Source organism: Melospiza georgiana, chromosome 3 (genome assembly GCF_028018845.1).
Source record: "Melospiza georgiana isolate bMelGeo1 chromosome 3, bMelGeo1.pri, whole genome shotgun sequence".
NCBI lineage: Eukaryota > Metazoa > Chordata > Aves > Passeriformes > Passerellidae > Melospiza > Melospiza georgiana.
Genome location: NC_080432.1, coordinates 36,448,725 through 36,665,219, shown reverse-complemented (window position 1 = coordinate 36,665,219; position 216,495 = coordinate 36,448,725). Strand labels below are relative to the sequence as shown.

Here is a 216,495-nt window from a genome sequence, read left to right as displayed (position 1 = left end):
TGTTCAGAGTTCATGCCATGCTCCAAGCTTTTAGCTATTAGAGCACTTTATGAATTACCAAAACCTGACCTGGAAGGAATTATTACACATAGAATGAGATGCCTGACTAGCTCAACAGCATTAAGTAGATGCTTAGCAATTACTGCAGATTTTTTTTCTTCTTCAAGTGTATTTGGTGCTAAATTGCACGTTAATTCCAAGATTCTGATACAATCACTGCAAAAATACTCCAAGGCTTCTTGGAGCTTGACGGGGAGCAAAGAGCACCTTCCTAATGCAGGCATCTGTAGTTAGAGGACACCAGTGAATTACATCAGTGAACACATTGCTGATCCCCTCGCCCTCGTTATTTTTACATAATCTTCTCTCCTATTCATTAACACACTTTACCATCCTCCACACTTAAGAGTACTGCAAGTACAGAAATACATTTCACACGTTGTTCCTCAAATACATGGTTGATTTCAAATCAACACTCAGGTTTTACAAGTCACTAAAATATTCCACAGTGGTCTGCACAGACACCATCCCTAACCTGAGCTCAGCTGTCCCACCCTGCCCAGGGCTCTCTACCCAGTCTGGCTTCCCTTCCAGGATCCCACGCAAAGGACAAGCTGGAAAACTTACCACCTCCAAGCTCACGCTGTCTGAAAAGAGACTGTGAAAATATATATTCACAAACTGATGAAAAAGTAACATTTAATCATTGCTGTCATGGAGACGAAGATCAGTACTTGCCATTTCGTAGCTCCTACACCTGGCGCACTGCGAAACTCCTCATACTCTCCCTCTTCTTTTCTCCTCCAAGAGAGGAGTGCTTGACAAATCTCTCCATCAAAGATGCAAGATTTGGGCATCTAATGTTTGCATGCCAGGAGAGGGGGAAAGGTGGCAGAAGAGCAGGAAAAAAAAAAAGAGGATGAATATGCAAAAGACTCAAGATAAAAATACGCAAAGCAGTTTTTATCTGTGGAACAAAGATTTGTAGAAGAAATGTTAAAACTGCCACGAATGAAGTATGAATAGAAACGTACATGTATGAAACAGCAGAAGAAATAACTGAGCAAGCCTTTAAAGAGCAGCATGTATGGATAATCAAGGGATGTGACTGACAGCAATAAAGTGGGAAGATGCTGAGAAATGTGTTGTTTCCACCCAGCCCAGGAAGCCTGAGCTCCAAATGGCCGTGGTACAGTCGCCTTCTCAGCAGCAGACCCGTGCTTTGGCAACGAGAGGGAGAGTGTGTGCCGTGTGCCATTCCTCTTCACAGTATTATGTACCAGCCAAGGCACCCCAAACAGGAAAAGACAACAGGCAGCCTTACTTGAGATTTAGGACAGGTGAAGCAGGATACTGAGGCAAAACACAGTCCCACAGGTCCTGCTGAATCCCAAAGGATATAAAAGACATTTCCAAAAGCCTGTCCTCTGTAGCACCCAGTCCTGGCCAGACTGCTTGGACACACACACCCCTTGGTGTGGGTGGTGTGTGGGGGTGGCTACAGTGCACTTCAACAAGAGAAATCTCCATGCCCTTCCATAGCGTCTCAAGCTGAAGTGAGAGGATGTTTTAGTACTGAGCTTTCATAAATAAATACATCATAAATACTCAGCTACTTCTTGGGGCCCGCTGGTGACAAGGGGCACTGAGCAGCATCAAAACACTCCCAACATGACCAGAGGGGTACAAGGCATGCCCAATGTGTGGTAATTACAGGGCTCTGCTTGGTAAAACCTGAACTATTTTACTGCAGCTTGTATTCCTCTACCATCCTGTACCACATTTAACTAACAAACATTGACTACTATAGGTGACAAACAGCATTATCAATAAAACTAGCTCAATGCTGTTACACAAAAGTCACACCTGAATTAGCCATTAGAGAGCTGATTCTCCCAGAACAGAACCGGGAATCACTATCTCTCCTGACCCTTAGCCTTGGAATAAAATGGAAAATTAAAGCCCTTCTTCCTTACTGGAAAAAGCTGTTTAACTGTTTGAAAAGCACACCTCTGTGGGACTTTCAGTCAGGCTATTGAGAGTTTTCTAGTGGAATAATTTCCAGAACCTGGTCTGAGGAAAAGCACTGACAGATGGAGAGCCTCGGCCAAGATTGGGACCCCCAAGTTCTTCCCTGTCCCTGACCCAATAGCTCAAACTTCCCCTACAGCAGTATCCCCAGACTCCATGGGCACTGTTGGCTGGCAGCAAGGAGAGGCAGGGAGGTTCCAGCTCCTCCTGGCCATGCTCCAAGCTCCAGAGCTGCCTGTGGTGTGTGCTCTCCCAGCAGTCCCAGCAGCCAAGCAGGCAAGTTGTTTTATGTGGTTATCCCAGGCTTACAGTGAAACCAAACCAACAAATGACACTCCCTCAGGGTAAAGCTCACTCATAACGAGCTTATCAGCAACTGGAGATGAAAGTGTGCTAACCATGCATCCACATGGCTTCCATCAGTCACTAACAGATGGACAGTTTTGGTCCAGCAATACTTATGTACAAAGTTCTTCCTGAGAGATCGCTCTTGGATTTGCATGAGCACAGCCCAAAAAGAAACACCAACTCTACTCTAATTCCTCCCCATTCAAATCCCAAGAGGAAAAAAAAAAAACCAAACCAAGAAGAATTCATGCTAAGAGAGACATTTCCCTAAGGACAACTTGCCTGTAAGACTTCCCGTGGCTGCTAAGCAACCTCTGCGTGCCTGTCCCTGAGGAGACGTGGAAGCCATTCCACACAGCCTGAACAGCTACCCAGAGAAAGAAGAGCCAAACTGCAAAGTGCTAGCTGTGCATGCAGGGGTGCCTGGCAGGCTCCCTGGCTTGCACCACTCCTTCAGCACCTGGAAGCAGTCCTGCAAAAGGCAAGCCTGGATAACAACTGAATCCAGTGTTGTTCCCATGAAGTCTGCCACTTTCTCCATGTAGAATCCACAACTCTGGGGCAATCAGCACTGTACAGAGCTGAGGAACTGAGCAGCTCATGGCAGAGAAGGAGATGCCTGCCTATGGAATTTTCTATAACGCCAGTTAAGAAATGAAGAACACCATTCCATTCCCACTGTCAGGCAGGACTGGCTCAACAAAACCTAAGCTGAGTCCAATACAAAAATACTCAGATCCCAAGAGCCACAGAACCCTGCAAACTTGAGCCCAGTATCTCTTGCTACCACCAGAGATGCCTATTTTTATATATTCTGCTGCTGGAAAACACTTTCTCTGTACAACAAATGTCTTACTTTAGAAGAACTTCCAATATGATTTTTGACAACCTCATAACCAATCTGGGGAGATGTAAACTAGGCAGACTGCAAGGTGGACAGAATCTTGGCTGGATTTTCAGGCTCAGAGGGTGGCACTGAACAGTTGGAAGCAAACCAGTTACAAGCAGAATTCCACAGGGGCTGATACTCAAGCCCAAACTGTTTAACATTGTCATATTTGACTTCTATAATCAATAATCTCAACAGCAGAATGGAAATAGAGGGTCACCACTTCCTGCTAGAGGCAAATTCTTAGAAAGGAGCAGAGGAGAGTCCAGGGCAGAAGAGAGGCTTATTGAAAACTCAGCTGATCACAACATGACACTATTGTGAAGAGATCTGAGGTGCAATTCCCCTTGTACAATTTAATCTTGCAGACAGAAAAACAGCTGGGATTTAATGCTGAAGGTGGGTTGAACATCCAGTTTCTCCTCTACAAATTCAGGCCACAGAGAAAATTTTCATGAGAGAACTGAACAGAACACCATCACTTAACATAAAATAAAAAATAAAATACACTTAAAATGAGATGCCAGGGCTCAAGCATGAGAGCTGGCCAGGGTTCACATTGAATGAGAAAGGACAGAAAAGGGTCTGTGCAGCTGCTCACCCATGTCCACTGTCCCAGGAAAAGGAGTGAACTGTACAGTGCAGGAACACACTGAGCCCTTCAAGTGCAGGCTGCTCCCACTGCTAATGAAGTGGGAAGGCATGAAATTTACTTGCTTAGTGATCAGCATTGAAGACTGATTTGAGGGACATGGGAGGAAGCTGCAGAGAACCAGAGGAGAGCTGAAAATGGAAATAGTCTTGAGAATCCATGAGCATTTCATCTCAGCCAAATTCCCTGTAACAGCACATGAAGTGGTTGGAGAGCTGTGGCAGCACTGGCTCTTGGCACCAGTCAGAAGGCATCAGGGGTTTGTTATCTTGGTTATAGACTTTCAGCAGAGTAAAATGAGACTCTTGTGGCAGACTGGGGGGAGTAAAAATGTTACCTTCTAGTATGAACAGAGTAAATAACATTACTGATGCACGCCCTTTATAAAATGTAACTTACAATCCCTTAAAAAGATGATTAGACTTTTTGGTAGAGGTCAAGAAAGGTTTAGCTGACTGAAGCAAGTGGCACTAATAATATAATCATCTTACACTTATAGCCAGGGAATTGCAGATGTTGCACATCCAGGTATTTCTGTCAGCTTGTGATTAACAAGGGGCACACTTGAAAGAACAAGCTCAGCAAAATTCTAGAAACAACATTTAGAAAGTACTTATTGAACGTTGACATGAAAAGCTCATACTTTATGCCTTCAGCTTTGTTTTGTATTTTGTTATGACAGTTTAGTATCTGGGACTTTTTGTTGTTTTTTTTTTCCTTCCCCCCACACACATAATATATTCTAGATTGTACACATAATCCATAAATATTAACGTTATAGCCAATTTATTACAGATATTATTTCCCTGATACTGAAACAATGTTATATATAAATATTTCTACATTAATATAAACACATGCAAAACAAATCAGAAAACAGAAGTCTTGAGTAAAGAATGACCAAACTGCAAAAAAAATTATAAATTGTATACTTTGCAAGTGTTTGTGGTTGCAGTATCCAACTCTGATCCCAGAGGAAAAACAAAAAATCCTTCTTGCTGTCAGAATTTTGGTTTGCACAGAGAAATCTGTCAGAATCGTTATCTTTTTAATATTATGATTACAGGAAAAGAGTTTTTCAATGCAGTTACACATTATTTGAAACTGTGGCACACAGCTTAAAAAGCAAAGAATAGTAACATCACCAACAAAGTGGGATTTCTAAGTACCATGCACAGAAAATTGTTGGTATGTCAACCACCTTAAGAAGGGAAGGGCAAAGATAAAGCCTTAAATGTCATTTTCCCCTGCAACTTCTCCATGTTTCTTCCTGAAAAGTGACAGCAATATTTTAATGACCCAATCTATGACAGGTAACAGAGACAAAAGCAGTCTGTATTGATGGTAAGAAAAGGAAATCCACATTGGCCAAGTTTCTTTATTTGATACTTCACATCTTCACTCAATACTATTACTGAATGTTCGAAAAACTATCCTGTACACCATGAATATACAAAATTTATCTGAAGCATTAAATCTGTAAAAATAGGAACAATTCAGTCAGACCAAGTGTAACTGAAGACCTGGCAGACAGTGAAGGGCATTGTTTATCCGGGCCGAGACACAGTCAGAAATTAAGACTTAACTAAAAGAACCACAGACTATTAAGGAAACAGAACTATGTAAATTAAGATTTTACTAATTTGTCAGAAGATAGGAGAGGGAAAGGTAATGGATTTTATTTTAAATCAGTAAGCATAATGTGATTTTTAGAGACACCTTGGAGGTCTAATTACATACAACTAGAAAACTCACTGCCTTCAGGCACCCTCATATCAAGTGCAAATCTGCGCAGTTATAGAATATATTTATAAAATATACTATATGCAAACATCTTTACAGAGCTTTAAATCAAGCCAAAAAGTAAATATACTTGATGGGACAACAGGAAAAAAAAAATCAAAAATGTGGGCAGTGTGACTGTGGCCCTGCAAAGCCAGAGGAAACCACTCGGGTTATCTGCAACAAAAAGAAGATGGGATTTGCACCTTGAAAGTTGACTGTTAACAAAAATGAAGAAAATTATCTTCTGTGCTTCTGAAAATTAACATAAAATTAGCTTTCGTGACTTTTACATATTATTGTTATCTTAAAATAACTTCTAAAGCACAATGTCAATCCTTGAATACCAATAACCAATCACGTAATTGAAAGTGAAAGGGTTTCCCAGCTAAATTCAAATTAAAAACTACATAATTCTAAGGAGTGCAATGCTCTGGAAAAAGCTTTAAATTAAATTATTTTACTTGTAAAGCTAGTGTTAGGTTTTTTTAGTTAGAAAACAACTGGAAGCAAGAAAGCTGCAAGAGTACAAATGACAAAATCCTTTTTAGATACACCACGTGAAAGAGTGAATTATCCACTGATGCAGACAGAAACATCCATTTGCTACATTATTTGCTTCCTTACTTCATTCCATTGCATGTACACACAGCGTAAGTATTAAAATGCAGAATAATAAATAAACCGGCTCAGATTACTAGCAAGGGGCAAAACACAATCCAGAATTGTGCTCTATCTAGTTTCTGTTTCAGCAGTCTTTTTCTCTTCAGTTCATGTGAAAAATCATAGTCAGACTTCCAAAAAGAGTCGTTCTTTTTTTTATCAGAAACTTAAGTTCATTTGCCCAGGTTCATAACCCAAGACATTTCTGTGAAGGAAGCACAGTGCAAATTATAGGACTAATAAAATTTGCTTACATAGAAAGAAGTTTACTTGATTAATGTTAATTGGTATCTTTATGAAATACATTGTAAAACAAGGATTAAATAACAGGACTGAGTTTGTTGGGGTTTTTTTCCTCAGACTTTTTCCTCATGCCTCCTTTGAAAAGCTTACTGAATTACAAAAATCTTTAATAAAGTTCCAGTCTTCAGCAGATAATCATTATAAATGCTGCCAATCAATGCCAACTAGAGTTTGATTTGCTTCTTGTGCATGTCCAATTTCCTCTGTAATACTGTGCTGCTGCCAGAGTTTTTGTATCTTTTTAAATCGTTCTTTGCACAGATGTAAGGGATTCCCACGTCTGAAAAGGAGATAACACTTATCAGGAATGATAAAACACTGCAACTAAGCACAAACACTCTTGTGTGACATACTAAGTATTAAATAACCCCATAAAATGCTACAAAATTTAGATAATCCTGTAACATTATTCTGTTATCAGAGCAAATCAATAGACATTTGGATGAGTAACCTGCAGTGCTACCTTGTCTGGTGCCCCTTCCTTACAGCTCAACAGTTCCCTCCAGCCTCTGGGAACCTCAAATCCAGCCCACAGAACTCCAAATGCAGGGTTTTAGCAACCTCTCTGGGCTGAACCAGTTCATATTCTCTGATTTTGGCCAGTTTCAGAAATAGCAAGCATTAACAATATCAAGTCCCTAAATTATCCTCATCCAGGAAGCAGAGATAGGAATTAAGACAAAGAACTACCACATTGAATAAAAAAATACCAAAGTATTTCCACTTGGTATTAAATTAACACTGGTTATAAAAACAAATGCACTAGATACAAATGAAATTTTCAGCCTTAGTTTCTAGCCAACTTCACAGATGCCAGAAAGATTTAACTTCAAGCAGTTTTCAGGACAACTGTTTTTAATTTGGGGAAGATCATCCATTAAATATTTTTGACCTAAACCTACATATTGAAATTAAAACATCTGAAGATACTAGATGCAGCAGCAATGTCAAAAAATAATGTTACCTATATAATTAAAATAAAAAGATTACATAAAATGTTATTTTTCCTAATTATAGAAAGTTCTATAATTCCTGTCTTTAAAAGATGCAGTTTTTAAAATATTTACCTGAGTCCCTGGTCTGTCTCTCCATAGTCATCAAGATAAGGAGGAGGATAAAAACAGCCCTTTGTTTTCCCAGCTAAAAATAGCACCTGACATTCTCGTACTCTGGAGAGAAACAGAGAGAAGGTTTTTAGGTATTGATTTTTAGGTGAATAGTGTCTCATACTTTCATACACTCTGCTTTTCCAGTTCTCACCTACTTTCATTCTGTACAATCTGCACATACAGATTTTTAAATGCACTTTTTTTAAAACTACATCTCTCATTCTCTACCTGTTGTAACTCTTCAGTAGCAGTTAAAACAATGTTGTTTCATGTCTTAATATTTGCAGGCTGTGTAAAATACTCAAGAGAACCACACGAAAATGAAACAATTTTGCTTCTCAGTCATCTTTGCCAAAGTGAAAACAGACATTACCTAACCCTTCCCTGTATGCAGGAAGACAACTAAAATGAATTTTCATGTTTTCACCAGCAACAGCAGCAACAAAACAAAGTATTTACCTTCAGAATTTTGTAATACTTAAGTAGAAATAAATGCACAGGCAAAACAAATTCCCTTGAAAATGAAATCTGAACTTTGAAATTTTATCTTCAAAGAAGCAACCTCCAAACCTTACACCAAAACACAGGAAGATGAATACACTTCAGTTTTTAGGCAATCCTGTTATTAACAAAACACTGCCTGCAATCACATATATAGAACTCTTAATTTAGTGAATTTAGCACACCATCTAACCCAGCAATGAGAGGAGAGGTGTTCAGCTCCTCACCTAAGGAATATGCCCACTCCAGAACCACAGGTGTACGTATGTGCAGTACAGGCTCCAACATCTTCCCCTTCAAGTTCAGTCTGACAACAGTAACTCTGAGAGCACAGCATGGTCCCACACACAAGGCACAATGTTGGGGCTCTGCTTTTGTCACCACCTGATTTCGGACACCTTCCATTAGGAAAAAAGAAAGAAAAAGAAACTCACTGTATGTGTAAACTCTAGATAGTAAAAAGATTCAGAACTACTTTTGAACATTTATACAGTTAACAGCTAAAATTTCCATTTCCCTGTTTCACTGAAATACAGGGCAGTTTGGCTGATAAATGCCATGAGCCTTTTCTGATTCCATTGACAACTTTCAGGTTAAAGGTTTCCCAGCTGATGAAAGGAACAGCAGACTTTGGGGTGCTCTGTAATTGCACACAACTTACGAGAAATTGGATGCTTGGTTAATGAGGCAGCTGTAGTCGTCCGGAAGGTCTATTAATTTGTTGGATTCTCTTGCATAGCTAGAATAAAGCAATCAAATCAGCACTCATATTTCAATGAATAATAATACACAAGCAGCTTCAAATTCATTCATGTTTTCCTGACTCATCTAAACAGCATCTGTGAGTAATTAATTTTTTAAAGTTTCCCTCTTTTCTGCCATTCTTCCAGTAAAATGGTAGAACATAAAAAGACGAACACACAACATCTCTCAAATAAACCTCCTCCCCTTTTCTTAGTCTTATTTTTTATGAATCTGAAAAACGCAGAGGTGGAAAATACATGTCATTTGTATACTTTTAGCAAACCTAATTATGAGGTCACTATAGATTTAAAGAAATATTTTTTCTCTCCTGTATAAGTTTGTTTGTATTTTCTTTATGTCACTGATATTGAATGAAAAATAGTCTGACTTTCAAGCTGTATCCTGAAGAGAATGAAATATGCATGCCATGTAAATGACCTATTTAATATCAAATACTTAAATATATGAAATGTATTTAAAAGTAACAGATACTATACACAAAATTCTAATAATCTTCAATTCTAGAAATAATACCAATTAGACTGTGAAATGCAAACAGAATTTTGTAACAGAAGCAATGTACAGGAACATGTTGAGAGGAAAAAGAAATCATCATTGTCAAGTTAGACATAAGATTGGGAAGAGCAGGTAAGAATCAGCAAAAGGAACACATAGAAAAGATCCCAACCATCACATGTAGCAGGAAATCAATTACACAACTAAAATACTCTTACTGTGTAAGAAATTCTATTAAATGGTCTGGTATTTCTCAGATTGAGTGTTTAATTTTTATTTTTATCACAGCCTTATTGTATGCATAATGCTAAAAGATTGCCTTTATGTATTTAGCACAGGAGATTAAAAAGCAGGAATATGTTTTTAATCACAGCACTGTGAACTTCACATTCATTTCTAATTATTAGGATAATTGTTAACCACTATTTTTACCCAGCCTTCAGAAAGAACAACACCCTAAATGCTTTTCTACACCCACTAACTATTAAATGCATTCTGAATTCAAAGTAATTGTGCAGCAAGAACAAATGTATGAAAAGCTGATATTCTTTTCAGCAATTGACTCAGTGTTAGCTTTACTGAAGGAACTGGATTCTTTAAAAAGATAATTTAAAAAGCTCTTCAATGCCTGGTATATTTAAAGAAAGGTTATACACATCTTTTAGCAACATCATATTTTTTGCATCAGAAGGTACAAAGTAATAGGAAACATGGGATGAAATTTTATGACGGCACATCAGTCTAAAATAAAACCCTAATATTAAACTTCACCTTTAAAATCTACTCATTTAGGCAATATTTCCTTTTCTTACAATATTTAAAAAAATCTCTACTTCCCTAATATCTTTATTATTCAACAAAGCAGAACAGATATGATGTTATTATAAACATCCATTAGAAAAAGTTTTTTGAGAATGCTGCAACATTGAAGTTTTTATGTTTACCTGATAGCATGTCTCTTGCCTTCCAGGTATCTTTTTACTTCATTGTTATTGCACCAACTACAAGGAAAAATATTGGCTTTTAACTTCAATATATGATAGAAATAGAAATGAGCTAAAAATCCAAAGTACATCTATTAAAAAACCAACACAACCAAAATGGTTTCTCTCAAAACACTTCATTCATAAACACTGCTCAAAATCTGCGACTCACTTCCATAGGTATTCCTGGGAGAATACTTACACTACTACATTGTGCAAGATTCCTTATTATATTAAGCACAAACTAAGCACAAAACCACAACTTACCTTTCTATTAACGTGTTCAGAATCTCACTGTTTTCTTGAAAAAGGCAAGTGAGGTTGTTTGGCAAGGAAAGATAGCTACATAAGTGTTCAAACTGGTTTGCTCCATTTACTGAAAAACAAAAAGGTGCAATTGTCATAACTTCGTTTTTAAAATGGTTCTGATGATCACTTTCAGGTTCACATTCTATCCCTACATATGCCATATGAGGAGGACAGTAAAGAATGTTACCAACATCAATTACCTGGGGTGTAACAGTGGATTTACAGAGATATAATAGTATATAATGGATATAATAATCCATGCTTTAGATTGGAGGCACCCTAAAGACAATCTCATTCCCTGCCATGGGCAGGGACACCTTCCACTAGACCAGGCTGCTCAGAGCCCCATCTTACCTGGCCTTAATATTAATTATTAGCAGATGCTGATTAAATGAAATCAATGCAAGCATAAGTAGGTCTCATTTGAAAACAACAATCCATAGGAGCTTTGAAACAATCAAAATTTCATTATTAAGAAGAAGGGAATCAATCTCTGTTTTAGGTAATCTAGAATAGCATTTACTTTTATATTAAAAATACATTTTTAAAACAACCTTTTTTTTTTTGCCTGTTTCATCATGCTGACATGATGCTGCACTGGTAACAAACCCACATCAATTCAATCACCTTCTTCTGACAAGAGATTTTAAATGTAATTTATTTTGACCATTAATGTTTATGTCTTGAAAACTAATTTAATGCAAAGCAGACAATACCTTGAATTTCTGAGGGTGCTGGGACTCCATTTAAGTAATGAAAAAACAAAGCAGAACATCTCAGGAAAGGCATGATTCCAGCTTTTAAATTCCTCCACAGGTGCCAGCCTGAGGAAATTTCTTTCAAGGCACTTAAGAGAATAAAAGAAAAAAGTTTGCTTTTATTTAATAATTTCAGTTTGAGAGCTATATTTAGTAAGTCAGCAGTCACACTGCATACTAAATTACTGACTTCAACTGAAACAATCACTATGCAAAGTGCTTATTTCAAAGCAATCTCCAAGAAAAGCAACAAACCAGAGATTCATAAAAATGTAACCAACTGAGACAGTAATTTAAGGAGAATTCTGCATAAACATTTCAAATCACAGAATGGTTTTGGTTGGAAGGGACTTTACAGACCATATCATTCCAATCCCCCTGCCATGGGCAGGGACACCTTCCACTAGACCAGGCTGCTCAAAGCCCCATCCTACCCAGCCTTGAACACTGCCAGGGATAGGGCATAAACAACTTCTCTGGGCAACCTGTGCCAGTGCTTCACCACCCTCACAGGAAACAACTTCTTCCTAATACCTAAATAAAGTTCTTCCTAATAGCTAAAACCTACTTCCTTTCCATTCAAAGCCCTTCCCATCCTAACTCAGACACTGCCAATTCCAGATTCTGACTAATGAAAATGAAGAATAAAAAAAGAAACTGACTAATAAAAATGTTTCCAAAGACAATCTTCATGAGCAGGTACCTTCCTGATCACAGATTAATTTACAGGAATAGTTACTTAAGTAAATCTAGAAGTGCTGGATTAGAAACAAGATGTAAGAGTTCCCAACTTAAAGTATCATCTTTGACAGCACTAGTATATAGAATTCAGTCAGTAGTTAATGTTCAGCTCAGGAGGAAGAAAAATAACAAAATTTTAGCAAAAGATCATGGTTTTACCTTCCTGTACACTGGCAAAGAAATTTATACAGTGTAAGCACAGCTACTTCCTCTTCACTGTTAGTGTTTTCTTGGTCCATGCCATTCTCTTCTGAAGAGGAAATAAATAATTAACAAATTGTTTCCTATATACATGTTTACACAACAAGAATGTATTTTTTCAAGTTCTGATAAAACGCCCAAACTAAGTGAAGTATTCCACTGAGACAGAATATGAGGTACTAGACAGCAGTTTTCTGCTGCACACCTGATGTGGTAAGCTTGTGCTATTGGCAGCTCCAGTGAGCTGCTGGTTCAGCTGCTCAGTTGGTTGGGTTTCTTGACATACTTGCTTGGAGTTCTTTGCTTTTGGAAAACTTACACCTTATCCAGCTCCTCTTGCCAGGAGATACATCGATTCCTTACTGTGCTAACTGCAACTCATTCATCAGCCAATGCCTAAGCCAAGGCTGCAATAAACATTTCCAGGTACTGCTACAGTAGCTGGAAAGCCAGGATTCATGACTAGCTATGCTCCAAGAAACTCCTGGAGCAGAGCAATAAAGACAACGTGACTGAACTTGGACTCAGAGTACAATTTATCAACACTCTTTGTGGGCTCAAAGGCAGCACCAACAATTCTATTTTATAACTGTAAAGTGCACACATTTACCAGCAGCATCATAGCTTTTTCCTAAGTAAAGACTGGAGGAATTGTTTCAATAGAAGTTGAGACAAAGTAGCATTACCTGTTGATGAGGTAAGTAAAATTTGTATTATGTGTGCCATAGTGACAAGATGAAACAGGTGAAGATCTCCAGTGCCAAGACTAACCCCTGAAAAATCCTGACAATGTATGGCAGGGAAAGAGAGCACCAAGCTTACCTGTGAAAGAAAACAAGAAAGTTGGTACATTCCTTCTCCTTTTGAATCTTCCCCTTTTCTCTGCCCATGCTACAGCTACAGCCCTTGGAGGCAGCAGACTACATAAGGCTAATTTTTAAGCTAATTACACAGACATTATTTAAGAGAACAACAATTATCTATCAGGAGAGTTTTGAGTCTGTCTGTTTTTTGGGTTTGTTGTTTTGTGGGGGTGGGTGTTTCATGTATTTTGCGGTTTTTAACAGACAATGAGTATGCATTCTGTTCCTTGTATTCATCTTGTTCCTTTTTAATTTATAGAAAACAATACTTTTATTCAGTACCTTTAATTTAATACTTTTATTAAGAATACTTTCATTAAACTTAAAGTCTTTAAAGTATATTAAGTAGTGAAAAAATACTACAAGCCTGAACAATTTGAAAGGCTCCTAACCCAGAATAAAGAGAAAGTTTTCAATAGTTTTTATGAAGTGCTTACTGGATCAAAACATTATTAATATATATTAAGAAATACTTACCAATAAATGAAACATGTCAATATCAAGTATGCAAGGAAGATTCTCATTTTTTTCATTAGGCACCAGTGCTAAGTATTTTGGAGAGAAAAATAAATATTAATTGAACATTTATACATGAAAATATTTTAGTCTACTTCAGTCAAAAAATGAGAGCCATCTCCTTCATTTACATGCTTAAAGAACTTAAAATACAAATGTACCTGTTTTTTCCAGAGTCAATTCAAGAATTGTTCAACGTTATTGGAAAAGAGTCTTGCCTACTTTATTGTAATAAAACAAAACAATAGTGACTAAACAGGAACACTGATGGTTGTCTCTTGGACAGCTGCTCCAGTAAAACTTCTGCAATTTGCTTAGCTTCACAAGACTGCCTGAATGTGCCTCACATAAATTATTTGCCTTACTTACTCAAAAATTCATTGTTATAGTCTCTTGAATTCATCACTTTATCTCTAATTAAGGTAGAGCTAAGTGTCGGTCTCTACCTCTCTGTAGTATTTACAGTAACAACAAAGTGTTAACCAAAGCACTCCAGCTGACAATAGAAATTCACACACTTAAAGAATTCCAAGCACCTTCATTTAAAAGTAAACAGAAATTCAGTGTTTTGAAAAATGCTACAAGATATTATAAGTAACAATCAAGGAACAGTTGCTTACTTCTTTACTCTAAGCAGTAAAATCTGATTTGTAATAAAGTTGCAGCTCTGGGTATATGGGTATATTTTACAATACAGCTATAAGTATGAAGCTGCCAAGTTTAAAAACACTACTAGATTAAAAAATAGTCTCATCATGACAACTTAAAAATACTTCAGTTGAAGACTGCTGCCTTGCTGGCCAAAAAAATTGAGAGTTGAAGACAGGTGACAGTTGGAAGCTATTTCTATTAGCAAACATTTCACCATGTCTCAGATTTCAAATGATTTCCATTTTGTCAGCATATAGCCAGAGAACTCAACACAAAAGTGTGAAAAATTCTGTATCAAAAACATGACCAGAGCAATAGATTTTCAAAACCAAACTTATTTTCAATAAGTCATCTTTATGTATTGTTTACAGAATACAGACAGATCAAAGGCTCATAATTTTCATTATCCCTAGCCTGAAAAAATAAAATAGCGGAAACTTTTCCTTCATAAAAACAAAAGTAGTACAGTTGCTTCTGTCAGTTGGAAGGAAGAAGAGTTTTGAAGAAATATTGATTCAAGTTTCCAAGAAAACCCCAAACACTCAGAACATCATATATTGCAAAGTTCCCGTCCAACAGCCAGCAGCATTTTCTCTTCTGCATCACACAGAAAACAGCTCAGCCATTACTGCTACAAACTGATGTCAATTAAATTTTTCCCCATAAAGCTGCCAGCTGTTTGCTGAAGTAGCTGGTTTCCATCTACTAGTTATTTCACTATATCAATGCATTTTAGAAGTTTCTCTGCTCTACTGACTGGAGATATTAAAAGTTATCCCATTTTAAAATACCCTTTCAGAACTGTCCTCTCATGGGCAATTACTTCATTAGGCTGAACTTCAGACTTTTCATCTGTATCTACTAATGCTTCAAGCTTGGAACATTTTGGCTGTTCTCATTAAAATTCTCAATTATCATATGACATTACATAGTAAGTCCTGTCTTATCAGAGATTCTACTTTTCAGAGAGAGAAGTTTGCAAATGTATTACAGACTTCTGCAAATATCCTTTCCACACTACATTAATCTTAATTTCTTCATGTTTAAAGCTCCAGTGGATTATTTTTGTGAAGGACCACATTTCCTTCTCGTTTACTCTAGGTATCTTTCTCTAATGAAGAATCAACAGAACTCCTTCATAGGAAAATATCCATGCTTCTCTTGGAGCTGCAGTCCAAAAGAATGTCTTCTTTCTTGACACAACACATATAGGTGAAAATAGCAGCTCAGTACTAACAGTCATTCTGAAAGTACTCATATATATCTTCACAAAAAACCCAGCAAAAGGTGTCAAACTTACATGCTAATAGAGTACAAAAGTGACCCTGTACTGCTGAAAGAGATGAAACTGTCCAGTGAGCTGCTGCAAATCTTGTTAATGACGTAAGGCAGTCATCCTGTAAAAGCAAAGAAAAAGAGACACTGCCACAGTTAATGAAGCTCCTCAACATGAAAAGGTCCTCTGACTTAACAGCATTTTTCTCAGGCCTCTCCACTGCAGTTTATGGGGGCAGTTTGATTGTGTAAGTATATGACAGATACTTATGTTTATGCAAATTTCAAGTTCCTTTTGGCATTCTTATTTTGACTGTTGCCATGAGAAACTGCAGCTTTAATAAATTATGTATTTATAGGAACAGTTTTGCTAGATGTGATTTTAAAATAGTTTAATGATGAGATACAGATCAACTAAACAATAGGGTCCAACAAATAAAACTATCCAATAACCATAACTTAAAAATGCAGATATTCCTCACTAATGAAGCAGAAGTCCCTTTTTTCCCACCAATTCAGAAAGGAATTGCTACTTGTTCCTCACCTGTCGACAAGGTAAATGACCAAATAATGGCTTATCTTCATCAGCTAAAATTCGTTCTGGAAAAAAACCCAACAAAATTCATTGTTGTGAGTTTAACCAAATTCTGAAAGTCTCCTATAAAGGAGGAAAATGAACAGATCAGTACCTATAGTCTGTATTGTGTAAGCACAGCTGCCCCAGCACATGATAGGTACACGTGGGTCTTCCTCATTTGGATGAACCTTCAAGCCTACTTTGTAAGTTGCCGTACCAAAGGTTGTCAGCATCTCTTTTATGCTCTCAGAATAAGGATTCCTGAAACAAAGAAAACAATATTACTAATTCATTCTTTCCTCCACTGGCAGCACAGTACCTCTAATGATAAGCATTCACCCCACAGATGAACAACTGGAGTTTTCAAATTTAAGCAACAACTACAATATCCTTCTTTGGATCTGGTATTCTGCAACCTCATTTTTTTGTGACAGATCCCCAATTATTCTTTGAATTTTTTTTTTGAACCAATCTCATTTTTAGTGTTAAGAACATACAGTCTTCAAAGACAACAAAGTCACGGCTAAATTACAAAATGTGTGTGACTGAAAGCTAAACCTCTCATCAGCTGGGACAAGAGTCTTGCATTTTGTGTGTAGCTGGCAGACCAAGGTGTGCACCACATATCACGTTTTGGTGCTTTCTCTTGAAGTGAAGAGAATGTGCAACCAAATACAAATACACCTTTACAGATGAAATTACATATTAACATTCTCTCCACTTCATAGTCTTCCTTCATGTTTTACATGTTGTGCTGCCTATCATGATGAATCTTTCATCCAGCTACAAGAAGTACAAAACTTAATCTTCATGCTGTAATATATAACTGCAACACGTTTCTGCACAATGACTTTGCACATTCAAGTCTGAAATTCTACTGAATTACTCAGGATTTCTATGATGGACTTCAATGTCATCATAATAATATTAACTTTTCTAATTAAAACAAAATTCATATATTTCCCCTAATTATTGAGATCTTCTAGCACAGAAGTTATGTTCTATTTTCACATTATGATTTCATGATTAATTTTTAATGATTTGCTCATATGTAAATACATACTTCAGTTTGAAATCAGGTCTAAATCCTTCAGGTAATTGTAGCTGATCCATTTTTTCTGAATGACCAGAATGGCCTGTACAAACAAAAAGTAATAAATCACTGATTATTCACCTATACGTAATTTCTACATTATAGAAAAGCACAGAAGCAGAATCTGAAATTCCATCACCAGAAACTAAATTCCAAGCTGTTCTTGCCACTTCTGCCATCATCTCTCTACTCCATTGTGGCAGAACCAAAGTGCTTGGTCTCTTCCATGAATATTATAACATTTTCACAAACAAATATACAGATTTCTTCAGACTTACTTGCACAGTCTTCATTTCGAAGTAAATGCAGGGCTTTTACTTGCTGGGATACTGTTTTGATCCACTGAGTTAGGTTTGGTTGGCTTGAAAAGTCTAACCTGTCAAAAAAACCCCCCAAAAACTGTTAAAACCACCTCTAAGACAGAATTAGTATTTCATAAGCATTCCAACATCATTCATCTGTTTCTCAATGGGCTTTTTCTCTGCTGCCCATGCATTTTTCTACATTCAGTTCTTTTCTGCAGGTCCTATGCTTTCCTAATATACAATAACAAAGTAAAATCCAAAAACCAAAGCAAGAAGACAGGCAATCCATTTGAGTTTATCAGAACAGAAGACAACAAACATTCAGGAAGATGCTCTGGGGTGTAGCTGGTTTGGCATCTTGTTTTTTTTACATTTATTGAGGACATTTACAAACCAAACTGACCTGTTAAACAAAACTCTTGGTGGAGGGAGCAGAGGAATAACAGTGTTGCTCAAGCATTCACAAAGTGGGCAAAGGAATTCACCATTTTCTACATCATAACTTGTGTGTACTCGTAATCTTTGTTGTCTTCGTTGCTCTTTTGCTTGGACTGCATCAAAATACCTTCAAAAAAGAGAAGACATTAGTGGCAAATTATTATTACTTGAACATAGAAATTAAAAAATTCTCAGGAAGACACAGTTTTGCCTTTCCTGAAATATAGGTAAGATTATTATCAGAAGGAAAACCTCTACCCTCTGACTGATAAAGCATTAGTGCTTATGGCTGCCAAAATCTACCAAAGTGCTGAAGTTTACTGGGCTGTTAAAATTATGTTTAAGTCTGAACTGTACATTTAGGAAAAAAAGTAGGCAGAGAGAAGTTGAAGCATTAAAAAAAACCAAACCAAACCAATAAACAAAAAAACTCAAACAAAACAAAACACCACAAGCAAACAAAGGCCCCCAAACAAAAAACACTAAGAAACAAACAAACAAAAACAATTTTAAAAATGTAAACCAAACCAAAAAACCCAACTCATTTTCAAATAATTTTTTAGGAAGATGCCATGAGCAATTCCTTGAGTGTTTTCTGTTACAGGCCACAACCAAAACAGCAGCAGCCAAAAAAAGTGTTGGATGAAGCCGCTATGAAAAAGGAACTGCATTCACTGGTTTGCTAAATGTAACTGCTATTACAGAAGCCTCTGATGTGGTTTAAGGCATGCCCAGTGATGACCCCAAAATGACCTGAATACAGGCACCTAAGGGCATTTCCAGGAGATTATGGCAACCACAAAGGACTGTACACAAGCTACACAAGAAGATTAAAAACCTATCTTCAGTGAGCAGTGACATCAAAGACCACAAATGAAACCTGTGTGTGGTAATAGCCACAGAATCTCCGGGAGCTCCTAACACTCTTCATACACAAGGCAGAATCTGAAATTGGGCACTTCAGAAGCCATGCCAAGGAGCAAAGCAAGGGCCTAATCAAAGTCAGAGGCATGAATGGTTTGAATTTGTCACGTGGCATTAGCACCACACAGCACCAAGCATGTTTATATGCCTCCAAAATCAAAGAATAAAAAATAATTGCAAAAGGCTTTATTAAAATGCTCGGAAACAAAGGATAAAATTGAGTTTATGCTGAAGATGAACTTGAACTAGTTCAAGTTCACCGATGTTTCTATTTCAAATTAAATCTGTTGGAGGAATTAAGAGTGCAAGGGTTGCACTGTCATTTAAAACCTCAGGAGAGAGCAGAAGAAGCAGCAAAAGCATTTTAGCAGTCTAGCAGTGAACTGCAAAATAACCCAAAAAAATCTGAGCTCCAGGTATATATGCACCACAGGGAATTATGCATCAGGATATACAAGGAAAGGCAATGACAGCTGCCATGTATGCCTTTGGACTTTTCTTTACCAAGATAACAGTAAATGAAAATTATTTTGAATATGTTTACAGCATTTGATTTCTACTCCTTTTAATCCAACAGAAAGCTGTTTTAATCACTTCCTGAAATTCCTTTTCAAGTTTTCTACATGGTAGGAATTTTGCCATTAAAATTAGTGCCATGATGCAAACTGATAACATAATATGTTATTTGAACTGAAAACTTAAATACAGCCTTTTACCTTTGCCAACAATGAGCATGCATAATATGTCCACAGCTACCCGTGTGTGTTCCACAGGACAGGTCTGGGTGCATGAATAAGGGGTCATACTTTTCTGTATTTAAAAGAAAAAAAAACAAACTTTGAAATAAACATTTATCATAAAACTTGATGGCAGATTGATGTGGCCACCATTATTATTTAATTTTATCACACAAGTGTAGTTCATTTGAATAAGCATAAAACACATTACTAATCCATAACAGTTTAAACTGTTTAAATTATTTATAAGTATCACTTTACTTTGGTTTGGCTGTATGTACTGTACTTAAGTGCTTCAAACCAAGCTTTCAGAGGAGTTGGGCCCTGGTACCAGTCCCCATGATCAATCTGCGGAGTTGGTGGCTCAGCAACAATTCAGTGCAAAGATTTCTACCTGTTTACACATACAGAACCCAGAGAAACCTTTGTAACAATGCCCTTGCTCACCAACCTGTCTCACAAAGTACCTAAATCCAGTATTTTTTTATTATCACCAAGAGGCATTTCAGATAGTATTACTGAGAGGAAGAAAATGTACATCTTCTGCTTTTAAAGCACTACACTAACACCTCCTCTCTCTGATGTTACAGCCATGGCTTAAGAACAAACACTTCTGATTTTCAGGGTTCTTTCAACAGTTATAAATAATTTTTCACAAATGAATGGCAGAACATTGAGTTCATGCCTCACAGTGATTTACATTATTCAGCACACACATTTCTACCTCACCAAAAATATGGGAGTTTTGCCACTGATTACAATGAAGCCATTCAGAAACAGTTAATTAAGAAGACTATGTCAGTGTCTCAGATGAAAAAATGTTGTTGTCACAGTAACCCAAACACTCTTTAATATTTAAAATAACTATGAACAGTACTTACCAGGGTCTGGAGTACTTTTGCTTCTATTTTTAGACAACACAGTTGATCGTTGAATAAATGCTGCCAAGACCATAGCCCTGCTGTCCACTTTAACTTCTTGCTCCTCCTGGCACAATATACACATAACAACCTGTCTGGGTTCAGCTACTCTGGTTTGCTCTGGACCCAAGGCTGTGAGTTTTGCATCCGAAATTACAGGGCTAGAATATTTAAAAAATATTAGTGAGCAAATTATTTGAAAAACATTATAATTCAGATCATGACTTATGTGTGCTTAGTGAGTTTCTTAAATTTATGATAAATGCTCCCCGAAAAAAAATAGCTCTGGCATTTATATAACAATTTCTATGTGCCCAGTAGTAGCATGTATTTTCTAGAAAAAATTCATAACCCTCCCAATAGCATAACCCACTCCAGTTTAACACAGAAACTGAATCTGCAGCCCTCCATCATCACCGTCCCTTAAGTGTCTGATATGAATTTTGAAAACACTCTCCACTTCCCCAGAAAATCATTAGCATTCTCTAATTCATATTTCCAACTACCAAACAGATTTTCTTCCAGATCTTCAACAGACACATAATCAACTATTTCCAATTTACCATGCTTAATAGCATAGTCTCTTCAGCATTATTAATAATTTACTGGGTGATTTTGTACAAAAAGATATTTGCCTATTTATTTTTATATTTATCCCACAATTCTGACAGAGAGGGGGAGGGAAGCATTCCATTTACTGTTGGTTTTTTGTCTCAGAAACTAACAAATGTTTTTACATCAAGATAAAAAAAAAAAAAAAAAGCTTTTTAAAGCGGTAACAAAAGGACAATCTGATGTAAACATTAATGAGAAAACATGCAAACAAGATGCCTTTACCTATTTTCATGGGCTCCGGAGGTTGAAGTATCCAGCTCCTCCAGAGTCTGCTGAAAGAGCTCTTTGTTCTCATTAATGAAGTGCCGTTGCATCTCAGACATCTGGGCCATGATCTTCTCCCTGCGCAGCCTGGCAATCTCAGCTTTTCGCTTCCTCTCCGCTTTGTCTTTGTCGCGTGAGCTCTGAAATTGTATTGTTCACTCAGTCATTTCTGAAGCCTTGTTACAGCAGATTATTTATTTTAGCTACTGCCATGTGTAACTTCTACTAACCTCCAAACAATTAACACCTCATAAAAAACAAAAGAAAAGCCTACCAAAGAGTTATTTTGTGCCCTCTTTTCTTTAGCTAGTGTTCAATGCCAGGCAGAACTGCAGATCTAGAAAGGGGAATTTCTTCCCCTCAACCTTTAACTACATTTTGTATTTCTCTTCCCTTTAAGAGACTCCTAGGATAGCAGGGTAAGAGAGTGACATGTCTCATCTCTGGCGCTGCTCTCCCTCCCCAGCAGCTGCATTCCTCAATGGAGCACTACAGCACTCCAAGGTCTGTGTGCAGTACCTAGAATGCCATGTCCACCTACACACATTGGCAGAGCTTTTCTGGAATGATCTGCATGGTAAGAATATACAAACAACCATTTCTTTTAGCAACTTTCCATGGAGTCTGAAATTATGGGAGCAGCAGAAACATTTAATGCTGTGACGGTACTGCACACAATTCTATGGAGTAGAATTACGAAAGACTTGGAGATGACAAAATATGAAACAAAGAAACACAGCTTAGGGACCTTACCAATAGGTTCTTTAAACAACTGAGTTTGATCTATAAACTGAGACAGATTTTCAGAAGTCACTGATGCTTCCCATGTTTGATTTAGAGCTACAATTAAAAATATAGTCCTCTGCTAGTCACCACCCAGACCTGTTCCAGATCAGCTCTTACAGACTGCTTTTACCTCCTCCATAATATTTCCTTCTGTCTCAACCACGGGACTTGAAGAAGAGCTTTCTCTTAGCTTTTTAATAGTATTAAAGGTCTGTAAGAAAAAAAAAAAGTCTTAAATTTGTTTGGGTCATGAGAATACAACAATTATATACTATAATACTGACTATACAGCGTGAAGTATTGGAATCCAAAGAGCAAAACTAGGTTCAACAAATACACACGGGAAATAAGGAAATCATCCCAATGTAATTAGGAAAGTTTCAAAAGTCTCATTTCCATGATTTTCAGTGGTAATATAAAATACATCTACCTTCAATATCCATCTGATCATGTCCTTGTGCACTTCCAGATGAGGTGCATTTTGCAGTGTTTCTAGCATAGCTAGTATGCTAGGGGAGTTATTGGGTGCTTCTCCTGGTTCTGGGAGAAAAATTACAATGAGAATTGATTATACCATTACTGGCAAATGAATCACTCACTAACATTAAAACAAGAAACAACAGTGCTTGTTCAGCAACTGAAGAATTCCTTCAAAAGAGTATGTGATTTTTAATTCTCCCCCATTGCAAACCTTTTCATGAAGGTTTTAAAACTTCTAAACTCTGAAAATTTTTGCTCACTTACTGTATTTTCTTACAAAAGAAATGTACTGTATGTGCTCCCTGGCTGTTTTCATTTAGGGAACCTCCAATATTTTATTTCCCACTACTTTAAATGGAACTTTCATGTGTTAGCAAAACAAGCGGCATTAGTCAGACAATATAAATGAGAGACAAGATTAAAAGACTATTTAAGAATGCAACTATGATTTTTACAATTGCATCTGATCACATGCAGCAATCTTTATTGAGATGTCAAAGATATTAAGAATCAGATCTAGAGGGAATTACTCAACTTGTGGATTTCTCCTCTAGAAAATGCCTTTAGTATTGTACCCTCATAGAATCTACACAAGTAGAAAGCATTTATCTGTAGTCACCTTGATAACATTCTGATGCATAAACAAATATATTCTTCTGGTAAATACAGTTTCAAAAGAATAAAATATGAGATCCTGGCACTTTCAGCTATTGCAAATTTGCTATACATTTGAAAAGAAAGACATACTTGATATTTTCTGAGTGAAGGTAAATGTTACAACATTCTCCTCACTGAGATTCTCCAGATGTTGTTTTTCTTCTTGTAGTGCCATTCCAATCAAATGCAAAACCTAGGTAAAAATTACAAATTTTAGTCATTTTCTTACATAATTCATATAATCTTGTTACATAGCTTAAGTAATTCATTAAGAAACAAGAAAGTCATATAATACAATTATATATTATGAATACATTTGAAGTTATTTCTGTATACAGAATTCCAAAGCTACACTACACAGGAGCAACAGTGTTTGTTTGAAACCATATAAAATCCATATTAAATAACTGCCTCTTTCTGTTTGCTGTCCTGACTGAGTGAGAAGTCAGTACTTCTCATCTTTCTCCCCATCCCCTGCATGTTACTATTGCAAGTCTCTGGACAGAACAAGCACAAAGCAGACTTTAAGTCCTTTTTATACACAAAGTTTAGCAACAAAAAGTTAAAATTTGTAAGTTAAATTTGTTCTCTCTAGAAACAGATTATAAAATAATGTTGATTTTTAGGTCAGTGAAGAGCTATAATGTCCTTGAACTTAAAAAATGTAATTACCCTATTTAGCACTATGATAGAATGGCATTTTGAAGCTGAGATACTTCATTCTTGGTGGCAAACTCTGTCACGCTGCATCTGTCACTTCACAACCCTATACAAATTGGCAGCATGCTCCAGACCCAAAGGTTTACTGATGCCTGGAATCAACACTGACCCATGTAAGGAAAGGAAAATCACCTGAAAATCTGTAACACAACCAGAACACAACAGGCCAAGTATCTACAGAAAAAGTGGCAAAACCTGTTGAGAGTCTTGAAGTTTTTAAAATTTGTTTTAATAAACAACAGTTAATTTCTCCTCAGTCAGTCACACCTATTTAACAAGACCTCACGAGGCATGGGCCACCTCTTGCAGATATCTCATATGCACCTTTGCAAGTACTTCCAAGACAAAAGTGGTTGACTTGGGAAAGTTGCAGTACAACTGCATGGCACCATCACAGAGAAATGCCACAAGTCTCTGAGCAAGTGACAGGTCCCTAATGAATTTCACAGTTTTGAGAATGGCTGAATTTTAGTTCAGTCAAAAAAAAAAACCTAACCAATTTATTTTATTCAAAGTTACTCCAAAACCTAGCATTCTTACATTACCTAAATGTTGTGATTACCTACCTTGTTGTGATTTATAATACCAATATATCATTTCATTTTCAACTTTCTTGTGTTCTACATAACTGCTTATGCTAATTTAAACTTAGCTGTAAAAGGTAATATACACTCAATAAGACTGGATGTCAAAAAATTAATAATCAGTTTCAAAACTGGGGCTTCATTGCAAAATGTTATTTAAAAATGCATCAATATTTTTAAAAAGTTTGCATTTGGACCTTAAGCCAACAACTCTGCCCAATATAAACAGCCCCTGGATGGCAGTTTACGACTCATCTCTGCACATCCCAGAAAATGGTAATCATGACACCAAAATCTGCAATAACCATCCAGGTTTCTAAAGATCATTACAAATTGCAAGGAACAAACAGCTCAGTAAAGTTTTCAAAAGTGGATACATTTTCAAATCAGAAAATTTTTTTTGTGCACTTTCATGGTTTTTCCTAAAGCGATTTTGCCTAAACTGAAAATAAGCAAAGGAACATCAAGAAAAAAATCAACATCTGCTTAATATGCAACAAGTCAGATTAATGGGTTCTCTACCACAAAAAACATTATTGCCCCTGATTCAAGCAGAACTCTTCCCTCTTATGTGCATCCTATTAGAAATTTACCTGGGTCTTCCATCCACCTAAAAACTAAGTTCCATCAAGAGGCAGAGGGGTTTCCCTAGTTCTGTGTATCAGGAAATACCACTTATTTCTCATTCACAGTGTTCTGTATATTTCAGACACCAAGTAAACAACTCCAATGTATAAAATCATGTCAAAACGCTCTAATGACCATTCCTCCATTAGCATAAGCATTAGTTTAAATAAAACCCCATACCCTTTGCAGCATGGACTCTGACCAGGCATAGCCATTGTGCTCCACTGCCCACTGCAGTATAGTTCCCATAATGCAGAGCATGACATCAGACTGCAGGATGTTCACCAGGCTGGCAAAAAGTGGGCAGAAAGGAGGAAGAGCTGGTGGCGGAAGCGCTGAAAGGGAAATCGGTGTGTTTGACATTTCTCCAAAATTTGCAACACCCAATTAAAATGTCTGATTTAACAGAGCAACCCAAGGCAGGGGGGTGGAACCAGATGACCTTTATGCTTTCTTCCAACCCAAACCCTTCCATGATCCTAAGGCAGAACACAGCTGCTTGATGAAGAGTGCTACCAATACAGGCTGCACCACTCAGCATGCCTTGTAACAGAAAAGCCAAAGGAATAAGCTCGTCAGAAGGCTGGTTCCATGATAAATCAAATCCCTGACTACAGCCAGGGAGACATAAGGGAAATTGCTTCATTTCAAACCAACTTCTACTCTAGCCCTGAATAGGCTGTTAGTTGGTATAAATGTCAGGGCAATACACAGCTTGATATGCGATTCCCTCTTCTCCCATCTCCTCTCAAAAATAAATACCTGTATCTTCTCTGTTCTGTCTTCTCAGCTTTCTCTGTGCTTCCTCTGCCTGAAACAGAAGAACATTGCCAGCATTACTCAAAATCTGTACCAATATAAAACTAATAAAAAAAAAGCATTCACGCTTTACTACATTGTTACTGTTTTTTCCCAGCCTTAAATAAACATGAAAGCTTTCATATCTTTGCAGTTTGTCTTATGTTCTGCTTGTAAAGTAGGGCAGGCAACTTCAAAATTCATCTTTCCTCTAGAGCCAGCCTGGATTCTTTTCCTAGCAATAAAACTGTAAGGCAGGTTTGAGCTAAAATAGCAATTTCCATAAAGGTAAGGGAAAATACAGATTGTTTTAAATACTTTCAGTAAAATAAGATGCAAGGGAACCCACAGACAAGCTCCTGAATGCCCACTGATTTCAACAGCTCTGTATAGGGCACAGGATTCAGTGGCACAGAACTCACTGGAAAATCTTGGGCAAATTCTCTAATAACCAGCTGGTAATACTTCCTCACAGAAGTAAGCTTTGGAAAAAAGGCAAACAGAAAAAAAGGCACAAAAGAAGCCCCATGAAGTTAAACTACTCGTTACCTTTGATTGCTCTGCCCTTGAAAAGTGATAGAAATACAGATTGAAGTTTTTGGCACATTCTGGTTTCAATTCATACAGCCCTCTGCCTGTTAATCCAGGTTTCCTACAAAAAAAATTAAGAAACAAAACACTTCATATCCACTGGTTCTTAACATCTGAGAATAAATAGTTAACTAGAACAGCTAACAAACACTGCCTAACAGGCATTGTAGAAATTAGGTAACAGTATTAAGAATTCTGCACATGATTAAAGCCATGGGAAATCACCATGACTCAGCCCTCTTTGTTTCATTCTCTCATTTTCACTAATTGAGACATTCCATTTCTAAAGCTGAATCATTAGAATAAAGGGAAACATACTTGAAACACGCCACTTCTTCAATCACGCTTTCCATCCCTGTCTCTCTGTTCTCCTACATGGAGTGGAAAGGCAACACAGTGTGTTACTGGAGTTCTTGGAATAAACACATTCAAATATCACACAACACTAGAGAAAGCATGCAAAATGAATGTAGTACAAAGTCATTTTAATGGCACTCAAGAGAACACTGAACCACATAACATGAAAATACACTCAGGAACACCATCTCTGCAAAAGGTTCTTTGAAAAAGTCATGCCATTCTAAGTGGTTCATTTGTACAGCTTTTCCCTGCCATAAAGAACTCAGATGTAACAATAGCAGAAGAAAACTCTAAGTTAGCTAGCTCAGCACATTTTTACAATACACAGCCAGCATTTCTGATTTCTAGGCCTTTAAATTGAAATAAACACTGGAAAGCTAAAAAGACTAGTTACTGAAAAATGCTGAAACAACCACAAAAGGCAGCATGAGACATCAGCTCAAATATGTAACAATACTTCACACACATATTTTCTTTCTTTCAATATCCCCATCCCCTTCCATCAATGCATATTTCACTGCAGTTACTAGCCAGGGAAAAAGTATTTAGGACTGACCATATAATTTAGAACTCCAGCTTAAATCAAATTTGCTCTTTCATGCAACCCTAAATTATTCTTAAATAATTTTTGAAATATGACTTTTCAAATTGTTTCAGTTTAAAATATTTAGAAAAAATAAAAATATTTCAGAATTTATCATTAAAATTATTACCAGTACAGTAAAACTGTAAAACTTTGGAGTTTTGACTGTCTTCAAAAATAATTCTTAAAAGATTGCTTCAAAAATACTAAAAGGAGAAAGGAAAGCAAGCTTTGCTGTCCTATAGAAGTACTTATAATAGAATTAAGATAAATTTTTATATTCATGTAAATGAAGCATTTATGTTACACAAGTCATAATACAGTGTCTGATTCCATGTCTTTTCACTTATTGTGAGGCTTTAAAATATAACAGCTTATATTTCTGGATAGTTCTAACAACCCACTTCCATACATCTAATTCAGGGTGTACGAGCAGCCTGCAGAGGCTGCTGGCCAGATGGCCTGATTAGAAACAGTATTAAAAAGAGAAAGGAGCTGAAGAAGCTCTCAGATTCCTGCCTCTTTCATATGTTGGTCCTTCTTTGCCTCTTTCCTGCCCTTGCCATGAGAACTATTACCTGTACTCATGCTAACCTTGCTCTGACCATAATCATGCTGCTCTGACTCTATATAAAGTGACAGGAACTTGCATAAGACAATTTTTCAGCAATCAGCCTTGTAAAGTGGAAGCTGGGTCTCCCCTCCACATCCATGACTTACATCTTCAGGGAGTGCCTTCACCAATTCACTGTGAGCCATTGGCCTGATGCTCAGCTGATGGATGATCTCTCGCTTGATTTCATCTGTTGCATTTACCTGTCCTATTCCAGGGCTGAACCTTTCTCCTGCAGAAATAGAATACACCTTTTTTTTTGGTTTTTTGTGGTTTTTAAACATTTTTTTTCCTATATATCAAAGGCTGGAAAATAGAGTGCCTTCTGTGAAATCTTGTGTTCACCCACTAGTGTTCCAAAATTCATTACATTGATCTAAGCTAGTTCCAAGGCTTTTCTACTAGGAAAGAAGTCAGAGCTACAGGACGTTCACAACAGAACTGAACCTGAGATAGCAATAAAAAATTGCCCAAACCATTAAAAAGCCTAAATTTAAAAAAATTAATTAAATATGTTTTGAACTTACCAATAATCATTATAATGAGGTATAGCATCTCTTCTATAAGGGTGTTATTTTGTTGAACAACATCCTGAAGTAAAACAATAAAAAAATACATTTTCCAATAATTATTCTATATGCTGAAAATACCTTTTCAGTGATTCAAAACATTGTGTTTTCACCCTTAGTACTCCCAAACTGAGCTACGGTGAAACACAGTCATAAGTGCAAAAATAATGCAACATTTTCTGATATTTACCAGTTTGACAAAAACATTTATGCATAGTTCAAACTGGCCAAATGAAATTAAAATAGGCTAAGCTTTGCTTTTTTATCAAGAAATGTCTCAGTACAACAGCATCTGATACGCTTTGAAAAACAAAACTGAAGCTTTTCTATTGCAGTAGTGCATAAAATACCTTGTTAGTATTTTCTGTGCTAAATCTTTTGCCATAGTCTGGAGTACTAAAGATCTGATAAAGTTCAAAGCGACTCAGCATTATCATCAGGAAGTGATTTGGATCCATCATAGACACACCTGTCTATTAAAGAAAAAAAAGATTATCAAGAGAAAACAGATTGGGTGTTATCACAACATGTTTGTATATTTATATATGATGTTCACTGTATATTCTGTATAGAATTAATTCTCTCTCAATCCTATGAATGAAGACTTAACATTTAAGTTTACTCCCTTAGGACACTAAGAACAGAAGTGTAAGCCCATTTGATAAGGGCATCATGCAAAATATTCAGAGCTGCTCCTTCTATCTTAAGCAGTCTAAACAAACTTCAGTGAGACTTTTGTTTGGTTGTTTTTATCTCTAAAATTTTGTTCCTGCTAGTTTATATTCTAGCAGGCATAATATTACTCAGTATATACCACTGAAGATTTTAACAACAAAATCCAAGCCTCTAAAGAAAGGCTGAAGATTGTAGAGCAAAGCTTCCAAAACCTTCTTGGAATGAAAAATACTCAAGTTTCAATGCAGAACAAACATTGACTTTCAGAAATTTCCATTTCTGAAAACTACTGGCTGAAGTTTTTTCTGTTTATTAAACAAGGTTTGTCAATTACAAATATTTGTTGTTAGTTTAATATTGCTAATGGGACCATCTTTAAAACAGAATAAATTTCCAAGAAAGCTCAAGGATATCAACCCAAATTGGCAGCTGAAAATGATCATTAAAAATTAGTGGCAGATCAAGCCTCAGGAAACTGTGTCTGAAAGCAGAAATATCTTAAGGCATGTTTATCCTATTGGGTATTGCTAACTCCAGTTAAGATTTGAGGGACTTCCCAAGATAATATTTTGCTGTCCAGGTGAACTATGCACCCTGAGCTGCAAATTTTAGATTATATTGCTCTCAATGTGGAAGCAGTGCATCTATCATAGAGCTAAATAGACTGCCACATTTGCAAAATCTCTTCTGAAGGGGAAAACCAAAAAAAAAAAAAAATCAACACATACACTGACTGCCTTTCTGATAACATGCAGACTCATGCAACTGCCAGTACAGTACCACCCATTAGTTAAAATATTACATTCTTGAAGATATGGCATATATACACCAAACAGAAAATTCTGCACTTTTCAAACAGTAGTTAAAAAGTAAGTATTACAACAATAGTTATTTCCTTTTAAAATCATTCCATAATTATGTAGATATAATAAGAAAATTGAAGTCCTTCCACAAAAAAATAGACATTTTTTCTTTAAAAAGGTCCTGATGAAGATAAACATAAACACAAAAACATACTTAAAAAGACTTGAAAAAATGCAAACTGGTATACATGGTTACCTGAAGCATTACTATGTCCTTGTCAAACATCTCCCTCCTGCACTTCACATTATGATAGTAATAAATCTGAAAAAAATACCCAAAACACCACACCACAATCATTAACACAGATAATATTTCATCTAAAATTATTTTACTTCTGTAAAAAACAAACTTTGCTATACTGTGTTCATAAACAAAAAATGAATCTGTAATTTGAAAAAATGATACAATTTTATATGTAGGCAAAAAGCTTTTTTAAAAAACACAAGACAATCATAGTTGCTGACTGCGTTGTAGTGATGCAATGTCTGAATTTCATAAACTTACAAGCAAAAATCTTTTTGACCTCTTTAGCTTATGTTTTAATATATTTGTTTAGCAATTAACTGTTTGACATTCACAGGAGAGAAAGCCCTTGCAGTTGAAGAAATGTTTGTTCTTCGCTTCATGAATTCCTCTTTAATCATTTGAGATACCATCTTTCAGGAATTGCCAGTGTCAGCAAAATGTTAATATTGTGACAGAACTATACTTAACCCAAACCATCCCGGGAAAAACTCAACAGCGCTGAGCCAGGCAGCAGCAACACCACAATCACTGCATCCACCGAAAGGTGGGAAAGTTGGGTTCTACCACAATAGAGGAAAAATAAATAAGGCTGACAAGTTTCTGCATAGGCCTGGAAACAACTTCAGCATGCTAAAGTCTCCTCTAGACACACACCATTTCCATCAGAATTACATGAAGACAGCTAAGCATGCCTTCCTTTCTTCTCTATCCTAATAATCCAAACATATAGATGCCATTCCTATTATCTGGGAAAGATCCAAAAGGAGCTGGCTGAACATGAGCTCTCCCCATAGCCAAAGTAAAGAGAAAGGACTTGCAGACTGTGCGAGTGAAGTTATCTCAACTAAATGAAGCTCTCAACTTCAAGATCCTGACAATCAGGGGAAATTAACACAGAGACTTATATCACCACCAAAAGCTATGCTGAAATTCCAGATTTGATGTGTATCTACAGCACTGTGGGCACTGCTATAATTGTACATAACTAGGGCTCTTATTGCTGTAATGACAACAAGGACACCACCTTATGAACATCCTTCAAGGGTCAAGAAGTGTCAGAATATAATATATTTGAGCAGCTTAATTCAGTCTCCTAGTAAATACACATTGCAATTATCTAATGGAGATGAGGGCTGACAAGACTGAAGGAATTTTCTTGCAAATAAATCAAGTTAACACCTCACAGAATTACACCCTATTCCTGTTGTAATCTAAGTCTTGCTGAGAAAATCACTTGAGACAATCACCCTGGTGGGTGGTGCTGACACCACAGTACCCATTTTATAGCTGCTATGCTTGAAACACCTAATTTATACAAACATTGAGAACATAAGTTTAGAAATGAAAATCTCCAGAAGTATTATAGCTAAAAGCCAAGAAACATTTTGTTCTACACTGCTTCTAATGGTTCTGTGGGGTCTTTGGATTTCATCTACTTTATAAATATAAATAGCCATAATACCATAATGCTGCATATTTTTATATCTGAGACACTTTTATGTGGAGGTGATAAATGCATTACCACGGATGCGCAGATCTAATTCTGCACTTCCAACTGTTGCTGCACAGTACACAGTGAAAAAGCCAGGAGTCATTAACTGCAGTAATTAAAACTCTATACACTGAGCACTAAGCTCAGTGGCTACTGCAGCAGTCCTGAAATAAAAAAGCAACTTTTGACTAAAAAAAACCAAGACTAGTTTAAAAGCAAAAATACTCAAATGATGCCAGTGCTGATAAAAACGCCTACCTCACACTGCCTGCCATAAGACTGACATAAGTAAAATTCCAAACCAGTACAGAAACAGAAGGTTTTGGGGTCTGAAAGACCAAGAGTTCCCTCCATACTCCACACTGGTGAGGTTCCACCTCGAGTGCTGTCTCCAGTAGTGAGCCCTTCACTTCAAGAAATACAGAAAGGTCCTTCCAGGCAACCAGCAACAGGACAATAGAATACAGCCTCAGGTTGTGCCAGGGGAGGTTCAGGTTGGACATTGGGAAGAATTTCTTCATGGAAAGAGTTGTTAAAAATTGAAAAGGACTGCCCAGAGAGGTGGTGGAGTCACTGCCCCTGGAGGTGTTCAAGAAGCGACTGGACAAGGCCCTGAGTGCTGCGGTCTGGTTCACAAGGTGGTGTTTGGCCAAGAGTTGGACTTAATAATCTCAGAGATCTTGTTCAACCTAACTGATTCTGTGTTCTGTGAAATTACCCTGAGAGAGCTATCAGAAAAGAGTGATTCTACAGCTACTGTGCACTTACCTGATTAACAAGAGAGAAGCCATTCCTTCTCCACATCCCTGCATGCACTTGGGCACATAGGACTAGGCATCGTAGAGGATGCTCTATTAACATGGGTGGGCTGAGTTCACTCTGCATTAAGAAAATGCAATATTTTGATGTATACAGAGAAAATAATAGAAAATGAGACTGAAATGAAGGAGGATGATATTTGAGATCATTGGAATATTTGGGAACTACAAAAGGCAAGCAAATCCAACAAACAAGTTAGATGAACCTATTCACAATCTTTCAAATCATTGTTAATCACACTTATATTCTGTCTTTGCTCCACACAGCTACTGCACGAGGGCTTTAGTTTATTCCTAAAGACAGCAGCTTTCATATATTAAAAACATCAACACTAGCAATTTAATAAAACTGTAATTTCATTTATTTCATTCAAAGGTTAAATACTACTTCTTTCCAAAGACTTTGAAATCTCTTTGCCCTGTTAGGTTTTATGCTCCTTCATTTCACCTTTTTTGACTACCCCTTAAAGAAATAGCATATCAATAAGAACAGGCAGCAGGCAAGAAACAGCTGGGGAAGAAAATTAGAACCCAGCCCAAGGAGAAGGAATCAGATCTTGCCTGGGGTTCCTAAAAACAGTTTCTATTACAAAAAGGAGGTTATGCAACCTGAGTCTTAGTTACCTTAGAGAGCAATGCTGCCTGTCTTTGCTCTAGTCATGAATATCTAGATAATAATCTTTTAAAAGGTAATTTTGTATACTAAAGATATTCTCTCTGAGTAGAATTCACAGTACAAAGGCCCTTTGTTTTATTTAATATCATCCTACATTTACACCACCAATTTCATGTTCTGCATGAATTATATTTAATGAATATACAACATTTAATTACATACCAGGGGTAGCAGCTCTGGAAACTTATATGCCACTTCAGTTTTACTCAGCAAAACATGCAAGCCTACAAAAAGACATGAAAAAACCATACAGAATATTACATACATTATTTTATGTGATTAAAACAGGACAAAAAAGGTCATCTGATTCACTCGCAGATCATTCTTCTGGACACAGTGACAAGTCACCAGATTTATCACCCTGCAGCTACACAGTTATTTCCTGAAGAAACATATTACAAAGAATACATTTAAAGAGAATTGAAGTTTTCCCTTTGTATCTGTATAAGCCTTGCAGTACAAGTGAGATTTTTGCCCTTTTTTTGACTCTGTCATGTCCCCACAGTGAGAGCCAAGAGTCCTTGGTCTGGCAGGACAAACAATCAACAGCAGATACCACATCCTTTTTATCAGACCTTGGGGAGTTTATAAAATACCTCAGGAACTAGAATAAAGCCCCTACAAAACACATGAAGGTTTTCTGCTTTGCTTTCTTTTGAAGTCAGAAGGACTTTGCACAAAGATTCAAATATTCAAAGCCATTTGACACTGAGCTGCATGGCACTTTACCTAAGAATTACCTTTTCACTTCATTATTTGTGAATTTATTTTTATCGCATTCTTTCTGATTCTGTAAACTAAAATTCACAAAGCTTTTTTCAACACAACTGCTGAAGAAGATAGGCACAACATGAAGAGAAAGACATAGCTCAATTTTCTGGTGACACATCTGTTTGATAAATCTGTTCTCCAGCAGAATGTTGATTAGTCTATTCAAGCTGACAGCTAAACATATTTCCAAACAGTCAACCACAGTCCACATTTTGTCCCAGCTCTTTTGCATCATTTAAGTGGCAAAAGCAGCAGTCGCTGCCTATAATACAAATCCAGAGGCATGAGACAATCTCCCCCAGCCTGAATGATAACAAGTTTTCTGGTGATTGAGAACATCTGGCCTAGAAGTTACCAAACATCTAGAAAATGGCCAAAATTCATCCTATTCAGGCCTTAAACAATGCTTGTGTGCGTCTTCATGTACACACAAACACAAATCACACCTACAGAACATTTTTCATTTCCTGAAATATTTTTCAACTGTTCATACCTGCAAGTAAACGAGAAACTGGGAGGTGAATGCTAACTTTTTCCTGAGAAACACAGTATCTGATGGTCTCAACAGAATGTCCACACATACTGAGGACAATAGGCTGTTCTCCATCAGTAAACCCACTATGACACTGCATCAACACAGTCAGGCATTTCTTGTAAGCTTCAATCAATACTTTTTCCTGAAAAAAAGATTGCAAATTAAAGAGATTATGAAAAAACCACAGCTCTGAAAAATAATACAGACAACGTAATAAAGACCCTGAAGGGTTTGCAATTTTTACCTTTAACAACAGTCCTGCAAAATTAAGATAAGGAACCCAACAAAAGAGTCAAATTAAGGAGGGCACAAACTGCAAAACTCGTACTGGTATGTCTGATTAGAAAAGCACACACTAGGATGTTATTTGGGTTTGGGGTTTTTTTGTAACTATTATGGTAACTTTCTGAGGAATGGTCATGCTGGGCTAGTAAAAACTGCACATTAACTACCAGTAACAGGTTAAAGCCAGCCTCAATGTTCAGATATTCCAGGATCACTTATTCCACATTGTATTTTACCATGCTCAAGTTCTGAAATCCTGAAACACTTAGGGAGCAGAAACATGATTTACCAAATAGTATTTGGTAGACCCAGGGCCTAGTCCTCCATTCCCTCCTCTTTGAAAATTATAACCCGATAGATTTGTGATAATCACAATCTTCAGATGTGTGACAAAACTCTCTGCAGTATTTACAAAAGGCTTAACCATGTTCTTATGAACTGGTCAGTACAAACCACACTTGTGTTTAAATACAGTAAAGATTTGCATTTCCTCATAGAAAATGCCCTTGGCTTATGGTGAAGTTGTGTTTGGGTAAATTTTACATGTATTAGTATTTGGGTTTTATCCCTGTTCACACAGAAAAACAATTCCAAAGGAACTTACATCTAATGCACACCAGTCTTGCATCATTGAAATAACAAGTGTTAATTTCATCTGCAGTGTAAATGCAGCTTCCCACTCTGGTTCCATTTCAATGTGTTGTCCTACTTGACGAGTTATTGGATCCATACCCTAGAACAAGAAGAGATTACACATTTCAACAATGTATCACTGAAATACAGTGACAGCATTAGCAGAGGTGTGAGACAGCTATCCTTATAAACATATTGTTGCTGCAACAGGTAAAAAGAACCTTGAGGGAATGAAAGGGAATGAAACCACAAGTGAAGAGGTCTATTTGTGTGTCAGGAACAATTTATTCCTCAATACAAGGAGCAACTCTGCTGACACTTAAGATGAACCAGATTTTGTTCACAGAATTAATTGTCTTGTCTGCCTCTACAAGTGCAAAATATGCCCCAAATCACACTTCTCATTTTGAACTGCTCTTCCATTCTATTGTCCTCTACAACAACATTTTAAGAAGCGAGGCACCATGTTATGTTTTAGGAAAATGCAACTGCTCCAAAAGTGATACTGCACTGAAGTTACAAAATGAAGATTTTATAACTTCAGTTACAAAATTTCTTCCATTTTGACATCATAATAGCTAACTTCCTGCTTAAATTTTGCCAAATTTAGTAATTCACAGATTTACATACCTGCATACATTTCAGTAATTCTAAGAAGGCATCAAAACCCTCGAGGAACTTGCGTCTCAAGTCATCTGACCACTCTGTTGGCTTACTTATCAGCACGTACCTGGGAGATTAGAAAGACGCAAGTGTTCATTTTTGATTTTTTTTTAAACTCCTCAATTTCTCAAATCAGCACATAGTTAGCATACTTACTTGAGATCCAAAATAAGGCTCTGGACACGCCTGAATTTGAAAGCCTGCAGAGCAGTGTAACGTTCAAACTGAAACCTGCCTTGGATGTCACGGTGCCTTAAGTGGTCCATGAAAGTTTTGATGATAGTGGTCATGAGATTCTCTTCTGTTATTAGCATTCGAGCCTATGCCAAAGTACATTGAAATTTGCTGTAATTAACAGACACAGCTAACAAGATTTTCACACTGCATCATGAAGTTTATAATATACATTATTTTTTTAAATCCAAAATAATTACATCAATAATTAGAACAGAACACAGAAAAGCACTCTTTTCACAGAATCACAGAAGACAAAAAAAAGGAATCTAGTAAAAAATTATCATAAGCCAGATTTCTTTTTTCAGATCCCTTCTGTACAGAAGGCTGTCTATGGTAAGGCCCCTGCTAACCTATATAATTATGGCACAAGACATGTTATTGTATGTCTTATAATTAACTTGTACCTCCCTTTAAGTATGTGTTGTCTCCTCTCATACAGTTTGAGCCCTTCAGGGGAGTGACAGCTCTTCTGTTTTCTGTTTACAAAATGTCAAGAGCTGTGGTGAGCAGAGCCTCTTCTGAGCCAATAAGAACTGCACATGCAAGTTCCACATGGAAATTTCATTAAATAACCTCTAATTTTCCTCAAGGTCTACTGCACATATCCATGTGTTGCATGAAACAAATCAGCAAAGTCTGACAAAGATTGTCTTCATCACCCAGCCTAACCTAAGCCAATTTCACAAGAGAGGAGGGGGCACTAAGTTACTGCCAGCTCCTACTCATGAACACTTCCAAAATTCCCCCATTCTGTTGGTCCTCCAGGTTAAATGGGATGAGCCTTGCAATCCTTGGATCTGGCAATAGTATTGGCCACTCTGATCTACCACAATGACTTTGTGGCTCTTGACTAGAGCTTCCAGGTTCTGCAGCTACTAATGTTAATCCAAAATAGCTTCTAAAATGCTACTGCAGTGGGGGAAAAGAATCCAATGTTTAACATTTTCCTCCCAAAAAATCCTCACCAACAGCGCTGTCCATCCACTCTCAAACCAAAAAACCACAGCTCCTTGAGAGCTCAAACTCCTAAATTACTAAGATCAGTGTGAAAATGTTACTGGAGGATGGTGGGGTGGTTTAAACTCTTCAACTTACTCATTTAGTTAAGAATGAGTGGCTATAAATATATTTTAAAATAATACTTAGTTCACGTGATAGAAGCTTATCACAATTACTTTCATGTCGTCAATCTGTTCTATCACTCTGCACAACAGTCAAAATGCATTTGCCTTGCTTTTTTTGCATGTTTTTAAAATAGAACACATACAAAAGGGGCACTGTAATTACTCTGCCCCGGGAAATGTTTGAAATTACTTTTTCAAAAAGTAATATTGTTCCAACCCATCTGCCAAAGGCTAAAATACCATAACCATCTGAATATTAGTTGGTTAAGTCTAACTGTAAATCTGAATATTGGCAACATTCTTACTGAAAGCATCATAATTAAAAGAGGCAATCCAATATTGTCCTGAATCATGGGAACAAAATCCTGAGTTCCTGTTGAATTCCCATGAATATCATCCATCCCTAAGAAACTGAAGAAATTTGCTCAGTATTGTGATTGCCATGCTACTATTGAATTTAAGAGCTCAATGAAGCTTATTTAATTTGAGAGGATTCAGAAGCATTTATTTTTTAAAACAATTCTGGGTATGAAAATCAGACTTTTATTCCATTACAGCTTTAAATTTTAATTTGTCTAGTTCATAATGCAAGCAAAGACAGACTTAAATGGAGACTGGAACAAAAGAAAAAGTTTCCCAAACAAGCTGGTGAAGGACCAGCAGATTTAGTAGGCTGGGAGAAGTCACAGTGCTTGTAGCACTGAAACGAAAGTTAACTGGAAATCTAAAAGAAGGCACTGTCTTGAGACACAGAGTACCCAAGGAAGTAGGGAGTATCATGAGACAATTCTTGCTTGCACTTGTGTTGACTGGAAAATGAACATAAAGTAGATGACTTATAAAACTGCACGAGAATGGTGCTCTGAAACCACAATATGCAAACCATAATATTGACTTCTACAACAGTAAATGTGGCTCAGTATGATGAGGAATTTAAATGTTATGTGTATGTGTCTCTAACTAAATATGAAAGCACCTTTCTAAAAAAAAAGTAGAAGAAAAATGTAAAAAGAAAAACCAGAAACACCCAGCCCACTCTGGGAAGCCAGTCTGGAACTTCCTGTTGTTGAATGCTTTAACTTCTAAAGCCATAGCAATGTTTGCAAACAGTCTGACTGTTCTGCATTTCTACAGTAATGTTAAAGAAATCTGCAGCCTTGATTTATGAACCTTGAGAGGCTTTTAATAAATAAAGATTTCCTTTTTTGGTCTTTTAGTACTTACAAGAGAAGGCACTGTGAATATCTGTATCGAGAGGTCAGCAATTGAGAACTCTCTGTCGTGGTCATCTTTCATAAAATCACTCTGCAATCGCTCATAGTTCTATTAAGAAGGAGGCAAAAAAAGGCAAGGAGTGCCAACTATCAGTTTTTAAAAGAAAGACAGGCACTACTCACCAGAGTAGGTACAGTGAAGAGTTGGACAGACAGAGCAGCCACCGATACTGCCCGTTCGTGATCATCCTCCATATAATCTCTCTGCAACTGCCGGTAATTCTAAACAACAAGGGGAAATTCACCTCTAATCCACACTGACCTGATTTTTTAACTTAAATGTCTGCTCTGGGAAACTGTAATGCCATGAAAAAGGGAAGAGCAGCTCTAATGGATTATTATTACGGTATTTTGTACAAAGAATATGACAACTTAATCTGCTCACATGTGAGATCTACTCACTCTCATTTTCACAATAAAGGCTACTATTTTATTTTCTACTCAAGAGTCTGGAGCAGAGTGAGCAGAATTTTGCAGTGCTGATTTAAAGCACTTCGAATAGCAGTTACTGCAGAAATACTAATCAGCATGACTGAATTTCAGCACTATTTCTAAGCAGTGCTATAACAGCTTACACCTCAACAATGAACAGTGATTAGCTCTTAAGAAGTGATAGCCTGCATAGCTGATGGTGAAGACAAAAACATCTGAACTGCTTTAGTTCTGGCATGTCTGAAAGGCCATTTCCTTCCCAAGAGATGAGATGCCATTATAACTAATATACTGAAGAGCAAAATAAGATTTCCAGCATTTAATTTCAAGTTTTCACTTCCATAAAAAGGAAAAAAATTTGAGCAACAGTTCATTTAAATCACTGTATGCTAACTAGACTCTCTTCACTAGACATTTTTAGCATTTAATGGCTCTTTGTAAGAAAGATACTTACCCTTGCAAAGCGGATAGCAAAAAGTTTCTTGTATTTCAAATCCATAAGAAGACTGCTCATGAATAACTGGTGATACACATTTCTAGCTCCTGTCAACAAAAATGAATGAAATATTGCATGTCACTATTTTCTATCAACATATTATGGAAACATTTAGAAAAGTAAACCTCTACAGAATGAGGTAAATGTGCACTTCAGAGTAGAAGCTGCTTTGATTAGGTCTGTAAGGTGGTAGCAAAGGATAAAGAAGAATAACAAATCAAAATTCTTCAAGAGGCATTATTTATTACTCCTATATAAGATAATGCCATTGAATGTCATCAAATATAAGGGAAGTCAGCAAAACAAGAACAGAACTCTTCCTTCACAGGATAAACAGAGGATTTAGATGGGAAAAGAAAAGAACACTATTATGAGAAGTCTTGGGAACTGCAACAAATTTTCCTAGTTGTGAATATCTCCATAAAATAATCAGCTAAGCTATCTGTGAATTTCTAGTCTGTCTGGACAGTCTCCCAGAAAGTATTATCAATACAAATTATATTCATCTCTATGTAGCTTGGAAACAAATGCACATATGCATGATTTCTTCTGTAGAACACTTTTAAGTCAAAAGCCATGACACCATTTCCTTAACACAGAGAACTATGGAATATGAGAAAAAGTAGAGAAATATTGACGTCAAAATAGAGATGCAAAAGTTACTCCTTGCTTACATGAAAGACGTTAACCTAACAAAATCTGCATTAAAAATGTTGTAATGCTCCACAAAAGCAGTATCTTTCAGATTACAAAATTTGCAGTGTCAGGAATACATTCTCAAGATAATGGTATTAGATAAACAAAGCCTAAAATAATAATTTTCTCCATGCTACGTCCACTTTCCACCTTACTTCTTACTTATTTTATTGGTACTCCAAGAAGTTCCCCGGGCAGTCATATTGCCTCATGCCCCTTCCTGTTCTCTGTGCTTCTCTTTCGTACACCTGGCTTTACACATCCTTTCAGGATCTCAAATCAGACATAGAATCAACAATGGAATAGAAATTAACTACACTTCACCTTCCTCAAAATTACAACTGTTTTAGCTAATTCCATTATATCAAATAGCCTTTCAAAGCTTCAAACACTCTAAAACAACAGAGCAGTAATTTTCTCTGTTCTCAGAACACTTAAGAACACCTCATGAACACAAACACAAGTCAAAGCAGACTCTGCCTTATCCCTTAAAAATAGGCATGTTGGTAGATATTAAATGGATGCTGAGATCCTATAAAGCAGACAAACCCACAATATATCTATCATTTACTCAATTTCCATTAACTATCACTATCATCTGCATTTATCAAGTCAATTTTAATTTCAGACCACTTTGAAAAATTAGACCTATAACCAGCCCCATCTCCAAATGGTTTCTGTATGTTCTTGTCTTAAATACACTTGGGAGTGTATCATGAAAGGAGAGATTGTAACAAATGAGGCAATATTATCCATAATACACCACAGCAAAAATGACCAAACATTAGCAGATACAATAAAAGGAAAACCTAGGCATAGCATTCTCTAGCATTTTCCAGAGCTTTCAGAAAACTCACCTTTCCACAGTTTAGAATCATACAGCATCAGCTTATCTACAAGAGAAGAATTTTCACCATCTGGCCCTTCTTGCAAACCAACCTGACACAATATCCGGCGAAGGCCATCTTAATGAAGAGAAATGGTACAAGTTAGTTACAGCTCAAACACAAACGTGTTATTTTGACATCCTGAAATTTTCATACATCACAGAAGCCCTCACACTGCCCCCTTTTTCACAACAACTGAATAACAGCACTCATATTTTGCTGACACAAACACAAATATTTCACACCTTGCAAGTTTGACACTAGCCTTATGGAACATAGTGAAAATTACCAAATGCAATGATTTGGTTTAAAGTTATCAAATTAAAATGTGCTTCCTTAAAAATGGCCAACTAAAATAAGAAACAGCCTACTTTCCCAGGGTTTAGTTTTCCTGATTAGATGCCTATGAAAAGGAAAATAAAATTAATATATGAAATTACTTGTATATTCATGTTATCATTTTAAGGCTTCTCTGCATCTTTTTTCCTAATGGAAAGAAACAACAAGTGTAATTATATGAACATGTAGGTCATATGCCTGCAGACAAGCCTGCATCTGAAACACAGCACAGCCCAGACATGCTCCTGTTAAGAATGTTCAACCTGGCACTGCACTGCAGGCAATGCATATTCCCACAGAACTACGGGACTTACTGAGCCCTTACTTCCACACCTGCTTGGCATCTCAGCTCCTCAGGCAGAGTGGGCAGTGGCTGAGTGCTGTGCACACTGCACCACGTGCTGCATGGTGCAGTAATATGCACTCTGAGAACCCCTACAGCAGTTTGGGGTTATTCCTTTTTGCCAACTACTGTTATGAAGGACAACAAATTAATGGAAACTACTGCATTATTCAGCAATTGTTAAACAGACACTTAATCCATAAGAACGGATGACATTACATATCTCAAATAAGTAGACAAAATTGCTTCAGAAAATCAGGTCCTCTCACAAATATTCTCTATCTTATCTCAAATCCAGAAGAACAGATATTTGCCAGGAAGGATGTAGTGGTCAAACTTCTGACTAAGTTCCATGGCAAGTTTTTTCTGTCGGGTTTTTTTTAATGACAAGAATTTGTCATTCCTTTGACAGCAATCACCCTATCTAACTCTGGCACAGCAGAAGATCCCTCTACCTGTCCCTCAGCCATTGTCAGGGACATTTCAGTGTAACCACTGAAGCAGCAACTCAATGCCCTCATGTCACAGATGAAGGGTAACAGACTGTTTAAAAGATTGAGCAGAAATGAGTTGTTTGGGTGTGTCTGGTAAAAAGCTAAAGGAAATCAACTCTTTCAGAAGTGCATTTCATAAAACCAGACTCAGAGTACAAGATTAGACCCCAAGACATGGAAGGCAGTTCAAGTAAATGAGCACACTGGTCACAGACAAAATGTATGTGTGCTGTTTACAGGCAAACATGCCCTTGGCCCTTATGAATCATAAAGAACTCAGCATTTAACGAGCTGAACTCTTCAGAACTTCACAAACACTACATACACAACTCAAAATTCAGTAATTTCTTCTGCAATATGAGACACGAATTACATGTTCAAATTACCTTTTTGCAACTGTCATTTAGTGCTGAAAATTAATGACTGTGGCACCTGGCACAAATGATGTGGCACAACATCGGGTTTAAAATGAGAAAGACAGTGCCTGCTTACATGTTTCACTGAAAGGAAAATTTCCTACAGAAGGAAACTTTCTTCATAACACCTACCTACTAATACCTAGTGTTCAGAAGTTTTATTTACTTATCTTCAAAATTTAAACATAAACTATTTAAGTTTCAAAAATTAAAATATGTTATAAAGACCCTGTGCACGAAATCTTGGTTTCCCAAATATCAGTCTAATAAAACATACAGGCTCTGCAGAAATGATGTAGCCATGCAGAACATATTTGCAATATGAAAGCTGAGTGTGCTTTGCTAATACTCCTTGCTAACATTTCCAGATGAAAAAATTACAAATTCCAAGGGGGTCTGTAGCTACATTTCTCCATATCAGCAGTTTGTCACTTTTCCTTTTATTTCCTCCCAATACCCTATATCTTTACTATCTTATGATTTAACAGGACAAAGGGGGAATGAAGTCAAAACAAAAACTGAGCATTCCCATAAAATCTGATAATGTGCATCTTGATTCCTTTGAAGAAACCTCTTTTAAAAAATCTGATTAAGACTTTGTCAGCTTTTATACTTACCAAAACCCTCCACAATTCCTTGCATTTTCTCTGTTCTACTTAGCAAAAAATCTGAAGCAATCGCTTTCATCTACATTCATCAAATTACTTCTGAATAATTTTGTTTTATCTAATCAGACAGGTTATTTTCAGCTTACTGCATTCATTTAAAAAGAAGTAGGGACTGAAAAAATAGCTTTTTGGCATACTGCATTTGACAGTGAGTCTCAGCTTCTGTTCAACAGCAACTAAACAGAAAAGACTATGTAAGACTGGTAGCACTTTCACATGGAAGTTAGAATTCAGAACAGCACTTCAGTAAGAGAAAATAGAATGAAGTCTGACAAGTTATTAATAGCTTTGCCTTATACATTACATATCTCAAATAAGTAGACAAAATTGCTTCAGAAAATCAGCTCCTCTCACAAATATTCTCTATTTTATCTCAAAATATAAATTTTGCCCACCTGAATATCCAATAACACTGCCAAGCCAAGTTAGGAGCTTCAGACCAAAGCTCTGATGGGCAACAATAGATGAATGCATAACTTGCACTTTCAATGGCTTTGTCTGACGACTGGTATTTCTCTTAAAAAGAAAAGGAAAAAGGAAGCAATGCATATTTAAGGGAGGACTGGCATATACTTCTATACAGACATGCAGCATTCCTGTGATTAATTTTGATAATTTATAATATTAACACATATTCTAATTACCAACACCTACATAACAAACCCAAAAAAAGTGCATTTTGTTTATCCTATTAATATTTGAAAGACCTTATTATGCAATACTAGCACAGTTAGGTCAAACCATTTTCCACTCTTGGCCTGTTATCAATGCTCACACTGATCTGCTGCATTTTACTGATAAGCAATCCCACGTTCAACCCAAGACAGCCACGTGTGTTTGTCCCTCTCAACATGACAGGCAAGTCACACTGCAGCCCATCACGGAAAATGACTGAGCACAGGCTATTTTCAAAAACATAAATTAAATACACAGAGTTAAAATAAAGAATTTACCCTCATCTATGTGTTAGAAAGCGTAATAGTTAGATGTTACACATAAAAGCCATTTGTTCTTTGCCTGCATGGCCAGCAAGTTAAAAATATTGCACAATATGATCTTTAAAAATATACTAATGCTTTCAAAATATCTTCAGTAGTTAAAGAACAGTAACTCTAGTTGCAGCATTTGCTTTTCATACATAGGTTGCACTTTCATACAAGGTTGCAGTAGCATGCATAAGCTATTTATTTCATGTGATTAAGTACTGCACTGCAGCAGTTAACAACAAATATAGAGAAAACATTATTCTCACATTTTTACATGGAAGAATCTTGCAGTATATAGATATTAATATATATACATATATAAAAGCTTAGATGCAAAATGAAAGTATTTGCAGTTTCACACTTGGATTCAATCAGTAATAATTTCCATAACTGTTGCTGTGAAAGACATAAATAATTTCACACTATAGGAGAAAAACTGTAATAATTTAACTTCACTGATCTGAACTAGCATGTAATTCTAAAAGATACATTCGAAGTTCCTGTCAACATCTGTTTTATGAAGGAAAAAAATTGCCTACAAACTTCTTTTTAAATAATTATTTTGGATGTCATGTAGGCCATAGTAGGAAAAAAGAACCCAACAAAAGATCAACAACAACACCATAAACCACTATTTTTATACCTCTACTGTATTGTAAATAGCATCTCCACACTTTGTATCATTAAAATATAATGAGTTATTACGATAATAGTATCACAAACTGGGGAGCAAAGCCTCCTTCTGCTTAAGATGAGGCAAGTGAGGAGATAGCATCCCACCCCTCTACTTACCACTATTACTGATTTTGCCTGATCACAGTATTGGAAGTCTCCATACCGAACAGACCTCCGGCCCTGCAAATTCAGACAGATGTAACATTACCACCAGCTCCTAAACAGGGAGTCCCAATTCTGTGTTCTACATTAGTATAAAAAACACAGTAAAAGCTTCAGATGCATGCTAACTACTCTGCCTTTCATGCTATTTTCAATTTTTAATACTATATATAGTTAGATACTTGGATTTCCCAAACCCTGTACTTTTAAAAAGAAGATAAAATTGTAGCATATATTCATTTACCTGTTACATTAAATTTTCTGTGTATAACATTGTTCTTAAGATAAACAATGAAAAGAACTACACTTCTTTTATTAAAATACTGAAAACAATAGTGTAAGATCGATTAGTGCCACACAACAATTAGTACAAAGGCATTATTCATTAGTTTTGATATAACGGGAAAATATTTCAGATATTTCAGTACCTTTTAAAAAGCAGATATTAAAGTTAACTGGTCTTTTAAACATACAATTGAAGCACTTGTTTTATTCCAAAAGAAGGTTTTCAGTCTTTCCCTACTGTCAATCAACACATCAAAATAGTTAACTGATTGAATTTATAGTGTATTGCAGACTGGAAAACGCACGGGCACTTTAGATCTGATGCCAAATCACTGCTCCAAGCATAACATTCTCATTTCTTTCACATACATGCTCATCTATACAGGCATTCATGGCATTTAGAAGTAGAAGGCATCAACAGTAGGAAAATCTGAGCGTATCCCACAACACACAGGACATGCTCAGGTCAGCTCATATTCAGGGATCAGATGTGAATCCTTTGGTTACCACAAAAGATAGAGCAGTGATAACACAAAACCAAAATCTAGTTCAGTGTTAAGTAATATGAAGTGGTTATATTTCCTGCTCCACTGATCTCCCTGAAGTACTTTAACCACACAAAATTACATTCCCATTGCCATTTGGGAGAAGATTTCCTCCCCACACCAAAACCCCAAAAATAGACACAAGCCAATAAGCCAAATAAAAAAGACACTTCTTTCATGTCAACCTGTGCTTACAAACCTGTAAGCACAGGTTCATTGCAAAAACAACAAGTTGCAGTCACACCCAATGAAGTATCACTTTCCTTAAAAAAATTGACATCAGCCACATTACAAACACAGCTCACAGAGTACTTCTGAAACTGGAATACTAGTTACAATTATAACCAGCATATAGTGATTCTGAACTCACTATTCCTCCTAAAAACTGTGTTAAATGTTTTTACCTCTTCTTGTCACTGTAATCTGACAATTATGAAAAAGAAAATTAAATTAAATTTAAAAAACAAACCACAAATCATGAACAGTTCCACAAGCACCAGAAAAAAACCAGTCAGTTATGGATTTTATCCCTCACACTTAGATGCTGTTACTCTGAGAAGCATTTCCTATGTTTGGAGCATATTTAGGGGCTCTTTCAATGTCAGCTCCATGGTTCAGCCAAAGCTGCTGCCCATTTTTGACAGAGGAGTGAGAAACACCTTGGTATTTACACTTGTAAGACCTACTAGAATACATTTACATTGAAACATATTCAGTATCAGGTCTGGTTTGGACTGGCCAAATAGCACTTATGCATTGAGACATTTAGTTTTTAATATTAAGGCATTCATGGTGGTATGACACACAGGACTCACAGACTCCCATTAACCACATACTTTGGGAAAACAGACTAAAGTAAGTATAGTCATAAAACAAACATTAGCTCAAGGTAGTTAAAAGTTCTATCAATTAATTCACTTACATCTCTATCTACTGTTGTTGCAAAACCAATGGCTTCCTTCTGTGTGCAGCTGACAGCCTTCTGAAGAGTATAAATAACTTGTTCATAGGTATGGACTTCATCATTAAACAGCATGCAGTAGTAAGTGTCACTCTTCTCACTTCAAAGCAAAGATTGAATTTATGTCACTCAAAGCAAGGATTGAATTTATGTCATTTAAAGCAATATTAAAAGTAAAAGCAAGAGCAAAGGAAAAATAAGAGAAATACAAATCTACTACAATTATTTTATACAAAATATTTCTGACAACTTCAGGAAAGGCAGAAAACATTCTGAAAATCAGAACCTGCATTTTCAACTGTAAATATCTGTAAGCCTTTAAAAGGCAGAAGACAAATATTATACTTACATCATTTCTAGTCCAGGCAATTCATTTTCCTTTTCCCATGTTAATATATCTACTGCATATTTAAATGTAATGGCAAAAATATTATAAGCTCTCGCTACCATGTCTTCTGGTAAGTGCACAAGAGGATCCTGGAAAGAAAATATAAATAGCAAATGAGAAATTAAATTACATTCAAAACAAACTGTCAAACTTGCACCTCTCTGTATCAAAGATGATGTAAGCATCTTTAATGATGTCTTTCTTTAAATGACTTTTCAGCTGAAAGGAACAGAGTCAATAATCATCCTGTTTTCTTCTTCCAGGTCTACACTGACAGTCACCAAAGCTCTAATCTAGCATTCAGTACCTGAATGTTAACTTGCCTCTGATCACCTATTTACATTTTCACACATTCTTCCATTCTCAGTCTCCTTGTTCTCACTCCTGCACACCTTTTAAGATAGTTCTTTGGAAGAACTTTAACCTCAGCTGCATTAAAACGTGCTTCTTCTGCTATGCCCTCAAAACCATAATTTCAGATCCCTGTATCTTTTGTTCCACTTATCAATATTAGTAAACCTCAGAATACAAAGGACCATGCATCTCTTGTCCTGTTTTATATGCAGCATGCATTAAAAGGCATAAGTCTTATCTATCCAGGCTTATACAACATGCAGCACACTGGCATCATGATTTATGATGCACGTCTCTTATATGCTGTGGTATATAAATAATTAACTGCTGAAATGTAAATAGGTGTTTCATAATGATCTGTCCACATCTCAGTCTTGCTCACAGAGAGCTGCTCCCCTTTTGTCCGTGCACCATGCACCCATTTGTGCCTGCCCTGTGCTCTCCATTTGACAACTGCAGCAGCCCCCACAAACTCGTCCTGCTCTCTGTGCCAGAGCAGAATGGAGGCTGCTGCAGGTGGGGGAATGGGAATGTGAAGGGGGAGGAAGAGGAAAGCTGCCTCAGTCTGCCAAGTCAAATGGACCACTTTTTGGAACAGCACATGAGAACCACTGGCAACTCTGAATAACATAGTGCAAGTACCACTGCCATTTCAAACCAGTCCATTTCAAGGGTGGTGAATAGAAAACATTATAAACCTCTTCTCTTAAGGAAATTGTTTTTTACTGTATCAAAATTTTGAGAACAACTAGCTCCTCTTCTACAAACCTGGAAAGGGAACACTGCATGGCCTGCAGGTCACCTGGATATACACTGTACACTAGGTCACTGACTCAATTCATCATTTGATATTTTGACATATGTGTTATTGCTAGACAATTAAAATATTTAACAGCGGCCCAGTTTCTGGTTTAGGATTACCTAATACTAAATCCTGTGCTTCACTACAGCTTAGGTTCTATAAAAGTGGTCACAATAAGAATTTCTCAACTCAAGTCTGCATCATCTAAAGGAGGCTCTTGACAGTCAGCAATTCGCCTGTACTAATAAAATTTATCCCCTCCACCCCAAGACTCTTTGGGAATATCTGGAAGCTTTACAAGAGTGGTAAGAACTGCCATTTCTCTTTCTTTTTGCCTTCATTGAAAAATTATCCAGGTTAGGAAGAACTATCAGCCACCAAAAGCAAAGGCAAGCCATAAGCAGCAGCTGTCCCTCCACTCCCAGCACTTTCAAAAAAGTACATATCTGGGCAAGGCAGAAAACAGGCTCCAGTAATGCTCAACAAACCATCCTTTATCTACCTCAAACACAAACACTGCACAAGAGATCTCAATCTCCCTGGTTTATGGGGAAGAAACACAAAGCCTGCCCAGAACCTTGATTTTTCTGTCAGGCACACTCACTGTGTGAGTATCTCTGGGCACAGAAGTAGCAGTCCACCCAAGATTTCAGAACAAGAGTTTCCTAAGGCTGCTGACTAATGTAAACTGGCACGTACACCAAGTGGTGAGCCCAGCAACAGGGCTAGAGTCTTAGGGCTGAGAGAGTGGCAACAGATTTTAGAGAGACCACTGTCACTGAAAATACTATTACAGTTGCTTCACTTAAACCATCAGATCAGCAAAATTACCAATGCTTGCTTTAGATGTTCCCTTTTAAAAAAATCTCACAGAAGTTATACCATGTAAGAACAGATGTGAGTGGCCAGGTCAGAAGCCCAATAAGCCACACTCATTCCTGAGATGTAATAACAGATAAGAAGATTATAAGCAGAAGACAGAATGCTTCTCTAGTCTCCAGTAACTTAAGACACTAACACCTCCCACACCAAAGATGGTACCTACAATTTCAAATGGCCATTGGTAATCTTTCCTTCCACAACCATGTTAAATTTCCTTTCAAACATGTATAAACTTTAAACAATAGTGTTTTGCAGTGGTTAGTCCAACAGTTTGAGTTCTTCCTGTAAGATGTGGCATGTCCTTTTGCATTTAATATGTCCAGGTTGCTATGCTCTGATTCTGTGGTGAAGATCTGTTCTCTATTTACCTTCTCCATACCAAACAAGCTCTTTTAGAGACCTCTGCCTTACATCTCCATTATGACTTTCCTGTGACAGCAAGGTACTTTGATTTTTAAAAATCTGTGCACTTCCCTTTAGTAAGAATCAGAATATTTGTTGCACAGACAGCTGAATTTGGCTTCTTGGTGCACATAATTACATAGAGTTTTTGGGTTTTGTTTTTTTGGTGGTTTTTTTTTTTTTTTTTTTTTTTTTTGGTTTTGTTTTGGTTTTTTTTTTTTTGGGGGGAGGGGGTTTGTCTGTGGCAGAATCCCTTGACTTCTCAGAATATACAGAAACACAAAGAAATAGAACTAAAACTGCAGAGGTGACCCAGAACATACAAAATGTAGCCTTTAAGTATAAAGCATTTTAAGGAACTTCTTAAGATACATAATTTTTGTCTAACACTGTGCTTCAAATATTACTAATAAAGTTCCTACACCCTTTCATGCAGACTAAAAATAATCTCAAGTGAACAATTTACATATACACACATATATAAACAGTTAACAGTGTTTTAAAACATGATGCCTCAAATGTAATTACCTCTTCTTCTGCAGTTTCTGAAGAGTTAAGTTCATGCTTCTGACAGTAAGGACCTTCCTTCCAAGCTTCTGTATCACCACAGTCACAGAAACCTCCCCCACCTGATGTTGTCATCTAAAATTATTTAAAAACAAAGCGGTTCATGTGAATATGCATACATATCCTATATGCACATTAAGAAATGAGCAGCTGCAGCTGTACTACAAAAACAGTATCACAACACCCAACAGCTAAAAGCTTGTCTACCTCATCAGGGTGCCTATGTCAAAAGAAAAAACCCTGAACAACAAAAACCTTCAAACACCTCCATTCTACCCCACCTGAAGTTTTCAGATTTTCTGAATCTATTAATTGCCATGGCATATACTATGCCAAATTCTTCCATTTTTAATCTACAAAGCTAAATCATTCCACATGGCACTATTATATATTGAATGAAAGATATGCTTTATGACAAAAGGAATTGAGAGACTTTTCACATACGTAAGCATAGAAAAAAAATTGGAAAATTTTAATGGTATATTTACACTGTTTTAATAAAATCTATTTTAAAGACTACCTCAAGTTAATAAGCATAATAATACTTCTTTTGTGAATCACCTCTATTAACTAATGCATAGAAGAATTTTTTCACCTATCTTTGGCATACTTGATATATTCTATACATACAGGCACATCTTACAGTATCAACAAAACTAGATGGACATTTGAAAAAACATTTGCTTACACTTTTGGATGTTACCTAGACTTGTTAATTCAATAGGCTCAAAAAGTAAAAACCTATGTACAAGAAGTAAGCTGATACCAACAAATTTGGCAGGGTTTTTTGATAAAAGTTGTTGTGCTTGGAGTGTTTTCCTGAATCCTAGCACTCAATGTTACCATACAGTGAACAGATTTACATTTACATTACAGTGCAGTATTACAAAAAACAGATTTACAGAAAGGCTGCACTGGTAGTTTTCACTTAACTTATTTAAAAACACACCAACATTTTCTTGGCTTTGTTTTTAAACTAATCTGTTCTACTAATAACAGTATATTACTAAAATAAACAGCATTTACAGTTTTCATTTTCTATTTTAACTTCGTGTTTAAGCTTTACATAGAAGTGGCTTTTTAATAAACGTTTTTCAACAGCTTTTAAAAAGTCAAACACAAAAGTCAGAACAATTCAAAACCCAAGTCTAAACCTGTAAAATTCACTAAAGGGCATGCATTAAAAATAACAGACATTTGCTGCACATAAATTTTAACTGCTCAATATTTTAAAGTGTTAACTTCCAGAAGTTACACTCAGACCAAAACACTCAAGTTCACATAGGATTACTGCAGACATTCAGAACTTTGTGTTCATTCAGCATTTGGAAATTCTGTATACATTCTCAAACTTGAAACTGTTTCACACACACACACAAAATGACTAATAACCATGCCATTATCCCACGGGATCACTAACCCTGTATCGGTGCTCTCTGTGAATGCTTCCAAGAAAGCATTCCATGCACAGCACACAAGTTGGGTCAACTGCACAGTCTCTGAGAACAGCAACAACAGAAAGAAAGAAAAAAAAAAAAAACCATTAAACACTTGCTTTTGCCTTAACACATTTTACAACAGACAATTTTCAAATATCACCAATATCAACCTTCCAACTAATGTATATATTACTCTGAAAGAGGAAAGAGATGGCTTTAAAGAGGGTAAACAAATTAAATAGGAAAAAAAATCTGTTTTCATAACAGAAGAGCCTTTAAAATACTGTGTGGGTAGTATGTCTAGTTTGGGTAATACAGACATTGCCTTCAAGAGGTGAGACAAGTACACAGGCAAGTAAACAGATGAATTACATAACCCAGAATAAACCCAAGTAAGTTCTCTCAAGCACAGAGCACCAGCATTAATGATCTCCAGCAATCAGAGAAGATATTTTTCAGTGAACACTGGAAGAAAGATTGCAAACAACAGACTAAATCAAACCTCTGCCTCCAAGTTCAGCCCTACAAGCTCACTGATGAGCTGCAAGGACACAATTTTCTCAACCAGGAGATAAGAGACCATAATAAGGTCTTGTCTACAAACACTCCTGTATTAGACAGAAGGAATATTTCTAGTAAAATGGGCTAAACCAAATGAGACAATTAAGCATGATATTTAACTGTCTCCCTGAAAAACACTGAAAATACATAAACTCGTGTAATGCAACTGACTTCAAGGCACCTCAAGATTAAGGCAGGTGGGTTTTACAGTGTAAAAATAAATAGCAAGAGAATGTCTGTCTTATGATGATGGTTATTACAGAAACAACTTATTTTGTTTAAAAGAAAACACTAGAGATCACATGAAATTTCATGATCAAAAATTCTCTTAATTTCATTTAACCAAAGTAAATGATGGCAACCATGACTTCCTATGCACATGTGTTTTCTCCAGAGGAGCCACTAAAGGTGAAAATGTCAAAGCAAAATTACACAATACTCTTCTCTTTTAGAATAGTTTATGTCCATGGCATTATTTTTTTTAGATTAAAATAAACAAGCAATCATTTAATGCAACAACATGCATGCAAAATTTGGTAGATCAGTTCTACAATACAGAATGTTGATTCCTCAGAGCTCTAAACTTGTAGCAGTATACTTACAAATTCAGTACCATTTGTCAAGTAATTTCTCAGACAAGTAACTGTGCCTATATCTAAAGCAGAAGCAGACCTGAAAGTTGTACAATTGCACAGAAAATCCACTGCTTTTTAACGTGGACTTGGAAAATAATTCTTTGCTGTATTCCACAAAAGCTTAATTTAAACTCTCACTATTCTTCATTACCAGCCATAAGTTAAAGAAAATTAGCACACAGCAGGAATCAGATGTTTCCTGATCAACAAAAAAAAGAGAGGGACTCTATACTCAGTATGTTAATGATCAAATACTGTTCACATGGAGCAGTGAAAATGTTGGGAATTCTGTAGTTTTCTTCTAAACACACTTGCTTTTTCAAGACCAACAACTCAGTATGTAACTGAAGTACCTACCAGTTTAATTTTATCTCTCTCACTATAAAGAGGTCACAAAGCATTTCCAGACCCAAAGGCCAGTAAGGTATTATGTTTCTAGAAGAGGAGAGCACTAGAAAGAAAAATTCTTCCACTATCATTCTCTCCTTGTAAACAAAGGGGATGGAAACCCAGACAAATAAACCCTTGAAATTAGAGAGACATTCTGTCCCCATGTCACCTCACCAAGTGTTCAAGCGTCCCAGTGAGTTGTAGAAATCACACAAAAAATTACAGGAATTTGTGACACAAACAAAACTTTAAACTACAAACAGTTCAGAAAATAGAAGATGAAAATGAACCTACAGCTAGTAATATAATGGCTTAAAACTGAAGATTCTTTTAAATACTTGTAATTGGTTAGGAACTTCCTGCTGTCTTTCAAGGAAAAGTATTTTTAGAGAGATCTAGAGATAGAGGTAGGGAAGGAGCTAGAAGCTGATGTGCTTGTTTTAAGCATCTGATAGATTGGTTTAGCAAGTCATGGAAAGAGGTCTAAAAGACAAAATCAACACTAACACCCAAAATGCACACACATACACTTGTCCACTTACTGCTGATGAATCCCCTTAAATCACCCTGAAAGATGACCCCAAATTCTTTCTTAATCTTGCATTTCTTTTGTACAGAAAACACTCTACATGATAGCAATTATTATTTTTCCATTTATGTACCTGTAGTGTTAATCTTCCCCGATCCCACTTGCCATGAAAGACTGCAAGGTTACTTTAAAAATATATTTTGGTTATTAACTTTTCATTAGGACAATATATTCTTATTGCAAAATGTTCCATGACTACACAAATCATAAATACTTCACAATGTCAAGTTGAACTACCTGCAAGAATACGTAGGCTCTCCCACTTTAAAGACACGGCCACAGAGATGGGAAGGTTTGTTTGCTTGCTCAAGCTTTGGAAAACCAAATGCAGGATCTTCACCACAAAGATACCATTCCATTGGTCCCAGCAAAACGTGTTGTGCCAGCATGTCTTCTCTCTGAGGGGCAGGGTTGGGACCCCTGCAGTAAATTTTTGGTACATAATAGGCCAGATGCTGGTATACTTCTTTTTGAAGGTCATTTGCTTGCAGCCATTTCTTTTATAATAGAAAAAATGAGAACACAAATTCTTCATTAATAAACACATCAAACACAGTTCTAGCCCTATAGGTTATTTTATTTCTACACAAAATATCTAAAATGTCATTGCAAAACTAGAAAGCCATGCTTCCTTTTAAGTGTTAAATCTAAATGATCACAAAAGACAGACGTTAGAAAAGGAAGAATTTGTTTCCTTGCTGACACATTTTATCCTTTTGACATATAGAACATTTAAGAGAAAAAATCACTAAAATTTTCCTCCAGGATGAATGACCAGTAAAATGTTGGCAGTGATTTTTAGGATACAGCCTAGGCTGTGTTGGTCACATTTCTCTGGAGTGCAGACAGATGCTGCCAGCTTGGGACACAGAGGATCAGCGGGAGCCTGGAGTTGGCAAGGAACAGAGACAAAAAGTACATGGATAAAAGCAAACACAGCATTAGGTAACAGTCCCTCTCTCATTTAATTTCAACAAATCACCTGTGAAAATGGAGTTTTAGTTTCTCCTTCAACCAAAATAACTCATCTGAATTGCTCAGTTAAAGTGTGATGTTAGATCCATGAATTCTTGCACTGGGTTTGTGAGGCAATGCTTTGGTAGCAAGGGGGCTACAGGCTGGCTACTATTAAAGCTGCCAGAAGCTTCTCCGTGTCTGAGAGAGCCAACACCAGATGGCTCCAAGATGGACCCACAGCTGGCCAAAGCTGAGCCCATCAGAGAGAGCAGCAGAACTCCTGGGTAACAGATGTAACAGGGAATAGCATATTTAAAGGGACAAAAAGAGCAGCTGGGAGATGTAAGAAAGAATATGGGAGAATAACAGCTCTGCAGACCCCAAAATCAATGCAGAAGGAGGGGCAGGAGGTGCTCCTGACCGCAGAGCAGAGATCCACCTGCAGCCCATGGCGGATCCCATGCTAGATAGAGCAGCTGGCTGTTGCCCAGAGGCTGTGACACCACAGTAGGAAGCCAAGGCTGGAGCTGGCTCCTGGAAGGACCTGTGAACCCAGGAGAGAGGAGCCCAAGCTGGAGCAGGTCTGCTGGCAGAACTGGTGACACCACAGGGAACCCACACAGGGCAGCCTGTTCCTCAAGGACTGCACTCCCTGTGAGAGACCCAGGCAGGAGCAGTTCATGAGGAACTGCAGCCCATGGGAAGGACTGACACTGGAAGAGTTCATGGAGGACTGTCCCCATGGGAGGGATCCCACACTGGAGCAAAGGATGTGAGGAAGGAGTGCAGGGACAACATGAGGAACCGACCACACTCCCCATTCTGCATCTACCTGTGCTGCTCAGGGGAGGAAGAAGGGAAAACACGAGTGTGCTTGATCCAGGGAAGAAGAGAATGATGGGGGGAAGGTGTTTTTAAGGTTTGGCTTTGTCTCTCATTACCCTACTCTGATTTGATTGGTGAGAAAAACAAAATTAATTGTTCCCCTAGTCGAGTCTGTTTTGCCAATGGCAGTAGTTGGTGAGTGACCTTTCCTGCTCCTTATCTCCAGCACAAGCCTTGTGTTGTATTTTCTCCCCTCTCCAGCTGGGGAGGGGAGTGAGAGAGCAGCTTTGGTGGGTATTTGACACCCAGCCAAGGTCAACTCACTACAATTCTCCTAGTCAATCAATTGTAAAAAACAATGTTGGCCCTTTTTAAAAGGCATCAAACCACTGAGCTGCCCTAAACCACTTAAAAACTCACAGCTTTTCCTAGTTTTGATTTTTTTTCTCCCGGTATATACACACAGAATAAAAAAATACTTGACGACAACATTTGTTTTATTTCTGCCTTGTAGATAACAAATTTAGAAAGGTTTGAAGTGTAAGTTAAGACTGCAAGGCTTTTATAAGGAACAAATGGGAGCAAGCAGATACTGCAAGTGACCACTGATTAAATCTTGTGTTACATAAACAGCCTCAGCATGCCATTTCTCATTGTAAATGTGACAACCAGATACCCCCTGGCAGCTTCCAAAAAAAGAGTTCAAAATCAACCTAAAACTGTACATGAAAATGCAGAATTAATTATGCCAAAATAAACGGGCTTGGTGATCAAATATTAGAGATTGATTTACTCTGAATTATTTATAACTTACTCTAAAGAACTTATGTTTGAGATAACAAAGTTGTAGTAAGTTCCTTGGGATACAGACATTCAGTCAGTTGAGCATCTGTGCAGACTGGCTGCATTTCAGCCTTTTTTTAAATATATTGAAGAAGTTTCATTTATTAGATATGTTTTTCTGAAGTAGAACTTGGTATTTTAAAAAAACTTAATTTGTCAGGGTGCTTTCTTCACTTCTCTTTTCCTCAGTTTGACTAAATCTTCCTATATTCATTTCGCTCTGATGGTAAAAGCCCAGTTTTTCCCCAAGGAAGTCCATGGAAAGAGGTTGCCAAAAAGCCATAGTCAAGAGTCGAGAAATCTACAGATTATCTCACCATTCCCACCACAACTCAGGGAATACCATAGGAAAAAAAAGGATTAAAATGTAAAGTTTTAAACAAGAATTTAATTTTTCCCACCAATTCATTCATCTTTTCCTCTTCTTTCATGAGTTTTGCCAAATTGCTAATACTGCCAGGCACCAACTCAATCACAGTGGCAGTGACCTAATCTTTTCCATGATTTCTATTTATTAAGCTTATTTTTGCATTATTTTCTATAGCATATGCTAGTCATTAAATTGCAGGAATTTTTCCGTAAAATAGCTTTAACATCAGTCTTTTAATTCAGCAGTATATTACTAATTTCTACCCAGAAAACACACAGTGCCTACTAGCTACACTACAAGCTCAGACAAATACCCAAGCAGAGAAAATTCTTGTTCCTCAAGTAAATGGCTTTCCCATCCCAAAAACCCTGGGAGTAGCTGTCTGAGAGTGAGGTGTGGCAATGATGAACGTCACCACACTTAAATCTGCTTGTGGAGCCAGTCCTATACACATAGCTGCACATACAGTTTTGAAAATCAGGTCCTGGATGAAATAATATCAGAAGGAAATCCAGGCTACTAGGACAAGGAAACAGATGTGGCTCTAGGAGCTGCCAGGAAAGCAGCTCACAGGTCTGTTGTGCAAGTGAGACTGTTAATAGAAATATATACATAGGCACACACAGGCTGCACTGCCTCTCTAAATCGCCACCTGGGGAGCACTGAACTCCAGAAAAACAACTCAAAACTCTGGAATTTGTTCTTTCATAAAAGCATTCTGCATTTAGGCAAGGTTTCAATTAGTATTTGTCTTTCTTCTAACCTGAAATCACACGCAAGACAAGCTAATATTCTACTCTCCCAAGAGAGGATTTTTATTAAAAAGGGAAGTGTATTCCTCTTCACTTCCTCCCTCTTCACACTTACTCTCCTGCAACAACTTTAACTACCCTGGAGAAAAAAAAAAGTGCAAAGTATTGATCAAACAACACCTTACATAAGTAAATACCTAATGGTTCATCAGGGTTTATATTAAATTCCCATCTAAGTAAGAGATACCAGGAGAAAAAAAAAATGTAGAATACTAATAAACCATAAAATAACTCATTTGTCTGTTTCAAAAGCTAAAAGGTACAACTTATGGGGTTTTTAGCTACACAAAAAAATACTTGCATGTAGGCTCATGTTATGTTAAAAAGAAATTATTTTTATTATTTTTGTTCTTTGGAAATTTATCATTAAATTGACAAACTGAAGCCTTAAGTGCAGCAACTACTGCCTTGGGGTGGTATTTGTTTTGTTAATACTGGGCTATCAGCAAAGTAATGCTATCAGCAAAGGAGGCAGAAAAACCCCACTAGATTTGAATTACAGATTTCAGAATTGGAGCTTCTGCAGGTGACAAATAAAAATGAGAAAGAATTTACTACATTTAAGCTGGCACTGCTACCCACAGCAAATTCCTAAATGCATTCCCCTGGGTGCATGAATGCCTTGAGTTTACCTACAGTGTGACCTAAAAAAAAAACATCTGCTATTCACACAGACAAGGTAATTTGGGCTCAATTTGAACTACTTTATAAATGTTCGATGGAATTATTTGGTTTGCTGTAGAGAAGAAGCAAGACTAATCCCGGAGTTAACTAGCTAGCATATAGCTAACTGGGCACATCTGCCCATCTAATCATACCTTTGTCTGCACTGAAGATACACAAGCATAATCTGAGGATAATCTGAATTATAACAGTGTTTTATTTACATTTGGAAACAGCCAATGTAATTCCCATTGAGACACACACAGACAGCTCTTCAAGGTTTTATCCTACTCATATGCACGTGAGCAGTCTCAAAAATTTAACACACACACCCAGTTCCTCAAATGCCCAAGTCAAACATTTATGTCAGAAACAAAACTTCCTCCTAAGGCTTTACCCTCGAAACTACATTCCTCTTTCAACTACTCTTTGTAAGAACAGGAGAAGTATATAAACAGAAGTAGACTTCTTCAAATGTTACACTGCTTTTACTAATATTTCCTCTAGAAACACCCCATTCTATTAATCCTAAGATTAACTCCTGTAAGCTTTTCCAGCACCGCATCTTAAGTAGTGGGGAAGAAGGAAGAATCCTGTAATAGCACTTTAACACTGAAAAGCATATTGGGGTCAGCCATCCACCTAAATGAATAGGGAGGGGGCATCTCCTCAGGTCTAGGCGCGATTGCCGGCAGAGCGAGGCGAAGGGGCAGCAGAGGCGGAGGAAATTAACTTCAGGAAGCACTCAAGGAAGGGGCGCGATGCCCGGCCGCCCCCGGCAGGGGATGGCCACGTCCAGGCGGCTTCCAGGGAGCCACCTGCGCCAGCCGGCACAACAGGAAAAGCTGGCTGCTCGCTGCCATGGACCGCGGCTGCTGCAACAGCGACGCTGGCGACAACAGCGCGCCGAGGCCACGGCGGGACACGGCTGCCGGCCGGGGGTGCCCTCAGAGCCAGCCCCGGCAGGGACACCCCCTCCCGGAGAGCTCGCTGGCCCCGCGGAGCGGCCTCGCCTCGGCCTCGGAACGGCTCCCCAGGCCGGTGCCCGCCACGGCCTCCGAGCCCCCCACTCCACTCCCTCCTCGCGCCGGGCCCGCCGCCTCACCACGGCGATCTCCTCGGCGGAGCACTCCAGCAGGCTCTTGTCAATGGCCTGCACCTCCGTCTCCAGGTCCGCCGCCATCTTCTGCCTCCTCCTGCCCCCTGCCCCGCGCCGCCGAGGCCGAGGCCGGGACAGCCGGAACGGGGCCCGGGCGGCCGCCCAGCCCGGGGAACACACACTTCCGCCCCGCCTCCCGCACGTCACCGCCCGCCGCGCCGCGTTCTGGGGGCTGCAGTCCTTCCGCGGCGCCGCCCGGCTGACACACGGCGCTCCGTGCCGCGTACACGGTCCTGGGGGAGGACCGGGAGCTGCGGGGCCAGGCCGGCAGTCCGTACCTGCCCCCGGCCGCCTCCGCGGGCCGCCTGCCCTTCTCGCCTCACGGAATCCCAGGATCACGGGATGGGTCAGGCTGGAAGGAACCACATCTGGTCCAGCCTCCCTGCTCAAGCAGGGTCATCCCACAGCACACGGCACAGGTTTTCTTTCAGACGGTTCTTGAGTATCTCCAGTGAGGGAGACTCCAAAATCTCTCTGAGCAATCCGTTCCAGTGCTCAGTCACTGCACTGTAAAGAAGTTATTTCTCAAGTTCAGGTGAAAGTTCTGTGCATCACTTTCTACCCCTTGCCTCTTGTCCTATTGCTCAGCAGCGCTGAGAAGAGCCCAGCGCCATCCTCTTGACACCCTCCCTTCACATCCTGGTAGACATTGGTGAGGGCACTTCTCAGTCATCTCTTCTTGAGGCTGAACAGGCCCAGCTCCCTCAGCCTTTCCTCATAAGAGAGATCCCCCAGTCTCAGTCATCCTCACTGCCCTCCGCTTGATCTGCTGCAGAAGCTCCGCATCTCTTTTGTACTGAGGAGCCCAGAACTGGACACAGCACTCCAGATGAGGCTTCACCAGAGCTGAATAGGGGGCAGGGTCACCTCCCCTGACCTGCTGGCAATGCTTTCCTAATGCATCCCAGGATTCTGTCGGCTGCCTTGGCCACAAGGACGCTGCTGGCTCATGGACAGCTTGTTGAACAGCAGCACCACCAGCTTGTTGTTCACCAGTCTCTCCCAGTGCCAAGTGACTGGAGACTGGGGACATCTCCAGTGTGGCTGGCAAAACTGGGTGCCCCCTCAGCTGAAGTGCCCTTGTCAGCACTACCAGGGGGCAGTGAGGGCTCCCTGGAAGCCTCTGACATTTCATGCAGGTGGAAAGAAAATAAACCAGTAAATTATATGAATGCAGCATCTATGGCTTTAAGACAAGCGTTACTAAATAGCAGAAACCATAAATTCTGTTGCTCAGCTTCCAGGGGGCGACCCAAACTGAGGTGTGGCTTGCTCATTCAAGTGGGGAGGCCAGTCTGCCTCTCAAAAAACAAGCCACCACCACAAAACCCAGCAGACAATCATCCTCCATAACTCCTTTTCAGCACATACAGGCTCAGCATCTTGCAAGGCCTTTCTGCAAACCTGTTGTACCACTGCTGTACCCATGGGCTTGCCTTGCACCTCTGTAATTACAGCTGGGCCCAAACCAAGCAGACGTGTCTGACCGTGCGGGCAGCCACGGGGCACCTGAGCGTGCTGAGGGTTAAAAACACACCTTCCTTCACTTGCTGGCAACTTCTGCATGGACAGAAGCACAAACTCAGTACTATTTCTACCTTTCACGTCCTATCAGCCTTCATGGCTGAGATAAGGACCCACCCAGCAGGGCCCTAACCTAGCAAATCCTGCTGAGGAAATCTCTGCTCTGGAGAATTTACACTTCCAAAGCTAGACAATGCATGGGAGGGGAATAAACAGGTAGGAAAGGCAGACCAAGTCATAACTGCCTGCACTACTAGCTGAAGGCACCTTAAAAGGTTGCCTTTGCCAAACAGTGCTAAATTACAGCAAAGCTGTGCATTGAGAGTGAGTGCCACTTCACATCTTATATTCCTTAAAACTTTGTAACCATTCTCATAGTGAGGATGCATGGTTGCTTCTTCCTTTTTTTAATCTCCTTTTCTCTCCCTTCTCCTCATTCTTCTCTCAATTAATAATTTACATATCGAATTTCCCAAGAATCCGCATAAATTTCTTTTGTATGTACCTTTCCTATATGCAGGGTACATATTTTACTGTACTTATTTTTATCTCCTTTGCCACTTCTTAAGTAATTGTTCTTAAAACACAGAAAATAATTATATATTCCTCAGAAGATCAGTAAAGCCCACACTATTTCTCATTCATGCACTGTGAATGCCTAAGGAATACAGAACATGAATCTTCTTTGGAAAATAGCAGAGGATGAAGGAAAGCTGTATGACTTAACTGTTTCCTTTTCTGGGCTGTATGAAGAAAATGTTAGAAAAATCCTGGAGTTTAGTAATTTAAAAGCATCTTATTTTACCTAGCAAAGTGGGCAACCCAAACAGAAATGACCCTACAAAGCCATTATTTCAATATGAATATAACAACTTCCTGGGTATTACTTTTTACAGTTTTGGGAAGAATTTTCCATAATAAATGGTCTGTGCCATTTACTTCATAAGACACTACTCAAAGTGTCTACTACAAGCAAAGACACTACTCAAATTCAAGAGTAATAATTAAGTTGAGGAGACTGCCTTTATCTTCTGCCAAAAAGTCTAAGTCTTACCAAGTCTATTATCAGATAGAAGCTGAAAAACAGAATTAGAGACAATTTAATGTTTCAGCAGGGTTAATAGTAAACCTTCATGGCATTTCTCAGCTCTAGCTGAGGTGTTTCTGAGCCTCACCATGCTTTCAACACACAAGACAGCCCATAGAATGCTACAGACCATGGTCATGAAAGATGCAGATGTCATCTATACCTCTTCCATCTCCCAGCCTGTCTGTTCAAGAACTGCTTGCCTCTGCCATTAAAAATAAAAAGGAAAAAAAAAAAAGGAACCAAAACCTAAAGCTAGTTTGACTGCGGATCAATTAACTTCAATGAGTATTTTTCAATCAATGCTGTGTTCGTTAAGAACACAATGGAAAAAGGTGCCCTGGTTTAACCCCAGCCAGAAACCAAGTACCACAGAGTCACTTGCTTATCCCCCAACCAGTAGGATTGGGGAAAGAATTGGGAGGGTAAAAGGTAGAAAACTTGTGGCTTGAGATAAAGACAATTTAATGGGTAAAGCAAAAGCTGCATTCACAAACAAATAAAAACAAGGAATCAATTCACTTCTTCCCAAGGGCAGGCAGCTGTTCAACCATCTCCAGGAAAGCAGGGCTTGATCATGTGTAGCATTAATTTGGAAAGACAAACACCATCACTCAAAAAGTTCCTCCCTTTTCCTTCTGTTCCCCATTTTATACTCTGAGCATGACGTCCTATGGTCTGGAATATCCCTTTGGTCAGCTGGGGTTACCTGTCCCAGTTTTGTCTCCTCCCAACATCCCATGTACTCCCACCTTACACAGAAAGCTGTGTCAACCCCTCTCAGCAATAACAAAAAACACCTCCATATTATCAACCCTGTGTTCAGCACAAATCCAAAATAGAGCCCCATACCAGAGAACCACTGGGAAGAAAAATAACTCCATCCTAAACCAGCACAATAGGCATAACTGAGGAAATATTAATTGTCACAGGGGAGACTGATGGTTCCTTTCTTAAATCTGTTTTAGAAGGTACTAAGGAAACACCCACTAGAAGACTGCTTCTTGATGCACCAGAACTCACCCATGGCAGCCAAGCTGAAGCTCAGCTGGTTTGAAAGAGAAAGGACCTCCAGCAGAGGATGCTCCAGAGGACTCAGCATACAATAATTCTTGTTGTCCTGGCTGAATGCTGCTTGAACATGTTCATCTTCAAGGCCTGTTGCAATTGCAACTAGAAATGGATGAAATCAAGAGGTAAGGGGATGTTGGAGGGAATTTTTAAGCAGCTGGTTTGCTGGTGTGTTCACTGTACCTTAGATGCAGTCTATTTGACATCACTGTATTAATTTGAATGTTAATAGAAAAATACTGCATATCTAGACTGCAGGGATAAATGTCTATAAAGAAGACTCAGAAAAACAACATGCTATTTAATGGAGTTTTCTGGAAATCATTATGAAAGGTGAGTCTTGTGAGAAAGATTCAGAAATGTTTCAATTTTCTGTGAAATGTTTCCTGTTACAGCTAAAAAACATTTTAAAGGCACTTCTGTGGCTGTTCACTAAAACAATGATGCACTTGCAACTTAATTTGAGGTTTAACTATTAAAGCAAATGATCAGCATTTTGCTGCATGAAGTTGGTATTGCATACCTATATATAAAAACAACACTTCGAAACAACATTTGTATTTCCTAAATCTTCCCTAAGTCAGCAACTCTTTCCACCAAAAAAAAAGCATGTGTCTAAATGTAGAATTCCGGTTTGTATTTTCAGTAACAGTAATTTTGATGAAGCTGTTTGCTTAGTAGATACCGAATGGCCAAAGTAGTGATTTTTACATAGCAAATACAATTTTTAAAGCCATTATCATTTACATGGTTTCCTTCCCTTCCTCTTCAGTGCCAGATGAGGTAGGTTTGTAGTCATCATCTCCTTCATAGTCTTCAGATAAATTCAGATGGTAATTCTTTTATTTCTGTACTGCCAATTCCAAAGACAAATTATGCTGACCAAAATAGAATTTTTCCTGTGATAATGTTAATTAAAAGATGAATTGTGAATGAGGTGAACAATGACACCCAGTACTTGGTGGATTGATAAGACATAGTTCACTAAGCAATACATTATTCAGAACAAAAGAGCACAGGGTAATCTGCAAACACAGGTTATTTTAGGAATTTGGTTCAGAATTAGAGTATTAAAAATACTATTTGACAACCTGTAGGTGATTCTTTGTTCCTTGGAGGCACTAGTGCTATAATATCAGCTCTTTTAGCAATAAATCCAAATAAGCTTATTTCTTTTCCCCGGTCTGTCTTTGCATGAGCTTAGATTATAAGTGTATAATATCCTAAACATGATGTCAAGGAAAATTATTTTAAAAAATATACTGAAAGCAGAGCATATTGCATAATAACAGCAAATATAGGAGGCATAATGAAAGCATAAAGATACTGTGGCCATGTTCCCGTCTGGTGAACGCTCTCTGCAAGTCTAGCAAAGGCAGTTACATAACTGATTTTTATTGCATTAGGCAACAGCAATATTGCTAAGCAAACCAATGTGCAGAATTAGAAAGCTTCTTCCACAGTGGAAATGAAGAAAAAAGACAGAGGAAGGGCTCTCACTTACATCCAGTAAGGAGGCAGGGCAAGAGAATGTGCATCTTCATTAGTGGATCATGTCAAGGGGACAACATGATTTATTTTCATCACGCAGTGCCTTGGAAAAAATACAGTGCCAACTCAGTCCATGATAATTTCACTGCTTTCTGCAGCGTAACGTGTCAGCAGTCTAGAGCTCAAGCTGGTGAGTTAAAACATCAACCTCTAAAAGAGATTTAACAGGAGCTAAGATAATAGTCTCTAATGAATTGCACAGGGGGAAAAACTAACATGGGAGCAAAGGGGAAAAAAACCTGCACATGCAAAAATGTGCTTGATCTCATCTGTTTTCACTGTAAATTCAGAACACTGCTAGTGTGTATTTAGACATAGCAGTTAATACAGGCTGGGGGATGAATAGATCAAGAGCAGCCCTGCCGAGGACTTGGGGGTGCTGGTGGATGAAAAGCTGGACATGGCCCAGCAATGTTCACTGGCAGCCCAGAGAGCCAAATGTGCTTTGGGCTACATCAAAAGGAGCCTGGGCAGCAGGCCAAGGAAGGGGATTCTGCCCCTCTGCTCCCCTCTGGTGAGACCCTCCTGCAGTGCCGTGCCCAGCTCTGGGGTCCCCAGCACAGGAAGGACAGGGACCTGTTGGAGAGAGTCCAGAGGAGGCAGCTGAGATTAGAGGGATGGAGCACCTCTCCTGTGAGGAAATGCTGAGAGAATTGGGATTGTTCAGCCTGGAAAAGAGAAGGCTTTGGGGTACTCTGATTGTGGCCTTCCAGTACCTGAAGGGTGACTACAAGAATGATGGAGAGGGACTTTTTACAAGAGCCTGTAGTGACAGGACAAGGGGGAATGGATTCAAACTGATAGAGAGTCGGTTTAGATTATATATTAAGAACAAATGCTTTATTGTGAGAGTAGTGAGGCACTGGAGCAGATTGCCCAGAGAAGTTGTGGATGTCCCATCCCTGGAAGTGTTTAAGGCCAGGTTGGATGGAGCTCTAAGCAATCTGGTCTAGAGGAAGGTGTCCCTGCTAACAGCAGGTGGTTTCAAACTAGATGATCTTTAAGGTGTCTTCCAACCCCAACCATTCTATGATTTTAGGATACAAAGAGATCTGTGAGCTGGTAATAAGAAACTCTATGTTTGTGGCTCAGAGGTGGTCAGCTTTAACACCTAGGAATGTGCAAGAAGCACTTGAAATTTGTTCTGTATAGCTAACGTCGTTTCCCTGCACTTAGTGATGTCAATGAATGTACAGGCTTATGTTGCAAGCTTTCCCTTCACGGGACTTTTTTTCACGTGGTTGACTACTTTTCAAGTTTGAACAAACTCAAATAGTCTTCAGACTTCTGCCACTCGTGTTTGCGTGGCAAACAGAGGGGCAGGAAGGAAGGTATCCAGAGAGGCAGTCAGCCATATGAAGTGTTTGAAGTGCAACTGTTGATGCTGTGCTGCCGTAGGACCAGACCTTTGGAAGCCTTGCACTAAGAAAGAGCAGTCACGGTATTCAGCATCCTCTGCAGCGCAAGCGAGTGCGCTGTCAAAGCTCGGGGCCCCGGAGTAGGATGTGGTGGGGTAGGCAGATAAGCAGCCTGCTGAGCCATGCCGGCCGTGGCGGCTCCTGCAGGAGAGGCGAGGGAAGGGCCCGGCTCTCCCTGCTCTCCCTGCCCTGCTCCAGGTGCCGGCAGGCGGCGCGGGCACGGCGCTGCAGCAGCGCCCCGCTCCCGCCGCTCCAGCCCGCGCTCCCGGCTCCCGCCGCTCCAGCCTGCAGCCGGAAGGGTGTGGGTGGGTGCTGGGGCTGGAGCAGCCATGAGGCTTCACTTTTTTATTTCTCCCCCATCTCAAATCAAGCGTTAACTGCTTAGTGGCTGTTACTTCGGGAAATTCAAGGCATTTTTGAAATGAGTCAGATGTTAGAAGAAGGGAAATGTGCTGTGCAGTGCCTGGGGGCCATGAATAGGGGCTTTGGGTGGTAGGAGAGGCAGGACAGGGAGAAGAAGTGGCCAAGGAGTTGCCCGCAGAGATGGATGGCAGATGAGTGTTGCAGTTATCCTTTGGGAGAAGAAACTGGAGCAACCTCCTGTAGCAAGGTCTCTGCCTCAGCACTGCAGAGGAGCTTCTGAATGTCGGGAGCAGCTGGGCATCCGATGGTGACACTCGGTGACAGTGCTTGTTCTTGGCTGATGGAGACCAGAGCTGATACTGAACCTCTGGAGAAAGAGTTCTTGACTCCATCTGAAGCCACATTTATGTGCAGTTATGCAGGGGATGCACAAAAGAAATGGGAACATACAGTCCACAAGCAAAAGCAGGGTGAATGAAAGATTTATCTGGGAATATGAAAATGCTCTGAACAAGTGAACTAACTCTTCTTCTTTTCCCCTTCATTCACACAACGGAGCAATTTTAAATTAGAACAGGTTGTAACAGATTTAATTTAGATCACCATGGTGCCTAGTATAATGCTACAGCATATTCTAGTTTATCTTTTCCCCTGATTTTAAAGGGCTAAACAGCTTTTAAATTGTGGATTTGTTATAGAATGTATGGCTGCTAGGCAGTCTTAACCAATTAGATATTTTTTTACTGCACCATGATTAATTTTGTTAGATAAAACTACTGAAATACAACTGAAGGTAGAAATAAAAAGCATTTAAGTGCTCTACAGTCATGATTTACTCTTCAGAGATGCATTTAACGCTGTCTCCGGCAGAACAGCTTCATCCATTTTCCAAACATTCATTTGTTTATTTCAAGATTAGTCTCAGTTATAAACAGACATTAAATCACCTCCAGGCCCTAATACATTGTAATGAAGTATTGTAAACCATGTAGTATGTTGGTTTAAACAATGTAATCAGAAAGCAACAAAACCATTTTCTCCTCGTTCTTGCTGGCTCCCTGACTTCTGTCCGTTCAAAGAAAAGTTCTTTTTAGTCTGTAAATGTCAAGGTCACTCAGAGGTCAAGTTTGTGCTTTTGAGACGTGGTTCCTTTCAGGTTATTGGCTTTGTTTTATTACTGAAAGGAACCATCCATTTTGGCATATAGAGCAAAGAAGTCATGTAATCCTATTAAATACAAAACCAACATGTAGAAATAATGGGGAGGGTTTGACAATTGCACAAAAGCCCCCTTTTTCTGCCCATAGTTAAGCCTGCAGTGAGTAATTAATGGTCCTTCCACCAGCCTGTCTACAGTGGGAAAACTGCCTAACTAGTTTTCAAAACACTTACTCAAAAACTGGCCAAGAGCCCTTTTTGGGCAAGCTGGCATCCTTCTACTTCAAGGCTCAGGAATGGGAGAGGGACAGAAGCACCTACCTGTCGCTCCCCAGCTCAGAGCAGAGCATGGCACAGAAGGAGACAGGGCACAATAAGAAAATAAACTTGCTTTGTTGGCAGGAAAGAGAAGTTGAAAGTGGAGGTTACAGCATGCAAGTTGAGATGTAAGTGGATCATTATGTACTGGGCACAAAAACTAAGACATAAAAAATTAACAACAAATAGCTCACTTATTTCCCTATGAAGAATGTTTATGCATAGTGCAAGGTCAGTAGAAGAAAAAATTAGGAAGAGGAAATAAGGTCTAATCAGAGTTTAAATTGGAGCAAAGAAAGTGTAGAATGATTTAAATAAAACTGTCCTCAAAGTGGTATCTACAAAGAGGTAACTGGGGGAAAATGCTGAGGATTTTCATGGTTAGTTAGTTAGGATCAGATGTGAACGATGGGCTTGCCAACGCTGTCTGTTCTGCTTGTCACTTCTTTGAGGACAGTCAGCTACAGTATGTGAAAACAACTGAAGGTTGCAAACCCCAGTTTTCATAAGCAACATTCATAACACTATTTTCACATCCCTCAGACAAGCATATAGATTATCACAACTTTAAAATCTCTGTCTGCTGGCAAGACAAAACATTACCATCCTAGAGTGTATGCAAACATAAGAACTGACTGGATCTATTGCTAATAAAGAGAGATGAGCTGATTGACAGTATAGATAGCAATTGCAGATCAGATGAAAAACTGCACAAAGCATAGGCAGGAGCTGCAGAAAAGAACCCCAAGACACACAATTGATTATAACAAGCATTACAGAAGTGGAAATGGGAAACTGAGAGATCTATATTACCCGGATTGTGAAACAAGGCTTACAAAGGCCAGACAGTAAAAGTTTCTGGCCTATCATGTTGCAAGGACAGATAGACAATAAAGATGCTTGGAGTTTAAGAGTGGAACAAGTCCAAGATCTTCAGATAGTCTTCTAATAGGAAGGGAAAAACACTGGCACACCACCAGGGAAGGACCTCCACGCAGGACTGCTCCTTAAACACAGACTCAAGAGGTTTTTGGCAGACACTTCAGTGAGAACAGCCTCTAATGGCGCACTCTTAAAACAAGTCTGGAAGAAGTCTCTCTCAACCCTGGGTTTGCTTCTTGAGTTGAACATAGTTTAAGAAGGCCACAAGTTCAGTATGAGTAATTAGGGCTGAATTTATTTTTTGCCCTCCTCTGTTCCCAGCGCATCACTCAAGTAGTGTATGAAAAGTGAAATACACCCACAACTCCTCATCTGGGGATTTCCTCAACTGATAGACAATCAGAGTATAATTAGCTCCTTTGCCCCTTTCTGAGGTGGAGAGGAATTATCAGTGCCTCAATCTTCAGCTATCGGTAGCTGCTAGATTAGTCAGTCAGCTGGCATGGGACTCACCCACAGAGCTGTACTTGTCCTCCCAAGGGAGTTTAGAGGATGTGTTGGCATGATAAGAAGACACGTAAGCTGTAAAATATATACCCAGAGATACACAAATGTAAGCCTTGTTGTTTTTAGAATTTCTGAATAAAGTTAAATGGATTCTGCAGACCAACACATCAACTAAAGCAAAAGTTGATTTGAGAAACCTCTTTTCCCTCCCCATATTTCTTCAAGCTTTTCTAGAAGCTGGCAATGCTGTAGGTACTGCAGACTTAAAAGATGAGCCTTCTGGTCCCTAGGTTATCCAGTCATTGTTGGTGGCTTCCCAGGGAGCTCTCAGATATGAGAGGACCAGCTCATACTACCCATGTCTAGAAGAAAACTTTGGAGACTTTTATAGGAAAATTCCACACTTTTGTGACCCAAAAGAAGGTATCTTCTTTTTCATCTATGAAAAAAATCTCATGCCTAATTTGCACCACTGCCTCTTTTCTCAACAGAAGAGACCCAAAAGTCTGAGAACTTCAGTCTCACAGACCTAAGCTTGCACCAGGAGCACTACAGGAGATTGTTTTGGGGATCCCCTATTTAATTTCCAAACTTACATACTAATTTGGAGAATCACAGGCCATTTGAATGTCATGGAATCTGTAGAAGCAAAATTGGTCCATCAGAAAGACTTCACATGTTTACATTTGCCTGGATTTGTCATCTGCTGCCCTTCAGCTGCTGCTGGAAAAACTTTCTCAGCTATACAACAAATTGGTTTTTGTCTACTATTAATTTTGTTAACCTGCTTTATAGGGGTTCCCTGCAGTTCTCTGTCTCACTGCAGATGTACAATAATTTCACTGCATTTTCTGCTTTCTGTTCTTCTGTGCAGCTCTCACCTCTTCAAGTGTTTTGGGGCCACCAAAGGAAAACAGTGACACAAAAATGTAAAGGAGCTTGTCTTCTACTGTAAGTGCATTCCCATCACTGCAAAATTGAAACAGTACAGCTTATTTCTATCTGATGATGTAAAGTGCCCTACATAACTATAAACAGAATATACTGTATAAATATTGGGTATACAATATGAGTCTAGCCATGTGAGTTCATAGCATTTTTAAATCTTGACAGCTGTATCCATACAGTTTAAATGCATATCTGCCCACTGTCACATATGTAAGAAACAAATAAGTGAGACACAGTGAGAGCTTGAAGTAACTGGTATATATGACTATAAAAGACTTGTATAAAAATTCAGGTTACAGTTCTGAATAGGAAAGTTCAGAGCAGAAGATGTGAATGGCTGTTTTAAACTCCTTCAACAAAACCTACACAGGATACATTCAGTTTTGAATTAAATCAGCAAAATTTGCTGATTTTCTTCTGTCTGAGGAATATGAAATAGAAAACAGAAATGGCTGAAAGTAGGGTGATGGGATGACAGGGATAGTTCTGATCACAGGTGACTGCCTGTGCTCTTCCACTCAATATGCAGTGTGCTATTGCCAATATTGCATCCACTTCCGACAGAAAAAATTCTGAAAAAGGAATAAAACTTTAATTTTGATATCATTTGCCAGTGTGGACTCAGACACATTGCATGTTGCAATAGAGAACCACAGTGACTTAATCATATTTGTATTTAGATATTATCCTTCTGTTACAGAAAGTTATTTAGATTAACTCTAACTTAAAGGTAATATTCTAGGCTTCCTTCTACTCTCATAAGATGTCTTTTCTATAACCTTTTATCTTTAGAAAACTTTTGATTGTAATCAGCTTCATTTTTCCTTCTGTACTCAAAAGTAGGATTTCTCTTCTTCTACAAACACATTAGAATTTAATACAACTCTCTGTAGCAAGCCATCCTAAAGCCTCTTTTTAATATATCAATTTTACCACATAACAGATTTTTAAAGCCAAGATAAAACAATGCAGAAAGACTGGTGGGGGCATTCAACAAAAGTAGTAGGAAACAGTACCTTAAATCTGTCATTCACTGGATTTCACTGGATTTCAAGTTTATGGTGCCTCTGTAAAGGCGGTTTTAATTAAATAGTGTAATTAATTGAATCCTTGTCTGCAAACAGGACTATGTATTTCTTTCCAACAGTACAACAGCAGCAGATTTAGAGTAAGGTGTGCTTCTCATAGAGCAGTTTTCAGCTGTTACCACTGGGAGTGCATTAAAAGCCAGTGGGATAAATCTTCTTGCATGTCAGCCAAAGCTCCAAACATTTCAAATTGAGCATAAGATTTACTTGAACAACACTGGTCACTCATCAAGACATAACAAGGTGCAAATACCTAGGAGAATTGTTTTCATACTTGACCTCTGCAGCTACATTCCTGGATGACACTGGACCACCTCTGTTCCCTGCTTTAACCATCTGTAAAATGGAGACAGTATTACCCTGATTGTATTCCCAACTCAGATCCACAGTCAATGGTTTTAAAGTGAAGAATAGCTCAAACCATGCCATCAACTTAAAATCTGGAAATTATTAAAAAAATATTTTCACTTATGTTAGTTTTAAAAAGATTCATCAGTTTTATATGTTTATGCATTCATAATTTGCAAACATATGTAATTTAATTTATGTAATGTGTATATATTAAACAAATTTGCAAATTTACAAATACATATGTCAGTGTATTGTATAAAATAAAACATTTCCTCTTTTCTGGCATGTGAAAAAGCCACACAAACTGGAGCATTGCTCACTAGGAAAAGATCCTGCAAGATGGCCCATGTCACTGTATCTCTTGTGTGCACATGTGTATGCCCACAGATTATTCCTGACAGCACAATAGTATAAGCAACTCTTCCAAGAGGAATGGGAACTGGCACAACCAAATGAAGCAAGAATGTCTCTATCTCTTTCTCCTCTCTAGGGTTCACATACAGTTGCAAAACACTAATAATGTTACTGAAAAAAAAAAAGTCTTTAAATCATCACCATTTCTCACTTGCCAGTCTGTAATTTCTTAACCAAAATATTCCTAAAGACTTTACATGGTTTCATTTGCTTCAGGGCATTCCTGTGCAGTGGCATTGTATCTCCTGTGTGCCCAGCTGCAGGGAAAGGCAGAATGGCCAAAGCCTTGTCCCACCAAGAGCTGCCATGAGGATCCCTCATCCAGCAGCACCCAGCTCCACCAGCACTGGGCCAGAGCCCCAGGGCTGAGCAGCTACTGCAGGTTGTGCTGAAGGAGCAGCTCCACAGCTCAGAGTCTGACTCAGAGATGGGCAACTCTAAGCTTTGCTAAAACATTCCTGAGGCTGACATTGAGAGAAAACCAGTGCTTGTGGATTTCCAGAGCTGACTGCAGTGCAAAAAGCTGTGCAGATTCAGTTTTCCTTTTGCTTTTGTCCACTACCTGGACCAGCCTTCTTAGAGAGCATCTTATCTGTCAGATGAGATAACAGCTGCGGCTTTGAGACAATTAGAGACAATTTCAAGTGGTGTAGCTGTAAACCCCATTTTTGAGCACACAGTCCTGCCTCCTTTTCTATTGCTTGTCTGGCGGACTCAGCGAAGCTATCTGTGGGAAACATGAGAGGGCATTTCTGCCAGCACTGGCAGGTGATCTGGCTCACCAGGGAAGTAGTGTCAGTGTTGGGTGCAAACAGGAGGCAAACCCATGGAGCTGGAGGCAGTAACTTGCATAGGGGCTAGCAGGACCTTAGCCATCACAATTCACTTTTGTTTTAGCATTCGTGAAAAGATTCATAGCATCATTCAGGTTGTAAAAGACCCTTAGGATCATTGAGTCCAACCATTAACCTTATACTACCAAATCCACCACTTTCCCTTAGCACCACATCTTGCACATCTTTTAAATCCCTCCAGGGATGGTAACTCCACCACTTCCCTGAGCAGCCTGTTCCACTGCTTGACTACATTTTCCATAAAGATTTTTTTCCTAATACTCATTCTAAACCTCTTGATGCAACTAGGGGCCATTTCTTCTAGTTCCATTGCTTGTTGATTGAGTGAAGAGACCAACCTCCACCCTGCTAGAGCCTCCTTTCCAGGAGCTGTGGACAGCAGTGAGGTCTCCCTTGAGACTCCATTTCTCCAGGTTAAATGACCCCAGTTCCCTCAATTAGTGCTTATAACACTTGTGCTTCAGACTCCTCACCAGCTCTGTTGCCCTCCTCTGGACATGTTCCAGCACCTCAGTTTTTTTCTTGCAGTGAGGGGGCCCTGTGAGCAGGGCTTTCACCAGGCAGTCTGAATGAACGCAGCATGCTCTCATCCTCTCCCCTCCTTGGCATATTTCCTGCACCATTCCTTATGCTCTGCAATCAGCAAACCAATCTGGCTGAAAGAAAAAAAAAATTAAAAATTCTTACTTCCAGGATTAGTTTTCAAATGGCAGCAGTATGGTCTGAGATCATATAAGGCTGCCAGTGAAATCCATGACTTTGCCTCATATCTGGAATCAGAACAGCCACTTAACTGGACAAGAGCCAACTTGGACCAGCAAGGCTGGGATGTTGCTCTTCTGACACAGGCCTGCTCCTCACCTGGGTGGTGGAAGTGGACAAAGGGAAGTAAGTACATGGTAGTTTGCCATAGCTGGCGTCCTGATGCATTTCTACTAAAAATTATTCATTTTCTAGAATAAATAATTTCATTTCATAGAAATTATTAATTTCTATGGAAAATATTTAGCTCCATTTCAACCCTTGGCCATTTTTTTAATTTGCAATGAATGCAGTCAGAAGTGACACTGAAGTGGGTAAGGTATTTTATCCTGGAAGCTCTCCATGTCCTGAGCTTCCTGGTGACAGGACCTAAGAGGGAGAAACACTACACACACCCCAAGGTGTGAAAAGAGCACCAAGGTGAGAGCAGTGTTGTTAACATTACTCTGAAACAAAGCAGAGGTAATGTTTCCAGAGACAACCTGGAATGATGCATTTGTTCTCTGGGCAAGCCCATTGCCAATAATAATGTATTTTTCTGTGTGTGTTTAGGTTGTGGAAGCTGTATCTACTTCCCTTTTGATGCACAGGGAGTGTTATCATAGAAAACACACGACTGGCTTTTTCAAACTATTCTACCTGTGCCACTCCTGTAGGACCCCAGTGTGTCTTATAAATCTAAAAGGAAAGAGACAAATGACTGACTAAATCCAAGAGATTCACATGATACTAAGCTGATTTAGAAGGGAAAGAACCAGCAACTTCATGCTGGGAAACCCACAAATTGAAAAGAAAAATCAAGGTCAAGCATTTCATGACAGGGTGGATAAGTAATTACACCAAAAGAACAGGTACCAAAGGGCAGATTTGTCATCTCTTGAAATTTCCATAATGGCTTTTATTTTTCTGGAAAATAAGGCCATAATCTCAATTACAAATATAAAGTCCACATTATGTCGAATGTCATGTTCTGAAACTGAAGTTGTTTTTAAACCTAAATCCATCAGCACAATTTATGGCTCAAAAGCTCCCCCTTGAAACAAATATAAGCCTGTCATTAGTCTTGTTCAATGAAATCAGATAATTACAGTCTGATTTTTTTCTTTTTTTTAGGATATCACCCACAATTCAAAATTCCACCTGGGAACAGGCATCTAAAACCAAGAAACTGGATGAACATCTGTATTTTGGCTGCTGCGACTTTGACCAGTAAGATACTTGCATAGATGTGATTGTGTCTGAAGTGGTTTTATTTTAATGACTCCAGTTGTTGAACAAAAGTATGTTGCCTCCTACCACAGCCATAGTATTTGTTTTCTTCAGCATTGTCTTTCTTGGAAAGCCTACAAATTCAAGGCAGAGCATTCTAATAAAAACTAAGGCATTTGGGAAAATAATGACACAGCAATTCTGTGCCAGAAAGGAACGAACCAGGAGGATGATCAGAGACCTCTGTCACTTCCAAACGTCTGTAATGCTTTCATTTCTGAAACGGCCCTGCTTAGAAAAAAATTAGAATGCATTAATTGCTGACAAGGCTCTGACAGAGGGGTGGCAGTTACTGTGAGACATTTGCTGCTTTTGTGTTGTTCGGAAGCGCTGGGGGTTTGGAGGCAGCGGAGCCACCGTGCCCACCTGCTGCAGGGCTCCCCTGGCCCTCCTCACCCCGCAGCCCCCCAACTCCCCGGGCTGATCTCACAGGCAGCTCCCCAAAATGGCAGGAACTCAGCCCAGACAGGGAATGGTGCTCTGGCTTGGCGAGCTGAGCCCGCTGGGCGGGCAGGGAAGAGAGGGCAAGGTCTCCCTCTTCTGACAGCAGCAAGCGGGCGGCTGGGCCGGCCAGGACCTCACCCCGGCTCCAGAGCTCCCAGCTCGCCAGGTATCCCTGCCAAATCCTTGTTGAACAGCATCACGACAAGCCCATAGAATTACTCTGAGGTTGAAAACTGTAAACGACAGTCTGATTTTTTTATTCAAAAGTGGGAAGATTGATACTCAAATCCTTTAAAGATTAGAAGAAGAAGGATCAGGAAAACTGAGAACACAAATTAAGGTTTTGTGCTTTTGATGGAGACCAACTCATAACTGGCAGGATAAACATAAAGAATGCAGTCTGGCTATAGCCAGCCCACACAAATTGATGGAAATGTTGTCCTGAGCTAAGAGTTTTGTGTAGCTAAACTTGTCATGGCAGAGTAAGATGGGTCCAATTTATAGCATGTCAGAAGGCTGTTTGATAATCACAGAATATTGTGGGTTGGAAGGGACCCACAAGGATCATCAAGTCCAGCTCTTAAGTGAATGGCCCATACTGGAAGCAAACACACAATCTTGGCCTTACTAGCACCATGCCCTAACAAACTGAGCTAATGATTCTTTGTTGAAATTTAAATTAGACATTTGCTTCTATTTTGAGTTATACCGCAAACCCTTGTGTTTCAGGCAAATCAAATAACACCTAGCTGATTCAACAGAGATTTGCTTGTATTGATTAACTGGACAAGTAGAGATGCTGAGACAAACCTAGAAGGACTGTTAAATTCCATTGCTTATTTTCAGAGGTCATTTTGGAAATCACAAGTAATATGGGCTATTCTGGGTTCCAGACTAGACACAAAAAACAAACAGAGGCAAAGCACATTTTGAGTTGTGGTTTTAATTCTATTTTCATCATAGTTTATATGACTTAGGACTCCAGCAAGCAAATAAGCCAACCATTGAATCCAAAACTCAGCATAGATTTAGCATAGCTCAGCACAGAGAACTTACAATATTGGAATGCTATTCTTCAGTTAAGTAAAAATAAAATCAGAAAATTAGTAGCTGGCGAGGAAGAAAACAAGACTTTCTCACATTTGTGCATAGTTCAAAGAAATTTAATAACCAAGGGGTGATATCATACTTTTTCACTCTTGCTCTAATCTATACTGTAAATCAAAACAATTTCATAAAAGGTTAAATTATTAAGAACAGTGGGCCGATGGAAGTGTCATGCAACCAGGAAACCAGGATGACCATAAAAAGAAAATGAGGCTGCTGGTAACCATTATAATGTAAGGCTGAATCACAAATGCTAACACCAAAAACCTTTTTCTGTTCCAGTTATAACCCTTGAGAGTTTTGTCTATTGGGGGTTTTTTCCCTCTTTGAAGGCAGAAGTAGGCCTATAACCATCCCCGTTTCAGTTTCTCTCTTCCCAGCTATGGTTTCTTACAGTCTGTCATTGTCCGTGAGCTTAAACAGAGCACTGCATAAGCTGTATGCATCACATATCTGTCCCCAAGATGTAAAATCCTTCCCTGCGAGGGAACATTTTGGTGCAATCTAATGCAAATGCCGAGCCCAAGGGAAGAAGGACCGATGAGGTATTTCACCAAAATGTTTCTGCAGACTTTAAAAAAAAAAATCATTTAGGACGACCAATGGCAAAGATCAGTGACCACAGGAGCAAGTTCCTACATCGCTCGCTGTATTAGAGAATTAACTTCTAAATTAACCCTAAGCGGAGGAGCCGCCCTGGAGCCGGGAGGCGGCCCCGGCAGCGCAGCAGCCCTTCCCCGCTCAGGGCAGGAGAGCTCCCGGGTGAGAGCGAGCCCGCCTTTGCCGCGGCCACTTTCCCCCTCCGGCGCCCCGGGGCTGGGGGAGGCCGGGCCACAGCGCCCGCAGCCCCCGGCCCCGACGCGGCTGTCCGGCTCCGGACGGCACCGCGGCGCCGGGGGAGCGCCCCTGCATCGCAGCCCCTCGGCGCGGGACCCCCTCGGCCCCAGGGCTGCCGCGGTGTCGTCCCCCGGCGCCGCCGCCCGGGCGGGAGCGGGAGCGGGAGCGGTGCCCGGCCCCGGCGCCCTGCGGCATGCGGCGGGATCCCGCGGCAGCCCCTCGCCCGCACCCCGCCGACCCGGCGGGAGCCGCTGACAGGTCGCCGCCAGTGGCCCCGGCACCTGCGCTGCGCTCACCGCCCTGAGAGGAGGGGCTGCCGGCCAGACCGCGGCGCGGCGGAGCGGGAGGGAGGGAGAGAGGGAGGGAGGCGGCGGCGGCGGCGCACGGCCGGCGGCGGGCGGGCCCCCGGGGGCGGCGGGCGCCCCTCGCCCCGCCGCGGGGCCGGGCGGCCGCGGCGCCACCGACACCTTACTTCCTGCTTCGCTACCCGGGGCCAGACCCATCGCGGCGGAGGGATCCCGCCGCCTCCCGCAGCCTCCTCCCCCTCCTGCTTCTGCTTTTCCCGGCTCCCTGCTGCAAGGAAATTATTTGACAGCGATTTGCTGACACCGGGGATTTTTTTCTTTTCTTTTTTTTTTTTTTTCTTTTTTTTTTTTTTTTCTTTCTTTTTGCATCACGGACTCGGCAGCTCGGCGGGCGGGGGAGGCCGTGCCGGAGGTAAGTGCCGGTGCCCGGAGCCTCCCCCGGCGCGGGGCCCCCGCCCCGCTCCGCTCCATGTGCCGCCGCCGCCGGGGTGGGTGCCGGGCAGCGGGGCCGCGCCGGGCCGGGCCGGGGGAGTGCGTTTCCTGGCGGAGCGATATTTGTTTACAGGATGGGCGCCGTACTGTAAGTGAAGTAGGACCGAGCCCGGGGCAGCTCCGTAATAAATTAATATCGCGATCTGCTCCCGCCTCGCCGACACCGCCACGAGCCCCGCGCCCGCCCCCCTCCCCCGCCCGCCTGCACTTGTTGCAGACTTCGCGCCAGGTAGGGGCAACGCTTCGCAAGTTTCGTTTTTGCAGGAGCCGGGGCTGCGCTGGAAGGAGAGGAGGGAAGAAAAAAAAAAGGGGGGGGTGGGGAAGGAGGGAGAAAAAAGTTTGCAGCTCGCAGTTGACTTTCGGTCTGCAGCGCCGAGGCCCTGCCGGCTGCCGCCGCCTCCTGCCCGTCCGGGCGCGGGCGGGCGGGGGGCGCTGCCCGGTACCTGCCCGGGCCGGGCGGGCGGCGGGGCCGGCGCGGGGCGCCCCCGCCGCGGCGCTGCTGCGAGTCCCGGGCGCCGCCGCGCCGTGCCGGGAGCAGAGGCGGGGAAGGGCGGCTCGGCGGGGCTCGCCGCGGAAGTTCCCCGAGCCGCGCTGCCCCTCACGGCCCCTGACACGAGTGGGCGACCCACGCGCCTCTCCTCCCGTCCTTCGTCCCGCAGCGCGCTCGGTGCTCTCTCGGTATCAGTGCTGGGAGCGGAGCGGTCCCGGGGCTCGGCTGTGGAGCCCTTCCCGGGCGGCACCGCGTGGGGCGAGCTCGTTTCGGAGGAATGGGGATTTCTCCCTCCATTCCTGGGGGAGAGGAGCGCGCGGCGGGCTGGGCGCTGGCGGGGCGCTCCGGCTTTCTGGCCCGTCAAAATTACGGGGTGGTAAGGAACAAAAACTCTTAGCCAGGTGTTTAAATACCGGAGAGGCGATTTGCAAGTGAAATTAATCGGCAGTTAACCAGTTAATAAATGGATAATGCCTATTCATCCTTCTGCTGACTTTACAGAGTGGTTTCCACGTCTGCCTGTCAACTAACCAGGCTTGACTGATCGAGATGTAAACCTAGCCGGGTTATTGCCTTCATCCAGTAAAATCTGACCTGCACTTGCTGTCCTTGCGCATCAGTGCTGGTCGTCATTCAGATAGTTACAGGTGAGGTTCATACATTCTTACAGACTGACACGATGGCAGCAAAATACATAGGATCACTCATAGCTTAAATATTTATAGAAAATATTGTGTATAACTGCATGATTAATGTTTTAAGCATGTAATCACTGAGGGGAGAGTTTTATGCTGTTGGTAGGTACAATTTTACTGTGGATATGGGAAGAGGAGAGAGTTCACCTGGCAGAGTTGGCCTGGCTTGCCATGGCCACTCTGCTTTCTGTGCCTGTCCTGCTTGGGCCTCTGGCCCACAGAGCTGCCCTGGGGACCAGGGATTTGTCTGCTGCCCTCACTCAGGGTATAGTGTCACGATGAAGTGACCCATGGTTACAGTGCCAGCGTGTGCATGAGTTATTCTTGCATGCGGTACATGCAGCTGATTGCTGTCATCGCTTATCTGCTTCGTGGTCTTGGACATTCAGTTAGATCAGAATGGAGCCGTTGCATTAATAAGGTGCATCTATCTAGAAATAACCCATTTCGCTTCATTGCCCACTGAAGTGTCAGAATTTAATATGCCCTGGTTGGTACCTTATCTTTTTTCTAAGTGTTGTCCAAGGCATATATAACAATAGAAGGGCTGCTGCATGCGTGCTCTATGCATGCATACTATGCAGCTTTGCATAAAACAAATAGACTTTTCCCTAGAATTTAGATAAGTGATTTTTCATATGAAGAAAATGTGTTGTATGCATTTTTCTTGCTTCTGTAGAGGATACTCTGATAATCTTTGGAAAAATTAAAGGTTTAAATATAGCCTACTCAAAAAGTTTTGGTGCAAATGAACACTCTAGAACAATCTGTTCTACCATTGATTAGCAGCTTGTGTTTCTGAAGTTGGAGACCTCAGTGAGGACCTTAGCAGCACTGTGGTGTGATGGTCAAACCTGTGTATCTTGAAAAGCCAAAAAAACTCAGATACAGGTAAAGCACTTCTCTGTGAAACCTGGCCTGAGTGCAAACTGGAGGACTGGCCTTCTGGTGATAGGATAACACTGGAGCTTAATCACAGTGTCCGTGTATGTCCTGCTGTTGGCATCCCTCCCTGGGGAAGAGGGATGAGGCCACAGGTAGCTAGGCAGGCATCCTGCCTCCAGTGTTTAGTATCAGGGGCCAACATGAGCATAAATAAACCACAGCATGACTAACCTCTCTACCTAACATTGACTCATGATGTATTTCGATAGACTGAAAAAGTCTCCATGTCTAAGCCATTTCATTTTCTCAACCTGTATGTTACTGATGATGACCTGCCTATTGAGAGTCCTCCAGTATTCATTTAAGATCATAAAGCAATCCTTGTTTTAGGTTTTTTTTTTTGCCTCTGGGTAGTGCACAAGATAGAAAAAAGGAATTCCTGGATTTTAAACGCAAAACTCTGTTGCTTCTCTTCTTCTGGCCATTTTAATTCTTGAAGTGATACAGTGAGGCTTGCTATTAAGAATTGGGCTCATTACTTGGCCTCTGGCAGGGACGGTGAGAAGAGTATAAGAGCAGTTCTGTAAAGTACTGTTTCCTAAAACAGTAAGTTAATATTTTGCTGTGAATATTTTCACCTTTTTTTTGTTGTTGTTCGTTCTAATCAAGGGGGGGGGGGGATATGTCACCTAAAAACTTTCTCAGCCAAGTGTTTGAGAAGGCCCTTTTCTCCCTTTGCCAATACTGTAATGCGACAGTGTAAAAAAGAAGGGCCCTGTGTTGCACCTCCTTAGTATGTGTCACAATAACTGTGAGATAAGGCAGTTTCATTTCAGCTTCCTTAGAAATATGTATTTGTTTTTTTGGTTTAAAAAAAAAAAACGAGCAGCGTTTGACAAACACAAAATAATGGCTGGTGTGGAAACAGTTTGTTTCCTCCCCTTGGATTCTTCTGAGAGCTGAATAGTTCCAACAAAAAATTATAATCAGAATTACAATTTTTCCTGTCCCTGAAATTAGCAGATTCTATTGCCTGCTATCCACCTGAGAGTAGTATGCAAAAGCATCTTCAAGTGCACATGTGAATTCTGCCTGGAGTAGCTGCCACACTCGTGGTTATTTACATAAGGTGAGGAGCACAAGTGGCCACCCTGACTTCCATGGCACTGCTTACAAGGGTAGAGTCACCGTGTGTGTAAGTGGGGAGGGACTGGGGGGCTGCATTCAGAACTAAAGAAAAAGGAAGGCAGCAAATTCCTTACTCTTTGCTGTATGTGAAGTTACAAAACCTCTTCTTAACTTGTCCATCTCTGAGAAACCTATTACTGTAATCAGTTGCAGGGCTGTGAGGGGAAATCGGGCCTTCTAAGATAAAGACTAAAATAGCACATTCAAATATATTTTAAGAAAGGCGACTCTTCCTTCAAAGAGTAGTCTGAACCTGGTTCAAAGAACAGTAGCAACAATTTTATTGGGTTGTTTTTGTCTTTAACAACTCTTTGCTTGAAACCAAGCAGATTTAAGAGATTCATTGAAATTACTTTTGAGCAGCATGCGTTTAGGCACTAAGTTAACTTATGGAGCTTGTAGGAGTATCTCCTGTTCGATCTGAAATGCCGAAATGGGCTCTTGCACCATCCTCTCCTTGCTGCTGCCACTGTATGTCCAGGCTGGCCAGGAGGACAAAGTGGGTGACGCAGTCTGCCAGCAGCTCATACTGACACTGGTTCTTGTTGGATGTTGGTTTCTGTGGGCAGAAGGAATAGTGTTTTGATAGCAGTTTCTTTTCTCTCTTTCTCACTTGCCTGTGTCATTCCGTGATGGTGGGGATGTGGGCTCACCTGGACCTGCTCAAAACAGCAGCGGAAAAAAAAACCCAAACCATTGATTTGTGTGGGGAAAAACTGGAAAATGTGCTCAGACTACAACCTGCTGCCACAGAAACTTGAAGGAAAATACATAATTTATGTTACTTTCTTCTTGAGAGGATAATGGTTTGGGGAACCCAGGACATGCTCTTAAATATATGCCTTATTACTGTGTAATAGTGTGTGATTTTTTTTTTTTTTTAAGTGTAAACTCCTTGCATTAGAGTGGGGTGTTGCAGGGTTTTGGAGTAGTCCTGGAGCGTTAGGTATATTTTGAGGTTCTGAGTGAAATGAGTCTTGTGGTTTCAGCTTACTCTGTAACAAAGTAATGTATCGCACACAAACAGCCCACCTAAGTTTAAATAATTGACTGATGATTTGCTCTGGAAAGACCCAAAATCCTGATATGAGGCAGAGTCAAAAGGTAGTTGATTTTTTTAAAAAAAATTCATTTTAGTTTGTCATTATCCAGTTTACAGTTTAAATTTTGTTAGACTTTTAGACAAATTGCTTCTCTTCGTCTTCCTGTCCCCTGCTCTGGTGGGCTCTTGTCACTTCCCAGGCACACGGGGACAAGTGCCAAGTGTCCACACCCCACCAATGTCTAAAGCAGCCATCCTGGGTCTTGTCACAAATTTTCTCCTGTCTGTTTAGTTCAGCAAGAAAATGGTTTCTGTCTTTCCCCTCCCTCCCCTCATCAACTGCTCATGGTAAGATTTTTTATAGAACCCGCATTGTGATATGTCCTTGAAGTGCAGAGCTGCAAGGTTTTGTTTTCATTTGCCATTTTTTTTCTCTTCATGTTTAAAGTTCATTGCAGCTATAGCAAAGCAAGATTGTTGTAGATGGTCTTTTTTGATTCCTTCCCCCCCCACTCTCTGTGTCAAAAATCTCATGTTCAGTAAAAAGCAAAAACTCAGATTTAGGTACTAAAACTTACTCCAGCTAGCCCTGGAGTGTAAAGACTGCAAAAATAGAGATTGAGAAGGATTACCCCAGCAAAGCAGGTAGGTGTAAGTTAAATGTTAAATTATCAGCACCTCCTTTTTAAAGGATTCCTGATGGTGAGGTTTTTGTTCACGCCATCTGGCTAGAACAAGGCTTACCAGGACTCTTAAAGGACAGGGGCCATTTGAGGTGCAGAATTTATATCAGGTACTTTCTTTTTAAGTGAATGTCAAATCCTAAATAATTTCAGCATCAGACTGTGTAAAAAAAGTACCCAACGCTGCAAAGCAAGTTTAAAACTTGAGAATGACTGAAATTCTCTGTCTTAAAAAAAAGTAATTTTTGTCTTTGTTCTCCACTCCATCCTCTCTTCTTCTCGTCCTTTCCCCCACCCCCCAATTTTCATTGATGGGGAAGTTTCATTTCCTTTATTTATATATTTTTAGTGTATGTGTGTTTGGGGGGGCATGAGGGTGGATAGGAAGGAAGTCTGTGTTCTAGTTTTTATATTTAAAAATAAAAAATAGCTAATGCTGGTGTGTTTAGAAATGACTTTAAATACATTTTCCCCAGTAAACCAAAAATTCTGCTGGTGAATAGTGAATATTATTGGGGCATTGAGGGGTTTCGCAACACTTCTGTGTGGGTGAGGGTCCTGTCTGAGTTCCAGTTGTACTAGCAGGAAAGTGTTTTTCCCAGTACTGTCATGTTTCACATGCCAAATCAGAACTAGAAGTGCATTTTCCTGGAAGGATCTCTATTTACACTTGGAGGGTTATGCCAATTACAGCTACATTAGGCTTTTTAAAAAACTTTTAATTCCACACTTGACCTACATAGTAACTTCTTTCATTTTCTTAAACAGCACCCACTACAATCCTGGAATGTCAGTGAGGTAAACCTGCTGTCCTGTGGCTCTGATGTGTATGGGTCCTCTTGCAAGGATCTGATCTTAAGTGGGTCCTTGTGAAATCAATGCTGCTAGAGCTTTGCATAACTTCAAATTGCCCTCTGTTCTCCAGAACTGAATACAGTTTATTGGGGAGCAGGAAATGCTTTATGAAGTATGTTGTTCATATGTAATAATATTTTTTCCTCAAAAGAGATCTCATGTCCTTTAATGCTGAATACAATTTTTAAGTACTGCAGGTTAGGAAGTACTGCATTGCAAATCTGTGAAAGTTTGGAGACATAAGATGAGGTGATTTTAATACACATTTCGATCCGAGACTAAAAGTTATTTACTCTTTTGGGCAGTGCGGCAGTTCATGAAGAAGGAGGAGGTAGATGGGGTTTCTTTGGCAAGTGCCTGTAGGTGCTGGGTGTTGTTGCAGGAGTGCAGCTGCAGTGCTGCCTCCTGAACTTGTACCACCAGTGCTTCATTCTGCTGCTACCTTGCTGTATCTTTCCACTGCCGGAGAAGATGTCCGAGTGGAAGATCTTGTTTGTACTAGAGAAAGACAACTGTGACTGGTAAATAGGCTGTTGCTATTGTGTAAGCAGATTTGCTACCTATTTTCTCTTTTTGTGATGTTAAAATTAGCATTGTTAGCAACAGTAGCAGTGTATTAAATAAAATAATGGATGCTGATCAGACTTCACTTGGTTCACAAGTAGGAATACTTGGAAGACCCTGCATAGCTAAACAGAGCTTTCTTTTCCCTAAAATGTAGACTGCCAAAGCCCTGAAATATGTAGGATATTGACTTAAAGTTTTGTAAACATCATCTCAATTGCTTCTTTTTTGGTCTGCCTCTTTTATATTTTGTTTTATCGTGAGTGTGGAAGCTGGGCTTACCTTGCAGAGAGATGGTGGTGTTTGAGTTGGCCCCTTGCTGCTTTCAGCAAGGAGAGGGCTGCACGTTGCACTCTTTTGGGAGGCTGAAAGCATCTTCAATGACTCCCAGGCCCCAGTGGGCCTTGAAATAGCCCTGAGCTCTGTGGCCATTACCAAAGCTGAGCTGGGGCCTGTAGTCACCTGAACCACAAGTACACGCCACGTATGGCTCAGTGCTGAACGCAGGAGTTTGGTTGCTGCTTGTGGCCCTAGTATATTTGGAAGGAAGTGCGTGGAAGCAGTTCAGATGTTAACTCACTGGCATGATTTTGGGGGTTTCTTGGTTACCTTTCAAAAGCTTATATTTAGTGTTGCAGAGGAACCCTTATGTATCTTGGTGAAACAGCAGAAATGCTTCATGTTCGACCACACTGAGTGGTGCAGCTTTGCAAGAGATTTAAGGCTTTGGCCTGTGACGCAGTTCAAATTGAAGCAAAGGTCTCCCATGTGGTTGCTTGCATGGGTCCTCCTATCTCTATTTTCTATCTGCAATTTCAGTATATGCTTCCAGAATGATTTTTTTATTCATTTCCAATCATTCTTCAAAGATAACTGGCAAAAAACATCAGACTGGTTGTGATTTTACAGCAGTAGAAGGTAGACAACTTTGATCTTGTTAAATTAATTTTCTTCATGTGTGGGCTGAGTGTGTAGTGAGCTGATTTAGTTTTTATTGATCACTGTAAAAACGTGAATTCAGCATCAGAGCAATGATAATAAGTACTTGCAGTGATATTCTAATGAGTTTCTGGCAAAAACAAGGCGGAAAACCATCTCATAGACTGACGTGCTTTACTGGTGAGATGCTGAACCAGGATACATTATTTGAAAGGGTTGAGTAAAGGTGTTTGAAGTTCTAACTCTCTCTGGCAACACACTTGCCACGAGCAGGAGCATGCCAAACCAGGCAAGATGCAGTCTTTTCGTGGAGGCATTTGAGTGTCAGAAATTACATTCTTGCCTCTCTCTGGAAGGGCTTTCACTCCTCTGATCACGCCAAGGTAAGACAGGTTGTAGGAACCAAGTGTCTGCTTTGTTAGAAGGTGTCTCTGAGCACAAGCAGTGAAGCACTGATGACCTTTCCGTGCCCATCCTCAGGAATGCCCTGCAGACCATCGCCGTGTGTTCCAGCAGGTCTGCATGGCAAAGCATCAGGTATGGAGTGGGGGAGTGGAGAGAGGTTTCTAAATTAGCAGGCAATTTATGTCTGGAAAAGTGAGATTCATATCCATAACTGCGTTAAACACATATTTCTGAATATGGCAGGGGCATATCTCCATTTAAGGTGGTAGTAATTCCTCTAAGCCAAAATATTTGCAGAAGTATGGGCAGGCAAGTTCTCTCTCATTCTTCAATTGATGCTGTGTTTCCAAGACTCAAAGAGGTTTCTCAGTTGTGATGGTGAACAGTGATTCTCTGTATTTTTTTTTTTTTGTCAGTTAAGCTTGTTTTATGCTGTCAGAGTTCAGTAAATTGGTATGTGAGCAGCATGGATCACAATGAAAAAGTAGTTTGATAACATTAGAAAATGAGAGGCAAATTTTTTTTAAAGTGAGGAAAAGGTTTTTTTAGGACTATGAAATTTTATAAGAGATGGTTTATAATTAACTTTAATACATTTCTAAAGTTGCTGCTATTATAATGAAAGAGCATGAATAAGAGAATATGCCTTGCAGGTAAAATGAAAAAAGATTTCACAGTTTATATACTTGAAAACCAAAGATGCATTGCAGAGGATGAATTTTACTGCTTCTATATTGCTTGTAGTAAAAAGTTGGTCTTTGAAGTTGAAAACAGCTTTAGATTTAAAGAAATAATACACCTGAAAAGGGAGGTTCACAGAAAAAAGACATTGGATTAAGTACTGTTTTGTTAATGAAAAGAATGTAAGTTAAGCCAAATGTGGTTGCCTGCATAGTAAGGTACTGCTTAACATGAGTGGGAATGATAAAATAAAGTCTTAGCAGACTTTTATTTCAATGATTTCCAACTTTCAGAAGTTTTAATCTGGACGTTGCATGCACATACATAAACGATAGACTAATACCACAGAATTACTCTAATTTTTGAAAGGAGCTGTACTTTGATGCTGGGAGTCTGTCAGCATACAATCCCTAGGCTAACTGCTTGATCGTTAGTTAAAGTAGGGGTTCATTAAAATAACATGGGCTCATCTGGTTTTAAAGGCCCCCTCTCAGCCAGTAGGCAATGGTCCAAAATGAGTAAGGTTGCAGTGCAGACATTATAGGGCAATGGCACATAGATTGCTACATAAAGCTGCCTGATGGGAAGGCTTCTGTCAGATTGTGTGCTCAGTATTGGACTGGATTTTTCAATTTTTACTCATCTGTAGCAGTGCCTGCTCTTGTTATAGTTGGTTGGACTACCTGTGTGACTGTTTGAAATAAGGTGCAAGGTTGGGTCTGAGTATGACTGACTGCAGCTCCTTGTTGTAATTATTTTACTCTCTAATAAAATTGTATTCTTCTAGTTGAAGTATCATAATTACAAAGTGGATGATGGCCTTCAGTTATGTAAGGAAAATCCTTACATTTAAGCCCCATTCTATCCTTTGCATAAACAGCTCTTTTTTCTTTTCTTTTTTTTTTTTTCAGGTAGAACTTTTACTTTCAGGTTATTTCTGGAAAATCCGTACTGCTAATTATGTAAATTGCAAGAAACTAAAAAAGAGAACAAAAGAGTGGGGCATCTTATTTTAGGCTTGAGCAAATGCAAAGTCATACGTGGCCATTACAGCTATCTAGAATATTTACCTGCATTGTTCTGCTGCTGCTTTTGTTACCAGTAAAACTCAAACTGGGCATTTCTCGCAGGCTTTGTACATTAGATTGCCAAATGTGGGAACTGGGAAGTTTTTCCAGTAGCCGGGTCAGCTTGTGCCCCCTGGAGAGTCCCTCCCTGCAGGGCTCCTTCCTTGCATACACAGAAGTTACTTGCTGAAAGAAAATGTAGGGCTTTCTTTTTTTGGTATGTTTGTTTTTATGCTGTTGTAGGCAAGCGCGCGTTTTCTTAGGGCACTCCTCTACAAGAGCAGCAAGTTTTCGTACCTGCACCTTTTGCCTGTTCAGGCAGTAAGAAGCTGTCCTTGAATGGAGGAAAGGCAGATTTCACACCTGCCTGCTGATCAGAGAGAGAGGAGAATGGAAGAAGTGGTGTTTGAGTGAATGAACAAACTTTCAGGCTGACTCAGTGATACACGTACAGGGTACGCCGTAAGGATTAGTCACCAATTTACGGTAAATCTCTGTGCCGCTTGCTGGGGATGCGTCTCTATGGAGCTGCACTCAGCAAGCCTTGTAGACTGAGAATGCAGGTAAATGTTATTTCCACAGTATTTTCCCAGTGAGCAACAACAACAAAACGCAGTGAAACTCAAAGTCTTGTAAATTACTGAGCTAAAGGCAAAAAAAAATCTTTTGGCTATCTCATGGTGCTGCTATCTTCATCTGTGAAACTGGTAGGAAAATGAATAAATTATGCAATGACCTCTTTTTTACTATTTAGAAACCTGTGCTTACATGTTATTAGTACTGTTCTACCCTGTTCTATGCGGGTTGGTTTTATCTCGGGTTGTTTTTCTTTCAGTAGGTAGGTTTCAAGATGCATTTGTGTAAAACACCAATTTAGCGTATGGCAACAGAATAACAATTACAGAGAAGGATATTCATCTGTTGAAAACACTATTTTCATTTGCCAAACAGAAATTTCAGGAAAATTACCCTCCAGGTTGAATTTTCTTATAAATGTTCTCAAGTTCTGAAATTATTTACTGGCAGAATAGGTAAGCACAGCACTTACAGCAGAGTTCCTGTTAAGAAGTTACTTCTTTGAGGGGAAAAAGTGGGGGGTTTAATTTGAAGGAAGTTATTATTTTTAAAAAATGGTAAAATTTTTCTGCAGCATTTTCTAGGTTACCCAGATTTACCCAAGTTATTTTGTACTTTCAGATCGTACTTTCAGCAGTTTCTTCTGTTTGACTGAAGTTTTTTTTGTTTGTTTGTTTTTTCTCTTTTTTTTGGTTAATTTAGCTGAGCATCTTTCATAATTCTAAGATGCCCTTTCTCTCTGATCTTCTGACCTGTTTTGCTTGGCTTGTTTAATCTGTCCTTAGAGAATAGTTAATTTTGGCCATAATCGGACCAAAAAATCCTTTACAGCTGTTAGAACAAGATTTTTTCTCCTTATTCTTTGTTTAAAATTACTTCCTCCAAAATAAAAAAAAGCCCAAACCAAAGATCTTGTTGAAGAGTGAGAACCAGACTGTGCTGGCACTGCTGGGTGGGACGGTGCTGAGGGTGCGTGCCTGTACAAGTGGTTTGGCTCACTGCTCTCCCGGCGAGCTGATCCTGTCGAAGGCTTTGAGTCTTCTGAAGAGCAGCAGCGAAGGCTGAAAGCATTATTAAGTTTTGGGGTTATCTCACACTGTTTATTTGAAATGGAAGCCAAGCAGTTTGCATATCTCTGTATCTTGGATCTGAAAAAAAAAGTTTGTTTTTTTTTTTTTTTCACTAGCCTATGTGTGGAAATGACATCACAGCTTACATCAGCCATGCTAAATTCAGAGGTTTTTTCTCCTCCCTGTTGGGTTATTAACTGAGCATTAGCTCTGTGCTGCAAGTCTTGCTTGGCTAACTGTGGCACATCAATAACTTCATCGTAAATGCTCTGAATTTTGTGCAATGAGGAGAAATGAAGATCTGGTGTAAAGCCTTTTGAAACTGGTGGGAATGTGGCTTGTTTCCTTGCTGTGTGTGCCTCCAGACTGGGTGGCCCCTGAATACCATGCTGTTCCCAGGATCCCTGCTGCAGCAGAAACATCCAAAGGATGTCACTGTTCCTGTTGGCACTTCTGGTGATCAGGTCAGGAGTTTACTGTGGCACATTGTTGGGTAGGTTATGTCCCCATAGCCCTGCAGGCAAAACCTGCCCTTGTGGGACTGAGTAAGTTTTGAACTAAAAGCTCTTACGTTGATGATGAATGTCCCATGTACAAAGCTGAGCTCCATGTCGGGGAGTTGAGAGCTCCTCATCTCCACCAGAAATCTCCAGGTTTTGGAGCTGCTCTTCTGGGGTTGATGCAGGGCTACAGCTGTGGCAAAGCGTAAAATGGAGGCATAGGGGTTTCCTGTGAGAGCCTGAGGACCTGGGAGGAGGGAAACAAAAATCAAATTAAAGTTGACATTTTGAAAAGTTGATTTCTGTGTTTTTTAATCATAAAGCAATTTTTAAAGTAAGTCACTTCCCAGAGGAAAAATAAATACATTAAGAAATGGGAGAAATGTTGAATTTGTGCATTTGAGTGCAGCAGACTGGGTAGCAAGCTAGTGGTGGTACCAGTCTGCACAGAGACAAAAGAACAACCATTGTTCTAACTCTCCTGCTAAATTTCCAGCCATAATGCCCTATATGTAGAGCATTTTAATTTATCTTTATCTTTACTATTTTGGGAGGGCTGAGGCCATGGGGATGGGATTCATCCCAATCCCTAAAAACCACAGCGAAACAAGCTCATATGACACTTCAGAGAGATTTCCCTTCTTGTGTGTCTCCGTCAGCCCTCTCTGCCTTGGGAGAAAGGCAAGGAGGCCTCCAGGGACCTCCAGCAGGAAGACTTGTAGGAACAGCTTTGGATTGGGCTCATGGCCTGTGAAAGTTACCGATATCCATTCACACACTTTGTATTTTTTTGCATCTCTTTTTCTGCCCTAGCCAGGAGTGAGGGGATGCAGGGGGAAGGGCTGAGGGATGTGCTGGGAGGGTCTGTGTTGGTGTAACCCCGCGCGTTTGAGCGGTCAGTGCTCGCACACGCCACGGAGTGCTGCAATTACTTGTCTCTTTTAGAGCTTGCGAGGAGCACTTCATTGCTGCAGTTACTTGTGTGGCCATATGCTATTTTTTTTTCTTACATATGTTCTCTGATAATTGTCAGTAGCAGGTGCCTGTGAGCCAAGGCGGAGCAGTATTTAAAATTCAGATGCTTAATGGGATTAAAGAATTGTGCGAGTTAAGCACCAGCAAAAGAACCAGGTTGAAAGCATTGGCCTCTGGAGGTCGTGTTCCTTGCAGAGCAGTAACATGGTTGGTAGCAGTGCCGGTCTTTCATTTCCACCATCCACTTGTGGACCTTCATGTGACCTTCAAGAAGTAGTCAAGAGGTCTAGTTTTGGGTCCTTATATGTGGTTTGGCTAAATCAGGAAAAACACAAAGTTGCTTCTGAAGTGTGTACCCAGCCCCCAGGAACAGAATTGGATATGTGCTGCATCCCTTCTTGGTGACTTGGGTGGTACAGGGCTGGTTGGAGATGTGACATGAAATCTCAAGTCTGGCAGACTCCCACTCTTTGAACCTGCCTTTCCCCCTGTGTTTGCCAGGCATCCCGAGCTGTTCAGGTTGCATAACTGGCTGCTGTTACATTGCACGTTTGTGCTTTGGGTCCCATGGATCATTGCTGTGATAGTAATTGCTGATGTTGCATCTCCTTCCATCATCTGAGAAACAGCCACCAAGAGGAGAGATTTGTACTCACTCTGGACTTGGAATGATTCAGCTGTGTCCACTGAAAATCATTTTGGGGCATTGCATGACCAGAATCCCCCATTATCCATGATACTGCTGTCACATCATCTTCCTATCTCCACAAATAGCACTCTGAATTACCACTCCTTCTGTGCTTCAGTTGGGGGAACTGGGTGTAACAGATGTCTAGGTGACCAACAAGTCAGAAGTATCTTGTATTTCAAAGTGTCAGGAAAGACATAAGGCCCCTAACATTCTTTTGTGGGGGGGTTTTGGTTTGGGGTTTTTTTCTTCATTTCTGGTAAAGAACTAGTGAAATACAGAGCACATATGGAAATGGCAGACGTTGTTGGGTTTTTGATTTTTTTTTTGTTGTCCTTGTTTCTAAAATTAAGCACACAGGAGTTTGTGAGATCTTGCAAAGAATTTAAATCATATTGCACAGTCATGTGTTCAAGGAATCTTTTTAATCTAGTCACATATATAGTGAACGGATCCAGATTTTAAAAAATACATTGCAGTAAGGAAAGGTAAACCAAACAGGATAAAGACAAAAGGCTGCTAAGTATTTTTGACTGTACTTTCCTAGTTTAGCTTGCTGCCAGTACTCTGTTTCTTTTTGTTTGGTTGTCCTTCACGTTCTTCCTATGTAAGAAAGAAACCCGAGTATGAGCTGTTCTGCTTATCCCTTGCGTAATGTTGGCAACTGAGAATTCAATCACACGACTTAAAAGTAGGTCTGTCTCCGTGTCAGAAAACTAACAGTTTCTCCTTCCTGTGGGTGGACATCCATGCACAGGGGTAGTAAGGTTTTATTCTGCCATGGTGTGTTTCTGTAGTATGTTTCTGAGCTGGATCGTGGGAGGAGGAGTGATCTCACAGCTTGACCACAAGTGCACTTGGCAGTGCTCACAGGGGCAGAGCTGGTTGCAGAATTTGGGTCAGCGGGACAGTATCCTGGTGAAGTGTCTGGCACAGGACCCTCTAGGACCAACTAGCTCTATTAATTTACCCTAATTCATGCTATATATACAATAGAAAAAAAAATTCTCGGGTGTTTTTACTTCTGCATCTGCAGAATGTCGACCTCGGACTACTATGAAACCTTTGAAGTAATTTTGATGGCCTGTCCTACCCCACTTCAGAGCACGAGCTACTCAAGGCAGACACGCTGAAGTCAAGTTTAGGCTTTGCAACTGAAAGGATATACAGCCCATCATCAACTGTACATGATTGTTTTACTTGTTTCTCATGGTGAATTTAATGAGGCAGATACATATATATGCACACATGCACAAGGCAGATCTGAAAGCAGTGAACACAGGCATACATGCATTGTGTTGTAATTGTTTTCTCTTGGGGGTTTTGTTATTGTTGTCCCTTTCACAAACTGTGAACCTGTAATTTTTCGTGTGCTGTTCTTTCGCCCTCTCTCCCAGAGAGGTTCAATCTATCATGTTAAAAGAAATCAATAAAAAGTCTAGAGGTTTATTTATAAAGTAGAGCATAGAGAGAGGGTGCAAAAATTCCATTAAAATGGCAGTTTAGCACTAGCTACATCTCTTTGGGACTAAACTCCAATATTTTAAACTATTAAAATTGTTACAAGAGTGCTTTTAAAGTGCCACAAATCACAGTAAAGCTTTCTAGCTGAAACTTGCCTTTATATAGCGCACTAGAATTTAGCTTATATATGTTTTTGGAGTGTCTGATGGATGCTGCCCTCAAACACCATTTTAGCATCCATTTTAGAGCTTTATTACAGTTAATAATCTTACAGGTTTATCCTCAAGGGGAAATACGTGAATGTAAGAAGTCAGAATTTATTTTCCTTCAGAAATGTGAGTGTATGTATGTCTTTGTGCAGATGCAACTCTGAGCAAATTAATTATTTCTGAGAAGTCTATAGGCTTCTAATGTAATTCATCAGGATTGCCTGGCTTGGCACATGCTGCTTGGTTACAGGAACTTATAAATTCCAGTGGCTGTGGGTTATTTTGTGACATAGCAGTTTTCACCAGTGATGTGATGGTCATCTATTCCATGTTTTCTATCCAGAGAAATAAATGTGTCCGTGTGCTCATAAATATGATGCTGGAAAGTTTATGGGATAGTGTCTGTGCTGAACCTCTCAAATATCAGAAGTAGTGTGTCTGAAGTGTAAGCTTTGCCTCCACTCAGCATGTTTTTGAATCTTTTTTAATAGCTCAAGAAGATTGATCTTGAAACTGTTGAGTTTAAAATGCAAATGGTGCTGTATAGTTTTGTGTTGTATCATCTTCTATCCTGGGATAAAATTGTTTCTACTGGAAATGCCCTTTATTTACTTCCAAAAACACCCATTAAATACCCATGGTGAACTCTTATTTGGGCCAAAGGTGGGCTTCTCCCTCCCCAGGAGACAGTGCAGGCTGTTGGAGAGTGTGGCTCTTGGTGGGGGCTGTGGGAGCAGACGACATAAATGAGCATGGCAGAAGGCAGGTGAGAAACTCCAACTCACCACACATTTGTGTGTGGTAAAAATCTGCACCCTGTCACACAGTCATGTCTGTACATACGACTCAATAACCCAATTCACCATTCCTGCATTGTTCATCAATTTTTGCTTTTCTTACTGATCCACAGCCAGTTCTAGCTTACTTCTTGCTGTTGATTGTGAACATTTTCCTCTTTCCTTGCTATGTGGAGTAAAGTAATGATCCCAGCAAGCTTAAAAACAGCAAAGCTATTAACACTGCCCTTTCACTGTTAATTAACATATGAAGTTTCAGAAGAAGGGCTCTAACCCGTGTAGTTTTTGTGTGGTGGAGATGCTAAAGGGAAAGCACTAAACCTTACTTGTCTAAGCACAGACAGCTAAGATCTTTTCTGTAAGGTGCTTCTCAGAGTGGAAAAGGAAAGCCTCTAGTTGTGTTACAGAGCCCTGAGCAGAAGTGATAGTTAGCATCTCTGCTTTTGAAAAAAATAAGCAAGTGATGTTAATGAGGATAAAGCAGAACAGCATCATTCACAAAAATTAGTTTCCTGTGAAGTCTGAAGTCAGCAGCCCACTGAGACTGGGCTTGCAGGTGGGATGGTTAGGTTTGACCAAATTGTGTTTACTGCCAGCTAAGGTTGGCATCCCAACTCTGCTTTTCTGTTGGGGGGGCTCCTCCTCCTTCCTCTCCCTCTCCCTGGGCTTGCTCAGGCACATTGGCTCCCTCACCTCCTGGTGCTGGGCAGTGCTGCTGTGCCCAGACCTGCACCAAACACTGATATGAGGAGGGGAGTCTGGTGAGAGGTGTGGGAAGGCAGCACAGCCCAAAGTGTTAATTGCAGCCTTGGGAAGGAAGGCATTTGTGAGGTCAGGGTGCTGCAGCAGTGTGGAGGCTGCCTGAGATCATTTAGGAAGTATGATGTCCTTGAAGAGAAATGCGGTTCTCCTCTCAGTGTGCCATGCTCACAGAGCTTTTGTGGCTCTGACTCCCTGACTGTGTCCCTGTAGGCAGAGCAGCCATCATTGGGCTTTGAACGTCCTGTAGTTCAGCCACTAGTTTCCATTTCTTTCCCTTCCTCCCAATGGTGGACATGTCCTCAGTCTAGCAGGATGTTTGTTTCCTTGCTTGCACCGTGGACTTTTTGCAGATTGTAGTAAAAAAATCTTGACGGAGTGTTGGTGCTTGTTGGTGCCGTCCTTGAGGAGAAAGGGCTGCTAGGTGAGGCTGAGCAGGCTGTGAGCAGCGGGCACACACTTTGTGTAACAGGTTAAATCTGTTGGATTGCATTGCTTCTGCTTCTAAAATGTCCTTGGGAAGAGCACTGCTTTTGGCCAGCTGCTGTTGGGGTGAGTCTGGTCATACACTGGCATCTGGGTCATGGTCTTTATGCTGGGCTTGAGGCATCAGCCAGCTCCCAAAGAAAGCCTTCAGTCCATCTAGCGAGATTTTCCTGTTATATTTCCTATTATATTTCCTATTTGGGGCATGGTGGTGCCCTACTTTGCCCATTGGGGGTGGAGGAGGGGGTGGTGTGAAGCCATTTTTGTGGGTTTGCCAGGGTGAGGAGGTGGCGTGTCTTAGGATGTTGTGATAACTTTGCTGAGTCAAACAGCTATTGTGTAGCTGCTGGTGACTGGAAAGAATTGTCCTCCTGCAAGTGTGATCTTTTATAAGTTTAAGGTCTAATTGTTGTAAGTGTGGCTCTCTTGAGACACTTAAGTCACTATTTAACCAAACTGGCAAAACCACGTCTTTGGCTTCAAGTTTTGCCCACCAGTTCTGTTGATCTTACCCTTTCTCAAGATGCTGTGGTACTGGCACTGGCCCTCCCCTGTGCTTGGGGTTGAGCCCACAGTAAGTGAGGGAGGACTCTCTCAGCTTTTCTGATGCTTATGGCAGAAGGGAGGAAGTGGTAGATACCAATCTTGCCCTCTCACACAGCCTTCCACACGCATCTTGCTGCTGGTGGCCACCCAAACTGTCCCCTAGAGATGCTGCCTTACCATGACTAATTTCCTGGCTTCTAATTTGAAAATGCAGTTATCAAAGTTGTGCCAAGTTCCAGCTTTTGTTGTATCTGAAAACCTAGAAAGCATACTTCTGGGAAGCAGTGTTGGAGATCAGTTGGTTTTGGGTATTTCTGGTCACTGGAAGACAGGAAGGAGATTAGTAAGTGTTGAGGATTTGACTAATTTAATTGGTGTACCTTGATTTCAAAATCAAGACTTAGTGCATTGGAAATAGTAGATGAAAAGTCTGTAAGGTACAAAGACTAATCAAAGCTGTGATTGTTAAAGATTTATACTGTCACTTATAATGCCATAAAAGCTGAATATGATTGGTGAGATAATCAACTTGTGTGATAAACATGTTATCTTTCTTCTGTTGTTTATACAAATAGTTTTGTTTGTAGTATTTTGTGGACTGTGGTATTTAATGTCCGTGCATGTTAGACATAACTGTTAGTTAAACTTCCTTGGGAAAGATTTTAACTAATAGACGTACAAGCATGTGAATGTAGTAAATTCTTTATGAATTGTTTTCCCAGCTATAAAAATGTTCTAGTTAAGGGAAATAACTTTTCTTAGTAAGTAAATATTGCTCTTAAGGATAAGATTTTGTATTTTCTTATGTGTTTTTCCTTTGGGATATGTGTGTGTGTTTTAAAGAGTGCTAAGTGAATAAAAATTCATGCTTGGAGTATTGGTGAGTTGGTAATGCAAGGTCAGATATTTGTATTACTTATACGGCTACTAGTTTAAAATTAAACAAATTCTAATATGCATTTCATGCATATCAACAACTAAAGATGTAAAATACAAAACACAGAGTAGAATAACAGAGGTAAGCTTTAAATGTAGATGCACAGAATTAATTGAGATGGCTGGGGAAGCAGATTTAGAAAAACAGGTATTGAGATGGCTCCTTTCTTTATTTGAGCAATTGAAATGTCAGAAATTGTCTAGAAGGAAATTTTTATGGCTTGTACAGTTTCAATATGTGAAAACTGTTGTTACCAGATTTTGCATTTATTGGTGGAGCTATAAATAAATGCAGAATAATTTTGCTGGAGTTTTTGCAGATCGATATCAGCCCAACAGCTCTCAGAATCTGGCCTCACTTTCTCCTTGGCTGGAAGAGCCAATTCTTAAAAACTGTGGCAAAACTAGTAAGCATTAATCTTGCACAAATTGGTTAATGGGGGGCTTTTTTGTTTTGTTTTTAATGAAAAGATATCTTTTTCAGACAGACAGTTTCCTGGGAATGCTGGAAGAATCAGTTAACTAAGCAGTTTCCCATTACCAGTCTTGGTCCCAGCTTTTGAAAAAGCAAAATACAACCTCCCCCCTGCCCCAGCCTCTGAGAAGCCCACCAGACAGACAGCCCTCCCTCTCCAGGGGCACCCCAGCCTGAGCACCCCTGAGGGAAATGTGCAGCACAGAAGACTGAGCAGTTTGGTAAATCAAGTAAAGGAGAAAATAAAATTCTTGCTGTTTCAATGTGGAAATCAGGAGAGAAATATCAAGGTTGGCTGTATGTTAGCCTAAAAATCAAGGTTAGGAAGTTCCTTGAATAGTATGAACTCAGCTTTTTTTTTTTTGCAGGGAACTGCTTTTAGATTGCCTGGCTCTTTAGGAATTGGTTGATAAATTTTAATTTTAGCAAAAAGTGAGTCAGTCAGTTACCTAAAATAACATTTTTGTTAATGCCTTGCCCCAGTGTAAAGCATTTGAAGTTTAAAAAAAAACAAACCCACTTTTTTTTTTTTTTTTTTTTTTCTGTATTTCTTCTGTCTTTAAAATTGTCTCTATGATCTGCCAGCAAGCTGTGAAATGGTTGTGGCAGTCACTACCTTGACTTAAGCCCTGTATGGAGACTCCACGGCAGGGAGTGCGATCATGCGATAGGCAGAGTAGTGGAACACGTCTTCATTGCTGCATTTAGCTGCTTTCTGCCCTGTTCCTCGTGGGCTTTGGCAGGATCAGGACCACAAATTAACTTCTCCATACACTGCTTGTGACCCTTGACTGAGCAGGGTAAAGGAAAGAAAAGATGGACTGTGTACTCATAGAGACACTGCAAATAAGAGGACAGTTCACCTCTTATTTTAGCTTCTGGAAGTGCAACTTTTATTGAGCTGCTGCTAGGGGAGGCTTGGTGAGATGTAAAATGGACTTCTCCTGACTGCCTCCAGTGATCCCAGCACTGCCTGTCCTCTGTTTCTTGGGTTAAGAAAAGTGAAGCGAGGCAGCAGGAAGCAAGGATGTAAACTTCTCAGAAGCAGAAGGAAAATAATGACATCACTGTTTTTTCAAACTTTGAGCAGTCTTAAAGTTCTAGAGGTGTTTTCATCATATCTATTTCATGAGGAAAAATGTGTATTTTTCATAGCACTTGATGTGATCATATTTTTAACTTTTTACAGTGCTGGCATTTACAGATGTGGCATCTGCTTTGAAATAGTGTTTCTTTTATTACAGACCTGATTAGTTGGGAGGGAATGGGAATTAGAAATTTTTATAACAAGTACTGGCAGTATCTCACGTGCCCCCCTTTAAATATCTTCCACTTTTTTTTAAATTTTTATTTTAAGTCATTATGTGAGGTGCATGTTATCCACTGAAATAGAAGTACATGAGGCAGTTGGAATTCAGCATTCTTGTGAAGTAATCTGTTTCAGTAAAAAAAAGGCTGTGAAACTTTTAATAAGTAAAGAAAAAAGTTCAGAAAGTTTCTGACTCAGGAAACACACTTTTTCTTCTGAAAATATTACTTGTTGGTGTAATTCTTTAAGGAGGTTATACTGCTTTTGAAAAAAATGATGCTGAATGAATATCATGGATAATACAGAAGCCTTTGTAGGATGTTCGCTGACCTACCTAAAAAGCCCAAGAGAGATAATTACAACCTTTGGTAGTCTACATGTAAATGCATTTTGCAAACGATTTTCCTTGCAAAAATACAAACCAGTTACTTTTTGGAATCTGTATGTATGTGGAAAATGGACTGTAAAAGAGATGCCTATTTCAGGCAATTTTTGATGAGTTCCAGATTAAAAAAAAATAAAATTATGGCATATTAAATTATTAGGCATCTTTACTAGGGTGGTAGGAAGATTTATGGTGCAATGAAATATTGCTGCAACCTAATTTAGAACTTGACAAATCTGGTTTTATAGGGTTGAATTATAAGGGATACCTCATTACTTGTGGGGAAAATTTCTTTTATTATTATTTTTGGCACCCTGGTCTTCTCTTTGGTTGAGCTGTGCTCTGTAGAAGCTGCTTTGGGCAAGATGTTCTCAGCTGATCCTTTTTCAAGGGAGCTGTGCAGGATGAAGTCATAATTAAGGATCACATCCTGGCAGGCCTTTCTTACCACATGTGGTTGCTGATTTCAAGTTAAATGCTTGCAATCCTCATTGCTCCTTGGTCAGAAATGTAGTTTTTTTTAAAATCACAGATTTGTACTTCATTGTGAGATACTCCTTACTGATAGTGAATATCAGATATCTATATACAGTATCTGTAGAAAATTTAGCTCTACCAAAATTACATGTGTGCTGCCTTTTTTTTTAATCCTCTTTTCCTTTCTTCTGCATGCAGGCCTCTTGATTGCACAAGGGCATGCTTTGAGCTTAAAGTAAGAGGCAATTTATGTAAAGTATGACCTGGCATTACAGCTTGCAGCAGTAAATAGAGAACATAAAAAACGCCCATTTTTTCAGTTTAGAAAGTCTATAAAAATTTTGGGGTAGCAAATACTTCGATCCTCTTTGGAGACTGCTGATAATATTCTTACAGGGCTGTTTACAGGTTCTCAGTTGAGAAAAAAACTTGGAAACCAAGTTTGTGCATTCAGCTAAACTGAAGAGGAAATTTTACCTAGAAATAGCATTTCTTCCTAGGGTAATACAGAGTTCCTTGTGTGCATTGTTTCCCCCACTGAACTGACACGCAGAGTGATTGACCTTAAGCAAGGTGCACACACATGTAACTACATCTATGTGCACATGCAGGAGCATGTGACAAAGGAAAACAAAGCCACAGGCTTTGAGGTCAGACAGTAAATCTTTTGGGGACCTTTTCTCCTCATTTCTGTGGGAGAGAAGTTTCAGCTGCTCCCAGTGCTGTTACCTGACCCTGTGGCTCCACAAGTGTGCTGTATGAGGTGTTGTGCCTGCCCCACAGGAGGAGTAAGGCATTGCTGGATGGCTTATGTGGTCAGGTATGAGGAGCAGAGGAAGTGTTTGCTTTTAGGAGATTCTCAAATTGAATACCTAAATGACCTACTGGCAAGCACAGCTTCATACGTTTAAGGAGAGTCACAGTTCAGTGTATGTTGAATGTGCACTATGTTAGGCACTTAGCTTCAACTATAAACCATTTGCTGAGTTTTAGTGACTCTGATGTTTAGTCTTTGTCCCCCTCGCCTGTGTTTAGACATTAATAGCCAAGTATTTTGCCTCTGTATGTTGCCTTAAGTTGCACTTTTTTCTGATGTAGTCATCAGATCAAATTATTTATAAAATGAGGACATCCTTTTGGACTTGATGTGTAAACAGTCTTTTAAATATGTGCACAAGCAGAGAGATTCTTCTCTGTTTATCCACAGTTAAAGGCTAAACATTAATAAATGCTAACATTAAATAGTGGGTTTTTTCCCCCCTCGTTCTTTGCTTAAATTTTCCCTTTAAGGTTCAGATTCCTTCTCTAGATTACCAAAGAAATTTCCCCTTGCCCTTGATCAAGATACTGGTTGTATTATGTCTCGGCTACTGTGATTATTGTGAGCTAGAGTAAGCAAGTGCTTTTTCTGGAGTGGTTCCTGCTGGACAGGTATTCATCAAAACCACGTCTGCAATGCTGGCACGTGTGTTTGAGGGTAGGATCTACTGTCTTCAGGCAGCATGGTGACTCCAGGACTCTTAAATTCTGGAATTACCAGTGAGAACTGGAAACATGCCACCAGCTCAACAGAGTACCATTCGAAATTTCCTTGGAGCTAAGTTTGTCTTGGGCTTAGCTTATTTCTAAGATATCTCAACAGGCAACACATTTGTAGTATGGATTTGGGGATGGTGAGGAGGGATTCTCAATAAAGATCAGAGGTGACTGATGATGTCTCAAACTGCTGCAGCAGAGAGACTCTCCTTTTGCTCTCTCTGCTTTTGAATATGTTTTGCTGGAGACCTGGGAGGTGCCCATCCAAGATGCTGCCTTCAGCTGGAAGGGGAGATGGAGAAGCAAGCAGTAAAACAGCGTTTGAGAAACCTGTATCTTGCATCGTTTTATAGGTACTTACTGCTGCCAGGCAAATTTCATTTGTGTTTTTGTTTCAGCTTTCTGGGTTTTGTTTTTTGCCTTTTTTAACCAAATTTGAAACATTCTCTTAGCCAATGACAGCAAGGTTTGCAAATCAAAACCAAATCTGAGCATAGCACTACACTTGAGTGAGCTGTGCTAATCTAAGACAAGCTTCTGTTTCCTGCTTGGAGCTTCTCCCCCATGCTCTCGTTTGGCACATGTACAGCCCTGTGTGCTGACAGCCACCTTTGAGGCACAGATCAGTGAAAGAAGTGTCTGTGGTGGCAACTGCTCCAAGCTCAGTATTTCATGTGCTTACTGGCTACCTGCTGGTGGTTAGGAAGTAGATATTTGGAGTCATGTAGGCTAGAGTAAAGTCCTACATTTGTGAATTAACATCCATAATGGAGTGATACCAGGTCCTTTTTGTGTTCTTATGATCAGACATTTCTGCCAATGAAAGTATTTCCCATAAGAAGTCAGAGTGCAAGCTGTGTGTGAGCAGAATATTTCAGGCAGTGAATATGTTGAACTGATAGTCCTGCATAGCCCAACGCTGCGGTTTGCATAAAAGCAGCCCCTTAAAGACCCTGTGGTCTCATGTTCTATCAGCAACTCTGAGACTGACTTTCACTTTCCCTACAGTACATGAAGAGATAGAGAAGAGAATTTGCCATCAGTTTTCTCTCCTTGCATTTTTCCAGACAGTTTGGCCTCAACAAATTGTACAGCCTCCCTCTTGTCTGCGTGGGAGAGTACAGACTGCTGCTGGCGGCAAGGAGGAAAGATTAACATTCATCTGTTCTCTCCCCACTCGCTTTTCCATCCCGTGGGCATGGGAGACTTATGAATGTTCTGCTCCTTTGGGGTGTGTTTCTACTCACTGCCCTGATGGGAAGACCACAGAGACACCGGTAAGGTTGTGCAAGTTTCACATTGCTGATTAAATAGGCATATGAGGAAGTCAGATGCAGTGTTTCCCTAGAAGAGGTCAGAGAGGAAGATGGAAGGACTGGCATAAGCCTAAGTTGCTCACTTTCTCGGAGATCTCCTTTTCCAGAGTCTGTGCACATTGAGGGCTTCATGGAAAGTCTGCCTCCTCACTTGGGTCTTCCATGAAAACTGTGTTTAGACCCACTTTGAGAAGTCCTTTCCAAGCAGAGAAACTTTCTTCTTTGATCTTTACTCTCTGTTTTAATGTTGCATGTATAGCCAGAAAATCTGATGGGGAATATGGGGAAAGACATTATGGGAGGGTTTTGTTTATTCCTGGGTTTTTTTTAAGGGAAGTTTTTTCTGATGTAGAAGCTGAAGTTGATACTTTATAAACGTCTATAGTATCAGTACATAGCAAATATATTACATTCAAATGTAAGATGAGGAGTTTTACCTTCACATTGTGGCATTGTGAGGGACAAGGAAGGGTTTTGCAAACACATCTTTCTGAATGATGCTGCTGCAAGGGGAGCTCTCTGTGCCATTGTCCTTTGGTGCCCATTTGCCCTGCCTAGGAGTCAGGTACTGTGGTGGGTGCACACGTGAGGAGTGGTGTATCTGCTTGCTCCTGCTTCCTTCTGCACGACACCAGCCTGCCTCTGCAGGAACAGCAGTGGCCTCGTTGTCCTGCTGCTGCCAAATTGGGGGGTCTCTCTTAAGTTAGAGCCAGATATTCCTTCTCCTGCTGCTCCCCATCCTCAATGGGGAGTGGTTGATAAGTCAGCATTGCTAATTTAGCACTGTGGAAAGTTTGTCCTTGATGAAATGGAGTTGGGAGGTCTTGCTCCTTCCTCAGTTACTAGTTCCTGCAGGAGAGAGGGCAGTAGGCCATTTCCCATCATTTCCAGTGCTTGCCACTGCGTGGTGGGATGTGATGAGCCAAGTGCCACTGCCATTGGCTTGGAGGTGATGGATCTGCCAGTGTGGACAGGAGTTAAAAGAATTGCAGAATGTAGGGAGCTTTATGGGTGGGCAACCAGCACCTTGCATGAGGTGGTGGAAGAGTACAGTTGTGGTAATTTTTTGAAAGGTACAGTGAGGATTTTACCTGGGGTGTGCCTGTCTGTTACTTACAGTGGCAGGGAATTTCTAAAGAGCTTGTTTAAACTTCTGAAAGGATGTTGCTAACAGGCGTCAAGTGTGGTGAGGTCAGTCAAGAACAACAAAACCTCCCATTCAGATAAAAGCACGGAAGGGAAATGCTGCCACGTGTGGGACTGCTTTAGGCTAAACTGGTCCGTGCAGTAATTTGTGCAGCTCTCCAGAAACGTACTATGGGTTTGAGCTCCCCAGCTCAGACAGGTCTATGTTCATGTTCCAGGCTTTGGGAAAGCAGGAACGTCACCATCTGTGTCCTACTTCATTTGAAAAAGAGACTTTAAAAAAATCTTGAATGCCAGCCATCTGCTGATAGTGCATCCAAACTTTATCCTGGTATCTGGGGACAGAGGAGGAGGAGAGTTTCTTAGGTGAGAGGCACTGTTGAAAGAGAAAGAGCTGCCTGTAGCTGGGGTTCTCCTGGATCCAGAAACCATCAGGGGAGCATGTGCAGGACGGCTTGGCATCTCAGTGCAGCCACTTTCTGTAGTACCAAAACAGTCTGGCCTAGAGAGAGTGAATCTGAGTCCCATCCTGCTGACAGTCTGCAACACTTGCTTTATGGATTATTAAGAGGAGATTTGAGCATTTCTATGAAGTGGATGCTCAGTGATGAGTGGTTAAAAGCCACCATATTGATGTTTGACACAAAAGGATAAGTCACTTTTTCCTTGTGGTCTGGTCATTGGGCATAATGTTGTTTCAGAAATACACTGGGTTGTGGTTTTCTACAAGCTGCCTATGAAAATAGCCCCACAATCTCAGTGGGAACCACTATGGGCCCTTGGCTGGACACAGAGCAAGAGCAGACTTGCTTCTCTTAAATTCTTATAACAAGTCTCCCCCAGCAAATGCCCCCTGAATTTTGATTTGGTTATGAAGGTGCTTTTTCTGAAGTCAGCATCTCATGTTTCTATGCTGTATTCTCTTCTCCCCTGTATTACAGCAGTTGAGTGCTGCTTCTGCCCTGGTGGCTCTGTGTGAATGTGAACACAAGTAAGGCAGTAGAGAGTTAAAAAAAAATCCATTAATTAAAATATTTACATTGGAAGCTGCAAAACATTTACTCTTTGAGTAAAACAAACTTCCCCATTGTTCTTGTATGATTGCTACAGTTGCTCTGAAAATAGCCAGGAAGAGGTTGTGCTCTGAGGAATTTTACTGGGTTGGCAGGGGAATAGGAGGGTAGGGATACTGAAGTGGGCTCTTGGTCAGTGGCTCTCTTTGTTCAATCTTTCTGTAACGTGCACAGAAGATATCTTCTTCATAAGGAAAAAAAACCCCAAGAAATAACCAAACAAATTTTTCTTTTAAAAAAATAAACCCCATAGTGGTGTCATGAGTTGTCATATTATTCTGGTAATGCCAAAAAAATTAATGATTATCAGTATAATCTGAGAAAATGGTATTTACAGGATGAAAGGTTTATTTTTTAGCACTTAGGGGAAAAAGGAAGCGCCCAGAGCTGGCAATTTGGACGCTGGCTGGGGACCACATGCTGCCATCCCCATTTTGCTGGTGGGGAAATGGCAGTGCAGTGTGGTGAAGGATGTCACCTCTCTGTGGCACTGAGCACCTGTGGGTTCCTTCTGGGGTCTGTTGAAATCATGGCTGCAGCTGCTCGGTGTTGAAAAAAAAACAAGTGAGGACGCACCTATTTTTTCACTTTTTTGCTTTAGGCACAGGGATACCTTTAGTAGCATCATAAGAGAAGAGGTAGGCAAACATGAAAGCTCTTTGCTTCAAATGCTTTAATTCCCACTGTATCTTCCCCCAGATAACTGGATTGAAAAACTAAGCATTGTTTGTTTGGTTTTTTAATAGTATTCTCTTGTGTGCCATTTGACCATTGCATATTTCAGACCTTCTCCACTCTGGCACTGGACTAACAGGTTTCTGGACTTCGTGGGCAGGACACTGGAGGGGCTAAAAGAGCGTGAAGGGATTGGTTTGTTTGGTTTTTTAGGTCCTTGATTCTCACTTCTCACTCTAGGCAAACCCTTAGATTTTTTCAGATTGCCAGATGGGAGGTCTCTCTTCTGCCCTAGTGAGTCATGGACTGGCTGGATTACAGGTCATGTCGTCTCTTCTTCATAGTGCCATGGCACAGTGTTTGTTCAAGCCTGAGTCTATCCAGACTGTAAATTTTATTGACAATTTTAAGGTTGCAAATTTCTTGGTTAGGTGTGTGGTATTCTTTCATCTGACCCCAAGTATGCCAGACTATGTCATGTTTACTTATATTATAAAAACACCTTGGTTGCTTTGAAAGGTTGGTCTGTAAAGGAGTTAGGAAATTAAACGTACTTCTTTGGGGTAGGCATCATTTAAACTTGACCATGAGAGTTTTGTTCCATCCATTTTTTGCATGTTTTACTGTTATTTAAGAGAGGCTGCATGCTGACAGTTTCTTGGCCTGGAGATAAAAAGTCCTGCTTACTACCCAGGTTTGATAGTCTGATGGAAAATTGTCTGCACGATGTATAACACCGCTGGGATTATTTCTAGCCATTACCGTTGGTCTCATTTTACAACTGTTCACATTATGTAATTTGATGCTCATTTAATTTAATGAGAGGATGCTGCAGACTTACTTATGACTCTGCAGGACAACTTGGATGCTTTGGCCACCTCTGTTAGCCCTGCCAAAGGAGGAAGAGCGTGTTTCTTACAGGACATGTTACAACATCTTTAATACCTTTATTATCCGTGCTTCCCAAATTGCCACAGATGGGAGGGCGACTTGCCTGGGGTGTAGATTGTACTGGAATGGCAGGAGAATTTTAACTTTTTTTTTTTCTTGAACTTTTTATTAGACTTCTGTTGTAAGGTTATCAGGAGGTATTAATGGGCTTTTCCTTTTGTTGCAGATGGAATTTCATGACTTGCTGTATTTTGAATAGGACGAGGAGATGTGTCTGATAAGGTAAGAGAAGAGGGTAAGATAAACATGTTCCTACACAAAGCTGTCACACTGGATGGTTTTTTGGATTGAGGATAATTTTTTTTTTCCTGGCAGAACCATGCAAATAATTGTGATAATTATTTTGAAGTTAAATCTCTAAGCCTCTAAGCTTCTGAGCAGAAACCATCTCTGTTCTCTACAGCTTGTGACCAGTTCTTTCCTCTGGTGAACTGATGTACAAAGACCAGAAGACAAAAAGCGAGGCACAGGGGTTAGCAAGGTAGTCACGCTATTATTTTAGAGCTTTTTTTTTTTCAAGTAACAGAGGATGTAGAGAAATTTTTCTTTCGTTTTGAGATATTGCCTCCCCCCCACATCCCCACCCCAAGATATTCAAAAGTTCAAAAGATCTTTGAGCTGTTTTAAGTTCTACACCTTAAAACTTGTTTTTCTTGTTGCGGTATTCTCAAATTTGGACTGGTTTTTATTAGAACAAGAGTATATATCTGTAGAAATGCTCTAGATTTGAGTTTGAAATTAATATTTGCTGTCCCTAATATGCTGAAGGAAGCTGCAAGTTTGCTGATCTTTTAAAATTTATCTTCTCATAGCATTTTTAAAAGATAGTGTTTAGGTGGATACTTTTTTCCTTATGGATTCTACTTCAGAGGTTTCCACTGTTAGAGAGGAGTAGATGTCTGTAAAACTCTTAGGTGTTGGGAGAACCATATTCAAACAACAAAGAGCCAAGCACAAAAGTAGTATTACCTAGAGACTGTCACTGTCTTTCAGTGTACAATCCACGCTGCAGCTATCCTGCTCTATCACTTGTTTGTTTCATTTTTGTCTCCCCCTTCTTCCTGAGTTCTGTACAATTTACAGGCTTCAAAAATCCCTATTGTTCTTTTTGGCTTTTGGTTGGAAAATGTCATGGAAACAGCTAAATGCATGGTGCCATTGTATGAGGATCAGGGCTAAATGACTTATTCCTTGGATTCAGACATTTAGCTCTTGTAGATGCTCTTGAGGGTTTTTTTTTTTTTTTTTTTTTTTTTTTTTTTTGTTTTTTTGTTTTTTTTTTTTTTTGTTGTTGTTCTTTTTTCATATAAGTTTTGTTTTTCAAGGAGGTTGGATTTATTTTTGGAGGGTGACTGCTCAAGCAAGAACTGAAAACTTTGAATGACTCTTGGCACTGTGTATATGCAAGAATCAAAGACTTAGTGGCTGCCTGTTTTTTCTTTTTTTTTTTGCAAGTATTAGACATTTTGTCCATTCAAACCACCCTCTTTCATGGCACTGTTGGATCTTGTTATGAATATTTTATGTAAGGCTTACTCTCTACACGAAGGTGGTCTTGTGTGTGTGTAGTTGGTAAACCCAGCTCTCCAGGTGAGAGAGCTTGCAGTGTGCAGCACTGTTACACAAAGCACCTCGCATACCTCATTTGTTATGTAAACAAGCTGCTTCGCTTGCACGTGTTCCAACCAGTCTTTCTATCCTCCAAGAATGGGTAATTAAAATTGTTTTCAGGAGACCTCTTAGAGTTCCCAGCCCAACTGCCCTGGCACCCCTGTGCACCACCCCTGTCGCGCGGTGCCAGCAGCGCTGCGGTGGCTGGAGGCTGAGCGGTGCCCACTGTGGCACTGCCACCGGTGTGTGTGTGCTCTTGTTGAAAAGAAACTCAGCTAGGATGGGACAGGTAGAAGTGCTCGTGTTCAGGCTGCTTTGTTCAGATTCAGTTCACTGAGAAGTCTGTTTGTCCAGCGTCAAAGCAATGCGGGGGACTTGGGTGTGCGTCAGCAATGGGGACAGGACAATTTGGTGAGACAACAATTCAGTCATTCAGCTGCTGGTTTTTCCTGAAGACATTATTCTCATGTATTATATATGTATTTTACAGTGTACATATATTACACGGTGTAATTTTGTGTACTGCTGTCTTCTGTGGAGTAAATACTGACAAATCTGTGTGCTGTAGCATGGGCAGCTCTTGTAGCACAGCAGCTGATTGCTATTGTACTGTCTCTCCCAGTGCAAGTTCACTCTCCCCTTGGCTTGTAAAACAACCACTGAGGAGGGTCTGTTTCTTGAAATCTCTTCAACTTGAGGCCATGACACCTCCATGACACCTCCTTTCACCACAGCTTTATTGCCAGCCCTGGACATGTGCAAACTGTGAGGTAGAGCCCAGCAACTGGCCTGGCATTAAAATGAGATTCTGTGATGATGAAGAAGTAGCACTTTCCACTGGCTGTCATCTTTCACCTTTAAAAGGAAATATTCTGTCCTCATTCTGTGTGATACCTTCTCAGTGAAAAATTCAATTCTGAGCTAGGAATGGGTGTATTTTGCTCTTCTTTCTCCAAGAGGCCTTTATTTATCCTTTCCCCAGCAGCCTGGGCTGGAGAAATGCTACTGTCCCACTCCTGGTCCTCCTGTCTTCCAAGAAGTGTCTGTCCTGGTCATGTTCCTTCTCAAGGCTGCAGGTGTCACTCATTCTTTGAACCATCCCTAGCTACTAAAGATGTCATCAGTGTTACTTCATTTATTTCATTTTTTAACCTCCTGCTTCCTTTCTGCATTCCCTCTCCTCATTTACATTTAGGTTTTCTTCCTTCCATACAGTCATCTGGATTCTGCCCCAAACATGACTTCATGTCTTGACTGTGCTTCCTATCAATGTTTTTCCTTAGTTGCTTAGTTTTCATGGATATTTCCTGACCCATTCCCTTCTGTTTCTTCTTCGGGACAAGCCAGTCTGATGCACTCCTGCATTTCATGCTGCCATTGCAATTAAAGGCGTTTAGATACCATTTAAAGCAACAATAGATGGTCCACTCTGTGCAGAAATAATTTTGTTTTAATGCTAGCCATGGTGACTTCCTTGTAATGGCTGGCTTTTGGCATCTCTTCTCCTGATTACATGACAGGGTAGAATTAAAAAAATGAATAATAGCTCTTTTGATATTCTTGAAGCCTTGTGATGAAATTATGAGACTTGGCAAGCTTGCAATGATGTTGATAGGTGCCAGACCTCTCACCCAATATTTTCTTTTCCTTCCCCCATATTTCCCTGTGCCTTTATCTTGCTTCCTTCCGAGCAATCCGGAGCCCTTGTGAATTGCAAGTCCAGTTTCTCATGAAGTCTGCTCAATAGCTCAGATCATAAATATAAAATCATTCTATAAGACCTCATCTATTTTCAGAGTTACACTTACGAGATAAAAATTACTTTGATAGCTGAAACAGCATTGTGTCACTTGTGAAAGGAAATGACAAGGAAGTAACTGTTATCAGGCCTATTTTCACCCACTGTTAGCTTAGACCTGACAAATGGTGTCTGCAAGGTCTCTTAACAGTTCCAAATTAGGTTGCCAATTAATATTGACTATCTAAAAAGCAGTAGGTTGATGTATATTCTATTATTAATAGCTGTTAATGCCCTTCATAATAGTAATCTGTTTTGCAAACATTTTCTGGTTGTTCTTTTCTAACAAGTCTTGGCAGTGAAACCCTCGATTTTACACATGCAGAACCACAGTAACTCGTTGAAGTGTTTGTGTGGGTTTTGTTGTTTTTTTGTTTTTTTTTTTTTTTTTTTTCATTTTGGGTGTGTTTGTCTTGTTTACTGGGAGTAATGCTTGATTTTGATGAGACCAAATAGAGGCAAAGTCCAGGAATTATTTCTGTCTAAACTGGTAAATTGTGGTTTCTTCTTGTGTTAGTGCAGGTCAGCACAAAGCTCTTGCATCACTGCTAGATGAATTTTAATAATTTCCTTTGACATTGCCAGTGAATACTTTTGTCTCTACAGAAGAAAAATTTCTCAGTAAGAAAGGTAATTTGAATAAAATGGTAACAGGTAATTTGAGTTTCTTTTCTTGTGCTACTTAGCTGTTATGTCACAATATGTGGAAAGTACCTGGAAAGCACAAGGAGAAAAATGGGAAATCTCATGCATGAGGAAAAGCCTCTAGATAAGAGTGTGTAGGGGGAGAATATATACATAAATGTAGACATCAAGGTAAATGCTTTTTTCTTTTCTTTTTCTTCCAGAAAATTTGAATATTTGCACAATCTGATGTTGCAAGTTTTAAATGCTTAACACTTCTAAAAGAATAAATTACTTCAGTGCCTGAATTTGTAGATAACTGTCAGCTTCAAAGGATCAAGGAAGGAATGTCTGGAGAGCTCAGTATAGGCAGGTATCAGGCAGAAGATAGAAATGAGGGGAGTACAGCTAATATACCAGAGACATAGATGTAATTTTATATATGAATTAAGACTAATTATGCTACAAAAAGCAGATTTCTGTGGTTCTGCTTTTAGTGTAAGTGTAGGGTACTCACTTCCCCCTCTACATCTCTGTCACACTGGGTTTCCCAAACTGCTTTTTACAAGAATTGTGTTGCTTCTGTAAAAATTAAGAAAGAAAATTAACCTATTTAATACTTTTTCCAGCTACCCTTACAGAAAGGACTACCTTTGGCTTTGGAAAATCCTCGTGAGCTGACTCTCTAAGAAATAAGTAACTTTGCAGTCTTGACTAAGCAATTAAAAGAAACTGAAATCAGTACTGTAAAATGCACATTAAAGCTATAGGGATGAGATGGAAAGAGCCATTTCAGCTTCTGCTTGAGAAGTGAACTGATCTGAAGTTCCCCTTGGAGTGTGTGAGCACAAAGGGGAGGGGTAGGTGGTCTCTGGGGTGCTTGTTGCCTGTCGTTCACTCCACCCGGTGAGCCAGGGCAGGGTGCTGAACCTGGCCAGAAGCACTGGCTTACACTTCTCCCTAGGGTTATTTTCCTGACCCAGGTGCTCTGGGCTACAGGGCGGTGCCAGGGCAGCTCCTGGGGGCTGCAGTTGTCCCTTCAGGGTGGGCACTCACTCCAGCAGGACTGTGGGGTGATGGGAGCATCAGTGCTGGTGCTAACCCCTGAGCCCACCACCCTGGCTGGACACACCCTCATTTCATCCTTCCTTGGTGTTGGTGGTGTGATGGAGCTGGGAGATGGAGAGTGGGAGCAGGTGACCCTCCCCTGGTGCAGCTGGGACTGGCTGCCAACTTCAGTGATTGAAAATAGCTCTGCCAGCCAGAAACTTCCAACTGCAGCTCTGCTAATGACTGGTGGTGTGGTTTTGGGCAACTCCCTTGGTTGTCTTTGAGTCAGCTCCCCTTTCAGTAAAAAGAGGATGATACTTACTGTTGAAGTGATTAATTACGGTTCTTCAGGTGCCAAAGTCCTGCCATGTATTCTTGCCCTTGGTATGGAGAACCTTCTCTGCTTTTGTTAAGCCTGGCTCCAGGAAGATGACCAAAGTGCCAACCACCACTACCAGTCTTTTGAATCTTGGCCCCTCTCTTCCTCTTTTCCTTTATCTCTGCATCTCCCTCTTGAGTGTCCATTATTCATATCAAACCTTTCCTGAATTAAAGACAGGGTGCCAGATAGAGTTAAAAGGAAAATTTCAGTTGAGGCTCCTAGCAGTGAGGTTAAGGGTTTGCTACTGGTTTAGTGAGATACAGAAATGTTCTGCTTTTTTCTCTGAAACCCATTCCGTGTGAAGATTGTGCAGTTTCCAAGCTCAGAGTTGGCTGCCAACTTCAGACATGCTAGTAACTTGCTGGCTTTTAAAAAATATATAAAATAAACAAGTCTAAAAATAATATTTGGGGGAGTGGCTGAGTGAAGAATTGCAAAATTCACATATGAAATTAAATTTAACTTAACCACCCCCTAGATATTTAAATGAAAGGAAGATAATAGTTAAGGTACCCAGACAGAGCTTAGAGAACACCAAAGGCTGGTTTGCTGTTAATATAACACAAAAAATGTGTTGTCTGGGTTCATGAGTGACCTCCAGCTGCAGGTGATAACTTCTGCTCTAGGTGGAAGAGAGGATATGTTGAAGGGGCTGAGAGTTCTCCCTTTTCCACCCACTGGGGTTTAAGGAGCAGGCAGCTCCCAGTGCTCCTGCTGGGTGCCTTTCTGCAGCCCAGGCAGCCAAGCACACAGGGTGGGACTCTGTTGACTCTCTGGTGGCCCTGATGGTGCTCAGACAGTAGCCAGGGCCCTGGTGACTTATGGACTTCATAAAGCCCAAGGAATGGACTTCAGTTTTAGAAAACAGAGTCTCTGAAGTACATTCAAAGGCTTCTGTCCCCAAAATGAGCATCTGGTGTCTGTTTGTCCTGTCCTGCTAGAGCAAATCATGAACATCTCACTCAGTGATTTTTTAGTGAGTGCATAACTTCGGTGTTACCTTACAGAGATGTCCTTTTCTGACTGTAAATGACAGTAGGAGGCCCATCCCATTTTTGTTTCTCTTTATCCACGGAGAGATGTAATATAGTACCTGGATGTATAGTATAATGCATAGTACTTTTGTTGAATACAAGTTGCTATCAGTTAAAAAGTGGAGAGAGACACAGATGGATATCATAAACTTTGTTTCTCAAACCTGCCGAAATCACTTCACGTGCCTTGTTTATCCACACAAAAATTTGAATCCCCGGCACCCATTAACATCAGGTAGAGCAGCAGAACAATAGATTGCTGTCTGTCCTGGAGCTCTGGCAAAAGCCTTGAATACCCTGAACTGAGGCCTTGGAGCACTTTGAAGACAAATGAACCTTAATTTGAATATTCTAAGGGTGTGCAGGGAGCAGCAGGTGCTTCTGAAGAGTTGTGCTCCAGGAGCCATACTTGTTGGGATTAACTGAATGCAGAGGTCTGTGCTTGTGAATGGAGAGCACTGCTGCAGTGGGAAGGATGTAAATGCCAAAGGAATTGCACAAGATTTTAGTTAGCTGGATAAGATAGAAAGTGCTTCTTGGAGAAACTGCATTTAGCAAGCTTGCTGTCAATGAGTTTCTGAGCATACTACGCATCATATCAATCAACTGTAATTATGTACAGTCAGGCTGAGAAGATTAATTCTGAATTCTTGAAAACCATTTCATCTGACCAGAAGCTTCTTTTGGGGGCCTAGCTTTGGCTAATGTGTTCTTTATCTTCTGAGTAAATTTTGGTAGAGACATTTAGCCATTTTGTGGGTAAGTCACTGATAACCATTATCCTCTTGGATAAGCCAAATATGCAGACTGTTTAAACTCTTTATATAAGATGTATTCTCTGAATCTTTCACTGTTCTTGTGGTATTTTCTTTTCCAAAGTGAATAGACCAGAAATGCATGTTGCCCTTGTTGTTACTGTTTTTTAGATAACGCTCTCCCTCCCTGCCTTGCCTTATACAAAAAAATGCTTTTCTCTATCCAGAGGTTACGCTTCCTCACTTAGCTGCAGATTTGTGCAGGAAATTTAGTGTCTAGATGGTGTCTGCTGTAACCCCCAGTCATTTTTTACAGGATTGCTGCCTTCCCAAGTGCAGTTCCCCAAGGGTATCTCTTGAAGTTCTTAATTATTTTTTTTTTTTTAATTCCTAGAAGTTTGTCATTTTGTGTCATGGCTGTATTAAAACCAGCTGCTGCTCTGACAAACTATACCTAGCTAAAAATATACTTTACCACAAAGTAACCTTATTAGTGTTTACCTTCCCATTGCTCCAGGTTTCATGTTCTGTACAGATGACAAGAATTGGTTTTATATTTTCCTTCTGATCCCTGGTAATGGCAATGGACAGCATCCCATCAGGCCTCCAAAATACCAAGAAAAAAATACAAGAAGAGGTACATGGTGTCATTACAAATAACCCAGGATTTTGTATCATTGAACTTCTTGTACTCTGCAGTTTAGGTTTGTGTGAACATAATTACAGCTTTGAATTCTTTCTTTTAAATATTGCATGTATGTGGGGGAGTAGTTGTTTTGTTTTTGCTAAGTAGCATTTTTCCAGACAATTGCATTCATACCACTTGTGTTCTTTTTTGAAGGTTAAATTTAATATTGATAGGGTTTTTTGTCTAGTTTTTATATGAGATTAAGTACCAGACAGTTGCACGTTTACCATCAGCTAATAGTCAAAAGGTACAGTCTCACAAAGACTTGGCTAAAACTAAATGAATAGCTCTCAATTTCCTGTGGGTGTGGGGTTTTGTGTGAGTGTGTGCACTGCTTACCAATAAGGAATGGAGCAACTTTCTTGTGAGATAGCTATGCTGCCAACTTTTATACTGCTGAAGTAATTTTGTTAAACAGGAGGAAGAAAAAAAGTTCATAAATTGTCAAAAGGAATTTGACTGCAATGTGTGCCAGCAGGGTTGGGTCTGTTTTTCCTCCTCCATTTTATCAGGAGGAAAGTAGGCTCATTGCTTTTGTACTTTATTGGCCTTTTGCTTTCAAATGGTGAGCCTTAACAGTATACTGCTTTCATGATTTATTTCAACAGTTGCCTGTGACTGTAGTATTTGAACACACCTCGTGGAGATTAAAAAGGTCAAGGCATTTACTTCCATAGAGGTGCTGTACACAGCCTCATTTTGGGCATCTCGCTGTGGAGTGACTCAGTGGCCTTGGGGCAGTGTGGGAAGGCTGTGGGGATTTGAGTGATGGTACCAAAGCCATCTTCTGCTGGTCAGGGAATGCTCTGTTTGCTTTGTCTGTTGCAGATGAATTTTACCTCTAATATATGCTAGTGTTGTCACTTTGATCCTGTGCATTGCTGGGTGTTACTCTTAATGATGGCATGCTGTTTCTTCTGCAAAGGAGAAGTCTGCACACTCTGGCCCTTACCTGTCTGTGCTGTTAAAAGACAGCAAAATGAGTAAACCTGATTGTGTACCACTTAAACTTCCTCAGGATTTCTTGAGTAGACAACTTGGAAGAACAAATTATCTCTGTCATTTTCTCTCTGCTTTCTTCTCCCGACTTGCAGCTTAAAAAATCATCCCCTTTAGTAGCCTTAAGAGAGGTAGATGATGAAGTCTTCATTCAAAGTATTCTCTGAAGTTGAATTAGTTACACCATCAGTCCCACTAACAAAGCTCAGTGGAAGCAGAACTTTTTTTGTAGGATATCCAACAAGCTTTTACTGATTGAAAAACATGCCTGGAATATATACCTGTGCAACTTACTGTGTAACTTTTTCCTTCTATGATCTTTTGGACGGCCCATACTGCCTAGAAAACTTGGCATTTCTTCCAGGAGAGATTGTTGGAGAACTCTCCAGGGATGTCTGTGTGATCCCTAGCAATTGTTACATGTGTGCTCCATGTGTCACTGACTCAGGGAGCAGCTGCTGTTCCTCAGTTCTGCTTTGAGGGTCAGAGCCAGATGAGGGTGTGTTCTTGCTTCTCCAGTTTTCAGATGTGGTGTGAGGGAATGAAAGGAGTAAGATGGCATGCTCTGAATAACCCTGATGAAGAATGAGTCTAAAAATTATTTGTAGCTCTGATTATTTAATACTCAAAAGGAGGTGAAAACTCTTGTTTAATGTAGCCTTCAGCAGGATCAGTAGCTGAGGATCATCTGGAGGATGGATGGTCTGGAGTTCTGACATTGGTTTCTGCTGAGACTTTGTATTACATGAGGTTTGAGTGAAAGTAGCAATGGCCTCTGTTCAGCAAAGCCATAGGTGATACTGGTTAACACAAGGTTTTCTCCTACATTATTGAAGTGCTTTTATTAAAACAAGAAAGATGAGTGTATGGCCAGATGTTGATGGATCCTGGTGCAAGAATCAAAGCAAGCAATACTCTTTAGGGACTAGTGAGTCACATACAGTTTGGAGATCCTGTACTGTCATGCAAGACAAATTCACATTGCATAGGCTGCCTTTTTTCCATGCATGGCTTTGGTGTCTCTACTGATTAAATTTTAAATTATTTCCTTACGTTTTTAGCTGCTGATGTAATGCTAAAGTGTTACTCTATTTCTGATTGCTTGTCCTCTTTTATTTATGGTATATTTTCTTCTTTCTTAAAGAAATACACTTTTATTTAATTGTAGAATAGCACCTCAAGAATAGTTGAAGGTGAGAGATAGGTCTTCTGTGTTACTTTTCTCCTGTTTGAAACAAATTGAGACTTACCTGATATTTACTAGCAGTCTCTTGCTGATCCAGGGAAATAATCTTTAAAGACCAGGTCCTGAGAGTATTCTTTTCATTTGGAAGGGGTTAATTGGAAGGTTCAGTTAGGCTGAACATGAGCTTTTCGTGTTCAGACAGTGTGCCTGGGACATAGAAACACAACTATACAGATTGTTGTAGGTATGTAGGTAGAAATGTGGTTTGTATAAATAGTTTTCTTAGCAGGTGATTAACTTTTTCCTTAATCATTTAATTACTTAATTTTGGGAAATCTTTGGGGGAAGAAAATATCTAGGAACCTCTGCCAGACACCTACATAGGTGTGGCAGTAGAGAAAGGAACGATGATCTGAAGTTGGATGCAGGGCAGGAAGCACTGGATCAAAGGTTGTCCAGAAATGATGAAATACAGATTTTTGGGAAGCAGGACATGAGGATTTCTGGTGGTTAGCCCAACAGCAAGTCACTATAGCCTCAGAGTTTCCACCTGTGTGAGACAATTTATAATAGAAGCCTCAGAAGTTCTGTGAAAGTACTAAATTACTGCTTTCAGTGGAAGATCAGAGGATGCTTTGAATAAAGCTTTACAAAAGTGCACAGTGTTCTTACACACAAACTATTTGGTATTAATAGTATCTCTTAAATGACAAGGAAGGTGAAATGTGCCAGATTTGTGAAGCTGGAGAAATGTTTGCTCATTATTTTAAAAGAGATAGAAAGTGCAGATGGAGAAGGGAGGATTGAAACCTAGGTTTGGAGCAAAAAGTCCTTTGGGCTGTCATCATGGATGTGGCTTGGAAATCCTTCATTTTGTTACCTTGTGTCTGCCAATTGGCTTTGTAGGTGGCTGAGCATATTTCTGAGCAGGCTGGGAGGGAAGAGGGTGTTCACCAGTGCGGAGTAGTGCGGGGCAGAGGAAGCTGCTGCGCAAACTCTCTCTTTGAAGATGTGGCAAACCAGGAACTGCTGCAGTCCTTTTCTTAAATAGGAAATACATGCAGCCACAAAAGAAAAGTGACTGGCTGGAGCCTGTGGTAGAAATATGAAGTTGCAAGAAGTAGTCTTTCAGCCTACTTTGGTGTTGGGATAATAGTTCAAAAGCTGAAAGAAGGCCGATCCTACAGAATAACAGTTGGCAGCATTTTAACCTGCATGTCCACAGAATGATTGTGCTTTCATGGAATCACAGAATGTTTTGGGTTGGACCTTAGGGATCATCTCATTGCAACCTCCCTGCCATGGGCGTGGACACCTCCCACTAGACCAGGCTGCTCAGAGCTCCATCCAAGGCTCATCCTGGCCTTGAACACTTCCAGGGATGGGGCATCCACAGCTTCTCTGGGCAACCTGTGCCAGTGCCTTAGCACCCTCACAGGGAAGAATTTATTCCAGAATTGCAGCAATGCCTTTATCCATGCTGCTTGGTGTCGCTGAGATGAAGGGAATCTCCATAGTGGGGGGATCATTGCAGCCCTGTCCCCAGCTTCAGTGTCTGTGTCCTGCCCATGCTCCAGGTGTCTGCCACAGCCTTGATGTGGGCTTACAAAAATGGTGTGGTTTGCTTGAAAGCAGCTCACAGAGAATGGGAAGGGTTCCCATTGTCTCAGATGGCTGAGCCTCTTGCTGTGTTTCAGTTGGGTTGTTAACAGTGAGGTGTGACCTTTCTGTGAGCAGGTGAGAAGTGAAAGTTCTGCCTCTCCCTTGCTTGGATACTGCATGCTCAGAAATGAGGAAATAGCTTTAACTTTGTGATGGAGGCCAAAACACTAAAAAAAGCCCCAAACCCACTTATTCAGAGAAGTGAGTCCTCAGCTTGATTATTTAGGAGCAACTACGTGATGGTCAGGGTGTGTTCTCCTGATGGACAAGTTGGCCGTCCTTTGTTAGGTATGGCACATGAAACATTCATTTTTAAATGAGCTGTGGTAGATATGTTCTAATATCCTAGGGAAGGCTTTGTGGCTAGTAATTAATTCTGGTAATTAATTCTGCTGTTGGGCTAGGGTTCATCAAAGGGTTGCATAGGTTTTACTTAGGCAACAGTAACCTGAGGAGTTGTGTTGAAATTTCTTTGACCTTTGTTAAAAAGTTAAAGCCCTATTAAAGTTTAGCCTGGGAGAACACCTTTAGGTCTACATTGTATTCCTGTTCTAGGAATAAATCCATACAGGAAAAACAGCAATGAGCACTTTGGTCTGGCATCTTGATCCTTCTTTTAAAGGGAATCCTCTCATACACACTGTAGATCAGCTGAGCTCACCACCTCTGAGTCTCCTGTCATGATGGGTTCAGTGCTCCCCTTCATGCTGCTTTTCCAGCACACCACTGCAATGCTGGTGCCATTTGTCTAAAAGATAAAGTGCTCTTACTCTAAAAAAGCAAAAGTAGTACAACTGAATTGCTATTTTGTCTATAAATATTACTGCTGTTTAATAATGGTGATAGGAATTCTCTTTTTTGGGCTGAAAGCAGAAGCAGCACTATGTTCTGAGTCAAGTTCAACCACAGGGTTTTTTTATAGTCATTAAATGCCTTATTGTATTTAAAAAACCAAAACAAATATTTTTGTTTTGGAAGAATGAGTATCTGATATGACAGCATAGAGCAAAAGTTTATTATGCATATACAGTTGAAATAAGTTAACTTGTTTAAACTGTATTGTGGAAGCAGTGCTTCTGCATTTGAAAAAGTTTCATGACTTCATATAACCATATCAACATGTTTCCATAGTTAATTTCCAGCCTACAATTGTATTATGCCTTGTCTAATGGAACATCATAATATTAAGTAAACCAATAACCCTAATGTTCATGTTGCTGATGCTTTATTAAATACTACATAAAGAAAAAAACCCAACCAAACACCAAAACAACAGCAAAACAACAAACTGCAATCCTGCACTGACTTAACCAGGATATGTTTTAACTTGTTAAGTTTTTTTGTAGGGGGAAAGTGGAGGTCACATCTAAAAAAGCTGCATCCAATGCTCAAAATGGATCAGCACACAACACTATGCTGGACAGTTGTGTACTGTTGCTTGAGAGGACATCAAATATGCACCCAGTGCTGTTCAGTGCTTTTCTGCAGAGAAGAACAGACTTTATGCTGGGACTTCCATAACATTTATGTATGTCCACAAATATGCTGCAAATAGACAATTAGTGCAGTGAGTATGAACGGGTGATGAGGCAATGTGATTACTTGGAAAGGAAAGGGAGAAGTAAGAGCCTGGTACTGGTAACTACACTGAACAAAGCTATTTCTTTCTACATTTGAAAATGCCACCAAAAATCAGGGATACAGCAAATATGTCCTCTGTCACACAGGGAGTCAATTTCCTTGTGGTGTGGGCTTATTTGAGCAGTCTGAATGTTAGCACAGGCCAGTCCAGCTCTGTACATTCTGCAGAGGGTAGGGCTTGCTGCATTCAGGAGAGAGTTTACATTGGAAGGGAACTGGGGTGGTGGGCAGGACACCCAAACACAGAGGCCTTGCAGCTCTGCTGAAAGACTGGATATGTTTCTTGGATGCAAAAGCCAAGCGTGTCTTCTAGGAGTATATAATGTTTTACCAGTGTGTGATGGCACAGGATCATTACTGGAATACAGAGTCCAATTCTTACGTGCCTGCAGAAAGCTGAGAGATTGATTACAGTTGGAAAACCTGTTTTACTGTTAGACTTTTCTTTTCTAAATAAAAAGCTTTGCATGCTTGCGTCAAGTGAAGTGAATGAGTTGTATTTTGCAAATATCTATAGAGGAAAAAAAGTAAAAAACTCTTCAGTTTAGTAGGAGGAGGTGTAATGAGATTGAATAGCTGAAAGTTGAAACCAGAAGAATCTGGGGTACTTGTAACACACAAATAATTAAACAGAATAAATAATTCGCTAAAACAGCTCCCTTTGGACGTGATGGATTCCTAGTCACTTGCCTGGGAATTAGATGACGTGTTTTTAGCAAGGGAGAGCAGTGCTGTGTGTATGTTTATAGCCAGCCATGTATCTGCATGTAGGTCTGTGGCACACCTTGGCTGCAAGGTCAGACTGGTGATTGCAGTGGTCTCTTCTGTTTTCCACACCATCCAGTGTCACCTCTAGGAGGCTGGTAAGGTTTTCTTGGATTGCTGTTTCTTTCCTCTCTTTGGCAAATCTACTGGGTCTTGATTTGTGACTCAGAAGGGAGAAAACAAAATTTAAGTCCTGCCCACCCATCCATGTGGAGAGTGGCTTCTGTAGCTAGATTACAGGGAATCTTGAGGGGCTTTGGGGTTTTTTATTTAATAGTTGAGGGTGTGGGGTTTTTTGGTTTGTTTCTTTGAGGAAGATTAAAGGAGTCAGATAAGTCAAGTTTTGCATGGATGCGGGTGTCCTGCTGGAGAAAAGAATGGGACAAGCAGAATAGAGGGGAAGATGAACTTACTGTCAAGGGTTTTATTCAATTTGTGTTTGATCTTATGGGAAATAAAGCAATTTGCACAAGAGAGAGCTTCCATCATGAGGCTGGTTTTCCAGATTCACTCCGTATCAGTAACAACAGATTATTTTTCTTTTCCTGGTGACTCTTTATTCATCCATATAAAATAAAATTTGTGTTAATCTAATTTCAGATAGGAAGGGGGTTCCATCTCTGTTTCAAACACCTGGCACACTTTTTACAATTGCCATGTGTTCCACAGGGAGAGGGAGGTCAACACTAGCTGAGTTGCCTGCCTGCCTCTGGATGTGCCTCTTTGGGTTGGAGTAAGGGACATGGGGTAGAGCTGTGCAACACTGCAGCACCTGGGCAGTGGACCCAAGGTGGAAATTCCATATTATTCACAGGGGTGAAAATAAAATTCATACATGCAATTTAAAAGCAAAGGAATTGCACATCTTGCTTGACCCAGTAGCAATGCTTGTATAGAAGACTATCTGGAGATATAAGATATATTAATATATCCTATATTGTGTTGGTGGAGAAGCCTTTGATGGAGAAAGAAGTTTTGTGTTTTAATGACAATCCAATGTTCTCATTGCATTTGTAATGTTACATCAGAGCTCTGTTTCACTTAATATGGGAAGTTACCTGAGGATGGTGGAGAAAATGCCACTGCCTTCACTTCTGACACGTATTATGTGTGAATTATTTATGGTACTTCATTGCAAATGGAATGTTCTGTAGCATATTTGTAAATAATGAATTCTTTATAACAGGACATCTGTGCCTGTGGATTCTGTGTCAAGGAACTAGTTTTCTAAATACACTTCATGGTAAGATATCTATCTCTTTTCCCAGGCTGTCCTGTAGTACAGTACCTTTGTATTCCTGCTGTATGTTATCTATTCTGACTCCTAAATGATATATGGATAGATATGCATGTAGAAGTTTGTACTGTTTCTTGTGAGTTGATATGGTGTTAAGTTCACTTTATATTTAGAAGCTACCTTTATAAGTAAACAGTCTGATTTTTGTGTTCTGCAAAATGGAGTTAGTGAAAGACTTTTGTACCTCATAAATTAAGTTTTCTTCTTCTAACTTTCCTAAAGAGAACTTATTTTGTAAGACAGTACTCATTTTGAAAAATTATTACTTTTTTCAGAATAAGAATTACTTTCTGGTTTTGCTAGTAGTTTGTGGGGGTAATGACAATGCTAAATGCAGTGTACAGTTCAGAATGGTGAAACAAGAAATGTGGGATGAATACCTGTTTGGCCCAGTATTTGACTTTGGGAATAACATTTTCCCTTGCTTTTCTGTGCTGCCACACTGGGGGACTTGAGATTGATCACCAGTGTGTGGCTGAAGGGGTTGGCATTGCCTGTGCTGACCAACTGACTTGTGCAGCTCTCTGGTGAACCAAGCCAGTGAAAAGATCCCAGTTGGAAAAATAATTTTCCACAAGGGAAAGGCCATTTTGTCAGCAGCCCATTTCAGTAACCTGGTTTTCTGTGGTGCACAGTTGGATTGGGCTATCTCAGTGAAGGGGCAGCTGCCTGGGATCAAGGCTGGGAGCTGTGCAGGGCAGATGTGCAGCAGGGCCCTGGGCCAGGGGGAGGGTGACTGTGCATGGTCAGCATGGTGTGCAGCATGTTTGGAGTGACTGCAAAAGGAGCAGCTCCACGACCATCTTACCCACATCTGCTGAGCCAGTGTGATTTGTTAGTTACAGTGCCACATGGATGAGAAATTTGCCAAGAGGGAAAAATCCTTTAGTTTTGGGATGCTTAAAAAACCAAAAGAATGCTGTATTTTCAACTTCCAAAAAGGATGGGAAGTCTTCCATTAAATGATCTTCTGCATACCCTCCTTCTGTGTGAGCCTGGTCCTCTGCTGTCCTCTCCTCATCCCCCCATCACTTACTTCTCTTCTCTTTCTTCTCTTTGCCCCATAATTCCTCTCAGGAACTCGGTACCAGTGGCCAGTTTTGCAGCTCATGTACTCTTGTAAGCCCCTCAAAAGGAGAAGTTCTCTCTGATGCCTGCCCGGCCCCGTGTGCTGCTGCAGTTGCTTAGCAGCCACAGGAGGCACAGGGGAGGAGCTGCTGGGCTCCCTGCATCATCTGCAGGGACACAGGAGAGCACAGTTATCACTGGGGAGCTCTGTTGGCATCTTGCTTTCTGCCTCTCCTGCGTGCTCACACACCCTCACCTGCCTCTGCTCAGGAGTTCTCACCAGCTGGGAAATCTGGGAGTGCAGGAGTCTCCTGCGTTCAAGCAAGCCTCACTGCTTGAAAGAGGCAGCAAAACCCTCCCAGGCCTTGGTCCAGAGCATGGTGAATGTGCTGTGAGGATGTTTCACCACCTCTTGAAGGAGTGGCCTTGGTTAGGTGCTTCAGCTCACAAGGTGGTGGTTTTGCACACTAACCTCTTAAGTTTTCCATGAGGTTGCTCATCACTTCTCATTGCTCTTCCTTGCAGACTCTGACAGAGTTCTGCTCAGTGTTCCTGCCTTACCTTGGAGAAATCTCCGGCTTTCAGCCAAAAGTTGTGGCCTCTTTTGTCACCAGGAGTGGTAGTGAAGGATGCCAGCCCCTGCCTTGGCCACACTGCTGCAAGGTGGTCGAGGTCTTGGATAGAGGATGGGCTGTGACTGGGGAGGCTGAGGTGTGCTGGATTACTCTGAGATTGCCTCAGGGAAAAAAATTCCCTGAAAACACAGCAGGTGGCCAAAAATGATGGTGTCTGTTCAACTGCCATGGCAGTTTTGTTACACTTCAGGGCTGGAGGCACAGGTCTTTGAAAAAGTGTGGGTACTGAGATGTCATTTGTAGAACTTCAGCTTTGCTCCAGAGGGGTTTCTGTAAACCTGACCAGAGAAGAAAGGAGAGTGCCTCAAACCCCTGATACATCCAATTAACCAGCTCACTGCATATCTTGGCCTGGTTGTAAATGTCAAGGTAATGTACTGTTTTGGAGCAGAGGCTGTCTCAAAAGCTGTGAAGTGTCCACTGCAGTGAGATCCTTCCTTGCTTATTTCTTCTTTAAGAACATTTATTTCTGATGGGCATCTCAGATTTCAGAGATGTGAATGATGCAGACAGAGCGGCTGTTGGCTGTAACACTCACACATCAGCCAGTTTGGTGTGTCATACTTTTCATTTTAATGCCGATTCCTAGATAGCCACAAACCTAGAGTTGGAGGAACAAGCACATGATTTATATGAAGAAGTATAGTAGGGCTTGGATTTTCTTTTTATAAGGCTAATTGTGTTAATTTGCTTGAGACACAATTATCTCAATGGGATTGATTTGTTTAATTAACTCGGGATGCCTGCAGGTGAAATAGTGAGTATAAATAGAAGGACAGTGGGGAATGCATCACTAATGTTTGTATTGCAGAAGGATTGACTCATATGTAAATGAAGTGCTGCAAGCCTGCCAGGCTAACCTACTTCTGGGGTGGTTTCTAGATATTAAAAAAAAAATCTCATGCTGTCATGCATAGCACAGGGCTCGTACACTCAGGAATAAGTTGGTGAGGAGTGTACACAGTAGTACTAAGGACAAGCATACCTTGCTCCTGTTGTAAATACCTTATGTATGGGCACTTCCCTGAACACTGCCTGAGGGATGGGGGCTGAAGGAGGTGGTTGGTGCCAGACCACTGTGATGGCACTGCCGTGGTGCAACCCAGCAGCCTCTTCAGTGTGTCAGTCCCCTGTGGTGAGAAATCAGAGCAGTTTCTGTTCCAAACCTGGCAAGGGCTACTTCTGAGCAGAGCACAGGAGTACCTTGCATGTAGCATTCCTGGGATGAAAGCCTTGTGGCAGGAAAGCTTCTCGTGTTCTCCTGCTCCCAGATTCCTCTGCCTTACTGTGTGGACATACCACTCTGCAGAGGATTGGGTGTCTTAATAGACCAGTTCTGCAACCTGCGTGGGTGTCCTTGGCCTGCTGCTTGCCAGGGCTGTCTCCAACACTCTTAACGTGTCCCTTGTTCTAAGGTAGCTGGTTATGCTCAAGGCCCAAAGGGGAAATGCTGTGTGTTTTCTGTCAGCTTGGTCCTGTACCTTAAAAATCTTAATTCCTACAAATACAGAGGACAGATTGGTATTTCTGATCTTTTCCCTACATCAAGCAGATTACTAGTTTTCATAAAATCCTAGTCTTTCTCTGAATCTTTCGGAGATCTTCGTCGTAGCTTGTGGCAAAATATTGTTGAATGTTGAATATAAACAAAATAAAACTAGATCAACAGAGCCCTGCCACGGAACCAAACCAACTAAAAAAACATATGTTTCCTTTTAGCAGCTCTAAATGTATTGCTGTTTAAAAAAATGCCTTTGCTTCTGCCTGACAAGAGTGTATAAGAGCACTGTTGCCTTTACCACAATTCCTTTTTTTTTGCATCCTCAATAGTTTATTCATTTCCCATTAGTGTGGTTGCTTCAAGCTTCTCCATTTCCTTCTCTACAGAAATATGTCTTTGTTCCAAATTATTCTTGTCCCCATTTTCTGAGGCTTTTACTACATCTGCTATCTCAAGAAGAGATCAGATGATAAGAGCTGAACACAGCACTCTGATGGAGAACACGCTTCTGATTTATGCTGTGGCACAACAGTCTTGTACGTCTTATCCTTTAGATAATCATGTGAATGCTTTCGTCTTGAAAATGGAAAAAAAATGATATTTCTAAGTTGTATCCTTGTGTATCTAGCAGTGTGCTTCCTTTATTTGCTAAACACTTGATTCAAATATTGAGTTACTCCAGAACTGTTAAACCCAACAATCAGTTTTGAGCGCTTCACATTTTTCATTTAAATGCACTTTGCTTTTTATTGATCTGCAGTAGATTTAATTTGCCCCTTGGTCTGGCCTTGCATGGTTCATCTAGAATTCTTTCCAGTCTTCTCTGGTTTTGAACAACTGTACATTTTGTCATCTGTGGGATTTTAGCTGTTCAGATTTTTGATGGGGAGGGGAGAGAAGGTGTTGCCTTCCTGTTTTTCAGTTCATTCAGGAGTATATGACACACTGCTATCCTGCTTTAGAGCTGAGGGCATCCCTCCCTTGACCCCTGTTTTGGAAAGCTGTTTGTTTTGTTCTCATGCATTTTCTGTGTCTCTCTGCTGCTTTCCATGCATGCTCTCCCTAATAAACCTCAATTTTCTTAGTAGCATAGAAGGATTTTTTCAAATATTGTTTCAAGTGCAATTCCCATTGCACTTGAATCCTTACTTAGGTTAACAAGCCAAAAGTACCCATTAACAGCAAAGAGAAAAGTATGGAAGTGTTTATCTGTTGGAGAAACTAGGCTTGGAAAATTTTATTTTGTCAGAAATATTAGAGCTGTGTGTACCAAGTCTATAGCTCTTCCACCCTCAGGACACTCTTGCTCCAGCCTTTTTTGTTACATCCTAAATCTTTGCATAGGCTCATTTTGTTTTGAATGCAGTGAACTCTTTCTGTCTTACTGTCGCTTGAAATAGTTTGAAATTATCCTTCTTTATAATTTTCTACCTGAAGGAAAACTGTGGTTGGGATTTTTGGGGTGTTGGGGTGGGGTGAGTGCGGTTTGGTTTTTGCACCAAGCTCCCCAGCTTTTCCTCACCTGCCTTGTTCCATACATATCGCTCAAAGCCATGGCATCTCTCTGTGTTTTAAATGTCTTATAAAAATATTGGAACCCTCAAGAAATGTCACACTTCTTCCATCTTGCCACCGGCCCAGCGAGTGCTGTTACTCTGCTGTCAAGGTAGAGACCTCAGTCCCTATGGTGTTTAACAGAGATGCTTTTTTGCCCTGGCTTGCAAATGTGTGTTTCTGTCCTGCCTGTCATGTGGGGCTTGCCAGGCTTTTGACTAGAACTAAGTTTACCCAGTAATGCCAGTTTATCTTTTTCAAGTTGACACTACAAAGGCAAGTGGTGGGGAGCCTTTGTAACTCACACCACTGATCTCCCAGCATCTGTGGTTGTGAGCAGGGCTTTGGTTCCCTTTTGCCTGTTCTTTTTGGGTTAGGGTAAGATGGCAATATATGAGGATGATTTGGCATCTGTTGAAGGAAACATTACAAAGAAACTTTCCTAAAGTTTCTCTGAAGCTCAGGAGTTAAGGAATAACAGCTCTTCTCCCTAGGACACAGTTTCTGACCCAGTTATGTAGATTTCACTTTCAGGGCTTCATTGACGTAAATGAATTTTGGTTCTGCCTTAAAACCACTGCAAGAAAAGGTCTTTGTGTAAGTTTCAGTTTATGTTTGGTTTTTTTAATCTGTTACACCATTGAAGTATTAAATAACTTAATACTGAAGAGCTTATTCTTTCCAGTCCATGGCTTTCCCCTGAGGAAGAAGTAAATATGCCTCCTCAGAGACACTTTGAAAATGATGCTACACAGATGTGCAGGGATGCACACACACATCTGTACACCCAAACCAGCACCGTGAGCTCTGCCCTGGAAGCTGTGGTGTGAGGGGGTAACATTGTGGAGGAGGCACAGTAAGCTGATCTGACTGGAAACTTCTAATACTGAATTTCATTTCAGAAACCATGGAAGTACCATGTACTTTCTTATGTGTTCAAAAATATTTTTCCAGTGTGTGTTATTTCTAAATTACTAATTACTTGCGCGGAAAAGTTGTAGTGTGCTTTTCTACAAAATTGCAAAGAAGTTTATTCCAAACTTTGCAGGAGAGTGAACTAAAGCATTTCTAGGCATTTTTGTTCCTGTCTATAACTTGAATAAGGAAAACACATCAATGTCATTGGTGCATTTAATGGCCTTTCCAGTCATTCTGAACCTGAATAAGTTAGGTTCGGAAACTTGCACAATATATTATAGTAGATTACTGTTGACCAGGTGAAGAAAACTGATTGTGAAGGACACGTCAGGCACTTCAGAGGAAGTTAAATTCAAATGGAAATCATTATTTCTCTTGAGCTGGATGTTTACAGGAACACAAACTGAGTAGTGAAGCTGGGTGGAGAGCACAGGTTGCATCTGCTCAGGGACTGCTTGGGGTAAGGCAGCATTGGTATAAAAAATAGCAAAGGGGCCTGGACGCGACTAAGGAGTATGTTGATTCAAATTCTGGGTTTATTTTTAAAAAGTCCTCCAGGATGATGTTGTGAAACTGAAGAACCATCAGAAATATAATGAAAAGCTAGGAGAGACATCACGTAAAAAAAATAGTCAGAGAACAAGGACTGTTTGGAAAAGGTTCAAGGTTTTTGATACAACAAAGGCTATATGTTGCTGCTTTTGAAGTATGCCATGCAAAGCCCCAACTGTCTCTTCACTGCAGGAATGCCTTTCTTCTCTCTGTGGTATTTTAGAAAGCCACATCTTCAAGTAAAATTGAATCTGACTTGCTTTTGTCTTTATATTGTTGACACTGAATTACTTGCTTATTGGATACATGCTTGCCAGGCAGACCATGTAAGATGCCACTGAGGGTTGGTAACCTTGAAGGATATTTTCTATGTGGTTTTAATTATAATACATTCTGAAACAAAAAAATTCCTTTCTCCATATTACTTTATAAGATTTAAATATTTTTCTGCCATTGCCCTCACTGGAGTGCAGAAAATAGGTTGACTAAAAGGCTGACTATCAAATTAAATTTGTTCTTGTTTTAAATAACTTTTCACATTGCATCTCTAGAGATTTTTATCTCTGTATCTGCAGAAATGTCATTTGAAATTCTTCTTCTCCAAGATTTTACCAGGGCAAAATTTCAAAAATGTATGCATTCATTTCCTTCACCCTCTTTTTTCCAGTTCTACACCAAATTGTGCCTCTTCTCCCTTCTTTTGAGTGTCCTTTCCCAGTGCTGCTTACTCAGGTGAGTTTAAGCTTGGGATACACAGGCATACCTACTTCCATGAGGCAGCTCTAACACTCCTCTGCATGTGTATGGATTTCTGTTTGCAATAAACCAGCTTGTTTATACCTACTGTGCAAAACATGGCTGGTGACTGGAGAAGCTTCTTAGCACTACATAATATTCTGTGTGAGGGGAGGTGGTTAGAGTTTGGAATAACTAGTCCATAAAGTAGGACGAAGCTGTTTTAACAGAAAACTTGCTCTATTTTGCATCTGTTTCTTTTGAGTGATGTCAGGGGAAAAAAAATCATGATTTTTGCTCTTAATTCTGTGAATTCCTGTAATGTTCAGAAAAGATGTGAATAGAATTTACAGGATTATTGAAGATTATGCAATGGTCCCATATCTGTGAGCAGTTCAGGGAAAAAAAGTTCCTGCTACTGGTACTGTCACTTAAATATGATATGAGAGAGACACTTCCCTCCCCTGCTTCCTGCCTCCTTTTATGTTCTTTGCAATGTGAATATACTAACATCTATTCGAAAGTTATTTTTGTCACCTAGGCCTTCTCTTTCACATCTACCTCAGAAGCAACGCTTGCATCTTGGCGGCGTGTGTTTGTTTAATCTGAGGAAGAGCAAAACTTGTTCAGGTGACCACAAAAGCAGAAACAATTGTTTGCCTGGAGATCATGGTGTGCATTTGTTTATCTCACCTTTAAGGTGTTTTGTAATCACGTTTTCCCAGATCCAAAAGATAAAAGATGTCCTAGGAGATAACAGCTAATAGATGCAAATACTGTGTGAATTATACTTACACCTACTTGCATCAGTCACCCTGTGTGACAACAAAGGAAGGAAAAGAAAACAGACAGTGGTCCTTGTTCTGCACCGTGTTGAGGGCCCTTGACTTGCCCTGAGACAAACAAAATGGATGGATACAATAGAGTAGAAATTGCTTTGTTTTTTTCCCACTCTGAGCTCTTCACCACGTCTGGTTCTGCATAGATGAGATGGAACTGTTGGTTTTGAGTGTTAAATAATATACATACTTATATAAGAACAAGCTCAATCTCTTTTTTGTGGGAGTGGTACTGTGCATTAGGATTCTTTTTTTCAGGCATGACAGCAGCTTTAAGGGCTGCTGAGGTGCTGGTGGATTGTTTTCCTGGCGATGCTGCCCAGTGAGCAGGGCTCTGTGCACAGGGGTTCTCTGGCCTGGCGGCGCGCACGACGCTTTGGCACGTTCTGTCACCGATGGAAGCGCCTCTTGAGGTGGTCAGCTCTGTGTGTCTGGGGGCTGTCAGCTGGCTGGGTTTGAGGTGTTTCAGTGTTAAATACAATTCCAGAGGTGGCTCTCCTGTGATCCATCTCTAGCACAACAACAGGAAAGTATTGGATCTTTGATGTTTGCCTGGCCGAGAGTTTTCCCTCCTCTGTGTTTTGTACCAGTTGCATCTGCCTCATCACAGCCTGCTTTCCTCCAACCTTGTCTTCATTAACAACATGCTGTAGCCCCTCTACAAACAAGATGATGTCCCTAAGATGCTGATAATGGATAGCTGTAAAAAAGGCGTAACTGAACTTCCTGCTGTTGCAGTTTATTTCAAAAGACAGAAGTATCAATAATGGAATGTTCTGAGTTGTCCTAAGTTTACACTTCTGATTGGACCAGCTAATTTCCTTAGACAACTGACTTGTCCTTGCAATCAGAAGAGACAAAGGGTCTTTTCTTTAGGGCAGCTCAGCAGAAACTGAATTTCAGTGCTCTGGTCACATTCTCTTCTAGAAATGTTTCCTTGCATTTTCTTTTTTTTTTTGTTTTCTCCCTTTTTATACAAGCTGTAGAGGAAACCTGGAGACATGAGCCAGCCAGGGTGTTGGTGGTATAAGTTGCACAGTTGTACCCACAGTTACCAGGTAGGGCATCTTTGGAGGGTGACAATGAAGGCATTGGTTGGAAGACCTGTTTAAATAGTTTGCCCAGTGTAAAGTGTTTTTTACAGACTTAAAGGAATGCTACATCTTAAAGAAATAAAGATCTGCATTTCTTGCTCTTCTAAATGCAGGCCTTTATAAATGACAGCAATACAAGATGGTTTCTAGAATCTTCTCTCTGATAAGAGCATAAAACAGATTGAAACTGTAGTTCTGTAGTCACATGAGTTGCAGAAATTAACACATATATCTCACTGCTTTCAGTGAAGTGCTCACTAGCATATGAGCATCTGTGTACAGGTAGATCCCTCCTGTGCTGCTGACAGGCATTTTCTATGTATTAGAAACTCCTTTGAAGTGTTCTGTCAAATGGTACCCAAAATGTAGGTGGTTCTTTCCTAAGTGACCCAACAAGCCAGGGAGGGGAGTATCTTTTGACAGAGCATGCAAGTGTTTGACACAACTGTGTGAGTTTGAAAAGATGGAAAGTTCTTTATGTGGAATAATTTGGAAAAGTGCTGTTAAACCAGGCAAAATTTATTTTGTTTCCATTTTAAAAATTATATAAGAAATGACTGCAGGAATTTTCCTCTGTGATGTTCCATGTTGAATAAAAGCATAATGAGTTGAACAAGGCTGTTGGATGAGGTCCTCTGGGAAGCGGAAACTGTGAAAGAAATAATCTGAGTCTGTGTGAGCCCTCTGAGCAGACAGATCTGCTGTTCATTCCTGGGGTTGGTTGTTTCTGGCTGTAAACTGTGAACTGAGGGGTGGAAGGGTGAGGGTGGTGTCACTGCAGCCTGGGCTGCTGGCATCTGAGGAGGGAGCAGTGCCATCTGTGAGGGGCTGCACCTCAGCCCTGTCACCAAAAGGGTTGTGGTGACAGAGTTGAGTTGGTGGCTGGAACGCGTGAGGTCAGTCCTTGGTGATCCTGCCCTGGTTTCAGGGAGACATTTCAGCCATTTTTGGGGAGAATTCAGTTGCATGATGCCTGCTTGTGTACGCTAGTTTCTCCCACATATGGATTTTGTGGGAGAAACCACAGGAGTTTCCCTACAATTCCTTTCACCTCCCTGTGTGCTGCTGCTGCTGCAAACAGTGCAAAAGGGGTGCCTGGGCACGTCCCAGCTTTGCCTCTTAGAACTGTGCTTCAGTCTGGTTGAAGTCAGTAAATGTCATCTTTCTGAGCAGAAAAGACACATTTTTATGTCTAGTGGTCGCTTCTTGTTTTGGGAGTGGAGAGAATGGGTTCAACTTTGTATTTTTGTGGAATGTAGATTTAAATTATTATTAAAATGAGATCTTAGGAAAAAGTGTTTATATATTTATAGGGGGAAGAAGAACTTCGTTAGATAGTTCTTTGAGGTAAATGTACTTGTCAGAGAATTTATTATTTTAGTCCTGTGGTCTTTCTAAATGCATTTGACATGATCGTTATTCACTTGCACCATTTGTTTCCTGTCTCATTATATAAGTTAGCAAACCACTCTAGGGTTGCCTTTACTTCTATTTGCATTAGAAACTGCACCATAAAAAATGTTCTCATTGGGTTGCCTGCTGCTGAGCCAAGAGCTGTAAATAAAGTGGTTTCTAATTGAAATCCAGGAGAACCACAGAACCATCATAATTAATGTACCCTCTGTCTTACTCTCTTTTTTTTAATACTACCACATATCTTTTTTATAAAATGAATGAAGCTTCTCTTCTTCCTACCTACCCTTAACTTGAAATCACTTCTTGCTGTTAGTGTTTCCATACACTTTTCTGGATAAATGAATTCTTGAGGCTGGGGAATTTTTTGTTTTGTTTCATTATTTAATTTTTTTCTTTATTAAAAATAAATTAGTTACAGAATTTACTTATCAGGAAGAACAGTTTTGGACAAGAGCAAGGAAAAAATATTTTGTGAGTAAGCTTGGTGTGAGCATGTTGTGATCTATGGGCAGATATTCCTGAGAAGTGGTTTTCTGCTTTTGACTGGGAGGGTGGGCACATGTTGCCACTCATGTTTTAATGGAATACTCCATCTGCTGTCAAGCCAAGTCTCTTTTTGAACATGAAAGTTTTGTGCCAAATGCAACATCAAATCCAGATAAAAGCGGTGGGGTGTTTGCTTCAGCACTCTGTGAATGTTAAAACCCAATGTGTCTAAGAGGGTGGGCAAATCCAGATCATCTTGTGTATCTGGTTCTTTGCTTATTTTAAAATGGCAAATACTTGTCATTCCAGTTGGTTTTTAATTTGAAACACATAGGCAGGTATTCTTTTGATCTGTAAATGGGTGTTTCATTGGGGAATTTTTTAGTTAACTAGTTTCATATTATCTGCTTTATTCGTAGAGTTCTCATCACAGATTACCTAATGTGTTGGATTCCTGTCTCTTGTGCTGCACGTTATTTTTACCCTCTTTGCAAAGGCTGGTGCTATGCCACCAAAAAGATATTTTTTTTTCTCCCAATGTTAAGGATATGCAGCAAGTCTGTCATCCATTAAGGTTCAGAATCCATAATACTCATGCATTTTGCTCTAATCATCTGCAGCGTAATTTTTGTATTTTTTTATTCTGCATATTGACAGGGTAATTTTTTGTTCAGAGATGACAGCCATGAATCATTCGGCAAGTTACTTGATTCACATGGATGTTGATTTTTTTTTTTAAGCACCTGGTGGGGATGGCAAGAACTCTTTTCTTGCTGCTTCACCAGATTTAGGAGTGGGAGCTGTGAGGGTCTTTGCTTACCTTGCTTATTAGAAACAAAGCAGATTATAACTGCTCTGTGAGCCTAGAACTGGTTGTCTGTGGTTGTCCTTCAGGCATTGGGATGGAGTCAAAATCCTGAATTATGTTAGGATTTCCCATCTTAGCTCCTTTCAGTTTAGGACCTTCCAAAAGTCAGGGACTCCCTGGAAACTGTGGCATTCTCAAGTCCAGGGCAACTTCCTTTTGATAATAACTGAGGCAATTTATCCATTTGAGGATATGGCTAAAATTGAAATGGAAATGAACCTACTTACCGAAGTCTTGCCAAAGATCCTGTTTTCATTGAGCATCATCGTGTTAAGAGCTTATTGAAGCTGAGAGATAGAAGTGAAATCTGGAAGAAGTAGGTGATGGTGATTTAAAATATAAGAAATTGTTCAGGTCACACAAACCAGAAGCTTCTCAGTGGCTCAGTGTTCTATTATTGTGGGCATATAAAATACACCACTCTTGTGCTTGTGTGAAAGGTCTGTGCCTGGGACAGCAGACCAGTGAAGTCATGTCCACAGAGTTACAGTTCCATTTTTGTCTTGGGTTGAATGGACTGTGTAACCCCCATAAAGATGTAAGAATAGTCATGCAGGCACAGACTGCATGTGGAGTAGAGTGAAACTGCATGTCTGTTACCACTGGAGAAGTTGTACAGACTGCACTGATATTTGTGCTTTGAAAAGGATGGACATCTGTGGGGATTGCCAAATAACCTCTTTCTCACCAGATTCACCAGAAACCTTGAATTAGAGAGGTCTAAGATCTGTCCATCTCAGGATTTCATGTTTTAAGTAGTCCTGTGTTGTCTAGAGAAAATTACTAGTCCTGTATGTTTTACTGTAAGAAATATTTTTCAGTTCAGGACTTCATAGCTCACACAAGTGAATAAATCATCTGAAATTCATGGTCAGGTTTTTTTGACAAGAGCAGGTGTATCTATTGGAAATAAGGACATAATAATTTATCAAATGGATCTCAAGACTCTGCTGTGTACTTGTGCTGTGGTTTGCTGATCAATGTAGAGAGCATGACCAGCTGCCTCAGCACTGCCTGTGCACAGAGTACCAGAGAGGTGTTTTTCTTCTTGCACAAACACAGAAAGATCTTCTCCATTCATCATCAGTTCTGGATGTCTTTGTGGGGAAGGAGAGCACTCCTGGGTTGTGGTTTCTGCTGGTACACCAGGGACAAAAAGAGGAGGCTGGAGCTGGCTGTGGAAGGCACACCAGACCAGCACTCCTGTTTTCAACAGGTGCTTGTATTGTGCAAAACCACTGTAATAGTTTTTGAGGAGAAAACAATTATCTGTGTGTCAGAAGGGCACTGGGGAGTGATGGCTCACACTTGCAAGGCTTCAGAAAGTGTCAGAAAAATCTGGTAATTCAAAGTCTCTCTGAACGAAGATGACTGTGCCATCTATCTTCTGGAAAAGGGCAGGAGATCTCAAAGGAACAGGGCATTGCAATTGGTCTATTAAGACCATTTTAGCCTTGCAGAACTCAAGGAGGATTCTGCAAGAGAGAATTCTGGATTTAATGAGATTGCAGCTGAAGTTTTCAGTGGGCAGAGGAATGTCAGTCCATTCTTGAATCTAGATGTGGTGGCATGGCTTAACCTCAGGCAGCGGCTGAGTACTGAGTACACAGCCACACTCCAGTGGGATGGGGAGGAGAATCGGGAAAGGTAAAACCCATGGTTTGGGATAAGAACTGTTTAATAATTAAAATAAAATAAAATAAAATAAAATAAAAATAGCTGCAAGGAAAAGGGAGATAACAAAAAGAGAGAGAAGGACAAGAGTAGCACAGCACAGCTGCTCCCCACCCAGTTACCCATGCCCAGCCAGTCCCTGAGCAGTGATCCTCCCCCAGGGTGTATACAGGCATGATGTTCTGTGGTAAGGAATATCCCTTTGGCCAGTTTGGGTCAGCTGTCCTGGCTGTGCTCCCTGCAAGCTTCTTGTGCACCTCTGCACTGGCAAAGCATTAAAAACTGAGAAGTCCTTGACTAAGAGTGAGCACTACTTAGCAACAACTGAAATGTGAGGGATGATATTCCCTCTCATCCTAAATCCAAAACACAGCACTGTACCAGAAAGAAAATTATCTCTATCCCAGTGGAAATCAGGCCACTGGCTAAACTAATGTAGAAAATGGAGAGAGATGCAGCATTTGACATAGCTTGGCATTGCTGGAAAATTAACCAGTAGGGTCACAAGAGACTGCATAAACTGATCTGGGTCCTGCATTACCAGAGACATTAATAAAGGGAAAGATGAGATAAAGAATGTCTTAAGATTTTCCTGTGAAATGGTCTTCTCCAAGGCAAGGCCCTGTAAAAAACTAAAATGAAGATCAAATCTATACTGGGGTTCTCAATATTAAAAAAAATTTTAAAAAAAATTTAAAATTAGGCTTACTGAAACTCTCAACTCTTTGCAAAGATCTAGATTTTCATGCTGTTGTTATCTGGTACAGCATCTGATACAGACTTTTCTCGTAGCCTGAATTTGCAGTCCAGAAATGCTAAGAATATGACAGAAACAGTACTCTTGATTATCTTTTGTCTTGTGCAGTTACTGCTTTTCCAGAAGGCTTGTCTTCAAATCTCCCATAAGGACAATTGGATTTAATTTATTTTTTTTAATGTAGGACCATTGCCTATTAAAAAAATAAAACATTGTTTTGTACAAGCCAAAATCATATTACTGTTGTTCTAGGCTGATTCTTGGCATCTGAAGGAAAACAAATCTTTGTGCATTAGGTATTCCGAGGCAACTTTAAATCATATGTGCAGTGCCTTCATTATATGTTACCCATTCTTATTGTCTTTTAACTGAAGAACAGTAATAAGAATTCTCCATTGCAAGATAAAGGAACAAATGTAAGGTTGTTCATACATAGGAGAAAATATTTTAATAGCATTGTAACCCTGCCTGGGAGGTCTCTGCTTGGAATCTTTATCAGATGAAGCTGCTGTTGAACACCTACGTGGCACTCGTGCAGGTTGGTGCCGTCCTCCTTGGGATGCAGTTTTGGGGGAAGGCTGTTCAGGCACTCTGGTGCTGTGCAAGTTTTGCAGCCCACACCTAAGGTAAAGGCCATGGTTTGGCCAGGAGGAATAATGGTGTTTCCCTGGCAGGAGTGCAGGGTGTGCCCTTGGAGCTAAGTGCAGGCAGACCAGGACAGGGCTCAGCATCTCTGCAGGCCACACAGTGGTGGCACCAGCCTTCCCTCTCACCTGTGCCCCGTGCTCTCAGAGTGGGAGTGGGTGTCACCATGGCAGGGATGCTCAGGAGCCTGGTGCCCCTGCCATACCTGCCCTTGTGTCTGGCTCTGTTGATGCTTTGCGGAGCTGAAGCACTGCCTGCTGAGGTCTGGCTGGTGTTGCCTGAGCTGCTTTTGCTTCTGATTTGATCAGCACACTTCAATGTCTCTCACCTTTCATGTCTACTGAAGTTGTTTTGCCTCCTCTTTTAGCTTTTTTAACATCAACTCACAATCCATCCCCATGAGTAGATAATCCAGAGGTTTGTATCTGCTGTAAATGAAAAGTGAACAGAAGAGAAACCACAACCATGTGTGTCAGCATCACCATCTTTCCAGAATCCTGTGATAAATCTGATAACACTGTTCTGAGAATTGCTTGCCTACTAATTATTGGAAAAGCATTACCTCTTCTTTGTGTCTCTAATTAGCATTTCAGCTTGAGTCTGAGGCCTGATGAAAAATGAGTCTGGTATGCCATAAATTCAGTAAATGATGAAAAACTGAAGTCTGTGTTTGCTTACTTTCTTTCTCCATAAAACAAACAAAACTTGAGCTGATCTCTGAGTAGAAATGGTGTCAGAAATGATGTGGTCTAAAGGAGGAGGTTGGTTTTATTTCTCCATTTCTTCATCGGGTGGCTCACAGTACACTTAAACAATGCAATAAATAAATAGTCCAAGTCAAATCTTAGCTAAGATAACCATGAAAAATCTGTTTATATGTTCCTAAATCAGAAGACAAAAATGCATCTCCTACAAACTGATAGGAGAATTATAGAGTAAGTCTTTAAAAGCATGATCTGGAGCAGCCAAGATTTCCAGATAGCACACTCTGAAATTTAATATCCATGTAAAACAGTTGATAATAAATGTTGATGTACAAATATTGTATGTCCATTGAGATAAATCTTTTAGGGACAGAGAACAGACTGAAAATTTAAGGCAAGCTCTGTGAAATGTTACTGAGGTTCTGTCTGCTGTGCTGGCTTGTGGGGTTTGAGATGCAGAACTTGGTGCATGGCCATCTGAACAACAGCATGTCTGAATGCAAGACTTCTCTGAACAGGATTTGTGTTATCTGGTGTGTTTAGAGATATGAGCTTGCTCTGGAGGTGTTGGAGGTCTTTTGCAGACTATTTGGAGAGATAATTCATAGAGGCTTCTCTAAATGACAGCAGATGGGAAATCACAGAATTTAGCTCTAGTCTGATGTCTCAAGGAGAGATAAACCAGTGGGCAGCCTGTGGAAGGTTATTCCAGAGAGGAAACCTCAATGGCTTAAGTAAACAGGACTTGAGAAGTTGTCCACTGCTACCTCCTAGCAACCAAAACTTAGGAGGTTCAATTGGCGCAGATCCACTTGCTTGGAGGACGATTGTGTGCAATTCATGCTGGATTCAGGTCATTGTGACCTCAGACAAAACTGGGACATGAAATGAGACGTTATCCTCTGACTCCTCTTGTGGAGCCCCCAATTCCTCCACCTTCATGCCAAACACTGTGCCAGGGTGCCAGGTGGGATCATGGGGAAATGTGGGCAGAGCCTCTTGGCTCCTGCATTGTCTGGGACAATAATTCAAGCTCTGTCTGTGATAGAGAACAAAACAGTACGAGCAGGTCAGGCATACATTGCTTTCAGTTGGAGGCGTGATGCTTGGTATCATTTCAGTAATCCTGAAAGATTTCTTGGTCAGTTGGTGAGACGGAGATGACAAGCAAGTTTATCATCCTCTTCAAAGTGTTTCCTCCTTATAATTCACAAGACAAAATGCTGTGGTAGTGTACTGTGCCTGCCACAGAGAAGGTTTCTTCCCTGGTGCTTGTTAGGCACTCACTGGAAACTCCTTCCTCCTGTTATACTAAGAGTCAAGATGGCATTTTGGTCAGAAATAAAGCTTTAGCTGTTAAATTATTTAAAAGACCCTTTTCTTCCTCACTCTTCTGTTCTTCGTCTCACCTCCCCCCCAGTTGTTCAGAAAATAAAAACAAACAAATGAAACCCCGAAACAAATAGACCCCCTCTCACCAAGTAACTATCTTTATCCTTCCCAGGAAGGCATTACTCTAATCTGTGGGGGGTTGTTTATATTTCTCTCAAAGAAGCATTAAGCAGGATGAACTTGCTTCTTTCAGAATGATCCATGTTTACTTTGTCACTTCTGTATCAATAAAGTGCCTCTTTAGGGTTTTCTGTGTGCTTTGTTAAGAGTTGGCAAGCTTTAGAGAGGGTTGTGCAGCTGGACCTGCATTGAGTGTGGGCAGTACCTTGAAGGTGAAGTTACAGGGCTGGAAACACACCTGCTCCAAAACTGAGCTCATCTTTGAAGAGCAATCACAGAAGCCAGAACTCAAAGATTCAGAGGCTGCCTGTTTGTACCTGGAGGGCAAATGGGTGAAAGGGTCCTAGGAGACCTTTCTGGGAGCATTGTTGTTGTTTTTGCAAGTATTAAATGCAAAATCTCAATTTGTTACAAAAAAGTATCCATAAATTGTGCCTGGCCCTTCTTCCTTGCTTGCCAGCTGAAGGCAATGAGGTATTAAAAAGCACTGCCCTTTCCCCTCTTCTGTGCTGCCTCTGGTTATGTGGAATTCTCAGAAAGGAAACTGAGGATTGGCATATAGTACCCACCCTACAGGAAAGTCTGTGTTAAGGAGAAGATTACTACAGGGATGGCTAAGAGCTTTTAATGTAATGAAGAAGCAAATAGTCAGTGGAGCTAATACTTGTGGGGAATAAATTCTTCATAGAAAGTTGAGAAATGTTCTTCTGAAAATGGTAAAAGTAATTGTAAAAGCTGAATGGCGTGGCATTTAATTATGTAAGGAACGAAAGAGGCTAAAAAAAATAATAACCTGGTATATGAGAAAGCAATTTAAAATATAAGCTAGGGAAAATGGAATATTTCTGTCACAGTAAGATGAATTCCACCACTGGCTGCATTGATTTAATGTCTCAAGTTTTGTTCCAAACAGATCTGTAACTGGAAGGGAATGGGGGTGTGGGAAAGGCATATTTTTGTTCCCTCAGCCTCCCAAGCCAACCCATTCCCCTGCTCAGCAAGAATGGCGAGAAAGATATGGATAAAAATACAAACAGGATTTAAGAATTTAATTAGCTCTGATGGTCATCCAATCTCCAGTTGTCTGGTAATTGTCTCTTTCAAAGGGATCATTTGAAGCAGAGCTTCATATGCTTTGTGAATGTCAGTAAACTAAGCTTGTTAGTGTACAGTGCAAAGGCCAAAGCTGAATTCTTGTGGGTATTTGCAGCCTTTAATAAATAGCACGGCAGTGCCGAGGAGGAATCATTCCTTACACCCACTCGCCCTTAAGATGTTTCCCTTCAATTCAGAAATTAATATTCAGTTGAAAAGTTATTATACATTTTATGTCTTTCAAAATATTCTTGGCAGTGCATAGGAGTCAGTCTGCAGAGGAGTGGGATGGGTTGGGGTTTTTTTTTCCCACCCACCTTCTGCAGGGAAGATCTGGAGCCAAGAAGTAGCTGTTAGACTTTCAGGTTTGTCAGCTTATTTGTTTGAGGTTGGGGTTTTTTTTGTTCTCATAGTGCTGTTTCCTGAGCTGTGCAGCTCCTGCTCCATCTTCTTAGGGCAGGGTTGGCACATTAGCGAGTGGTCCAAACGTCAGGTTATCAGGCTGTTGACAAGATCTTGCTGTGAGTGTTCCCAACGCTGCCAAATTGGAACAATTAGGGCTAAAGTTCATTATGGGGAGTGTCCACTTAGATGGGGTTTTTTTTGAGTGATTGGGGAATTTCTTTTAGGAGAGTGGCTGGTTTGAAGTAGTTTTGCAAAGGAAAATGATAGTTTGAGGTTTTTTCAAGGAAACAGAGTTGTTTATTGATGTCATTTTTGGCAATGATTTTGTTTGAACAGTTTTAGTTGCCTTATAGTTTTAAGTAAGAAACTGAAATTTTGCAAGAGTGTGGGCTTGAGGTATTAAGAATAACGAAAAGAAGGACTGGCTGAAATGTATTGCAGAACTCCCTGTACTGAATGATTGGATGATAAAATGCTGGAGGAAATTGCTTGTAGATAAACGAAAGCCATGCATGGAGGAGGAGGAGGAGGGCAGTCACTGTTCATGCCTGATGGATGCTTCACCAGGTGTTAACTGCTCTGGAAGAGACTTTGCTGTCGTCCTGTAAAAATGGCAGTGAAATGATAGACAAAACAGGTGTCAGTACTTGATAGTGAGATAACAGAAAACAAAACAGAAAGTATGAAAGTGCTGCTGTATAAATGTGTGGTGCTCCTCTGTCTTCAATACCATATGTGGCTCTGGTCCTCCCTGCCTCCCATTTCACCTCCCCCAGTCCATAAAGTGTTGTAAAAGAGAAGAGTACAAAGTATGGGGTGACAGAAAACCACTAGAAGTCCTTGATCTGGAAAGAGACCTGCAAAAATGATGAATGTCACAAAAAAATGAGATGGGGCATGAGCATCTGCTGTCTTTCCAAGGAGGTGAGCAGGAGATGAGCACAGGAGAGCTGGGAGGGGGAAGATGATGGGTTCTGCAGCAGCTCTGGGGCTCCTGTACTGCCAGCCACTCTCTGAATTCAATAAGGAGAGGACACGCAGTGGTTATGTGGTAGGAGGTACAGGGGAATTTTCTCCTGGATGGGCCAAGCTGAGCCCTGCTGTCTGGCCAGTACCAGAGAGCAGGCACTTGGTGCAGACGGGTTATCCTGTGGTGTCAACTGTCTCCTTTCATGAGAGCATTTGCTTTGTCTGGTGGGCATGAAGCTGAGCAGAAACCCCACGTCAAAGACACTTTAAACATGATCTCACGTTGTACTGTATGTGTTACCTGAAGCCTTGGACCCTACATATGAAAAACCTATAAATTTTGGAATTTGTAGTCTATCTGTGGAATAGCGTCTCATCTGTAAGATGCTTTGTTTGTCTAAGCCATTTTCTCTGAATATAAATGTCATGCAATATTCCTGAAGCATTTCAAAGATGCAGAAATGAGCACATAAAAATAATTATGCATGCATGGAGAATCTTGTCCTTAGAAGAGAATTTGAATTCCTAGAGTTTTCCTAGGAAGGTGCAGGCAAGAAGCTGCACGTGGACCAGGGAAAGGGAACAAATTAATCAGGCTGATGATTAAGGGAGGACTTCCAGCATGTGAAGAGAGACTCTGCTCTGATATAATTGTGTTAATGGGAATAATGGTATGTGATTGATGGTGATAATTTTGATACTGGTAATTATTTTGTTGCTGATTTAGCCAGTTGATATTACAGTCTTTGTTGATACTGCTTGTTTAATACACATACTCTGTTGTTGTTCTTATCTGTTTCTATCTTACAATGGCTAACTTTTCCTGCTTCAAAACTAATTAAACACTGTTTGATCATAACCAAGCAATTTATGCTCTTCAATACTATGGCTCTTTTTTTTCCCTTTGGTATATTCTCAGAATCATGTTTTGGGTACTCTGGTCATCTGCAGAAAGTGTGGGTTCCCAATTGTTACACCTTGGTTAAGTTCCTAATGTCAAATAATACAGCAGTTAATGCCATTTAAGTAAATCATACAGTCATAGAATCCTAGAATGGTTTGGGTTGGAAGGGACTTTGAAGACCATCCAGTTCCAAGCTGCCTGCCATGGTGTCTTGGGGTGACTTTATGGTACTGCATCCCCTGTTGTCTGCTCTGGGGCCAGACATGAGTCCTTTAAGCTGCAGGTGGAGAGAGCTGGGGGAATGCTGCACAGTTGGTGTGCAGTGCTCACAGCCTCCCTGGGGTTCTCTGTGCTGTCTAGCACGGACAGAGGGAGTCCATCTCTGCTTTTCAGCAGCACACCTCCACTAAACCAGGTTACTCAGAGCTCCATCCAGCCTGGCCTTGAACACTTCCAGGGGTGGGGAAGCCACAGATTATCTGGGCAACCTGTGCCTCATTACCTTCACAGAAAAGGATTTCTTCCCCATATCTAATCTAAACCTACTTGCTTTCAATTAGAAACCATTCACCCTGTCGTGTCACTAAATTTGCTTTGTGAAGGCTCCTGCAGGCCTAATTCAGCTCTCATCTATAAATCTTCCTCTCGTGTGTTGCGATAATATGCAAGCAACGTGGGAACTTTGATTTTTCGTTAGTGTAACTTACTGGAAAAAATTCCTGTCTTTGGTGTGATACCTTGAGTTCTACTGCCATCCTCCATTTTATTCCTGGGAAAATACCTACTTTAACTTGCAGTGTGAAGCTTTGCTGATCAATATGTTACAAGCATAGTAAAGTTCAAGAAATTGCCTCCATTACTATCTTGAGATGAGAAATTGATTCAGCTGCATTTTCTTTCTGCTAATTCATCTGTGCTTTACATTCCCATAAAAGGTATTATGTGCTCCTTATTTTCCAGCAGCGTCATCAATCCTAATGAAGAGAGAAGACTGAAAATTTATATTGTGTATATGGGATAGCTGATCTCTGACTTAGCTCTTAATTTGTAAATGTTGCTGTAGGCTTCACTTCTCAGCTTCTCCTTATTGTGCTTTGTTTATATGCAAAATCTAAGAGCTGGGATGGAAGCAAAATTGAAGAATATGGCAAAGGAGTATAAAGTTAGATTGCTTTCTAATCTAAACCTCAAAAATGAGATGGTGGTTAAAATTCGATGGAAAGAATTAAAATCTCATTTGTGAATTTGATGAACATCTGCACTGTTTGTTCCTGCATTAATTATGTTGGGACTGTTTTCAGTATTTATCTGCCATCAGTTCTCTACCTCTGGCTCTGAAATGTCCAAAGTTTTACTTTTTATCTGTGTTATTATGTATGAGACCTTTGCACATGTCTGATAATTTCTGTAACCCTGCATAGGGTTGGTATTGTAGCTCTAATGATGAAAGTGATACAGTGGGAAAAGCAGCCAGAACAAATATGAAAAACAGGAAAGGGCTTTTCTGGGTATCTCAGTTGTTGTTTTTCCTAGTGTCCATCAGCCCAGCCTCTGTAAGAAACTACCAGGAATGGTTTGTCTGCACAATATTTTGGCATTTTTAGGCTTAATAGTAGCAACATTTGTTCAGAGCAGATGGATAAATGGCAAAGAAAGCAAAACTATATATTGTGACTTCGGTCATGGCTCATGATGTAGCAGATATTTTTAAAATTAAATTTAAACATATTGTCAGGTTCTAAATAGCTGTGTTAAACTGAGGCAAAAAACCTGACATTTTCCCTCTTGGCTCCACTGATGTTAATCTCAGGTTTCCTCCATGTGTCTGAATATTTTTTCTTACAAAAAAAAGGTGCTCAACTTCTGGTCAGTTACAAGATTCAATATGCTTTTTATAAACCTAGAGGTGTTTAAATGGCAGTGTGAAAACCAAGTCAGATAAAGCATTAAGTAGATGTGAGTTTATTAAAACCTTATTCCAACAAAGATTCATGGACTTGCCTAGAAAAACTGAGCAGACAGGATGCAAGTGTGTGATGAATTCATGAATTTCGGCTCACGTTTCTTTCAAGACATGGGTGCACACAGGTTTTAGTTACTGGGGCTCAACAAGATAATGTTGTAATCAAAAACTCACTTAGATCCAAGGAAATCCATGTGGTGCTACCAGTATTGATCATCAGCTGAGGTGTTCTGTTAAAGAAAGACATTTTAGGCAGGTCAGGCTTTGTGAGGGGCTCTCTCTCATGGTGCCTGCTTGGATGGGTTCATGTCTGGGTTGTGCTCTGCTGTTTTCTGTGGGCTTTTGGGAGGGGAGGATGGAGGGGAAAGCACAGACTTGCACTGGGCAGGACAAGGGAGTTGCTTGGGTTCTTCTCCCCCACCTTGCTGGATAACTAAGGGAGGGCACTTGTTCTGTGCAAGGATCTGCTGGACTTGGGGAGTGGCTTCTTGCTCTATGTCGCAGCATCACAGTGCTTGGGACCCATTATCAGAGATTTTAAGAGAATAATTTTAAAAGTGAATGTAGCATGACAGTGAGATGAAGTTGGTTGCTGTCACTGAGGTTATCTGTGGTAATTTCTACATTTTCTTCTTAAGCTTGGAATGACTTCCCAAAACCCAGCAGAGCTCAATGCAGATGAAGCATTTTCCACTGATATCAGTGAGCTGTGAATTGCACCCCAAGTTTCCAGGCCTATTTCACAGAATCACAGAATGCCAGGCTGGAAGGCTCCTCAAGGACCATCTGGTCCAGTCTGGAAGACCTTGCACGTTTTTGTTTTACTCCATAAGGGTTCTGTTAGCCCACTCTTCCAGCCTGTTCAGGCATTCTGCAGGGTGGCTCTTCCTGGTGAAGGGTCTGCTGCCCCATTTAGCTTGGTATCATTGGCAAACTTTATCAGGTATATTTGATTCTGTCTTCCAAACCATTTACCAGCGTATTAAACAGCACTGGCCTCACTGTTGGAGTTCCACACTTGTGTCACTTTGCCCTTGGTGAATCCATGCTGGCTTTTCCCAATCACTCACTTCATCTGATTTGTGATAACCCCCTGGAGCTTTCTCCAGGGACTGAAGTATGGCTGATGGGCCTATAATTTCTCAGGTCCCTCTTTAAGCTCTTCTTGTGGATGGGGTGGCATTAGCCACCTTCCAGTCCTTTGGGATGTCCCCCAGTCCCCATGACTTCTCAAGGATAATGTAGAGTGGCCTCGCAGCGATTTCAGCCAACATTCTTGACACCCTCAGGTGCTGAGGGCCTTTCCTCCAGGCAGCAGCATTGACAAAAACATGTGTGTTGTTTTCATTTAGGTAATTTAAGATGCCTTGTCTAGATACCTCTTCTGCACTAGGTGACAGCCTGATTGTATCTCCCACATCTTTGACTTTCATTAATCCCTCCCTTCCTGGTTGCTGTACCTTCACTTGTTTGTGTGATACTTGTCATGTAGGTTGCAAGCTCTGGGCCAGCAAATCTCCTCTCAGGGAGAGCATTCACCCTGCCTCTGGGTTCTGTCAAAGCAGCAGGAGGTGCTGTGAAATCTTTATGGTCCCTGCAATGGAGGCAAGATGTTGTTTTATTTATTGCATCGACATAACCCATTCCTCATTTTGCAGTAGGCACCAAGCTGAGTAAGAATAAAAGATTCACTTACTTGTATTTCAGTCCCTAATTTGAAGGTCTGTATCCATCCCAGAGATTTGACAACAAAGCAGTCTCTCACAATCAGTAAGGGAAAGGGATTCTTGGTTGTTCTTTAAAGGAGTTGGAGTGCTGATAGTTGCCCTCTGCCATAGTGACTTAAAAGATAGAGTAACCTGGAGATACTCTATTGAATAGAAGTTAGTTTTTTGTTGTGTTGCAATAGGAAACTCATTGTCACAAATCTGCTCATGCTTTGGGGCAAGCTGGTGCTGGGAGATAGTCACATGTGGGAGAAATCTAATTTTCATTCTTTTGTTTTGTTTAGATACGTCACTTTGAGATCACAGAATGAAAGCAGCATGACATGTTATGGCAAAGACAGCACAAGAAGTTACAAGAATCTCACAAATCCTCAAAAATCAGGTAATGTCAGAGCATCCTATGTCCAGTTTTTTGAAGGCTGTCTTCTTTAATCAGGTTCAGTGCTTTTTGACAGTTTTTCAAAGTTTGGGCTTCTGAGTCCCTGTGAATTTATTGATGGACTTCTCAGATCTGGTTAGTTGTGTGTTGGCTGTGCATCTAGTAGAATATTATTTTGTGCTCCACAATGTGTATGACACAAGAGATAGACACATATCTTAAAGGACTGCTTTGGCTATATTGTCTCATAGCAGCAAAAGGACATTAACTTAAGGAAAAAAGAAACAGCAACCATGGTGGTCAGGTTTTTTTAGCCATTGGATTTGACTTGGCTCCATTGCTAGGCACCAACATGGCTTTTTTTAGAGGGATGGACTTTTCAGAGGGTCCTGCAGCTGCATTTCTCAAAACTCTCTCCTTTGTGGGAGACACCAGGCTCAAACTAACTGTTCCCTCCCCACTGAAAGCTTAGCCATATGCTATTTTCCACATACTACTACTTGTGCTTGATTTTTTTGATTGTTTATCTCTCAGGATGTTTCCTCCTTGCCTGTTTTTGCAAATTCTAGCATATGTTCTTTGCCTGTTTCGAAGCATTTCCACTTAGAGAAAAAGGCAATCACATTGCACTCAGCAAAGAGTAAACACTACAGAGGTCAGGAAGAAACTTATTAAGTGCATTACAAGGGGGCTCACCTTAAACTAAACTTGCAGGTTTATCATGCCTGTGGTCACAGCAATAGCTGATGGATTAATGTTTGAAAATTTCCCCCTCTCCCCCAAATCAGCAGCAGTGACCAGAGGTTGTAATGTAGCCACATACAGTAACTGAATGAGGGCTGCCCTCTCTGTCCTAAGTTCATTTCATGTTTGCAGAACCAGGATCTTGCTGGGGAATAACAAGTGGGTCAGTTCAGTGCTAGAAGTAAACTAAAATATGAACCCAAAGACAATTTTGATGATAGGACATGTTTATTTTCCAGGAAGCATTTGAGATTATTGCCCTTGATGTAGGACTCGGCAGTAGGGATGAAAGTTTGTCTCAGCTATAGCAGTCAGCAAATCCAGGTTGGCTGAAGAGATTTCAAATCAAGTTTCACTTGATCTAATATGCAGTAAGGGATTAGCAAGTATTAAAAAAATGAAACTACTGTGTTTGTCACAGTAGCACCTGTAGTTAGTGCTGTCTTTGGTATGCTTTTAGTCACTTAGTAATGGAATATACAATTCAAGTGCCTTCTGGCCTTAAGTCAAGGTTTGTATTTTGTTTTTATTTCTCATCAGTATTGTGAGGAAATCACATCATTTTATGTTAGCCATTTTTATGAAGTAATGTGATACTTGCTTTTGTTGCAGTTCTCCAAACCCTTCAGAGTACCTTGAAACAATTCACTGACAGCAAAGATAATCAGATTTGTTGAAGCAACCTTCTTTGTTTCTTTGGGACTCATGAAATTGTATCTTCCTTAAACAAAATTCAGTTTATGGCTTTATTTAGAAATCAGCCTTCTCTTTTTGAATAACCACAATAGTTCTGCTAGTTTGGGGGAAAAACATTTTCATTAAATTACTAGTGCCTTAGAATGCATTTTTACATAGATCAAAACAAGAGGAAGATGTTTCTGTTTGTCTTCCCCCTTTCTTCTCCTCCTTTTCTAGAGACTTTCCTGAGATGATCAACTGTTTTTCTTGTTGAGTTCGTTGGGTTTGTTGTTTGTTTTTTTGGGGTTTTTTTCTTGGTTTTTCTTTGCTGCCTTTTTTTAAACTTCATTGAAGTAGAAAAATTGCTCGGTTCTCTCCCAGTGCCATCGTTGTTCTCCCCTCCCCCAAGTCCAATGTGTTTTTTATTAAACTGAATTAGGACATTCTAGTCTCTCTTAAGAGTGGAAATGGGAACAGCTTAAATGAGCAGCCACATGAGACTCAGCAGCCTTTCCAACTGCACTGCAGAAGCTTAGCTGCAAAGAGAATGATAATTTTTGAAGGATTTGTGCAACTGTTGAAGAACTACCAGCATTAATATTAAAAAGCAGCTTATCCATTTTTCCTTTTCCATTTTAAGACTAGATAGCTTTCTTACTATGCTTGCTATAAAAATCAGTCTACTAAATATTTTGCTTCCTTTCAATCCTCTTCCCTTTTGCAATTCCTCTATTTGCATACTTTCTCATATACTGAAGTGGGTTCTTTGTTGTTGGTTTTGCCTAAGAACGTCAACCTCTGGGGTTGAATGCAGATACAGGCGTGGGTTTGAGATTTCTGCCATTCAAAACCAGCCAAAACTGAATTGCAGCAGAAACCACAGGAGCAATTGTATCCAGGATTGGGATGAGAAGGTTTTCATCCCTAAAAACATTTGTCCTTGAGGTAGAAAATTTTTGGTCCTTGAAATCCATATTGCTACTTCAGTGTTTATTCTAACCAAAACAGCCGTGAGCTTGATATCTACTGACCCTTATTTTCAGTCTCTGCCTCTCTTTATTGCTATATCAGATGTCTTCAGGATTTCTATAGATACTTAAAAAAAGTGTAAAAGTAGGTCTTTGAGTTATCATCTAACCTTTCTTTCCCTTTTCCTCTCAGCTGGCTCACCCAACCACCTTGCCTGGCATTGGAAATTATTCATTCTCTTTTGAGAACACTGCTGATTTTTTCACAGGCTTATATTCTTTCCCAAGGAAAAAAAAAAAAAAAAAAAAAAGAGCAGGGGCATAAAAAGTTATGAGGGCAAACGTGGTATCTAAACAGGGCACAAGAGCACAGAGGTGTCTGAAATTTGGCACTCTTACTCTCCTAATTCTGTGCTTCTCAGCCTTCCAGCATTACTCTAGTCTGAAGACTTAGGGACAGTACCAGCTTCCCACCAAGAGCTGTGTGTGTCAGTGCAGGTGGGTCTGTTCTTGGGCAGATCCCTTACTTTTCAAAGCTGCTCCTCTGGGTGGGGTCACAGGGGTGTAGTGGCCAGCTGAAAACTGTGCCTGTGTGTGCCCAGCTTCAGGGCTGGGCTATGGTCAGGCACTGCTGTGAGCAGAATGCAGGCTGTCAGGGAAGGAACTGCTGTTTATTCCTGTGTCTATCCTAAAGGAAATCAGAGAGCAAGATGATTGAATGATGGCTGTCTTGGTTTAGGAATAGCTTGGCAGGAGATCTGACAGTTCTGAATAACAAAACAGGTCAATAAAAACTTTCCCATAAAAAAGGCTGAAAAATGAATAAGAGAAACACTGTTTTGTTTCTATGGAAGCTAAGTAGGGGAAAGATTTAATGAAAGAGGGGAAAGGAGAACTTGATTTTGGCTTTCATGTTACCTGAAGTTAAGAATGAAGCTTATATTGCAGTGGCAGAAAGGCAGTTACTCAAGAGAGCCCTGTCAGCCTGTGTGACTGAGGGGTGATAATGCACCATTAAAACATGAGAACACACAGCAATGACACCTTTCTAAGCAGGCCTTAGGTGTTATAAAACACACTCTAGGCTGCTAGGGGTGGTGGTTAACTTTGCTTTAGCAGATGTTTTACCATCCCAGAGGGAGGGAGGGAGGGACACAAGGACGGATGGTCCCCAGCAAGTGAGTATCTGCTGATGCTGTTGCTTGTGAGTAGCTACAGATACTCCTGCAAAAGTTGGTTGAACATGGAGGAGTGTGGGCTTTTTTGCTATCTTATCTGGTCTTCTTTTTTTCAGGCTAGCTAGTAATTAATCTATAAAAGCATGTAGATTTTTAGCTTAAAGGGACAGCTGAAAAACTTGAAATAAGTTGGACAAACTGTAGGATCCAATTCCCTTTTGATACACTGCCATGCAGCCTACTGAGATGGGTTAGATTAGAGCTGTAATAACTTTACAGCCTTTTAGTGAGTCTGCTTCCTTCAGCATTTGCTCTCATACAGTCTTTTGTCATCCCTCTCCATTAACTCAGTTCTGAAACTGGCTCTGGCTGACATTCAGCCCTGGTGTTTCACAGCACACACCCAGCCCAACTTTTATGCATCGACTTATTTGTAGTGGATGTCTTGTTCTGAAATTCATGTGAATTCAGGCAGTTCAATTGTGTGACTGTCATCTGATCTGTAATTTTACTTGAGTTGAAAAATTCTGCGGGTTTTGGCTTCTCTGGTGTGTGATGGAGCCAGAAGTGTTCATTTTATATAACTATCATCTTCTTAGTATTTCACTGCCTGTTGTCTTCTCTAAGTTTATAGAATGGCCTGGATTGGAAGGGATCTTAAAGGCCATCTAATTTCAGCCCCCCTGCTGTCAGCAGGGACACCTTCCATTAGACCAGGCTGCTCAGAATGCAGCCTGGTCTTACACATTTCCAGGGATGAGACATCCACAACTTCTCTGGGCAATCTGTTCCAATGCCTCATCACCCTCACAGTAAAGCATTTCTTCCTAGTGCATAATCTAAACCTACTCTCTTTCAATTTGAAGCCATTCCTCCAAGTCCTGTCACTACATGCTCTCATAAAAAGTCCCTCTCCATTGTTCTCAGAGGCTCCCTTCAGGTACTGGAAGGCCACAATTAGATCACTGCAAGCTCTCCTCCAGGCTGAACAATCCCAGTGCTCTCAGCATTTCCTCATAGGAGAGGTGCTCCATCCCTGTAATCATCTTGGTTGCCTCCTCTGGATTCACTCCAACAGGTCCATGTCCTTCCTGTGCTGGGAACCCCACAGCTGCTTCTGGCTCTATGGTGATAGAGTTTACAAAGGAGAAAAATTGGATCACCTTTATTGAAGATTGGTATTTCCTTCCCATTTCAAGTTTACCAGAATTAAGTTATGGCATGCTTCCAGGAGAGCCTATTTGTATTGCCTTTCAGTTACTTGTGCTTGAAGAGGGAGACAGCTGGAGTGTGTAAAGGCTTTTCAGCCAGCTTGGTGGGCCCCTGGCTTTCAGTCTGGAGAATGGAGCTGTGCAAGTTGCAGGGGACCTTGTTGAAATGATGAGAAAAGAATTGAAGCAAACCCTTGTCTCTGTTGAAATCAATTGAACTACCATTAGCCTGACTCCAGATTTCATCCATAAACTTAAGTAGGGTATTTCTTTTTCTAGGCAGCCTACAGAAATGTTTCTGTCTGTTGGCATTTGTTTTCATGTTTCTTTGTAACGATTGCATAATTGGGATGTATCTGTAATGTCAGAAATGTAATAGGTTAAGTAGCATAAATGACTGTTAGGAAGAGCAGAAACACAGAACTGCAGAACTGTTGTTGCTTTCAACTCCTACCGGGTTAGTTGTTCAGTTTAACCATTTAGTAGTCAGAGCTGTTGTGGTAAATGGCAGTGATGGGTGTTTAGGCACCAGTGCTAAACACAAAGAAGAAAAAGCACCCTTTTCTTCCTTTCTCTTAAATGGAAGTAATTCAGTATACTGCTAATGGTTTCTCAGTTGGCCAGAGACTAACTTTGCTGCCCCTGAGCCTTAATGATGTCATGACAGACTTTGGTTTAATCTGACAAGAAATGGATACTGTTAGGATTTTGTTAAAGCTGATAGCAAATGCTGTGTATACAGCATCAAGCCCTTGAGTTTAAGCCTTTAGTTCGAGTACTAAAAAACATTTGGTATCTAAGGGACTGGTTGATTACTGATTATGCTTTTATCAATGTGCATATCTGGGTTTTTTCTATTACCTGAAGGTAGAATAACAATGCTTTTTAAACATTTGCATTTTTTTCTCTCCAGATCAGTGATGCCTTTGAAAGGAATGTTTTCATCTTTCTTTTATTTTTATTTTGGGGGAGGGGAGATGGGTGTTTGAAAACAATGCAATTTTTTTCAAATGTGATTCTCATAATGACTAAACTTTCCAGTCTTTTTGTGACTTGATTGGTATTTTAATGTGATATCCCGTTATATTTTTTAGAGCTTTTTACAAATGTTTCTCTATGACTCTGATGATAACTCTGTATTCTACCTGACAGCAGCATGTCCCACCTTTCAAACCAGGGCTGAGTTGAGGATGCTAGAGCTGCTGAAGAGGAAATGCTAATGAATAATTTTTTAATTTATTTTTTTTTATTCTGAGAGAGAGGAAGAAAGGTGTCTGTGCTGATGCCACAGATATGAAGCCTCTTGACTGCTTTCCAGTGTTCTGTAACCTGTGACAGGTAACCCCCAGGTGAAAGGGTGCAGTAAGTGGAACTTGGCACATGCCCAAGGGACATCGCTTTTTGTGGTGACTGCAGCACTAGCTGTGGCTGCTGGTACAGTCCACAGCATCTGCCACTGTGGTGCTCCTGCCTGTGGGAAGAGAAGGGCTCAGGGGCCTGGTTGGCCCCTTGATACATTTTTGTAATGAAATCAGGTTGTTTGCTGCCTTAAGTCTCTTACTGTCCTTACTCCTGGAATTCTTGAGGTCTTTTAATTGTTTCCTGAGACATTTGTTCTCCCTCATTGGTTTGTATTGTTCTTGTCCTTTGACTAATATTTGTCACTTCAGACTTTAAAAGAAGGGCCAAATTCAGGGAACTTGGTGTGAATTACAGCTCTGCTAATAGGTGAAATGGGACATAGCTCCTATACAAATGATGTGCCTATAGATCCAGTAGTACTGTTTTTATGGGAAGATGTGTTCTGAGCATCTTGACTGAGCTTCCTTAACTTGGCAGGCATAAAAGGAGATGCACGTTCCCTCTCTTCCTCTAAATGTTGATGGCCTTTCAGTGTGAAACACCATACAGTGTTTATTTTTATGCCCTTTTAATGTTTTGTGGAGGGTTTGTTTAGTTTCCCTTCATAATTTTTAATAGGAAGTCTTTGAAGTTGGGTCGTGGATGAAAAACCCTGTTGGCAGCCTGACTATTCATTGTTGACTCCTATCTTCTTTAATTGTTCATCTATAAAAATCTGGAAGGGAGTGTGTTCAGAGAAACTGTGAAGCAATGTATATTTCTGGAAAGGGGAAATAAACTTGCAATTATTCTCGCTATTATTTGTCACGTGATGTTGTTCATACTAATGTCTGCAGATGGTTTACACAAAAACTATACACACTGCAAAGGCTCTTCATTGGTAGTATGGCTTTCTGTTATACATTATGCTAGAATGGAAAAGGTTTTTTTCTGCCTGCAGCTATGTATTGCCCTTATTTGCTGTTGCTAGCACAAACTCTCCTTAATATGCATCCAGCAATGGTTAAAATTTTCTCCATCGGTGACTTCACATTTATCCACATCAATGGAGGATTCTTCTCAGGTTAGAAAGGTAAGAACATCAGTGTGCAGGAGTCTTTGGTGGAGAGCAATGCATTTAGAAAATCAGATGTGAAGGAAGCAGAGTTAAGGTTTTGGTTTAATATTTCTATGTTCTTGCTCAAGTTCAGGGTCTGCTTTTATTTTAAAATGTATTTATGAGTGCATTAGCATTTTGTACCTCTGTACATATGTGTGACTGTAGACACAGTGATTGCTTCATATTGTGGAGTAGTAAAACAATCCTATCGTGTGCTTATGTATTTTTTTACTCTTCAGAAACAGTACAGACATCTGTAAAATGTTATTTGAGTTATAGTTTATGCACTAAAAATTATAAAAGGCTGCATCCAATATAAATTTGTCCGTTAAAATCATGCAACACAAAGAAGGAGGAGTGAGAAGGTAGAACAGAAGTTGGAGTTCAGCATTCCTGATGTAAGGTGACTGGTCAGAAATTATTTCAATTGACTGGTTTGATCTTAGCAGACATACTCCAGGTCAGTCGGCCTCGCCTGCATCCCTGGAAAGGTGATGAAACAGCTCATCCTGGATGCCAGCTCTGAGGGTATGAGGGAAAAGAAGGTTATCAGGAGTAGTCAACAGGGATCCACCAAGGAGAAGTAATATCTGATAGCCCTCTGTGATGGAATGTCTGGCTGTGTGGGGAGATGAGGGAAGAGCAGTGCCTACCTGACTTCAGCAAGGCTTTTGACACTGTCTCCCATAACATCCTCATAGGTAAACTCAGGAAGTGTGGGTTAGATCGGTGAGGTGGATTGAGAACTGCCTGACGGGATGGTCCCAGAGTTGTGGACAGTGGTGCGGGGTCTGATTGCAGGCCCATTGCTAGTGGTGTTCCCTAGGGGCCAATACTGGGTCCAGCCCTGTTCAACTTATTTCTCACTGGTCTGGATGAAGGGACAGAATATACTCTCAGCAAGTTTGTTCCTGATGCAGAGCTGGGAGGAATGTCTGATTTGCCAGAAGCCTGGGTAGCTATTCAGCAAGAGCTGGACAGGCTGGAGAGTTGGGTGGAGAGATCTTAATGAAGTTCCACGAAGGCAGGTGCAGGGTGCCAGAGGGAAGAATAGCTCCTTAAACCAGCCCAGGGGGCCCAGCTGCTGGAAAGCAGCTCTGTGGAGAAGGACCTGGGAGTCCTGATGGACAACAAGCTGTCCACATCCAGCAGTGCCCTTAAGGTCCAAGAGGCCAAAGGTGTCCAGGGGAGCATGAGGAGGACCATTGCCAGCAGATCCAGAGAGGTGATCTTACCTCTATTTTGCCCTACTGGGGCCTCATCTGAAGTGCTGTGTCCAATTCTGAGCTCTCTAGTTCAATAAAGGCAAGGAACTACTGGAAAGAGTTTAGTGGAGGGTTGTAGAGGTGATAAGGGGACTGGAGCATCTCTTATGAGGAGAGGCTGTTTAGCCTGGAGAAAACGAGGTTTTATCAATGCATAGAAATACCTTAAGGGCAGGTGTCAAGGGGATGGAACCAGGCTCTTTTCATTGGTGCCCAGCAACAGAGCAAGGGGCAGTGGGCACAAACTGAAACACAGGAAGTTCATCTAAATATGATCTATCCATCCTTACTTTGAGGGTGTCAGAGCACTGGAACAGGCACAGAGAGGTTGTGGAGTCTCCTCTGGAGATATGCTCAGGTGAACGTGCTTTAGAAGGGGTTTGCAGAGACGATCTGCAGAGGTCCCTTCCAACCCCACCCATTCTGTAATTTTTTGAGTCTATGACTTGCCTTGATAGTCAACTGACTAAAACTAGTCATGAGAGCACAGTATATGGCTGACTAAAACTGTTTGAATGTTTATATTTTTTATGGGAAAAGACAGTTTTGAAGAATAAGCTTTTATTGGTTTGGCAGGATGATTTTATCGGAGCACTAGAGGAGAGGCAGGATAATAGGATGAGATGAAGTAATCTAACTGCTCTGAAATAGCCCAGCTGCTACAATTTTGCATCTGATTATGTATTTCAAACGAGAAGATTTTACAGTTTTCTTTGAGGCAATAACATTAAGAGTTTATGGAAAGAGCCAGCACTTACCTTGTCTTTCTCTTACTCTGCAGGTGCTTGGCACGCTGAACTTACTGATCTGAGTAGGATTTGTGCTGTGGTCCATTCATTGAAGATGTGAAACAACATCGAGTCTGAGATTGGAATTACTGACAGACTGGAGGAAATTTCAGTCCTTGTGATGCACATGATGGACATGCTGAATTATAAGTAATTCTAGCTTCTTCTCCCCTCCCCTCCCTTCCCCTCACTCAGCTATCTCAGGGTTCATAGAGATTTCAATGGTTTGTGTGCCTGTAAGTTTGGAACAGAAGTGACCAAAAATGGGGGACCAGCAATTGTATAAAACTAATCATACTGCCAACAACAACGAGAACTTGTACTACGAACAACACCAAATGAACTCCCTTCCATCTCTGAATCATAGCTATGGGACATCTGTTATGGATGCTCCCCAGGCGTCCCCCCTCTCCCCTCCATTTCCCCAAGATTCACGGGACAGTATAGCTTTGCCTGTAGGTTCAAAAAGTCTTGGGTCGATGGATACATCTAGACAAACCAGTTGGACACATTCTGGCTCAGGAAACCACATCCCAGCGAGGAACAGTTTGAATAATCAAAGCTCAATGTGGAGCCCCCTCGGGCAGGGGGAGTCCCATGATGGATACCAATATTCTTACCCGCAACCCAGCGAAAACCGGTCGCAAAAAATTACCAGTGGGGTCCTGCACAAATTGGACTCCTTTACACAAGTATTTGCTAACCAAAATCTGAGAATTCAAGTCAACAACATGGCTCAGGTTCTGCACACCGAGTCTTCGATGGTGGATAATTCCGGTGACAGCGCGCTCCGGCAGCTGCTGTCCCAGAAGCCGGCGGTTGAGCAACAGCCCGTAGCTTCCACCGTACAAAGATACCAACCAGTGCCACAGCAAACGCACCAGAACTTTGCAAGCACACAGCAAAAGCAACAAATGCAAGTCATGCAGCACCAACAGCTGTACTACGACTACCAGCAGCACTTATCACAGATGCAGATGCATTCTGCGTTCCAGCAGGGACAGGCGCACGTTCCGCAGATGCAGTCCCAGCAGCTCCTGCCGCAGCAGATGCAGCACCTGCAGCAGCCTCAGTACTACGGGCAGCCCCAGCAGGGACACCAGCGGCTCTCGATCCAGGAGATGCAGCAGCAGCCCCCGGCTCGGCAGCAGCGGCAGTGTCCCGTGCAGATCGCGCAGTATTACCAAACACAGCCTGTCATGCAGCAGTTGCAGCAGCAGCAGCAGCAGATGCAGTTGCCGCTTCCTCCGTATCACAGGGAGCCCGATCCAAAGACTATGCATGAGCCACACCAGTACTCTCAGGATCCCGGTCATCCTGTGCAGCTTATCCAGCTGGGAGCAGTGCCTCAGTATTGCTTCCAGGATCCCCACGAACAGTACAGGCACTTGTACCCGCAGAGTTTACTGCAGCAGCAGCAGCAAGAGCAGCAGAAGCAGTTCCTGAGCGAGGGCAGAGTGCCATCCCTGAACTCCCACGTCGGCCTCACTCCACCCGAGAGCGCCGAGGATCCCGCACGGCAGGAGATGAATTCTGTAGGTAATGCTGTGCCTCATCGAACTCTTTTGCCTCCCCTGGGAGTTCATCCGAACAACAAAAGCTCTCAGCAAGACTCTCCCAGCACCACGTGGCCTCAGGTAGGTGATGTTTTAGATCCATGCCCAGCCAAATTTTTTTGCAGAAGAGTAGCAAAGTGTGGAAACTAAGCGGTTTCAGCAGAGGCAGGAGGTTAGGATGTGAGATGTGGGCATCTCTGGGATGGGGAACTATTGGGAAACTTCATTACTACACTTCTGTCTGTAGCTCAGGGTTGGCTTTGGGCCAGGCTGGCAGCAGCACAGAACTGTTGCTGCGAGGCTGCTGCTTTCCTTGTGAGAGGCTTTGGGAAGTTCTGCCTCAGTTTCTGGGAAGGAGGGACCCAGTTACAACAAATCCTGCCTGCTCATTTTTCAGCACGGCAGGCTCAGTTGTTCAGGAGCAGTTAGTCAACTCTGTTTCCAAAAGCAGTGCTTCTAGGTCAAAGCAAAGGCTTCAAACAGCAGGTGAGTGAAGAAAACTTGAACTAGCAGTGCTCACAGGGGCAGATTTGATGTCTGGCTCTCAACTCAGAGGCTTTTTAATAGTAGTAAAACAGTATGTAAAATGCAGACTTAATGCTGTGAGTACCTTCATTTACACAATATTTCCTGAAAAATTATTTTCTCAACTTTTTCCTCTCTTTTGCATTGTCCTGTTTTGGAAGCAGGTGCAACTTTCAGATGGCAGACTGCAGCCACTGTCCCCAGAACAAAGGTATTTTTAAAAGATTCTATCTTTCTAATAAAATATGAAAAATGCAAAGGAGATCTGTATTTAGAGGGAAAAGCATACAGTCTGGGTGTGTAATAATTATTGCTCTTCTAGAAGCACCTTTAGTTTTGTGCTTTCTGATTCTTAAGTTTGCATGATTTTCAGCATCCCACCCATAGCAATAGACTCAAATAAATACTTCTTTATATTAATTAAAAAAAAAAAAAAGGAAGGAAACCAAAGAAAAAAGAGAAGCAGGGAGCTCCAGTGCTCCAGTGTTGCATTTATAAGAAAAGGGATGCTGTCTGGTCTGGATTTGTATCTTTGGCAGCAGAGATCTTCTGTTTGTTTCTTAAGGTCACACCTCTGAAGGGCCAAGGTGCCCGTCAGAGTGGTTGCCTACCATAAATTAGAGGCATTGTGCCCAAGTACTTGGTGTTAATTGCTGTCACAAGTGGGGAAATGCAGGTGTCTCATGGTAGACCTCATGGGTCTCAGATTTTCTATATTGATGAGCATGTCCTGTTCAAAACCTCCCTTTTCCCCATCTTGGGAGCAGCTGATCTAGGTTATTGGCCACGTATTCCACAGCAGTCACCACATACTTACTTGTGACTTCATTACCATCTAACTGTAAAATTTTATACTTCCTTGATTAAAAAAACTCCCTCTGCAACAAAGGGAACATGCCAAACTAATATTTTTTCTTCTGTTCCATGCTTTCAAAAAATGAAAATAAAAATAGTGGCCAGAACAGAGAAACACTTCCTGAGAGAGCTGATGCGAAGAACAAGCTAATGTGTTCAATATGCTTGAAGGAATTTAAGAGTTTGCCTGCTCTAAATGGTCACATGAGGTCACATGGAGGAGTAAGAGCATCTCCTAACTTCAAACAGGTAGCAGTCCATTTGACTTCAGTGTTTGGCACAGTCCTTTTGTGTTGATGTTTGCTTGCTTTGCCATGCTTTGCTTTGCTGTCAAAACTTGTTCTTCTCAGCACTGTTTTGTTATGTCATACCCCATGGAAGTAGAAATGCACATAATTCTGTTAGTTTGTAGGCCAGAAGTCTTGTTTTGAGGACAGAGGCAGTGGTGGAGGACAGATCAGTGTTTGTCCTTCTCTGTTTCTCTGCACGTTACAGAACACCCTACCAAGTCATGTCAGGAATGTCTAATTTTTTTCCTCCTCATGTTTGTTTATTATATTAGAAATACCAGGAACATCAAGTCTTCCTTATTTTCATTTTAACTACTAGGATGACTAAGGAATATTTATTGGAAGCCTTCCCAGGCTTTAACTGGAGGAGCAGAATTGTTGAATCTTTGACAGCTTTCTTCCAAAGTGTTTTAGTTGTAATAGGTATCAACAAATACCAAACCAAAAATGTGTTTGAGTTGTTCTGCATAAAAATAACTTGCCCTGTCAGTCAGTCTTTATTCTGATTTTTTAGAAATTCTGTCCTAACAGGGAAAACCGTAGGAGGGTAAAAAGCTACCAGAGTTCCAGAGTTCATGCTTTTGTTTTTAGTTGGGTGATGGAGAATTCTGTGTTTTTAGTGATAAAAAGAGACATGGTTGTCTCCCCTCCTGCAAGTTACCTCGCAAAGATGCTGCAGGTGATTATGTCACCAGGACTGAAGCCTGTGTAGGAGTCACAAGTGACCTGCTGACTTCATTTGAGGCAAAGCAGAAGTCCCAGGAAGGAACACTGTTGTGTGTTTGTAACCCTGGCCACTTCTTTTCAGCCACGGTGCACACCTTGCGTGGTGCATCGATCAGAGCAGCGCTCCCTCACTGGGCTGAAAGCCTTTAATTGTCTGTGCAGGATGAAGGAGAGAAACCACCCCAGCAGCCGCTGTCTAAAGAGGTGGATGGCCTCGCGCCCATCGTCATGCCAGTGTCTGTCCCTGTAAAGCTTCTGTCACCTGAGCCCAGCACACAGCCCTCTGCCAGCAGTGCCACAGTCACAGACAAGCCTGCCAACTCTGTGTCAGATGACGAGATGCCCGTTCTCGTGAAGATGACTTACTCTCCACCGTGCAGTCCAAAAGTGGCCAACCCCTGCTCATCCTCTGTGAGTGCTGTGTTTCTTGCCACTAACTGTCCTGTGCTTGTTAAATCCCTTTGCTTTCAGTGCTGCTACTTTCTAAAACATCTGTATTTTAAAATATTGTCTGGAATCTTTATGATTCCTAATAAATAAAAAAAGTCCTTAGCATCAGAGCATTTCTTCTTCAATCATCTAAAAATATTAATTTTCCCTTGCTGAGGAATCAAGACCTCAGTTGAAACAAATAATTTGAAATTGGAATGTGATATTCTTTCATCCCACTAGAACAAAGGGATTTACTATCTTTTTACTGGTTTTGTTTTTTCCTTTTCAGGCTGCTTCATTGTTACATTATTGCTTAAAACCGGCAGTTTTATTTCTTCCTGTTTTCTGAAGTCAGATATATGTGCTTCTCATTTCAGCCAAAGAGATTGCAGTGCTTAGAGTGTGTGCTCTAAGCTATATGAAACTCGGAGTTCTGCAGTGAAGTAATTTTTCCCTTTCTCCCTGCATGCATCAGCTCTAAGGGTTAATCACTGGGATTTCTGATACAGGAAAAAGAGCTCTGCTTAGTGCTTACATTTCGCTTATAAAACTGAAATGGTCAGGCAGCACCAGGAATTGATGAGTGCTTGAATGAGATGTGAGAATGCTCATTATTATTTTCCTGAAGGAGTCCTGGAGCAAGCAATATTTATTTCGTGTTCCGGTGTAGAAATAGATTCTGCTCATTCCTTCAAATCCATTTTGGCAGACTACGCCATGATAAGGGATTACTGGGGAGTATAAGTACTGTATGGTATTATCTGTACAATGCAGAGAAATATCCTTGTGATATTTTTGATTTTCCTTCTCCGTGTGAGGCTGATGGACAAATGAGGAATCAGCGTTATACCAGCATGGGTGACTCCTTGCAATATTCACTCCTGACTCTTCATTCAGACATATCCACTAATTTTAAATATATATAATATATACGTGTATATATAAAATCTTTCCTCTCTTCCTTTAAGACAGAGGTTTTACATATAAACTTCCACTTTACTGTGAAAGCTGTCATTTCGCAATATTTAGTAAGTCAGCCGTAGAATTCTTCATTTCTATTTCTAGTTCCTCTAAAGAATAGGGACAGTCTTTTTTGAATCCTCAAGTTCTGAGTGGGAGATCTTCTCTAGAGACACCAGAGTAGGTGGCTTGGACTTGTGTATTTCTGCAACATATATAAAGTGACTGTGATTAAATCTGCCAGTGTTTGGCAAAATGCACATTCATTCCTTCAAAATTATGTTTGTGGTCTTTGTTATTGCCCAAGCAAACCAAACTCACACAGTTCCCTCTCTGGACGCTATCTTTTATATAAGCAGCAGCATTGGAAACATTAAAAGATCAAAAGATCCACAGTTTCCTCCTCATCTGTAAAGAGATTGTGCCATTGGAGAGGGATTTTTTTTAATACCGAAGAACTGAAGCTGTGTTGCATTTATTGATACTGTGCTTTGAGCTGTCCAGAAAAGCTCCCACAAAACTCAAGGAATCAGTAAAATGAAACAGTGAAAAGGAACTAAACATTCAGCAAGGCCACAGGATGGTGAGCTGAGGCTAGCAGTCAAGTGACATCCATCAGGATCTGTCCAGAGTGGATCTATCAAGGTGCAGCAGCAGGGCCCAAAAGTATGCATTACGTCTTGGATAATGGGAATCAGTTCCTAGAACTTCAGAAAGGTAGGGTGGTTCTTTAGGAGTGCTAGTGCACTGAGAGCCCATGGGCACCACCATCTCCTTTACTGCTCAGTGTGGCCTTTTCTGAAAGCAGTGTTGGCATGGGTATGCTCTAGGTGAAGCAGTGTAGGAGATGGAGGTGCTTAAGATTTCTAGACATGGCCTGCTGGGTCTCTTTTTTAGGTTTTGTGTTGTTTGGATTTTTTCCCTTGAGTTTAGGGTTTTTCCCCCTTTCTCCTGGATGAACACTAAATGTTCACCATCTTGATGGACTTTATCTGTCATTACGGGTAGCTTTCACTGTTCTGAATGTCCATTATCAAAAAAAAATCCTCTGCAAAGCTGCATTTTCTTCCCTGCAGAAGCAAAACCCTTCCAAAACTAAATTTTTTTTACAGGGAAAAAAATGTCAACAGCTGTTGGAGAGGATGCAGCCATGATCTAACAAAGAGGACAGGACCTCTGTAATCAAAAACATTTCCTCAAGCTGGAACTTATTAACATAAAGGATAAAGGGTGACAGTGCTAATGCTTGTTTAACATGATTTTTATTGGGTGAATGTGATTCTCAAGAACCAGCCATGGTATAAAGATGTATGTTGTCTAAACATACATTGTAGTAATTTGCTTTATGTAGTATTATAATGTACGAGATGATGCAGACATTCTGGAGTAACCCTGTCAGAATTTTCTTCTGCTTCCCAAATTTATTCCAAAGATGGCCTACAGCCTAAGTACCGAAAAGCAGTACATTTAATAATACTGTGTTCATCTACCAACCTCTGTGTGTTCTTAAAGCACAACCTGAGGACCTTTTTCTTCCTACCTCATTCCCACCCCCCCAAGAAATCCAGATTCCAGGTTTGCATAAATTCTGTGCCTTCTGCTTCTGTATACTCTAGAGATTTGTTATTAAATTATTTTTAACGTTCAAATTCTAAAAGTCTGGGCATGTTAACAGTGTGTGAAATTCCCAATGGTCATCTACTACCCTTTTTTCTCCAAGGAAGGAGGAGAGAGTTAAGTTCAAGATTTGTTGCAGCTGGACTGTAATCTAGCTGATGGGAATGTAGTGATAAGAGGCAAAGAATTTGAATTTATTACATTTTTCTTCCTTTCCTGCTGCTGAGTACTGCAGTAATTTCACTGAGCTCATGTGTCCTTTCTGGTCTCACTAATAAATGCATTAGAAAACCTCTCATATAAAGTTTCTAGTAAACTGTGCCTGGATAATGAAGTATCTCCCAGCAGCCTGTGTGCGTGTTCAGTGCAAATAGAAGTGCCCAGAGTGTCTGGGTAGCAAGGAAGAAGGGTGTGGGAGACTTGTGGTCTGGGAGAGAAGTTCTCTGCATTTTCATAAGTTGACAGCAGCCTCTCCATGTCTGCCTCTGTGGCTCAGCCCTACCTTGACCCAGAGGGCTTGCTGATGGAGGTGAAGGGTAATTTGTCCTGGTTTTTCTCACTCTCTTGAGGTTTCTCTGTAGTGCCAGGTACTGTACTGCCTGGGGTTATTATAATGGTACCCAAAAAACTGCCTGGTGGTGACAGCTTTTCTGTGGCCATTGCCCAGAGCTGTAGAGGATTGTGTGCAAACCACACTGAAGCATGCCTGAATGATAAGATTCTCTGTGCTTTCATTTAGGAAACTGGCAAAAAACCTCATCCGTGTGCTGTAAAATCGGAAGAAAACTTCAAACCGTTGCAGGACAAGAAGAAGTATCGGCACAGACCCGAACCTCTCTTCATACCTCCTCCTTCCTTCAACCTCAGCATGTCCCACTCGGGTGCCACTCTGTACCAGAGCCAGCTGCGCTCTCCGCGCGTCCTGGGGGATCACCTGCTGGACCGCGCGCACGAGCTGCCCCCCTACACTCCTCCGCCGATGCTCAGCCCCGTCCGGCAAGGCTCCGGCCTCTTCAGCAGTGTTCTCACTTCCCACAGCACGTCCCACGCTCAGCTGCCCCTTACTCCACTGACACCCACTCCTCGGGTGCTCCTGTGCCGGTCTAGTAAGTATTGCATTGAGGGACCACTGTCCTCTCTGCTCCTGTCACCACTGATGGGTTTGCGTGTGCTCACAGGCATGGCCGGTTCTGTTACTTCACAGGAAAAGTACCTTTTAGTGGCAGTTCTGCCTTGCATTTTGCAAAGTTAAGGCATAAAGGGAATAGAGGAGCCTAATCTGCCAGTGAGGCTGTGATCATTCCATGTGGTCTGCCTCAAGAAAGATCACCTTGATTCTCTGGGCCTTACACTTTGGGCCTTCTGAAGTGGAAGAAAAAGACCTAGTTTGAGACATGGGGTTCATGTTAAGTATCTGTTGTTCAATACTTTGCAAGAAAAGGTGTGTAATCACTCAGAATCAGGACAGTAGGAACCTCTGCAAGGTCAGACATTTCTATTACCTATAATAATTTAGGCTGTTTCTAAGTATCAATAAAGGGCCATTTTTGGATCATAGACTGGAGTAATGTTGGTGTTAGTAGGGAGGTGGCAGTGCAGCCTGGGAGGGTCACCAGCAGCAAAACAGCAATACTCAAATTCCAATCTCTGTTTCAGATAGTATTGATGGAAGTGTCATTCCAGTGACGCCTGGGCCTGGAGAACAGACTGTTGAACCGTAAGAAAAACAATATTTTTTGTTGTCGCTTTTATAGATTAGCTCCAACCTAGAGCCTGTGGCCTGAAGTGTTTTGAACCAGGCAGGAAGTATTCAACTGCCTGAAATCATGTTGGGCTGGATGCATTTAATGTTTCTGTGGATGGTGGCTAAGGAAATTTGGAGCAAAGTGGCTGTGGAAAATTTAGGTGTCATGGCTGAAAGTAAGTGATGGCTGGGAAGAGTATTGTGAGGAAAATGTGCCAATCCAGCACTCTTGCTTTTGTAGATATATATATATATATATATATATATATATATAAAATAAGAGTGGAGCTTTGGTGTGGTGGTGTTACCTGGTAGGTTCCCCCATGGCAAAGTACAAACAGGATTGTCCCTCAGCAATAATGGCTCTTTTTGCTCTCTGCTGAAGAGCACCATTCTCTGTGGAACAGAAATTTGCTGTTTCTGATGTCTAGCCTCTTTGCTAGCCATGCATATAAATTAGCTTGGGTTGTCCCTAAGGTATGATGTCTCAGTATGGCTCAAATTGCATATTGAAATTTTTGTTTTTCCCCAAGAGATCAGTTCTCTCTAGTATTCAAAATACTTATCCCACTGGGATAAAGCATTGCGTAAAACAATCTGACACCATTTCCTGCCACTTCAGTGCAATAAAAATTTTGTTGGAAATAAAGTGAACGCTAATCTGACTTTTGTATTTTCTACACATTGTGTAGTTGAATACTTATTTATTTATTCTTCTTTATAGGCGAATCAATATTGGGTCCAGGTTCCAGGCTGACATTCCTGAACTGCAGGACAGATTGCTAATGGAGAAGGATGTGCACAAGGCTACTTTGGTTTGGAAACCATGGCCAGAACTGGAGAACAAAGTCTTCCAACAAAGAGGTATAATGACTTGCCATTTTGGAAGTTCCTATGTCAGCCTGTGCCTGTTGAAGAAATACACATTGATTTCTTGTGTCTGTATTGAACAAAATGTTCAAGAGACTATTAATTGCTGAGAGTGCAGAGCAAGAGACTAGAACTACATGGTATAGGTTCAGAGCAGCAGCATTATATGGTGGCATTTAAAGGGAAGTCTGGATGAATGGTTTTCTGGCAGCCAAGGGGGAAAGGTTACTGCTGGGAAGTTGGGTACTGAACTGCCTGGTAAAGGCAGCTGAGAGGCAGCTGATGCATCCTGGGCCTGTCCTGTGACCATAGTGACAGGAAATGTGGCAGGCTTGGTGGGTTCTACCAGTCCTGAGCAGAATTTTTCCCTGTTTCTAACGTGGTTCATTCTGTTTCTCCACCCTGGCTGGAGCCTCCTTGGCACACCAATGTCACTGGTATGTGCAAGTCACTGCTTCACAGGCAGATCTCTGGCTCTGGAGTAGCCTGTCCCACCCTAATGCTGGGCTCTGTTACATCCTCTCCTCAGTGATCCTACAACAAGTAGATGAGATGTTGAGGAGAAAAAGTGTGAAAGAATCTGCTGCCCTGAGCTATGTAGTCTTTGAGGGACATTACAGAATCCTTGGCTCCATATGTTTGACTGACAGGCTACTGTATTAGCAGTAAAATGTTGACTTGTTTCTGACAGTGGAAGACCTTTTAAATATGAGCTGTTCCAGTGTGTTACCTGGTGGAGGAACTAACTCAGAATACGCTTTGCACTCTCTCTTTGAAGCAAAAGGAGATATTATGGTAAGATAAAAAAGCTGAAAGGGGAGATATGATCCTCTTCTGCAGATAAATTAGCATGCTTTATTAAATGGATTTAGATATGGTTATATAAAAAAGATTTCTGATTGATTTGAAATGATGCTTTAAACGTCCTGTAACATTTTTGGGGAATGACTTTTCCCTTTATTCTCTAATAAATTTAAATTTCAAAGCAGTGCCTCTCTGAAGGCTTACTGTATATTTCATATAGATAAGATTACTTAGTTTATAGCCTTTGGGCTTTGAATGTCTCCCAGTGCTTGCTCCAGCCCTGATATTTCACAAGCTTTATATTTGGTCACAGAGAGCTTAGTCCTCTTCTAGCCCTTATAAAAAACCCCTTTTTGGAGCACCAATCACATCTACTTACTTGTTCAGAACTGTGAGGTAATTGAACACAGTTCTTATATAAATAATGCATTTCAAATATTTGCATTAGTTTAGTGATGGGAATGTTATTAACTAAGGCAAAACATCCATTTTCCCCAGTGTTAGGGAAAGGCAAGGCCTCTTGCACCAGTTCCTGGAAAATCAATATAAAACCAAATGCAACAAAACATGGGGCTGGAATGAGTCTCACTGGATTGGCTAATGGTTTTAGCTTGTGTCCCAGTTTCCTTGGGCTCTGTTAGCTTTATCTGAGAAGTCTGAGAATGTCAGGATGTGGAATTTGCTTTACAGAGAGTATGCATTTTCAGGGGAAAAAATTTAGGAATCCATAAATCCTCTGTTTTCCTGATCTGAAGGACAATTAGCTATATTTGCAGTCATTCTTGACAGATGTTGACTTACACAGATATTCTAAAATATTTTATGCTATAAATATTAATGTTGTCAAACAAACCATTCAATATTAGTATTAATTAACACTATCAACTCAAACACTATAGATGTATTTGTTTGTGGCAAGCAGAAGGGAGGGAAAGAGCTGGAAGTTGCTAAGTAATAGTCACATTTGTGCTCATTAAGGTAGGACAGGTGCACATTAGGTGCTCTTCTGTGAGGTACAGTGTTAATGGGCCTTGGAGTAATTTGATGTGATTTTATAGGACAGAAAAGAGAAAAGAGAGAAAATTAATTCATATCCTCATACCAAATAGTTTTCTAAATGCATTTTTATGCCACAGCTGATTGCTTTCCCTAATTCTGTTTTTCCCTGCTTTTTCATTTAGGTTGCTCTTGAAAAGCTGCTGTTGAGAAAGCCAGTGAGGTTGAAGTGTCATCCTTTGTCAAATTACCACTATGCTGGTAGGTTTCCTTGAGATCTTTTTATCTATTCGATCTTTTTATCTATTCCACAGTCCAAGCCTGGCATCCCAGCCTGGAGCATGGGATCACCTTGCACTCTCTGCTGTCTGCTGCAGGGATGGCAGCATTTAATAGAGATGATGTGGGCAGTGCCAAGGGTACTCCCAGAGCTGTTTGTTGCAAGTTCAGCAGTTTTATACATGACTGACAATGTACAGAAGCTTTGCATCCATGTTGCTGTGGAGGATTCTACGGATTTAAAACTGCCTCAAGTGATTATTTTTCTCTTTTAAACTGAAATTTAACAATTTCATCTCCTTTTAAAACTGCTTCTATTTGTAATTTATAATTTAGTGTCACTAGTGTCTTAATTTTCTGGTACATAAGTAATCTACCATCCTGCCTGCTTCTTCCAAGGTGATAGTGCACAATAAATGAATATGATAATCACGAGCATCCTTTCAAAGAGGCAGTGCTGTAACTCTCACTAGGATCTTAGTGCTGCTTACAGAGCCTCTGTGTGGGGATCTAGTCAAAAAAGTCTGGGTTGGTGTGAAATACAAATGTGGTGTTAAGCCTTTGTGTTAAGCCTAAACAGTTGTGTCACCTGAGCAGAGATGGCAAATGTCTCACCTCTGCAGCCCCCCATGCTATTGCTTAATGCTTTGTAGTGGCTAACAGCTGCTGAGACACAGAATAGGGTTTTGCAGAGGGCATTTAGAACTTCATCTGCAGTTCAGGCTCAATAGGAAACAAGTCAAGAGTCTCCTGGTGGTCAGTCAGTCACAGTGTCCAAGGTCATGTACTCAATTTTCAGTTAACAGTCACTGTGCAAGGTAATTATAGAAGCAGTCCACTTCCTGGCTGTAGCAGCCCACTGGAAAGACTTCCAAGTAACAAGAAGTCTTTGTAAAGCAACTCCTTAACCCCTTGGCCTGAGAACAAGAACAGAAACATGTTTGATAGTAGCTAATAATGACAATGAAGAAATGTTAACGTCAGGTTTTTGGTTTTGTGTGAGGGAGGTGCTTGGTGCCTGTCGTAGCAGCTGTGTTGCACTCCAAAGGATGAACATGGGAGTGGATGGGGAAGGAGGACATCAGCCAGGAACTTTGATCAGGGTCTCTTGCCTGAAGAGATAACACCAAATATGTGTGAGACAGTTCAAGGGCATGAGAGCAGGAAGATGAGGAGATATCCCACAGCCTCTTCATCAGTAAACAATCTAATTCGCAGAGCAGATAAGAAATTTCTGCCTGTGTGGCAGAGGAAGAACAGTCTTTACTAAAGCAACTTCACAGTAGTTTCAAAAAGAATTCATTGGGATTCAGGGAGGAGCCAAAAGACTGTTTTGTTTGATCTCTCACATGAAATGATGCTAATCCTTGGTAAAAAGCATTGAGACCTGTGGACACCTTTGAATCCCTGTTTCTTAAGCAGGAAAGCAAGTTTGATTGTGCTTATCGCAGCATGAAATAAAATCTCACCTGGATCAGTCTGGATCTAAGTGCCATAAAATAACAAGACAAAGCACTGCTTTCTAATGCTTTTGCATGCAACATGTGATTGCAGCTTATATTGACAGCATTGCTCTAGCACTGTGCAGCAGCTCTTGAGTAACAGTTTATTTCTGATTGATAATCAGCCACTCGAGGCATATGAGAATTTTTCACAATCTAGTCCATGAATAGCTTTAATATGATTTCAAGTGGCATCAGTTTGGGATAACTTCATGTTTTCTGCTCCATACTCAGAAATCAAGGCTCTCAGGCTTACTGCATTTAAAGGTGGAATACATTGGAACAAAGCATGCCACTTACTCATGAGAATTAACTCATTAGCATACCACAAAAACCAGATACCCAAACTCACCCTTAGCATTGCCTTTGAATGAGGGTACAGGCAAATAGCTCACCTTTGAAACTTGTTGGCTTGTGAGGGAAGCCACTTGTAACACTTGAGGATTTTCTGGTGTGTGCCAAGAGAGCTGGACATGCTGACCCAGGGCTCCTTGGAAGAACACCCCAATCTCTGTCCTAGCACTTTGCCATCCGTCAGGATGGTATTTAGGAAGAGAGAGGGAGCACATACCTGATACAAGAGGGGCACTGTTGCAAACACTTGAACTGTTCTCCTTTGAACAGTGGCGTTTCTCAGGTCTCAAGTTCTGCAGTGAGAACTGCAGGAGAGATGGTCTCTGACATAGGGCACTTCAGGCAGTCTGGAAGCTTCTTGTATGTGCTGTGACAGGGCTGTGGGTCAGACCCAGCAGAGGTTGTGCGTAGTGGATTTCAGCTGCCTGTCCATGGGGCTCCCTGGGTGTGCATTTAGCCTATAGCCCCCTTGAAACCCACAAGCTGGGCCCAAAGCACACAAATGAGTAGAAGATATTTAATGTTAGTTAAATATGTCAGTTTAATGTCAGTGCAAACACAGTATGGCAGGTAAAACAAAATGTAGAAGAAATACCTGAACATAAAGAGCAGCTTTAAAATTTGATCTGTATTCTAAAGCCCCAAATTCTTTTTGCTGCATTGCAGATCTCTCTCTATGCACGTTCTCTATATCTCCCTCAAGCTAACAAGAGCAAAAGTGGTTTCCCAGCAACCAGAGTTAAAAACAGCTTTTCTTCTGTTTCTTTTCCTACACAGGATTTATTCTATTAATTAGGTTACTTCCAATTAACCCGCATAATCTTATAAGGGTCTCTGCTAATACCACAGCTATTGGGGAAAGTATGCAAGGCCCAAATATTCCATAGGTGTACAACAAAATTAGTTCATGGAAGTGATTCCATGTTATTATTTTTATTGTGTTGTTTTTTTCAGAGAGTGGGGTAGAAGCAAGAGAGCAGAATGACTAGAAAATAAGAAAATCTCTTCTGTGTTGTCATGCTTTTTAAAGTTATCTTTTGGCATAATAGAGTAGCCTCCTGGACTGAACGAGTGCATTTACCCCTGCACAAAGGGAGGGTAAATGCTCATGACTGACAGCTTGTGTAAGAAGGGATTGATGCTGGTTCAGGGTGGGAAGAGATGGAAGACAGTGTGTCAGCAGAAAGATCTCTGGGTGATAACAGAATAAGTAAAACTCATGGCTTGAAGCCTTTCTCTGATGCTTAAGAGAGCTTTAAGTGTAAATCTCTGTGGAAATAACTAATGCATGCTTACATCAGTATTGGAAGAGCCTACAGAAAACAGGTTGTATAAAAGTTAATTTTGTAGTTTTCATCATAAAAAGGAGTGGTGAGATACCTGCTCTGAGCTTGTAAGCCTGGGAGCTGATGCTGAAAAACAAAAAAAAAAAAATTCAGTTAATAATACTGCTATTTTTTTAGACAAAAGTAACTTGTAGGGTTCAATACCGTGTGTGGTGCCAAGACCCAAGTTAATTGAAATCAGTGCAGAGGCAAGCATTTCTATGGAGAGTAGTAACATTGACAGGAATATTAGGGATTTCTTTTCATAAAAGTTTTAGATGTTTCAGAAATTCTCAGACTGAAGTAGAATCTTCTCATAGTGTATGTCATTTCAAAGGCATCTACTTTATGACTTCTTGCATATCCTTCCTTTAATGTATGTAATGCTGCCCACTCCTAACAAACAGAACATTGCTTTGATGCAGCAGAGTAATCCTGTGTTCCTTCTGTTTGCCTAATATTGAGAAAGCATAAATTCAGTTCAATTTAAATGTTGATTTCACATTTTCATGGGCAGTTAGGCCAGGGGACCAAACACAGAATAACAATATTCAGAAATTTCATATACAGCTTCCATTAAATTATAAAAAACACTTAGTGCATATTGCATATTGCTACAGTGTCTACCTCCTTGTGACCTCTGCCACAGAGGATTTAAATGTCTTATCCCAAACCATGCAAGTGAAGAGCTCCAAAAGGATCTTACAAAAGGATCTTAGAAAAGGAGAACAAAAGGATATATGAACTTCTGTGTCATCAAATGTAAAGTGGAATACATGGGAATAAACAATTCCATCCTTACATAGGAAATTATGAACTCTGTGGTGGTATTTCTCAATTAGAATAAAAGTTTGGGATCATAATGCTCGTTCTAAGGAAGTATCAACTGTATTTTACAACACCTAAAAAAATAGTCAAGCATTAAGAGGATAGAAATCATGGTGATGCCACTGTGAAAGCCTGGATTTTATGTGGACTTCTGTATGCCTTTCTGGTCCTCTTGTCTTTATAGGAATGTTTTAGTGTTTAGTGTCATTGTGGGACAGCAGTAATGATCAAATGTTTGGGAGTGATAGCAAGGGCATACAATTCTGAATAGCATGGAGGTGACGGTCAAGGTTGGGTTCACTTTCTCCTCCACTTGAAGAATGAAGGGTCATCCAGTGAAGCTACTGGGAGCCAGGAAAGAAAGAAAGGGAGGTGGCTCTTCATGCAGAGGGTCCACTGATCTGTGAAACTCCTTGGCAAAGGATGGTTTGGGTACAAGAAGTTTAATTGGTTGAAAGGAAGAGTGGCTCAGCACTTACAAGGGTAGTCACTAAATAAGCAAATTGCAACAGACTCAGGAAACCCCCTGTGCCTAACATGGTCAGAGGTTAGGAAAAATTAGGAAGAGGCATTTGTATTTGCTTGCCCTGATCTTACTGTTTCCTAGGCAACTGCCTGTCACCACTGCTGGAGACCAAATACTGGTTAGATGGACTTCAGGTCTGAGTCAGTACAGCCATGCTTGTATTTGGGTAGCAGCAATCATTCACCCAAGCTTGAGACTTCTGGTTCTCATTTCAGATACAGCATCAGCATAAAGGTTGTGAGTTTTTATCATTCATAATGATTTCACATTCTTTTTAAGGCTCTGACAAATGGACACATCAAGAAAGGAGACTGTTCAAAGAGGCATTGTCCACCTACAGCAAAGATTTCATATTTGTACAGAAAATGGTAAGGTTATTTCTCTTCTGTCAGTTGCTGGGGTTTTTTCCCTCTTTTGTTCTATGCTGTTTCTCTTTATTTTCCCTCCAGCGCCGGACTAGCTGGTTGCAGGCATAGAGGCAGCAGTGGTTACAAGAACACCAATAGGCACTGTTTGTAGCTGTACATTAGATACATGTAAAAAACAGTTATAAATAATTAAAAGTTGTTCCTCTTGTTATTACATGTGAAAGTTTTCACACCTGGAATCAAAATCATGGCATTTTATATATGGGACAAGTATGATTTTCTGTTATCATCGCAGTGTTCTCTGGCAGCTTGTTACAAGGTACCAGAGTTGCTGAAATTGAGCCTGGTGCCAGGAAGGGTTGAAACCTTAATAAAGAGAAAATGTGTTTGGGCTTACTTTTCATGTTCTGCCACAAAAGCAGAAAAGACAGGGTTATAAATCTCAGGGCACAATACCCTACTTGTTAGCTCAAATGTTGAAAAATATGTGGATTTATGTGAGTCAAGTCTTAATTCCTAGATTTCTCAGTGGTACTGTACAACTGAGCTACAAGAGTACATTCTGAGTCATTTTCTGTCTGGAGTTTAGGGAATCCCAGAGAAATCTTCTGAAGTTGAAAAAGTCAACACAAATTTGACTGAAAAAAATCTTAAAAATAATTATTCTACAAGAGTATTCCTGTTGTACTCAAACTGCCTTTTTTTTTTAATCCATTTGAATGTTTGAGGAATAAGGCATACCTGTCGGAATATATTAAAATTGTGTTGAATGAAAGCAGAAAATTAAGATGGGACTATTTCTGCAATTCCTTTCTGCAGGTTAAGTCTAAGACAGTTGCACAATGTGTGGAGTACTACTATACCTGGAAGAAAATCCTGCGTTTGGGACGGAAACACAGAACGCGCTTAGAGAAGAAAAGAGATGAATGCTTGGTAAGTCTAAAGGAACATGAGAAGGTTTAACACTTGATAATTTTTCTTTGTTCTTTTTTGAGGAGGAGGTTGAATTAGGTGACATAGGTATCTTCCAGTAGAAATTATTCCATAACTCTAAATTATGTTCTGTATGAACATTTTGTGACCTCAGCTACCTTAAGATTTGTTTGGCTGGACTGCAACCAGATTAAAATGCATTATCTAACTGCAGTCCAGGGAAACCTCCGTAAATTATGCTTGTGCCCATGTCTGCTCCTAAAGGCTGCTCTAACATTCCAATACAAATACCACTTGGGATGTGTTGGTTTGTGGGTTGGGTTTTTTTTGGCTGGTCGTTTTGGGGTTTTGTTAGAGTAACTTTACTACAAGTACAGCATACATCATGGCTTTTCTGATGGCAAGAGGACAGCACTGCACCTGGAATCTGCAGATCTTTGGAGCCACAGCTCCATAATACACATGGAGGCTGCCTTGAGCACTGCAGAGAAGCTTTATGTGCTATAACTTATCTATTAAGGGGTGGTAGCTCCAGTAAGACCAGAAGTTCATTCAGGATGGGAAGAAACAGTAATACTGGGAACACACTTGACTTAACAACATGCTGTTCCAGAGCTGTGTATGTCCTACTATCCAGAGCTGTCTTACCATATTTCTAATGTTCCTTAAATGCGCTGTCTGTTCTAGACAAGTGGAGAAGAGGAAGTGTTAGAGGAAGATGAGGAGATGGAAGAAGACAGAAAGGAAGAAAGGGAAATGCAGAAGTCACCTGACCCACCAGCAATCTCTCTTGTTGGACCTATAGATCTACCTGCTGTTCATGGTCTTTCACTGTCTTCATCCTCCTTCATCTGTGAAATGCCAAACTGTGGCGCTGTACGTGAGTTTGGTATACTTAACAGGGAGAGGATGGTGGTGGTGGTCGTATGTGTAAACTAGTGAATTGTGATTTTGACTCCTTTTAATTACCATCCCATAAAATAGAAGCTGTTTGATCTATACAGAAAACTGAATTCTGAGATGATGTACCGTTTAGAAATACTATATGGCAACAGCTCCAACAGCTCCACAATTATTAAAGTTGTGTAGGTTACACAACTTTAATAATAGGATAGCTCACTGCTTTGTTTTATTGTGACTATCTTCAATTATAGTGGGATATTGCTGAAAGCAAGCACCATTTGAGCGAGTACATGGTGCATATTAGACATGTACACTTGTTCTGTTGTGATAAGCATTCAGCATCCTACTTCCTGCAGTTCCAGTGTTGCCTTGTGATTTCTTGGGGTTGTTTTTTTCCCCTCCCCTCCACCCCGCTCCCTGCAGGTGTTCAGTTCCCGGCAGGCGCTGAACGGCCACGCTCGCATTCACGGAGGGACAAACCAGGTGACGAAAACGCGCTGCACCATGCCCGGCACCAAGCAGAAATCCGGTACGCAGAGCGGATATTGCTCCATCAAGAGCTCCCCTGCCCACAGCACAACGAGCGGCGAGACCGACCCAACCACGATCTTTCCTTGCAAGGAGTGTGGCAGGTAAGTGTGACTGCAGTACAGCATCGCCTTTTCCTGTTTAGATTCCATTCCAGCAGTGCTGTGAACAAACTTCAAGTTTTGCTCTGATTGTCTTGGAAGAAGTTTTCCCCCTAGATGATACGTTCTCTTACCAAAACTGTCAGAGATAGGTTTGCATGACATTTTGGATGCCCCTGCAGCATTTACTCCTATTTTCCACTTACCTGCTAGAATTTCTACATCTGACATTCCAGTTTCCTGCTTCATCACTGACTTGGATGAGACAGTGGGCAACTTTATCTGTGTTTCTGTGCTTGAGTTTGCCCATCGTGGTAATCGTTCACTTTCTTCCTGTTGTGCAAGATGGTTGTGAAACTGATAGAGGGAAAATTATGATGTGCATAGATACTGAAGCAGGTGTGGGAGCTACAAACTACCTCTGGCAAAATCAGAGTAGGCCATTTTGATACCATCAGGATGTATAAATCTGGTAATATGTCCCTGAAATTCACACCATGGCATTGCAGACTTCACTGACTTCTATTTCAGGACAAGGAAGCAAATGTACTGATAAGTTGTTGAGTCTTTTTTGGCTCATTTCATCAAAAGCAGTGCATTTTAATCTGATTTTTTTTCCCTTTAAAATTTAGGGTCTTTTTCAAAATCAAAAGCCGCAATGCTCATATGAAGACTCACAGACAACAAGAAGAACAGCAAAGGCAGAAGGCTCAGAAAGCTGCTGTAGCAGCAGAAATGGCAGCCACTATTGCAAGAACTACTGGGCCAGCTGGGCATAGTTTGATTCCCCTGGATCACATGAGCCTGGTTAAACATGTTGAAAATGTTGGTGACATGGATGATGATGTTGTTCCGGATCTGGGTGATGTCATGGAAGAGAATGAAGTCATGGATGCTGACCTCTTACTGGATGATGAAGATCCAGATCTACTGCAGGATGATGCTGAGTTGTAAATAAAATTGTTTGATAGACAGCTACTGAGCACACCCTGAATGGATCAATCAGGAAACCTGGACTGCTTGTTTATTCCCACTGATTGTAAACTACCTGTTGAAAATTATAATTCTTTTATCCAGGTCTAGAAAAAAAAAATCTGCTTTTTTCCTTTTTTTTTATTAATTTGTGTCTTGGGGGAAGAAATAAATAATTGGTACAAATATTCTTATAAGGTGTTTTTATCTGAGCTCTTTTTGCTGATAACTTCCAAGGCCACTAATTACACAAGTTCATGGTTCTGCTCTCAGTTCCTACCAGATGGTCCTGGTAGAATCTTTAGTCTTTAACTCTTCCAAGTTTCATTTTACCCCAACTACAAGAATAAATTTCACACACTTCTGATGAAACTTTTTTTTTTTGTCTATATTGGATCATTTCCAGCATCTTCTAGAGAGTAAATGTCATTTCTCTTAAAGATACCATTACATTATTTGTCTTTGTGCTGCCATTTTAAGCAAGATGGAAGAAGAGAAGATCTGGTTTAACTGTGAAAGAGTTAGTAATGTCACAGTTCATTTTCAGTTCTGTCTTGGTTACACAGGACATTTTAGACATTCCATTTAGCAAGGTTTTGATCTGCTGATTTGAAAATGACCTAATTTCCAAGATTGAAGAAGGAAAATGATTGCTCTATGGTTGACATCCTCTGATGGGAACACTGAATCAGGAACACCGCCTTGGTAATCAGATTGCACTGGAAATATTGTCCCGTGACAATAAATCACACTGTGGAATAGCCATCTCTGTGGTTTTAGGGGAGTGTGTTCTCAAGCAATGCTTGCTCTCTCACCAGGCAAACACAGGGAAGCATTCTTGCCATTGGAAAAGAGATCGATGTGCTTTCAGCACCTAGGTATATGTGTTACCCTTGTGCCATTTTCAGTCCTCTTCATTGCATCAAATTCAGCTGTTGTTTATTTACTAATAAACATGCTGCAGAGGTGAGTTGATGCTGCTGTTTAATGACCATTTCTCCTCCCCTAGGTTCAGATCTACGTGCTGGACACATAACACCTGAGTTTATATAAATTTAGATCTGGTTCTCTGATTAAACAGGATATGAAAATTGTATGTTGCAGAATAAAACAAGGAAGAAATGGAGTTAGGTTGAGTGGACCTTTAATTACAGAATACAAATGCTGATTGCAGAGCTCTCACAGGCAGCAGCACTGATTTTCTTGTGAATTTTGCACATTAGAGGAGTTTTGTTAACTTTATAAAATACTATAAGACTTATTTCAGATCTTCCAGGCTTCAGGTTTGTTTGGTTGGTTTTTTTTAAATAAGTTCGGTTTTATTTTACTGAGTTCTTTTTGCCATGTTCCTAGTATCTTCACCAGAATCTGAGGGATGGTGGGTCTTATTTTCTACATGTTATCCTTGTTTAACTATGCAAAAGGAGGGTAAATCACAGCACTTTTATAGGATTTACTGGACCACACAAGTTCAGAACCAGTGGGACCCACTGACAGAGAGAAGTGCCTTCTCTGTCAAAGCCAAATATGTGAAGCCAAATGACCTCAAGTTTCTGCTTAAGGTCAAATGTTCTGATGCTAAAGAACAACCCTTCAGGAGAATGGAAAGAACTTCTCAGTTTCCGGTTAGTGAAGTTCCTGGGTACGTGATTGTTTTTGTGTTCTGCGGGGTTTTCCAGAGGTTTTTGCAGTAGGGTTTGACCAGCGGGTGGAAAATTTCTCCTGTCACATAAGAGGTGATGTTCTCAGTCATTGTACCCTTGAGCTTCAGGAGATCAGGCAGCAGCAGCCTTTTCTTTGCCAACGTGCCACTCAGCACATTGCCCAGCAGTTCCTGTCCATGCTGTGACATTTCACAGGGGCCATATGCAACCCAGGTTCAGCAGCCTGGGTACTCAACTCTGTACCACCAGCAAGACCCACTGACAAAAAATCCCAGAGATACTGCAAGTCTTCATGGTTTGCAAAGTGGTGGAGGCTTTTGTGAGCATTAAAACGTGTTGGCTTTCAGGAGTCTGTGTTAGAAACAGCCCAGCAGAGTCTACTCTTCCTCTCCCAAGCTTGTATCATTTTCAACCTTTAAGGATCTTTGTGAGAAAGGCTCTACACTGGAAAACGGACAGGTGTTCAGGTTCCTGGTGGTTAAAAACTGTTTAAGCAAAATAATGATTGAAATCGGAGTTCTGCTTGAAGAACTGAGTGAAATACAGTAGAAATTTAGGGGCTTGATTCTGAAGAGTAGCTCTGTATTAAAGATTCTACAGTGACACTTTTTTAGACACTTTTTTAGCACAGGACCTGTGCTAAACTTAGTACCTATGAATATATATACACATATACATATGCCTGGTTAAGTAACATCAATTGGGTGCTGTTTTATTGTACAGCCAAGAATAGAACAATGATAACCAAAGAAGTTATTCATAAAGGAAAAAAGATAAATGCACATTTCCTAAGCAGTACATGATTTAGGCCTCAAACATTGACTTCGTCGTTAAGTGTTGCATTGGCTGATGTTAAATGTGCTGTTCTGCATATTTGTACATGAGTTGAACATAGTTTTGTTTTAGAAAACTTTTTTCTTGCTGATGGTTGATGATGGAAAACTATTCAATATTGGAGCTAGTCCTCTTTGATAAAACGTGTACATACAGAAAACATATTTTATGAGAAAAATCTTATTTTCAATATTTAACTGTTATTTTATTAGAAGATGGTTGTGTAAATATTTTAGGTGTTTTAGTGTAAAAAGCAGACTGTAATTTTAGGTGGCAAAGGAAGTAACAAAATAAAAAATATATATACATTTGATAGAGCTTGTGATCTATGCTGGTTTCAGGTTCCTGTGTTTAGCATTTGACTTGCACACAGCTTAATTTCAGGTTAATCTCACTCTACACTGCCTACCTGGTTGTGTGTATTTAAGGATCGTTTAGTGGCAAAAATCAGCATTTTTTTATTTCCCTACCCCCTTTAAAGATTTGGTACCGATCAGAAGCTGTGTTGTATTATTAATCGCTGTTTATATGTGTGAAAAGAAAGGGATTTATGTGCCATTGCCAGTCATTTTTATATATCGGTAAAATACAGGGTTTTGCTCTAACGGGCTTGTATCCCTTTTTGAAATATTTTTAAGAGCGGGGAGAAAGTTGAAAACGACGATTCGTGTAATTGGTTTTGTTTTGGTTTGGTTTTTTTTGAAAGGATTCCTAGAGAACAGGCCGGGGAGGCGTGAGGGGGCCGGCGGCCGCCGTCGGCGGGAAGCGGCTGAGGGGGAGCAGCTCCTCCGTCGGTGCTGCCCTGAGGCAGCGCTGGGGGGAGGCGGGACCGGGCTGGGGAGCCGAGCTGGGGCTCGTACGGCTCCTGCGGCGCCATGGGAGCTCCAAGATCGCCTCCGCACCGCCGAGCGCTGCTGCCCCGGCGGGGCGGGGAAGGAGGCGCGGGCTGAGCCGCCCCGGCGGGGAAGGAGGTGCGGGCCGCGCTTCTCCTTCCGGGCGGGCAGGGGCGGAGCCAAGATGGCGGCGGGCTGGCTGTGGCGGCGGCTCTGTCAGGTGCGGTGTGCGGCGGGACAGGGGACGCGGGAGTGTCCGCTGCGTCCTCCTCGTCCTTTTCCTTGGTGTCTTCATTCCTGAGGGGAGTGGGAAAAGGGGACGTGGCAAATGCTGTCCTTCGGGCTCCGGGAGGGCTGGGGCTGGACAGCGTGAGACTGTGTCTCTGCACACCATCATCGCCTGGCGGGTCCTCAGAGCTCTTGGCTGCAGTTCTATGGTTTTCCCGCAGTTAGTGCGGGTGGAAGGGATAGTGAAGAATTAGGTGACTTGGATTTGGAGGCCGTGTGCTAGGCGAGTTTCTAGTCTAAAAAGTTTCAAAGCTTGGGGGTTACAACGTAAAATAACAGGAAAGCGTAGTGCGCTGATGATGATTGCTAGTTTGGACTTTAAAACAGTGATTGCTTTTTCCCAAACTGAGAAAATTGGATTTTCTGAAGCCCTAATCTCTCTTCTGTCTATGCGGTGTGTTCTGGACTTGCCTTTCAGCGTCTGTCTCCCCCTGACACTTCAGAGGCTCTCAGCCAAACAAAATTAAGGCTACTTTGCACTAGGAGGGGGTAATTATGTTTTGTGCAGTCTTGGTTCTGTTATATTGCAGTCTTTGAGTGTCATTTCCACCTTCTATGATGGCCATTAGCAAGAGCACATCATTAAATCAGACGGTGAAGCTGTTTACGAATTCCTGCCCACTGAATGTAGTATCTAGCTCTTGAGGTATTCAGTGTATCATTTTGTCAAAATTTGCATAGAACACCTTTAATGTTACAAAATCTTTTGACTTGATGCAGATCTGCTTAATTAGTAACAAAGGGAAATGGCATGTGGTAGGAATAACGTGCAGTCATAGAATATTGGAAAGGCTGCAGACGTTAGTGTGTGGGATAGGACTCTGCTGCTTAATCAGGTTTTGTTTTATTCATTTTTATTACATTAAGACTGAAATTTTTGTATCTAAAACCACATAGCACAATACCTATGAGTGCATTTATCTTTGCATACAAATAATAAATCCTTATTACCAAGTCAAGTAGTTACAAGTAAAAGAATACATAGCATAGACTGCATATGCACATGCATTAAAAAACCCAAAACAGATCAAAAAATTCAGTTATGATTACAGTTGATAGCCTTACATTTGTCATTAGACAATTACTAGCTGTATTTCACTTCTTTTAGCTATTGAGGGTCAGATAGTTCCCAGCATAAACTTTGAAACCTTCTGAATGACTGTCAACTACAGTGACAAATATTCAGTGCTCCTAAAATTTCCTATCTTGCTATGCACTTAAAAAATGTAACAGTAATGTCTCTGTGAAGGTCTGGATTTGAAAGGATTGCATAAGGGGAGTACTATAGTCAGCTTTGTAAACAGAAATCTCCCCTCCTCTTCCTGCAGACATCTTCTTTATGGGAAGCAGCATTTGTGGATAAATTGTGACTGAGCCAAAACTACTTCAGAAAAGTTTTGCTCACTGCTGATGTACAATGAATGTATGGTGCATACTGGAAAATGTTAGGGACCTAGTGGCATCATAGAGTCAGTTATGCATATCCACGGGCAACTGCAGTAAGATTACCTGAAAAAGTGTAAAATCTGGCTGGTTTCTGATGATTTGATTAGACAGTCACCTGTATAACTCTTGGCTGGGGTATCTGTCTTCTCTCTTAAAGCTGTGACTCCAGCACATGGCAAAAAAGAGCATCAAGGGGCAGGATAAGTAACTAATTTGGCTTCAGCGTTCTGCTGCAGCTCTGAGGTTCTGATAAGTCAGAGTTCCTTTTTCCCCCACTCAAGCAGTCAGTCTATAACTCTGCCAAATTAAGAATTAGTGGAAGGAAGCTAGAAACCACATAATGTTCAGAAGGGAACAATTATTCTGGTATGAAAGACAGTAATGTTACATGATCAACAACTATATTCCTTTTCTAACAGAAAATCATGTTAACTTTTAAGCATGGTTCATTGGCTTCTAGGAAGTATTTCTATTTAAATGTTCTCTTCAAAAGAACAGGTGTTCAAAATTGAAGAGAACGAAGAACAAAAGTTCAGGGAACTTTTTTTTCTGAAATAACAGTAAATTTCTCCCTAAATTTTTGCATTTATAGGATACTGCTTTCAGTTGCTTTTTGAAGTCCTGCTTAGGCTTGTCACTTGACAAAACTTACATATATTGTACCATGAAAGTAAAACTAAGGAGAAAATATTATCATATACTGAAATGGCATCTGATGCCACAAAAATATTTTTTTTCTGTTAAAAATATGCTTATGATTGCTACTCAGGTGCCTCAGTAGTAAATGCATACTGTTACTGTGCCCTTAATGTGCTTCTTTTTTAGGTGCCATTGTATACTGAAATACATTTCCATGCTCCTGATTTCCTGTCTTTTCCAATGGAGCAAACTTTCCCATTTGTCAAATCAGTGCCTAGGAATATGCTGTGCTTTGGTGTGCAAAAAAGTAATCTTTAATAAACCTGTATTAACTGGCTGCTTTCTGGTTTGGGGAAGATCACCATAACATAACTTATCTGTTTTATACAGGGATCAGCTTTTCCTGTCAGTTATGCAAGCAGAATTATGCAAAAGCAGTCTTTTCTTCCGTAAGTGTAACAGCCCCTCCTCCTTCCACTGCTCCTCCATAGTCCCTGAAAAAATCAAATCCAACTTTAACAACTTATTTTATGCTTTCCCCATGACTGTAATTCTAGGAGCTCCACCTTGCTGGGAGCACGGCTGGCTGGATCCCATGTTGAGACACAGGAGCCCAAGACTAATCCTTTGGTGAGTGTTCTGTAACACAGTATTTTATATGTTTTCTTAGTAATAAAAAGGACATCTAGAAAAACATGAATTCTTTTCTTGCAGCTTTTTGAAGGTCTGCCTTAGTGATGTCAAATTTGTCATAGAAAAAGAAATAATTTAGATTATTGGTATTTGAGATCTTCTGTTTTGGTGTGGGATTTGGTTTTTTTTCCCAGAATGATTTCTGTAGCTCACAGTTGCCTCTCAGTAACTTTGTCCCTTTTCTGTGCAGCTGTAACTCTATGGAACACCAACTTTTTGGCCATATTCAGTTCAGTGCTGCAGCAGCTTAGCAGCCTTTTGACAAGGGCTTCAGAAACATCTGACAGGCAGTATTAGATCTGCAGTGCTGATCCAGCCTTCCTGCTGGGGCTGGTACTGCTGCATTTAGTGTGCCTAGGAGTGAACCTCTGGGAAAATCAGCACTTCTGCACTCATTAAGGCTCTTCCAGTGAACACAGTGAGCCCAGACCATCAGAAATTGAAGCTCTAACTGAAAGTCATAAACTTGCTCTTGTACAAACCTGGGGAAGACTACTGTGTTTAAAGTAGTCTTAGAGCTTAGTAAAGTGAGAATTCTGGTTGCTGTCCATAATGGTCTATTTAATTTCCATGCCCAAGCAAACTCTTGGGTATTTGCACACTGCTCTATAAAATACAAACAGTGCTCCAGATTTGCTTCAACAATGAGTTTTGTTCTTGCTGTTGCTAGTGTTGTCCTCCTTATATCCATCTGGCATTCCTTTTTTGGTAGAAGAGATCTTACCTAAATGTTCAGAAGTTAGCTATCTCTTCACACTTTGCCTTCCCTGGTAGAGTGAGATCTGTCAGTCAAGGTAATGCAGGCAGATTCTGTCAGATAAACTAAACTAAGCAGCTCAACAGGTTGTGGGGTGTTTTTGCTCTTTTACAAATGGGGCATGCAGGCTAAGGAAATACACAGTGCATGCATTAATTAAGGAGAACGTGGTGTGGTAACTCTTGTCCTTTCTTCACAAATGCAGGTGTCTATTTCAGATGAGCCAGAAACGCTGTACAAGAGATTGTCCATTTTAGTTAAAGGCCACGATAAAGCTGTGTTGGACAGCTATGAATATTTTGCAGTGCTTGCAGCTAAAGAACTTGGCATCTCTGTTGAAAAAGTGTAAGTAACTGATCTGTAGAGTGCTATGGAGTGAGATGATGCTTCTGTTGTCTACTGTAATTCAGGTCCTCTGCGTAGAAGGATTTTTTTCTTTTTATAAGACATGGCTGTAATCTGACATTTTTTTTCTCAGATTATAGACCTAACACTTCTTTGCTGGGAGGACAGTGATGAGAAGGCAGCAGCAGTTCTGCACTCAGCGCTGCCATAGTGGAAGTGCTTTTTATCCCCATGAAGGATACTGACAGTACTTTCAGTACAGCTGTCAGTGCTGTAGATCCATGGTTAATACCTAAGTGTTAACCATGCCCATGTGAGTTAATAACAAACTGTACCAGTGTTTGATATTTCCTTGTAGATCTTCTAAATGTCAAATAAGAACAGAGATCTCAGCATAATCTTTCAGATAAACGTGTATTATCATCCTTTATATAACTTGAAAATTTCCTTTCCTTCTTTGCTCAGAGATAAACCTCCGAAGACGATAGAGCGATTTACACTTCTCAAATCCGTACACATTTACAAGAAGCACAGAGTTCAGTATGAAATGAGAACACATTACATGTGTTTAGAGGTAAGAAAGAAGGAAACAAAATTGTTCTAGATGCACAGTTCAGAGATATTACTACATGCTAATGCACGAATAAAAATGTTTTGGGGAGGAGAATGCAGCAGAATATTGGAAAACAGCTGACCTAGTTACATAATACGCAACACAAGTTATTCTGAATGCACAGCCTACATCATTTTTGGACCAATAAGTTTTTTATTTTTACCATCATCTTAAGAGGTGGAAAAATGGCTAAAGAGAGTAAAGTAGAATTGATGTGTGTTATGCTCTTGGTTTCCAAAAAACATTTGGATGAGAGTTTTCTCAGGAAGGGAGGAAGATGCAGATAAATCATTGGCGTTGCCAGTCACTAAGGGTTCTGTTCTCTGTGAATTGGTCTGATGTTTTTGAGCATCCTTATTTGTGTCCTGTGCAGCTTCATGTGGCAAACTAAAACTGCATGTAGGAAGTAGAAGAAAGGAAGCATAGACAAACCACCAGCTCTGTGGCTGATGACACAGACATCTGTATGGTTTAGAATGCAGCTGTGGTTGACTTTCTTAGAAGAAAGGTTTACTTCCAGCATTTTGTGGCTCCTGGGTGTCTAACTGTATATTTGCACAGTGCTTAGCAAAATGGGACCTCTAAGTCCCCTGACACGGGTGCAGTATGAGTGGCTGCCCACAGACCATAAGTCCTATTCTTGCCTTCCAGGAAAACCTAAAGGATCAGTAATTCAGTGGACAGGAGAAACTAAACAATCAGTGTTTCAGTGGAACTCTGGAGTTGCAGGATTTATAACAGGCTTGAAGTTCGGCAGTATAGAAAAACTGGTGATTCTTGTGTAATCTGTAATTAATTTCATCTGATGGCTGCAGTGTTAAGATCCACCACTTCTGTCATACTCAGTGCATGTGCTCCCAGGCAGCATATGCAGTTCTGTGGAATGAAGTAACTACTTTACACTTGCATGAGAGTTGAGTACAGATGAACTGCTTCTGTTCAGAATGTTATGGAAGTTGGCTTCCTGTAAGATGTTGGGTCCCCATAGCAAGGGCTAAAGAAGCCAGGGCAATTTATTTTTAATTCTGTTTGAAGTATTATTAATAGTGGTTCATTAAAAAAAATCTTTCTGTTTTAGTTAAAATACCTAACAAGCAGTACTGCTGCAGTTTACTTGGAGTACGTGCAACGAAACTTACCTGAAGGGGTTGCCATGGAAGTAAAAAAGGTCAGTTTCCACCCCATATTATTATTATTATTAATGTTATGAGTCCTGATGCAAGTACCAGTAACTACTGAAAGTCAGCAGAGAAAATGAGTGTAGTTTGATAGGAAGATTTTCCAAAATAGTGGATGGTAAAGAGGCTCTATTGCTTGGAAGTGCCACTAGGTGGCATTTTAAATCTGATTCATGTCTCAAACCAGAATAAATAAAGCAAAGTAGTTAGATGTGAGCTGGCTGGTACAGTAAATGGTTGTTTTTGTTTTTCTTTCCTTTTAGACTAAGATAGAGAAAATACCAGAACACATTCAGAAACCTGTTTGGGATACACTACCTCAAGGAGAAGAAACTGAAGTAAAGTCATGAACACACCAGGTACTTCATTAGTACTGAAATTCATTGCTCCTATCAGCCTCATTTACTGAGACAGTCCATTGTTAAATAAAGGTTCTCTTATAAAGAAATTGTATAAACTCTTGTTTCGTCAAGTTATTTTTCCTCATAACTCCAGTACATGTAGACTGAACTGCTATAAAGAGAAGAAGTTTTACTGTGTTCTGTGATCAGTGACTGTGGTAATCTATAAAAAGTTTGTAGAAAGCTAAAGTTTATTTTTACTTATATATGGAAAAGTGTGTGTATATTTGCATAAATATAAATTCACCATCTCCTTTTGATACTAGATGGCTTCTGAATGCTGAAATTCTACCAAATCCACTTCACATTTGTGTCAATTTTAATATTATGGATGCCAGACTGTCATCAGTTTATCAATTTTGGATAAACTACTTTGTTGGATAAACTATTTCCCATCTTCTTTTCCCTTACTTATACCACATTTCTCAATTTTTGCTTTCTGCCACATTTCTTAGCAAGTGCCAACAGCACCACTCCCACCTTTGCTTTAGGTTTCCTCTCAAGTAACCTTCCTTCCTACTGACCAACTCCTCTGATTTTTCAGTCAGAACATTTGTAGTTGCAATAAATACCCCATGCTTCATACTATTTACAGACATCAGAGTTTGAGCATGCTCTGTTGTGTTCCTAGGAGTCAGACATCCAAAGTCTTTGTCTGAAGTGCCCAGTTTTGCATCCATATAGCAAAATTATCAGGATCAGCAATTTCATTGCCTGATACAAAGGCAGTGTATGCCACGTGGGATGTTCCATGCATCACAGCAGAGCTGTGTGCTTCACAGGAATGTGCATCACATTCCTACCTTGCTAGAATTCCAGTTTGAATATGAAAGGAGTGATGTACAGAAAGGAAAGGCATGACCTCCTTTCTTACCTTTCTCTTTGCTACAAGCCAGTGTTGTGGCTTACACATCTTTCTTTTCATTATATCCAAAGAAGTGCATACAATATTAATAAATAAGCATTCAACTTTATAAGCTATATATGAGAGTCCACCATGTAATTTACACTGCCTAAGAAACTTACGGCAAAATTATTTGAAATTTTAGCTCTCCATTCATAAATTTGGATAGAAAATGTGTGATCAACACATTTGCTTCAATTAAAAACATGCACTAAAATGAAAAAATCTCACAAGGGGCAGGGCAAAACCGAGGTGGAAAAGCAGGTATGAAGAAAGGCATGAAAAGGAGTTGGTGCGAGACAAAAGAGTGAAGGCAATAAGCCAACAAGGAGGAATCTGTTCTGTTCATATTAGCAGAGTTCTCTAAAATAAAGGAAGTGGCTTTTATAAACCATCTGTCTCTGGAACATCATGCAGATAAAAGGGCTGGAGATACACAGGTAGCAGCAGCACATTTCTGCTGACAGGGTTTAGTTGTGGTTGCTGACAGAATGGGGTCAGCAGAACAGATTTCAAATAATGCAAGCTTTTCTCCTTCCTTTCTTTCCAATATTATTGCTGAAATCAGAGATGCTGGTGCATAAGAAATCTGTAAAAAGAATATTGCTGGTGATGTGTTACCATGTTAGCAACTAGGAGCTCCAGGGTGATTTTACAAGTTCATTTAAAAAATTTATTTAAAATTTTCAAGTGGAGAGATGTAATTTAAGAAAGAGATTATCATACAACAGTGGTTACATGTTCACTGGTCTATGGGATATCAGCATCAGTGCTGCTTTACTGCCCATGCCTCACGAGAGAGAGCTGAGGTGTTCATTTCCTGGGAAAAACATCTTCTAAGACACACATCAATGGCACCACAACATTTTAAGTAGTTAATCCTAAACATCAAATACTGCCCAAGTAGGATCCTTCTCACACAAGGAATGGGGAGGAGGGAGGAAGGAGTTGAGCAGAAAGAGGGAAAAAATTCCAGGAATATCATTATTGGTTTCAATGGTTAAACTGAAGTCAGGATGGAGAGAGGAAAAGCGGGTGACAATAGACTTCAAGCTACAGGACCAAATCTTCTAAGCTGCTAGAAAAACTTTCCCATTCTAGTTAATAAGTGGCCACAGAAGCAAGTGCTGGCATTCAGAACAAAATAATGGGATTCATTTATTTTTAATTCATAAGGCAATATTTAAAAGCAGACTGAAACTCCACAAAGTAGTGTGAAATAGCATAGCCAGAATTTTGGAAAGAGTGTACAAACAACACTGGAGTCTGAGCTATAGGCTCTCTGTCACCAAGGTCTTATAATTTTCCCTTTTTAATACACAAGAATGCAATCCCCAAAGAGTTCCTGAGCTCTCCTGATTCAGCTCTGAGCAGACTTCTGCTTTTCCTGCTTTCTCCCAATGCTAAATTGTAAGTCAACAAGAAACAATTTTTTAACATAAAAATATACTGCCTCTTTCACGTTCCTGACAGAAGTGGGATTGATTTGCAATATTTTTCCTCTTACAGAGCATGACTGCCAACTTCACTAAAAACACCCTGCTAGCTGGAAATCGTTTATTTTAGTGTTGTTACATAACATGTTAGCTTTGATAGAACCTGCCAAGGGAATTTCAGCTGCTGGGCACAGCCAGCTGCTGTTGCTGTCTGTGTGCTGTGGGGTACTGGGTACAGCAGGTCGGTGGAATGGTTTGGATTTAGACAATTTTCCCCAGGCCAGAGGGGTTTATTGAAGAGACTGACCATGGGATTAACAACAGGCAGGAATAACTCCCGGAGGCTTCTGTGTACCTGAAGTGCAGTTAATGTGCTTGCTTGCTTCAGTCAAACCCATGGGTGCCCTCAAGTCAAGATAGTCAAGAAGCTACAATCTGAATTTTCCCCCAAAATATTCCATGCCTCGATCCTCTTTGGAATTATGTTGCTCTCACTTAGTTCTTGTACTCCAGAGAAAAGATTAGTTTCAGCTACGTCATACAGAAACACGGGGGTATAAAGAACTTCTAATGCAAAGAACTGAATTTACTGTATTTGACACAATTTATGGTTGTTTCTGAAAAACTGTCTCCATATGCAGTAAAGCACGCTTTAGCAGCGCTCAGTAAGATTCAGCAGTGACACGTCAGAAGAGTCAGATTTCAGAGCGGTTTCATTTGGAGCTTTTGACTGCTTTTAGAATAAGGAAGCCTGAGTATTAAGGACTTGAGTTTGGTCTCTTCCTCTAGCCTGACTGTAGTTTTCCCAGTAGATGTGTAGCTGTTGGCACTGCAGATCACGGGTCAGTTGGACAAAGTGCGGTAGCTCCAGCAGTGTCTGCCTGCGCTCCGGGAGCAGCGCCGGGCTGCCGGCGTGCGGTGCCCGCCCCGCTGCCCACACGCTGCTCACCGGCCGCACCGCGGCTCCGGCAGCGGAAACGCGTCACGGCCCGCACCAAGCTCGGCTCGCGGCGGGCAGCAGCGTCGGGACGGGCTTGGATTTGGGCACCGTCCGGGACAAGCGTTCCCTGCCGGTACTTTGCGTTCCCCAGCGCGGATCGCAGGAACAAATGTGCGCCCGCTCCCCGCACAGCACGCTGGCTGCTGCCGGCGGGGCAAGGCTCCACCCCTGAGGTCACCCCCCTCCGCCTCTCCTTCCAGCCGCCCCGGCCCCGCCTTCCCAGGGTGCGACGCCCTCCCGGCATCACCGGGCGGCGCCGGGCTGCGGGCACCGCCCCGCCGTGCGACAGCGCCGCGCGCCGGGCACCCACGTGGAGCGGCCGGGCCGGCATGGGCAAGCGGCGAGGCGGGCGGGAGCTGCTGCGCAGCCTGAGCAAGAAGCAGAAGAAGCACCTGCGGGAGTTCGGCGAGGAGCACCCGTTCTATGACAAGTGAGTGCCGGGCTGGGCGGGGCCGGCCCTTGCCCGCGGTTCGTGCCGGGGCTGCAGGGCCGAGGGGCCCCGCTCAGTACGGGCCGGGCCGGGCGGCCGCCGCTCCCGCTCAGGCTGGGCCTGGGCTCCGAGGGAAGGAGGGGAGCTGCAGCTGCATGGAGCACTGCCGCTCGCGAGCCGGGAATCTCGAAAGCAGAGCGGAAAGCAGGAAATGTCGGCTCGGATTTTCTTGCAGCAAATGCAAACTCCTGTGGTGCAGCCCGGAGGCTGCCGCCAGGAGTGGGGAAAAGGGGTGGTGTGAGGTGGGCTACCATTTTGATACCAGGCCGGTCTCTAGGCTTGTCAGGGTTCCAGCTTTCCCACTGTTTACTCCGTGCTCTTTTCTGATGTCGGGAAGGGTATGAAAATAGAGTAGCGAAGATGTGTGTGACAGGAGCCATTCCCTCCTCGGCGGGATGCCCGTCTGTCAAAATGACCTCCTTCCTTTTGTACCCACGTGTGAACTTCTGAGGAGAGAGCTGCTTAGTCCCGATGCTCTGTGGTCTGTGCTGCTACTGTAAATTTTTGAGGAGCAGGCACGTAGTGTTAAGGTCTGTGTGTCCCCTGGGACCCTCCTGGCCTGTCTGCATTGGAGTGGAAGGCCTGCTGCAGGGAATGTCCTGTGTCACCTATCCAGTGATGCTCAGTCCCACACAAGACTCAGTATCTTTTTGGAGAAACTGAGGTTAGTTTAAGCCCAGCTTGCACAGTGGCCTCTTTGAAGAATTGCAGTCCCAACACTGGTTAACTGATGCTGGTTTTCCTTTAGTTTGTGTCTGTTTCCCCCTTCACAGACCAATATTTAGCGCTAAAGTAGTCTCTGTCTCTCGTTAACTTTTTTACAAACTACCCTTGTAGTTAGGTGCTTCTAATTCCTTTTGAGACCTCATCTTCTGATTAACACTGGATTTTATTTCAAAATTTTTATTGATCACTTGTAATGCCTGAGCACTTCAGGGCCACATCACCTAAGAGGAGAGGACGACCCTTAAGGTTTATCCTGAGGGTAAACACCCAGTCTGTTTTCTTAGGGAGACATGTGTGATGGTTGGGTTTTCTTTTAATTCTTTAAACTTGCGTAACTCATCAAATCACTCTTCCCCTCATTTCTTTCATCATGTGTGTAACATCATTTGCAGAGTAAGGTATGTTAGTGCTTTCTTTTCAGGGTTTCTGGAAGACCAGAAGAAACTCAAATATGTGAACTGGTAATGTATTTTTGTTCCTTCCTTACTTTCATCTTTGTATAGTTTAGTGAAGTGAAGAACTTAGCATTTCATGTTTCCAGCTTTTTCAGGCTGATTAAGTTGTTACACTTAGAAAACCAGTGTTTAGGAGAAAAAGATGAATGTGATTTTTGTGTGGATCTGAATTGTTCTCTGTAATGTCTGCCTCTAAACTGTAATACCATCAGAGGGCAGAAGCAGCAGCAGGAAATAACAGCAGTTGTTAACTTTTTTGTGTATTAGTCACAGTGAAAGATCGTACTCTAAGTTGTTTTAATAATGTTGGTAAACTTAGTGTTGCATGAGTTAGGAGACTTGGTTCTTTGTTGAGCAAAGAAATATGTTAATACTCATTCTTCTTCAGATTGCCAGTGCTTTACTCTTCTTTCAGTCACAATTTGGTAATCTCCTTTGTGATCAGATTAATAAAAGACTTCAAAGTTTTGATATAGAAAAATCAATTACTTTGTTCCATTTGTTTCCTGTAGCAATTTTGTGCATTAATGTAGTATTTACTGATTTTTTTCCTTTTGGGGCTAAAAGAAACTAAGAAAGAAGGTAATGTTGTTGTGTTGATGCTCATGGTTTCACTATAGTTTTGGCTGTAATTTGGACACTGGTTTGTGCAAGCCCAGGACAGAACCGGCTCAAGTGTGGCTTGCTTGAAGTGTAGAGCTGTACAGCTGAACCAAACCTGACCAACTCCCCAGGGAACCATTGCCCACTGACAGCTATTTCACTGACCTTCTTGAAAGCCAGAAGCATTTCCAGCATGCTCTGTCCCTTGTATGGGTGCCTTTCTACAGTTTTCAATCTGTGTGTGGTTTTCTTAGAAGAATCTGATGCTGGCTCAGTAAATGCTTTGTCTGTGGAGATCAAATGTCCTCACTCAGCTGAGACTGAAAGAACTGGGTTTTTTGGTGCTCCAAGTCAAATTGGTGCAGAAAGAGGCACTTCAGTCTGTCTCCCAAGATGCTTTCAAAACCTAAATGGAGGTGTCCAGTATAATGATTGGTATAAAATGCTGGGGTTTGAAAAATTGCATTGCATCTATGTAAAGGTTTAATGTGAGAGGGGAAACATAATAGCGTGAGTAGAAGCAAGAGTATTTGCCTGCTGCTTTATAGGCTGTTACTGTTGTTGCTGTTTACATTCTGTTTTGCTTTCCAGTCTGATGATTCTGATAAATCAAGTCAAGAAAGTGATTCAGAGACTGAAGTGGAACAGGTCTCTGGATATCATAAGCTCCTGGCTACCCTGAAGACCTCACCTGAGTCTGAGAGTGAGGAAGAGGAAGATGAAAGTGAATCAGAAGAAACTGGGGAAAGTGAGGCAGAAATGGGCAGTGAAGGGTCCCAGGAGACTGGAGAAGCAGAGGAAGGCAAAGAAGAGACGAATGACGTTCCAGAGGAGGAAGAAGGTGGTTTGTCTTTTCCCATACTTCTTTGGTGAATGTTGTTTGACTGACGTATGTTTTTAGCCAGGACCCTGGTGTAGACTGTCTTGTTGGCTGGGTGCTCTTCTGCCTTGGAGACTCTGTTGCTCCATTGGCTCTGTGTGGGTGGGAGCAGCAGCTGCTGAAGGATTTAGCAGGGGAAAGGGTAGCTGTGCTCATTTTGTGCCAGACAGCCTGCTGCTGCTTCCTCAGATGTTGTTTGTGCGGCAGCACAGAGGAAATCCACATGGAGCAGCAGACCAGGGGTTCTCACCCACTCATGGGAGACACAAGCTGTTCCCTCGAGCAGCATCTGGCTTGGCTGTGCCACCGAGAGGAGGGAAAGGTTTGCCTCACAGCATGGGAAAGAATATGGAAATTGGAAGGAAACCTCCAGCTTTATGGCAAGGTGTCCTCATTCATGAAATCTGCAAAGAAATGCTGGGAGAGAGGAGCCAACCTTTAATCATTTCCAATTATTTAGGGTCTCCAGAAACTAAAAGTTAAATTCCCCAAACAGGTTACTTCTTTAATTTTGTCTGGGGGATCACGTTTTGTGTTATGTAACATTTGGCATGCTAGTCAAAATTCATCTTTATGGTAGAATGCAAAGTCTGCTCTTATCTTTTTTGATAGAGTTTTGGGAGAAGAAAATCAGTAACTCAAAGGGAACAACATCTACAGACAGTAACTTTTCCAGGAGATAGTAACCTGTTTCTTTCTCACAATTGTCAGCCACAGACACAGCAGAGCAGATGCTCAGCCAGGAGCAGGCTGATGGCACAGATACCCCTTGTGACCCACATCATGGAGTAATTGAGGAGTTTACTGATGTGAAACACGAATCTGAATTTAGCTTGGAAACCAATTTCATGGAAGAGGAGAGTGGAGATTGCAATGCAGATAGGAAAGACAGCAGTTCTTCACAAGCTCTTCCAGAAGGTAAAAAACTGTGTTTGTGTTTAAGGATCTGCCTTTAGGGTAGTATGTGTAAACATGTTTAAATTGTCCAACACCCTAGCGATGGGTGTACAGCTTCTAAGTTCCTCCACTACATTATTCATGCTGCCCACATGTCAGCTGGTTACATAAGGGACCCTTAACACTAATGCAGATGTGTAGCTGAACCATTTGTTCTCTGTAGCCCCTGGGGACTGGGATTCATGTGGGGTTTCTGCTATGACTGGTAAAGCTTAAAGTATCAGGAGCTAGAAAAGTGTGTGAAGGATGTTCTCTTGCTCTGCTGCTTTAATAGTGGTTTTAAAACTCACTGTAATACAAAGAGCTCTGCAAGCCTGCACTTGATATGGACGATGTTCTTGGCACAAACAGCACAATAGATAATCACAAAGCTGACCTGTGAGGGCATCCTTCACATCTCAGTGGAGTTAGAGGTCAGATTCTGAGAAGCTTGGAGCAGCCACAGTAATTTAGACAAATGCTCAGCGCTCTCAGAATTTTGAAGGTTATGCAGGGGAGTCTGGCTGCACCAGGATCAGGAGAGAGTGAAGCATCAGCAGAGCAGATGTAGTGTCTTTTAAGGGTGTATCCCAGAATCTCAGTGCACTGATGGATGCATCTGAAGCTCCAGTGTTGGAGTTGTCTCACCATATGTAACAAAATAACTGTGTTGCAGGGGTGTGTGATCCTTCAGCGACAGGGCACGCACTGGTGCTTGCACAGCTTCTGCTCATATTTAATGCTCTGTGCCTTTAATATCAGATGGCATCGTTTGAGAGAGAGAAATATGTTTGTAGCATCCCTAGTGATGCTGGCTTGTCATCTTGGAGCAGCAGCTGACATTAGATCTGGGAGGCAGCCTGGGTGATACATGAAATGTGTGGAAGCATCAAAGGGCCATGTGATAGAAAAAACAGCTCGTTCTTGTTGCCATGAGAATATGACTTAGGCTGCTGGCATTGCATTTTAATGAGAACAGTAGCTCTCCAACTGCATGCTAAGTATCCTAACAGCTTTGTTCCACCTATAAATGATGCACTACTTCTCAGTGGGTTCTTGCAGCTTGGAAGTGTCTTTGTAATCTATTACAGAAAACGAATCACCTAAGACAGCAGAAAGAGGATGAATTTCTACTCTGGTCCTGGGGTCACTAAAATTCCTGAAAATGCACCCCATTACTCCCTCTACTTCATATGTAAAATGTTGGAATCTGTAAAACTCAACTGAGGAGAGACCCTGCAGTACAATTAAATGATATCCAGTTCATTTCCATTTCTGGAAAGATTTTCTAAATTTTTTTTCATTGTCATGATCAGTAAATGTCTTGACTTTTGCCCGGGTAACTTGTGTGTGGGCTGGATATTTGTTGGCAAGCACCAGTGTTCCCTAATTAGTTTTCTTTATGCAGTGAATGCTGCTGTGCTGCAAGCAGGATATAGGGCTTGGCTTTCACAATTAACTTTGCATGTGACTTTGTGCGTGCCAGTGTCTTTGAGTATAATGTGATTTAACAGTTCTTTGCCTCTCTTTTCCCTTCCAAAAAGAAATGCTGATTAGATAAATCAGACTTTTTCTCACTCCAGGCAATTCTTGTCCCCCGTCTCCAAAACTCGCCTAATATTTCTCTGCTTTATTACAGACTGTGTTCATATCACTGGGCAAAGCTGTTTGTAAATTAGGAAGGTTAGCAAGTTCACTTGGGACTTTACTATTGACAGCCCTTTTCACCTGCAAGCAATGGACGTGTCAGAGCTTAAGGCAAAAAATTGCCACTGTTTTCCAGTACATACTGTTTTCCTGTCTAACGTTTGATTAGTGCTTGAAAATTCTAGTACTTCCATAAGTGCTTCTTTTTCTTTTTTAAAAGCAATCTGTCAAATCTGTTCTCTCTGTTCTTTGCAGAGAGAATTTGACATCCTTTCTCTCATCTCCAAGTGCTTTGAAATAACTAGTTTTAATTGTGGTGTTGGCCAGCATGGAGACTGTTCATCTCATTTGCAAATCCATTCTGCAACTTGATTCTACTATTAACTGCAATAGTTCTCAGGCTATTTTTTTTGTTGTTACTGTAAATAGATCCATTTAAGCAGCACATGGACAAAGAACTTGAAGAAAAGGAAATAGAGAAAATGTCTACGCTTCCTAAAACTTCAAGTCAAAGTCAGGTAATAATTTTCTGTAGCCATCCATCATTCCTAAAGATGCCTGGATCAAAATAATCCTTTTTTTATACAGGTGAAGTAGATCACAGTTGTTATTATTAGCTGCTGACACTAGAATTATCGAGTTGTTTTTTTTTTTCACTGTGTTGTTGAACTATTTTCTTCTTCATTTACTGCTGGGCAAGAGTTGAAATGTGAAGTCTGCTGTTCCTGGAGGCATATGCTGACACACCTGAAACACATAGCTTTAGACATTGAGCTGTAGTCCCAAAACCTTGACAAGGGGTGGAAGCAGGGCTTGTTTCTGAGTGGTGACAGCACAATGCCAGCAATGTGCTTGCAGCTGAACTTCTGAGGTGACCATGTGCGCTTTTAAAGCCACTTGTGATGCATTTTCACATTCTGGCTTCAGGATGGCTCTGTCCCTGTACACATTTACATGCCAGTGAAGGGGAATTTATTGCTTATATTACTTTATTACTTAATTCTGGCAATAATATGTGAACTGCATTACCAGAAAACCACCTCATTGCTTGACAAAGAATATTGGTTTTCAAAATACTCATTTTTAGACAAACCTTTGCTTCATAACTTTTCCACATCTGATTTTGTTTTGGAGACTTGCCTCCCATTCTGGTCAGCCATATGCTGGGTGACATTCATTGGAAGATATCCAATGGTTAGTTAGAGAGAAAGCTGTGATTTTTTTTGAAATTTAATTTACTTTTTTGGCACATGGTGGCCAAAATTACCAGTGCCACCTGAAGCAATGCATGATATATCTTTGCTTAAATTGGTGTAGCTACTTTATGGGGACAGCTGGGGACAACTTGCATGGCAGAAGGCTTAAAGTTTAGAGTTTTCCCCTACTACACTGATAGCTGTTCAAAATCAGACAGACACCCAACAAGACTGCATTTAACAACTGTATCACAACTTCTGGGATTAGCCCTTAATGGGTTTATTTTCTTCTTTGATCAAAGTATGTGCTCATTGGGGTCAGCTGGTAAGCACAGTTGGACTGCAGGGATCTCATCTCGTCCCTGGTTTGCTGGGTGGGTTAGGCAGAAAATTCCTCTGGCATGGGAACAGTTACAGACACATCATTGCAAGATCCATCCAGATTTACCTAGCTGAAATTTATTATTATTTATCCTGGCAGACTCTCAAAGGGATTGCATATTGAAAAAAAAAATGCAAAAATATTGTATTATGAAAAGATGATTTCCTTAATTTCACGAACTTGATTAAAGTTGATATCACCAGCTGTGGTGATATGCTTTGAAGTGTGCAAGGTTAGGTACATATGACTCCTCAGTTTTGTTGGCTTATTTTCTTTCCAGTGGCCAAGGCTGGGTCAAGTTGTTTTTTCTTCCACTTTGGAGAAACAGAAAACTTTCAAAGCAGACAAAGAATTTGATGTGAAACAGCTTCATCTCCACAAGCCTTTGGAATCCACTTGGCCAAAAGTGAATAAACAGTTTCTGTCAGCAGCGGACAAACCAGCGGATTCCTCTTTTACCCCGTTACAAAGAGAGCTGTTCTGTGTCATGAATTCCTACCGGGACTTGTTCTATCCAGAGAGATCTGCTCTAACAAACGGAGAGGAGATCCGGCACGCTTACTGCCTGCACGCCCTGAACCACGTGCTCAAGGCCAACGCCCAGGTGCTCAGCAACAACACGCGACGGAGGGACCGAAAGCCAGGCACCGACGCCGATGCCCACAGGGACCAGGGGCTCACCAGGCCTAAGGTAAGGGAGCTCTGGTCCCGTCACCCCCACCCTGGCTGCCTGCTCAGGCTGTACAAACATCCTGGCAGTTTACCCACAAGTGGTTTTGCTGCTGCTCTCTCAGGGAATGCGTTTCTGGGCGTATGCCTTTCTACATTCCTTCATCATGCCTTGAAGTTGTCCTCCATGGCCAGGGAGAATCCTGTGTGAGAAGCAGTGAGCTCAGGGTTGTTAGCCAGCCTCCTGGTTCTGTGCCAAGCCATGAGTTTGACTTAATCTCTTTTTTTGTCCCTATCACCACAGACTGATAAATTTTCCTGCTCCCATATTTAAATCTGCCAGTGCAGACAGGTGCCTCTATATCAATCTTCAGTATCCATGCAAGGTAGCGTTGGCTGTCATTTAACGTGAGATGTGCCTGAAGTTCTTTTGTCCTTAGGCACTTGTAAGGCCTTGCCTGCATGAAAGGGTCTTTCTGTTTGGACCCCAAACCAGTCCTTCCTGGATTCACAGCATCCTGTAGTTGATAACCAGGTGGATTCAGCTATGGCAGCCTGTCACCAGTGTGCCAGCTGCTGGTTGAACAATTCCAGAGTTGGGTTTCAGTGTTTGCTGCATGCCTGGCAAATCTCTGGTTTCTGTGTTGATTTCCTCATTAGCCATTTGTATTTTGGAGTTCTGTGCAGAAACTATTGCCACCCATCCAAGAGCCAGCCCTTGACCCTGTCTCTTGCTTGCCTGGAGAACGTGCTCAGTTTTCAGTTCCCCTGAGTGAGCTGGGCAGCCAAGCTGAGCTGCTGGCCAGGACCAGTTCAAGAGCAGTGCATCCCAGTGCATCTTCCTTCCCTGCTGCTTGTCAGAATGGTTTTGTTTGGATTGCTGAGATGCCCCAGGGGGGCAGATCCAAGCCCAAGTTTAATTAACGTACGCTTAATAGCGAGTGTTTGTGTTTGATGGGTTACTCTCTGTCACTGTTGATCTGCACAGGTGCTGATGATAGTGCCCTTCAGGGAGTGTGCTCTGCGCATTGTGCATGTTCTCATCAGTCTCCTCGAAGTGAATGACAAGAAGAAAATAGATGTGAGTAACAAAAAGCGCTTCAAAGGGGAGTATGGCTCTGACCCAGAAGAGAAGCCCCCCAACCTGAAAAGACCTGAAGATTACGAAGCTGTCTTTGCTGGCAACATTGATGACCACTTCAGAATTGGTAATAACCTACTGAACAGATGATTTTTGGCTTGTACAGAGATGCTACATAACAAAATTTTCCCAAATGCCTCAGAGCTATCAGAGCTGGAAGTTTGGTGAGACTCTAGGCTGTGTGGTATTCCTGCTGGTTTTGCCCTGGCAACCTGGATTTTTCTGAAAATCTTTCTTGCCTTTCCAGAACTTAAAAAGGAAGAGAAAATAGAGAAGTAATTATTTTCACATCAAGTTCAGAATAATCTAAAATGCAATGACAGCTTTATTCTAGCAGGACTGCCCACACCTCATTTTGAAGATAGCCTTGATTATCCAGCAAAATCTTTTCAGCAAAATCAGAAACAGTATGTTTCATGTTATAAAAAAAATCTTTTGGGTTTAATTAGCCTGTTCACAATGTCTCGTGTAACGGTTGGAACAAAATTAAAGCTCAGTACTAAGCAAAGCAGTTTTCTGCTGTGCTTCCCATGGTTTTCATGGAAGCAAATGGCTAGCCAGCAAGTAGGAGTGTTGGACAAGCAGAAAATGTGAGACTGTTTCATATAATATTGTAAACTTATGCTGTTTAGTAACTCAGTATGCATAGAACTAGCTAGTGGCTTGGTTCCTGGAGCTGCTAAGATGAGAAGGCAGTTTTTGTAACTTAACTTGACAGATGAGAGGCTTTTGAAATACTGCACCTTGAAAGATAAATTGGCACCCCAAGAAATGTAATGATACAGTGGAAGATGTGTGCAGGTCGCAGTCAGTCTTTCTTCCTTCCCCAGTGAATATCTCTCAGGCTGAGAGCATCTTACTTTCAGTAGCATAATAATTTTCCTTTCAGTCCTCTCCCATACCACACTCTGCTTGTTCCACTTACTAAGTGTTAAGACATGATTGAAGAAACTTTCAGTGCTGTTAACTTGCAGAGGCAAATTATAGAAGCAGAATAATTTCTCTTTCTTACTGTGCTGCACACCCTGTTACTTCTGCACAAAGATCTCATTTAAAGCACATTTGTTATGCCTTACTGAAACCACCATTCTTTCACATTTTTAAACAGAGAAAAGACTTGATGTTTTTAAACTGTGTATATGCTGTGACAAGTGATATCTTCTTCCTGGAAATTCAACCATTTGAACCTTTTCTTTTTTTCTTTGTTTTTTCATTTTTTATCCTTGGGTTGAAATAGACAGCAGGAGGGGTCCCTGCTGCTGTCTCTGAAATTCTTAGAAGGGCCTTCAGCTGAAGCCATGCTATCTGCCTTCACATGGACAGGGAAAGAAGTTGGAGAGATTTTGTTGGCCAGATTGAAGGGGGTGGTTTGAATGTGGTCTGCACTAGCTGCATTTTTAAGACCAGGAAACTGTGGGTCTGGAAGTGCTGCCACATAGTTATGACACAACTCCTTTGATTCCTTCCCTTTCGTGTCTCTAACGTGAGAGGTGGTGCATAGGCTGGTTCAGAGTGTACCCTGCAACATGTGGTGTGAGAAGCAGTGTAGGTGCAAGACTTTAGTCACTGTAGCATGAAGAACCTTGTCCTTTGTGGTTTAGTAGCAAATCATTCAGCCTTGTGAATAATGAGAGTTGATAGTCAAGAGATCCACCCCAAATCTTTCATGACAGATTAAAGTAACAGTTACTATAATACCCAAAGTTCAGGATTCGGGGAGAAAGGAGTAGTTAATCATTTTTGCATTTTTTTTTTCTTAAGTTGTTCAGTCTCCTCATTCCCCTGTTCAGCAGAAAATCAGAAACAGTATGTTTCAGTTAAAAATTTTCATTCAGATTATGAAAAATCTTTTAAAAAATAATACAGAAATACTTTGCCAAACTGCATGAAAAATTTCCACATGCTTGTCAAATGGGGATAGGTGGGTAAGCACTTCTTGGGGAAAGGAGAGTTTCAGACAGATTAGTTGTGTCCAGCTATATTCATCAGTGTGGGGAGAGGAAATGGGGGAAATTACTGTTCCAGAGCCTCCTGGAGGAACGTGGTTGATAATTGATGTTCACTGAGAACTTGCTGTTGGTGTTGTTGGACAGGAGTTGCCATCCTGCAGAAGAGCATGAGGCTCTATGCACCCTTCTACTCCTCAGACATCATCATTGCCTCTCCTCTGGGCATCAGGACTGTCATTGGTGCAGAGGGGGAGAAGAAAAGAGACTTTGATTTTCTGTCATCAATAGAAATCCTCATCATTGATCAAGCAGACATTTACCTGATGCAGAACTGGGAACACGTTCTGGTGAGTTTTCCATATATGTCCATTCATTTTTGTGCTGTGTTTCCCATATATGTCCATTCATTTTTGTGCTGTGCTGTGTCTTGCTGGTCTGATGTTGCTCAGTTTTGGCAGTGAGCAGTATAGCTGTTTTTACTGACTTGATTCTAGACATGGATATTCATTTCTTTTCCTCCCTCCACCCTGATATCTACCTTAAACTAAGAATATTCTTTCTACGGATTTTGGGTAGATTTCAGGACATGTTCTCTCTAAAACTTAGTTTGGTGCTTTAGTAGTGTATTTCATCAAAGCTGGTTTTGGACAGTTTTAATTATCTTGCAGCATTAAGAATGATGATTTCTTTAATCACATCTGGGAGAAATTATGCCAGCTGTCTGACTGCCCAGTGTCTCAGTCAGATTGCAGCCATGTGAGGAATCTGGGCAGACTATTTCAGGTTCCTCCAGGAAGCAAGAGGAGCTGGTGCATATCTCCACCAATTGCACATACTAAGCATTACTAACTCATGTACAGAGTTAAACAGTATGAAGGGTTTCCTGTACACTTAATGCAAGTAGAGCTCTTGCATTGTGGCTAGCCTGCAGCAGTACCCCTGCTTTTTGGCTTTTGGTTAATAGAAGTTTTCAGGATTGAATTCCTAGGGTTTTCTTTTCCACATTAAAACACCTCTGAGGTACCTGGACCAGAAATTTTGACTACTTGATGTCACTATGCATTTTGGATGAGTCCAGAAGGTCTTCTTCTTTCAGGAGTCGCGGAAAGGGCACATGAGCCTACACAATACCCAAGGAATGAGTCTTGGAGTCTGTTTTCTGTGTTTCCCTTTAGGTGCAACTGCCTGCCAAGTGGTGGCAGAGATGCCAGTCCTAGGCATTGTTCCCCGAGGGTAAAATGTGGCAAATTTCTTCAAACTCTACCCGAATGTGATGAGAGTTGTGCTGTGCTTGAGCTTCTTTTAGCTCAGAAACCTTGGGCCCATTGCCTTTAGTACAAACAAATCCATTATAGTTGCCCCAGGAGAAGTTTAGAAAGTTACTGTTCCTGGTGACTAAAGAGATGGTAGCTTTCAGTTCTGTGGCAGGAAATCAAGTAAATTGCTCTTGCTGTGGTCAATAAATTCCAGACAGTGGTGTCTTGGGAGGTGCTGCTTGTTTATATTCTGTGCTGCCTTGCTGGTCCCTGCCCTCTTTCCCACTGCAGTCAAGGCTTTTGCAGGCAGTCAGGGATGTCAGCAGTGATGTGTCTTCATGTGTGTGTGCAGCACCTGATGAAGCACATTAACCTGCTGCCTCTGGACTCCCACGGCGTGGACTTCTCCCGAGTGCGGATGCTGAATCTCAACAACTGGTCCAAGTACTACCGGCAGACGCTGCTGTTCAGCGCCCTCCAGGAGCCCCAGATCAACTCTGTCTTCAACAAACACTGCTTCAATTACATGGGGCAGGTGAGTTCACAGAGCAGCTGGAATGCTGGTGTGCAAGGGAGGGGAGAGGAAGAGAAAACCCAATTGCAGAAAAATTCTGTAACTCAGTTGCTGAAAGACTGTGTGCCTATTGTTTCCCTCACCCAAATGTTTCAGTCTGAATCCATGACATTACACACTGTGCCAGAGGCATGAAGAGCTGCTCCTCATGCAGTGATGCTTATTTGATATTTTTCTTTCATAGTAGCTGCTGTTTCATGTCAGAAATCAGATTTTGGGTTTTTTAATTTAACAGACTCGAGTTATTTGTTTTACTTATTTTGTTGTTAAATGGAGAGTTCATTTGCTTCCCTTTTTTATCTCCTACTGTGTAAGTTGCATGAACTGTTAGTATTTTGAAAGAAACAGGAAAAGCAAAAACTTCAGGAGACCATCTCAAATACACAGGGCATAAGCAGTCATCGTGTATTTAACAGACCTGGTTTGTCTGTCATGACTGTAGCTTTGTATTGGAGCTTTCTTAAAAACAGCCTTGTGCACTGTTTTTCTTAAAAATAGTGCTGTCAGATTTGAGCTGCAGAAAGCTGTCTGCAATGTGCTTGCCTTTGGAATGCTGCTTCCCTGAACATCCTACTTCCTTCTCACAGGTGGCCGTCCGCAACGTGCCGCTCACTGGCTCCATCAGCCACGTCGTGGTCCAGCTTCCTCATGTTTTTCGGAGATTAGAAGCTGACAGTGTAACCTCTGTGATAGATGGCAGGTACTGTGTGTCTCAGACTGTTTTGCTGTGCCCTAATGACTGCAATTTCAGATTCAGTGGAGCATACTGCAAAGCACACTGTGGGCTCACCACACAAGTACATCTTCATTATTCCTCAGGTGTAGGCTGGGCTCTGTAGAGGTGGAGGGGAATACTGACCTTCTTCTTGCCAAAGGCACTGGAGAATACAGTCTGGGGAAGAAATACCAATCTCAATACTACAGTTGTGTAGTGCTGGTAATGCCTTTTATCTTCTACACATGTAGAAATCCTGTGAAATTAAAAGAAGGAAAAACACAGTGAAAATCTTTGGCAGTCTGGTGTTTGATGATACTCCTGTCTGAGCTCATATCAGTATTAGAAAGCTGAAGTTTCACTCTGGTTAAAACATATTTGTTGTTTTAAATTGAGGTTTCAGTTTTTCATCGACAAAGTTCTGCCCGAGTACCGCGACGCCATCATGTCCCACACGCTCATCTACGTCCCCTCCTACTTCGACTACGTGCGCCTTCGCAACTACTTCAAGAAAGAGGACCTGAATTTCACTCACATCTGTGAATACACCAAAAAGGCTGCTGTCTGCAGGGCACGGCGCTTCTTCCTCAAGGGAGAGAAGCAGTTCCTACTGTTCACTGAGCGTTTCCACTTCTACAAAAGGTGAGTTGTGTGTGGAGGGATAGAATGTAAGAGAATAGTGCAGAAGGCAGTCTCACCCCTGAGGAGTTGCAGCTGTACTAATCACCAAAGATTAGGAACAGGCCTGCCCTTAATAGGCCACAGCCTATTGAGTGTTCTTGTTAGACACAGCCTTTATAGCTGTGCTACAAAAGAATGGGTTAGCTGGGTGAGCAGAGGTGGAGTTTGTTGGCTGTGGTGTGAAGAAGAAGGAGTCAGTGCTGTGAGGAACTGCCCATGAGAAATCACCAAGAAGGTAGGGGACCTTTGCAATAAGATGACAACAGTTGTGGACCGAGTTTTCCCTCTGAGTTGTGTGCGCTGTTCTGAAGGTGGAGTCTGACCTTAGTCATAGATGGGCTGTGCTGCTTTTTGAATCTGTTGGATCCCTCTGAAGACTTCTTTGACTGAAGTAAGAGTTGTTAAGTTTACTTTCAAGTTCTCTCCTGTCAGCAGTCCCTTTGCAGAGACTTTAATATTTTGTTATGAGCAGAGCTTTATTCAGGAAGATGAGTGCTGCCAAGTTCCAGTGATGTCAGGACAGGATGATACAGCCTGCAAATGGGATTCATTGGGCCTTTTATTTGTGTTCATCTGTGCCACAGTAATTGTATAGAATTTTGGAAGGAATATATAATTGGTTCAATAATGCAATACAGCGAGCTGAGGCCACTTGGAAAATTTGTTACATCCTGACTGGAGCTGCTTTCAAGTTCCTAATGGAACAGGATTTTTTTCTATTAGCAGATGTGTTGGCAAATACGAAAAGTTTCATGAGGCTTGGTCTGATCAGGCTTCACTGTATTAAAATCCAAGCTGCAGAGGCTGACCACTTCATAAATTGGTGGTGGTTGGTGCTTTACAGGAAGTCGTTGTGCCTGGCATTGTGAGATTTTCCCCCTAAATTCTGTTTCTCTGTTTAGTCTTCAGTCCGTGACACGGGGTTTGTAAAGTCGAGCTACAGCTGATGTGCATTGAGGTGGATGGAAATTGGAAGACTTGATAGAGGACTGATGTTTTACCATGCATATTTTGTAAAATTTGCCTCAAGTGTTTTGGTTTTTATTTTTTCTGCTACAGGTATACGATAAAAGGCATTAGGAACCTCATTTTCTACGAGTTACCAACATACTCCCACTTCTACAGTGAGATTTGCAACATGCTGAAGGCCACAGACAGTGGGGTGGATGCTACTTGGACTTGCACTGTGCTCTACTCCAAGTATGATGCTCAGAAATTGGCTGCAGTGGTTGGCATAGACCGCGCCGCTCAAATGCTACAGTCCAAGAAGAATGTGCACCTCTTTGTTACAGGAGAAAATGATTAAGGGATTCTGCAGACTGGATGAGTGGATGGACCTGCATTTTACTCCTAATGCAGATTTTTATATTGCTTTTTAAAAAAGTATTAAACTTTTTACTCCCTTTTGTTAAATATTCTGTTGAAATTGTTTATATAGTATTAAATTTTGTATTTCAGTACTCTGCCCAACAAGAGATGAAGGGTGTCATTCAAAAAAGCAGGGCTTAGAAGGTGTTTTCTGTATAGAAACAAAATCAATCCAGAAACTATTTTTCATGTATATTAAAAAACTCATGGGTCAGTAAAGATTCACGCAGTGATAAATAGCTTTTGGTTGAACTGTTTCATTTAATTTTCAGGTGTAGCAAACTCACTTTCTTTTCTCAGAGGGAAATTTTTCTTGTCTAAGATAAGAAAAATGCCCAAGTATTAAATGAGTGACTAGTCTGTAAGCTATTCTGTAAACAAGGGATGTGTAGGCAGGGCCTCTATAGGACAAGTGTGTTTCTGAATGAGAGTTGGACTTGCTTCAGGTTGGCACTTGTGAGAATCCTTAAATGTGCTTGGGTAGAAGCTATGGGGTTTGTGTTTTTCCTGCTGACCTAAGTATCTCTGCCTCCTATTTCCAACAGACCCTCTGGCTGGTCAGTTTTACCAGGGATAATACAAAACCAGGGAATTGCAAATGCCCCTGGGATGGTATCTAGCACCACAGGTGGAGGTGAGGTGGTTGGTTTGTGTCCGGTTGCTGTGTCTGGTTTTTCTCCTGATGGTTGCAGATGGACATGGAAGCATCCTGGTGCTGCCTTTTTCTTTTTCTCCTTCCCAGAAGCCAAGTGTAATTGAAAGGGAGTTAAAATTAGAAGGATTTGTTTAGGTAAGCACGTGCTAGGACTGCAGGAAGATTGTTCTCCAGAGGGGCAGGTGAGCCCTGCGTCAGCCCCAATGCAAGGAGGAAGCATCCTGTAATAAGCTTTGAGGGAGTTCTTGTCTAGGAGGCTTAAGTAAAAACACCAAAGTGAAATATACTTCTTGAGTAAATGAGGCACATGCTTTCTGCCAATTTTTGTCAAATTCCTGATTCCTGTATTCCTCAAAAGCTGTGAACTCCAGTAGTTATCATTCAGTACACATGAAAATCCATGCAGTTTCTTGCTTTGCATTTTAAATCATGTCAGTTAATTTTACATACCTCTGCTGTAGCACACAAGAACTAAGAGCCAGCCCCAGAAATCTTCTCCCAGTGGACATCTGTCTCCTGTACAGCACAGAGCAGTAGTGGCAGTCAAGGATTTTTATTTTATGGCCCAGGCTGGATGTGGGAGAATTATGGCTGTGCATATGAAACAAGCGCACAAAATAGGATTAAGGAATTTCCTTTCTACACCGGATGTACTTAGCAGAGATAAGAGCTGACCTCTGAGGAAGCTAAAGTGGGATAGCTGCTTAGGGAGATAACATGATGCAGTGCAGCTCCTGTTTAAAGAAGCAGCAAGAGTTCTGTGCCAGAGCCTTAACTCTGCAAGTATTTTTCTTCCTACACTGAAATTAAAAGCAAAGTGCCTTGAAGGGAGTAAGGCCAGACTGTAGACTGAGGCCCTCATGATTTTTTTATCAGCTACCTGGGTTTGTTCCTAAGACAAGCATACTTGGAAATTTGAAATGTGTATACCAGTGTCACATTTCTGATGTTGATTACTAATTATAACTCGCTGATTGCCAAAGCAGTGTGTAAATGCCTCTTGAGCCACCTTCAATAGGTGCTCAGGGCTGCCAGCACTGAGCCTTGGAGCACTCCTGCATGAGGGTTTTGTGCCATGACAAATTCTTACTTGCCTTAAGGAGCCTCACCAGGCAGCACTGATCCTAGGCAGGAATTCTGCATAGCAGCCTGTGCTAGTGGGTCAGATTTGCTGATATGGAGAGCTCTTCTCTGTGCTGGTGTGAAGGTCCCTTTTTTATCGTCTTAAATAATTCCCTGGGGCAGGGGTTTGTCCAAGACTGGTTCCAGAGACAGTGAGCTACTGGGAGATGATGAGCACCAAGGTCAGAGTCTGGCCTATTCTGGATGTGTGTTCATGGAAACAAATGCTGTGTTTGCTGGGACAACTGCTGGCTCCAAATGAGTCACTTTAGAGCCCATCCTCCTGTGATAATGTGGCTTTCAGGGGTTGCTGAACCTAACACATTTGTGTGGGGACACTAAGTTTTTGAAATGGAATCTAAAGGTTTGGGTTTTTTTAAGCTGTTCAATCCTTGTTCAAATTCTGACACAAATGGAATAAGAAAGGTTTTAGCAAGTATGATATTTTACCTGTTTTTACTTGGCAGCATGCAGTCTGCAGGGTGAGTATTTTGCCATTTTTTCACAAGAATGCACCAATGATGAGTAATTACTCATCTTGACTAAAGAAATGTAAAACAATTTCCTCTTCATTTTGACCTCCGTACCAGACCTTTGTGAGGGTGCCGGTGTTCTTAAGAATCCAGTTTTTGGTCATTGTTTTAGGAGGATCTGAGAGCACTGGCAACTAATCCTGTATTCTTTGAGAAATGTGCTGTAGCACAGTGTGAGAGTCGACTCCCTGTTCCAGGCCCTGGCTGCTAACACTGGTGCCAAAGCATTAGCACCTAGCTTTGGGAAGTTCAAACCCAAGGGTAAAAATAACTGGTGTTAAGGTGTTAGATGAGAATTTCTCCTTAGTATCTCCTGCCTCAGGAAATTTCTAAGGAAATCCTACTAATGGGTGACCAAGAGAAAGACATACCTGTCTCTGTAGGAAAATTGTTCTTGCAGCTAAAGAGTTGATGCTCTAATGGAGCATTATTTCACTAGCAAAACAATCAGGATGAGAGGTCTATTATGTTTTTTTGCTCCTTTCAAAGATAACAAAAAGGTTTTGTTTTTTTTTTCCTCTGAAAATGTGTTTGCAGGATAGGAGCCAGCCTTCTGCTGCTGCCTGTATTAAAGTGGAGGAGGCAGGGAAAGGTGACTTCAGGACAGTCTGTTTCCACGCTGGAGAGCTGCCTCCTGTGAAGAGGCAGGTTGTTGGTTTTGCAGCAGTTATTGGGAAACATGGGACGAATCACATGAGAGAGAAATTGGAGCATTCCTGTTAACAACAGCAGAATTAACAATTACTTTACAGCTGTGCTGTCACAGGCTGCCAGGGTTTCTCAGCTCTGCATTAGTCATGCTCCATGGCCTCAGACCCAGGAGTTACTCTCCAGGGTTTGGGGATTTTTTGGGCTTGGTAGCCAAGCGTGTCTGATGAAACAGTTTGCGGAGGGGCAGCTGAGAAACCATCGTGGGGGGATGAAGGAGCAGCCTGTGCAGAGAGGGATGTGAGCAAGGACAGGGTGCAGTCAGCCCTGCTCTCCCCCAGCTGCCTGGGCTGCCCCAGAGACGGCAGAGGGGGCTCCTCCCTTCCCACAGCTCTGCCTGGGCAGGGAGCAGTGCCCTGGGGAGCTCACTGGGCTGAGCCTTCATCCCGCAGGGAAGGTGGAGGTGCTGCTGGTGTGCTGGGCCAGGCTGCAGCCCAGGAGGGAGGCACAAAGCCAGAAGCCTGACTGGAAAACACCACGCAGGATTTAAGCTACACGTGTATTGCTGGAGCCAGAGCTCCTCCTGGCCAGCAGGGTGCTTCTGCCCATACTAGATCCAAGACAAAATTCAGTCCCTGTGGTTTAAAATCTCATCTTCTGTGCTGAGCTTGACAGTAAAGGGTAATTAAACAGCCCAGGGCTGGTTGTATTTTAATTAGCCATTAGCTTCAGCGGTGCTTGAGGGTAGCTTGCTTTATCAGGTGGACTGGGAGTTGGGCTGAGACCCCCAGCTCTGGGATGGATAAACAGATTGCAGGTGAGAGCTGGTAATGGGAATTGGTTACCTGAATAGAGATGAGGGACTGGCCATAGCACTGAGTGGTACTTAAGGAATAAATATTTGATTATGTGAGAGAGGAGCAGGAATTTCAGTAAAAGACATGAGAGAGATGAAGGCTAGGTACAGAAAAACAGCACATAGGACAAAACCAGGATTGTAAACGTGGAGCAGTTGACAACATAATTATGTAGTCACAACTAAAACCAGGAATTTGGCCTTGTTCTTTCAGACAAAACAGGAAAATCACACTGAAGTCCTACATGCTGTACATGACATTACATTTCCAGGGTCAAGTCCTTACCACTGACAGTGGCATGAATCTAAAGAGACGTTGCCAGAAGTGCTAAAACAGAGGTTTATCAAGATGCTGTAAGGTCTCTTATTAGCCCCTCCTTTATGCTCTTACAAAAGGGGTACTTGGTAGCTGGGACAATAACTGAAAAGACATTACTAGTACCTTGTCATTACTAATAAAGAAGCAGAAATTTCCATTTTATTTACTTGCCCTGGGTGCCACGTGTCAAAAGCCATCACTGACATTTAATTAATATGTTAGTGAACAATATTTAGTTATAAAAATTTATATTTCTAAAATCAAAGTAGCAAAAGCAGAATTGTTTTTTTATGAAGTCATGAGCATAGATATGACATGAATAAATGGGAACTAGTTAATATAATTTATTTGTACTTTTACAAGGTTTTTAAGAAGTTCCTTGATAAGGGGCGTTTCTAAATTATTTGGTGATAATAATTTGGTGATGCTGGAAGGATCACAGCAGCTCATTGCAACAAAAACTTCCAATTTACCCTGTGCCATGTTCTCTGCTGACTATTTCTGTAGCATGAATGATCACATCTCCCTCTCCAGCATTATTCTGTGAATTGGTCTGGCCCCACTCAGTAGTTAATCACAGAATTAATGCTCCTTTAGCCTGGGGAAGAATTTGAAAGGAGGGGAGCATATTTGGCCTTGCAGCTGTTTGCAGCTGGGCTCAACAGGGAAGACCTGTCCAGAAAAGCCCACTGGAGCATCAAGAAATGGATGATCAGTCAGGAGGTGTCTCTGAAAAGCAGCCTTGTTGGGTTCCTCTGGTGCAACCGGCGCTGAGTAACTGGAGAATAAGCCAGGTTTTCTGACAGCTCATGTTTCTTAGACATCACTGAACACAGCACTGTGACTTAAATATTGAAATTACTGCCCCTAAGCATGGTCTCACCCTTTTCCCTGTAAAAATGAAGGACATGTTTAAATTAACAGAAAAAATTACATTTGAAGTTCCAGGTCTGAAACCTGGCTTGCTTCTGCTCTGTTGCCCTCTCCCAGAGCAGGGGAATAGCCAGTGGTAATTTGCATCACCCCTTCTGCCAGTAAAGATCCCTCAGGCTGCTTTGTGCTTCATTTCTCCCTGCCGTTCTCCCACATGGGTATTGTCAGTGGAGCTGGGTGGAATGCAGATAAATGCTGGTAAAATGCAGCTAACCCAGGAAAAGAGCCCCAAAGGAATAAATTAGTGTCTGAATTAATTCCTGCTACAAGCTGGAAGTTCTCCAGTAACTTCAGAAGCTGCTTGCTGGAGTCCAAAGGAAGGAGAGATCATGCAGAGATGGAGGTGCAGAAGCTCTTGAAGTGCTCACAAGCTTTGTGAAACCACTCACCTGAACTGGAGGCATGGGAGTGTTTGGTGGAATTAGAAAGAAGAGCACCTTGTCTCCACCACCTTCACCTTGTCAGGGATGGGAAGAACCGAAGCAGAAGTCAGAATCTCAGTAAGGTCCTGTTTCCAAAGAAGGAAGACCAAACACTAGTGCTCCAAATTTGAGCACCTTGGTGCACCACAAGAGGTGCTTCTGGGAGGGAAAAGAGCAGGACAAGTCTCTGTTCCTGGGAGGAGCCACAGCGTGGGGAGGCCCCGGGGTGAGCACAAGGGTCAGGGCACTCCTGGCAGTGCTCAGGGAGCTGCCAGCAGCACCAAGGCAGCCAGGTATAGAGCACCAAGGGCAAAGCTTCCTCCTGGGAGAGGACTGGGCTCCGGGAATTCTGCTGCACTTCTGCTAGAGGTACAGAACAGCGTGAAAGAAACTCAGATCCTGGGGGTTTTCCCCAAAGGAAATGAATGGTACAAAGTACATCTTTTATTCCCATCAATCAGATGCAAATAGGTTTCCATTCCCTTCTAATTAAGGGAGGAAAAGCAGGGAAGAGCCTCTCTCCTGTAGAAACCTGTGAGCCCTGAGGCCAGCCCAGGACAAGCAGTGAAGGAAGGTGCAGAGTCTCCACCAAGCAGGAGAGGCAGAGCAGGAGTTGCCCTTCAGGTGTCACCCATTTACAATAAACTGATCTGCTGCTGATTGAGGGACAGTTACACCACAATAGGTCACTGTAGGTCTGGCTTTGCACATGTGTTGCTTTTTCTTTTTCATTTCCCTCCAGTCTTTTCATTTTTTTTTTTCTTGGAGGAGGGGCTCAAGCAGGATTTAGCAATGCAAATAGGTATGGTACAGATGTTTTGCCTGTGGTGGTGAAATGGCAGTGGTTTTGCCCTTCTAAGGCAAAGAGAAGGAAAGAGCAGCAGGATTTTTTTGCATGGATGTTTTGTAGCAGGAACCTCAATGGCCTCTTAGAAAGAAAGGTTAGTCTTTTGCTTGTATTGTATTTTCCTAAAGTTGTGGAAATAAAGAAAACATAGTCAGTGTGCAACAGAGAAACATCAATGATTGTATTGTGGGAGCCTGTCTCCTTAAACTTCTGGTGCCATGTAGCAATTTTTCAATGTTTTTCCCTTGGTTAAAAAAAAGTGTCTTCAGCAGCTAAAATGCTAACACATTTCACTTGCAAGTGGTGAGCAAGGGCCAGGACTTTTCAGCAGGTTATAGAGCATCTAATAAATCATTTATTGGCAAGGTTTAGAGCAATCAAACCTAAAGGAGAGCTTTTTACTTGGGCTCACCTTCAGTATGAACTTTTCAGGTGCTTGTGCACATGTGTAGTAGTAAATTAAACAGATACAAGGCTCCCTGCTTATAGAAACAAACAAAATATATATTTCTTGGATGCAGGGGCCATTCTCATGTTAAGAAATGACACTTCAGTAAGTGGCACTGTGCTGAGGAGCCCATTCCAAAGCCACATCAAAGGCTTTGTCAGCCTTTGGGCATCTTCTGTTACCTGCAGAGCACCTCAGGCATTTTCTTGTGCTGTGCTCCCTCTCTTCCCATCTTTCCCAGTATGCAGATGAGTTCCTGGCTGACCTGTCAGGTGGGAATGGTGATGAGGAGTCCCAGTCATTCACAGCGAGGACACGGGAGCGCTCCATTCCCTGCTCGTACTGTGAGGCAATTAATGCAATTTGTGCAGTTTGGCTGAATGAACAGTTTGAAATGAACCATTGAGCCATCTGTTCCTGCAGCTGACATCAGGCGTGGCAGGAGTAGCAGTCAGCTTTGGCTGGGAGAGAAACATCTCACTGTCATTAAGGAAAGTTCAAGAAAGGGGGGCGTGGGTTTGCTTTTTTCTTCCCCTTGTGCTATCTTTAAAGCAAACTCTTTCTTTCATATTTTCTTGTGGCTCAGACTACATACCCCAGAGAATTTTCTGACCTCTGCTCTGTGGCTTGGCAGCAGGGGAATGGCTACACCAAGCACCTTCTTTTCTGACTGCTGGCATGCATTTGATGAGAGGAAGGTGCTCAGCAGCTTCTGAGTTTTACAGGTTTGTTTTGCTCTTCCCTTGCTCTGCCCATCTCCATATGCTGCTTCCTTGAGGTGAGGTGTTCTAGAAACAGCATCCCTTGAAACCAGCTGTCATGAAGCTTTTCAAAAGGTCTTCTGGAGGTCATATTTCATCTCCTGAAATTATTAAAGCCTACCTGATACAAGAAAAAAACATTATGCCATTAGTTGTAGGAAGCCCAGGAAAAATTTGACCTGTTCCTCATGGAAAAGGAGTGCTATGTACAGATGACCCTCAGGAATTGGGTGTTTGATGCTGGATCTGTGTTGGTGCTCACTGAAAGAGAGCCACAGGGAACAGATGCTTAAGGAGTTAATGCTGGTGGCAAGGGGATAAGATGAGCTTAGGGCAGGGAAAGTGTAAGCAGAGACTTAAGCAGAATATTTTAAGATTAAGTAGGCCTGGTGGACTGCATGTCTGAATAATGCACAGAGATGTGATGCAGGATTTCTCTTAACAGTTGTGGACAGGCAAGATACCAGCACTCTGGGAAAAAGCCAGGACAGTGCCTGTTTTTAAGTAGAGCATCTGTGGGGAGTAGAGAAAGTTAGGGAATTTTAAAGCCTTTGCACCAGCTCAAAACTTTTAGGATGAATTCCCAAAACAGCCTGGAAGTACTTACCAGAGAGCTGACTGATCTAAAAATAACAACAAAGAAAAAAAATAAAAAAAAAGAAAGAAAGAAACTACATCACACCAAGCTCATTTTGTTCTCGAAAAGAGTGGACAGAGAAGAAACCATAGATGTGCTTTATCTTGATTTTCAAGGCTCTGGCGGTGTGGTACAACATTCTGGTTGAGAAAGCCAGGAAAACACTGAAAGGGCTGAGCTGATGCCCAGCTGAGAGAGAAGCATCTCTGGAAGGCAGCAGTGGCAGCAGACATTACATCACAAGCTTTCCATCACTGTCTGCTCTGGAGCAGGGCTTTTAATGGGTTTGTTAATAGCCACTGCTGGCAAAGGCCTGTGCTTATTACATCTGCACATGATAAGAACATTCAGGATCTGTAAAGGGCAGGGTTTGAATGCCAGATGTTATCAACAAATAGGAAAAAATGGCCTGGGAATGAAAAAAAAAAAAAAGGAAATTCAACTAGGACAAGATCAAGATCATGGTCTTGGGCTGAAACAAACAAATGCACAACACAGTGTAATAAAATATGATGCTTACCAAAAAGATCTGCAAAAACACAAAGTGGTATTGTCATGTGCTAAACAGGAATCTGCACTATAAGGATTAAAAAATATTTTTAAGTTCTTTTACTTTATATGAGTATAATCAAAATCATTTATTGACAAACACTAGCTAGTGGAGTATCCATCTATTCTGGGATACTGCACTCAGAGCAGGCATGGGGCAATTAGTGCAGGGAAGACTGAAAAACAAAAAAAGAGACTGAGACATGAAACACTTTGGTCCTCAAAGGCACAAAAGCCTGTTCAGAGAGCAGGCAATGCTCTTTATGGTTAATAAGGTAAAAACAGGGAAATCAAAGTTTGAAATTAGAAGAAACATTTTAATGGAGATGGTAGGAAGGCATAGGAACTCATTGCTCAAGAAGGTGGCTTTTGTGTGACCTTTGCTGCCATCTTGGCATCAATAGAAGCAAAAGTGCTGCTGCCATTGCTGCAGGAGGAAAATGTGCACATGGGTGCCAGGGAGTGGGACAGATAGCACGGGAGGGACTGTGTCGTGAAAGGGGAGTGTGCTCAGGGCGCTGGGGCTGCAGCAGGCTCTGCCTCCTCTCTCCCAGCCCCGCTCCCCATGGTGCTGCTGTGCCCCAGCGCAGCTCAGCCTGGCGCGGCTGGGATCGCTCTGCTCAGGGGCACCTGCAGGGCTTGGGCTCTGCATCCAGCAGCCAGGGGAGGCCAGGCTTTAAGGTAACCCTGCCACAATTCCCTCAGCTCTGCTTTCCCACTGGATGCCATCTCATGCTGCTGGACTTCTCTGTTTCTAGGAAAGGAAAGACATTTTTAGCACAGCACTGTTTTCTTGGGAAAATGAACCAGGATTCTTCCTTTACTGCAGAAAGTGTTTGTGCTAAATGGACAATCATTTTGCCAATTTTATGGTCCATTATCCCTTATAGCAGAAGAACTATCTTAAGCAAATAGATAACAAAATAATTTATTTTTTAATGCAGACTGAATGTTCTCCAAGCCCTGTGCAGTCTTTTTTTTTTTTTTTCATATAGCAGGAACTGAAACTGCAGCCAAACCAAGTTATGTGGCTCATCTCTGTTTTGTGATCATTTCATTTGTACATAATTAATGTCCTACATCCTGCAAAGCCAAGCAATAGCATCTGAGAGCTTCTTTTCTCTCTCAGTAGTCAGTAAACAGGCATCTGGCTGAGACACGCTTGGCATTGTTTAACCAATAGACAGTTGTGTTTTATGGGAGTGTGGCACACTGGGCCAAATTCCAGTCCCACTGGAAATCCTTGGGCCTGCTCCAAAGAATTCAGAGTAAGGACAACAGAGATGTCGGGGCCCAATTTTTTTTTTAATTCTGTGGCCCATTTTTTTATTTTGGTTGATGGATCCATCCATGCTTTATCAATGGCTCTTCACTGGTATAGGGAACATTGCTCTAAAGCTGCCCTGGCAGGTGAGGTGTGGACTTAGGTGCTCCACGCCAGGCTGTGAGACAGAAGGGTGTGAGGGAGTGACTCAACATCAGCCTGCTAATTCATCTATTAACTAAAGATGTTAGTGGGACTGTTTCCAAAAACTGCATCTAAACAGTGCCCAAAGACATTTTGGCAGCCTATGTGCTTGGTATTTGTCATAGCACATGAATTCCTTGTACCTATTTAGGATTCCTTAATAGGCAGCACTTGATTAGAAAAGAATGAAGAGTCCAACCGTGCTGCACTTCCAACTGGAACAATTTAGGATAAAACGTCACGATTACATATTTATTTTAGTAGCTAAAAATTAAAATGTAAGTAATACTGTCCTCCTTTGGCATAGATTTTATGTTATCCAATGCATTTTGCAATGTTTCATGCTTCATTTTATCTGCTCAAGGTAAACATCCTCTTAGAATCCACACTTACTAAACAACCCTTCCAAAGTCCTCTCCCTGTGGTAATTTACCAGGCTGTCATGGACAAAGCCCATTGTCTCCCTGTCTGAGACAGAAATTATCTCTTTACCTTATAAAATGCATACCCTGACAGGATTTGCTGCCCAGCAAAGGGTGAGAATTAATGAAGTGAGAGGGTCCTTTTCACAGAGTGAGGAAGAAGGTCCCCAAAGGGTTCCTGATGGGGTTTGGAGAGGAGAGCCCTGGTTCCAGCCTGAGTCCATCCAGGGCCAGCCTGGGGAGCAGGCAGGAGACCCCAGAGGGAAATGCTGCTGGAGCAGAGAGGATGAGAGGAGCCAGAGCTGCCTCCCCTCCTCCTCTTTCCCTCTCCCTCTCCTTGCTGTTGCTTCCCACGCTTCTCCAAGTGAAAGAAAATTTTTCATTAAAAGGAATGCTGGATTCCAACGTTTGGCTTCCTATCCTTTAATGAAACTATTTTATTATTTGAAATTCAAATGGAAATAATCCATTTCTCCAGAAGAAGGCTAAGAGAGAGCAGGAGATTTTTTTTGAATACCCGAAGTTCCTCAAGCTTTCTCAGGTTCAAGACTTTCTAGTGTGAATATGGTGATAGTTTCTTGCCAGCTAAATATTCTTTATGTTGCAGGAACATTTTTCTGTGAGGGCAGATGGTGTTCGATTGGTAGTCAGAATAATACATGAACAGCAGAGAAGATGTGGGTTGATTAAATAATTAGCATACTGTGACATTCTATTGCTTCACTGTAACTTAAAGCTAGGTCAAAATGTTGGTCTATATTGCACCTCCCTCCCTCCTTTCTTTCTTCTGGTTGTTTTTATGCTTACTCCAAAGCAAAGTTTAACAGAAATCAAATCATTTCCTGGTACCACAGTGTTTGAATTTGTTACTCAGCCCTGTATGCTACAGAGTAAAAGTAATATAAAGGAAATTAAATTTTGCTAAATGAATTTCAGTTGCCCAGCAACGCACTGTACCCAGTGTGGGATCCAGTCAAGCATCCTTGTGGCTCAATATGGAGCACAGATCAGT

At 41.0% G+C, this 216,495-nt stretch overlaps 4 protein-coding genes across 11 annotated transcripts; 3 read left to right on the top strand and 1 right to left on the bottom strand.

Annotated features, from left to right (window-relative positions):
- Nucleotides 1-5,284: 5,284 nt before the first annotated feature.
- On the bottom strand, nt 5,285-60,498 carry UBR2 (ubiquitin protein ligase E3 component n-recognin 2). 2 transcript variants are annotated; one of them, XM_058019875.1, is made up of 47 exons: nt 60,339-60,498; nt 55,001-55,260; nt 52,570-52,648; nt 51,111-51,224; nt 48,104-48,231; nt 47,716-47,854; nt 45,919-45,981; nt 44,536-44,656; nt 41,851-41,958; nt 40,256-40,344; nt 39,493-39,591; nt 36,891-37,054; nt 36,702-36,801; nt 36,043-36,171; nt 35,112-35,295; nt 34,010-34,071; nt 33,122-33,232; nt 30,811-30,876; nt 29,427-29,549; nt 29,035-29,098; nt 28,615-28,739; nt 27,270-27,322; nt 26,910-27,012; nt 26,325-26,373; nt 25,743-25,897; nt 23,722-23,824; nt 22,925-23,034; nt 22,625-22,705; nt 21,667-21,848; nt 20,791-20,990; nt 19,889-19,982; nt 18,214-18,375; nt 17,784-17,881; nt 17,476-17,548; nt 16,525-16,673; nt 16,380-16,435; nt 15,861-15,957; nt 13,871-13,938; nt 13,217-13,352; nt 12,489-12,579; nt 11,547-11,677; nt 10,789-10,897; nt 10,483-10,539; nt 8,940-9,017; nt 8,506-8,676; nt 7,736-7,837; nt 5,285-6,948 (listed from the first exon to the last, which is right to left on the bottom strand). In XM_058019875.1, the coding sequence occupies exons 1-47, from the start codon at nt 60,414-60,416 to the stop codon at nt 6,807-6,809; spliced, it is 5,256 nt and encodes a 1,751-aa protein (XP_057875858.1). In that variant the 5' UTR covers nt 60,417-60,498; the 3' UTR covers nt 5,285-6,806. The 2 variants fall into 2 exon arrangements, with proteins under 2 accessions (XP_057875858.1, XP_057875857.1); XM_058019874.1 differs by lacking the exon at nt 39,493-39,591 and adding an exon at nt 39,320-39,418.
- Nucleotides 60,499-78,782: 18,284 nt separating this feature from the next.
- On the top strand, nt 78,783-176,354 carry TRERF1 (transcriptional regulating factor 1). 7 transcript variants are annotated; one of them, XM_058019935.1, is made up of 19 exons: nt 79,237-79,371; nt 80,134-80,279; nt 107,152-107,207; nt 107,389-107,466; nt 146,783-146,880; nt 156,164-157,807; nt 158,413-158,462; nt 159,205-159,355; nt 160,285-160,533; nt 163,871-164,237; nt 164,788-164,848; nt 165,600-165,739; nt 166,437-166,540; nt 167,731-167,806; nt 172,639-172,727; nt 173,547-173,660; nt 174,348-174,536; nt 174,987-175,195; nt 175,825-176,354. In XM_058019935.1, exons 6-19 carry the CDS (start codon nt 156,434-156,436, stop codon nt 176,144-176,146), a joined length of 3,495 nt encoding a protein of 1,164 aa, XP_057875918.1. In that variant the 5' UTR covers nt 79,237-79,371; nt 80,134-80,279; nt 107,152-107,207; nt 107,389-107,466; nt 146,783-146,880; nt 156,164-156,433; the 3' UTR covers nt 176,147-176,354. The 7 variants fall into 7 exon arrangements, with proteins under 7 accessions (XP_057875916.1, XP_057875918.1, XP_057875919.1 ...); XM_058019936.1 differs by lacking the exon at nt 107,389-107,466 and having other exon boundaries at nt 158,416-158,462; XM_058019932.1 differs by lacking the exon at nt 107,389-107,466.
- A 3,308-nt stretch (nt 176,355-179,662) lies between these two features.
- On the top strand, nt 179,663-185,911 carry MRPS10 (mitochondrial ribosomal protein S10). Its single transcript, XM_058019939.1, has 7 exons — nt 179,663-179,715; nt 182,259-182,317; nt 182,426-182,498; nt 183,524-183,663; nt 184,129-184,237; nt 185,355-185,444; nt 185,718-185,911. The coding sequence occupies exons 1-7, from the start codon at nt 179,680-179,682 to the stop codon at nt 185,802-185,804; spliced, it is 594 nt and encodes a 197-aa protein (XP_057875922.1). The 5' UTR covers nt 179,663-179,679; the 3' UTR covers nt 185,805-185,911.
- A 3,593-nt stretch (nt 185,912-189,504) lies between these two features.
- Nucleotides 189,505-205,100, top strand: UTP25 (UTP25 small subunit processome component). The gene is made up of 12 exons (XM_058021245.1): nt 189,505-189,625; nt 190,833-190,872; nt 192,061-192,310; nt 193,061-193,267; nt 195,362-195,450; nt 196,791-197,201; nt 198,168-198,387; nt 200,414-200,616; nt 201,878-202,060; nt 202,687-202,799; nt 203,211-203,456; nt 204,555-205,100. Exons 1-12 carry the CDS (start codon nt 189,525-189,527, stop codon nt 204,799-204,801), a joined length of 2,310 nt encoding a protein of 769 aa, XP_057877228.1. The 5' UTR covers nt 189,505-189,524; the 3' UTR covers nt 204,802-205,100.
- Nucleotides 205,101-216,495: the final 11,395 nt, after the last annotated feature.

Excerpts from the sequence above, each read along its gene's own strand:
- UBR2 (XM_058019875.1), bottom strand. The coding sequence starts at position 60,416 with ATGGCGGCGGACCTGGAGACGGAGGTGCAGGCCATTGACAAGAGCCTG. Across the intron at positions 55,261-60,338 it reads CCGCCGAGGAGATCGCCGTG|AAATGGCTGCAAGCAAATGA; the intron begins GTGAGGCGGCGG and ends CTATTATAAAAG. Across the intron at positions 23,035-23,721 it reads CTTCACTCAGAAAATATCAA|AACCAGGAGAAGCACCCAAT; the intron begins GTATGTCTTTCT and ends TTTTTCTCCCAG.
- TRERF1 (XM_058019933.1), top strand. The coding sequence starts at position 156,434 with ATGGGGGACCAGCAATTGTATAAAACTAATCATACTGCCAACAACAAC. Across the intron at positions 160,534-163,870 it reads CCAACCCCTGCTCATCCTCT|GAAACTGGCAAAAAACCTCA; the intron begins GTGAGTGCTGTG and ends GCTTTCATTTAG. Across the intron at positions 175,196-175,824 it reads CCTTGCAAGGAGTGTGGCAG|GGTCTTTTTCAAAATCAAAA; the intron begins GTAAGTGTGACT and ends TTTAAAATTTAG.
- MRPS10 (XM_058019939.1), top strand. The coding sequence starts at position 179,680 with ATGGCGGCGGGCTGGCTGTGGCGGCGGCTCTGTCAG. Across the intron at positions 182,499-183,523 it reads AGCCCAAGACTAATCCTTTG|GTGTCTATTTCAGATGAGCC; the intron begins GTGAGTGTTCTG and ends TCACAAATGCAG. Across the intron at positions 183,664-184,128 it reads GGCATCTCTGTTGAAAAAGT|AGATAAACCTCCGAAGACGA; the intron begins GTAAGTAACTGA and ends TTCTTTGCTCAG.
- UTP25 (XM_058021245.1), top strand. The coding sequence starts at position 189,525 with ATGGGCAAGCGGCGAGGCGGGCGGGAGCTGCTGCGCAGCCTGAGCAAG. Across the intron at positions 192,311-193,060 it reads CGTTCCAGAGGAGGAAGAAG|CCACAGACACAGCAGAGCAG; the intron begins GTGGTTTGTCTT and ends CACAATTGTCAG. Across the intron at positions 197,202-198,167 it reads AGGGGCTCACCAGGCCTAAG|GTGCTGATGATAGTGCCCTT; the intron begins GTAAGGGAGCTC and ends TGATCTGCACAG.